The following is a 273,761-nucleotide window of genomic DNA, read 5'->3' as shown; positions in this document are numbered from 1 at the left end:
TGCTCAGGGCTATTAGCTGACAGGCTCCAGTGGCTGCTTTCTTGACATCTTCTGGTGGTGGTTATGACTCAGTAGTCAGGTAGAGGCCAGACAGCAACCTGGGTCCTCTGTCTGCAAGAGCCACAAGTGATCTTCAGTGCTGAGCCGTCTCTCCAGGCCCTTCAGCTGGTGTTAGTATTCAGACATCTGTACTGGCCTGCCCTTGGGGTCCTGACAGGATGTGTCCTCAGCTGCAGTCACTAAGAGCACTCCCCGTGCATACTTGCTTTGTTCCCTTTTAAAAGGTGGGCCTTGCCCACCTCCAGCGCTCTGTCTCTGTCTCTCTCTGGCCACTCTTGTCCCCAGGGACCCATCTCTGCCTCCTTCTCTTCTTTTTCTCTGTCCCCTTTTCTGTCCCTTCTTTCCCCTCTTCCAATAAAACTCCCATGTGAGTCCTGTTGTATGGCGTGACTCCTTTCCAGCCGATTGATTGATTGATTGATTTATCTGTTTGGTTTTTCAAGACCTGTAGCTTTGGAGCCTGTCCTGGAACTAGCTCTTGTAGACCAGGCTGGCCCGAACTCAGAAAGATCCGCCTGCCTCTACCTCCCGAGTGCTGGGATTAAAGGCGAGTGCCACCACTGCCCGGCTTTCCAGCCTATTTTATTTTATTTATTTATTTATTATTATTATTTTTTTTTGTTTTGTTTTTTCGAGACAGGGTTTCTCTGTGGTTTTTTGGAGCCTGTCCTGGAACTAGCTCTTTTTTTTTTTTTAAATGTGTAGCCCAGGCTGGCCTCGAACTCGTGATCCTCCTGCCTCTGCCTCCTTCAGCAAATCCTACCGGCGTGCACCACCACAACCGGCGTGGAACTAGCTCTTGTAGACCAGGCTGGTCTCGAACTCACAGAGATCCTCCCTCTGCCTCTGCCTCCCGAGTGCTGGGATTAAAGGCGTGCGCCATCACCACCTGGCTCCAGCCGATTTTAAATAAATGATAACATCTGGTATTTTAAGAAAGTTTAGCGAGGAAGAACAGCAAGATAACTCAGCTGGTGAAAGCTGGTTCCTTACATTTGATTCCTGGGACACATGTGGTGAAGGAGAAAACTTACTCTCAGAAGTTGTTCTCTGAACTCTTCACAGGCACTGTGGTATGCGCGTACGCGTGCGCACACACATACACACAAAATGTAAATGTAATGAAACCATATATTGCTGAGTGTGGTGGTGCACAACTTTAATCCCAGCACACAAGAGACAGAGGCAGGTAGGTCTCTGTGAGTTTGAGGATATTCTGGTCGGCTTAGCAATTCTAGGACGTAGAGACCCTGCCTCAAAAAAAAATTCAAAAATGAAAAACAAAAACTTGGCAGTGGTGGCACACACCTTTAATCCCAGCACTCAGGAGTCAGAAACAGGTGAGTCTCTGTGAGTTTGAGAGTTTGAGGCCAGCCTGGTATACAAAGTGATTTCCAGGACAGGCTCCAAAACTACAGTGAAACCCTGTCTTGGGGGAAAAAAAAATACAGGAAAAGCAACCAGTAGTAAAAATAAGTGATAGCTTTTAGCCGAGGGCTAGTCTGCACAACCAACTGAACATTTACCCAACCTTAAGAAGCGCTGCTGATAAACTCTAGCTACTACAGAGCTGCAGGCTAGTCTGCAGGACATTTGATACTTCCCCAGGAGTAGGGAAAGGGACAAGAACTCACCTGTGACCTCGTAGACTGTACACACAGAGTGGAATGCGAGCCAGGCCAGACTGTGCCTTAGGTCCCTGTGCTTCCTTTCTGTGTCGGTCTCTCCTTCTACCTCTCCTTGTTCTTGTCCTTAAATGATTTTAGGAATACGGGTATTTTTCCTGTATATATGTCTGTGCACCATATGTGTGCCTGGTGCTGACAGGGGCCAGACGACATTATGTGCCCTGGAACTGGAGTGACAGTTGAGAGCTGCCATATGACTGCTGACAATTGAACCCTGGTCATCTGAACGAACAGCCAGTACTCTTAACCTCTGAGCCTCTGAGCCATCTCTCCAGCTCCATGTCTTCCACCTAGTTTTCTGAGGCAGAATCTCTCTCCTCTCTCTCAAGACAGGGTTGCTGTATAACTTTGGTTGTTCTGGAACTCACTCTGCAGACCAGGCTGGCCTTCCGCTCACAGAGATCCCCCTGCCTCTGCCTCCTGAGTACTGGGATAAAAGGCGAGCATGTGCCACCACCGCCCCACGCAGGATCTCCCTTGTTTCGGCCACTGAGATGCCTACTCCAGGCTAGCTGGCCCACAAACATCTGAGCTTGTAGATTTTCAGGAAGCCTTATTTCTTGGTGATTCTACTGTCTCCACCTCCTGTCGTGGGTCAGGAATGCTACAATTACAGGTGGGTACCCACCATTTCACATTCCGGAGATTGAGTCTGTGAGGTAAGGCTTGCCTGTTGAGCACTTTATTCACTGAGCCATTCCCTAACTTTTAAAGTTTATAAGTAAATTAGAGACAATCTTTTTGTTTGTTTGTTTGTTTTTGTTTTGTTTTTCGAGACAGGGTTTCTCTGCGGCTTTGGAGCCTGTCCTGGAACTAGCTCTGTAGACCAGGCTGGTCTCGAACTCACAGAGATCCGCCTGCTTCTGCCTCCCGAGTGCTGGGATTAAAGGCGTGCACTGCCACCACCCGGCTTGGTACATGCCTTTTATCTGGCACTCAGGACACAGAAGCAGGGAGATCTCTGTGAATTTGAGACCAGCTAGGGCTACAAAGTAAGATAATTTTTATTTTTTAATGTTCTAGTTCAGAGAGTTGTGAACATTACATTTGAGTGTTTGATGTGGAACCAGGCACTAGTCAGCACTAAGAATGTTGTTTTATTTAATATTATAGACTAGAGAGTACAGAGAAAAACGCAGTGTGGAACGAAGCTCACTGCAAGGTCACTTCTGAGGCACGTTATTAAGCCTGCTTTCAGACTAATTAAGCTATCAGGCACGAGACTAGGGCAGTCACAGCTCCGGTAGCCCTCCCTCTGCTACACAGAGTGGACAGTCGTCACCCTGTCCAGGCTGTCCCACCCTGTCCTGTCCATGGGTGGGCATGAATGCACTGTGAAAGCCCAATGGTCTGAAGGCTGGGACGTGGGGTTCTACTTCAGTGGGAATGACAGTAATTAGTCAGGTCCTACATTTGATCACAACACAGTCCACAGAAACAAAACATATTAGCAATTGCCTACTGCTAAGGGGTTTGGGAGATGCGGAGTGGACTATTAATGACGACAAATGAGGGAGGAAGAACGTTGGGGGGGGGATATTGAACAATATTATGTCCTAAATTATGTCTCTGTTTCTCGTGTGTATGTATGTAGACCAAAAAAGGTTCATCAGATCCCCAAGGAGCTGGACTTATAGATGGTTGTGAGCTTTCTGTCACAGATGATAGGAATCAAACTCAGGTCCTTTGAAAAAACGGTATAGCTCAACACTGAACACTCTCTCCAGTGTCTGTTTCCCTCCCTTCTCCTCCTCCCCTCCTCTCCATTTTGAGACAGGTTTTCAAGTAGGTAGCCCAGGGTGGTCTCCAACACAGCCAATGAAATTAAGCTCTTGAATTCTTGGTTCTCCTGCCTCTACCTCCTAAACTCTGGGGTTACACACCCAGTTTCACTTTAATACAATCTCATTTCCTGTGAGTAGCAATATGGACTTCTGTGTGGCTGCCTAGGTGTTATATAAGCCTGGCTGAGAGCCGTGGTCACGAGGGTTGGAAATTACTTCCAGCAGTGAGTCAGCCCAGGAGAAAACAAGTAAGCTAGTATCAGAAGACAGTTATCTATGTGAATTCATCATCTTAAAATTTTCTTTTTAAATGTGGATGGGTATTTATCTGTCTGTATGTCTATGTACCACACGGGTGCCTGGTACTGTGAGGCCAGAAAAGGATTTCTCCAAGGACTGGAGTTCTAGAAGGTTATGTGGGTGCTGGGAATTGATCTGGAATCCTCTGGAAGAAGAACCCGTGCTCCTAACTGCTGAGCTAACTTTTCAGCTATATAAAGATGTATAGAACAAATATTCCACCCTGCTTGAGTCACAAAGAGCTTAGTATTTTCCTTTCAAAAGCATCTTCCTTCTCATCTGCCCTTCCTGCTGCAGTTTGATTTCGTTCTTAGGTTCCCGGGATGAATGAACAACGTTAACCCTTGGTGGGCTTGAGCCTCTTCTTTAGCTCTCTCCAGACCAGTGACAGACTATTCCACATTCGATTAGTCCACGTCTGACTTTTAAGAGCTCTTCTTCTTCGTTTTTAAGACAGGGAGCGCTGTTGCACGGTGGCCTCACACAACGTGGCCCTCCATCGACATTGTATTCTATAGCCTGTCAGCAACATCCTCAGGACCTCTGGGGTTAAGGAAAAACTGGGTCGAGTAGCTCTCTCTTGGCAGGCCGGCACTCAGGAGGCTGGGCTTCAGGATCTGGAGTTTGGGGCCAGGCTGGGTAGCACAGTGAATATTGTATTAAAAATAAATAAATAGGACTGGAGAGATGTCTCAGCAGTTAAGAGCACTAGCTGCACTTCCAGAGGACCCAGGTTCAATTCCCAGCACCCACACGGTGGCTCACAGCCATCGACAGTGGCATCCGATGCCCTCTTCCATCATAAAGACACATATGCATGTACATAAAAGAAATAAAATCCTTAAAAATAAATAATAAGGAGAGAAAGTGGCCAACAGGAACCAAATCACACCCCTAAAGAAAGGCGATTTAAAAGCCAAATTCTGTATTCTCTTGCCAAGCACTGAAAACAGCAGCTTGGGCCGGGCGGTGGTGGCGCACGCCTTTAATCCCAGCACTCGGGAGGCAGAGGCAGGCGGATCTCTGTGAGTTCGAGACCAGCCTGGTCTACAGAGCTAGTTCCAGGACAAGCTCCAAAGCCACAGAGAAACCCTATCTCGAAAAAACCCAAAAAAGAAAAAAGAAAAAAAAAGAAAAAAGAAAACAGCAGCTTGAACTGGAAATAAAACAGAGGAAAGAAAAATACCGGGTAACCGGAGCTTGTCTCCTCCGGAACCCGCAGGCTCCCGGCTGCTAGCGTTTGCGCTGCGCACCCTGCTGACACAGGAGATTTAGCTGCTAACCTTGCAGGGGACCGGAAAGTTCTGACAGCGCAGGCGCCGCGAGGAGTCACAACTTTCGCTACGGCGCAAGCGCTGGAGGAGGCTGCCCTCCAAACCTGACCGTTCGGGCTGCCGAATCCCCACTGCGCAGGCGCCCCGCTCGGCACCATGGCGGCGGCGTTGCTGCTATGGCGCGCGCTCCGCCTCAGCCCGGAGCCTGGGTCCAGGCGCTTATGGAGTCTACTCTCGACCATGGGCCCAGGCCTCTCATCCGGGGCTGGGAGCAGGCGACCATATACGGTCCGCGGGACTCCGGTTGGCACTGCTGCGGCTGAAGGCCAAGCGCCTCAGGTAACCCGCCCGGAACCTAGCGGTGGCGGCGAGTGTCGCCGGTCTCCGCGGACCGGATGTCGCCGGTCTCCGCGGACCGGATGTGCGCTTGCATCTTCCTCTTTCGGCAAGGCCTCTGCTAGGCCTGCCCTGCTGCGTGGTGGGGGAAGGAGGGCTGATGAGGGCTTCCCCGGGCGTGAGGCACAACCTCGGGTGGTTCTGACCCGTGTGTGTGTGTGTGTGTGTGTGTGTCTCCCTGGTGATTTAAAATTGAGCCCACTTTCCTGTGTGTCTGTCTGTCCTTGGTGATTTAAAATTGAGCCCACTTTCCTGTGTGTCTGTCTGTCCCTGGTGATTTAAAATTGAGCCCACTTTCCTTCTTTTGGTTTTTGAGGCAGGATTTCATGCAGCCTGGAACTCACTATGTAGTCAAAGCAGCTCCTGAATTCATGATCCCTTTGCCCGCACCTTCGGGAGCGCTGGGGTTATAGGTGTAGATGTTTCACCAGTGTCTGACGTTAGTGATAGAGTTGGCTCAACTGAACCAGTTCCATTAGGATGAATTTCAGCGCTTTCGGAAAAGTGATTGTTGCTTAGAGCAGTAGAAAGCTTTTTGCACGAATGAAATCCAGCTAACTACAGAAGGAGTGTAGTTTGTCGTTGATAGGCACTCCTTGAGTTTCGAATGGGAAGGCCCCATCTCAACCTGATGAGGTTTTGATATTTTAAAACTTTCAAATGGTCACATTTCAGGGCAATGTCAATATTACAGATAAATATTAACTTGAACTTTTTAAAGCAGAGCCAAGTGGTACACACCTGCAATGTCAGCATTTACTGGGAGACGGAGGCCAGGAAGACAGGAAGATTGTGTGTTGGAGACTGACGCTAGTCTAGTGATCCTCAGCCTATGGTTGAAAATTATTGGCTTTTGTTGTTATTTCCTTTATGTTTTTTGACCGAATGCGGGTGACATTTATTGATGGGATTGACAGGCGAGCATCCTAGGCCCCTCTTCTTGGGAGGCAGGTCTAGGATGGGAACTCTGAGGAGGGGAAGAGTCCTCAGCACTGGACGGCCTCCCCTTTCCTTTTATGTTTTTCCTGGGATGGGTGGTCCAGGGTTCTTACACCCTGAAGACCATGTCGAACACCACCTGTTGCCTTAGCCAAATTCACTGTGCCAGTAAATGAGTTCGACACAATGGTAGTTGAGTGGAATGAGAGCCTCAGCATTAAAGGTGGAAGAATGGGTGTCACTGTTGAGATCCCAGAAGACATCTCGATCCTCAGTGTAGCCCAGGGTGCCCTGGAGGGAGTCCCTCTGATACCTGCTTCACCACCTTCTTGATGCTGGCATGTTTGGCAGCCCTCTCCAGGTGGTAGATCAGATCCAGAGCAGACGTTGGGAATGGATAGATTCAGGAGGCCATGCCAGTGAGCCTTCTTCCTGCTCATCTCTGGGATGACCCCACCCACATCTTGACAGTGCCAGTGGATGCAAAGACGATGTTCTGGGCACCTCCACTGCCATCATGCTGACTTCCGAGAGAGGCCATGTAGTGGTAGTGATGGCATGGATTCTGGTTATAAGTCATTCAGGACATCAAAGTTGACATAGATGGCCTTGGCCATCAGGGCTAAGCAGTGGTGCAGGAGGTGTTGTGATGCTTTTTTTTTTTTTTTTTTTTTTTTTGAGACAGGTTTCTCTGTGTAGTCCTGACTGTCCTGGAGCTCTTTTTTTTTTTTTAATTTATTTATTTTTTGTTTTGTTTTGGTTTTTTGTTTGTTTTCTAGTAAGATTTATTTATTTGCTATGTATACAGTGTTCTGTAAGAAGAGGGCACCAGGTCTCATTACAGATGGTTGTGAGTCACCATGTGGTTGTTGGGAATTGAACTGGGACTTTTGGAAGAGTAGGCAGTGCTCTTACTGCTGAGCCATCTCCCCAGCCCCCCTGGAACTCATTCTTTAGTCCAGACTGGCCTCAAATTCAGAGATCCACTTGGCTCTGCCTCCCAAGTGCTGGGATTGAAAACGTGTGCCATTGCTACCCAGCTTGTTGATGCTCTTGACTGAGTTGTAGTTCATAGCCATCACAAAGATGGTAGGGTAACTTCAGCCCAAGGGCAAGGATGTTGACCTTTTGGCTTCCCCTGTCAAGTGGGCCTAGCCTTCTCCATGGCAGTGAAGAAACGGTAGACTTCACAGTATACTCACCAGTCTGACCCATTTGGTATTGGTGGGAGTATGGCTACTGGAAGATGGAGATAGCCTTCCCATTGATAACAGGACTCCAATTCTTAGCCTTTACTGTACGGTGAATCAAAAAAAAATGTTAAATTGGATTGTTGATCTTAGCATTTAAAGGTTGGTGGGTCATGGTGGTGCGCGCCTTTACTCACAGTGCTCAGGAACAGAAGCAGGTAGATATCTATGAATTCAAGGCCAGCTTGATTTATGTGTCGTGTTCCGTGCTAGACCAGCCAAGGGCTACATGTAAGACCCTGTCTTGTAGGGGAAAAGAGCATGAAAGGCTAAGTCAATCTGGAGCATACCTATAATGCTATATTTGGGAGGCAGAGATGGAAGGTCAGGATTTTTTTTTTTTTTTTAAATATTTATTTATTTATTTATTATGTATACAATATTCTGTCTGTATGCCTGAAGGCCAGAAGAGGGCGCCAGACCTCTTTACAGATGGTTGTGAGCCACCATGTGGTTGCTGGGAATTGAACTCAGGACCTTTGGAAGAGCAGGCAATGCTCTTAACCACTGAGCCATCTCTCCAGCCCCAGGATTTTTTTTTTTTTAAAGATTTATTTATTTATTTATTAAGTATACAGTGTTCTGCCTGTATGCATGCCTGCAGGCCAGAAGAGGGCACCAGATCTCATTACAGATGGCTGTAAACCACGATGTGGTTGCTGGGAATTGAACTCAGGACCTTTGGAAGAGCAGGCAGTACTCTTAACCACTGAGCTACCTCTCCAGCCCCGGAAGGTCAGGATTTTAAAGCCATCCTCAGCTACAGAGTTATTTGGGGCCAGCCTGAACTATACGAGGCAGTTAAAAACAACAAAACCAAAAACAAAACAGGCTCTCTGGGTTGATGGCGCATGTTTGTAATCCCAGCACTTGGGAGACTGGTGCAGGAGGATCACTGAGTTTGAGGCCAGACTCTGTCACAGTGCTGGGGTTATAGGCATCTACCACTATATATACTTTTATGGGATACTGGGGATCAAACTCATAGCTTTCTGCATGGTTTGTGGGGACTACCAACTGGTCCATATCCCCAACCCTATGTTGTTTTTGGTATGTGGTCTTAGTGTTACCTCAGTCTTTTTTTTTTTTTCTTTTTACAGAACTTGCTATTTCGAATACTGACCCCTAGCTTTGGAAGTATTAGCGGATTGTTACTGAAACAGCATATAGTTCCAAATGCAATCAGACCATGGCAGCTTTCAGGTGTGTATCTATGCGTTGCATGTGTCCCTAGTGATGGACACAGATTTTACTGTAGTCCTAGTAGATATAATGGAAGAGGAGCATGGTCTAGTATGCTTGTAATCCCAGCACTAAAACGGGGGGCTGCCAGTTGGAGACTAGCCAGAATTAGCTAGTGAAACCCTGTCCAAAAAAAAAAGAGTTTGGGTTGCTGAAACACAGTACTTACTATAGTGAGTAGAGTAGCCTAGGAGAAACTACTGGCCTACGTGTGCAGCAAAGTCTGCCAGCTCAGTCTATATAGATACACTGTGATCAAGTCTAAGGATGTAGTCTCCTTGGCAAGGGACAAGTGACCATTAGAAGAATGTTGCTAGTTTGACATTGCCCAGAAAACTAAGAACAGCCACCATAAAAAACCCTGAACTTCTGACCTTTTTAGTGCTGAGATTACAGGTGTGTGCCACTGTGTCTGGTTTTATGTGATGATAGGGACTGGACTCAGAACTTTGTGCTTGGTAGGCAAGTACTCCACCAACTAAACTATTCTTATTCCAACCTTTGGTTCTTTCTGTTAGTCTTTGGATAATCTGAAGTGATGTTCATAAATAGATTGAATACTTTGTCATCCTGCCTTTACCTTGCCAGTGGTAGAGTATAGAAATATGCCACTACTCACCTGGTTTTTTGTTTTGTTTTGTTTGTCTGTCTGTTTTTGTCTTTGTCAGACAAGGTATTACTTTGTAGTCCAAGCTGGCCTTGAATTTATAATCCTGTGTTCACCTTCTAAGTGTTGGGATTACAGTATGTGCCGCCAGGCCTGACCTATTTTTGCTTGTGTTTTGTTTAGCAACTGTGTGTGTGTGTGTGTGTGTGTATGCAAACGGGTACCCCCTGGGATCTCTCCTTCCGCCATGTGGGTCCTAGGAATCAGACTGAAGTCATCAAGCTTGACAAGTACCTTTACCCATTTAGCCATCTTAATTAGCCCTCATTTTAAAACTGAAGTGCTGGAGACTGGTGGGGTGACTCAGCAGATAAGAACATTAACTACGTTTTTCAGAGGACCCAGGTTTGGTTCCCAGAATCCACATGGCAGCTCACAGCCATCCTAATGCCTATTGCAGAGGCTCCAACCCCTCCTGACCGTTACTAGCACAGCGCAGATGGTACCCAGCTGTGCACGTGTGCAGAGATGTACATGCAGGCAAACGCCCACACACATATAATAAAAATGAATAAAGCATGAAGTGGAAGTCGGGTTTCATTGTTCTTTTTTTTTTCTCTTTGAGATGGGGATTCTCTGTGTAGCCCTGGCTGTCCTAGAACTTTCTTTGCAAAACAGCTTGACCTCAAACTCAGATCCTGCCTCTAACTCCCAAGTGCTGGGGATAAACTCTAACAGTGTCTCTGCTTTAGTTCAGGGGGACATCCAATGTGCCAGAATTTCGCTCCTTTCTTGCCTAGCTGGACTAGGGAACAGTGAAATGCTTGGATCCTAATTCGAAGGAGGCAACCTGTGTTGGCACTGAGCTCATTTGCTTGAGTTTCATTTGAATTTCATCCCAGGTTCAGTGACTCTGAGATAAGCATGGATAGCATCAATATACCCCAGCTATCCAAAAACTCAATGCTGAGTTCTAATGGAAATAAGTATAGTTCTGCTTTTGCATCTGTTAATGTTTTTATGGAGAAAGTTAGACTCAGGGCTGGAGCTGTGGCTCATAGGTTAAAAATACCCCTCTCCCAGGGGACTTGAGTTCAGTTCCCAACATCCGCATCGGGTAGCTCACAACCATCTGTAACTCTGTGTTCTGAATTCCATGGGATCTGGCACCTGGTTTCCTCAAGGCATGCATGTGTTACATATACTGACAGGTAGACAAAACACCCATGTAGATAAAAGTTTTGTCTTTTTAAAATTAATTTTTAATTTTTTGTTCATTTATTATTATTTAATTTATTTTTTCAAGACAGGGTTTCTGTGTAGCCATAGCTGTCCTGGAACTCACTCTGTAGACCAGGCTGGCCTCGAACTTAACAGAGATCCACCTACCTCTGCCTCTGAAGTGCTGGGATTAAAGGTGTGTGTCACCACCACCCAGTTTATTCATTTGTTTTGGAATAGGCAGGGTTTCTTTGTACCGTCTCTGGCTGTCCTGGAACTTGATTTGTAGACCAGGCTGGCCTCAAATTGAGAGATCTGAGTGCTAAAGGTGTGTGCCAATACACCTGGCTAAATTATAATATACATACATATATGTATATGCATAGAAAAGACTTGATGTCATGGTCATTTTTCTCCCCCATCTGTTGAGACTTTGGGCAAGACCAAGCCTTTCCCGTGCAGCCTTATGCCAGCCTAGGCCTGGCATTGACGACTGGTAGCCACAGTTGCCAAACCATTTGGGTCATTCTACTGCTTAAATTCACTTAAAACAGATTGAACTTGATCTCTAGTAAGCTTGTGTCATTGTCCTTTTTGGTTTTTTGAGTCAGGGTTTCTCTGTAGCTTTGGAGTCTGTCCTGGAACTAGCTCTTGTAGACCAGGCTGGTCTTGAACTCAGAAAGATCTGCCTGCCTCTGCCTCCCAAGTGCTGGGCTTAAAGGCGTGCGCCACCACCGCCCGGCCGCTTGTGTCATTTTCAAACTCACATCTGAAACACCTTTTTTTCTTCTGGTGACTTAGGGATTAAACCCAGCATGTGTTCTGTCACTGAGCTATATCCTCTAGTTCTGTATTCTCTCACATTAGCCAAGTAAAAAAAAAAAAAAAATTTTGTTTTTGTTTCTTTTTGGAGATGTCTCATGTCGTTTATGCTTATGTCCAGCACTTTGTAACCCAGGTGGCATTGAAGCCAAGGTGATCTGTCTGCCTGCTGAGTGCTAGTATTACAGGCGTGAGCTACTATACCTGACTAACCAGTTTGTTGCTTTATTTAAAAATATTTTTTAGATTTATTTATTTTATGTGTGTAAGTGTTTTACCTGAATGTTTGTGTGTGTGCCACAGGTATTCCTGCCACCTGAGCAGTCAGAAGAGGGTGTTGGATCCCTGAAACTGAAATTCTGGTTGGTTGTGAACAGCTGTGTGGGTGCTGGGAACTGAACCCAGGTCTTCTGCAAGAGCGGCAAGTGCTCTTAGTTGCTGCGCTATTTCCAATCCCATTTTACTTTTTTAAAAATGGAAAACTTTTTCAGTGTGTGTGTGTGTCTGTGTGTACACGTACATGAATCCAGATACCCACAGAGGCCAGAAAGAGAGGGCATTAGTGCTGGATTATCTGGAGCTGTAGTTATAGGTAGATGGCTGTGAACTGCCAAACCTGGAATCCTCTTGCTAGAGAAGTATGTTCCAGCCTCTAGCTATCCAGTTTAGGTAGCACAGATTTGTCTTTATACATTAATGGTTCATTATTCTCTCATCAGCAGATACCGTAGTGTACATAGAAGGAAGTGCTGCAATGCCTCCGATGCAGCAATTCTCAGGCACAGGTTCCAAATGGTTTCTGTTGTGATAGGGTTTTTTGTAGACACACTGCCTTCTAGTATGTCTCTTGTAGCTGCACACTTAATTCTTTTCTTTTTATTATAGGTAGTACTTACTATTTTAGCACCTCACGGATGAAACAGAAGAATAAGGACAATAATAAACCCAAAGGCAAGGCCCCTGAAGATGATGAAGGTACATCTGCCTGATGTTTGAAGTACCTGTCCCTCTTGTGCCCCTTGTGTGCTCGCCTCTTAGTAGGGTGAGACTGTTAAGAAAGGCTCAGTTGATTGCCTGTTCCTGTGTGAACTGCCCTACTTCTGTGATTGCCCAGTCTTTGTTCTCTCAGAGATGTCTCTGTGGACACCTGTGGCCCTCTGTCACATTCAGGAAAGGGTAAATCCTAAATCCTGGGAGTGGGGACTGTGGTGACCAGCCCGAGGCACACTGGCCAGTGTTCCTACTGTTGCTGAGTGTGAGGCCAGCTAGCAGATGAGTGAGGAGCGGGCCCATGAGTGGGACAGGTTTGCAGTGGAAGGGTCACCACCCTTTACAAGCCTGTACTGCCCTGTTCCAGTTCATAGCCACACTCGGGGAGACTGTGGATGCCTTCATATCTTAGGTCTCACCTTGCTGGAATTAGGACTCATGCAGGAGTATAAAGCATGTAGAAAATTAATGTTTGAACTGAACTTCTAGAGTTTATTAAGTTTCTTAGCTAGGAGCTGTTTGTTTTCTGTAAGGTTTTTAGAGCCAATAATGTTGGAAATTGTCTACTCTTAGATATAGTATGTGCTTAGCATTGTACTAAGTGGTTTTCATACATTGTCCCATTTAATTCTGTTCTCAAAATAGAGCAAATTCTAAATGAATTGTGTATTTTCTTACTTTGTTTGTGTGAGGTGAGACTGTCTCACTTGGACCAGACGGCTTTAAACTTGTGTCAGTAATTCTGCTTCTCTCTCCTGAGTGGATGCTGGTGTTCTGGGCATGCACCGTCATGCTCACCTCTGTTATTGGGTCTGGGAGCTGGGTCAGTGAGTAAAGCACCTGTTGTGCAGGTGTGAGGAGTCTGGGTCCACAGCTCCCATGTAAACACTGGGCAGTCTGGCAGCCTGTCTGTAAATCTCATCATCGGGGAGCACAGCTAGGGAACCCTGGCCCAAGCTGGCTGGCTGGACTGGTGGAATCACCAAGCTCTGTTCAAGTAGAAGATCTTGTCTCAGGATATAGGATGGAGAACAATCAAGGAAGTCACCTGACTATCCACACGTGTGCACTCGTACATACTCAACATACATATGGTTTTTTTGTTTGTTTTTAAGCAAAACTAAGAAGACTTAGAACATACAAGTGAACATTTCACATCTTTTTTTTTTTTTTTTTTGGTTTTTCGAGACAGGGTTTCTCTGTAGCTTTGGTGCCGGTCCCGGAACTAGCTCTTGTAGACCAGGCTGGCCTCGAACTCACAGAGATCCGCCTGCCTCTGCCTCCCGAGTGCTGGGATTAAAGGCGTGCGCCACCACCACCCGGCTAACATTTCACATCTTGAAGTAGAAAAGACTTCTCTTCTTCCTTCTCCATTTTTTGACATAAAGTATCATGTAGCCCCCAGGCTGACCTAGAACTCACTGTGCAGCTGAGGCTTCCTTGAACTGATCCTCCTGCCTCAGCTTCCCAAGTGCTGTGTTTATAAATGTGTATTTCTGCTCTGGCTTGGCTGGGTGTTTTTTGTTTGTTTGTTTTGCTTGTTTATTTGTTTTTGTTGTTTGTCTTATTCTGTAGTCCTGGCTGACTATTGTCTCAGACCCTCAAGTGTTGGGATTATAAATCTTTATGCCTGGCTTTTTTAATTTTTACTTTATTTTATTTTAGACAAGGTTTCTCTGTGTAACCTCCCTGGCTGTCCTGGAACTGGGTACCTTGAATTGAAGACCAGGTTGGCCTTGAGTTCACAGACTTCTGCCTGTCTCTGCCTGTCTCTGCTGGGATTAAAGGTGTGCACCACCACCACCTGGCTAGAAAAGAAACTTCTGCTAGATGGCAGTGGTTAAGAGCACTTACTGCTCTCACAGAGGACCCTGGTCATTTCCCAGCATCTCACAGCCATCGAGGCTGTGCTCTTGTTCTGGGTACTCTGCTTGCCTCCTCTGGGCCCCATGGGCTCCTGCATGCATGAAATGCACATGAATTCGCACACAGACAATAAATAGATTTCAAAACTTTTCAGGCTATCTCCTAAAGAGAATGCCTCCATTGTTTCTGCAAGGTGAGACTTGTCCAGGTTTCTCTGCAGGTCATCAGTAGTCACAACGAATGGTGTGGGTCTAGAACTAGCCACATGGTGCTCACAGCAGGAAGGATCTGAGCCTGAGAACCTGGTGACTCTTCCCTTGGGATTCAGTAGCAGCATTTTGTCTTTACATGCCTGAACCAGTGACCTATTTAGCAATTGACAGCCTCCCCCTGACTCCCCGGAATGCTATTAGTCTTCTGTGTTGCTGACTGGTGGATGTACCATGTGATAGCTTTGATGGAGGTTCATGCCTTAAGCAGATTGGAGACAGTGTGACATCAGACACTCCGGCAGGAAAAAAACTGTGCTGTGAACTTTCTGAGCTGGTATATTATTCAGCCCAAAGACGTGCAAGAAATATGTAGGAAGAAGTACTTAGGGGCTGTAGATTTGGCTCAGTGGTTAAAAGAGTTCTACTGCTATTGCAGAGGATATGAATTTAATTCCTAGCACCAACTGCCTGAAATTCTAGTTCCAGGGGACCCATCCATCACCTTTTTTGGCTCTGCAGATACTATACTCAAAGGTACAAACCCACACTTAGACATACCCATAATTAAATTTTTATTTTTTATTTTTTTGTTTTTCAAGACAGGGTTTTTCTGTAGCTTTTGGAGCCTGTCCTGGAGCTAGCTCTTCTAGACCAGGCTGGCCTCAAACTCACAGAGATCCACCTGCCTCCTGAGTACCGCCCGGCTAATTAAAAATATTTAAGAACAATCTGAAGTTTTGAAATCACAGATACAAATAAACATGGCACAGATTAATGAGGGACAGTTGGGATTGGGAAAGAGTTGAGCACTGGGCATCAAATGCCGGTTTCTAGTCCATCCCAGGGTCAGCGTTCACTCTTGTGTCTTGTGATGGGATCATGGGAATAGAAATGAGGGACAATATGATATTCCTAGGGTCTAGGGTATGAATTATATTTATTGATTTTTGATTTTTTGAAATTGAGAGAGAAATGCTCTCAATTTTTTAGCCCAGGCTAGACCTGAACTTTCAACTTCTTGCCGAAGCCACCCAAAGTGCTGGAATTACAGTTATTACAGATATACAACATAATTCTTGCCCAACCCCCTAACACAAGACAAGGGTTGTATATGCTCAGGCTGTTTTTGTGTATAGATGTTTTGTCTACATATGTGTCTATGTACCACATGTGTGCCTAGTGCCCTGGGTCTAGAGTTCTAGACCGCTGTGAGTCTCCAGTGGGTGCTGGGAATTGAACCCAGGTCTTCTGGAAGAACAGTCACTGCTCCTAACAGCTGGGCTGTCTTCCCACCCAACCTACAGTCCTAAGCAGTCTTTGAACTCACTGTGTAGCAGAGGACGACATTCCATCTCTACAATCCTCAGACTGCACACTCCAGTGAGTTCCTGTCTCTTCCCCTTTATATTCCTCTCATTGCCCAGCTATCACTCCTGTCTCCACCTACTTTGTGCTGGGATTAAAGGTGTGTGACTCCCAAACACTGGGATTAAAGGTACGAGCCACCACGACCTGGATCTGTTTCTGGAATGTCTTCTTTTTGGTCTGAAGATTTGGTAGAGGTAAAAGATCTCTGTAGTGGTTGGCTACTTTGCTTTTCTGATCTTCAGGTTGAACCCCAATATCTGTCTCTGGGTTTTTATTATTTGTGCTAAGGGAATGGGAGGATGGGGAGAGGCTGCAGCCAGGATATAAAATAAATAGATAAGTAAAAAAAATTAAAAATTAAAAAAAAAAGGTGTGCGCACATGCCAGGTCTAGGATAGCTCTCGAAAAACAGGCAGAAACTTGGGATTCATTAGGACACAGATTCTGCCCTTCCTTTGCTGAGCATTCCTAAGGAGAGAGATAGAAGTGAGACCCTGCTCATGTGAGAATGTGTCTGGGCTTACTCCTGATGTGCCTGATTCTCCCTGTGTTCTCTTCAGAGGAGAGGAGACGAAAAGAGCGGGAAGACCAGATGTATCGTGAGAGGCTGCGCACCTTGTTCATCATTGCTGTTGTGATGAGTCTGCTGAACTCCCTCAGTACCAGTGGGGGCAGTATTTCCTGGGCTGACTTTGTCAATGAGATGCTGGCTAAAGGCGAGGTGCAGCGTGTGCAGGTGGTACCCGAAAGTGATGTGGTGGAAGTCTATCTGCATCCTGGAGCCGTGGTGTTTGGGCGGCCTGTGAGTTGGGGTGAAGGCCTTGGGGAGACTGGGAAGGTTAGGAGTATCCCCTTTTTAATCAACCCTTCAATCCTGGATTTGCCTGGCTGTCTTTAACATGATGTGTATAGAGTAGGGCTTGATGCAGGGTTTGAGCAGGGCTTGTTAAGGTGGAGCCGAGGGAAGGTAGTCAGAGAGCTCTTGACAGGAAAGCGCTCTGATGGCAGGCATGTCAGAGTGAAAGAGGAGAAGACCCGTGATAATTGATTCTCCTTGGTGTGAGAGGATAAGGAGCTGAGACCACTGCAGCCAGAAGTCGTACTGAATCCGCCTGGGTATGTGCAGAGCTTTTGTTTCCGGTCCCGAAGATTTGGGAGTGCTAAGGTGGCAGGGAGCTACTGTAAACAGTTTGCAGCAAAGCTCTTAAGTGGCCGGTTGTCAGGGATGGGTGCAGAAATAGGTGATCTGCCCTGTGAGGGACATAACAAAATGCAAGTTAGTAAAGGGCTGGAACTCAAAGAGGACAGAGAGGGATTGTGCTCACACCAAGCTCCCCGCTTGAGAGTGCTGGAAGAAGCTCATGATGGGGCAGGGGATGGGGTTCAGATCAGGTGGAGGGCTCAAGGTCAGTGAGCAGGGACCTGCCCCAGCCCCAGGGTGAGAGTGCTCAGTGTCTAACAGTTGAAGGTGGAGACTGGCCTCAGAGGACAGCCAATTGACGGTGAGTCCTATCCTGCTCTGTTTCAGTTCTTGGTCTCTCTTATTTCTCCTCCAGTGTCGTGTACCGTTATGGAGTCCTGAAAGCTTTCCTGCAAAGATACTGTCTAGAGCATATTTGCTGTTCATTTTTCTGGATTGTTTCTATGTGAGCCTTGAAACTACTTGGGTATAGGATTAATTAGGACGCTGACTTTTTTTTTTTTTTTTTCCAGAGCCTTACTATGTAGCCCTGGCTGGTCTGGGCCTTACTATGTAGACCAGGCTCACCTCAAACTCCTAGAGACTCACCTGACTTTGCCTCCCAAGTTCTGGGATTGAAGGTGTATGTTATCATACTCAGTCAATGGGCCCTGAATTTTTTTCTTTTATATTATATTGTTCTCCTGTTTTATTGGGTAACAGGAGAGTGTAACTCTGAGAGGCCACCTGGCTGCTCTCCCCTGCTCCAGGTAACCACTCCAGGCTGTAGGCATGGTCTCTTTGCGGGCTATACTGACTGGAATGAACCTATTCTTCCAGTGTGCTGTATTTTCTTTCAACAGGCCTGTTCTGTACCCCAAAAGGACACCATGAGATTCCTCTTACCAGGATGTGGGTGGCGTATATGGTCCAGCAAGTTTGATTACATCAGTTCTGTGCTGATAATTTTAAGAACTGAAGCCATGGGATCAATACACACTGTCAAACAATAAAAGCTAAATCCATGTAACCATAAAAATGAAGGCATGACACAAGAAGCACCTCCCCCAGAAACCTGCCTACCTACCTCAGCACAGGTGCACAGAGAAGCACCTCCCCCAAACACCTGCCTACCTCAGCACAGGTGCACAGAGAAGCACCTCCCCTAGACACCTGCCTGTCTACATCAGTACAGGTCCACAGAAAAGTACCTCCCCCAAAACCTGCTTACCTCAGCACAGGTGCACAGAAAAGCACCTCCCCCAGACACCTGCCTACCCACATCAGCACAGGTACACAGAGAAGCACCTGCCCCCATATCTGCCTACCTCAGCACAGGTGCACAGAGTAGCACCTCCCCCAAACACCTGCTGCACCTGCCTACATCGGCACAGAGGTTCAGACTTTGCAGAGGGACCTGGGTGAGGCTGGTGCAGAAGGTCCTGGACACTGCAGCGAATGTAGGTTTTGAATTGACTTCTGAAATAAGATACTTTGTGCTGGAGAGATGGCTCAGAGGTTAAGAGCACTGACTGCTCTTCCAGAGATTCTGAGTTCAATTCCCAGCAACCACATGTGAACTCAGCAACCACATGGTGGCTCACAACCATCTGTACTGAGATCTGGCGCCTGCATACATCGAGGCAGAATGTTGTATACATAATAAATAAATAAATCTTTAAGAAAATGAAATAAGATACTTTGTGCTGGAGTCTGGCATAATAAAGAGGGTCATTTCAACCCTTTTCCCTGTGCACCTGTGCTGATGCAGGTTGGTGAAGCTATTTCGGTGTTAGAATGGCTTGATGTATTGGGAAAGCCCAGATCAGACATCAAGGATCAGTAAATCCTGAAAGTAACTTACGGTGCTTCCTCTAATGTGCAAAGGGAGGAAATATAAATTATGGTTAAAATATTTAATTGCCCCCTTATTGTCACCTCCTCCAAGATGTCACCACCACACTGAGCCATGACACATCGAAGACTTGTCTGAAACTGTAGGGCTGAGCCACCCATCATCCATCATTGGCTCGAGTTAAATCCAGGAATGTCTTAGAATCTGAGCTCCCAATAATGTAACGGGGTAATATGTGGGAAGTGATGAAAGTGATATGAGCCCTGGGCACAATGCATGGTTCCTTCAGGGGAAGTCAGAATCCAAGGCCAACCTGGGTTATACAGCAAGATACTGTATCCAGAAGCAAAAGCAGTAAACCTGAAACTAGTGACTCATACTGGCCATGGGGATAATTGTGACTTCCTGGTGGTGAGTCCCACATGCCAGGGTAAAATTTTACTTAGTACAAAGCATTTCCATCAGAAAGGGCATCTCCTGAGATGGTCATTCTAGGCTGGGCTTGAGAAAACTAGATTTTTTTAGTCATGGAAGTGCTGTCTACAGTATCTTCTTTGGAGCCCTGGGTCACATAGTGTGCCAGCTCTGAGTGCTGACCTTTCACTCTCTCCTTGCCCACTCTCCATTTTGCCCTCAGCGGTTGGCCTTGATGTACCGGATGCAGGTTGCAAATATCGACAAATTTGAAGAGAAGCTTCGAGCAGCTGAAGATGAGCTGAACATCGAAAGCAAGGACCGGATTCCCGTTTCCTATAAGCGAACAGGATTCTTTGGAAAGTATGTTGGTTGTCTGTGGACTTGATTTTGTAGTGTGAGCCACACTGAACAGACAGCAAATCCTGAGCTGACTGCTGGATCCCTGTGGGGAGGTCCTGTGAGTGTGAGAGTAGAGAGGCTGCAGATGTGGGCGTGCAAATCCCTAGAGCGTTCACTTTGTTTAGTTGTCTGTGGTCTGTGGTAGTTCTTAATCAGATGCGCCAAGGCTGCTGTTTTCTGTAAAGGAAGATGGAACAGAGGGAATAGAAAGGGTCTCAGTAGAAATTCTTTCAGTGGCATCTTAGCACTGTTTGTATACTGTGAGGGACCATGGAACCCATAGGCATTGCTCGGCCAACAGTGATGAAGCCAGCGTCTAAAGAAAAGGTTATTGTGAGTTTGTAACCTGGGATGCAAGAAGCCGGCATCTAGCAGGTATTCCTTTGACAATAGCTTGATAGCCTCACGGCCCAGATGCTAAATCCGCCTACCCTGTGACTGATCTGGTTTTATTGTCAAGTGACACAGAGGTATGGGGCAAGTCATGGGTGGTCCTCTTCTTCCTTCTCAAATAGAGAGCCTAATCCAGAGTTTAAGTTTGTTAAGTTTTATTTGTTTACTAATTGAAAATGACAATATAATATTAGCCATAGAAGAACCTGCTTTTGTTGGGCATTGTCACATGGCAGGCTGAGTAAGCCTTTGTACACGCAGTGTAAACACTTGAAAAGCTTTGTGGAAGAGGGACTGTGGTAACAGTGGGATGGGAGACCATGTTTGCACAACTGCTTACCTTCTGCCTTGCCCTTGGAGCTAGAGATCCCAGCTTTGTTCATCAGTTGCCCTGACAATGACTTCATCCCTATAACTGCCTTTCCTTCTTACCCAGTGCCCTCTACGCCCTGGGGATGACAGCAGTGGGCTTGGCCATCCTGTGGTATATTTTCAGACTGACTGGGATGACAGGAAGGGAAGGCGGATTCAGTGCTTTCGTAAGTTGTACTGCTGGAGGTTTGTGTGTGAGAACTTGAATCCTTCTCTAAGCCTATAGAAAAGTACTCAGGGAGCCGGGCAGTGGTGGCGCACGCCTTTAATCCCAGCACTTGGGAGGCAGAGGCAGGTGGATCTCTGTGAGTTCGAGGCCAGCCTGGTCTACAAGAGCTAGTTCCAGAACAAGCTTTCCAAAGCTACAGAGAAACCCTGTCTCGAAAAACCAAAAAAAAAAAAAAAAGAAAAGTCCTCAGTGGTAGCCACTGAGCCCACTGTGTATAGGGAACTGTGTTCTGTCTGTCTCCACCACCCCCCCACCCCCGTTTGTTTTTGTTTTTTTTCCCCCAAAGTTCCATGTTAGCTTGGAGTGGTGCTCTTCTTTTTTCTGTTATTGGCTAATAAAGAAACATTTAAAATTCCTTAAAGAGCAGCCATAATAGAGGAAAACTCCCCTTCTACTCTTTTTTTAACTTTAAATCTGTGTTGTGCATTGTGTTTTGCCTGTGTCAGGGGATCAGATCCCCAGAACTGTAGTTGCAGATAGTCGTGAGCTGCCATGTGGGTGCTGGGAATTGAACCCAGGTCTTCTAGAACAATCAGTATCTTGACTGCTGAGCCGTCTCTAGTCCCTCTCTCCCATCCTGTTCTTGGGATGTATCTTAGGAAATGTGCTTCCCTCCCATGGCTTCTCCATCCCTCAGCATGGACTGGGATGTAGGCAGCTTCCTTTCTACCCCTGGGAGTGTCACTCTGTTTTCGCTGAGAATGCAAGCTTATTTCTGTCTCCTTAGCTAAAGAAGACTTTTTCTTCTGGTGTGGTGTTGGTGATTAACCCCAGAGCCTTGTACTGGTAGGTGAGCTCTCTACCACTGAGCTATGCTTCTTACCCTGAGGAGAAGTTTGTGCTTGTCTTTTCCTTCTTTTTTTTTTTTTTTTTTTTTTTTGAGTCAGGATCTCACTATGCAACTATGCATCCCTGGTTGGCCTGACACTCTATGTGGACCAGGCTAACATGGAACCTAGAGAGGTATACCTGCCTCTGCCCTGAAAGCTGGGATTAAAGGTATGAGTTACCATGCCCAAATAGAGTATTGCTTTTATTTTGTTTTATTTTTTGTTTTTGAGACAGGGTTTCTCTGTGTAGCCTTTGCTGTCCTGGAACTTGCTTTGTAGACCACACTGGCCTCTAACACAGAGATCCACCTGCCTCTGCCTCCCTAGTGCTGGGATTAAAGGTGTGTGCCGCCACCGCCTGGCTCCAAAGAGAGTTTTATATTTTTACTTATCTATTTAAACTTTATTTTTATTTTTGTGTATGGGTGTTTTGCCTGCATGTGTGTGTACCCTGTACACACAGTGGCTGGCAGAGTGTCGAATCTCCTGGAACTCAAGTTAGAGAAGGCTGTCTCTATGTGTGAGAACAGGTGCTCTTAACCACTGAAGCATCGCTCCAGTTCTAGTTTTTCTTTGTTTTTGTTTTTTGTTTTGTTTTGTTTCGTTTTTGAGACAGGGTTTCTCTGTGTATCTTTGGAGCCTATCCTGGAACCTCACTTTATAGACCTGGCTGTCCTTAAACTCATAGAGATCCACCTGCCTCTACCTCCTGAGTGCTGAACCCAGCCTCCAATTCTATTTTTTTTTTCTAACATAAATTGTTAGATTATGGGGATGGAGAGGTAGCTCAGAGGTTAAGAGCACTGGCTGCTCTTCCAGAGGTCCTGAGTTCGATTCCCAGCAACCACATGGTAGCTCACAACCATCTGTAATGAGATTTAATGCCCTCTCTGGCCTGCAGGCATACATGCAGGCAGGACATTGTATACATAATATATAAATCTTTAAAAATATTTTTGTTAGATTGCTTTCTTCCTAATATAAACAACACAAATCAAAGATTCCCCTTGTGTGTTTGAAATGGTCTGTGATCTCCATTGTCATGGAGGGAGTAGGCTGATAGGTGGTCCCCCTGGGCTGTGAAAGGAAACACCTCCACCGAGGATGGAGATACATTTTTGTGTTAGGTCAGGCAGATAGTAGCTACTGCTTCCCTGTTTTGCTAGGGATGCATAGCTTCCTGTCCTGACTCTTTTTGCGCAGAATCAGCTTAAAATGGCACGTTTCACCATCGTGGATGGGAAGACAGGGAAAGGAGTCAGCTTTCAAGATGTGGCAGGAATGCATGAAGCCAAACTGGAAGTCCGAGAGTTTGTGGATTATCTGAAGGTGAGAGTCATATGTTAAGGCCATTAAAGACAGGAGTAGGTGGTGACATCTTCTCTCCAAGAAGGAAGGTGGGATGAGCAGACTCTGAGACTGGAGCTGGCTCCATGAGCTAGCTGTTATTTGTTAAGGTACCACTCTCAGCGTATAGGTATGATGTTCTGTACCTGGGAAACCAACAGCATTGCCCAGTGTGCAGTTGGCCATCAAAGGAGAAGAGTGTAATAGTTCACTTCAGCTAGACCATCTTTTCTTTTGGTGCTGAAAGTCTATGAAGCTTTGTTTTTCTGGATCCCTGAGACTGTAGCTGATTCACTACTGTCATAGGTTCTCTTCATATGAGTCACTTCAACTTGAAAGGCTGAGTACTTAGTGTCACATGTCTGTTCCTCACTAGAGCCCAGAACGCTTCCTTCAGCTTGGTGCCAAGGTTCCAAAGGGTGCCCTATTGCTGGGACCTCCTGGTTGTGGGAAGACGCTGTTGGCCAAGGCAGTAGCCACGGAGGCTCAAGTGCCCTTTCTAGCAATGGCTGGCTCGGAGTTTGTGGAGGTCATTGGAGGTAGGTATGGGCTGGAAGTAAGGGCAGGTTTATTGGCCTAGTGCCTGGGAAGGCTTTTCATATAACCCTCGCTAACATGGGGAGCTGAGTGGAACAGAGAAGAACAAACATAGCCCAAGTTCAAATAAGCTTTGGTTCAAGCCAGGCAGAGGTGGCACACACCTTTAATTCCAGCACTCAGAAGCAGACGCAGGTGGATCTCTTTTTTTTTTTTTTTTTTTTTTTTTTTTTTGGTTTTTCGAGACAGGGTTTCTCTGTGGCTTTGGAGCCTGTCCTGGAACTAGCTCTGTAGACCAGGCTGGTCTCGAACTCACAGAGATCCGCCTGCCTCTGCCTCCCGAGTGCTGGGATTAAAGGCGTGCGCCACCATCGCCCGGCTGCAGGTGGATCTCTTAAGTCTGAAGCCAGCCTGGTCTACAGAGTGAGTTCCAGGATATCCAGGGCTACACAGAAACCCTGTCTTTAAAACAAAACAAAACCAAAAAAAAAAAAAAAAAAAAAAAAAAGCTTTGACCCACATCTTGGTAGTTGTGTGTTTTGATTCCACTTTCTTTTTTTTTTTTTTTTAAACTTTTATTTTATGTGCATTGGTGTGAAGGGTCAGATCCCCTGGAACTGGATCTTCAGACAGTTGTGAGTTGCCATGTGGTTGCTGGGATTTGAACCCGGGTCCTGTAGAAGAGCAGTCGGTGCTCTTAACCACTGAGCCATCTCTCCAGCCCTTGATTCCACTTTCATCTGTGGCTTGGGAGTCCTGGATGGGAAGATGGCGCTTCTGCTTCATCTGCAGAGAGTGGCCGGTTAGATATAGGCATCTTTGGTGGGAGATTTGCCTAGCTGTAACCCAAAAATAGTATTTGATTTCCTTCCTCTGCCTATCTCTTGACCCTCTGTGTCCCCTCAGGCCTGGGAGCTGCACGTGTGCGAAGCCTCTTCAAGGAAGCCCGGGCCCGAGCCCCTTGCATAGTGTACATCGATGAGATCGATGCTGTGGGGAAGAAGCGGTCCACCTCCATGTCTGGCTTCTCCAACACAGAGGAAGAACAGACCCTCAACCAGCTCCTGGTCGAGATGGACGGTCAGTGCCACGCATGTCTTACCATACACTGTACACCAGAGGAGACTAACCCTGTCAGAGTGACGGCCTTCAGGGCAGATGAACCTGGTGACATTTTTTTGTTCTAACTTCTGGAATATCACTGGAAGGGGTATTATTTTTTCTTTAGCCACTGTTACTTAGTGTTGTTCACTCCTGCCCTAGTGAGAACATTTTGTAGAGAATAGTTTAGATGTTGACATCTAACAGCAAAGTCAGCTTGAGAATTGTCCATCTGTTTGCTACCTTTAACAAAGGCCGCTTTCACAAGCCGGGCAATGTGGTGCATGCCTTTAATCTGAGCACTTGGGAGGCAGAGATGGGAATCTTTGTGAGTTTGGGATCAGCCCGATCTACAGAATGAGTTCCAGGACAGGCTTTAAGTTCTAAAGCTACAGAGAAACCCTGTCTCAAAAACACCAAAGAAAGGCAGCGGCAGGTGGATCTCTGTGAATTTTAGGCCAACCTGGTCTACAAGGGGGTAACCCTCCTTGCAGGACAGTTATGTTAAAGACGTCTTTTGGGGCAACTGTGATGTGTGTTTTTGATTTTTTGAGACAGGGTTTCTCTGTGGTTTTGGAGCCTGTCCTGGAACTAGCTCTTGTAGACCAGGCTGGTCTCGAACTCACAGAGATCCTCCTGCCTCTGCCTCCCGAGTGCTGGGATTAAAGGTGTGCGCCACCACCGCCCAGCCTGTTTTTGATTTTTTGAGACAGGGTTTCTCTGTGTAACAGCCCTGACTGTCCTAGATCTTACTTTGTAGACCAGGCTGACCTCAAACTCACAGAGTCTGCCTGCCTTTGCCTCCTGAGTGCTGGGATGAAAGGCCCGCACCCCCACACCTGGCTTATATGTTGTGTGTATGTGTGTATGATGTATTCTTTTTTTTTTTTTTTTTTTTTTACTTTTTTTATTTTTTATTTATTTATTTATTTTTTACGTTTTTTTGTATGATGTATTCTTAAGGCCAAGTGAGGCATTTATTTTGGGAGGAACAGTTTAATAATATGATCCTCAAGGCAGTCAGAGTAACACATCACATCCGTGTTGGAGAGCGATGGGAGAGGACACATGATGTCTTCCTTCGGCCTTCATACACAGGTCCATGCTTGCACCTCCATGCGCATGCCTATGTTGCACTCCTCACACACAGAGGCATGTGAGAGTTCAACTCCTAGCTGTTGTGATGTCAGAGGGACTGGTGCACCCTGGAGGTTATTTCATGAACTGTAAAGTTGCTACAGCTTTAAAAATCAAAGGATAGGCTGGTACTGACGGTGCACACCTTTAATCCTAGAGGCAGAGGAAGGCAGATCTTTGTGAGTTCAAGGCCAGTTCTAGCATAGCTAGGGCAACACAGAGAAACCCTGTCTTGAAAAAAACTTTAAAAAAAAAAACCTAAAAAAAAAAAAAATCAAAGGCTACTTCAGGCAGTGGTGGTGCACAACTTTAATCCCAGCACTTAGGAGTCAGAGGCAGGCACATCTCTGCGAGTTTGAGGCCAGCCTGGTCTACAGAGCAAGTTCTAGGACATCTAGGACTACTTAGAGAAACCCTGGCTCAGAAAAACCTAAATCAATCAGTCCATCAATGGATAGTTTTTTTTTTTTGTTTTTTTTTTTTCATTTTTTTTTTTGTTTTTTTTTTTGGGTTTTTCGAGACAGGGTTTCTCTGTGGTTTTGGAGCCTGTTCTGGAACTAGCTCTTGTAGACCAGGCTGGTCTCGAACTCACAGAGAGATCAGTGGATAGTTCTAACACTGAAGAGAACAGGCATTGTGTTGTTGAGATGGTGTGAGAATGGCTGCAAACAGAGCTGCCTTTCCTGGCCCTTTTGTTGTCCAGTTGTCTGTCCGCATATTAGTTCAGAGCCCATGGCAGGAGCAACACCTACCCCAGCAGCTGCTTTGCGCTGACAGCAAGTGCTCAGGGTCCAGTTCCCAGAGCACCAACTGCCTTGGGAGGTGTGGCTGGAAGACTGCTAGAGACTCCGGATTCTTTCAGACCAGGCCTTGGACCTGACATGATGGTCTGTCTTTCTTGTCTCAGCTATGGCTCTACGATTTATAAAGTGAGGTTGAACACATATCCCTCATCCTTCTGAACTTTGACCAGGCATCCTTAATCATTGAAGGAGACTCCAATAAACCATTCATTCTCCTGTGGGTGTCTTGCCCCCTCAAAGATATATTTTACTTAAAGGGGGCCTTAAATGGATTCCATAACCTTACTATTGAACTAGAAAAGAAAATCTGTTAACCAGTGTGTTACCTCACACAGCTTGACGACAGAGGCTATCTTTTTCAAGAGATCTGAGTCTACTAGAAAGCATGACATTTTTCTGAGCTGAATTTCTCTGAACGACCATAAAAATAGCTGTTTGTCCCCCAGGGTTGGCTGAGGAACTGGTTGCTTGTCAGCTTGGCCCAGCACTAACAAGTCTCTCTGTGTCCTCACAGCTGTGTACGCTGGCTCCTTCAGATGCTCTGAGACGAGTCTTTGTTGTCTCCTCAGGAAGAGCACTTTCTGTTCATTGACGTGCAGGGGAGCGAGTTGAGCGGATGTGGTGCTGGGTGTGGGAAAACTTCCCAGGGAATAAGAAATCCTAGTCACAGAGGCCTAAGCACAGGTGCTGTGGGCATTTCTGGGACTGTACAGCTACACAAGAGAGCCTGAGGCACGCGCCCCAGCCACCCACCTGGTGACCACACAGTCACTTGGCTGATGGTGTATTCTTAAGAAAAGGACTTTTTGGAGGGGGGCGCTTTTGAGACAGGGTTTCTCTGTGTAAAAATCCTGGCTATCCTGGAACTCTCCCCGTAGACCAGGCTGGCCTCGAACTCACAGACATCTGCCTGCCTCTGCCTCTCCAGTGCAGGGATTAAAGGCGTGCGTCACCACCACTGCCCAGAGCAAGAACTTTTTAACGTGGGTGGTATATGTTGTACAAGTTTTTGTTTGGGGAATGCTAATTCCACATAGGAGTCATTTTAAAATCCTAACAGGGCCAACCATGGTGGTTCACACTCTTAATTCCAGTACTTGGGAGGCAGAGGCAGGTGGATTTCTGTGAGTTTAAGGCAAGCCTGGTTGTGGCAAGTTTCAGGCTAGCCAGAACTGCATAGTTTCTCTGGACACCCGCATCCCCAGACCAAAAGTTAGAAGTGAACACTTGAGTGAGAGAGTCTGCGCTGTCTGGGGATTGGCTGCTATGTTGGTGCTGTGTGGTAATAAATACCTGTTACTCTATGCTGATGTTGTCAGGGTATGGCCAACTTCTCTTATTTATTTATTTATTTATTTATTTTTTATTTATTTTCGAGATAGGTTGCTCAGTATGAGCATGTCCTGGAACTAGCACTTGTAGACCAGCAGTCTGGCCTTGAACTCACAGAGATGTGCCTATCTCTGCCTCCCAATTGCTGGGATTAAAGGCGTGCGCCACCACAGCCTGGTTCCACTCCTCACAACTCTGTTGTGTAATCAACCAGCTATGCAGCTTGCATAGCTGCGCTTCTTCTGTTCCCCATTCTTCTCCCACACAGAGCCTCTCCCTGGCCTAGCTGGTTTGAGAGCCTTAGGGGATTCTTCCATCTACAATACCCATAGGAGTGATAGGATTATAGAAGCCTGTGCTATGCTTCTGGATTTTGCATGACTTCTGAGAATTCAGACTCAAGTCCTCATACTACATAGCAAATGTTTTTGGTTTTTGTTGCTGTTTTTTTTTTCCCTAAATGAGCCATCTTTCTAGTCCTGTTGTAGTTTTTTGTTTTGTTTTTATTAGTTTGTTTTTAGGGCTGCAGGGGAGGGGCAAAGTCTTTCTGTGCAGCCCTAGCTGGCCTGGATCTCATAGAGATTCATTTGCCTCTACCTCCAATTAAAGGCGTTGTCATCATGCTCTGCTTCTTTGTTTGTTGGTTTGTTTTTGTTCGTTAGTTTTAAGATTTATTTATTCATGTGCTGGGTAGTAGTGTTGCACACCTTTATTCCAGCACTCAGGAGGCAGACACAGATGGATCTCTGTGAGTTCGAGGCCAGCCTGGTCTACAGAGCCAATTGCAGGACAGGCTTCAAGGCTACAGAGAAACCCAATCTTGAAAAACCAAAAAATAAGTTATTTTAAAAAAAAATATTTATTAATTATGTATACAGTGTTATATCCTTGTATGCCTGCGGGCCAGAAGAGGGCACCAGTTCACGTGAGCCACCATGTGGTTACTGAGAATTGAACTCAGGACCTCTGGAAAACAGCCAGTGCTCTTAACTGCTGAGCCATCTCTCTGGTCCCTTGTGGTCTAGGCTGGCTTTGAGCCCCCTGTGTAATTCAGGATGACTTTGAAGTTCTGGTCCTCTTATCGCTCTCTAAAGTGATGGGGATGCAGATATGTGCCATCTACCTGGCTCCTTAATTTAGTTTTTATTTTGGGATAAACTCTCACTAGTTGCCCAAGATGGCCTTGAACTTGGCTATCCTGTCTCAGGCTTCCAAATAGCTGGGTACAGGCCTGGCACACTTTTATATATAACCTGAATAATTTCAGAATTCCAGGGCACCTGGGCAGAGGCAGTCAAGAAGCATGGGCATGCTGGGTGTGATGAAGCACACCCGTAATCCCAGTACTTAGGATGCAAAGACAGGCAGATCACTCTGAGTTGAAGGCCAGTTTCATCTATACAGCAAGTTTCCAGCCAGCCAGGGCTACCAAGATTGATCGTCTCATCGGAACAAGCAAAAGCAGCCTGAGCATGGCACCAGGAGGTCTCTGGTCTCTCCCTTAGCGGCCACATCTCAGCCTTGTGCTCTCTGTGCCATTGTCACTCTACCAAGTGCTCAGGTATCCAGAGGAGCCTTGTGGCTGTGACAGAAGGCAGTGTCTGTGGTGCTTCTTTGAGTCGGAACTCATTTTTAAAAATCAGCATTGTTTTTAGGCATCTGCTTAGCTTTGGCAAGGTGACCTTCTGCCCTGCTCTGTCCTTGAAGGCTCAGTGGATTATTGTCACTGTTATGGCTTGTCCGATTTAAAGTGTGAAAAGGAGGAAATGACCTTACTTCTTCCTCCTTCCTTCCTTCTTACCTCCCTCCCTTCTTCCCCCTCCCTTCTTTTCTCCCTTCCTTCCTTCCTTCCTTCCTTCCCTCCTTCCCTCCTTACCTCCTTCCCTCCCTCCTCTTCCTCCCTCCCTCCCTCCCTCCCTCCCTCCTTCCGAGAGTCTCATGCATCCTAGGCTGGTCTTGAACTCAGTATGTGGCTGAGGATTACCTTGAACTTCAGATCATTCTGCCTCCAGAGTGCTAGTTTTATAGGTAATGGCTACCACACCTGGTCTATGTGGTGCTGAGGATTGAACCCAGGACTTCTTCATAGTCGGCAAGCTCTCTAGCAACTGACCGCATTCTCTGCCCCTCCCCAGCTTCTTTAGAAAGAAGGTTTTTAAGGAGTTTTGTTGTTGCTGTTTGTTTTGGGAAGGTGGTGTCTATGTCTTTGCTCTCCTGGAGCTCCCTTGTAGACCAGGCTGACCTAAAACTCAGAGATCTGCCTGCCTCTGCCTCCCAGATGCTGGGAGTAAAGGTGTGTGCACCACCATATCTGCCTATAAACCTTGTTGTGTAGCTGATTTTTCCCCAGTCAGATCTAGTCAAGGATCTGGGAAGGTTTCTGAGCTACTTTTTAAAAAACTGTAGGTGTATAAATATTTTATATGTGTTTGTAAATATGTGTACTGCATGTGTGCCTCGTGCCCGTGGACGTCAAAAGAAAGCAAGCAGACCTCCTGGAAGTAGACTAACAGATGGCTGTGAGCCACCTGATGTGAATCCTCTGCAAGAGTGGCCCTGGTTTTAACCACTGAATCCTCTCTCCAGCCCTGCTTCTAATATCCTGGACAAAAACCCTCATGCCTAAACCCAAGTGTTAAAGTATTTAGGCACCGCACAGGAAGGGTGGTGGCAGCTCAGCAAGAACTGTGGCTCCCGGGGTGAGAATGTACTAGTCCCTTGCAGGGATGCTGCCTGCATCTCCAGGGGTCTTTGGGGAGTTCTGCCTCCACATATGGCCAAGGGAAAGTGCTGTTGTTGAAGAACAAGCAGCTTCACACTTTTGGCATGACTTTGATTGAAAGCCATTGGGAAGGTGTCCCCACCTCATCATCTTTTTAGGAAGGAATCTGGTGGCCTTTTTGTCCCTGGACCTTTAGTTTTCCCTGCTATGGTGAAGGGGTAGGGGAAAAGCCATTTTGTTGAAATCCCCCACTCCAAAGGCCACTCACTGTCTGCTCTGTTCTCCCAGGAATGGGCACTACAGACCATGTCATCGTCCTGGCATCCACGAATCGAGCTGATGTTTTGGACAATGCTCTGATGAGGCCTGGGCGACTTGATAGGCATGTCTTCATTGATCTTCCCACTCTGCAGGTCAGAACTGCTGAGAAGGAGGGGCAGCTAGCTTTGCATAGCACAGTTCTTGTGGCCTGGGCACAGCCTTCCTTGGGAAGCTCTAGTTTTGTAGTTGTCATTGCTCTTTCTATGGGGCTTAGGCTTGGTGTGACATTACTATGGCCACTGGGGCCCAAGTATGTGGCCCTGGCTCCTCTAGGAACCATAAAAATACCCAATGTTCTTTTTTTTTTTTTTTTTTTTTTTGTGTGTGTGTGTGTGAAATTTCTTTTTTTTTAAATTTATTTATTTATTAAAGATTTCTGTCTCTTCCCAGCCACCGCCTCCCATTTCCCTCCCCCTCCCCTAATTAAGTCCCCCCCCCTCAGCCCGAAAAGCAATCAGGGTTCCCTGTCCTGTGGGAAGTCCAGGGAACCCCCCACCTCCATCCAGGTCTAGTAAGTTGAGCATCCAAACTGCCTAGGCTCCCACAAAGCCAGTACGTGCAGTAGGATTAGAAACCCATTGCCATTGTTCTTGAGTTCTCAGTAGTCCCCAATGTTCTTTTGTAGTTGTTTTGGTTTGGTTTTTGTGAAAGAGTCTTGCTATGTCTCCCATGCTGACCTTGAACTTGTGATGATCCTCCAGCCCTCCAGCTTCAACTTCTTCTTTTTTTTTTTTTTTTTGATTTTTCAAGACTGGGTTTCTCTGTAGGTTTGGAGCCTGTCCTGGAACTAGCTCTTGTAGACCAGGCTGGCCTCGAGCTCACAGCGATTCTCCTGCGTCTGCCTCCCGAGTGCTAGGATTAAAGGCGTGTGCCACCACCACTGGCATCAGCTTCAACTTCTTGAATGCTGGGCTCACAGGCCTAAAGATGGGACTTGCTCAGTGTTTACTCATTGCTCTCTCCTAGTTCCACAGTGAGCGTAAGTTTCCCCAGTGTGTCCTGTCTTCATCCCTACGAATATGGAGTGGACTGCACTGGCCTAGGTTGAGGTGGTTTTTTGTTTTTTTGTTTTTTCTTTTTTGAGACAGGGTTTCTCTCTGTTGCCCTGGCTATCCTGGAATGCTCTCTGCAGACCAGTCTGGCCTCAAACTCAGAGATTCATTTGCCTCCCAAGTGCTAGGACTAAAGGTGCAAGCCACCACTGTCTGGCTTAGGTTGAGTTTTATAGTAAATTCTCTCAAGTCAAAATGAAGGCATTTCTCCTTTCCATCTTGAATTCTATAAGGTCGTGGGATTTTCCATCCCTCCCTCTTAGATTTATTTATTTGTGCATTTTTATGTATATGAATTTGTCTGCATGAATGCATGTGCACCATGTGTGTGCCTAGTGCCAGAGGAGGTCAGAGGAGTATCAGATCCCTTGGGTCCCTAGGAACTAAAGTTTCAGATGGTTGTGAACCATCATGTGGCTACTAGGAACCCAACCCAGGTCCTCTAAAAGAGCAACAAGTGTTCCTAACCTCTGAGTCATTTTCTTCAGCTTCTCATCATCTTGCCTCTCTAAATTGGTTTCCAAAACCACGGGTATGACTGGGAATGTCAGTCATGCAGAAGCCAGTGTCCTATGACGCCACCAGTTTCATTCATGGAGCTCATGGGAGAAGGGTTCGTCTTGTTAGCAAGTGTGATGATTTAGCCATGTCCCCCATCTGTGACAGGAGCGGCGGGAGATTTTCGAGCAGCACCTGAAAGGCCTGAAGTTGACCCAGCCCAGCAGTTTCTACTCCCAGCGACTGGCAGAGCTGACGCCAGGATTCAGTGGTACGACCTTGACCCCAGTATACCCGGTCGTAATGGAGCATCCACCTCCCAGTGCAAGTGCCGTCCCTGTTCTGAGTTCAGGCCTGGGTGAGATCAAGTGTGAATTTATGCACCAAAGGGACAGAACAGTGGGCTGTCTTCCTCCCAGATGGTGGAAGCAACAGCAGAAGTGTTGTGTTGCTCACCCGACTTCACAGGCAGCCCTGTGGTGTCTCCACTACAGTAGCAGGCAGTCAGCATTGTGATGGCCCCAGAGCTTCTGTAGCCAAGGACTGCGAGGCAGTCTGCCTGTGTCTCCTGTGTCGCCTCTACATAGAGAACACCTTCTAGTTTAGACTGTCCCACTAGGCCTCCTCCACACAGTCCCCATGGGATTTCCAATGAAGTAAAAATCACAACTTGGTGCCTGTAGTGGTGGCACACACCTTTAATCCCAGCTCTCAGGAGGCAGAGGCAGGCGGATCTCTGTGAGTTTGAGGACAGCCAGGGCTACACAGAAAAACTCTGTCTCAAAAAGAGAGAGAGAGAAGGAAAGAAATCACAGTTAGGTTTCCTTCCTGTATAACTCCCATTTTAAAGGTACATTTAAAATTACCCTTAAAGCCAGGCTGCTGGCTTATGCCTATAATTGTTACTTTTCAGAATTTTTAATTTATTTTTATTTCATATTCATTAGCATCTACACCTATAACCTTAAGCACTTAGGAGGCTGAGACATAAAAACTGCTGTGAGGTTTTTTGTTTTTTTTTTTTTTTATTTTCGAGACAGGGTTTCTCCGTAGCTTTTGGTTCCTGTCATAGAATTAGCTCTTGTAGACCAGGCTGGCCTCAAACTCACAGAGATCCGCCTGCCTCTGCCTCCCGAGTGCTGGGATTAAAGGTGTGCGCCACCACCGCCCCACAACTGCTGTGAGTTTAAGGACAGGCTAGGCTATAGCATGAGATCCTGTCTCTAAAAATAAAAACAAAATTTCTCTTAGACTACTTTCTTTTTTTTTTTTTTGATTATGCTTCAGTGTTTTAATAGAATTTGTACACATGAGAGCCCTTCATTCTTATTCTTTTGTACACATAAGAAATGTCAGGTGCCATAAAACAGCCCAGAAGCAGACAGGAATCTGGAGTAGCATGACATTGCAGTGCTGACATTGCAGTGCTGCCTGCTCTCCTCCCTCCCTCCCTCCCTCCCTCCCTCCCTCCCTCCTGCCACAGTTCACCACTGCTGGCATTTATTTTCTTTCTCTTCCCTCCCTTTTCCTATTCTTCTCCCTTCCTCCCTTCCTTTTTGTTCCTTTCTCTGTTGTGTTGCAATAGAGTTCCATTAGGTAGACTATGCTTGCTTAGAACTTGTAGTCTCTTGCCTCAGCCTCCCCAGTAATAGAATCATAGACCTATGCCCCCACTTCTGGCTTTTTCCATTTTTGTTTTTCTTCATTAAAAGCTGAGTCTCCAGCCGGGCGGTGGTGGCACACGCCTTTAATCCCAGCACTCAGGAGGCAGAGGCAGAAGGATCTTTGTGAGTTCGAGACCAGCCTGGTCTACAAGAGCTAGTTCCAGGACAGGCTCCAAAACCACAGAGAAACCCTGTCTCGAAAAAAACCAAAAAAAAAAAAAAAAAAAAGCTGAGTCTCCCTGCTTTCTTCTGACAGGGAAGAGCCAGCCCCACCCCCCATCCCTGCCTGTGTTTTGTGTTGACAGGCGCCGACATCGCCAACATCTGCAATGAGGCTGCCCTGCATGCTGCACGGGAGGGACACACATCTGTCCACACGTTCAACTTTGAATATGCGGTGGAGCGTGTCATTGCCGGTATGAAGACACACCTCTTGTTAAGGCTTGCTAGGGCCAACACTTTCAAACAACCAGTTAGAAGTTGTCTGTGCCAGACAAGATGGAGGTTGGGTAGGTGGAAGTAGGCCCAGGTTCTGTCATTGCCATTGCATCAGTAGCAAGGAATTGTTACTTTTCCTCCATTTCAGATATTGTAAATTTATCTAAGAACAGACCTACTCCTCAAGCAAATATAAAATCATCTTCAAGTCCAATATGCTGGCACACATATTTGTAATACCAATACTTGGGAGATCGAAGATCATGAGTTCAATATCACCGAAGTCTACATCTAAGCCAGCCTGTACTACATGAGATACTATCTCAGAAAACTGGGGGGATGGGAGGGCAACGCCAGGCATAATGACACACACCTTTAATCTAAGCATTCAAGAGGCAGAGGCAGGAAGATCTCTGAGTTTGAGGCCAGTTTGGTCTACAACTTGGTGAGTTCCACAAAAGCCAGAGTTATGTAGAGAGACCATATCTCAAAAAAAAAAAAAAAAAAAAAACCTCCAAAAATAAGTTCCCAGTACTGTGGCATTGATTGTCGTAGGTACCATGAAGTGACTGAGGGCCCACCTCAGACCAGGTGAGGCACAGCCAGCCAAGTATGGTGTAGGGTAGAGGCTGCTGACCCCAAAGGCCACCTGCAGGGTCTGTGGTAGAGGGATAAACCTGCCACTGACTCTCATTTTTCTGAAACTAATGACTAGTGATTAACAAGATAGGAGCCTCATTTTCCATCAAGAGGATGGGGTGATATTTGTTTAGTTTTGGTTGGTGTATGTTTTCTTTGAGATGGGATCTCATCATAGAGCTTTGGCTGGCCTTAAAATCACAGAGATCTGACTGCCTCAGCCTCCCAAGTGCTAGAATTAGAAGCATGAATCATAATGTCCAGTGAACAAGGTTGCTTTGCAATGGTGCTTAACCAAAAGCTTCTTCTTTTTTTTTTTTTTTAATCTTTTTGAGATAGGGTCTCTATGTAGTCCTGGGGCTCTCTAGATGGATAGGATGGCCTTGAACTCAGATCCTTCTGGCTCTGACTCCCGAATGCTGGAATCAAAGGTGTGCACCACCGTGCCTAGTTCATTTTGGCATCTTTTTTTTTTTTTTTTTTTTTGGCTTTTTCGAGACAGGGTTTCTCTGTAGCTTTGGAGCCTGTCCTGGAACTCCCTTTGTAGACCAGGCTGGCCTTGAACTCACAGAGATCCTCCTGCCTCTGCCTCCCGAGTGCTGGGATTATAGGCGTGCGCCATCACCGCCCGGCTGACCATGGCAATTCTTATAAAAGAAAACATTTAATTGAGGGGGCAGCTTACAGTTCAGAGGTTCAGTCCATTATCATCATGGTGGGTAGCATGGATGTGTATAGGCAGCCAGGATGCTGGCTACATCTTGACCAGAAGGCAGTAGGAAGTGGACTGTCACTCTCAGCAGGATCTTGAGCGTCTATGAGACCTCAAAGCCCACCTTAGCAATGACACACTTCCTCCAACAAGACACCTACTCTAAGTAGGCCACATCTCCTAATAGTACAATTCCCTTTGGGGGCCATTTTCTTTTCAAACCTAAACACTAACTCCATGTCAGGTGTGGTGGCACCTGATGGCCTGGGCAACATAGTGAGACCCTGTCTCAAAAAGCAGCAACAGCAAAAAGATACACAGAATGGGAACTTAATATTTGAAAAATTTGGTATGGTAAATGACCAGAAGCTAAGCAGGGAAGGTTAAGTAGACATGCCTCTGAGGTGTGAGGCCCTCATCTCATGGAGGGAAGAATGGAAACAGAACACTGCGGCAGAGGCAGCTGCTGCTAGAATTCTGAAGGGGCCTTCCTCATCCTGTTAGTGACAAAGTCAGAAGTCACTCATGGCATAGGGAGGGACGCACTGAAGATGAAGACTATCCTATTTCCTAACGAACTGCTTTGATAGCCTTGGGTGGTGGCACACACCTTTAATCCTAGCACTCGGAAAGCAAAGGCAGGTGTATTTTTGAGCTTGAGGCCAGTCTGGTTTACAGATCAAGTTTTAGGACAGCCAGCGCTACACAGAGAAACCCTGTCTCCAAAATCCAAAACAAGAAAAGAAAGAACTGTTTTGATGGTTCCCAAGAAACACTCCACTCCACCTCTTCCCAGGGTTCCCTGGAGTCTGGCTGTCAAGAGGGATGTCTGTGTGAAATGTCGGCAGAGCTACAGAAGTGCCAAGCAAGAAGACAGTGCCCAGAAGGTACCCAGCATATTGTTCCTGAACTTGATTCTTGTCTTCTTTCAGGAACTGCTAAAAAGAGTAAGATCCTTTCCAAGGAGGAGCAGAGAGTGGTTGCCTTTCATGAGTCTGGCCATGCCTTGGTTGGTTGGCTGCTCGAGCACACAGAAGCTGTAATGAAGGTGGGTTGTGATGAAGCGGTGGTGGGTGATCTGAACTCCACAGTTGACCCATCTGCTCTGGGAAACACCACGTGTGTTTCTGTTATGTGAAAGAAATTTTATCACCAATTTGGCACGACTCTGGCTGTAGCCCTAGCAGGAACTAGGAGGGAGAGGCTGGAGTGGGTCCTAAACCTTAGCTACCAGGCATGAGGGGAAAGTTTCCTAGGTCCAAGTCCTCTGTCTCTGACCATTTGAGCCTCATGGCAGAGAGCTGAACTTGTTTCTGCTCAGAACGGCAAATGTTTCTTTGAGATAGTTTCCAGAAATCATGTAGACTATGCATAGAGACCCTTGAGGAATCCAGGGGTATGGGACAAGAGATGTGGCATCCGGCTTACCCTCTAGGGAGGCCTGGGTAGCTCTGACAAATAGCAAGGAATCCATAGGGGCTGGTGACCCCACTGTTCCCACCCCAGCAGTTCAGGATGAGACAGTGCAGCAGACAGCAGACTGCCTGGATGTGCACACTTGCTCAGTTCCGCTGCCGTTTTCAGAGCTAACAGCATATTGTCTGCTCTCTTTGAAGTAGATTGGAGCAGTCCCTCTGTTCCTGGGATTGACAGGTTAATGCCTACCTGCTACCCCATGGCATATTTGGCTGACACTGATCTGGGGACCAGGCCCAGCTTGAGGCAGGCGGGCACTAATGAATTCGGTAGCAAAATAAATACTGTTTGAAAACACCAAACAAATGCCAAACTCAAAATTTCTTTTTGCTCTCAAAATTGTCACTTGATTTTTATGGCTGCAAGCATGGCTGTGTTCTGTGAAGGAACCTGTGGCTGTCACTGTGATCCTGATGGATCGTGACCACGGTTTGTTTTTAGTATAGACATTAAATCATCTTCTAAGAAAATTTCTTTTTTTTTTTTTAAATATTTATTTATTATGTATACAATATTCTGTCTGTGTGTATGCTTGCAGGCCAGAAGAGGGCACCAGACCTCATTACAGATGGCTGTGAGCCACCATGTGGTTGCTGGGAATTGAACTCAGGACCTTTGGAAGAGCAGGCAATGCTTTTAACCTCTGAGCCATCTCTCCAGCCCTTCTAAGAAAATTTCTTGCCAAACATTGGTGGTGCGCGCATTTAATCCCAGCACTCAGGTAGCAGAGGCAGGTGGATCTCTGTGAGTTTGAGGCCAGCCTGGTTTACAGAGTGAGTTCAGGACAGTCAGGGAAACGCAAAGAATCCCTGTCTCAAAAGACAAAAAAAAAAATTTTCTTTTTGCTGGATGGTGGCCTACCACACCTTTACAACCGGTCTCAACAAACAAAAAAACAAATTTTTTTTTTCTTTATATTATTTTATGTGTGGGTATTTTGGCTACATGTATGTCAGCATACCACATATGTGCTTAGTTCTCATGGAAGCAATTAGTGGCCATTGGATCCTCTTGAACCAGAGTTACAGGTGGTTGTGAACCACCGTGTGGGTGCTGGGAATCAACCTCACAAGGCAAGGGTAGGATGGCCTCCCTTCCTTGGGTACATCCCAGAGTTTCCCACGGATCAGTGCCGACTGGCATGTGAGGTGAAGTTTGCCCTTACACCTTGGGACTGCTTCTAAGAGACCTGTCATGTCGACTTGCTATGCACACAGTGCTACTGATGAACACACCACACAGAAACTCCTGTTTCCACGAGCTGCTTCTACAGCGTGGGGATTCTCTAAGAATGTGACATATAGAGTAGCCTGAGTGGCTACTTGGCGACCTGATGATGCTTTTAGGAGGCTCCTGTCTCCCTTTGAGCTCACTTGCTCCCTGCACTGTTGGTGTTCTGCAGGTCTCCATAGCACCTCGAACAAACGCTGCTCTGGGCTTCTCTCAGATGCTCCCTCGGGACCAGTACCTCTTCACCAAGGAACAGCTGTTTGAGCGGATGTGCATGGCGCTAGGTGGTCGCGCGGCTGAGGCCATCTCATTCAGCAGGGTGACCTCTGGTGAGGAGCCAGCCTTAGGGTTTGTCTTGGTCAAAGTCCTCTGTCTAATGCCTGCTTCCTTCTGCTCAGTGCCCTTGACGGTAGGACTGGTGGAAGATGTGTGCAGTGCAGATAGTCTGAGCCAGAGGAGATCTGAAACGAAGCAAAAGCCTTATTTTAAGATATTACTGTAACCCAGGCGATGGTGGCACCCGCCTTTAATCCTAGCACTCGGGTGGCAGAAGCAGGCAGATCTCTGTGAATTAGAGGCCAGCCTGATCTACATAGCAAGTTCCAGGACAGCTAGGGCTGTTACACAGAGAAACCCTGTCTTGGAAAAACAAACAAACAAAAAGATACTTATTTTAAAACTTTCCTATAGACTGTAAATACATTTGCTTGGTTAATCGCTGGTCATGGCTACATAGAACTGGATATTCGAGCATTCGCTAGATATCCAGAAAGGTAATGGGGGTCACAGGGACATTGTGCCTCAAAAGTGACAGGCTTCCCTAGTACAGACCTGGCCATACGCTTGAATGAGTCACTGATGTAAGGCAGGCCAGTGTCCTGAGTAGTTAAGTTCTTTCCTTTAAGAAGCAGTAATGAGGGGCTGGAGAGATGGCTCAGAGGTTAAGAGCACTGACTGTTCTTCCAAAGGTCCTGAGTTCAATTCCCAGCAACCACATGGTGGCTCACAACCATCTGTAATGGGGTCTGGTGCCCTCTTCTGCCTGCAGACATACATGGAAGGAATGCTGTATACATAATAAATAAATAAATATTTAAAAAAAAAAAAAAAGAAGCAGTAATGAGCCAGGAAAATGGCTCAGCAGGTAAAGGGGCTTGTGTCAAGTGTGCTGATTGGAGAGCAGTCTTAGAATCTATGTTGTGAAATAAGGGAACCAACTCTGGCAAGGTCTTCTGGCATTTGCCTGTGTGTGTGCACACATAAAAAAATGTAATTTAAAAACAAAAAGGAAGTACTGTGTCCCAGTTAGTGTCTTGCTATGGAAGTTGTAAGCACAGTGTTGTGGGAGTCTGGTGCTGCTTGGGCTGCGACAGCCTGAGGTCAGGTGCTCCTGTGCAGGTACGCTCTTCAGAATACCTCTCTCTCTGGATTCCAGGGGCCCAGGACGACTTGAAGAAGGTCACCCGCATTGCCTACTCCATGGTGAAACAGTTTGGGATGGCACCTAGCATTGGGCCTGTCTCCTTTCCTGAGGCACAAGAGGGCCTCATGGGCATTGGACGGCGTCCCTTCAGCCAGGGCCTCCAGCAGCTGATGGACCATGTGAGTGGGCACAGGCCTCACTGCCCATGGGTGTCTCCCCTGCAAGAGCCTGTTAGCGCCCTCAAATGAGCATGAGCACTGAAGCCGAATGTGGCTGGTTTTGTTCTGAACTCTGACCTGTTAAGTGTGTTCTTTTGGCTGAGGACCTAGATGGCTCCAAATAAAGCTAGATGTGGGACTGGGAAGAATGTCCAATGTAAGGATACCAAGTATGTAGAGCAGTGTATGATCCCTGTAGCCCGCAAGCTGGGCCAGCATGGCACCTGGGTCTGCTCAGGGCCAGTCGTGAGCAGCAGCTGTGGGTTGTCCAGTCGCTCTCTCGAGGGTGAGGGTGGCTGGTGGTTGTGAGGACAGAAGACAGTGCTGCTGTGTGTTGGGAAGGATGGGCCTGCTCCTGAGCCATGTTTTCTGCACCTTGGTGTTAGAGCTGGCTGTCAGTGAGTCTGTGGATGGTGCCCCACACCTCTCTCATGACAGACTCATCTCTTCCTTTACAGGAAGCCAAACTGCTGGTGGCTAAGGCCTACAGACACACTGAGAAGGTGCTGCTGGACAACCTGGACAAGCTGCAGGCGGTGAGGGCACATGGGCCAGGCATCCCCAAAGTGTCTCTGGAGCCTAGAAGTGAAGGGGACAGTGTGGTCAATACTGACACCCACTATTAGCTAGAATGTGTTTCCCCGTCTTCTCACCACAGTCTTGTCAAGCCAGTGCATTCAAAAGAGAGTTTCTTCTGTCCTCGTGCACAGGTTATGGAGCACGAGCAGTAATCAACATTGAATTGTAGGGGGTTTCCAGCACTTAAACTTTTTTTTTTTTTTTTGGTTTTTCGAGACAGGGTTTCTCTGTGGTTTTGGAGCCTGTCCTGGAACTAGCTCTTGTAGACCAGGCTGGCCTCGAACTCACAGAGATCCTCCTGCCTCTGCCTCCCGAGTGCTGGGATTAAAGGCGTGCGCCACCACCGCCCGGCTAAACTTTTTCTCCAGGGAAAAAAAATAGCTATTTTTCAATTTATTTTTAATTGTGTGTGTGTGTGTCTGTGTAGGTGTGTAAGTATCTGCACTTGAGTGCAAGTGACCACAGAGGCTAGAGGAAGGATCTGGAACTACAGGTGCTTGCGAGCCACCTGAGCAGAGTCTGGGAAAGGAGTTTGGCTCCTCTGCAAGAGTAGCATATGCTTTTCTTCTCCACCTTCTTCTTTTGTGGACTCTCTGTTTTTGAAACAGGGTCTCTATGTAGCCCTGGCTATCCTAACTTACTGTGTAGACCAGGCTGGCCTCAAACTCTCAGAGCTCTCCATGCCTCTGCCTCCCATGTGTTATAATTAAGGTATGTGCCACTATACACACCTAGTATATGCTCTTTACCACCAAGACATCTCTCCAGCCCTCCCTCAAATTTTTTCAAAGATCTTCTTTTCATTTTAGAATAGATTTAGATTGAGAAAAACTACACCTATATAGTACAGTGTTCCCTAGTCGTCATGTGTGTGCCCTGCAGTCACCATCTCCTCAGTACCGGGCATCCTCACCCCAAGTAGCCCAGCACTGACGTAAGAACTTAGCCTTAGTGGATGCACACTCCTCACCTTCCCAGCGGCCCGGATCCCACCGGACACGCAGTCACTACATCTTACACTCCTCCTTTCTGTGACAGTCTCTCAAACCTCTGTCCTAAGGACAGCACAGAACTGCGGGATATCCTGTGGGATTGTCTGGTATTGAGGTGTGGGCAGTCAATTTTGAAAGGGAAGAAGGCTCCAGAGGTGAAGGCACCGTGTCCCTAGGTTATGATGGCTTCTACCCAGAAGGCAGTGGAAGTGATAGCTCTTGGTGCCACATGAAGACAGACAAGAGTTGGTGTGGGTAGTTATTTCTAGCCTTTTGCTTCCTTGAAATGAGGCACCAGAGCCAAGCATTGTTGCTGCAGGCTTGTTGGTACAGGCCTGTCACCCCAGCTCTCTGGAGGCAGAAGCACGAGGATAGTTGAGTTCATGACCAGCGTAGCCTACAGAGTAACATCTTGCTTCCAAAAATTAAAAAAAGAAAATCTTAAAAAATAAAAAAGCCAGGCATAGTGGCACACACCTTTAATCCCAACACTCAGGAGCTCCGTAGAGGCAGGCAAATCTGAGTTCAAGTCCAACCTGGTCTACAAAGCAAGTTCCAGAACAGCCAGAGTTGTTACACCAAAAAACCCTATTTCAAAAAAAAAAAAAAGTTTCAGACCCTTAGAGTATTGGTCCTATGGTAGTGCAGTCTCTGCTGAAGTAACCTCTGATTAGTAAGAAACCAGTGTTACTGTACAGAAGTTCAGCTTACTGTACTGGAGGGGTAGGGGTTGGAAAGACCGCCAGTGGAGTACCCACTGACTGCAGAATGGAGCTGCCTCTATTTGAGCTGAACTACAGTGAATAGGTTTTAGTCTAGTGACAGATGAGAGTAAAGGGGAACTGTGCCTCTTCCAGTACAGCTGCAGACATCACCCCGGGGCCTAGATGTCTACAGGCCAGCATCACCAAAAACAAAAGGAAAATGCGGAAGAGTTTTCTTTTAAATATTGGGTGGTTTTTTAGATTTACTTGTTTAATATCTGTGCATGTACTTGAGTGTATATATGTGCACCACAAATGTGCAGGAACCCGTGAAGGTCAGAAGAGGTCATTGCTCCTTCGGAATTAGAGTTATAGGCATTGAAAGCTGCCATGTAGGTACTGGGAACCAAATCCAGGTCCTCTGTGTGAGCAGCAAGCACCACCTTTAGCCTTTGAGTTGGAAGAGTTTTGTTTTGTTTTTGTTGTTGAAATAGAGTCTCACTATGTAGCCCTAGCTGACCTGGAACTACGGAGACCTCAAACTCATAAACCTGCCTTTCCCTTTGGCTCTAGTGTGCTGGGATTAAAGAAGTGTTCCACCATACTCAGCGCTTGGGAAGAGTTTCTTAACCAGCAAAATGTAGCAGGATATGGCCACAGACACAGGACCTTTAGGATAAAAATATTTTCTGGGTCAGGCATAGTAGCATATGCTTGTAATCCTGACATTCAAGAACTTGAGACAAATATAGCAAGCTTGAAGTCAGCCTGAGTTTATATATATATTTCTGTCTGGAAATATAATAATGACGATGGTGAAGATGATGATGATGTTCATGTTCGACTGTATCCAGAGGAGCAGAAATCCCTCCCCAGTTGTGTCAGTCGGTGCCTAGCTCCACAAATTCCAAGCACGAGGCTCTGTATTTAGCTCCCCCGCCTGCCTCTCCCAGACACACATACCTTGTTTGGTGAAGGAAATTGCACTTGCCAGAAATAAGCAGAGGTTTTGAAAGGAAATAGAAAAATTAATGAGGCTGGCAGCTGACAGCTCACTTTTAGGGTAAAGACAGGGAGCAATTCTTTGCCTTAACTGCCTTTGCGTCTGTCTCTCTCTGGGAAGCCGACCTTTCGGAGGCACCCTGCTCACAGATTAGCCCTCCTGCTCTCCTAGGACACAGAGACAGTCTGTGGGATGGGTCTCATCTCTGACGTCTGCCCTCCAAGGCTCTTGCCTTTGTCCAGGGCACTGACACTGCCGTGCTTGTTCTTTCTAGCTGGCGAATGCCCTTCTGGAAAAGGAAGTGATAAACTATGAGGACATTGAGGCCCTCATTGGCCCACCACCCCACGGGCCAAAGAAAATGATCGCACCACAGAAATGGATTGATGCTGAAAAGGAGAAACAAGCCTTGGGGGAGGAGGAGGGTCCGGCTCCCTAGCCCCCACCTCCAAGGCCCAGCTCCACTTTCCTCGACTGCACCTGCAGTTAACTCGGAACTTGTCGGCCAGCTGCCATCAGCCTGAGAGTCTTCTCACCTGCAACTTAAATCTCAGCCTCTGTCAGCTCTCTCTGGTTTCTCATGAAGACTTCTGATATCTATTTATTGATTCAGGATTAGTAAATCGTTGGCAGAGACAACTGACCTTCCATGTGTATTGCTTTCCTTGCGGGGTGTGTGCATGTTTGAGTTGAGTTCCTGGGCTTCAGGTGCTGTCTCCATGTGTGGCTCTGTAGATCTGAAGGTGACCCACCAGTTGGACTGAATGATCCCGTTTGTGTCCTGGGTGCCTCTAGAATGCTAATAGGATCCAAGATGAAAGACCCTCTGAGCTGACTGTCCGCATCACAGTGCACACTCATTGGGTGTGGGGGTTGGGAACAGGCACTGGTGGAAGATGCAGATACTGCCACCTACTGCCCTGTGCACCAGCAAATGGAGTCTCTCCTGCCGGGTTCTTATGTAGAGTGGCTTAGCTTCCACCACCAAAATTGATACCTTTCCCATTTTGTGGTAGAGAATCGACATTTGAGCTGTGCAGCCACGAGTCTTGTTTCCCTTCATACCTTGAGCCCTTCAGTGGCAAGACAAGCCCTTTGTGTAGGATCTGAACTCAAACCATGTGGGGTGAGCCACAGGCGCTTGCTGGCTCATAGTTCCTGCCCGCGGCGCCTCCACCCTTCCTGTGCAGGGGCATTTGGAGCATGGGTTACAGTGACTTCCTGTCAGAGCAAATTGTTATTGCCCAGCACTCTGCACCTGAGGAAGCTGCTGAACGGTAGGAAGCAGTAGCAGGACCAGCAGCAGCATTTGGGGTGGCTCAAGGGGTTTGTAAGAAGATTTTAAGTTTGAGTTCTGATTCTTACCGAAGAGTGCATAATTAGGTTTCCTATTTCTCTAAGCAATGTCTTAAGCAGGCATGAGAACCTGAGTTCCATCACTGGACTCAGAGTCCTCTGACGAGTCCATGCCAGGGCACACAAATGCCCAGATCCATACTCACAAATAAGTATGCCAGGCTTGTACGTACTTGGAGGAAGATATGGGCAGATTTTGATGAATTTTGAGCCCAGTCTAGTAACCTACAGCGTTCATACCAACCAGAACTACATAATGATACCCTATCTCTAAAATAAAACGAATAATAGCCGGGCGGTGGTGGTGCACGCCTTTCATCCTAGTACTCAGGAGGCAGAGGCAGGTGGATCTCTGAGTTCGAGGACAACCTGGTCTACAAGAGCTAGTTCCAGGACAGGCTCCAAAGCTACAGAGAAACCCTGTCTTGAAAAACCAAAAAAAAAAAAAAAAAAAAGCAAATGTAAAAATTGTTATCCACTGAAACAGTCCCATCTACCTAGCTTTTTTTTTTTTTTTTTTTTGCGGTTTTTGAGACAAGGTTTCTGTGTAGCTTTGGAGCCTGTCCTGGAATTCTGTAGACCAGGCTGACCTTGAACTCACAGAGATCCACCTGCCTCTGCCTCCTCAGTGCTGGGATTAAAGGCTTAATTTATGACAAATGTTTTGCCTGAACATATATGTATGTGCCACGTGCAGTGCTTGGTACCCATGGATGTCAGAAGAGGCACCTGGTCCCCTGGGACTGCAGTTATGAAGAGTTGTGACTGCCATGTGGGTGCTGGGGAGTGCCCCTAACCAGTGAGCCATCTCTCCAGCCCTATATATTTTTTTTTATTTTTTAGACCAGGTCTGGGGAGTGTTTACTGGTTTTTTGTTTTGTTTTGTTTTGTTTTTTTGAGACAGGGTTTCTCTGTGTAGCCCTAGCTGTCCTGGAACTTGCTTGCTCTGCAGACCAGGCTGACCTGAACTCACAGAGATCTGCCTGCCTCTGCCTCTGCCTCCTGAGTTCTGGGATTAATTAAAATCAGGCGCCACCACAGCCTGGTGTGTTTACTGGTCTTGCAGAAGAACCCAGGATCTGATTCCCAGCATGAATATGGCAGCTCACAGCCGCCTATCTAACTCTAGTTCTGAGGGATCAAATGCCCTCATCTGGTCTCTGTGGGCTCCTGAACACGTGGTGCACATATCTCATGCAGGCTCACACACATAAATATTAATAATCTTTAAAAATCAAAAGAGGGGGGCTGGAGAGATGGCTCAGTGGTTAAGAGCATTGCCTGCTCTTCCAGAGGTCCTGAGTTCAAATCCCAGCAACCACATGGTGGCTCACAACCATCTGTAATGAGGTCTAGTGCCCTCTTCTGGCCTGCAGGCATACACACAGACAGAACATTGTATATATAATAAATAAATATTAAAAAAAAAAAAACAAAAGAGGGGGCTGGAGAGATGGCTCAGAGGTTAAGAGCATTGCCTGCTCTGCCAAAGGTCCTGAGTTCAATTCCCAGCAACCACATGGTGGCTCACAACCATCTGTAATGAGGTCTGGTGCCCTCTTCTGGCCTGCAGGCATACACACAGACAGAATATTGTATACATAATAAATAAATAAGTATTTTTAAAAAATCAAAAGAGAGGGGTTAGAGAGATGGCTCAGTAGTTAAGAGCACTCACTCATTGGCTGTTCTTCCAGACGTCCTGAGTTCAATTCCCAGCACCCACACAGTGGCTGATAGCCATTCATGAGATCTGGTGCCCTCTTCTGGCCTGCAGGCATACATGCAGGCAGAACGCGGGATACACAATAAATAAGTCTTTTAAAAAAATCAAGCCGGGCGATGGTGGCGCACGCCTTTAATCCCAGCACTCGGGAGGCAGAGGCAGGCGGATCTCTGTGAGTTCGAGACCAGCCTGGTCTACAGAGCTAGTTCCAGGACGAGCTCCAAAGCCACAGAGAAACCCTGTCTCGAAAAACCAAAAAAAAAAAAAAAAAAAAAAATCAAAAAAGGCTGGGTGGTGGTGGCGCATGCCTTTAATCCCAGCACTTGGGAGGCAGAGGCAGGTTTATCTCTGTAAACTCGAGGCCAAACCTGGTCTACAAGAGCTAGTTCCAGGACAGGCTCCAAAGCTACAGAGAAACCCTGTCTCAAAAACAAACAAAAAATCAAAAAAGAATTAGTTATGTGATTAAAGGAGTCTCAGATTATGAATACCAAGAAAACTTATTATTGAATCAGGCTGGAATTTCCTGATGCTCCCAAACACATAAGTTTCAGTAAGCACTGGACGGAAGGAGCTACTTAAGGAACAGCTTGTTTGGAATGAGCAAGTCACAGCAATAACAAGCTGAGGCTAGTCATGCAAGAGATTGCAGTCCTGTACAGAGCACGCCTCTCCTGCAAGGGTGTCGTCCAACAAGCCCTTGGGTAGGACTGCGTTTGTAGAGTTCTCTGCCCAGGAGAACAGGAGCTGGAGCTTGAAAAAACTGCATCAGCCAAGTCTTTGCATAACCGTTCGCTTCTGTGTCCATCTCGGTTTTATGCAGCAGAGGAAACTTAAGGGCACAGCTCCACTTCCTTTCAGTTAACTAGATTCAGACCCCTAACAGCCACCACTGTCCCAAGCAGCACTGCAGCTGGAACGCAGGTGCAGGTCTAGATTAGTGGTAGTGACCTGAGTCTGTTTGTCCCAGAAAGAGAAGATGGTGGTGGAGATGGAAACATCACTGAGGTTAGAGAGAGCCAGGTACTTGGCAGTTAACAGGAACGGGTCTGGGAAAACACACACAAAGGGACTTCCATTCAAAGAAATGAGTACCGTGGATCAAGGCCTTCATTCAACAAATACTTCTCTGGGCTGGGGCAACGGCTCAGCAAAGGAACTTGCTGTCAGCCTTGAAGGTGTGAGTAGCCCCTGGCTGTAACCGTGGGAAAGCGTTCATCCCTGGAGGGGATTGGCCAGTCAGTCTTGCGGAATTGGGAAGTTCTAGGTTCAATGAGAGACCCTGTCCAAAAATAAGGTGGAGGGCATCTCCAGCGTCAACTTCTGGCCTCCACACACACACACTGAGGACTGAACCTAGAGTCTCAATCATTATAATATAGTCTGCTGTATAGCAGGTGAGTTCTCTCCACTCAATTGCATCCTTGGTCCTCTTCATTATATTTTCTATGCGTGTGAGCACACCACGGTACGCAGAGGGCGTTCAGCAGACAAGCTGGGGAATTCGATTGTCTCCTTCCACCATGTTGGTGGGTCCCAGGAGTCAAACTCAAATGGTCAGACTTGACAGTAAGCACCTTTAACCCGCTGAACCATCCTGCCAGATTTTTTTTTTTTTTTGAAAGATGGTCTCACTAAGTCGCCAAAGAAAGCATTGAAATTACTAATGTCCTGCCTGTTTCTAGAATAGCAGATTACAGGTCCATGACACACCAGGCCCAACATTTTTAAAATGTATAGCTCTTTTTATAAAATTTATAGCATTTTCAAACTTTATAGCTCTCTTTATTGCTCCATTTCTACAGTTCCTATGATGGAACTTTCATCAGGATGAAACCTTTTTATTAAGGGTGGGGAGTAAAAAAGACAGTTATTAGCATACAGATGCAGGATATATGCCTTGGCTGCTTCATGGTTCGTTGCCGCTGCCATTGTCTGGACAAACGCAATATATACATATGCTCACAGCCAATCCCGAGGAGTTAAGTCTGGGGTAAAGGGCTTATCTAAATAAATGGGGAGCTGGGGCTGGAGAGACGGCTAAGCAGTTACTAAGTAGTTACAGCTAAGTAGTTACAAGTTATTGCTTGTTCTTCCAGAGAGGTTCAGTTCACTCCCAGAAGCCATATGGCAACTCACAACTCCAGTCCCGGGGATCCGACGCCCTCTCCCGGTTTCTCTGAACGCTGCCTGTACGTGATGCGGACGTGAGTCACTGAAACACTCATATCCATAAAGTAAAAAAAAATAAAAATCTCAAAAAAAAAATTCCTGGAATGGTGGTGTACGCCTATAATCTCAGATCCGAGGAAGAGAAACGTGAGTTGTACGCAAGCCTGGACAACACAGAGAGACCACAGCTCTTAAAAGAATAAAGAGCCGGGGGCTGGAGAGATGGCTCAGAGGTTAAGAGCACTGGCTGCTCTTCCAGAGGTCCTGAGTTCAATTCCCAGCAACCACATGGTGGCTCACAACCATCTGTACTGAGATCTGGCGCCCGCCTCTGGCGTGCAGGCATACATTGAGGCAGAATGTTGTATACATAATAAATAAATAAATCTTTAAAAAAAAAAAAAAAAAAAAAAAAAAAAAAAAAAAAGAATAAAGAGCCGGGCGGTGGTGGTGCACACCTTTAATCCCAGCGGATCACTGTGAGTTCAGCCTGGTCTACAAGAGCTAGTTCCAGGACAGGCTCCGAAGCTACAGAAACCCTGTCTCGAAAAAAAAAGAGAGAGAGGAAAGACCGTTCCTGGGTGGGTGGGTAAAAAACACCGAAGCCAGGAGGGAGAAGGAGTTTTAGGACTTTAATTCGCGGGTCTTTTAAGTTTTCCTATCTGGGCGCCTCCGATTCAGCAGACCAGAGGAACAAGCCCTACGAGGTCGGGAACCAGCAAAGAAACGGCCGCCACACTTCCACCGAGGCGCCGGGCAGCCGGCGGGCGGGTCCGCATGACGCCAGTTCCTCCTCTCCCCGTTCTGATTGGATAGAGGGCGCCGGTGCTTGGGATTGGCCGGACTCTCGACAACCCCAGGGTGCTTTGCGGCGCTCGATCCTTTCCGCTCGGCCTTTCCCCTGCACGGGAGGTGAGTCCCTACGGCCGGGCCGCCACCATCGTGTCGCATCGGGCTCCATCGGGCTCCCTCCGCGGCCATCGGCGAGGAGAAGCTGCCCGCGCAGCTATGGAGGAGCCGAGGCGCCGACGGCATGGGGCCGGAGCCCGGGCAGGGGCGGGAGGACTTGGGGCGGGAGCTCGGGACTCTGGCCTTCACCCGCTGCCCTCCTCTCCCTCGCGGCCTTAGGCAGCCATGGCGCCCAGCCGGAATGGCATGATCTTGAAGCCCCACTTCCACAAGGACTGGCAGCGGCGAGTGGACACTTGGTTCAACCAGCCGGCACGCAAGATCCGCAGGTGCGGGCGCGGGCCTCGTGCGTTCCCGGGGCGGGGGCCGCCGTGCCGCGTGCGGAGCAGAGGTGACGCTTGTGTTTTTACCGCAGGCGCAAGGCCCGGCAGGCGAAAGCGCGCCGCATTGCCCCGCGCCCCGCGTCCGGACCCATCAGGCCTATCGTGAGGTGCCCCACAGTGCGCTACCACACCAAGGTCCGAGCTGGCCGGGGCTTCAGCCTGGAGGAACTCAGGGTGAGTGAGGTCGGCGGGGTCTCTGCGTTCGGCGCGCTTGGTGGGCTCGGTGCAATGATGACATTCTCCGGAATCGCTGTACTGTCTTGATGAAAGTACCTTTGAACCCTTTTCCATCTGAGGGCACCGAGCTCTCTTGTCAGGGGCAGCAGGGGAGGGCCTTCGATGCGGTTCACCCACTTCCGTTTCTGGATAGGTGGCTGGTATCCATAAGAAGGTGGCTCGCACCATCGGCATCTCCGTGGACCCAAGGAGGCGAAACAAGTCCACCGAGTCCCTGCAGGCCAACGTGCAGCGCCTGAAGGAGTACCGCTCCAAGCTCATCCTCTTCCCCAGGAAGCCTTCCGCTCCAAAGAAGGGAGATAGTTCGGTGCGTACTCGGCCTGTGGGGTGGGGTTCAGCGTAGGTGAGTCTGTGTGCCTGGATCCAGCTCAGCTGAGGTGGTAGCCGTGTTAAGATGAGGGAACTGGCACGTACGGGGAAATGAGCCCTGCGGGCCGGCTGTGAACCCCTGTGCTTTCCAACATCTCAGTGACCTGGGGCTAAATGCCCCCCTACAAGGTTATCCAGGAACAATTACGGTATTATAAAGAATTGTAAAACGATTTAACAGGGATCGATGGGTGTCTGTCTGATGTGGGGTTAGATGAAGGTAGATTTGTTCGAGCAGGACCCTCTAGTAAGCCATAGCGGCCATAGAATGAGTGCTACAGGCCCAGGCAGCCTGCTCCTCAGGAGCAAAGCTCACACATAGCAAGTGTGAAAGCCACGAGAAAGAAGCTGGACTCAACGTTTCTTGTTCTTAAAAACAGGCTGAAGAACTAAAATTGGCCACTCAGCTAACAGGACCTGTGATGCCCATCCGGAATGTAAGTAGACAACTTACCTTGGGCTCGGTTTCTGCTTTAGACAAGATTGGCGGCTGGACGGGGTTGTGATGGGGTTGTGGGGGCTGCTGCAAGGAGACAACACCCCCCCCACCCCCGTCTTTGTGTGTTTTGTTTTATAAGACAGGGTTTCTCTAGACCAGGCTGGTCTCGAACTCAGACCCACCTGCCACTAGCTGGCAATCCTCCATATTTTTAAGGGATGGCCTTGACTGCTTTCAGAAATTAGCTTGACCCTAAATTATCATTCCTTGTTTGGAATGCTAGTGAGCGCTTGGGGCAGGTGCTTTTGTTCTTGTCTAAAGGGGATGTGGAATATCCCTGTTACTGAGGTGAAATGCAGCGATCAAAGCCAATTTTGGGTCACATTTTCACGCTGTGGTCCGTCATTGACGGAAGCCCAGGCGGGAGCCTGTAGTAAAGAGCAGAGGCTATGGAGAGAGTGCTGATAGAGAACCAGGACTGCCGTTCCCAGTGGCCTGGGCCCTCCTCACTCTAAACCAGGCTGGCCTCGAACTCAGACCCACCTGCCTCTGCCTCCTGAGTGCTGGGATTAAAGTTGGGCTCCACCACTGCCCAGCTTTACTGCCTAATCTTTTGGGGACATTTTCCCATTGAGGCTCCCTGTATGATCACGTTCGTTCGTATCCAGTTGGCATAAAGCTAGCCAAACCATGATCTTTGTGAAGTCAGTGGCTCTAGTTATTTTCTCTGTAGGGTCTCCATGTGTAAGCCAAAACTGGTGTAGAGCTTGCTTTTGTAGTTTAAGATGGCTTAAACTAGGATCCTCCTACCTCAGTCTTCCAGGTACTGTGGTAACTTGATCCCAGAGGGTGGTTCCGTGTGTGCCCAAACCAAACCGTCTGTAGCTCCTTAGAGTTGAGGAACGTCACAGTTCTGTGGACAGGTTGCATTCTAAGCTACCTTGACTTCTGTCTTCCAGGTTTATAAAAAAGAGAAAGCCAGAGTCATCACAGAAGAAGAGAAGAACTTCAAGGCTTTTGCCAGTCTTCGCATGGCCCGGGCCAATGCCCGGCTCTTTGGCATCCGAGCAAAGAGGGCAAAGGAAGCTGCAGAGCAAGATGTTGAGAAGAAAAAGTGATGTGCTTTTGGAATATTGCAATAAATTTTCCATAAAGCAAAAGCTGGGTTTTAGTGAGCTTTTTTTAAAAGAACTTTAGTGCATTGGTATTTGCCTGTGTGTCTGTGAGGAGGCTGAATGACCTAGAACTGGAGTTACAGACAGCTGTGAGCTGCTGCTCGGTCCTCTGGAAGAGCAGACAATGTTCTTAATTTCTAGCCATCTCTCGGGACTCTCCCTCATCTTTTTTTCTTGGGCTTGTGTTTTATCAGCTTTTCTGGGTTAGAAGGTATTTCCAATGGGTACCGTCTCCATTGCCTTGTTGTATTTTATCATTGTGAGTTTCGGCTAGCCACAGAAGAGGTGAAGGCTGCCTATTGATACCAGCTGTTGATCTCAGGCATATTGCATGGTGAGCACTGCAACCCTGTAAGTTTCTGGGGTTTTTGCAAAGCAGTTTCTTGGCATTAACATGTCAGGTTTTGGGGTGGCCACAGTCTGCAGTGTGTTCACCTCCCTTAGTCCTGTGAAAGGCTGGCATCTGGATGTTGTAGCTTGCCCTTTTCCTGGTTCGAGGTGCTTTCCATCTGTTCTGATGCTGTGGTGCCTTGTGAGCCCCATTCTGACCTGCTTGATGTAGTTCTTAGGGTGTACAAACACCAGGGAGAGCCCCAGAGACAGATTGGGGTTGACCAAGTGCCTGCCTTGTTCCCTGAAGCAGTGAACCAAACACTGGCGGCTGCACCTTATGAACAAGCCATTCCACAATTGAGGGATCAGGGTGGTCTGGAAGGGTCCTGGGCAACACGTTTACCTTTGAGCCCTCCTTGCTGATCAGTGGGTGACTAAGCATTAGGTTTGGTCATTTGTTAACCCTAAGTGGGGAAGTAACATTCCCTCCTAATTAGACTAACAGGTGGAGACTAACCGGTGTGCAAGTTCTCATCAATACTCTGAGTGACCACAAGGGGGCAGAAAGCCCCTTTTTTTGCGAATTTGGAAAACTTGTAAGATTTTTTTTTGGAACTTGATATATGAGAAAGCCTTTTTGTATGTGTGTGTACTGTGTATAAATCTAGTGTCCACAGAGGAGAGTGTCTGAGGTTAAAGTTGTAAGCCACCATCTGGGTAATTAATGGGAATCAAACTTAAGAACAAGTCACCCACCAGGCCATTTCCAGCGTGAGGAGAACTTAATTTGATGCCAGCTTGTGAGTGCAGTTGAGCATCCTTTCATTATTACACATCAGCTCTGGTACCATGGGAGTTACGAGCCATTTAGATTATTTAAAGATTTAAAAATTATGCAGTTCTTTAAAGTTGTTACAGTCTTACTCTAGCCTAGCTTTCCTGGAACTTGCTATGTGGACTAGGCTGGCCTCAAACTCAGACCCACCTGCCCCTGGCTCCCTTTGGTTTTGAAAATGTTCTTAGTCTCAGCAGGCAGTGATGGCGTACACCTTTAATTCCCCCTTAGGAGGCAGAGACAGGAGGATCCCTGTGAGTTATGTGGGTAGCCCTGAGAGCCACAGACTCAGGCTTGCTTGCCATTGCCTCCCAAATGCTGGAACGGGTGTGTGTGTGCCACCACTCCTTGCATCCGTTTCTACATACATGTATGTGCCTTCCTGAGTCTGTGGGCACTATGCACTGTAAGTTGCTGTAAGCCACCGCATGGGTGCTGGGAACCACTGATCCTCTCCAAGAGGAACAGGCCTGTTGAGGGATATAATAAGCTGGGAGACTGTAGGTTGTCATGGAGGTGCATCAGATCCCCCAGAAAGGAGTTAAAGGCTCTTGTGAAGGTGCTGGAAAGATTGGCTCAGTGATGTAAAGTGCTGGCTACTCTTGCAGAGGACCAGAATTCAATTTCTAGCACCCATACAGTTGTTCACAACCGTCTACAACTCCAGTTCCAGGTTGGAGCTGCCTCCTGGCCTATACAAGCAGGACGATCTCATGTGCACAGACATACATGTAGACAAAACACACACAAATACATTTTAAAAGATCCTTTAAAGACATTTGTGAGCTCTCAACCTTGGATGTTGGGAATCAAACCCAGGTCCTCTGTAAGAGCAAGTGCTTTTAACCTCTGGGCCATTCCTCTACTCCCTTTTTCTTGTTTTGATACAGGGTTTTATCAAGTAAGACTGGCCTGGAATTCATTGTGGCCTTGAGCCCTCAATGATGCCTCAGCAGTACAGGCCTGTACTCTCCCCTTTGGCTCTTAAGCAGTAGTTTCAAGCGTGGAGGAGGCTAGAGAGAGCCCCCCCCCCCGCAACCCCGCACCGCTGGTAAAGTGCCTGTAAGAGCACCTGAAATCATTTCCCAGAAGCCACATAGAAAGCCGTAGTGTGGTGATGCAGCCTTGTAACTGATGACCTGAGCTTGATTCTAGGACCCTCAGGATGCAGGGAAAGAACTGGCTCCTGCAAGTTGTCCCCACACATGCAAATGCATCCATATACAGAAACAAAATGTAAGTGATCTCTTGATTTAAAAATTAATGGGGCTGTCAGAGGAGCTAGATAACAAGGAGGACCCTAAGAGGGAGGCATGGATCTCCCTGGGAAGAGAACAGATGAGATTCCTGGTAAACTAGGGGTGGGGGGTACAGGGGAGGGCATGGGAGGGGGTAGAAAAGAGGTGGGGGAAGGGAACAGGAGGAGAAGACGGAGGGGAAACTGGTTGGTTTGTAAAATAAATAGATTAATTAATTAAAAAATAATGAGATGGCTCAGAGGTTAAAAGCACTAGCTGCTCTTCCAGAGGTCCCGAGTTCAATCCCCAGCAATCACATGGCGACTCAACAACCATCTGTAATGAGATATGCTGGGATACATGCAGGAAGAACACAGTAAACATAATAAATAAATAAATTTTTAAAAATAAAAAAATAAGGCTGGGCGATGGTGGCGCACGCCTTTAATCCCAGCACTTGGGAGGCAGAGGCAGGCGGATCTCTGTGAGTTCGAGACCAGCCTGGTCTACAGAGCTAGTTTCAGGACAGGCTCCAACGCCACAGAGAAACCCTGTCTCGAAAAACAAAAAAAAAATAAAATAAAATAAAATAAAAAATAAAAAAATAAAGCATGGACTGAGGTAAGGGTGAGGGACTGGGAGGAGGGGAAGGGGGAAAAACTGCAGTTGGGATGTAATATATGAGAGAAAAATAAAATAAAACACAGACACACACATAGGTCTAACAGTGTGGTAGCACACACCTTTGATACCAAGACTCAGAAGGAAGAGGTAGGCAGATCTCTGAATTTGAGACAAGCCTGGTCTATATATGAGTTCTAGGACAGCCATGTCTACGTAGTGAGACTGTGTATCAAAAATTTTTAAAAGTCTATTTAGTGGAGAAGCAAAGGATGTACTATGGGGTGGGCAAGACTGTATTCCAAATCCTAGAAATTACTTCCCTCTGTCCTGAAATGGGTTCATGTAAAAACATTCCACCAGGACAATTTGCGAAGAGGAGAAAAAAAAACTAGGTTATTGATGAAAAGGACCCAAAAGAGAGGAGAGAAGCATCCAGACATCACTCCAGGACAGCTCTTGCTAAGAATATCATCAAAGCTCCAGATAAGAGACTAAAATCAGCATGTCCATTACCTAGAGCCCACCTGAGTGTGCAGTCCCATGGTCTTTGTTCCTGCCCACACTGGTGGCCACTGCCACCTCAGCACCAGTCTCTCTTGGTCTCCTTGCTTTTGCCCAGTGGTCTTAGCTTTGTGAGGGTGCCTCCTGCAGAGAAGTACTGCCAAGTGGCTTCTGGTGGGATATAGCAATGACCGGCTGCTGTCTGGGGCTTCTCTTCCTTTCCTTCCCTCCTCTATCCTCTCTCCTTCCTCTTCTCTCTCAGCTCTTCTCCCTCTGCTGTCCTTTTTCTCCTCATCTAGCTCGATCTTCCCCTATTCTCTCCCCCTCCCCAATCTTCCCCTTTTCATCTTAGATTACATACCCTAGGGAAGCCAGCCTGGCTACCAGAGGGATCCTGGAAGCAGACTTCTTCCACTGCATCTCAGGGTGACAGAGGCTGGACTTGGTACCTCAAGCCAAAGTTCTTCTTGCACAGGAACAAAAGAATAGTGTGTAGGGTTTATTTATTTATTTATTTATTTTATATTTTTCTGAGACAGGGTTTCTCTGTAGCTTTGGAGCCTGTCCTAGAACTTGCTCTGCAGACCAAGCTGGCCTTGAACTCACAGAGATCTATCATCCGTCTCTGCCTCCCAAGTGCTGGGATTAAAGGCATGGACCTCATTGGCAGGCTCACTGTTGTGTTTTGGCGCAATTTGTTTGGTGCAAGCAGTAGTTAAGTAATATGTATGTAGTTTTTTCTCTGTACAGTGGAGACTAAAATTTGAGTGAGTTCCTGCCGGCACATCCTTCAGAGGAGAAGGACCAGACTCCATCAGTAACAAATGCAATTTTTGTTTTATTTTTTTCTTTATTTTGACCAGTTGTGGATTCCTATAATGGTCTCTACAATTGAAGGAGGAGGAGGAGGGGGAGGAGGAGGAGGAGGAAGCAGCTTACAGCTTCTTTGGTAAGAGCTGAGAGCGTCACTACCTGAGGGTGCAAGGGTAAGAATTTAGAATGCCATTAGAAATGATACTGGTGTAGGGACATGGCAGTGGAAGTATCATCTCTAGGGTGCCTGACCGCATCAGAATAGATAATTCTCTGGTTTTACATACCAGACATGAATTCCTTCCTACTGAGTGAGCCTTAAGTATAATTAAACGACAGCTGGGTTACCCAAAAATACAAGTGTCACTACTGTACCCCTGGGGACATTTTCTGGTGCTGGTCATTACTGGAGTTAGTAGACTTTATAGCTCGGGGGAACTATTGATGGCTTTTCTCCATTGGCACGCGCATGGCACCTTTGGACACTACGAGAGCAAGTCCTCAGGGAAGAGACTTCCAGGTCAGGTCCAGTTCAGTTCCTCCAAACCCAGTGACTTCAGCAGTAGGGTCTTACCTTCAAGTTCTGGGAGGCAGCCTAGAGCAACTGCGGTCGCCTGTATTATCTGGAGAGCCTTCGACTCCTCTGAGCAACAACACACGGGGAGGCTTCCCACACCTGGCACTGGGGCTTTTGTTAGTCTTGGCATCTTGTGGGGAGCATTATAGGCTAAGGAAACATCATGACGCAGTGGGCAAAGAGATTGTACCAGTCAGAGAACAGGACATCTGCTGTGAGATAGTGTTGTCTACAACATTGTCACCTAGATAAGATATGCCCAGTGACAACACCAGTTGACAGGCCAGAGGATTGAGCCAATTTTCTCTAGGGACAAGATCCTAGATAGGTTATCCCATCCCAAGCAGTCAGCCCTAAACATATATACATACAAGCAGCACGAAATGGACTCTTCAGGCTGTGTGTGTGTGTGTGTGTGTGTGTAACAATAATAATTAAAGAAAACCTGGCCGGTGGCACACTCCTTTAATCCCAACAGTCGGGAGGTAGGTGGATCTTTGTGAGTTTGAGGCCAGTCTAGTCTACAGAGTGAGTTCCAGAACAGCCAGGGCTATACAGTGAAACCCTGACTCGAAAAACAAAAAGTTAAATTAAAGAAGAGATTATGGATTTGAGAGGGAGTGGGAGGACACAGGAGAACTTGGAGGGTGAGAAGCAGGGAGGGATGTAAATACAGTATTCATGTATGAAATTCTCTCTTTTTCTCTGTTTTTTTTCCTTTTCTTTGTTTTTGTTTTTTTGTTGGTTTTTGTTTGGTTGTTTGGTTTGGTTTTCCAAGACAGGGTTTACTCTGTGTAACAGACCTAGCTGTCCTGGAACTAGCTCTTGTAGACCAGGCCGAGCTCCAACTCACAGAGATCCATCTGCCTCCCAAGTGATGGGATTAAAAGCATGCACCACCACCGCCTGGTATTCTTTGTTTGTTTGTTTTTTTTTCAAGAGAGCTTTCTCTGTGTAGCTCTGGCTGTCCTAGAACTCACTCTGTAGATCAGACTGGCCTCAAACTTGGAGATCTGCCTGCCTCTGCCTCCAAAGTGCTGGGATTAAAAAAGTGTGCACCACCACTGCCCAGTTCATAGATGAAAGTCTCAAAAAAAATCAATAAAATAAATAGTACTACTGATACTTACCTAAAACACTGGGGAAAAAAAAATCACATAAGAGGTTTGGAGAGATGGGTCAGTAGTTGAGAGCATTGTAGTTCTTGCAGAGGACCTGGGTTCTGTTCTCAGCACCAACATGGCCATGGTTTGTACTAACTGCCTGCAACTTGGTCCATGATATATGGCACCCTCTCTTGGCCTCTCTTTGTACACACGTACAGGCTAAATACTCAAGTGCATAAAATAAACACATAAAACATTGTTTCCTGGGGCTGGAGAGATGGCTCAGAGGTTAAGAGCATTGCCTGCTCTTCCAAAGGTCCTGAGTTCAATTCCCAGCAACCACATGGTGGCTCACAACCATCTATAATGGGGTCTGGGGCCCTCATTTGGCCTGCAGGCATACACACAGACAGAATATTGTATTACATAATAAATAAATAAATATTTTTAAAAAACATTGTTTCCTATAGTTTGCAATTATATCTGAGTTAAAAGGAAAATAGTATTTATTTTATTTAATTTTTAAAATTTATTTTATGGGGCTGGAGAGGTGGCTCAGCAGTTAAGAGAACTGACTGTTCTTCCCGAGGACCCGAGTTCAATTCCCAGCACCCACATGGCAGTTCACAACTGTCTGAAGATCCAGTTCCAGGGGATCTGACACCTTCACACCAATGCACATAAAATAAAGTTAAATAAACCATAGAAAAATTAAAAAAAAATAAAATAAAATTTATTTTATGTGTATCGGTGTTTTGCGTGCATGTGTGTCTGTGCGCTACACAGGAGAGCTCGAGAAGGCCAGAGAGAGCATGGGGTACCCTGGGAGTGGAGTTACCAATGGCTGTGTGTCTTCTAGACAAGGTCTCCTGAGCCATCTCTTCAGCCCCAACAGCACTTGCTTCTCTTGCAGAGGACCTGGGCTCAGTCCCCAGCACCCACATGGTGGCTCACAACTGTTTGTGACTCCAGTTCTAGGGCCTCCGAGGACACTAGACAAAATGGTGCACAAACACAAGCCGGCAAACACTCACACATAAAATTATAAAATATTTTTAAAAAGAAAACCCTTAGGCATGGTGGTGCACACATTTAATTCCAGCACTTGGGAGGCCAAGGCTGCAAAGAGTCATAATACAAAACAAAATAAAAAGAGAACAAAATTTCCTTTACAAAAAAATCAACCAACTAAACAAAACCCCATCAACTAATGAAGCATTTTTACATTTAAGAACCTAGAGGGATAAATATAAAATGATAATGGTGTTTATGTCTGGGTGCTCAATTTAAAATGTTTTCTTTTTTTTGCTCGGTTATCAGTGTTTTAACATTTCAGCGCTGACATGTGTTATTTCCTGTATGGTAATAACAAAATATACTTGAAGGGAGATCTCATTTCCTGTGTCTGGCTAGCAGAAACACCCAAGGCAGCAGAAGCTAGGAACAGAAGGAATTCATTGCTACCTAGTGCTGGGAAGCAGGGCGTGCCTCATCCTCCCGGGCCTTTGGGCTGTTGACCTGGCGCTGAGGCAGGGGCACTGACCCAAGCTTCAAGTAGACTAGGGCTGCAAGAACACCAGCCTGTCACCCAGTGTCTGTCTGTTCCTCTATTAGAGCAGTCAGGGCCACCAGGAACCAGCAAACACCAAGCTAGCTTCCAGGATGTTGATTAAAACCTTTGGTCTGGGATTTCAGCTCCCAAGCTGCTTGAGTCTTCTGAGCTCTCTCTCTCTCTCTGACTGGCCCTCTGTCACTGGTCCCAGAGCTGTGCTTTTGTGAAGGAAATGTTCAACCAGACTCAGGGTGAAGCACTGAGCCCCTCAGACAGGCAGGTGACTTTGGACCAGCTCCTGAACACACTGCTTTTTTTTTCAGGTCTATTTATTTATTTATTTTGTTTTTCGAGACAGGATTTTTCTATAGCTTTGGAGCCCGTCCTGGAACTAGCTCTTATAGACTAGGCTAGCCTTGAACTCACAAAGATCAACCTGCCTCTGCCTCCTGAGTTCTGGGATTAAAGGTGTGCACCACCACTGCCTCAATAGTTTATTGTATTTTTAATTATATGTATGTAAAAAAAAATCTGTGTCTCTGTGTGGGTATATGCATGTGAGTGATGGTGCCTGAGAAGGCCAGAGGCATCAGACACCCGTGGATGGAGTAACAGGTGGATGAGCCACCTGACATGGGTGCTTGGAATTGAACTCAAGTCGTGATGTCAAGGCAAGAAGTCTGGCTGGGGACCTGGGGACTTCCCAAGGGCCAGCAACCCTCAGATCCTGCTGAAGAGAGAGGGCTGGGTATCTACTCGGAGTGTGGTTCTTTGCTTAGTTTTCTCATTTTTTTTTTTTTTTTTTTTTTTTGGTTTTTCGAGACAGGGTTTCTCTGTGGTTTTGGAGCCTGTCCTGGAACTAGCTCTTGTAGACCAGGCTGGTCTCGAACTCACAGAGATCCGCCTGCCTCTGCCTCCCGAGTGCTGGGATTAAAGGCGTGTGCCACCACCGCCCGGCTCATCTTTTTTTTTTTTTTTAATATTTATTTATTATGTATACAACATTCTGTCTGTGTGTATTCCTGCAGGCCAGCAGAGGGCACCAGACTCCATTACAGATGGTTGTGAGTCATCATGTGGTTGCTGGGAATTGAACTCAGGAACTTTGGAAGAGCAGGCAATGCTCTTAACCTCTGAGCCATCTCTCCAGCCCTTGTTTTTTTGTTTTTTGTTTTGTTTGTTTGTTTTTTTGTTTTTGAGACAGGGTTTCTCTGTAGCTTTGGAGCCTGTCCTGGAGCTAACTCTTGTAGACTAGGTGCCTCGAACTCAGAGATCCGTCTGCCTCTGTCTCCCAAGTGCTGGGATTAAAGGCGTGCGCCACCATGTCCCGACGGGTTTCTCATTCTTTTTGCTCATGTTCCATGCTGAGAGGCCAAGAGGTCGAGGGTCTGACCCAGCATGGTGGGTGCCCAGGGAACCAGGCTCCTGGAGGACCATAGGTGCCTGTGAACAGAAAGTCACCATCACAACCCCGTAAACAATCGGTGGGCTAAGGGTGGAATCTCCCAATCCTGGAAGACAAAGGGCTGAGAGGCCCAGCGCCACCCAGGCTGGACTCAACAGGGGAGAGTCCTGCGTGGGGCCAGGTGGAGCAGGGTGACACAGAGCAGCTGGGGAGGCTGGAAGGGAGCAGATGAGTTTCCAGGCATCTTTTAGCAGCAGCAGGAAGTGGAGATTAGGTTCCAGAGTCTCATATGCTCAGCCCAGAAGAAGACCCTTGACTACTGGGGTGGGGACGCCCCAAGTGCCAAGCTGGTGGAGGAGACATTGCCCTCCACCACATCTTGTCAGTTTCCCACCTCGCCGAAGGCTACTGTTGCTTCCTCCCACACCGTCCTCCCACCACCCTGTACATCCCTGTCTTGGTATTGACACTCTTTGACCCCAGAATCTTCTGGAGTCCTGTTTGTTGATGCTTAACATGGCCCCACTCCGCTCTTGCAGGCACCCATACCTTGCCCTGGACTCGAGATCTCCTGCCATCTTCACCGCTGTCTCCTGGTCTCCTTTACCCTCCTTCTCCCGTGACTGTTGGTCAGGTCTCTGCCCTATATTTAGGCAGAAATTGGCAAAGAGAATGAATGGGCTGGGAGGTGATTTCTGTCGTAGCCAACACCTCCCCTTCAGAGTGCCTTTCTCTCCGGAGGAGAGGGAGGGTACCAGAGGGAGAGCGGATGAATCTTCCTTTCCACCTGGGGGCGATTGTGAACGCACCAGGTAAGAGTGGCTGGGAGAGAACTGAGGGTCCCTCTCTGACCCTCAGTCATAGATTTTCTACCCTGGGCCTACAAATTCTGAGAGATAGGGACACCCTTTCTGCTGCCAGCTTGCACCTGGCAAACAGAGAGCTCCCACTAAGTTGCTCACTGATTCAGGTAACAATCCTCGGAGTGCAGAGCTTTGGTGCGACCCTGGGGTGGGTTGTGCCTCTCTCCGAGACTGTCTGGACCCAAACCCGGTGCCTAGGTTTCAGCAGTGCGGAGCCTCCAGCCCCGAATGAACACTATAGAGATACCACAATCCCAGAGCTAGCGTGTAACCCAGACCCCTATCTCTCAGCTCAGAGATCTAAACCCAGCTCCAAGGGGGCGGCTCTACGGGTTGTCTGCTCTCTGTTTAGTCCCTGTGCTTTTCTCTTATGGCCCCACCCCAGCCCCGCCCCTTCGCGGTCCCCTCCATCCTTTCCCCGCTGCATCGCCGCCCTACAGCCCCAACGCAGTGGCGGCCGCCTGAGACACGTGTGCCCGTGCCCGGCGGGTGTGCGGGGGAGCGCGGCCACGCCTGGCCCGGCCACCATTTCTCCGGCGCCCACCGGTTCGAGTGCAGAGCCTGAAGCATGAGCGGGGACTCGGAGCGCACGGTGGCCCCGGGGGTGGTGCCTGCACCCTGCGCCTCGAAGGTGGAGCTGCGGCTGAGCTGCCGGCACCTGCTGGACCGGGACCCGTTGACCAAGTCCGACCCCAGCGTGGTGCTGCTGCAGCAGGCACAGGGCCAGTGGCTACAGGTAGGGCGGCTAGCGTCCTGGAGCTGGGCATCTGAAGATCTAAGTGTGAATTGGGATTTGGGGCGCTGGCAAGGGTGTTCCCAAACTGGGGCTACTAGGGCAAAAGAGGAGGTGTCCACCTGCTGTGAGAAGGGCGGGGCAACAAGGGAGCAGCAGCTGAAAGGGATCTTGGTGGAAAGTGCTCAGAAGTGCAGCAGAGGGGCTCAGGCTGGGACTCCAGAGCTAGAACAAAGTGCCCAGGCTAGACTAATGAACTCAGGAGGGAGTGCGGCTCAGAAACGGGGGCGGGGGGGGGGGGGGCGGACAATGCCTGAGGCAGGTATAGGGGCTATTTAAGGTCACAGGGTCTCCCCTCTATTGGCTGCAATGCGCTTCTCACCCATGAAACAGGGGTACCTTAAGTAGGGTGGCCAGTGGTGTTAAGGCTGCTGGCTAGACCTCGCTGGTTGAGTAGAATGGAGCTGGGCAGGGCTGGACAGCGACTCCATCTTTCAGATTCAAGTCGCCCAGCCCTGTCACCTGTCTCCTCACTGGTTAGGAGAAATTACAAATTATATGCCAGCGGCTATCCTTGTGGGCAGCAAGCCCCTCCCCACTCCTTAATGCCCCCTGCCGACTCAGATGTGAGTGCCTGCCATCAGCTTGGGGTTTTTCCACTGGACACCCATAAACCCAGGGTAGCCAGCATCTTCAGGGAAGGGTGCTTCCCCGAAGTCTCTAGCTTTCTTCAGCACTCGGCTCTTAGTTCTGGGCCAGGGTCAGGGATTTTGCCCATGTTCTGTGCTGCACAAAACCCTTTCTCACCATCTCCCATGGGGTACTGGCTTTACCTCAGGAGTGAGAAACTAACAGGCACAAAAGACCTGAGCCTGTTCGAGTGCCCCCCAACATCAGCTCCGGGGCACTCCTTGGCTGCGGTAGTCATGTGTAGGAAGCAGGGGAGAAGAGCCAGGGAAGATGTTAGACAGACCCCGTGACTATTGTGGGGATAGCCAGGGAGCCTAGGGTGTGCAGAAGACCCGAGCAGTGCAGGGGGAGACATTCTGGGGTGGTACCTCACTTAACGCCCGCTCTGCATGTTTACTCTGGCGTCTCAGGGTATTTTTTAGGCTCTGGGGCTGAGACATCTTGTGGTTCATTGACCTTGAAGATTAAGGGCCTGCCCCAAACCATGTGTTTAAATTCCTAGACGGTATTGGGGGGCTTCTGCTACTCCAGGCTATTTAAGGGCCATCTTGTGACCCAGGTCCTTCCGTAGCATTTTGTTGCTCGGTCTGCTTGCTGCCTGGTGCGTGCATTTCCGGGAAGGGCCCAGGCAGACCCTTGTTTTGTATGCAGAAGCCTCCATGGTGAGGGGATTTGATAGTCTGTTAGCTGAAGTTTTCCATTGGTATATGTACTGGAGGAGGGCGCGGAACTCAGTGGGAGAGGCTGGTGAACCCAAGTCCCTCCAGCAGGGACATCTCTTTGCCACTCAGCTGAGTGCTGGGGAAAGGTCTCTGCAGTGGGCTTGCCCTGCCCAGGGTTGGAATCTGATTCTGTCCCTGACATCTTGGTCCTTGGGCAGAACTCTGCTGGTCTCTGAGCCTCAGTTTTTTCCATCTGTAACATGGGGATGGGCACGAGATGAGAGGATACGGAGAAACGGTAGGCTGTGACTGGCTGGGAAAAGGATGTTCCTTGGGGCTGGAGAGATGGCTCAGTGGTTAAGAGCACTGACTGCTCTTCCAGAGGACCCGGGTTCAATTCCCAGCACCCACATGGCAGCTCACAACTGTCTGAAGATCAGTTCCAGGGGATCTGACACTTCACACCAATGCACATAAAATAAAGTTAAATAAACCATAAAAATATTTAAAAAAAAAAAGAAAAGGATGTTCCTTTATCCAAGGCATAGAAGTGCCACTGGTCAACGGAGTGACCCTCTGGGCCTGCAGCCTTCTGTACACAGGTGGGAGATGGGCCCCATCGGTGGAAAACAGGCTTGGAACAGCGCAGATGAGTGGGAAGGGAGGTGGCGGGAACCCAGGTAGATCTGCGGGGAGGTCCCACCTGCGGGGTTGGCTCACAGGATGAGACTTGTTGCAGGTGGACAGAACCGAGGTGGTGAAGAGCAGCCTGCATCCTGTGTTCTCCAAGGTCTTCACTATTGACTACTACTTCGAGGAGGTGCAGAAGCTACGATTTGAGGTGTACGACACCCACGGGCCTAGTGGGCTGAGTTGCCAAGATGACGACTTCCTAGGTGGCATGGAGTGTACCTTGGGGCAAGTGAGTACCCAGTACCTTGGGAGGGAGGAGGTTAGGAGTAGCTTCTAGCGCAGCAGTGCCCTCTACTCAGGGATTCTGCAGGGATGAGCTTCTGGCCCTGCCCACCTCTGCTCCTCTTGAAAAGGACTTGTGTGTTTGAGACAGCCCAGGCTGACTTTGAAGTTGAGATCCTCCTGCCTCAGGCTCCTGGGTCCTGCTGTTACAGGAGTGCTCCAGCATGTCCTCTATTGTTTGTCTTAGACAGTCTCACTATGTAGTCCTGGCTGCTCCACCTGGCTCTGTCTCCCGAGTGCTGGCATTAAAGGTGTGTGCTACCAATTCCGGCCCCTTGCCAATTTTTAACAATTTATTTATTTTATGTGTATGGCTGTTTTGCATGCTGTTATGTCTGTGTACCATGTTCCTCCCATGTCCTTGGAGATCAGAAGTGGGTGTCAGAGTTGCAGACAGTTGTGAGCCTTTATGTGGGTGCTGGGAGCCAAATCTGGGTCCTCTGCAAGAGCAGAGAGTATTCTCAACTGCTAAGCCATCTCTCCTAGAATTTTTGTCTGTTTATAAAGGAATGTGCATACATGGTGTGTGTGTGTGTGTGTGTGTGTGTGTGTGTGTGTGTGTAAACAGGATGTCACATAGCTCAGGTTGGGCTTGAACACCCTGTGTAGCCTAGGGTAACAATGAATTTATGATCCTCTTGTTTTCATTTCTCCAGCACTGAAATTATAAGCATGCAACTCCATACCAGTTTTAGTAATTTTGATCTGGGTTACATGCTCCTATGTTTCCAGCAGGCCTGTTCTGGCATGTCTCCCTCCAGCCCCTGCCGAGCCCTATCATTGGGTCTTTGTACCCATTTCAGAGAAGTGTTCTCACAGAAATCAACAGTCATACAATTTTCCCTTAAAGATAGCTAGGTAGGAATGTCCCTCATTCAATAGAGTGTTTGCTATCATGGGTTTTATGTCTCCAGTGCCACAGAAAAAGAAGTAAAGGTGAGAGTCAGAAAGTTACGGTTGCTGGGCAGTGGTGGTGCGAAATTTTAATCCCAGCACCCAGGAGCCAGAAGCAGGTGGATCTGTGAGTTTAAAAGCAGCCTGGTCTACATAGTGAGTTCCAGCCAGGGCTACATAAAGAGATCCTGTCTCAAAGAAAAAAAAATTAAGGTCATCTTCAGTTATATGGTTAATTTGAAACCAACTTAGATTATATGAGACTGGAGAGAGAGAGAGCACCTGGGAAAATACCTCACTTGGTAAGAGCTCTTGTTGCACAAACCTGAGGACTTGAGTTCAAATCTCCAGCATTAGAGCTTGCTGACCACTGATGTAGCTCCAGGTTCAGTGAGAGACTCTGACTCAAGAGTGATGGAAAGGACACCTGATGTCCTCCTCGGCCTCCACGCACACATACATGCACACACATCTATTCCTTCCCATACATGGTAGTGTATGCCGGAGATTCTAACTTGGGGTGTTGAAGGTGGGAGGGTCCAGAGTTCATGGCCACCATCAGACAGGTCTCAGACAACACCAGTCTGAGCTACTGAGATGTTGTCTCAACACGGGAAGGAAGGGAGGGAGAGAGGGAGGGAGGAAGGAAGGAAGCAAGGAAGGAAGGAAAGAAGGAAGGAAGGAAGAGAGTTAGAAAGGGAGGGAGGGAGGAAGGAAGAAAGAAAGGAAGGGAGGGAAGGAGGGAAGGAGGCAGGGAGAGAGGGAAGAAGGAAACCACAGCTGTAGTGGCTCGCACCTATAACCCCAGCCCTCAGCAGGCTGAGGAAGGAGGATTACCACCAGTTCCACATGAGCCTGGGCAGTATAGGAAGAGCCCATCTTAAAAATGTCTTCATCTCCCCCTCCTTCCCTGTCTCCCTTCCCTCTCTCCTTCCCTCCCTCTTTTCCTCCCTCCATCCTCATCCCTTCCCTCCCCAAACCACTCACCTCACCCTTTCACACTCACTTTTTTCTCTTCATGCTGAGGCACCACTCAGTGGCAGTATTTGCAAGAACTGTTTGAGGTTCTGGGTTCTAGTTCCCACAAGGCGGGCAAGGTCTCCATATTTTTCCCTGCAGCTGGGGTTAAGGGGAATAGTGCATGAGGCTATCCTGCCCGGGGGACTCCACTGGCAGTCCGGAGCCACTGTCCTTGCCTTTTCTCCTCTGTTGTCCATGTGACGAGCACTTTACTGCTGCAGTTACTGTGTGTATGTCCTGGGCCGTGTACCACAGGATGTCCTTCATGTTAAGGAATTGTTTGTAGACAGCACAATGAGGCACCGAGATGGACAGTTTCATGTGACTGTCTACTGACTAGATGGCCATTTCCGTCACTCTGCAGGCTGCCTTTTTCTGCCAGTGCCCTGGCTGTTTCCTGTGTGTTAACCCCATGGGATGTTCTGGGTATCTGATTCTCCATCCCAACATCATGTGTGTGACTCATCCCTGCCACTGCCTGGTCAGGGCTCATTCTCTTTAGATCTTCTTGCCATCCCCCTTTATATAACAGAGGCTGAGATGAAGTGGGGGCACAGTTCCTCCAGGTTCCTACGGAAGATGGCAGTCATAGATACCTCCAGCACATGCACACATGCACCACAGTCTAGGTGGGATAGGTAGATGATAGATAGATAGATAGATAGATAGATAGATAGATAGATAGATAGATAGATATGCATGGCCACATGTGGCTGGATACATACAGATTCTGTACTGGAACTCATCTTTGTGCACTGAAGTCAGCTTGGCTACTTGTCAGGTACCACAGACTCTAGCTCTTATTTATTATGTATACAGTGTTCTGGATGCTGGATATATTGTACTCCAGAAGAGGACACCAGATCTCATTACAGATGGTTGTGAGCCACCATGTGGTTGCTGGGAATTGAACTCAGGACCTCTGGAAGAACAGTCAGTGCTCTTAACCCTGAGCCATCTCTCCAGCCCGGACTCTAGCTCTTTTTACCATCACCCCTTGGTCTCCACCAACCACTAGCAAATGTGAGGCAGGCAGCTCTGCTGGGGGTCAAGGTGGTAGCTACCCTGTAAACAGAACCATCCGCCTTCACACACAGAGAAACTGATTTCTCCAGGGAGACATGAAGGGCTGTATTCAGACCAGAGCCTGCTGCCCAAGAGGGTTTCCTCAGTCTTGCCTCTCAGGCTCTGTTCCCTGCTAGACAGGTGATATGCTGTGTGAAGGCATCATTCAGTTAGGGGTGCATGCTCCGGGGTGAGCTATCTAGCCAGTGGGTGTGACAGGAGAGGAAGGGAGGCCAAGCTGGGAGATGAATTCTCTAGGAACTGAGCATTGGGGCTCACATCTGAATGGCCCCCTCTAAGCAGGCACCTGTGCAGAAAAGTCAAGTGTGCTCCTTCTGCCACCCCAGGGCCACTCTGACTTGTTTGGGACAGTCGGGATCCAGGGTGGGGCTCAGAGCTATTCAACCAGCCACTTATAAGGGTTCTCATTCCCAGATCAAAGAATAGAATCAGGCCAGCTGTATAGTGAGGTCCTGACTGAGGGTGGATGCCCTAATGAATCTGCTCTGGTGCCCTGCACATTTGCTAACTGCACGATGTGTGTACCCCACAGGCAGGTGATAGGATGGCCCAGGAGATGGCACACAGATGCCCAGTAGAACTTTCTGGCATCAGCAGGAAGGCTGCTGGAACCCAGGGGATGGTGGGGATCCAGTGAGTGCAGAAGTAAGATCCTACGGGGGTTGAGGACCATCCTCTTCCTGCTTTATCCCTGCCGACTTCTTTGGTTTCCAGATTGTGGCCCAGAAGAAAATGACACGCCCATTGCTGTTGAGATTCGGCAGAAATGCTGGCAAGTCCACTATCACGGTGAGAGCCAGAGCTGAGATCTTCCCTTCCTACAAGGCTTAGGGGAGGGGGTCTTGGGAGGTGAGGAGCGAGGCCTGCTAGGAGAGACCAGAGCCCCCTCAGGGAGAGTGGCCGCTGAGACCGATGACCTGGAGCCCACGGATCCCATGTGACACCCTCAGGTGATAGCCGAGGACATCTCTGGGAACAATGGCTATGTGGAGCTCTCCTTCCAGGCCAGGAAACTGGATGACAAGGTGAGGCTAGGATCCACTGCATGTTGGGCTCTGAGCCCCCTGCAGACTGGCTCGTGGTGAGAACCTAGTGCCTGCTCAGCACGGACCTCTTCTACGCTTCAGAAACAAGTGACATGATTGATGGCTGTGCGTGGGGCCGTTGGCAGGCTGCTGTCACCGTGTTCATTGCTAACTGTTGCGTTTTACAACTGCCACTGTCATCACCCTCACCCTCCCAGCCACAAACACATGCGCTCTGCCGGATGGGCAGAAAGCCTCGCTCTGCATGGCAGCGTGGCACGTGATCACCGAGCTACCTCTGGCAGAGCGCATGTTTAATGATGGGGAGAGAGACCCAGGGAGGACAGTGAGGTCAGTGTCGTGAACTGGGACTGAGCCTGCTTCATAGGTTCTTCTCCTGGGGTGGGAACTGACCCTGAATAGGTGCCCGTCCCTTCAGAGAGATTTAAACCAGGACCAGCAAGGGTGGGTGGTGTGAACAAGTGTTTAGGCACCAGGAGTGAAAGAGAGCGGGGTAGGGGCTGTGCGCACACTCCTGGGGCCACGGTGGGTGCATCAGAAGTCAGCGGAGGCTGCAGATGGTGAGTTCTTATCTCTGTGGGCTCTCAGGGAACAGTAGCAACTTATTTTATGCCTGGGGAAATTGAGTCTGGAGGGGGGAGGGAATGAAACAATGAACTGCAAAGGATGAAGCCAGCATCCAGGCATAAGGGATGGGGCCATCCTCAAGCCTCAAAGCCGGCTAGCCCCCTTGCCAGCCCATCCTCTGCTCCAGGACCTCTTCAGCAAGTCGGACCCCTTCCTAGAGTTGTATCGGGTCAATGACGACGGGAGCGAGCAGCTGGTGTACAGGACGGAGGTGAGGTGCCCACTGCCTGATGACAGAGGGGCTTCCGGGGTCAATTGAAGTGACCTGAAAAGGGCCCAGCGTCCTCACCGGGGGAGGGGGGGACTGAGGGTGACCACTTGACCGTGGCGTCTTTACATCTTACTCTCTTTCGATGGATGGAACAGCTGGGTGGAATTGGCTCTGTCCGCCCAAATTTAGCGTGGCAGCTTTGTTGTCCCCGGTCCTATTTTTAGGCGTACCTGCTTCCTCCTGCCGGGAAACAGGATTTTAGTTAGAGCGGGGAGAGAGTTTCCTTTTGAGACAAATTAATTTGAGTGAAGAGAATCTATTTAAGGAGAAAACAGCTGAGTGGCGGGAACGAGGCAGAAGCTATAAGGGTCAGGGGTGGAGGGAGTGGAGAGCGGGAAGGTCTGTTCTACACCCAATCCTGTTTGGAGCCTGAATTGAACCTAGCGATACCCACAGTTTCCATGGGGTCGGGTACATGCTGCCAGTCAAGCGCCCCTTCGCAGCTGTTTTAGGTCAGGACGCTGAGAACCCTGTACCCTGGCTAAAGGACCCCAGGGTTCCCTGGGCCCTAGCTCCCTTGGGGTTCCCACCCAAGTCAGTCTTTTCTGGTCCACAGGTAGTGAAGAATAACCTTAACCCAGTGTGGGAGCCCTTCAAGGTGTCCCTGAATTCACTCTGCAGCTGTGAGGAGACGCGACCTCTGAAGGTGGGGATGCAGTAGCGGACAGGACCGGAAGTGGGGTCAGGGTTAGAGCGGGTGGGGAGTGGGAACGTAGCCATAGGGTTGGGACCATGGCTCGTGGGCAGGTATCCAATTCCTCCAGAGCCACAGAGGCCTGGGAGAGTTAGGACTTATAGGAAAAGGGGAGACCGAGGAGGGAAGTGATAAATGACAGCCTGGCCAGGGCTGGAAGGGCCGCAGGTCCTCTGAGGAACAGTCCACTGAGAGGCCTGGGCTCCCCAGTGCCTGGTCTGGGACTATGACTCCCGAGGAAAGCATGACTTCATCGGTGACTTCACCACCACCTTCGCAGAGATGCAGAAGGCCTTTGAGGAGGAGCAGGTGAGTTGCTGGCCCGTCTCAGGCCACAGGTTCTGACTCGTTCTAGTGGGTCTCTGGGAGGCTAGTTATTCTACCCCACCCCAGAGAAGACATGATGGTGACAAAGAGCAGTGACACCCACCACGGGACCAGAACGGGGCCTGCAAGCAAGTGACCGAGTGAGCAACTATGTCCATTTGTGTGTCAAGGTGGGAGGGGCACCCTTCCTGGGCCCTGCCTAGCCCTCTGTAGCTGGGTAGGGTGTGGTGGGAGAATTGCCTGGAGCTCCTTCTTGGACCCTGGGGTCCCTCAGGAAGATCTACAGGCTCAGAATATGGTAGACCACAGTGCCAAAGCTGCAGTGTATGCAGGGTCTAACCTGGGCCGCTATCTCATCTGCATGGCTCCTCTCTGTTCTGTTATGTTCCGTTATATGCTCCCCTGTGGGATGGGTATGTCCCCATAGAGGCCATTCCTGACCCCCATGGTCAGGGGCCTTGTGTGCACTTTGGAGATGGTCTTGTGGAGCGTCAGGTCTCCAGCAGCAGCACTGGGACTTCCGGGGGCTCCTGGCCCCTCCCCTCTGTGGGAGGGGCTTGGATACTGCTGCTCTGGGTGGGTTTCTGCCTGTCCCTATCCCTGTCCCAGGCCCAGTGGGACTGTGTGAATGCCAAGTACAAACAGAAGAAGCGCAATTACAAGAATTCTGGGGTGGTGGTCCTGGCAGATCTGAAGGTGAGCCTCGGCCCTGCCCTCAGTCCCTAGGGAGATGGGTTGGTGGGATTAGCTTCTCCATGTTATCAGGTGGTTCTCAAAGGTAGAGCTCTGAGGTCCTGAAACGCCCAGGGAGGTTGAGGGAGGAGGAAGATGCTTCCACAGACCATAGTGCCTAGGGGAGAGATGCCAAGTAGGCTCCCTCCCCCAGTGACACAGGCCTGCTCTTCAGGGAGTCGGGTGGGGTGATGAATCATGGGTGGTTTTGCCAATGGCATTGCCTGGAAGCTCCACAGGGTCCACTCCTTCCTGGATTACATCATGGGTGGCTGCCAGATCCACTGCACGGTGAGTCTATGGGTCTTGTCTTTCATGCTGTGCCCAATCACTGGGGCAGGACCACTGCCCAGCCCCTGAACCCCAGCCCATGTACAGAGAGGGAAAATACAGTTTGTGTCTTCATTTCCCTATGTCTTCCCCTTTATGATGACCAGGAAAAGGAGGCAGGAGTTCAGGACCAGCCCTGGGCCACCTCCCACGGCAGCATCCACGGCTTACCTGTTACAAAATTATAGGGAGATAAACAAAAAACCTGGAAGAGGAAAACAGGAGTGAGCACTTGGCTAACAAGGACTGCAGAGTCCGGCTGGTTTAGCCTCGAGCAGGCTACAGACGGTAGCAAGCTGGACGGAAGGTCTAGGGGAGCCCATCACAGACTCTGCTGTGTTTATACACAGCTCCGCTGGGCTGCTGAACAGAGCCACATCCAAGGTGGCCTTGAGAATGGCCAGGTAGAAGGCCAGAGGGGACTAGGCCAAGACAGGACCATAGCAGTTGAGGGGTCCTTTCCTTTCGAGGGGAGTTTAGGTCAGAGACTCTCCCAGAGGAGAGGGTCAATGCTATCCTGCTATTCCAAGAGTGAGACTTAGGGTTTTTAGGGTCTGGGTACCCCCCTCATCTCCTGGGGGCTAGTGAGTAACTCCAGTGAACAGTCAAGCTTGCAAAGAGCTGGGGAAGCTGAGGCGCTAGGCTCTCGACGTCAAGCTGCTCTTGGGTCCCCTTTGCCTGTCCAGGGGAGGAGGAAGTGCAGGTACATAATGATGTTCATCATCCTGGCCCTTGCAGGTAGCCATCGACTTCACAGCCTCCAATGGTGACCCAAGGAACAGCTGCTCCCTCCACCACATCAACCCTTACCAGCCCAACGAGTACCTGAGAGCCCTGGTGGCAGTGGGCGAGGTCTGCCAGGATTATGACAGGTGGGACCCCACCTACCTTTCCAGGCCAGGTTGGGCTTGGGGGCTTTTCCGAAGTGACACCATCTGTAATTAACACTTGATGTGCCAGAGAGGTCAGCTCGAGCAAGAGTGGGAACATCTTTTCAGTACATCAGTGGAGGCAGACAGTACACCTACCAGACAGCCATCTCAACCGAGCCTGGCAGGGGGTACCTTCAGGGGATGGGGGGGTGATGTGTTAGTCTCTTAACATGGCCATACACCTCTTCACTGTGACACAAACCTGGAGATTGATTGGAGACCATTTTATAGAGCGGAAGACACACTCACGCAGGTTGGGGTGACTGGCTAGGCAGAGGCTAAGTGCCAACCCAGGCGGCCTGGACTCTGAGATCCTCATCATGACCCAGATCCCCACCCTGAGCGCCCTGTCCATGGAGCCCTCCCTCTCTGTGGGAGAGAGCAGAGTCCATGACCCTCACCATCTCAGGCCAGGAAGACTCCTAAGCGGGTTCTTCAGGCCTGGAGAGAAGAACCCGGGGTCAGTTCCCAGCCTTCTACTGTCAACTCTGCACTTCCCTGCCTGTGCTCATGATGTCTTTGAGCTCAGTGCCTCAATGTCCCCTATGTGGTATGCCTATGTTCCCTGTTCCTGACCCAGCAAGGCCCAGGCCTCCTGGTCTCTGTCCAGTGTCAACTTTGACTCCCCTGTGAGGGCCAGGTTCCTGAAGTTACCAGCTTCATCTTCTTTCCCAGTGACAAACGATTTTCTGCTTTGGGATTTGGAGCTCGGATCCCTCCCAAGTATGAGGTAAGAGGGCCCTGGGCTGGGGCCCTACCCCTACTCCAAAGCATCTGCCTAGGCCTCTAGTGCCCCCACCTCCCCAGGCAGGGGTGTTCTGGGTACAAGAACCCTGGTTGCCACCATTCCCTTTTGGGATGGGGATGGAGAGAGAGGAGACTCTGGCCTGTGGACCAGTGAGATGACTGATGGAGCTATAGGCATGACCCATGCTCCTATCAGAAAGACCCAGTGATAGTTCAACTGCTTACGTATGAAAAGATGGTAGGAGAGGGAATTTATTGGTTAAGGTACCTTCGAATATGTCGTTACTGTTGGGTCCAGGTGCTAAAGTAATTGCCCCACATTAGTCTCTGTCTGTCTGTATGTCTGTCTGCCTCCTTCTTGGCTTCCTCTCTCCATGGAGATCTTCTCACATGGGCCCCAAGAGCTACAAACCAACTTCTCCCAGTAAGTGGGAGTCAAGTGGATTCTGGGAAGGTCCTGGCTGACTCTTGTCCCCACCCAGGTGTCCCATGACTTTGCCATCAATTTCAACCCTGAGGACGATGAATGTGAAGGTAGGAGCTGGCGGCGGCGGCTTTGGCGGAGAGGTACATTGGGCCAGGCTCACTCCTCTCTCCCCCACAGGAATCCAGGGCGTGGTCGAGGCCTACCAGAACTGCCTGCCTAAGGTCCAGCTCTACGGCCCCACCAATGTGGCACCCATCATCTCCAAGGTGGCCCGCATGGCAGCAGCTGAAGAGCGCACAGGGGAGGCCTCTGTAGGTGACTGGGGACAGGGGCTGTGTGCATCCAGCTGTGGAACTCGCTAGCTGTGTGTGTAGTAGTGGCTAAGAGCCAGGGAAGCGGTTCTCTGGATACAGTCCAGAACAGAGCCAGCCAGGCAGTATGGCGCAGGATGAGGGAAGAGCTCAGCTCCTCAGCTGTGGCTCTCTCAAAGCCCCAGGCAGTCAGCTTTTATTTTGGGCAGAGGACTGAATTAATCTCTTCAAAGTCAGCCCTCAACTGTCTGGCACCGACACTGGTTTACCTCAGTTTCCCCTGCCTCCTGTCCCTTTGCACAGGACCACGGGTCTGTTTTCTTTTAGGCATTCTCAGTATGTGTTTAGGGTCACATTCTGCTCTGTGTAGCCCTGAGACTCAGCTGGCTTGCTGCTTTCTTTTAATTTTTCATTTTGAAAAAGAAAGTCCTGTTTACAAGCGAGCAGACTGGCACACGACTTCTGGTCCTCCACGGGCTCCTAGTGTTTACCAGTTTGTCCCTCTCTTCCTTCTGTTCTCTCTCCCCCTTGCCTGGTCCCTTTTATCCTCTCCTCCCTCCCAGCCGCTCCTGCCTCCATCCCTTCTATGTTCTAAGTGTCCTGAACCATTTGAGAGACTGAATCCTGATGTTACTTCCTCCTTAAATATCCACATTGCCATGTCTGCAGGGTGGGCCCTGTGTATATCACGTGTGTGGCAGGGCAAAGAAGGCAGCCCCTCCTGCTATCTGATCCTTATAGGTCTTCATTCTCGTCTGTTCCTTACCTTCCCCAGGTGTGGTCTGACTTGGGATTTTGCTCAGTTTTGCTTGTTCCCTTCATCTTGACCTCCATCATGACCCTTCAGACTCCACCTTGAAGCCCCACACTCTAGTCATGAGCAGTCCTGCTGCCCGGCTGCATTCTGAGCTGGGGGAGGGTGTGGAGGCCACACCTAATCTTTGGGTGGGGACTGTTGCACACCCCAGGCAGGGGCACCCTCTCCATTTCAGGTCCAAGAAGGAGGGGCTCCCACTGGTATCATCCAGGGTTCTATTCAGGAGCTGTCCAGAGTGGATGTGGGGACCCTGGTCAGTATGTCTTCTGATCAGTGTTTCCCTTCTTTTACAATAACTTTTATGCTTTTTGCTTTCCTTGGAAACAACTTCTTTTAAAAGTTGAGGTCTCAAGCCAGCCGGTGGTGGCACACACCTTTAATCCCAGCACTCGGAAGGCAAAGGGGGAGGGATGAGTTCGAGGCCAGCCTGGTCTACAGAGTGAGTTCCAGGACAGCCAAGGCTATACAGAGAAAACCTGTCTAGAAAAAACAAACCAAGCCAAAAACAAAACAACAAGAGAGCTGGGGTATCATCATGTTTTCCAAATGTAAGGAAATTACAGAGTGAGGCTGGTGAGGTGCTTCATCCCCAGAATCCACCTGGAAGGGAGGGGCAAGCCAGAGCTGCCCCTGGCTGCCCTATGTGCATCACATATCGTGATAATCTAGTTTTTTTAATTTTAAAAAATAAGAAATCACAAAATGGCTCCTGTGGATCCATCCCTGCTCAACAAATGCCCCGTCTGTCTTTTCTGAGTTAATTCTTCTCATTCTTGAGTTAATTCCAGACTTGGCGAGAAGTCACACCAGCACAAAGGACTCTCTTGCACCCTTGCCCAGGGCCGCTTTGTGTCACAGGTGCTCTGCTTCACTTTGCTCGTGTATTTTGTCATGATAAATTACACACAACTGAAAATGTGTGATTGTAACTATTTTAACTAGCCAATTAAGGTAGTGATTCTCAACCTGTGGGTCACAACCTCATTGGGGTGGAATGAGACTGTTGGAAAACAAGATATTTACATTAGGATTCTTTTTTTTGTTTGTTTTTGTTTTTCAAGACAAGGTTTCTCTGAACTAGCTCTTGTACAGACCAGGCTGGCCTCAAACTAATTGAGATCACCTGCCTCTGCCTCCCAAGTGCTGGGATTAAAGGCATGTGTTGCTGCTGCCTGGCTTATATTATGATTCTTTTTTTTTTTTTTTTTTTTTTTTTTTTTTTTTTGGTTTTTCGAGACAGGGTTTCTCTGTGGCTTTGGAGCCTGTCCTGGAACTAGCTCTGTAGACCAGGCTGGTCTCGAACTCACAGAGTTCCGCCTGCCTCTACCTCCCGAGTGCTGGGATTAAAGGTGTGCGCCACCATCGCCCGGTTTATATTATGATTCTTAACAGAAGCAAAATTACATTTATGAAACAGCAACAAGATATATATAGCTGGAGGTCACCATGAAGAATTGTAACAAAGGGTCGAGGTGTTAGGGAGACTGAGAAGCCCTGAGCTAAGATTTCTGAGGACATTCACACATTCTGCAAATACCCTGGTTTCAACATTTCTTAATATCACAGGGAGATTCTGTACCTGCTTGCTTAAGCGCTGTCGTTTACTGAAAGGTGCTTTAAAAAGCTCAGTTCTACTCACGCATACATGTAGTGTGTGTATGTGTGTGCATGCGTGCACATATATGTCTGAGACAAAGTCTAGTTATTCAGTCTAGGCTGGCCTTAAACTTGCAATTCTGCTACCTCAACTCCCCAAGAGCTGCAATTACAGTCAGATTTAGTTTTCATTTGTTTCTTTGAGACAAATCTTGCTATGTAGCCCTGGCTAGCCCGAAACTTTCTATGGAGACCAGGCTTGCTTCAGACTTGCAGCAATCCCCTTGGTGAATTCTTTCGGAGCAGATTGTAACTCTGATCCCCAGATATCAGCAAATGAGAACCCCTTCCTATATGACTGAGATTGCCTTCTTACGACCACAGAATGAGTGTCCCCTTCAGGAAGTTCCTTTCTAGTAGGTGCTGGGGCGTCGAGTCCAGTCTTTGCACAGTAGGCAGAAACTTCATAGCCAGCCTAGGAAAGTTTAATTTGTTTTTAGTGGTACTTATTTTCTTTATTCATCTGTTTTTGAGACAGGCCCACACTCTATAACCCAGGCTGGTCTGGAACTCACTACGTAGCCTAGGCTAGCCTTGAACTTGCGACAGGTTTCCTGTCTCAGCCTCTTGAGTGCTAGAAGTACAAGTGTGGGCCAACACCACACATTGTTTGTTTGTTTCTTTCTTTCCCAGTGTGTAGCTCTGGCTGTCCCAAAACTCACTTTGTAAATCAGGCTGGCCTCGAACTCAGAGATCCACCTGCCTCACATAGTTTTTTCTTTTATAGCTTCTGCTTTTTTAAACTTAAAAGAGTTTTGCCTAAATGCAAGTCTTTGCACCAAGTGTGTGCCTGGTGCACAGAGGTCAGAGGGCATTAGATCCTCTGAAACTGGATTTATAGATGGTTGTGAACCTCTATGCAAATGTTGAGAATGAGCCCATGTCCTCTGGAAGAGCAGCCTGTGCTCTTACTGATGAATCATCTCTCTAATCCTACTTGTCTAGGTTTTTAAACATTTTTGTAATGTTTTTTATATGTATGAATGTTTTGTCTGCATGTATGTCTGTGCACCACATGCCCACAGAGGCTAGAAGAAGGATGTAGGATCCGCTGGAACTGGAGTTATAGATGGTTGTGAGCCCCTGCGTGGGTGCTGAGTATCAAATCCTGGTTCTCTGTATGAGTAGTCAGTGCTCTTAACTGTGAAGTCGTCTCTCCAGTTCTGTCGTCCAAGTTTTTAAGAAAATGATCATGGTGTTTGTTTGTTGGTTGGTTGGTTGGTATTTTGAGACAGGGTTTCTCTGGATAGCCCTGGCTGTTGTTTGTTTTTTTTAAGACAGGGTCTCTATATGTATCAGAGATGCCTGCCCTGCTTCCCTAGTGCTGGGATTAGAGGCATGCACCATTACACCTAGCTGGGTTTTGTATTCTTTTTTTTTTTAATTTATTTATTAATTGTGTATACAGCATTTGCCTGCATCCCTGCAGGCCAGAAGAGGGCACCAGATCTCATTACAGATGGTTGTGAGCCACCATGTGGTTGCTGGGAATTGAACTCAGGACCTCTGGAAGAACAGTCAGTGCTCTTAACCTCTGAGCCATCTCTCAGCCCTGGGTTTTGTATTCTTAACAAAAAGGATGGACTTCTATTTGAAACAAGTCCCGCTCTTGTCCTTCTTGAAGCATGGGCTGGTCATCCTGGTGTCAGGGTGTTGGCTCCCTCTCTATTCAGGAGTCCTTCTCTGGTGTGAGACTGGGCTCAGGCCCTGCTTTGGTGGCCTTGTCTGTAAAGTGGATCCTGCAGTGCCCTCCTGGAGTCACTGGCCATTCGGCAATGAGGGCTGGAGCCTGAACCTCACTCTGCATAGGGCCGACCAGAATTTACCTGTAGTGTGCTCCAGCAGAAATAGTCTTAGAAAACCCTGGGCACTGAAGGGGCTCCTCTTAGTGTGGGCTGGAACTGGCTGTGTGGCTCGGAGAAGACCCAGAGACCAGCACCCCGCTTCTCCCCTTTGCCCTCAGCAATACTACATACTGCTGATCCTCACGGACGGTGTGGTAACTGACATGTCAGACACACGAGAGGCCATTGTCCGCGCCTCCCACCTGCCCATGTCCGTCATCATCGTTGGGGTGGGCAACGCAGACTTCACTGATATGCAGATCCTAGACGGGGATGATGGAGTCCTGCGCTCCCCACGCGGTGAGCCTGCACTCCGCGACATCGTTCAGTTTGTGCCCTTCCGTGAGCTCAAGAACGTAAGTGGCTGGAAGGGGGACGGCACTGAGGGCTGGGTCCTGGGGGTGGTACCCGCTGTTCCATGCATGCGTGACTTCCTGCTCAGGACACGGCCCCACCCTGTCTGTGTCCAGCCAAAGAGCAGCCCCTTGGGATGGCTTCCTAGTCAGTCTTTTTCTCCACCTTGATTAGTGCCTGAGCAGTGAGCTTCTGACCCCAAAATCTATGACACAGAGAGAGTAGTAGGGGTTCCGTGGACCTGACACACAGCTCCCCACGCCCACTCCACAGTAAAAACATCACATGGGTCTCTCATACATGCACATTGCAAGTTTCCATGAGGGTTGATACCTGGCCCCAATTCACTTGTGCCACTTCCTGTTGTGCTGGGAGAAATGAATGGATGGGGGTCCCAGCACAGACGTCCTAGGCACTTGTGGGCACCATCAGGTGTTGCTAGAATACTCTAGGGGCTTGGTGGTAGCATTTTTCAGTCTGTGTCTTTAGTAGAATCTCAACTAACTTCCAAGTCACATGTCCCTTAAGTAGATTTGAGTCCTGGGTCTGTGACCCAGAAAGGGGGGGATGAGGATATAGAAGGCCCTCAGAGGTAACCATACTGTCTCTGAACCCAGGCGTCCCCTGCGGCACTGGCCAAGTGTGTGTTGGCCGAGGTGCCCAAGCAGGTGGTTGAGTACTACAGCCACAAGGAACTGCCTCCACGCAGCCTTGGTGTCCAAACTGGAGGGGCCGGTCCCAGCTCAGCACCATGAGGGTGCCAGGCAAGGGGGCCCTGAGCAACATGTCCATCCGCAGCACCTCCTGAGCCCCCAGAGACCCCTCAGAAACTTCCTGTCTAGCCCAGGCCCCAGCCCTCTACTCCTGTGTTTTGCTGGTCTGGTTGGTGGCCTACTCCCCAAGATGAAGAAATCCTCATGGAGTAACAGAAATCAGCAGCTCCCCCCGTGCTCGCGCCTCCCTGCACCCAACAGGCATGGAGCAGGGTTTGCTGAGAGAACTGGAGGGGCCCTGATGGCCCAGCTATGGAGGGCATCCCCAGGCGAAGGGGTGGTGGAAATGGAGATTGATCCTGTGGGGAGAGGCAGCACCCCAACCCTTGAGGACACCTAGGCCTGGGCACCTTGTCCCCATAGATTTCTCTGTCCTGTGTGGTGCCACCCCCACCTGTGCGCATACCTGAGAGCCCAGGAGCCTACGGGGTCTACGGGAGGTGGCTTTGGGCGTAATAAAGTATCCCCTCATCCTCACCTCCTTGTGCCTTTCTTCAGGGGATCTGGTGGGACTGTCCCTGACAGTAAGGATTGTGGGTCTCTCCGTCAGTGTCTCCTGATGTGTTGGGAGGGAAGAGCAGCCCTGAGTGACTTGGCTGGCACTCAGGATTCTCCATGTGCCACGAGCTGCTGGCTGAGGGCAGCATCCACCTGTCTGAGTGGGGGTGAATTTCTAATTGAGATTTCCTCTCAATTATCCTGTCTGAGAAAAACAAATTGTCCCAATCCTGAATCAGACCCGCCCACCTATCAATCTCCCTATCCACTCTGGGGTTATTTTTAGCTACTGATTCATCTCCCGTTAAGCCCAGATAATAGGCATCACCATGGTAACCTGGCTACGATTCTGAAAGGGCCAGTGGATTGTGGTCTCTTTGGGGACAGAAAGGACACCAGACAAATATATTATCCGTGGATATATGGGAAAGTAGAGCCCCAACAGGGTGGGGAGACTGTGGGTCCAGGGTGTTACCCCTGGTCTGACCCAGTCCCCACAGTGCAAGCGCCTGACAGTTCTAGAAATCTTGCCCAGAGTTCTTTGGTGAAGCCAAGGGGCCTGGAATCCTAGCAGCAGGTGGCAGAGAATGTGGGAGGGTGTTATGCATGTGGGAGAGTCAGCGTAGTGGGCTGTGGATGGCTGCTGGCCCGAGAGGTGAGGCAGGGACAGTCCTGAGCGTCGGCCTTTCTAGAGAAGTATCAATTCTCAGGTCACAAAGCAAGGAGGAGGTGAGTGTCCTTCAACACTGGAGGAACTTGAGAGAGGGTGCCAGGCTCTCACTCCGCAAAGAAACCAAGACTCAGACGGGTGGAGGGACTTGCTTTGCAAAGTTCCTGTTTACACGCCTTTTACTACATGAAAAGTATGTGCCATATGATTTTTGTAATCCCAAGGCGCTTGCGTGAAACGAACCCCTGAGAAGGCAGCCAGAATGTGTTCCCAGATGTTCAGAATCTCCCTACTTAAACTGGAGCCTCGGTCTTGAGCATCCAGCATGGGAATGACTCTAGGGCCTTGGGTGAAGTTTCCAAATCGGCCAAACTGGGAGTCCTCGAGTGGCCAAGAGACCCACAGCCCGCCCCACTGGGCCCTGCCCTGGAGATGGACTCCAGCATGCTGTGGGACCAGCCGCTCCTCTGCAGGCTTGGAGGTGTCTGCTTGTCAAGCTGACTAGCTCTAGCTTTAACACCTGTGGACTTTTAACAGCGTCTGACCGGATGCCTCTCCATCTGAGGTGGTCCTGATCCTTGCTCTTTGTTTACCATAGATGAGCAAGGCTTCTTAACAGGGCTTTGAGTTTATTCCATCGAGAGGTGGGCTTACATTCCGTCTTTTTGAACTTGGGAGGACTTGGGGTCCAATGTAGCTTAAGTGCTAAGTGGTCCCAGCACTCAGCAGAGGTGGTGGATTTCTCTAAGTTCAAGGCCAGACTGGTCTATGTTTCTGTAAATTCTGGTCAGCATAGCTACATAGTCTGAAAAACAAAACAAATGCTAGGTAGTGGTGGTGCATGCTATTGATTCCAGCAGAGGCAGGCAGGTCTCTGTGAGTTCAAGTCCAACCTGGTCTACAGAGGGAATTCCAGAACAGTCAGAACTACATAAAGAAACCCTGTCTCAACACTGCCCCCAAGTCTGCTCAGTTGAGATGTTAGCTCTAAGGGGCTACCAAGCCAGGAACAGCCCATGGCCTGTGTCATGAGAATAAGCCCCTGGCCCAATTGGCTCCAATCCTGCAGTAGCTACATGGCTAAACAGTCAGATGGCCTCAGGGTACCCATTGTGGTCCCCCTCTCTCAGACAGCTAAGACTCAGCCCTGGCTGATGTCATTGCTGGCAGAGGAAAGACCTGAGGCAGAGCCACACAGCTGGTCAGGCAAGACTACTGACTTACAGAACTGATCAAGAGGACCCATCCATGTTCCTTATGCTCTGAGCCCCATGCTTCAGCTTGACCCGTCATGCCCTTCGACATAACATATAAAGCAGGAGGCTGGATGTGTGATGTTCAGTCTGGCATGGGGTACCAGTTCTTTGTCTGAAGGAACAGCCAGCCAAAGCTCCATCCTTTGTGTTCTACATGGCTCCCACCTCAGTCTGTTCCCTCCTGTAGAGCCCGCCGGGCCCCGGGCACCAGGCTCTGCCTTGTTGGATTGCAGCCCATTCTCTTCCTTATCCGTGCTAAGCTAGGCAGGATGGAGGGGGTGGGAAGGACTAGCCCCATCAAGGCTGTTCTTTCTCCTGCTGCTGAGAGGAAGTGCGGGCAGAAACCTGTGACTAAGTGCTGGTAATTGGTGTGGGGGCTGAAGAGCCGGCAGACAAGCCCCACGCAGCCCGGCCAATCACATACGAGCTGTGAGTGAAGCTTGTTCCCTTCGCCACCTGCCACCCCTCGCCTGTCCTTCTGCTGGTGGACCCCCTCACTGGTGGGCAGTCAGCTGACCCTGGGGGTGTGTCCTCTCCGCTCCTTCTCCTCTCCCTTCTACCTCTTCCCCCCCTCTTCTCACCAGATCTCAGCCGCCTGCACACTGTAGAGTATTCCTCCTTTCTCAGTACTCAAAGCTTTTGCTTAAACAACACCGTGTTGAATGCTCACACCAACACCACATCGTGGCCTACTGTGAGTGCATCATGAAGGGGAGCTGAATTCAGAAAAGTGAAGCAATTTAGCCAAGAAACACAGCAGATTCTTGAGCTGGGCCTTCCATGCTGACTCACAGGCTGCAAAGCCCAGACTCTAGGTTATGTGTGTTTAGGCACCTGTCTGTGCGCATGCAAATATGCATGTGTGTGTTGTTTTACCATGTGTCTGAGTGTGCATGTGTGCACTTGGGAAGGGCCCCAATCTTCAGCTGCGTTACTGTTGAAGCCTCTTTGCAAGACTCTTCCAGTCACACTTGGATTGGTCTACTCTGTGAGGTTTTATCCCAACGAAAGCATCTGGATATAGAGAGGAACGTATCATTTGCAGGGTCTAGGTGAAGCGTCTATCTCTCTTGGATAGGTATGTCAATTGACCTCAATTTGCAGATGGGCACTGGGGCTTGAAGGCCAGTGCAAGAGAGAGCTATGCCCCTCACCGCAAGGATGAAAACTGGGGTGTTAGTTGAGTGTGTGGAGTTTGCCATGGATAGCTCAACCCCCCATTTTACAACTAAAGACAGACTTTTAGCTACAGAGGTAGGGTAAGCAGACAGCTGTTTGGGGCACTAGGAGTTTCATTACTTTTTGGGCTAGCTGGCTATGCTGTGGGGTAGGCACACTGATGACCAGGGGTCAGTGGACTAAATCCTCCTAGAACCCCTATGTTGAACATAATGTCTCCAAGACACAGCCCTGGGATAGGGGAAGGGAGGAAAGAGGCCTTGCTTGGACTCTTGTCTTTGAGCACATCTATTTCAGAAATCAAGACAAGACTCAGGGACAGTATGCTAAGACACCCCCAGAGCCAGCTAGCCTCTTCTGGCTGCCTCTCTCTCAGCCAGGCCACACTATGACCCTGGCCAGGCCTGAGGACTAGATCTCAAGGCAATCCTTGGTGAGATTTCAGGCTGATAGATGCCAAGAAGATCTCAGTAATCATGTGGAGGGAAGAGGGATGTGCTGGTCTCTTTCTGCTCATGCAATTTCTCCTTCCTCCCAAGACCATGAGTGGTCCATGATGTGGGAGAGTCTTCTGTTTTGTGTTGATTGGATACAATCATTGGATAATAAGGAGACTGCCTTGGCCCTTTGATAGGACAGAAAATTAGGTAGGTGGAGTAAACAGAACAGAATGCTGGGAAGAAGGGAAATGAGGCAGACGCTATGCTTCTCCTCTCCAGGACAGATTCGATGAAACTCCAGCCCAAGATGGACGTATACTAGAATGTTCCTGGTAAGCTACCACCTCATGGTGCTACACAGATTATTAGATATGGGTTAAAGCAAGATATGAGAGTTAGAGCTAATGGGCCAAGCAGTGTTTAAATGAATATAGTTTGTGAGTTGTTATTTCGGGGTATAAGCTAGCCAGGCGGCCGGGAGCTGGGTGGTAGGAAGCGGCCCACTGCTCCTTCTACAGGTCCAGGCTCCTAGCACCCAATGGACACAAGGTCATCATGTCCTTTGAGACTCCATCTCATTCCTCATTCCAGCCTACATTACCAAGACAATCTGCCCTTACTGGCTCAGCATCACTCACTAACTATTGCTGTGGCCCGAGGCACATGTCTGTGCCTTTTTGTGGTCTCGCAGCACCTCCTGATGCTACCACTTCCCTAACTGATCATGAGGTGCAGCAACTGTTTTGTTGGGCTTTAAGTCGTATGCAGATGGAATCGTGGTGCATTTGGCTCTCGTCTCACCGTCCCGGAGGGTCCAGCGTCTCTAGTGTTGGGAGCAGTGAGACCCCAGATTCTGAATTTCTTGTAATCCCCTGATCTGAGTGCCTACAGCTGCTCTGAGCACGAGACCTTCAGGAGTTCCTGATGGCAGGAGAGTGGTTTCTGGTGGGTTTGGCTGGGGCATGGTTATCTCTATATAATCTTCCCCTGAACACAATAAAAGGGGCATTCTTGGGGAATTCAAGGATGACCCATGTTGCTGTCTCTCTGTCTGTGTATTTTAACCTCCAGCCCCCTTGCCCAAAGCTCGGTAATTGGGTTCAAGCACAGAGAGCCATTGGACTGTGGGCAGGTTCCTCTTTCATGGCATCTGTGTTGTGCCTCCTTCTTTAACTCCTGGGGATGCCTTGGACATCCCTACCCTCAGTTTTATCAGGCTGACCTGCTGGCCAGAAGGTGAACACAATTCTTTCAGGAGAGGTACCCTTCTAGGGGCAGATCTCATCTCAAACACTTGCTCTGCGTAGTGTTTTCAACTCAGCCCTTCGGGGCATGCGGCATGCGGCAAATCCTGGGGCCTGACTTGCATTTCTTTCTTTCTTTCTTTCTTTCTTTCTTTCTCTCTCTTTCTCTTTCTTTCTTTCTTTTGCAGAGAACCCATAATGTAGAACATTTCTTTTTTATTTATTTTTTTTTATTTTATTTTTTTTTAAGAACATTTCTTTCTCTGGTGCTGAGATACAGTGCTTGTAGTCCACATGGGCTTTTGTTGTTTTGAGACAAGGTCTCACCACTTAGCATTGGGTGGCCTGGAACTCTCTACATAAACCAAGCTGATCTTGAACTCCCAGAGATTCACCTGTGGCGCCTATCTCCTAAGTACTAAGATTAAAGATGTGCCCCACCACAATGGGGTGTTTGTTTTATTTTGAGTCAGAGTCTTATTTATATAGGTCATTTACTGTGCAGCCAAAGATGACCTGTGACTTCTGATCCTCCTGTCTTCACCTCTGGAGTGCTGGGATTACAGACATGCACCATCATGTTGGGTTTTATGAGGGCTGAAGATCAAATTCAGGGCTTTGTGCATAAGAGGCAAACACTTCACCAACTGAGCTACATCCCCAGCTCATGGGCTCTTTTTGGAAAAATCACTTGCTGTCATAAGAACTCCCATTCTGAGGACACGTCAGAGGGTCCCAAGTCAAAGCTAATGCTGCCATGTTTGTGACCATTATAAATGGCATCTATAAGGAAGTCTGGGGGCCTCTCTCTCTCTTGGCTGTGGCCATTCAATTATCCTTTGAGTATGAGGACTTGGTTGCTAAGAGCAACCCGGCAACCAGGACAGACTCTTCATTGGCATTCTCATGTGCTTATCTTTTTTTTTCCCTCTGCCTCCTTAGTACTGGGACTAAAGGCAAGCACCCCCATGCGCCCAGCTTCATTTAGTTATACTAACTGTTAGGCTGAGAGACCCTGCTCAGGGTAAGTGGGGGCATCTCTGCTATACCTTTCTGCTCGCTCAAAGCTCTCTGCAAAGGGCTTTTAGGGAAGCTGTGGGCTGTGGAGATGGCTCAGTTGGTAAAATCCTTGCTGTAGAAGCATAAGGACTGTGGCTTGGATCCTGGGAACTTGTGTGAGAACCCAGGTGTCCTTGTGTGCATTTGCAAGTTCAGCACTGGTAGAGACAGAAGCTGGCCATGGAACTCCAGGTTCAGTGAGAGACCCTGACTCCAAAAATAAAGTGGAGAAGCTAAGACATGGCTTAGCAGTGAAGAGCACTTGCTACTCTTTCAGAGGACCCAAGTTCAGTTCCTGGCGCCCACGTTAAGCAGCTCATAGCTGCCTGTAACTGCATCTCCAGGGAATCTGACACCCTTTTCTGGCTTTACAAGCTCTGGCACACACATATATACACATAAACAAACAAAACACTTTTTAAAAAAAGAGAGAGGAGGGTGAGTGGGGGAGCGGGAGGGGATTGGGAGGAGGGGAGGAAGTGTAAATTTTTGAATGGAAAAATAAAACAATAAAAATTAAAAAAAAATTAAAAAAAAACCTTACCTTAAAAAAGCGGAAACTGAGCCAGGCGGTGGTGGCGCACGCCTTTAATCCCAGCACTCGGGAGGCAGAGGCAGGCGGATCTCTGTGAGTTCGAGACCAGCCTGGTCTACAAGAGCTAGTTCCAGGACAGGCTCCAAAACCACAGAGAAACCCTGTCTCGAAAAACCAAAAAAAAAAAAAAAAAAAAGCGGAAACTGATTAAGATAGCTGATGTCAACCTCTAGTCTCCATAGACACGGACATACAATGCATACATATTTATATGCACGTGTACACACATAAACACATACAAAGGGCTCTATAGTATGTGACATGTAAGGTTGCATCAAGAAATCAGGAGTAGGGGGGCTGGAGAGATGGCTCAGAGGCTAAGAGTACTTACTGGCTGCTCTTCCAGAGGTCCTGAGTTCAATTCCCAGCAACCACATGGTGGCTCACAACCATCTGTAATGAGATCTGGTGCCCTCTTCTGGCCTGCACGCACACATGGAGGCAGAATGTTGTATACATAATAAATAAATAAATCTAAAAAAAAAAAAAAGAAATCAGGAGTGGGGTGGACCTAAGGGATTCAGGCCACGTGGAGGATGGGTGGACCTGTGGGATTCAGGTCACATGGAGGATGGGTGGATCTATGGGATTCAGGTCATGTGGAGGATGGGTGGATCTATGGGATTCAGGTCACATGGAGGATGGGAGGATCTATGGGATTCAGGTCACATGGAGGATGGGTGGATCTATGGGATTCAGGTCACATGGAGGATGGGAGGACCTATGGGATTCAGGTCACATGGAGGATGGGTGGATCTATGGGATTCAGGTCACATGGAGGATGGGAGGATCTATGGGATTCAGGTCATGTGGAGGATGGGAGGATCTATGGGATTCAGGTCATGTGGAGGATGGGAGGATCTATGGGATTCAGGTCATGTGGAGGATGGGAGGACCTACGGGATTCAGGTCATGTGGAGCATGGGAGACACAAATAATGGGAGCGTGAGAGACCCACAGACACAACAGGGCCCCAGACATTAGTAGGCCCCAGACCTTATCACAACTGACTCCATGATGGAAGTGCCATTCAGGCCATAAAACTCAGCATGTAGACAGCACCACCTGCCAAGATGAAAACAAAGACCTAATCCATCAAAGTCCAAAGTTCTGGGAAAGTCTCAAAGTGCACTACCCTTGCTTTTTGACGTCTGTAGTTCCACTTCTGGCTAACTGTGCTGGTTAACTGAAGTGTGTCAACCCAGAACATGGTTTATGTGCTTGAAAATTCACCCCGAGAAAGGCTCAGTGCCGCACTGGGATCCCGAACACCCGGTGTAGTTGCCAGCCAGTTAATAGAGACTTTGTATTGGCATAAATCCAAGTTCTAACAGTCTTCTCTGGTGAACACCCCACAGCACAGGGTGAGAGAAATGCTAGTTCCGTCCTTGTCTGGGTGGAGATACATAGATATGCCGCTGTTCAAACCCATGAACTTTTGTTGTTCCTGTTGTTGTTTAAAGATTGATTGATTGATTGATTGATTGTGAGTGTCTATCTGCATTATGCCTGAAAGCCAGAAGAGGGCATCAGATTCCACTATAGATGGCTGTGAGATGCGGTTGCTGGGAATTGAACTCAGGACCTCTTGAAGAGTAGCCAGTGCTCTTAACTGCCAAACCATCTCCTCAGCCCTCTATTGTTTGTTTGTTTGTTTGTTTCTTCCTTCCTTCCTTTTTTTTTTTTTGAGACAGGGTATCACTATGTGGCTTTGTGTAGCTTGGAACTATGTAGACCCGGCTTGCCTTGAACTCAAAGCAGATTCATCTGCCTCTGCTTTCTGAATGCAGGGATTAAAGGTATGTGAGCACCCAGAAGTTATAGGATTCTTGCTTAATATGTGTGAATCCCTGGCTTCGGTCTCCAGTGTTGCAGGTCATCCTTTTTCCCCTCTGCAGGGAGTTCCTGTTCTGTATGCCTGATGCCCCACCCCTGGGTGCCTGGACATTGGAGTTTAGCCATTCTGGCCTCTTAGCTGGACTGGCAAGCCTCATGAGGATCTGCAAAGTTTTCACCCAAGAAAACAGAAAAGCAGGGCTTGTTCCCTCGCTGTCTCTCCTAGGGTAGGCTCCATGCTGCCTCTGCATTTCATTCCAGGGTACCCCTGGTCTGAGGTAGGCAAGCTGGGCTTGGCTTTTGACACCAAGGCTCTGAGGGGGCCCTGCCTCAGACCTGGTGCCTCCCTGCTTGTGGGCTATCATTGGGGATGAGCACTGGCCACAAATGCCACAATGTCTAGGATTTAGTTTCTTGGCATCTGGATGCCTTCGTGTTCCATACTGGGACAGGCAGAGGGTTTTCCAGTTCTGCACCCAGACCCTGACTCACTTGTGTGGTCATATGGCTCCTGTTGCTGAACCGCCGCCTGCAGCAGGAAGAGAACACCATCATGTTGCCCTGTCCTGCAAGAAAACAAGGACCCTTCCCAATAGCTGAGCCAAGGCCAGGGGTCTAGAGGGCGTTGTTCTCATTGCGGAGCATGAGCAGACAGCTGGTAGAACTGGCGCTAAGGGAAAATAGGACGGAGCTCCAAATCAACCTGTACTAGAGCCAGCTACTTGAATCCGAGCACGCCTTGGCTCTAAACCAGGACTGGCTCTTTGTCATATTTCCATCAGAGTATTCCACAGAGTGCAGGCAGATGGGCAGCTCACTGGCACAGGGAGGACTAGAAGGGATTTTTCTGGCTCCACTTGAGCCCAGTTCTGTCCAGAGCTGCCAACCCTTCTTCCTTCCCAGAGCAGAAGCTTGCTGCTGTGGACATGTGGCTGGGATGGCAGCCACACTGGTAAGCAGCCCACATATTCTGGGAGCCCTAGTGAGTGGGCAGAGACCTTTCCCATTACTTGGATTGATTGGTGTTTGTTCCCAATACTTACTTTGACTTCTCTGGTTTAGATTTGGTCTCCTAGGGAACACCAGAGGCACTTCCCTATTTTCTACATCTTTACTTTTGCTCTCTGAAAGAATGATCCTAGGCTATAAGGTCTAGGGAAGTCATGTCTGGGGGTTCAGAAGAAAACTTTGGGATGGCAGCCCAGTAAATGCCCAAGTTCTAGAGAAGAAAAGAGGATCCTGAGGGTGTACATCCCCCTTCTCTCCCAAGTCCCAGGGTGAAGGGTATGAAGTAGACAGATCCAGACTGGAGCTGGGGTAGTCTGCACAGCATGGTCCTGAGCTTTTATTGCTAGATCAGGGGCATAGCAGAGTAGGAGGACAGGTCCGTGCGAATAGGCCAGATGGGTCAGAAGGGTCAGTCCATGGTCCAGGGGAGGCAGAGACCAGAGTCACCCATCTTGGACTGGTAGACAGCGTTGAACTTCTTATTCAATTCAGGAGTAAAGTGTTCCCTCCAGTCCCCCACAACACCTGGTAGAGTAAGGGCAGATGGCCTGAGTCAGACAGGAAGAGAAGACATCAGGAATACACCACAAGTCAACCCCTGAGAGTCTGACCACTGTTTCTCCATCCCCATACTTTGGATTATGTCCTGTAGGAGGCGTGTGCACCTCCCACCTGACACCTGGGAACATGACTTGATTTGGAAGTGGGTCAAGAGTGGATAAGAGTGGCCTAACCTAGTGACTGGTGTCATCATCAAGTATGGGAATAGAGTCAAAAGTGACGTAACCAGAAACTGGGAGCATCGGAGCCGTAGGAGTAAAAGAGGCAGGAAGGGGCCTCTTGTGGTGTATTCCTGATGTCTTCTCTTCCTGTCTGACTCAGGCCATCTGCCCTTACTCTACCATGTGAGTTCGAGGCCAACCTGGTCTACAGGACAGCCAAGACTACATAGGGATGTCGTCTTAAAAAACAGAACAAACCGCCGGGCGGTGGTGGCGCACGCCTTTAATCCCAGCACTTGGGAGGCAGAGGCAGGCGGATCTCTGTGAGTTCGAGACCAGCCTGGTCTACAAGCGCTAGTTCCAGGACAGGCTCCAAAACCACAGAGAAACCCTGTCTCGAAAAACCAAAAAAAAAAAAAAACAGAACAAACAAACAAAAGATGAATGTTGACTGGTTCCAGAATGGGCCCTGGGCATTTGAATGGAGCCTGGGAGAGAGGCCTACCTTTCCTCAGGAACTTGCCCTTTCTTTGGTCCATGATCTCGTTGGACAAAAGGCTGTAGTTGACCATGTTGCTCTGACTCATGAAGGAGAAGCTGCAGTGCTGGAGTATGACATCTTCCTCTTCTGGCCGCAGGGGGCGCTCCAGGAATTCACTTAACTTCTGGATGGTACGGCGGGGTTCCTGGACCCAGAAAGATAGCCAACCCAGAAGAATACATAGTTAAGACATTAAAATAATACAAGTAGGGACTAGAGAAATATCTCAGCTGTTAAGAATGAGTACACACTGCTCTTGTAAAGGACCCAAATTCAGTTTCCAGCACCCACATCAAGCAACTCACAGCTACCTGTAATTGTCGCGCCAAGGGATCCAATGCACAAGTATCCACATAGACACACATATAAGCACATGTTTAAAAATAAAAGTTATAAACCAGGCTTAGTGGCTCATGCCTTTAATCCCAGCACTCAGCAGGCAGAGTCAGGTGGATCTCTCTGAGTTCGAGGCCAGACTGGTCTATATAGTGAGTTAGTTCCAGGACATCCAGAAGTATATAGAGAGACCCTGTCTCAATACTCCCAGATATATATTAAAAATTTGTACAGGTAATTAGAAGTATGAACAACCATATTCAATTTAGTATTATCTGTTAAAGCAAGTAGCTGGAAACAGCATAAAATCCAACCAAGAAGGGGATTTATTTTAGCTATGTCTATATCATGGAATATTTTACTGTCATTAAGAATGCAAGGGGGGCTGGAGAGCTGTTTCAGCACTTCAGAGAACTTCTTGTTTTTGCAGAGAAACTAGGTTCAATTCCCAGTACACCCACAGCAATTCACAACTGTCTGCAACTCCAGTTCTAGGAGATCTGACATCTTCTTCTGACCTCTGAGGGCACTAGGATTGTGTGTGGTGCACAGACATACATGTGGGTAAAACATTTACACACATAAAAAATAAGGTTAATAAATCTGAAGAAAAAATAGACTACATAGGGATCTGGCTGTGGTGGTGCATGCTGTCTTTAATCCCTCCATGGGGAAGGGAAAAACAAGTAGATCTCCGTGTGTTCAAGGCTACCCTGGTCTATGTAGCAATTTCTAGGTCAGCAAGAACTACACAGAGAAACCCTGCCTCAAAAAACTAACTAACGCTTTTTCCTTGGCACAGCCTGCGAGGTGGCTGCCATCTCCTTTGTGGTATCATGGCTGCCCTCCAGCCTCTGGTGAAGCCCAAGATTGTCAAAAAGAGGACCAAGAAGTTCATCCGGCACCAGTCAGACCAATATGTCAAAATTAAGTGAAACTGGCAGAAACCCAGAGGTATTGACGACAGGGTGCGGAGAAGATTCAAGGCCAGATCCTGATGCCCAACGTTGGTATGGGAGCAACAAGAAAACCAAGCACATACTGCCTAGTGGCTTCCGGGAGTTTCTGGTCCACAACGTCAAGGAGCTGGAGGAGCTGCTGATGTGCACAAGTCTTACTGTGCTGAGATTGCTCACAGTGTTTCCTCCAATAACCGAGAAGCCATTGTAGAAAGAACAGCACAGCCGGCCATCAGAGTCACCAATCCCAACGCCAGGCTATGCAGCGAAGAAAATAAGTAGATGGCTTGCGTGCATGTTTTATTTGTGTTAAATAAAATCAGCCGGGCGGTGGTGGCGCACGCCTTTAATCCCAGCACTCGGGAGGCAGAGGCAGGTGGATCTCTGTGAGTTCGAGGCCAGCCTGGTCTACAAGAGCTAGTTCCAGGACAGGCTCCAAAGCCACAGAGAAACCCTGTCTCGAAAAACCAAAAAAAAAAAAAAAATAAAAAAAAAAAAAAAAAATAAAATCACAAAAACTGAAAAAAAAACACCAAAAAACAAAACAAAAAAACTAATGACATGTGTGTATATGAAAGCATACACATACATATACACACATATACACATAGACATATATATCTGCATACAAACACACATACTTATGCATATGGGAGTGCATGCTTTGGTTGGCAGAGCTGGAGAGGTGGAGTTGCTAAGGCCATTCTGGAGCCCAGAGGATTGTGGGTGGGTCCCCACCATCAGACTCTGAACGTGTTATACTGTTGGATTTTGGCTCGGCTTTGATTTAATTGTGACTATGGTTTGATTCTTCCCTCTTCGAGATGCTTTGAACTTTGAAAGTGATTTTGGATGTTTTGAAGAGACTGAGCTTTGAATGTGAATCTTTAAAGACTAGAACTCTTTCTTTCTTTCTTTCTTTCTTTCTTTCTTTCTTTCTTCAAAACAGGGTTCTCTGTATATCCTTGGCTGTCCTGGAACTCATTCTATAGACTAGGCTGGCCTTAAACTCACAGAGATCCACTTGCCTCTGTCTCCACCTTCTGAGTGCTGAGATTAAAGACATACATCACCACCGCCCGGTAAGAAACCCTGTCTTGGGCTCAGAGGTTAAGAGCATTGCCTGCTCTTCCAAAGGTCCTGAGTTCAATTCCCAGCAACCACATGGTGGCTCACAACCATCTGTAATGAGATCTGGTGCCCTCTTCTGGCCTGCAGGCATATATACAGACAGAATATTGTATACATAATAAATAAATAAATAAATAAATAAATAAATAAATAAATAAATATTTTTTTAAAAAAACCTGTCTTGAAAAACAAAATACATAAATAGATAGATAAATAAATGTCTTGTTTTATATTGTGATTTGTTATTAATCTGAGATGTTTTGAATACATAAGAAAGGAAAGGTTATTAACAGTTTTGTTGTGTCAAGTTAACTAGGAGTCAATTGTTCTTGTGGCTTCTGTTAACTTGATGCAAACCTAGACATGTCTGGGAAGAAGGAATGTTGAGGAAGCTCCTTCATCAGACTGGCCTGCAGACTAAACAGTATTTTCTTGATTAATGACTGATGTAGGAGAGCCCAGTCCATTGTGGAACACAGAAATCAAAGCCCAAAGAGACACAACAGGGGATTCCAGGCCAGGATGTTTGGTCTCAGCCCCTGTCAGATAATGTGGCCGAGTGGTGTCCAAACAGGTCCATACCACCAACTGTCAAGGATTGGAAGCAGGGTATAAAAATCTTGAAAACTGTAACCTCAAGTATTAATATATTTTTGTGTTTAGAGCACATTGTGTTTGGCACTCAGAGATGTCACATCTTTAAAGAATTTGATCAAGAAAAGCCTTGAAGATCGAGCTTTACTTTTTGCAGCAAAACTCATTCGGTTGGAAAGGCCCAAACCTCTACTGATGCAAATCTATTTATGGTCGTCTTTGTCCTCCTCGTTTTAATGTCTTGAGGCCAAGCCAACGTTGTCTGCGTGGGGTGAGGGTGGGGGGCAAATGTGTACAGTTTCTAGGACCCAACAGAGCTTGGATTCCCAAAAATCCCTAAGCACACGCAGTCTCAACAGCTGGAGCCAGAGTTGCAGGCGTCTGAAAGGTCAGCCTTGTGGATATAATTTAAAACATACTGCGAAGAAGTGGATTTCATCTTGTTATTCTGAGTTAAAAATCTTGCTGTTTACACATAATATTGGAACAGCTCAGGGAACTCAAGGTTCTCCAGCATCACGCATCAAATTTGCTGGCTGTGCCAGGGTGGGCTGAGTAATCAGGCCTGTCTGTTCCGGGAGGAAGCACAGGGGCTGCTTGCTTATCTGAATTTTCAAATGCAGTCAAATATGAATCAAAAATTACTCTGATGGATAAACACAAAAATAACAGCAATAGATGGAAAATATAAGTTAAGGCAATGTGTGGGGACCAACGGGGACCAGTTCTCCCCTTCTACCACACGGGTTTCAGGGACTGAGCCGGTCCAACAAAAGCCTTTATCCACTGAGTCATCTCTCTGGCTGGGATTAAAGGTGTGCACCACCACTGCCTGGCTATCACTGACCTTCAACTCACCAAACAGACCAGGCTGACCGGCCAGTGAGCCGTGGGGATCTGACTGTCTCTCTCTCTCTCCCAGCGTGTATCCCCATCCCTGACTTTTTGATGTGGGTTCTGGGGATCAAACACATGTCCTCACACACATTCCAGGAGCACTTTCCTGACTTAGCTGTTTCCCCAGACCCACAATCTTAGAGTTCTAAATGTACATCTCAGGCTGGAGAGATGTCTCCAAAGTTAAGAACACTTACTGCTCTTGTAGAGGACCTGGGTTCGAATCCCAGCACCCACATGGTGCTACTGTTACATGGTGCTAGATGCTGCAACTGTCTATTAACACCAGTTCCAGTGATCCAGTGTCCTCTTCTGACCTCCTTGGGTACCAGGCACACACTTGGTACACAGACATACATGAAGATGAACACTCATACACATAAGATAAAAATTAAAAATTGCTTGAATCTCCTACCAACAAGGCTCACAATGGCCGTTACTTCGGGGAAGCTGGAGAGTATCTGAATCAGGAGCAGCCAGAGATTGTGAAAACACAATATCGTTGGTAGTCCTGTCTTAGGAAAACAAGCTTCGCAGAATGTTCTGGAAGGGCTGGGGATGCCAGGGCTTTGACTGAGGAAGACTTGGCTGTAGGTGGCCTGTTGGTTATGGGGAAGGAGGGCCCACCTGGTGCAGCTCCTCATAGGTGACAAAGAGCAAATTTAGGTCCTTCTGGAGGCCCAGCCACCCCTTCACATGGTCGAACCAGGAACCGAAGAAGCCTGAGGAAGAAAGAAAGAGAGCTGGGACCCAGGAGGAGGAGCAGGGGTGACCTCAGAGGTCGCTAGAACAAGGCACAAAGCTGCCCACCAGCCCCGTGACAAGGAGGGGGCTCTGTGAGCCCCCTCAGTCCCCAAGACCCACCTGTACCCTCAAGAAACTCATCCACAAAGTCTTCGAAGGAGCTGGGGTCGGGCATGAAGCCTGCGATTCGGTGGAAGTGGTAGTAGGAAACAAGGGTGTCCTTGGGGTTCCGTGCCACGTACACCACCTGGCGGACAGAGTCCTGGTTCTCAGCGCTCTGAAGCCCAAGGCTTCCCCAGCTGCCATGACCTGACTTAGCTGAGCCCTGGACTCTGACTCCAGTCTAGAAGTGTGGGTGGGAAGAGTCGCACAGTGTTGTCCTGGACTCCCCCAAAATGTAGCGATGAGTGGATGCCAGGCATGGCCACTGAGCAGCAGTAGGGAGAGTCCTGTATGGCTAGTGACTGGGTAGCCCCTGGGGCATCTTTTGGTCTCTCTTTTTCTTTTCTTTCTTTTCGTTTCCTTCTCTTCTCTTTCTCTCTTCCCTCCCTCCCTCCCTTCCTTTTTTGGTCTATTGAGACAGGGTTTCTCTGTAGCTTTGGAGCCTGTCCTAGAACTTGCTCTGAGGCTAGTCTCGAACTCACAGGAATCCATCTGTCTCTACCTCCTGAGTGCTGGTATTAAAGGCATGTGCCACCATTGCCCAGCTGGTTTCTTTTTCTACCTTCCTTTTTTTTTTTTTTTTTTTGAGACACGGTTTCTCTGTGTACCAGCCCTAGCTGTCCTGGAACTAGCTCTGTAGACCAGGCTGGCCTCGGACTCACAGAGATCCACCTGCCCCTGCCTCCCAAGTGCTGGGATTAAAGGTGTGCACCACCACCATCCTGCTGGTTTCTTTTTTGTTACATTTACATTTTTTTGTCTTGCAGGGGGCACTGTTATTCACCCTTTCAGGTTCCAGGCAGCTGATGGCCACCATCACCCCACAGTAGGTAAGTGGACCTTGCCTATCAAAGTTACGCCAATCTCCAGGTCTCCTGGACCTCTGTCTGCAAGACCTACTGGAGTTTCTTCAGTCTCCCACCCCCACCAAGGTAGGAAGGGACCTCTCTTCCCCAGAGTCAATCACTAAGTAGTCAAGATGGAGGACTCTGCTGTTCACTACATCTGAACAACGAACCTGCCTGACCCACCCCATCCTCCCCCTTCTGGCTTGGCTACACTACTGGCCTGCCAGAAGCTTCCTGCTGTATAGACCCCGCCTCTATGCCAGCCTAGGTCTGATGCTGATTCTACCCTCCCGGATTCCATGTCCTTCACCCCAGGACTTGAAGGTGAACTAAATCCTTTGGACCCTTTTGACCCCCAAAGCCTAGCTCCACCTTGGCTCTTGCGCAAACGCTAAGGCGCTGAAGGTGTCTGTTTCCTACCTTGACTTTGGACTTCATCAGAGCCGGGGCCAGGACTTTGGCACTCAGGTGGGAGGTGAACAGACGAGGCCAGGAACTTCTAAGCTCGTGAACGAGTTGGCTAAAGGAGACTTGCTCTATCCAAGGCACGCGGGCCCAGTTGGGGAGGTGGTGGATAGGCCACAGGTGGCCCTCACAGAAGATAAGGCTCAGCACTTGCTGCATCCATGTGGTACCTGCAGGACAAGGGGTAGGGGCAGGAGATGGGGGTGTGACCACTTCTGCCTAAGACATTCCAGTTTTCCTTTTGTCCCTCGGAGTAACAGATGGATTGGGTGCATTGTTAGCAGTGTGATCAGGACGGCAAGGGTTCTGAGGCAAGCCTAGTCCCCCACCCTCACTGTACCACCTTCCACAGACCACAGAACCCAAACCTGGCCAGCTGATTCTCTGCCACTATAACGTGGTCCTTATTGCTATTTGAAACCTTAACCAATGTGTTTATTTGTTTTTTTTTTCTTTTTTTTTGTTTATTTTTTTTTGAGACAGGGTCTCACTATGTAGCTCTGGCTGTCCTAGTACTCACTAGGTAGACGAGGCTGGCTTTGAACCCACAGAGTTCTGCCTGCCTCTGCCTCCTGAGTGCTGGAATTAAAGGCATGCACCACCACTACCTGGCCTTTAGTTTTTATTGTCTTTATTTCTGCTAACATTCTGTGCAAGTAGGAGTTTTCCAGTCCCTCTCCTCTGCCGCAAATAGATAACTTCAATTTAGGGATTTTCTAAAGAGCTTGGGCCTTTTCCCCTTCTGTCTTCTCCCTTCTTCCCTTTCCTGGGGTCCTATAGGTGGAACCCAGGGCTATGTATGAATTAAGTAAGTGCTCTACCATTGCCAAACTCCAGCTCCTTTCTCTTTTCTTTCTACGCTTTCACTACGGAACTGCCTGCTTGTGGCACTGCAGGCTTTTCCTAGTGTGCACCTAAAATCTCTTACACACTTCTCACTTTTTGTTTGTATTTGTTATAGTAGAATCCTAGTTTTTAGTATCAGTTTCTGTCTTCCAGCCCTAGCTTGTCACTAAAAAGCATGTTTGGGGTTGGGGATAGGCTCAAGGGTAGATCACTTGCCTAGCGTCATGAAGCCCTAGGTTTCAGTCCTTGCTCTGTAGAAACAAAAAAAGGAAAGAAAGAAAGAGAAAAGAAAAAAGTATGCTTTGGGAAAAAAATCAGAGTCCTGGAACCGGAGAAATAGCCCAGGAGTTAAGAGCACTGGCTGCTCTTTCAGAGGTTGCAGATTTGATTCCCAGAACCCATATGGAAGCTCACACCTGTTTGTAATTCCAATTCCAGGCCTGTGACAACCTCTTCTGGCCTCTGCAGGCACCAGGCATGCATGTGTCATAAAGACAAACATGCAGAAAGTATCCCATACATAAAAAAATCATAAATAAACTTTTTTTTAAATAAAAAAAAAAGAAAACCAGTTGTCCTCATGCACCCCACAGTAGCAGTTTAGAGGTAAAAGAGCAGAGAAAGCCCTACGATAGCAGGGACAGAGACCAAGAGCAAGGAATGTGTAAAGGCTTTGTGGGAAGAGTGTTCCCGCCTCTGTGAAGACATGGGGGTGGACTGGGCAGATGGAGAATCCTCTGTCCTTAGACAGGATGTCTTGACAAAATAAACAGACCAGTTCTTCCATGCTAATCTGCAAATCAAACACAATTCCAATAAAAATACCCTCGGGTTTCTACAGAGTTAGACAAACGGGTGCTGATTACACTGAAAAGAAACACGTGGCAGCCAGGCCCGAGAACAACAGTGGCTCCCACAGGAAGCCCAGAAAGACACACAAGGGACGTCAGGAAAGTTAAGTTCAGAGCTACGGTCCAGCACAACCCCTCTGGGTCAACAGATAGCTATCTGGTTAAACGCGGCGTGAGATCTTCACACCACACAGAAATAAACCAAGTGTGAACATTGCAAACAAACAGGCAGTTTCCTCTTTGGTTGTAAAATAATATCGAGCTGGGCGGTGGTGGCACATGCCTTTACTCCCAGCACTCGGGAGGCAGAGGCAGGTGAATCTCTGTGAGTTCAAGGCCAGCCTGGTCCACAGAGTGAGTTCCAGGACTGGTTTCATAGCTACTGAGAAACCCTGTCTTTGAAAAAAAAAAATGCTCTGTAACAGAGGTTATGGGAACACATTCTCCCAGCCTTACATTTTTTTCTTTCATAAAATTTATTATAAAAATGCCTTGGACTGGGGCATGGTGGGACATGTCTTTAATTCTAGCAAAGGCCAGGGATATCTTTGAGTTCTAGGCCAGCCTCTGGTCTACATAGTAAGTTTCAGTGCAGCCATAGCAACACAGAGAGACTCTCTCCCAAAATAAATAAACAAACAAACAAACAAACAAATAAATAAAACCTTGAATAAAAACATCACATATCAAGATTAATTACAGCATACCGCCATCAACCATTTCTTTTTTTTTTTTGGGGGGGGGTTCAATTTGAGACAGGGTTTCTCTGTGTAACAGCCCTGATTGTCCTGGAACTCACTCTGTAAAACAGGTTGGCCTCAAAATCAGAGATTCAGCTCCTCTGCCTCACAAGTGCTGGGATTAAAGGTGTGTGCCACAATGCCCAGTCTCAACCATTTCTTCCACCTATTTAGAGCCTTTTTTCTCGCTGTGTCTCCTCTGGCCCCAGGCTGGGGACTACTGCTTGCTCCCCAGGCTCACCAGGGCTGCTCTGTCCCTTTGTTCTGGGAGCAGCTGAGCCATCCTGACGCCTTCCCCACGGGATACTCACTGCCAAGCTCAGGACCTACACAACTTCAATGCTTTTTCCATGTTGCCTCAAGGGTGACCTCACTCTGTGGGAACAGGAAAACTAGCTTGAGTTTCTTTACCTGCTTCACAATTTCATGGTTTTGTTTTGTTTTTTTTCATAGACCTTAGCAATCTGAGATGATCTTGTCTTTTTCTCATTATGTTGAAAACTTGAACATTTTCAGGGAAGGAAGACTCTTTGGCCTCTTTGTCTGCGTGGGACGGCATCATTGCTCACGTCCTTTGGGACTGAGGGCAACTCAAACACAAGCATTGGGTTCTACGGCTATGAATTTGGTAACTGGGAACTTCGCTAAGAGATCAATGGGACCAGTTCCGTATACAGCATAGCTACACTGGACAATCCACATTCTAGGCTGGAAGAAGCAGACAGTGTGAGGCTTTTACCACACAATTTAAGACAGTAGTTAGTGATTTCTAGACTTTTCCCTTTAATATTTTTAGACAACTACTGAGTATGACCTCGTTTGCGATCACAAATAACGGGGAAGGCTGGGTGGTAGTGGCACACGCCTTTAATCCCAGCACTCGGGAGGAAGAGGCAGGCGGATCTCTGTGAGTTCGAGGCCAGCCTGGTCTACAAGAGCTAGTTCCAGGACAGGCTCCAAAGCCACAGAGAAACCCTGTCTCGAAAAACCAAAAAAACAAAACAAAACAAAAAACCAAATAACGGGGAAATGACCTGACTGTATCAAGGAGATAGAATGTAAAAGGTGTCGTTGAAAGGGTCTGGAGTCATACAGAAGCTGAGCAGGAGTGGCGTCCAGAGAAGGCTGGCGTTTCCCACCCTCCTGCCTCACGGCACATTTCTGACATCATTCATCCTTTTGTGGAGACGGCAGAGTTTGGCAGCTGGCTCTGGGCCCTCTGGAGCAGGAAGGTGTGAGTGTTCCTGAGGGCTGGGTGTTCTCTCATTGTGCAGAGCCAGTCAGCCTCTGGGAGCCTGGGGTACATGAGCGGCCCCTATGTTGATCAGGAGTAGACACAAAAGCAGGTTTTCTGAGAAGGGAGAGGGAGACACACAGGGCTGCCTGTGCTCTGTGCTCTGGCAAACATCCGCTCAGTAACCTGCTCAGGCCTCTGTTTACTCCAAATGGTGAGGGACTTGCCCTGGTATGGTGCTAAGTGTGGCATGTGATTCTGGACACGGAGGCAGTGGTCAAGCGTCCTCCTCAGACCCCCTGGTATAGCTGCTGTAGCAAATCACCACCAGCTTGACTGGTGAGACAGCTCAATGGGTAAAGAGGCTTGCCAGCAAGCCTGATAAACTCCCTTGGGAACTGAAAGACTCTGAGACATTTCTGAGGCATCTCAGCATAACTGCCCCCACCTCGCCTGGGAACCAGGAACCTGCTAATCACCCACGTGCACTGAAGCTGTGGGTACTTTCCCAGGTATTTTCCATCCCTCTGCAGTTTTTCTCCGAATAGAGCCAGTACCTAGAACTGGGGCAAAACGATCTGCAGATGTTCCTCCTTGCTCAACCAATCCAGCAATCGCCATAGCAACGACCAATCATAGTTAGCTGATCAATAAACAAGCCTGTCACAATAGTTGACAAACAACTCCTGGACTCCCCCTTTGCTTCTGCAGTTCTTTCCTTTAAAAGTAGCCTGTAACAGCCACTTGGGGTCCTTCACCTCCTGCAGCTGAGGGACCCTGACGATTAAAATTCCTCTTGCTTTTGCAACAACTGCAGTGTGAATGGTTTCTTGGGGCAACTCCTCCTCGGTAACTGGACTTTAAGGTCCAACATTTGGTGCATTGGCCAGGAATCAGGTCACCCCCAGACCGGTTCTGGACCCAGTTGGAGGTAAGAACGAGCTCGCCTTAATGTTTGTCAGTTTGTCTGTGTCTGTCACTGTGATTTATGTTCGTCAGTAATTTGAAAAATTGCACCTACATGGTGGAAAGAGAAGAACAACTCTTGAAAGCTGCCATCTGACCTCCATACAGGCACTGAGCAGTGTGTGCTTGAACACACACACACACACACACAAATAAATGTAACAACTAACCACCACATAAGTGGCTTTCAACAACGCAACTCATACTCTGCTTCTGGAATCAGGGTGATAGCAGAGCTGACACTTGAGGTCATGTTTCCTTGTGACCGTTCCAGCTTCTTGGGGCTACCCTATTCCTTCCACGCTGTCTCTCCCAACTCCAAAAGCAGCACTGCAGCTTCTCCATGCCTCCCGTCGGTCCCTGCTTCTCTCATCACATCTCCTTTCCCATCTCTGAGCCTTATGCTCTGTTCTACAGGGACCCTGGGATGACACTGGACTCTGACGATTTCCATCTAAAGCTCCTCAAGCCAATCCTTACAGCAGAATCTCTCCTACCCCATGAGGGGACAGACAAGGAGAGAAGAGAGGCGAATGTGGGCCTAGGTCTGCCAGGAAGGCATCAGATGCAGGACCGTGAGACAGGGCAAAGAGGAAGAGGCTCCACTGTGGAAACAGAAGACAGAGCTGGCCGAAGAACACTTGACTCTTACATGCCAACTTCCTGCTTGGTTGGACTGTGTCTGAGCCTACCTCTACCATTACTGCTGAGTACTGGAGGGTGATGGGGCAGAGTCTTCTGTTTTGTGTTAATTTCATTGGTTAAATAAAGAGACTGCCTTGGCCCTTTAATAAGACAGAAAATTAGGTAGGCAGAGTAGACAGAACAGAATGCTGGGAGAAAGAAGCTGAGTCAGGCAGTTGCCATGATTCTCTGACCCCAGACGGATATAGACTAGAATCCTTCCTGATAAGACACCATCTCGTGGCCGGGCGATGGTGGCGCACGTCTTTAATCCCAGCACTCGGAGGCAGAGACAGGCGGATCTCTGTGAGTTCGAGACCAGCCTGGTCTACAGAGCTAGTTCCAGGACAGGCTCCAAAGCCACAGAGAAACCCTGTCTCGAAAAACCAAAAAAAAAAAAAAAAAAAAAAAAAAAGACACCATCTCGTGGTACTACACAGATTATTAGAAATGGGTTAATTGAAACGTGAGAATTAGCCAATAAGAGGCTGGAAATAATGGGCCAGGCAGTGTTTAAAAAAGAATACAGTTTCCGTGTAATTATTTCTGGGCATAAGCTAGCCAGGCGGCCGGGTGGCAGGAACGCGGCCTGCCGCTCCACACTACAGGAGGGCCCTGGGATGAGATGGACGCTCGCCGCATGGTGGCTTGGGACCTCCTCGGTATGGATGATGCTGCCCTGACTCCATCAAGCGAGGCAGAGGAGTGAGATGAGGCCAAAAGAGTTTCAGCTGATTTATGAAGTTCAGAGATTGTTCTGGTAAATACGGTTGTGTTTTTCTTTTGTTTATTTTAAGACAGGTTTTTCTCTGTATAGCCCTGACTGTCCTGGAACTCACTCTGTAGAACAGGCTGGACTTGAATGCACAGAGATCCACTTGCCTCTGCCTCTTGAGTACTGGGATTAAAGGCATGCGCCACCACTGCCCGGCTTATTTGTTTTTTGGTCAAGATCTCTCTGTGTAGCTCTGACTGGTAGTAGACCAGGCTAGCCTTGAACTCATAGAGATCTGCCATCCTCTGCCTCCAGAATTCTAGGATTAAAGGTGTGTAACACCACACTTGGCTCACTACCACTTTTTAACTGAATGTTCCAGAACATTCAAACCTAGGTGATGGTCTTTTCAAAAAGCCTATCTGTTCTTCTTTGTTAAGAATGTAACCAAAAGCCTGGTCTACAAGAGCTAGTTCCAGGACAGGCTCCAAAACCACAGAGAAACCCTGTCTCGAAAAACCAAAAAAAAAAAAAAAAAGAATGTAACCAAAACATAGGGTGGTAGTGGCACACGTCTTTAATCCCAGAACTCAGGAGGCAGAGACAGATGGCTCTCTGTGAGTTCAAGGGCAGCCTGGTATACAGAGCAAGTTCTAGGACAGCCAGGACTGTTACACAGAGAAATCCTGTCTTGAAAAAAAACAAAACAAAACAAAAAATGTAACTTAGGCCCTCACCTACATCAAGCAAACACTCCACCGAGCTGTGATTTTCTCTACTTCAGACATTTGTAAGAAGCTTAGGCCACGGGCAAAAAGGAGGGGACTCTGGGGAGCTGTGCAGGGTCTTTCTCCTCAAGCAGTCGCCCTGTCCTGGGGTTCCCTTCAGAGATATCCAATCTTAGTTAGGGTCCTAGAAGGGAATGGGAGGCCACAGGGCCCTCCCTTAGCTTCTTTAGCTTTCAGAATGGGGAGGAAGGTTACTGCCACCTTTTCCAAGTCAGACAGAGCCAGTCTAAACAAAAGCAAGCCAGGAAAGGCTCTTCAGAGCAGGCGTGGCCCTTTCCTCCCGCCTGCCTGCAGGGCCACCAGTGTATCTGGCCAGCTACAGACCAGGCCCTGCTCTATCGGGATCTGCTCACAGGGTTATTGAGGGATGACCCTCCCCACCCATGCTCCCGCACAGGGACACTGACTCTCTGGATCCAGGACCCACCAGGCAGGACTTAGGGCCCATAGCTCTGCTGCCCTCTCCTGCAGGAGGCTAGAGAGAGAGAGCTGTAGGCACAGCCTATTGGGTCCCAGCCCACCCACTGCATTCCTTCTGGTGGGCAGCCCGGGCACACAGACCAGGCCCCTGGGTGGGTAGCTACGGTGAGATGTGAAGGGAGGGAGGGCTCTGATCCAGGGAGCAGGGGGAGGGGAGGGGAGCAAGGGGAGGGAACAAGGTGGCTTCAAAGCAGGACAGCTATGTGGGGTAGAGGGGATGCAGGTCTGGCGTAGGAGGAAGAGGAGGCAGGAATGTGGAGTGTAGGAGGGACAGCTGGCCCTATCTGCTGAACTGTTGGCTCATCCAGTGGCCCTGGTGACCAAGTCACAGGAGGCATATCCTACTCTTAATAGGCATTATGGCCCCAAGAGACAAAGGCAAGCTCGACCCCTGACTGGAATCCTTACCTTTGGTGCCTATCCTTATGGATTCAAGAGGGAGAGGATGGTCGTGCAGAGTCTTGCAGAACCATGCTGGCACCCCGGCCACATTGGATGAAGGGAAAGCAGGCAGGCATTGCTGTGTGGTTAGAGGGTTCCTGTCCCCACATCAACACCCTTCAGTGGGGAGACAGACACCATCCACCTCAGCATGGCTCAGGGTAAGGCAAAGCTTATCTTTAAAAGACCGCGTGCCTAAGAGCACCCCAGATGGAGCCAGGTTCTCAGCACGCACCCCACATTATGGCCAGCATCTTTCCACAGGCTCTCAGGAGCATGTTCAGGCAAGTGCAGCGAGATCAGAGAAGTTGGTGGGAACCTGACAAAGGTATGCGGGAGGCTGCTGGTGCCCATGAAAAGGACACCCTACAGCTCCTGAGGCTGCTAGATAGAAGAATCACTGACCAGAGCTGCTACTGGGGGCTCCATGGAGCTGGCGGGTTACAGACATGTATAGACTCAGGCCAAGAGGCAACCCTACAGCTCACACCAGAATCACAGGTGACGGGGGTGACGGTGGGGTGTAGGGGGTCTAAGAAAGGGAACAAGACCCCATGGGCGGAAGGTAACACTGACGTCCCTGCATTGCTCATGCTCCTTTCCCAGTCCCCATCTCTCACCTGACTTGGGGAATGTCACCAAGAGGACGTCTTTGTCCTGGAACTGGAAAGCAGAGGCCGCTTTCAGGGACTCCAGAGTGTGAATGAACCCTGGGAAGCGGATGCCATCGAAGATTACAGTGGTGTTCATGCGTTCATTCATGCTGGTGCTGGGAGTGGGGCTGGAGGTGAAGGAGTCTGTTATCCAGGGCCCAAGCTCTTCCCAGCAGGCGCAAGTCAGTCTGCTGTTCCATCACTAACAGGTGGAGCTAGGTCCATACAAGGTGGCTGCTGGTGTCTTTCTCAAGCACCTTTGCAGGGCCATGTCGGAACCTTGGTCAGAATTACCTGTCGTCTGGGCCAAGGAAGGCCCCAGTCCTCTCCAGGAGTACAGATCTCTGTGCTCTAGCTTTGGGCTGTGTAGCATCTCTCTGACCTTGAAAGTGTGGACCTTTGCTAGGCAGAATTCTGCCTTGGCCGCCAGTTCTTGGCCACTTGTATGCAGGGCTGCTGGGCCTCAGCAGCAAACTTGTGGACTTGGTGACATGTTATGAATATCCTTGTGGACTTGGGAGCTGCTTGTCTCACTCCCAGAGGCCCCAAAGAAGTAGTGGGAACTGTGTCCAGAAGCCCTATCTAGCAGAGAGAAGGTTCCCACCCTTCAGTTTTCCCACTCAGCTGCCCTGTTTGGGTTGACAAGAATGCTTCTGCTGAATCCTGGAGCAGCCTCTGACACTAGCCCCATCTCCCGTGTCCCCTAGGGATCCCCACTCACCACAAAGTCCTTCTTTGTGAGCCGTGCCTCGCTGTCTGCAAGCAGCCCAGGCTCTAGTTGGGCAGCTCCAAAGAGGCTCCACCCTCGAGTTGCAGGGCCCTGGGACAGATGACTGTGGGGTGCCCCGCCCCCAACCACAGTTTGAGGGACTTGGAAGAGCGCCCTCATCGGCAAGCAACAAATGGATAATCTTCAGAACAGAAGATTTGAGCAGATTAAAGTACAATTTAATAAGTGACTGGGGATGACACAATTTTTCTGTTTCAAAAATGCTCCCCTGTGGAGGTGCTGGCCAGGAGGGGACCCTGGAGTGGGAAATGCAGCATCCCTTTCTCTGTATTCTGACAACACAAGAAGGGCAGCTTTCTTTGTCTCCCTAGAAACCATGCTGTTTGTATAAGTTTGACATTTGTGGTAAGTAGTAGTTCAGTACAAAGTGATCAGTGTGCTAACAAAGTGCATCCAGGAAAGATGTTTTCATCTCCCGCACCACCAGGACCTCCCGCTGGCCTCACTGTCTCCTCAGGCAGCTGCCAAGAAGCACAGAACTTAATGACTACCGTGCTACTTGCAGCAACCAGTGTCCTGGAGATTTGTATACAACTGAGTAAAACTTCTTCCGTTTGCTTAGGGTGTTTGCTTTTTTGTTTGTTTGGTTTAGGTTTTTTGTTTCGCTTTGACCTATGATGCTGTAGTGCAGCACCTGGGCTCCAAGCCCTTTGTCCTACAAGTGAAGAGTAAGTCATGATCTACACACCCATGAAGCACACACTGACCTGATGTCCACCTGTCCTTGCCTGTCCTTTAAAGTGTAGCTCCAGCCCTTGGTCCCTCTTTTCAGATTTTCCCAGGGAGACATCAGCTCACCACCTCAAACCCAGACAATAGCCAAGTTCTCCACGGGTACAGCTAACCGGATTCCACTAATTCACACACCACGTGATTACCACAGGAAGGACTGGGACAGACGACAGTCCAGGAGTCCTAATTCGCTGCGGGCCTCTCCACAGAAGCCTGTGTCCTTCCCATCGTCCTCCCTCATTTCATCTGTGCCAGTGACTATCACTGGGTTGGTTCCTCTATGACCTTCATCTGTGTCATTGTATGTACCGACAGTTCGCCTACAGGGTTGTGCTCTGTTCCATTGTTTAGATATTTGTTCAGCTGTTCCCCCCCACCCGTGTGTTGATGGACGTCAGGGCTGTTTCCAGGTAATGACTTTTTTTTTTTTCGTTTTGGTTTTTCGAGACTTTGGGTTTCTCTGTAGCTTTGGAGCCTGTCCTGGAACTTGTTCTTGTAGACCAGGCTGGCCTTGAACTCACAGAAATCCACCTGCTTTTGCCTCCCGAGTGCTGGGATTAAAGGAGCGCACCACCACCGCCCAGCCCTGTTTAATGACTTTGTTGAGATGTAATTCATATAGATGTAGCTCAGTTGGAAGAGGGCTTGCCTAGCATTCATGAACCCTAGATTCAGTCCCTGGCATTGTATATACATGGTGATACATGCCTGTAATCCCAGCACTCAGCAGGTAGAAAGAATAAAAAATTTAAGGTCCTCAGCTATCTAGTGAATTTGAGATCAGCTTGGGCTACAGGAGACCCTGTCTCAGAAGGGGTGGGTACTAGAGAGAAGAGCCAGCGGTTAATAACACTTTGTACTCTTCATTTCCCCCCCTCTCCCAAGGCAGGGTTTCTCTGTAGCTTTGAAACCTGTACTGGAACTAGCTCTTGTAGACCAGGCTGGCCTCAAACTCAGAGATCCGCCTGTCTCTGCCTCCTGAATGCTGGGATTAAAGGCGTGCGCCACTGTAACGGCGTAAACGAATGCAGACAGATTGTAAAAATATATATAGCTTTAATGGCGAAATAGACTTACAGAACCACCATTCCCGTGGAGACCAGGAAAGCAGAAAGGGGAGGCTGGGAGCACACTTGCCAAATTTATAGGCCAACATTAGACAGGAGCGAACACGCCCCCTAAGGGGCGGGACTTATCCCTACATCTCCCCTTTTTGTCTAAATAAGACAGAACTAAACCAAATACAACTATATACAATAACAACAAATAATAAATATAACAAACAATATTGAGAACAAAAGCTTTGCTAAACATTCTATCTCAAGAAGTCCAAATAATGTAGAGAGTAACTACAATTATATAATCTTCAACTCCGTCAAAGATCTGAGAAGGGAATAAACACTACTCAACAAACGAGATATATCCAAAATGTGCAACAATTGACAGAGACAACTGACTACCTGGGCAATCACCCAAAGTCTCGTTTGCAACGTTGAGTCAACCAATCTTGGCTAAGGCCTAACATAACTGACATACCATTATTAAAGGCAAGGAACTTTTCAAAACTATCTTACCCTGTCTTGGCAGGATATGACAGTCCTGTTTTATCCATTGATGCACGCTCTGTATCTCTGTCAGTGGTTGAGGTATGGGCATTTCTTTGCCCAAAGGCCAGTTCTGCCAAATAGAAAGGCTCCAGATGGAGTGTCTTTGGTGCTCAACATTCTCTCGGGAATAGAGCGGTGTTGCCAGGAGCAATTGTGTCTCACTATCACGAAACTCTGAGTTAGATTAAAGGCCATTTTCTACAGCTCTTTGAAGAGGTCGAAGATTATCTATCTATACTGAGTATAATCTCTATATATCTAGAGAACCTGATTAATCTAATTATAAATGACAAACTTAGTTGACTATTTATCTATATAATTCTCAATATCTATCTAACTTAAAGACTAAGACAATAAACAACTGTGTAACAAATGAGGATAATGACCTCCAAATATAAACACTGTACAAATATACATTGCAATATGGCAAATATATATCAATACACAAACATTATATAAGTATCTTAATCAGAGGTAGAAATGTACACTGCAATATGGTAAATATATACAATATATATATATATCAATACAATATATGTCAATACATAAAAATGTTTTAAACAGAGATAGAAACATGCATGCATACAATAGTCAATATAATTTAACTTTGTATCAATATACAAGAATTGATATGAATATATTTGTCTAAAAGCAGTAACTCACAATTATAAATCTATTATCCCATCATTCCCTCTTTTTTTTTTTTCAAAATGATCCCTGAGCTTATAAAATTCCTCCCCCAACCTCCCAACCCCTAAATGATGTCCCTAACCCAGGGGTAAACTTTACTGGGAGAGGGGACGTCGTCCTCTAGAATTACTTCCAGCTGTCATGGGGGCGACGTTCTTTCTGGGGGATCCTGTGAAAGTAAAATGATGGTTAAATTTCAAGATCAATGTCTTTTAAAATTGCAAATAGTCTCTGAGTATTTTGTGGAGGCCTGGCCAGAATGTTGTACAAGATGTGCACCATTTCAGCTAACCAAGTTGGAACTGTCTTGTGCAGCTGGTATCCAAAACAGGTCTTGTAGTAGCGCTATCAGTATCATGACGTCATATCAACCAGGTAGAATTGTTGTTGTGGGGCCCCATCTTCTTCCTGGAAACTTCAAATGTCACTTCAGGAAAAACTCACTCACGTAATAAAATAAGTAGACCTTTCAAAATTGTTAAGAACATGACGTACATGTATGAAAAGTGTCATAATGATGTATAGTTAATATATGCACTAGAAACACGAAGAAAAGAAAAATTGAAAAGTAAGCACACCACTCTGCTATGGCAGTTTGTTATAGCTGCTCATGGTCATCAAGACAGAATCTTGCCGGGCGGTGGTGGCGCAGTCCTTTAATCCCAGCACTCGGGAGGCAGAGGCAGGCGGATCTCTGTGAGTTTGAGGTCAACCTGGTCTACAAGAGCTAGTTCCAGGACAGGCTCCAAAACCACAGAGAAACCCTGTCTCAGAAAAAAAAAACCAAAAAAAGGGGGGGGGGAGAATCAGGGTGGGGAGAAGAGAAAAATGTAGAGCTCAATAAATATCAGTAAAAAAACAAAAAAAAAAAACAAAAAAAAGAGAAAAGAATGAACTCAGAGATTTGATTTCCAGCTAAAGAAATATTTGTTGGACTGGTGGGAATGCAAGCTGGTACAACCCCTTTGGATGTCAGTGTGGCAATTTCTCAGAAAATTAGTAAACAACCTTCCTCAAGACCGAATAATACCACTTTTGGGTATATATCCAGAGGATGCTCAATCGTGCCACAAGGACATGTGCTCAACTATGTTTATAGCAGCTTTGTTTGTCATAGCCAGAACCTGGAAAGAACCTAAATGCCCCTCAACCAAAGAATGGATAAGGACAATGTGGTACATTTGCACAATGGAGTACTACACAGCAGAAAAAAATAACAACAGCTTGAATTTTGCAGGAAAATGGATGGAGCTAGAAAACATTATTTTGAGTGAGGTAACCTAGACACACAAAGACAATTATCACATGTACTCACTCATAGGTGGTTTTTAAACATAAAGCAAAGAAAGCCAGCCTACCAACCACAATCCCAGAGAACTTAGACAACAATGCGGACACTAAGAGAGACTTACATAGATCTAATCTACATGGGAAGAAGAAAGTAGAAAAAGACAAGATCTCCTGAGTAAACTGGAAGCATGGAGACCTTGAGGGAGGGTTGAAATGGGGAAGGGGAGAGGCGGGGAGGGGGGCAGAGAAAAATGTAGAGCTCAATAAATATCAATGAAAAAAGAAATATATGTTGGAACTTGGCATGGTAGTGCATGTCTTTAATCTCAGCACTCAGAAGGCAGAGGCAGGAGAACCTCTGTGAGCTTGAGGCCACCCTGAGCTACATAGCAAGTTCCAAGACAACCGTGGAAATCCTGTCTCAAAAAGAATCCAAAAAACAAAAAATAAAGAAAGGCCAGGAGTTGGTGGCACATCCTTTTAATCGCAGCACTCAGGAGGCAAAACCAGGTGGACCTTTGGGAGTTTGAGGCCAACCTGGTCTACATAACAAGTTCCAGGACAGCCAGGACTATATAGAGAAACTCTGCCTCAATAAAACCAAATAACAGCAGCATCAACAACACCAAATAAGCTATGTTGGGAGCCATGGAGATGTTGAGTGGGTTAAAAAGTGTATCCTTTGACTTCCTTACCCAATCTATGGCACACGTGTTCACACTAATTAATTAAATAAATTTATCTATTTACAGGCTGGAGAGATGGCTCAGAAGCTAAGAGCACTGACTGTGGTTCCAGAGGTCCTGAGTTCAATTCCCAGCAACCACATCTGTAATGAGATCTGGTGCCCTCTTCTGTCATGCAGGCAGAACACTATATATATAATAAATGAGTATTTTATTTATTTATTTTTGTTTTTCGAGACAGGGTTTCTCTGTGGCTTTGGAGCCTGTCCTGGAACTAGCTCTTGTAGACCAGGCTGGTCTCGAACTCACAGAGATCCACCTGCCTCTGCCTCCCGAGTGCTGGGATTAAAGGCATGCGCCACCATTGCCCGGCATAAATGAGTATTTTTAAAAAAAATTTAAAAAAGATAGGGATCGTGGCAGTGCACGCCTTTAATCCCAGCACTTGGGAGGCAGAGGCAGGCAGATCTTTGTAAGTTGGAGGCCAGCCTGTTCTACAAGAGCTAATTCCAGGACTGACTCCAAAGCTACAGAGAAACCCTGTCTCGAAAACAAACAAACGAAACAACAAAAAAGAATAAAAAATTAAAAAAAGAAACAAGTAAAAAATATTTATTTACTATGTATACAGTGCTCTACCTGCACGCATGCCTGCACACCAAAAGAGGGCATGAGATCTTATTAGAAATGGTTGTGAGCCACTGTGTGGTTGCTGGAATTGAATTCGGTACGTCCCTCTGGAAGAGCAGCAAGTGCTCTTATCCTGCAAGCCATCTCTCCAGCCCTAATTAAATATTAAAAGTAAGAGACAGAAAGATGCACACTGGGAAGCAGAGACAAGAGACCATGAGTTCAAACCCAACATGGGCTACCTATTAAGACCCTGATGTATAGTTTTTGTTTTATTTGACATAGAGAGACAAGGAGTCTCTGTAGTTCTGTTTTGGAACTCACTTTCTAGACGAGACTGGCCTTGATCTCAAAGAGATCTTCTTGCCTCTGCTATCTAAATGCTGGTATTAAAGGCATGCACCACCATGTGTGAGCTAAGACCCTATTTAAAAACAAAGAGTTGCAGGAATGATCTATGAGCTTCTAGACTTGCTGTGAGGAGAGTTTTACCTCCTGTAGCCAAGGGCAGACATTGCTAAAGGTGAAACCCAGAGTCTCGCCCTATGAGTAGGAAACAAAAACGGGGTCCTGTACTAAGCTGGGAACATACAGAAAGACTCGGGTAAGCTGGGGACTCTGGGCTGCTATATTGTGATTTTTCCCTAGAAGTGAAGGGCAGGTCTTTCCCCTGCCAGTGGGAATAACCTTTAATTAGACTTTTCACTGCTATGTCCAAACACCCAAGAGAACAACCCCAGGAAAGGAAGATTCACTTCAGTTTCAGGGATTTCATTTTATCTTAGTGGGCGGGTGTGGAAGAACAGGGCGGCTCACACCATGACAGTCAGGACACACACACATTGTTATGGTTTTGGTCCCCTTAAGAGACAAGCCACGCCCACTCCCTCCCCCATCCGCTGAAGCAGGCTGAGCTCGCTCTCTTTTCCATCTTCCTCTCGGAGAGGCAGCTTCGCTTCTGCCTCTCTCCCCACTTCTCTGCTTCCCCCTTCTCTGTCTCTTTCTCCTCTCTCTCTCTCTCTCTCTCTCTCTCTCCCTCTCTCTCCATCCTCCCCTTCACCCTTCCTCCTCCATAACCCCCTGAATAAACATTCAACCTCACCCTGCATGTCGAGTCTACCCATGTTTCTGTCTTCTGCCCGCCTGCCATGTGTCTCCCTGCCTGGGACCAGGCATTGCTCAGGGACCAGCAGCCGTCTCTGCCTGGGGCCCACTGCCTGCTGCCACATGGCCCGCCACCACTGCTCTGGGACCAGCAGCCATTTCTGCCTGGGACTGGCTGCTCCCAGGGCCCGCTGCCTGCCACCACATGGCCCATCGCCACCATTTGAGACCTACAGCATTTCTGCTGCCTACTGCCGCAGGGATCTTGCAGCATTTTTTAAAAAAGAATATTCCACACAACACACACACAAGCATACACATGCCCACACATGCAAGCACATACTTGCACATGTAGCATGAATAATAAAAACTCAGAGACAGATATCGGAGTTCAGCCTGAAGATCAGAAAAGCAAAGCAGTCAGCCGCTAGAGAGAACTTTTACCTCTACCAAATCTTCAGACCGAAAGGGCGAGATCCTGTCTGCATGAACCCTCAGACTGCTCTCTCCGGTGAGTTCCGGTCTCTTCCCCTTCATATTCTTCTCTACACCCAAACATATTGCTCCTGTGTCCACCTTCCTACTGTTGGGATTAAAACTGTGTAACTCCCAAACACTGGGATTAAAGGTGTGAGCCATCACCATCTGGATCTGTTTATGGAACAATCTTGTGCAGCCCAGGGTTGCCTTGAACTCAAAAAGATCCCTCTGCCTCTGTCTCCTGATTCCTGGGATTAAAGGTGTGCGCCACCTCTCCCTAGCTGTATGGCTGACTAGTGTGGCTGCTTTGCCCTCTGATCTTCAGGCAAGCTTTATTAAAACACAAATAGTATACCACTATATGCACACCCACCCACATGGGGTGAGGGGCTGCCAGCCTCGACTGCCTGATCTAGTGAATATTCTTTTTTTTTCTATTTCACCCAAGTTGTCGGTCTAAGGGATGTGCTGCCCACATTCAGGCTGGGTTTCCCCACATAGTCTTCTCTATCACGAAGCTTCAGAACCAGAAAGAGACAAAAGAGGCCACAAGCAGTCACATCATATGCTTGAGGAACCACTGAGTACGGATAAAACAACAACCCAACTTTGGAAAACAGCAGATCTGCCTTGGTTTGGAGGAACACCCTCCCTCAGGTATGAGGACACTGGAATGCCAGTGTGTAGTCGTCACGTGAGTCCCTGTCTCCACCACCAGGGACGGCCCAGAAGACCTCCTGGACTGCACAGGACTATGAGAGCCTCTAATTAGAGTCTGAGGAGCTCCGGCGCTGACTGGCCTGGGAAGGACAGGCAAGTAGGGGAGAATTGGGTGGACGCCGGTAGTCAGAAAGGAATCCCTGGTTGGGGCCTCAAGCCCTTCATCATAGAAGGATTTCCAGAATCCTAATATCCACATCGGGCCATTTGGGGTAACTCATGCTTGCTCAAGAGCAATGCCTTAAGGGCAGCTGGCCTTTGCTCCTGACACTGTAACGCCTGTGACCTCGGATGATCAGTCACGCCGCCTGGACTTTACCCTTCAGACACAGTAGCAGGTATGTGAGGGATGAAGGTTCGCTTGGACAACACCCTAGTGCACCTGGCAGTGACATAAACTTTAACTATTCAGGAGGCTGAGGCAGGGGGATCTTAGAGAGTTTGAGTCTAGCCTGGGCTACAGAGTGAGACCTTGTCTCAGAAAACAGACAAACAATAAAGAAGCAAAAATCCCAAGACAAAATTCTAAATGGAAGGGCCCCTGAGAAGAGGATGGTTGTCTCTTGGCAATCGGCTCCCTGATCGCTACAGATGATGGTCCTCCACTCTGCTAGGGGCAGGTTCTTTTCTCAGTCTACTGGACATGTTGCTCCTACTAGGGCAATAATGAAGTCTTGTCATTAACATGTGCGTGCACACCAGCTTCTGTATGAATCTGTACATGTGTCTTTTTCTTTTTCTTCCCAAGACACAGTTTTTCTATGTAGCCCTGTCCTGGAACTCACTCTGTAGACCAGGCTGACTTCGAACTCACTGTCTCTCGAGTGCTGGGATTAAAGGTGTGCGCCACCATCGTCTGGCTCTGCATGTATGTCTTAAGTACTCCTGTATGTACACTGTATTTGAACAGCTAATATGTTTACTATAAAGAATAAGGAAGGCTTGCTTGTCATAACATGGCTGTGTCCAAGAGCTAACTTGCAACGTTTAACTGGCAGACTGAGGCTCCTGCACCCTAAGAGGGAAATACCATGTGCCTTGTCATCTGAGAGGCCCCCTCAAGGATGCCCACAGGAAATGTGGAAGCTGGTGAAAGTAGCTCCACTCTGGGGAGGGGGCTGGTGTTCTGGGGCATAGGGGCTCAGAAAGGAGGGACTAGCAAAGAAAGCCTTCCAGGACCAACTTCCCTCCTCCCTGTCTCTTCTCACCTCTCCTCCCCAGTAAAAGAACACAGGGCAGGGCCAGAACGAGGGGACGCGACGGAGGCAGGTTGGAGCCGCTGCCGTTGCCATGACCCGCGGTAACCAGCGAGAGCTCGCCTGCCAGAAGAACATGAAGAAGCAGAGCGACTCGGTTAAGGGAAAGCGCCAAGATGATGGGCTTTCTGCTGCCGCCCGCAAGCAGAGTGCCCCATCATCTCTACCCCCAGGGACTCGGAGATCATGCAGCAGAAGCAGAAAAAGGCAAACGAGATGAAGGAGGAACCCAAGTAGCTTTGTGGCTTCGTGTCCAACCCTCTTGCCCTACGCCTGTGTTCCTGGAGCCAGTCCCACCATGCTCGAGTTTCTTCCTGTAGTAGTGCTCACAGGTCCCAGCACCGATGTCATTCCCTTTGCCCTGAGTCTGCAGCGGGTTCCTTTTGTGCTTCCTTCCCCTCAGGTAGCCTCTCTACCCCTGGGCCACTCCTGGGGGTGAGGGGGTTACCCCTTCCCAGTGTTTTTTATTCCTGTGGGGCACACCCCAAAGTATTAAAAGTAGCTTTGTAAAAAAAAAAAAAAAAAAAAAAAAAAGAACACAGGGCAGAAATGGGGCTAGGACAGGTGTGGGAAGAAAGGCAGGTGGTGGGGTGGAGCCAGCACCTAAGTGACTGGGGAGCTGCCCAGGCTAGGAGGGCCTTTCTGGGACAAACCTGTATATTGCTGGGGTGAGTGGGCTGGGGATCAGAGGACGGGTGGGGACCCAACGGGCACTGTTCTAGAGAGTTATCGTATGAGGGAAGAGTTGTCCCTGTCAGCAGGACAGTGCTGGAGCCTAGGAACAGCTGTGCGGGGAAGGGTTATGGGGGTGCGAGTGCTGTCTTGGTGATGACCCTTTACAGTCTGGTTGTCTTTCCGTCGTTGGTGAGTCCTCTGCTCCGCCTTTCGGCTCAGGCTTCTTTCTCACCCCTCTGATGTCTACTTTGTGTTCCTTCCTGGAGACTCCTTAGCCTGTCCCTTTGTTCCCAAAGCCTTCCTGGGAACAGGTGAGGGCCAGGTGCTAGTCCTATTCCTGTTCTGAAACTTTCCTCATGCTTCTCTCCCTTCTTACCCAGATGAAGGCAGGCCCTCATCCTGCCGCTACAGCTTCTGCATAAGGAGATGTCTGTGGGATTGTAAGGTGTTGGAGAGCATTATCACCTTTAGCGGAACAGGGACTGTTCTGTCCTCCCGGCAGCAGAACTCCTGAAACAGCGGTGACACAAAACAGCACGAGAACACTGTATGGGTGTAAAGGCATGCCCTCTGCCATGTCTTCTTTCGGTATGCCAAGCCTAAACACTTAGGCCCTGAGGCTTGCGTTATCTGGGCTGGTTCTGGTGCAGACGGTGTCTCTGGGTACCTCTGTCTGATCACGAGCTTCATTCTGCTTTGGGCCCACTCACTTAAGGCAGACTTTAGTTCCAGTACTTGGAAAACAGAGGCAAGTGGATCTCTGTGAATTCAAGGCCAGTTTGGTCCACAGAGCGAGCGAGTTCCAGGCCAGTCATGGTTACTGAGCCTTATCTCAGTGACCACAGGAAGAACTCATTAACATAGTCATAATTGCACAGAATGAGGGGCCAGAGGTCAGTGGAGGAGCGCATACCTAGCCTGTGAAGGCCCAGGAATGACAACACAGCACGACTACCTTACAAGCCCTGATGATTATTCTTAGATTTGACTGGAATTTCTTTGCTCTTTTCTTTTCTTTTCTTTTCTTTTCTTTTCTTTTGTTCCCTGAGACAATCTCTCTATGTAGCGCAGGTTGCTCTGGAACTCACAAAGATCAGCCTGGCTCTGCCTTTGGAGTGCTAGGATTAAAAGTGTGGGCTGCCATGCTCAGCTTTAAATTTTCTCTTTAATCCTTCCCCCCCTCCCCCCCCCCGAACAGTCCTATTATTGTTTTTCGCCTTTGGTCATTTAATCACCTCTTTTCTTTAGAAGCTAAAGGAAAGGAGGAGTCACGGTTCCATAGCATCACAGAATATTTTTTCTAGAGAAAAATAAGGTCTCAGGTCTACACTGGGTCTTGGGGCAGAGCCTGTTTGGGCACCGTAGCCACATGACTTCATGTAATAGAGAAACTTCAGGGTAAAGCAGGTTAGGATATCTCCCCCGAGATGATGGGATGAATTGCCCCTGAGATGGGATGAACTGCCCCCTGAGATGGAATGAACTGCCCCCTGAGATGGGATGAACTGCCCCCTGAGATGGGATGGATTGCCCCCGAGATGGGATGGATTGTCTCTGAGATGATGGGATGAACTGTCCCCAGATGGGATGAATTACCCCCGAGATGGGATGGATTGCCCCTGAGATGGGATGGATTGCCCCCTGAGATGGGATGAATTGCTCCCGAGATGGGATGGATTGCCCCCGAGATGATGGGATGAACTGTCCCCAGATGGGATGAATTGCCCCCGAGATGGGATGGATTGCCCCCGAGATGGGATGAATTGCCCCCGAGATGGGATGGATTGCCCCCGAGATGGGATGAACTGCTGCCCATGGCGTTGGACACCCATGGCTTGGCCTCCTAGTCAGGAAAGGCTCAGGACATTTCCCTAACATTCAAATCCACCTTGTCATGCTTTCTCTGGGCTTCATGAGGTCTTCTCTCCATAAGGGAAGTAGTTCTCACTGAGGGATCTTGGTGGAGTCCTAGGTCAGTGTCAGGTCAGCTCTGAGGGGCAGGAATGGCAGTAGGAGTTCCCTGATCCATGATAGTTGGATGCTGACCGCACTACCCATGGGGAAGTGGAAGCAGTCAGTAATGGTGGCCCTTTTAGGAGCCAGGTGGAGGGTCGGCTTTAGAAGGAGTTAGGGCTTTTCCTATTGGGCCCCCTTCTACCTCACACAGTCCTGAGAGTTTTACGGTCAGATCAACCACAGTGGCCCAGACAAGAGCTGAGAGTCCATGGATCAGCATGCCAGAGTGTGACTCATGGGTTCTACGCCTATGGCTTTGTGCTTTCATTCCTGGGTTTGCAGAGTTAGGCAAGAGGGATAACAGCAGAGCTAACCTCCCAGGGAGAAAGAATGTAAGTTAAGAAATGGGGCCACGGAGAGAGGGGGCGGAGGAAAGCAGCGATGGCACCAAGCACTTGGCAGTCCTTTCAGGTCTTCAGAGTTTGCAAACTCTGTCCCCAGGGGAAGCAGGCGGGGGACACAGCCAGCAGAGGGCAGCAGCTGCAGTAACCTGGTGGACGTGTGTAGTGAGGGGCAGGGGCACCCGCTGTGTGGGTAGGCGAGGGTAGGCGGGTCTCTACGTCTGGAGTTCCAGACTGAGTACGAGCCTAGCCGCTTTGTATGGCACTTCCCTGAGACTGGCCTCGCTCCTAGTGTTCACCAGCCCCAGGCTCCCAGACAGGAAGTTAAGGCCTGAGGAGTTTACGGAATGCTCTTTCAACCTAGCTGGTCCCTCCTCCCCGTTTCACAGGCCAGCATCCTGCAGCCCACACAGGAGCCCCTCCTCTGTCCTGTTCTCTGCCCCGACTTTGACTTTGTTTTTCTGGCACGCAGTATGGGAGGCGGGGCTTCTGAGGTCACGATCCAAGGATTTATCAAGAAATTTGCTGACGAAGCGGCGCTGATGGCAACAGATAGCCTGGCCTTGGACCCACCCCACCCAGGCAGAAAGTTTAGAGCAGACTTCACCACAAAAATCTTTTAACAGTCTGTTCCAAAATAACCAATAGGACCTACCCAGATCCTGGCAAGGTGTGTGTAATTCAAGCTCACCTGCGGATGTTGTGTGCACTTAGATGCCTCGTGAGCTTCATTGCAATGGGAGGCACCTCAGTATCCTCACGGGAACCTAGCTCAGAAGCTGAAAGAATGGCCAGTAGTAGTTACAAGGTGCACCGTTCTGGGAACGAATCACTCTTCTCCCCTCCCGCCAGCTGCTCCAGCTGCCTCAGAACCAACTGAACTCCCAAGCATGGCGGTGGATCCTAGGCAAACATGGAGGTCAAGTGTGGAGGTAGTGATGGAGCCAGAATGGCTCAACAGGCTCTGGAAAGACTGAGTCTGCACTCTACGCCTTGACCCTTCATAATTCCCTCTTGGCAGAACACACCAGAACGAACAAACTAGACCTCTGAGGTCATGGACTTCTCCCTAGAGGAAGGAGCAGACAAGAAGCCAACCCTGAGCGCTCTGCAGCTGCTGGGGGTGGGGGGTGAGGGCTAGGAAGCACAAGAAGGTGCTGAGAGAGGCCATGGGCGGATGCAAATGTCCTGTAGCCTTGAGCATTCCTGGAGGGTTAGAATGGACCACAAAGATAGGGTGGAGGCCGGGCGGTGGTGGCACACACCTTTAATCCCAGCACTGGAGGCAGAGTTCAAGTGGATCTCTGTGAGTTCGAGGCCAGCCTGGTCTACAAAAGCTAGTTTCAGGACAGGCTCCAAAGCTACAGAGAAAACCCGTCTCAAAAAACAAAAAACAAACAAACAAAACAAAAGATAGGGTGGAGCAGAGAATGAGTGGAGTTGAAGCTGAGGTCCTGTCGTACATCAGGAAAGGTCCCCTAAGGGTCTTCTCTGTGGGGATGGGGCCTCTGGGGGCTCTGAGTGGCCTTTAAGCTAGGCTAAAAACGTCATACCACTGTACTGAGAACACAAAGAAAAGCGACCAGGTATCAGTGGGGCCTGCAGGAGGTGAGACGTGAGAGCAGTCTCCTCTGGCCAGGTTTACTGAAGGAGGCTTGTGTGAGACCAGGTCTCCAGAGAAACAGAGCCGACAGAGGTGTGGGTAGTGTGTAGAGATTCATTACTGAGACTTGGCTCCACTGCTAGCAAGCCAGGAGGCCAGAATGCTGGAGCCCAGCTGATGCCAATGTCAGGTGAAGACTCCCCTACGTGGATAGCAGCTGGAGGAGCGCGCTTGCACGTGGGAAACGCACGTTCCATCCAGGCCCGCCTACCTAGGATTGCGAGTTTCCTCTGGAAATATCTTGAGCCACTCCGAGATAAGGTGACCTGCTCTGGAATCCTGAGGGCCAGCCACTTTGACGTAAAACTAACCATCCTATGGTGAGGAGACACTTCAGAGATTCGGAAGGTCTGCTGGAGCAAGCAGGAAGAGGGGAGGCCGTGATGCTACAAGATGGGGCAATGCATTGAGCCCCATCTCCAGCCAGTCTCCAGTCAGAGGTGCTCAAGAAGCAGCTGGGTCTGGGAGCAGGGGCTAGGCTCTGGGGGAATCTAGAGAATGGGGCAATCATAAGAGCAAGGTCATCCAGGCAGCTAACAGACTGACTGAGGTAAGTCTATCTGTTAGGGGCAGCAGCAGGTAGGGGGAGGTCATGACACAGTCTCAGAGGACAGATATGGCAGGGCTCGCCTGCAGAATATTATAGAGTCAGCCAGTGGAGACACTAGCTATGAGGAACTACTCTCTGCCTCTGTGGGAGGGAGAGGCAGGCTCTTAAGAGACGTACAGATGCCTGGAGGAAAAGGTTAGAAAAGCTCACAGTCAAAAACTGGGGCAGGAGGTATCCAGAGAACATTACATAGTTCTCAGACTCCGTGGCACAGATTGTGTGGATTCTGAGTGTCAGGAAGGGCCCTGGGGGTGCTGAGTTGCTGACCCTGGAGCCACCTGAGAGCCTGAAACACAGGGACCCCTGGGGGTTGATGATATCACTTGAGGCGTGTAATCCAAGTGGTGCCCAAGGACAGCTGGGAGAAGGCCAGGACAGGACAGTGACGGTTTTACCAAGGAAGCAAAGCACGTTGAGTGGTGGGACCCAAGGGGCTGAGACGTCTCCAGGAAGTGAGGGCAAGATCTGCACATATAAGGCAAAAATCCTGGGAAGCAATAGTAAGCTCTGGCCATTGTCAACCCAGCTAGAGGGAAGAATTGAGGGGTGGGGTAGCAGGGCATTGGAGGTCTGTAGGAGGCATCTGCTTAGCTAGGGTTGGGGAACAACTGCTTGTTATTACAACTAAGAGTCATGGGGGCTGGAGAGAGATGGTTCACAGGTTAATAGCAATGGCTGCTTTTTCATAAATCCTGAGTTCGATTCCCAACAATCACCTGGTGGCTCACAACCATCTGTAATGAGATCTGGTGCCCTCTTCTGGCCTGCAGGCATACAGAACACTGTATACATAATAAATAGATAAATCTTTTTTTTAAAAAATAAGTCAAAATAGGGTGTGGTAGAAAGGGAACAGAGAGTTAAAGGGACCCCTGCCCCGGGAATTGGTCTGTGAAGAACCAAGAAAGCTAAGCCTGAAGATGAGAGCCATGTTGGCTTAACAGCATGCTAAGTTCTCTTCAGGGCCTTTCAGAAGGATTGATGCGCTTCCCAGGGGTACCAGCAGGGATTAGGAGGCCAGGTACCACCATCCTTTCCTAGTCCCAGTCTCCCTTGTCTGCTCCTCCTCCTCCTCTTCTTCTTCTTCTTCTTCTTCTTCTTCTTCTTCTTCTTCTTCTTCTTCTTCTGTTTTTCGAGACAGGGTTTCTCTATGTTGCTTTGGAACCTGTCCTAGAACTCACTCTGTAGACCAGGCTGACCTCGAACTCACAGAGATCCACCTGCCTCTGCCTCCTGAGTGCCAGGATTAAAGGCATGCACCACCACCACCCAGCTTCTAACTGTGCAAAGAGACAGACCCCAAGCAGAAATAGGGTACTTGGGGACTTGACCTGACAACCCCTAAATGAACTCAAGATTCAGGAGGCATCTGAGAACCCTAGGTATCCAGAGTCAGCAGGGACCCCAAAGCTATCCAGATGTGGGGTAGATCCATTTGCTGGGTCCTTATCCAGAGCCCTCGTCTCCTCCAGGACCCTCTTCTCCCTGGTCCTGGCCCACCCCTGTACCCACAGGAGTGGGGTCTCTGCGCTGGGTGGCTAAGGTAGAGGTAATGGGCTCCAGAGGGAGAGGGAGAGCAGATATGGTTTATCCCTGTCTGCGTCCCACTCCTCCACATCCCTTCACCTAGGGTGGGGAGGTCGCCAGTCTGTTCTCAGGCTCCTCCACTGTGTCCGTCCCCTGTCCCCTTCCGAGACCTGCGCAGTGGATAAACAGGTTGTCCTCATCTCCATACAGAATAGCTAGAGCTCTGAGAGGGAGCAGCTCTTCCTACGATATCCCTCGGATGGAGCTGGCCTTCCCGCTCATCTCCCATAGCCCACCAGGGATGTCCTGCCCTCTGCCACCACAGAATCTTGGAGCCACACTGAATCCCAGCCTCCAGCTCACCACAAGTCACCAGACCCTCCCACAGTTTCAAAAGGCCTGTAGTTCTGCCAGAGGACATTCCAATCTGAGGTTGCTTCTGGTTCTCCTTATGAGGAGGATGGAGAAAAATTAACCCTCCTCGTTTGAATAAAGGATCCAGAGCCCCTCAGGGCTGTCCCCAGCACAGCTGGTTCATCCTAGATTGGGGAAGCACAGTTCATTCTTACTTCCATGATGAGGGGAGTCATAAGGGATCAGAAGATGGAGGAAAACCAAACACGTGGCTCCAAATCCCAAGAACATGGAGCTCAGCACAATGAGCCCAGGAGTGCATACACACGGCCCAGACTCCTCTGGCTTCTTAACTCCGTTATCCTGAAGCAGAACCTAGTTAACCTGGTGCATAACTCGGAGAGCTTGATGCTGAAGCCATGACATCAAAGGGCTCCAAAGGCATGTCACCCTCCCAGATTTTTGACCCAGAGACCCAGATCCCACCGGATGTTCTACGTCACTGAGGGCTTGCGTGCCTGTCGGAGACAAGGAGCAGCTGACATGTGTGAGGCATTAGCCCTGTCTGCTCTCCTTGGCACATTGTGAAGCCCCGGGGAGTTTCCCTTTTAAAGAGGTGGCCCTTCAAAGCTCAAGGACTCGGGAGCAGGCTGGATGTCTCTCTGGGTTTCAACCACAGGACTGAAGCGACGTCTGTACCCCCTTAACCTGCGTGTGCTCCTGGTGAGTGTCGGGGTGCTGGGGAGTAGACCTGGGTAGAGGCCAAGCAATAATGAGGTACAGAAAGTCTTTTCCATTTCTGGGTAGAAAGCATCCCGTGAGCAGCGTCTGTACATCCAGGGAATGACATCATGCCACAGCTCGAAGGGAGAGGGTCTGCAAGGCTGAGGACTCTCAGGCCATGGACAGAGGGGGCTCAATAGCCCCAGGCCGAAGAGCAAGAGGCATGTATCTGATGCCCAGGGTGGTGTGGGGAAGGGGGAAGCAGTAGCTAGAAGCAGGACCCTTTTACATGCAGCGAGAGTGTTGGGGTGATAAAAGAGAAAGAGGACCTTGTGGGGCAGCTCACCAGGAGCGGTAAAGGACTCCTGGGCAGGATGAGGAGAGATACGAAGAATTCACCATCCTGAGGACGGCCTGGAGGTGACCGCAGTGAAGGCTATTCTTCAGGTGGCCTGAGGTACCACAGGACAAGGCCCCTGGGAAGGGAGCTAGGCTTTGGGGATAGAGGTCAGGGTAAGGGCTTGGCTGTTGGAGCTGAAGATTCAGCGGTCTGGGGGACATCTCTGTGCGGATATGGGGGATATCTCTGTGCGGATATGGGGGTATCTCTGTGGAAGTTACCCTGGTATGCAGCTGGGAGATAGGCTAGTCTGCTGTGCCATCTGTGACCCAGTGACATCCTCTGGGAAAGGACATAGGGATAGATGACATGCGGGTTTCCCCTCCACATGCAGCCTCCTGTCTAAGGATTTGAGTATATGCTTGTTTAACATGCGTGGGAAAGTTCACACATATATCCATAGCTTGTCCACACACCTGGAACTGCTTGTTAGGGGTGTGCCCAAGTGTTTCTTGTCTGTGATGATCTGTGAAAATGTGTGGGACCTGGCAGACCTGTGTTTGCAAAGATACCTCTGCACAGAGAGTAACCTTCAAATGTGGATATGTTCGTCCACACATGTTTGCTGCAGATGGTGTTTATGACGGAGTACACTTGCAACGTGTAGATTTATAGACGTGTGAGGAGCGTGTCTGTGTTTTTGCTGTGTGTGGGCGTTACCCGTGCGTGCATGGTTCGGATGTCCTCTGTGACCTGTGTTTATTGGAGGATGTGGTAGATCTGAGGTCTTGTGCTGCCCTGCAGTTGTCTCTTCTGCTCCGTGGCTGGCTGGTGGCATGATCAGGGTCAAGTTAGCACATTTGGGTCTCAGATGGCAAGAGAAGCTTGGCAGCAGCTCCCTAAGCCTCCACATCACAACGTGGCTTGGTATAAGGAACTGTAAGAAGCTCTGGCTAGTAATTCTTTCCGGGGCCTTCAGTGTCAGAACTTAGTCATTCCAGGCCCATTGGGGTAACCCTGCTCAATGGAACATTTTCTGGGTTGGGAAATGGTTCACTGTTGCTCTCTGTGGCATTTTCTCTGGCTCTGATTGGAATTGAATAGCACTGTTTAGGTACTGTGTGTTTATTTTATGGTGATCCTTCTGCTTTTGGTAAGAGCATCTTTCTTTCTTTCTTTCTTTCTTTCTTTCTTTCTTTCTTTCTAGCTATGGTAGACCAGGCTGGCCTTGAACTTAGGTCTTCCTGTCTCTGACTCCTGGGATTAAAGGCACCAGCCTGGTCTACAACAGATAGTTCCAGGACAGGAACCAAAAACTACAGAGAAATCCTGTCTCGAAAATTTAAAAAAAAAAAAAAAAAAAAAGACCGTGAGGTTACTGGAGACCATGCCATGCACAACATTCAGCCCACTGGAAGAAATAACTGAGAACAGAAACACTACCACATGAAACTTAGCTTGTCCTCCAAAGGAGGCTAAGACTTGTGGTCACTGAGAGTTCAAGGCCAGCCTAGGCTGCAGAAAGGGATCCTGTTTTAAAAACAACAAAACACTAAACCAAACAGAACAATGACAACAAAAAATTCACCACAAACCAAGTCAAGACAGAAACAAACGGTAGCCGCCCCTCCTCCTACTGAATCCTCTAGGAGGTATCAGCAGGGTGTGTGTAAATCCTATTTTTAACCATCAAGAGGAAGGAAGAAAAAAAATTAAAGAAGAAGCTGCAGGAGCGCAGAAAGGGCTGGTCAGAAGGCAAAGGTCTCAGCACACTGTGAGAAGGAGAGGCAGAAGGGAAGAGCTCCTGAAGGGAGCCCTGTGGGTGATAACGAGCTGAGGGAGTTCCCCAACTCAGCAAAGATGTGGCCTGGAGCTGGAATTGTAGTCAGTTGACTGTGAGAGTCTGGAAAAGCCTGAGGGAGAGAGACAGAGAGGAGGACAGACAGAGGGAACTAAAAACCCAGCCAAGGAAGGAGAAAAGCCATTAAGAGACATTCCTGAAACAGAAATCGTCCAGAACCATTTGGGGCCAGCCTGGTTTACAAGAGCTAGTTCCAGAACAGGCTCCAAAGCAACACAGAGAAACCCTGCCTCGAAATAAATAAACAAACAAACAAACAAACAAACTTTCCAGAACCAGGACAGCTTTTCTCGTCAGCAGTGGGCTCCTTTTGTTGCATTTAAGCCTAAATTGAGAACACAGTCCCGCCTAGCAACTTTGCTTCAACACAAGTAGGAAACAACAGGACTCGGCAGCTGGCCGTGGAATGCTATCAGTGCAATGGAAGAAAGTCCAGAAAACAGGAAAACGGAGGCTGGAGTTCATTCAGTCAACTGAAGGGGACAAAAGAAAATAGTGTTGCTACAGACGGATGTGGTTTTCATAACCAGAGCAGAATGCCAAAGGAAAGAACAAGAAGGCAGTCTTGGGAAGTTGAATATACAATTTCTGAAATCAAACTTGAAGACAAAGAGAGAAAATCACTTAAGGGCATAAAGAAACACACATACATACACACAGGAAAACCTGAAACAGGGCGGGGCATAGGTAGGTGAACCTAGGTAGGAAGATAGAAAGTTCAAGGCCAGCCTAGACACCACCTCAGAATGAAGAGCAGGGTGTGGGGAGGTAGTTCAGCACATAAAATATTTGCCCCGTAAGCATGAGTGCCTGAGATTGATCCCTGGCACTCATATAAAATGCTGTCTGGGAGAAGCACAGACAGGCGGGTCACTGGAGCTCACGGAGCCAACCTAGTGGAATCAGTAAACCCTAGGTCCCAGTGAGCGACCACGTCTCAAAAACCCTGTTCCAGAGGAACAATGCCAAAGGCTGACCTCTGGTTTAGTCTACACAAAGCTAGGGTTCGACTTCACCCACTCCAAAAACAAAACAGTCTAACCTGTGGGCTACAATGCTTGCATATATGTGTGTACCTGCATACACACAAGCACACATCCACCTAGACACACCCACAAGTGACAAAGAAGGCTGGGAGGGTCAGTAGGGGCAAATAAGAACAAAATGTAACACGTATGTCTGAATAAGTCCATAAAAGGGGCGCTAGGAATGTTTCTCAATTGGGAGAGTCCTTTTCTAGCATGCATGAAGCTTTAGGGCTCTATTCCCAGCGCCTCATAAACCAGGTGTACTGGGACACACCTGTAATCCCACGCTGTAGGAGGCCAGAAGATCCTAAAGTCAAGGTCACCCTCAGTTAACGCGGACAGTTGGAGGACACATGAGACCCTGTCTTTAAAAAAAAAAGAAAGACTCAAAAACATGTCACTAATTGAGAAAGCACAGAACTGTCAGGCTGAAGAGGTGGCAATGCCCAGAGAAAAAGCACATCTTCTAGAAAGAACTAGAACAATAAATTATTATTATTTATGTATCAGCTGACCTGATGTTGTTCCTAGCAACAGTTCAAGTGAGACAGACCGCAGAGCCTTCAGGCTCATGGGGAAATGATTTACGCCCCAGAACTGCACATCCGACAAAACTGTTGACCTGGTGTGAACGCTGAATAGACATAGTGCAGGCTTGTAAAAGCTCAGAGATGCAGCCCCTCCACACCCGCTGCCAGAGAATGTTGCAAGGGCTTGTCCTAATCGAGTCAGAGGCCAAGCCAAAGAGGAGGAACCGTGGAAGTACAGACTCCCAGCTGCCAGCCAGGAACCCCGGAAGAAGCAAAGTCAGATGTTGGCGTCTGGAGGAAAGGGGGAGAGCTGGGTGCTGGGGGAAGCTGCCATATCAGGAGACCATAGACTGTGGGGAGAATGTGGGACAATCAGAAGTTCAGAATAATAGTAGGACAGTTTTTACAGACAAGGTCTTACTCTATAGCCTACACTAGCATCAAATCTGCCATCCTCTTGGCTCAGCCTCCCGGGTATAGTATTACAGATATTTTAGATGGGCAATATAATGTCTAGTTTGATTAAGAAGAACCTCCTCAAAAAAAACCTCAGTGGCTCTCAGCATGTGGGTTGAGACCCAGAGGTCTCATAACAGATATTCATAAAATAGCAAATTATAGCTATGAAGTATCATCAAAAATAATTTTATGGTTGGGGGTCATCACAGCATGAAGAACTATATTGAATGGTTGTAGCGTTAGGTCGAGAACCACTCTCTAACTTTTTCTACCAATAAGCAGGTTAGCACAATGACCTCAGTTTCAAAGAAGCTGAGGCTGAAATATCTGACAAACGCATACAATTCTGAAGGGACCAACAGTGTAGAAACCCAGGATCTGAACCGGAAGTCCATGAGGCCACACCGTTATGTTTTTGTGTTTTCAGCACAGGAAGCTGAACCCTAGCTCTGTATATTCCAGGCAAATGCTGTACCCTGAGTAACATCCCCAGCCCCACTAGGACTTTTAAACCAATACAGGGATGACAGGAGAAAATTTAAAAGTGGTTTTTAGCAATCCAGGATGGGCGCGGTGGCATACTTGTATAATCCTCGCACTTGGGTGAGGGGTGCTGGACACTGAGTCCAAGGCCAAGCCAGGCAATCAATGCCTTTGATGTCAGCACTCAGGAGGCAGACTTCAGAGGCACTCGGACAGAGACAGAACTCTGAGTTCAAGGCTAGCCTGCTCTACAGAGTGACTTCCAGGATAGCCAGGACTACACAGAGAAACCCTGTCTTAAAAACTAAACAAGAGTAAAAAGAGTTCAGTGCGGGAGTTGGTGACATGAGACCCTGTCTCCACAACAACAGTTTTGAACTCACACGTGGGAAGAAGTACATAGTCAAGGGCCAAGCAGGTCTAAACAGAGGGTTCGGCCCTTTCTGGGGAAGCATTGTAGACAAAGAGATGCCCCCAGGTTTGGAGACCCAGGGCTCAGACAGCATTCCCACAGTGGCCCAGGGGAGGGATGCTGGACTCATTCAGTGAGGATGCAGACCTGACCACAGTATTTCAGGAGATTTTACCCAAGAAAGAATTGCAGACAAGAAAAACACCACAAAAGAAAATAAGAACGGAGGACAAAGGCGAACTGTTCCTAAAGGGATGTGGCGGACCAGGGTTTAGGCACTCAGGATTCTGCAAGGTACACGGGGTTATGTAAGACCAGTAAACCAGAAGAGAAAATGCCTCAAAGGAGTGACAGGAAGATGGACACGCCAAGCATAGGGGTTCAAGAAGGGACAATAAAACGAGAAATGTAGTTTTCTCTTGTAGGGGTGTGGTGGAGCATGGCTGTAATCTCAGCCTTAAAACAGGCACAGATCATGGTGCAAGCCCGGGCAACTATGGCAGCTATCAAAGTAGGAGGTGCCCATGCCCTCTTGTCTGCCACGCACGGGTTGGGGGGTAGCATGTGTCTGGACACCTAGGATGTCTCCTACCACAAGGTACACGGAGAGTGAGTGGCATTTTTTTGTATAGGGTCCTGGTATTAAGGATTCTTGGGACCTCTTTGCCAAGAGACCATAGAAGTTGGGGAGAAGACATAAATACAGCTCTCTCCAATAGTGAGGTACATTGAAAGCTGCCACTTGACCCAGTCTCCCCAGCAACCATTTGAGGTGCTGTCAACAAGAGGGAAAGTGAGGCCCAGGGGCCCAGGCACCTGACAAAAAAATGACCTTTCTTCTCAAGGTCAGGGGGAAAGAAAGAACCAGGTATTGCCTGGAGCTGGGTAGGCACCAGGGGGACCCTTTCTGGATGCTGTAGCCCTGGCCAGTCAGAATTTGGGCACTTTCAGTAAACTGAGCCCCAAAGGGCAGGTCTGCATAAAGGTAGCAAGAGTAGATGTGCCAGCAAGCTAGATAACAAAGAAACTGTCTTGTACTAGCCCCTTTGGGACTCCTCTCTGGGTCAGGAACCCCGGTATCTTTTAATGCCTCTATCTAACCAATACAGCAACAGCCAGTGTGGGATCATCTGTGCTATCTATTCTGAAAGGGAATGGAGTGGTTACTCATTGAACACTGGGAGTTATAAACAGGACTCTCAGTCTTAATTACCCGGACCAAAGGCCTCTGTCCTTTCTCCTGACGGGCACAGCAGCTCCATCTGGCTCTTAGACAGGTTTTTGTTTTTTCCCTCTGTGTATAGGCCAGAACAGAGTTGCCAAGGCAGCTGTGGAAGCAGATCTCTGGGGACATGGCAATGTCGATTATCTGGTGGTTCTGGTCTCTACTGGCCATCTGTGTATCCGACACATTCCGAGAGAAGGCAGAGGAAATCATGAAGACCACACCGGTCATCGATGGGTGAGTGGCTACCTATTGAAGTGCCTGCAAGGGCCAGAAGCTTCCAGACCTCTGCTAGGAGGCTCAGTCCCATCCCCCCCCCCCCCCCCCATACCATGGTTCTTATCTCCTTCTGGCCTTGGCTCTTTGATGGAGAATCTTAGGACCTGGAAGGTTTCAGGAAAAGAGGGAAGGAGATAGCATCCCAGCACCTGGCTCCCAGGGCTCCCAAAGCTCAGAGTTTGGTTGCATCTGCGAATTCTGAGGTCTCCCAACTCTTTAGTCATATATCTGAGGGAGAGATCCAAGTCCCTACCTGGATCTCAGCTGAAAAGCTGAGGTGCGGGTGGCTTTACCCCAAGAAATGTTGAACCCTGAAGTCCAATCACTGAGGAGGAGTCACCCCAAGAGACCACCCTCACACCACAGTTGATGTAAAAGCAAGAGGATTTAATTAATTCTGTCATGACAGGGTCACTCAGCATTCAAGCCAAGGACCCCGAATAGCTGGTGCAGGCTACTTTTAAAGTAAAAAAGCCACAGAAACAAGGGGGGGGGACATCTGTGAGTCATCCTAACCATATCTGAGGAACTGAGTCAATATTTGTGGGTTATCTTGCCCCAATTTCAATAACTGAGTTCTCTCTGGAGAACATCCACAAGGAGACAGGGAGATGGAAAATCCCCAACATTTCTGTATGTGCATGTGAAGTTGTTAGGTTCTTGGTTCCCAAGGGAGGGGGGAGCACTATTGCAGGGAGGCCTCAGAAATGGCCTCAGAGTTGTCAAAAATGGCTTCAGAGTTATCCTAGAGTTTTACAGAAGGTCCTCTTGAGCATCCTTCTGTCTCTCCCCCATCTTGTGCCCAACTGAGAATCAAATACCTCAGTGCCTCTCTTTTCCTTTGTGGAGATCACAGTGCATGTGGGGGGTGTCTCGTACATTCAGCTCACACTGCCTGATCCCTCTGACCTTGCTAGAATACTGGAAGGTCTTTGCCAGCTCCTTCCCACCCTTTCTTTCCTGGCCGAAGCAAGGCCAGTCTTCCAGCTCTCTCATCTGCCTGCTGCTGCTGGCCAATCTGTCTCTCACTGGGTTCTCGTGGAAGTCTCTACTGGACCTCCTCCCACCAGCACCCTCGATCCCTGAGGCTTAAGGAGCTTTGCACTGCAGTTTGACCTGGCAGAGGTGGCTCCGTTCCCTCGGAAGACAGGAGTCTTGTGGTCCTATTTCGTCTTCCCAAAGAGGGTGGAGGGAGAATGAGGACAAGTATGGCAGGGGGCTCCTGAGGCATCTAGGACTCCGTTCAAGTGCTCCACCTCTCCCCAGTACCCACAGTGGAGATGAGTTTCTTAGATAGACTGTAAGTGTACTCAGACAAAAGATTAAAGTCCCTTTCCTGGAGCCTACCTAGCCTTGCCTCAGAGAGCTGCCAAGGTTGCCTTGGCTGGTTCATACCCATTCATTTATCCATTCAGTTAGTGTATCGTGATAGATCTGTGCCAAGTGGAAAGGGTGGGGTAAGAGGGATGAGTTCAGTCCAGTTCATTCATGGACATCTTCTGGGTGTGAGTTCACATACAGGGACGGAAGCTTATGTGTCTCTTTGCTGGGGGGTGACTTGGGCACCAGTCCTAGGAAGGGGCACATCCTCTGAGCTTTCCAAAGGAGCTTCCTGGACTGACTAGCTTTGGGGAAGTCATTACTGGGAGCAGATGGAGTCAGGGTGAAGGAGAACTGATAGGCAGGTGACCTGGTACATGGACTCAACAAACCTGAGGCAGCTGTCATATAATGTGGGTGTACGTACTTCCCATTGTAACTCCAGCACTTGGGAGGCTGAGGCTAAAGGGTCACTCACTGCAGGCTTAAGGCCAAGGCTACACTGGATTTTATGAAACACTCATGTTTCATAATAGAAGGACCCTATTTAAAAACAAAAAACAACTCAGCTGGGCGGTGTGGCGCACACCTTTAATCCCAGCACTCAGGAGGCAGAGGCAGGCAGATCTCTGTGAGTTCAGGGCCAGCCTGGTCTACAAGAGCTAGTTCCAGGACAGGCACCAAAGCTACAGAGAAACCCTGTCTGAAAGAAAGAAAGAAAGAAAGAAAGAAAGAAAGAAAGAGAAAGAAAGAAAGAGGGATGGAGGGAGGGAGGGAGGGAGGGAAGGACGGAGGGAGGGAGGGAAAGAAGGAAGGAAGGAAAGAAAGAAAGAAAGAAAGAAAAAGTGTCATCTTCCTATAAGGTGCCTGCTCCTACATTGGTTTCCAGCCCCCCCCAGGCCCAGGTGATTTTGCAGCATAGCAGGGGTTTACCCTTGTGCGGGGGAGGGGGGTAGATGAGGGGCATAAGAAGCCCGGTCTAGCCGTACTCAGCTCATGGTCCCTTGACTAGGAGTGCAATTAAGGAATTTCACCCATGTGCAGGTGTGTTCCATTCAGAGGCATTCCACCTCAGAGGCCTGCTTGTTAGTCTTACTTAAACTGTAGGATTTTGAGCTGGAGAAGGGCAGTCTGCAAACCAGTTGGTTCTGAATTCCTAATCCACCTTGAACACTCCCCACCCCCGTTCCCTCCAGGCACAACGACCTACCTTGGCAACTCCTGAAGTTGTTCAACAACAGGCTGAATGTTTCAAAGGCCGACTTGAACACACTGACTGAAACACACACCAACATCCCCAAGCTGAAGGCTGGCTTTGTGGGGGGGCAGGTACATCCTCTGGTCTCCCGTTCGTTCTGCACTTGGGTCTCCCCTATACTCCCCGTGGGCCTGCCTTAGAGAAGCATGCCTCCTGGGCACCTGGGCCCCAGGCCTTGGAAGGGCACACCTGTCTGAACCAGCCCCCCGGGGCTTCTGAAAGGGCAGGAGAACAGACCCATGTATACACTGGGGTGGACTCAGAAATCAGCGGTCTGGGCCATCCACTCTTCCCCTTGGCCCCCAGTTCTGGTCCGCGTACTTGCCTTGTGACACCCAAAACAAAGACGCCGTGAAGAGGATATTGGAACAGATGGATGTCATACACCGCATGTGCCAACGATATCCTGAGACCTTCTCGTGTGTCACCAGCAGCTCAGGTAGTGTCCCATCAAGGCACTAACATCCCCCTGCCAGGCTCGGTCTTGAGTAGAGGGTGGGACTTTGAATCCTGAATGTTTAGTGCCAACCCTCTCCTTGGTTCTTTGTAGGTATCCGACAGGCTTTCGGAGAGGGGAAGGTGGCCAGTCTGATTGGCGTAGAAGGTGGTCACTTAATCGACAGCAGCCTGGGCGTCCTGCGGGCACTCTACCATCTGGGTATGCGGTATCTGACCCTCACCCACAACTGCAACACACCCTGGTAAGGGGTCCTGCTGTGAAGCCCCTGGGATGTGGTCAGACAAGGAAGCCAAACGTGTGACCTCTGTCGTACCCAGAACTCTCCCGAGCTCCAGGCCAGGCCTTGTCGGCTAGGCAGGTGAGGGCGACACTTCTCTCTGCCCCCTGGAAAAACACCCGTGTGTTTCTCTTCAGGGCCGACAACTGGATGGTGGACAAGGGAGATGACAAGGCTGAGAGCGAGGGACTGTCAGTCTTTGGGAAGGTGAGGGGGGAAGTGTCACGCCTCAGTGGACTTTGGTATCCTCCTCAGTCACATGGAGCTGACAGTCCTTGTTTCCAGGGTTGAGTATGTTGGAACCCCTGAGCGTTTAAATTGCTGAGTCCTGAGTACCCCACAATCTCTAGCCACTAAAGGGTTAATTCACACCTATCTAGCGCTGCCTCTCCCATGCCCCAAGTTCCCAGTGTCTGTGAGATGTACCCAATCCTGTCCCCCCTCCCCCAGAGAGTGCTGAAGGAGATGAACCGCCTGGGTGTCATGATTGACTTGTCTCATGTGTCCGTGGCGACCATGAAGGACGCTTTGGAGTATTCCGAGGCCCCGGTCATCTTCAGCCACTCCTCAGCCTACAGCCTGTGTGATCACAGGCGGAATGTACCTGATGACGTGCTCCAGCTGGTGGTAAGGAATTCGAAGAGGGAAGAGGAGCCCCTTGTCTTCTGTGGGTCCTCTCCAACCTTCACCCCCACCCCTCTCTGAGCAGAAGAGCAAAAGGAGTCTGGTGATGGTGAACTTCTACAGTTACTTTGTGTCCTGCTCAAAGGATGCCACCCTGTCCCAAGTGGCTGGTAAGTGGACATGACCACACAGTGACCAAGTGGGGGAGGGCCTCGCTTAAGACCCACACCTGCTACTCCCTACAGACCACCTGGACTACATCAAGAAGGTGGCAGGCGCTGAGGCTGTGGGCCTTGGAGGGGACTATGATGGCGTTACAGAGTAAGAGCGACATCTTGTTTTCTGATGGAGTTATGATCCTACTGACATGTGCTGATGGGACAGGGGAGGGAGAGTGTCCTTAGCACAGTGCAGGGCATTTTTGCTGCAAGCCTACTCTTCTGGCCTTCGTATGCCTGGAGAGTATCCTGTCTGCAATGCCTGGGACTCTTGGTCTTGGTGTAGGCTTCCTGCGGGACTGGAGGATGTTTCCAAGTACCCGGATCTGATAGCGGAGCTTCTGAGGAGGAACTGGACAGAGACGGAAGTCAGAGGTGTACTATCTGAAAACCTGCTGCGGGTCTTCTCTGAAGTGGAACTGGTGAGACAAAGGGGCCATTTGGGTCCTGCCCTTTGCCCACCCAGGCAGGCTGCCTAACTTGGGTCTGTCTCCAGGCAAGCAATAACATGCAAGTTCCGGAGGAAGAACCTATCCAACTGGATGAGCTGGGTGGATCCTGCAGGACCGACTATGGCTACTCACAAGCCCCCAGCACCCACCTCCAGATTGGGGCTCTGCTGGCCTTCCTGGTTCCTTTGCTCTTCAGTCTGAATCTCCTGTGACATCCTAAGGACCAGCACCTCTTTCAGTGCTCTCAGAGCTCAGGGAAGACTAGACAACCCAAGAGCACATGTTGTCCATGCAAAAACACACCCTCTCCCAAACAAGCAGTGTGCTGACCCGGGGACAGTTCAGGACACATGCAAGCAATAAATCCCTTTAAGCACAGAGTATGTATGTTGTCAGTACCCCAGCCCTGGGAGGGACTTCCGAGCATCTGGAGAGCAGATTTTGAGAATGGTCCCATGTGAACAGGGACACAGGAACAGCTGAGTTCTTGGAGGGGAGGTCTAGAAGGAACCCAGATGTCTGCAAAATGTCTCACGTGGGCATTGGCTAGTTTAAAAACCCATGGTTTAGGCTTCAGTGGCTACCTCCCTGCAGCACTAACCCATGTACATAACACCCCTAAACATGTACCCATGTGCACACAGCCATACACATACATACAGCACTCAGATGCACATATATATTACACATGGGACATGTACTCTGACACCATATGAGAGTCACACATATGGGAAGGGAGCCAGGAGCCTTGGAGAGCAGATCCAGATGGGATGGGTTCCTGGACTCTCCAAGGCTCTCACTCAGCTAACAGCAGGTCTTTCCAGTTTCACAGAGGTGGTCTCGCGTGACTGCTAGCAAACAGGGGATCAGGACATTCAAGGATGCGTCTCGTGAATAACCTTGTGAGGGACAGCATGGAGCAGTCCTGCTGAGTGGCCAAGGACTCCTTTCTGGTCTATACTCCTGAGACACTTCTCATGGACACGGGCAAGGACTTCTTTGTCGAGAGCCTGTCCCTACCTGCTGAGAGGGACCCACAAAGGGTGAAGGATATCACTGCCTGAGTGTATGAAGCCCCATGGCCATCTGTCTCTGTCCCTTTCAGATCTACCTTCTCTGAAAAAGAGCTGGGTAGACGATAACCACAGGGCCATCCACCTGGCTTTAAAGTTTTCACTTTTTGAAATAAGCTCTCATGTATGGTGGTCCTCTGACTCACTGTGCAGCCATGGGATGATCTTGAACTTCTGAATCTCCTGCCTTCGCCTCGCAAGTACTCCAATTACAGGTACAGACCACCTCACTTGGTTTTTATATAGTGATGAGGATCACACCTGGGACTTGGTGCATGCTAAGCAAACATGCTACCAACTGTCCCCAGCCTCTGGTTGGCTTTTAGAATCCTCCATGTGCCAGGCTACCAAGGAATGCAATGATAGGGGCCTGCCCACACCCAAGTGTGTGGATGTTAGCACAAAACGAGAGTTGGTCATGTCCCTGTGTCTGTCACAACATGTCCCACCAAGCAGCATCCTTCTCAAGTCTGGTCTAAATGCCTTAGGGAACATCTGTGGCTATGTAGGATCAATGCAGAGGGGGAAATGCTTAGTACAGGATTCTGTGCCCATTATCTGGCTAAAGCTGTGGGAAAGGTCCCCCTGGTGTATTTCCGGTGTATTACACCACATTTTGTCAGCTGGAAAGTAAAGTCACAGAGCTCCTAAAATAATCCTAGACCCAAGTATAGTGTTACATATTATACATTATATATATATACTGTAATGTATACAAAATATACATTACAAAGTATACAAGTATAGTGTTACAGACCTATAACCCTGGCTCTCAGAGGGCTGAGCCAAGAAGATCAGTAACTTGAGATCAGTCCAGGCTACAGGGAAAGACTCTGAACAGTTCTTGCTGCTTCTGCAACTGACTATATGAATATTTTAAAAATAAAAGAATAAAAAAGTTATAATTCTAATTATTATAGTCCAGTATAAGAAATGCACACGGATTAAGAAAATAGGGAGAATACATGGAGTAGGAGGGGTGAGTGCACAATAACACTGACCGTGAACACCAGCAGAAAAGGGCAGGGTTATACAAGTTACACTAGGAGATGTGAGTGTAACCTCCTGCTGTAGAAAGCTTATTTCCACATGAGTAAGCGGGAATATAAAACGTAGGGCTTGGGAGAAGCTGGGAGCACTGGCTGCTCTTCCAGAGAATCCCAGCATCTGTATGACAGCTCACAGCTGTCTCTAACTCCAGTTCAGGGGGATCTCTGGCTCTTTTCTGGCTTCTGCAGACACTGCACTGGCAAAATAACCATACACATAAAATGTTTAAAATTTTTAAGGGCGGTGGGGTGGAACTCGGTAGTGCACTTTTTTTCTTTTTCTTTTTTTTTTTTTTTAAAGATTTATTTATTTATTATGTATACAACATTCCTTCCATGTATGTTTGTATGCCAGAAGAGGGCACCAGATCTCATTATAGATGGTTGTGAGCCACCATGTGGTTGCTGGGAATTGAACTCAGGACCTCTGGAAGAGCAATCAGTGCTCTTAACCTCTGAGCCATCTCTCCAGCCCCCACGGTAGTGCACTTTTAATCTTGACACTGAAGAGGCAGAGGTAGATGGATCATTGTAAATTTTGGCCAGGCTGGTTGGTGTAAATAGTGAGTTCCAGGCCAGCTGTGACTAGAGAGACCCTGTCTCAAACAAAACAAAATTCACTTCAGGGTCACTTGGTGTTCCGCATTACAAAGTTGATGATGGGGCAAGGACCAAGGCACATTCTAACCATGGGGCCCCAGGCTTCTTGAAATCAACGTGCGTGACAGGTGTTGAGAGTAGCTGAATTCTCTCAGAAACAACTTGTGAGCTCCCTGAGTCCTGGACACCAAGGAGTCATCTTGTGAGTTCAAGGCCATCATGATCTCCCTGGTGAGTTTTGGGACAGCGAGAGCTACATACTGATACCCCGTGTCAAAGAAAAGCATTTCAAGGAACGGATAAGGACGAAAGCTAGGCTCTTACAGTGTTAATAATATACAGTCCTGATGTTGTCACAGACTCACGGTCATGCATTTTGTCAGCCACTCATGCTGCTTGAAGTTTCAGTGTGACCAGCATCAGTTTGTTTGCTGTGTGCGTGAGTTCAGAGGTTAACTTTGTATTGTGATCAGTTGCCTTCCTTGATCACATTCCAACTTTCCATTTTTATTTATGCATTTTATGTATATGGGTGTTTTCCTTGCATGTATATTAGGAGAAAGCATCAAATCCCATGAGCTACAGTTATAGATGATTGGGAGCCACCACGTGGGCTCTGGGAATTGAGCTCAAGACCTTTGGAAAAGTAGCCAGTGCTGTTAACTTCTGAGCCACCACTATACCTTTTGAGCCATGGTCTCAACCGAATCTGGACTCACCAATTCAGGATTTAACTAGCCCACGGGCATGTGTGCTCCAGGGATCTACTGACTATTCTGGAACTCTATGGATCTGGCTGGCCTGTAACTCAGAGATTGACCTTCCTCTGCCTGCCGAGTGGGATCAAAGGCTTGCCCCGCCATGGCCCAGGTCAAGCCTGACTTCTGGGAATGCAAACTCGTTTGTTCATGTTCGTACAGCATGCACTCTGGAGTCATCCTCCAGGCCCCCAGTCAGTTCCTAAGCACGGTTCCTCTCTAAAATGAATCGGGGGTGACTGGACGTCAAGGCAGAGAAGCCAAAAGGAGCCTGTGGACCCTGCAGGGATGGGGAAGCTGGGAAGCAGGATGTGCTGAGACCCAAGACAGCAGGTTCAAGGGGCTCAGAAGCCAAAAGGAAGCCTCTCAAACAATAACCTTTCTATCAATACTTTAAAATAAATCTTAAACTTGATTCTGATTCCACTATTCCACTACGTGTGGCCTGAGAATCTTCATTCACCCATGCCTCCCCTCTCCCTCAGGAACCAGGCCTCCAGGGACACCATTCCCCTCCCCATTTCTGAATTCATCCTGAGGTGGGGCACTGGATAATCCACATAGGGTCGAACCCACAGTTCATCAGCCCCACCCAAGACATCACAGCAAAGCTTGAGAAATTCTCCAACAATCAATGTATTTATTTACAACAGCATTTTGAAGGCAGATACACCCATTTGGATGAACCCGGCCCAGCATCTTGAAATCTACTAGTGTTCCAAAAATCCTGCAGCCTCCAGGACTCAGGGAGCTCACAAGTTGTTCCGAGAGAATGCAGTTACACTCAACACCTGTCATGCAGGTTGATTTCAGGAAGCCTGAGGGGCCCATGGTTAGACTGTACCTTGGTCCCCGCCCCCAACACAAGCTTTGTAATGTGGAACACTGAGGACCCCGAAATGCAGAACAGGAAGAAACAAACACAGCAAGTCAAGGTGAGGTATCCGAGCTTGAGTGTAACCCTGCAGGCAGTACTGCCCTGCTCAGCCTGTGACGAGGGCTGGACAAACACACCCCATCTGCTGTGTGCCTTCCACTTTGGCAAAGGAACAAAATCACCAGGAGGTTTAAGAACAGGAGTAAACTTCAGAAGAGAAATACAGCAGCGGCCTATGCACACAGCCTAGGGCCGCCCCAGGCATTCTCACTGCCCTCTCCCTGCCAGCTTCCCACTGCAAAAGGGTGTAGAAGAGCTGACCGCAGCCAAAGGTTACTATCCCGGTTTCCCTTGGTAGACACCCTGACTTTCCCCTGGAGAAGGCAGAAGGGCAGCCTTCTGTATGTAAAAGAACAGAAGAGTCAGAGGACCTCACATTCAAGAGTGAGAAGTTTTAAAAGGCCTGAAAGGCTGTGATTTGGAGGCCTGGAGCCATCACACAGACCGTGCAGCCCAAGTGGCCCCAAGCCCTTCCAGAGGCAGCTGCTGAGGAAGGGTAAGCATCTCTAGGGAGGAAACACCTGGACTTGAGATTGGATGACAGTTCTGTAGGCTGGGAAGGGAGCTGAGGGGCAGAAAGCCCTGGCCGACTCAGCCGGCTGGCAGTGGCAGCCAAGGAACAAACTCAGCCCTGGGAACATGGAGGAGAGGAACCACCTGTAAGGCCCCAGCCAGTGTTGGTGGCAATGGACATCTCTGGTACACAAAAGTCCACAGGAACCTACTCAGGGCTGTCACTCAACAGGATTTCCTGTCTGCAGAGGTCAGGGAGAGGCTCCCAGGAACTACCTGGCATAGGACTCGCTCTGATCTTCACTGGCCACAGCAAGCAGCAGGTGTGTGTTCACTGGAAACTGAAGGCCCTGAAGCACTGGGCTGAAGTCCACACATCTGCTGGTCAAACCCTGTCAACTCCACATTGGCAGAGGACAACACAGAGCTTGCCATCTTCCAGATGTGGCCCACAAAGTCACATGAGTCACCCACACTTGTGCAAATTCAGTATCAGGACAGAGGCCCACTGCCCAACCTACGGCTCAGTTCTAAGGCGCCCAGCCTGGCAGGTTGGAAAAGAGCCAAGGCAGCTATGAAGGGTTGGAGAAAGTCAAGTGCAGAGCGGGGCAGAAGGGAGGCGACACCTGCCAAGGGCATGCTAATTCCTCAGGGCAGCCAACCTGGAAAACAACAAAAGGGATTATGGTAAGAAAGGCATGGCAGGCAGTGATTGCACACACCTTTAATCCCCGCATTTGGGAGGCAGATGCAGGTGGATCTCTGTGAGTTTCAAGACCAACCTGGTCCACAGAGTTTCAGGACAGACAGAGCTACACAGAAAAACCCTGTCTAATAAACAAAAGGGGAGGGGCAGCAAAGGGCAGAGGTACTTGAAAACTTGAAATACTGTGTAGAGCACTAGACATGAACCCAGAATTGAGGTTTTCAAAGTTGTCCTGGGATAACATGTGGAAAGATGCTGAGACGGCTACACACTGTGACAATCTCAGGAAGGGCACACAACCCCCTTCTACAGTGAGCTGTGTGGAGATACATCTGTAATCACACATCCGGTACTAACTGCTGGCTACGGGGGACTGACTGCAGCATTCTGATGCAAGGGGGAACTGTTCAAGCTGAGACAGGGGTCTTCCCTCCACCTTCCCAACAGTCCAATCAAATGTGATGGGTCTTTGTGTGATTGGGTTCCAGCCCACAAAGTCCTTAGGGTCCCCAACATGGCCCCAAGACAGGACACCAGAGCAAGTACTATGACATTCACCGAGGCATGTCCTACCTTCGAGACAGCTGGTCCTCCTGGCTGCGCACTGAGCTCTCGCCCACAGCAGAGGCGCCCTCTGGAAGCTGGCTGAGCTGGTCTAAGACCTCTAGGCCATTTTCCTCAGCAATCTGCACAATGAGGCTGTCGACCTGCTCCTGAGGTGTGGTCAGTGTGGTGGCAGAGCTCATAGAATCCTCCATTACCTACGGAGAGGTTCATTTTGGGCAGGATGGCCAGAGCACCATGATGCTCACTGCAATTGCTTTGTTGTGGATATGTGTGGTGTACACATGCACATGTGTATGTGCTCATGTGAAGGCCAGAGGCTAACATCAACTGTCTTCTCGATACTGTGTCCTACAAGGTGTCTCAAGGAACCTAGTGTTCACTGCTTCAGCCATGTTGGTTGGGTGGCAAAGCCGAGGATTTCATTTGTATTTGGCCCCAGCACTAAGACCCCTACACACCCAGCTTTCATGTGGTTGCCAAGAGCACAAACTTATGCCCTCGGGCTTGCACAAGTGACACTTCACCTGCCGGGCCATCTCCCTAACCTCCACTGTGGTTCTTGCCCACTCCCACTGCTTCTCACAGGGTTCTCTCTAAGAAGATGTTTCTGGCTCCCTTGGACCTTCCTGTCCCATATCCAGGCAGTCCCGCTCCTGGGTTCACCTGGTTCTGTGACACTTTCATATTCCTGTGTGCTTGTCTATACCATGTGTGCCTCCCCAGAAAGGGCAGTGTCCCATCCCCTTCCTTCTCCAAGGCCTTCCTGAGTCTAGCACAGTCCAGCCACCCTGACCCACTGCCCAGCCATACTGCAATGGCCACCTACCGACGTGTGCACATCCAGGTTCTGCACCTGCTGCTCAAACCTGTCCATCACTGCAGACACCTTTTGAAGATCCATGGCACTCAGCGCCTTGTCCAGAGCTTTGGTCACCTGTGCCATATTCTTGGTCACCTGGTATAGAAGAGAATTAGAGACAAGGACAAAGTTAAAGATAGTTTAGGGCTGCAAACTGGGGGCAGGTCATCAGGACTTTCTGATGGGAACCCAGGGTCTCAGCACAGTCACTGGATGCAGCTGATGACACAGTGAAGTTCTATGAGTCTCTCTACTTTGCAGGGCATCTCTGCTGTGACCAAGCGGCCCATGTAACTCCAAGTCTATGGTAGGATGCTATGAAATCCAGGCTTTCCTGAGGCCTTCCTGTGTGCAGTACTCCTTGAAGCCTAGGCTCACTGCTGGTTCAGCTTCCCTCTGCTCACTGTACCCTACAACACATGCTGGCCACATGGCACCATGATCAGGCACTTACCCCCTTCATGGTCACAGCTGTCTGTACCTTGGATGCTACTGCATCCACACGGGACGCCATGCGGAGCCAGTTTACACCTTCATTCTTCTTGCGGATTGCATTTTCAGCATACACACGGGCACACTCCACGTTTTTCTGCTGAAGGGCCTAAGATTCATAGGGAAATGTTCACTGAGGACAATTCGTAAGTAAGCTTGTGTATCCCTCCAGGGTAAGGTTTACCACTGGGGAGTGTTGCACAAAAAGGAGACATTACAGCAACACAAAGGGAAACAAAGCTGGCTGTGGTGGTTCCTGCCTGAAATCCTACCAATCTTAAGGGTGAAGTAGCAACATTTCAAGTTTGATGTTAACTGGAACACAGAGTAAGTTCCAGATCCACCTGGGTCACAGTACTCAATCTCAAAAATAACATAAATGAAGTAAAATAAAATAAAGGGGATTGGGGAAGAAGAACCCAAACCAGAAATGTTACACACCTTCTTCACCTTGGCCTGCTCAGCCTTGGAGTCCTTCTCTGCCTTCTTGGCCAGTCTCTCTAGCTGCTTCGCTGTGAACTGAGTGGAAAGGACGACATCCTGAGATTCGCAGGTGGAGCTCACCCTCTAGGCCCTGCTCCCTGTACCTCCTGCCTCTGCGCATCCTTCACCCAGGGATGAGGCACAAAGCATCAAAACCTGAGTCCTGACAACTCCTGTGGGCTGTGGGAGACTGTAACAGCATCAGGAAAGATCCCCACCAGTGAGCAAGGAGGCGGCTACAGTGGGCATCCTAAAATGTCCATCATCTAGAAAACCCCAACCCATATTCTCCTCTAGAGTGGAAGGCCGGCAAGGAAACTCTCACCAATGCTGCCCCTGCTTATGAAAGACTTTGAACTCACAGAAAGTCACCTGGGAACCTTCTCCAGGCTATCCAAGTAGTAAATCTTGAACGCTATCTTTAGAGAATTCGGCATATACAGCTTCCTCATTTCTTTGCCAACAAGAGAAAATGATGTCATACCCACCCCTCTGGCCACATATTCCAAGGGCTGGAGACCAGGTCCTGGCCACTAGTAAACGAGGCCCGAACACTGACCCCCTTTACGGCATCAGACCACTACCCGACAGCCTCAGAGTGACACAAACTCTGTAACCTTACTCATGCCCAGACCCTTGGCGCCAGGGAGAAAAAAAGAAGATAAAGTTAACCCTTAGTATCGTTTGCAAGGCATTTAAAAGTGGCAGAAACATGCCATGGATTATTAGTTATATCCAAGTATCTCCCCAGTTGGAGGCACATTCAGTCGCCTATAACACTCTCCAAGTGTTTAAATTTCAGCGTGTGGTTTTAAAAGCTTAGTAAAACACCAAGGCATGTCCTTATCACCCCAATTGTGTTTCTTATAGATAACACACTCAGTCTTCATGGACAAGTCTAAGTGATCTATTTCTACTTAGCCAAAATCAAAGAATGATCTTGGCTCTGGGAAGCAGTCTGAGCCCTGTAGGGCAGTCGTTCAACCATGATAATCTGCCCATGACTCTGGGTGTCTGGGTTCCAAGCGCCGCTGTAATTCTTTCCTTGTTTGCTAGGACAGGACTGAAGAATGGTGGTCTTGTACAAACCTTCAACTGGAACAGGGTATCTGCAAAGACAGAAAAAAAATACATTTAAAAAAATTGTAGCAAGTAGCACATCTATCAAGCAAGCGGACTCTGTGAGATCCTTGCAGATGCTAGGAGCTGGCCCACAGGAGACAGACACAGATGGGATTTGCCTGGGGCATTTGGAAGGCCCAGTAATGGAGTCAGAAAGTAGATCCATGTTAGACAGGGGCTCCAAACCAACAAAGACCCTCACTAAACTTGTTTTCGGGAACACAAGACTGTACCAGCCTATCTCAAAATGCAGCTCTTGGCCATGATCAGAATGGAGATGGTGGCTTACATTTCTTTCAGCTTTACAAAAGACACATGGGTGCCAGGCGATGGTGGCGCACACCTTTAATCCCAGCACTCGGGAGGCAGAGGCAGGCGGACCTCTGTGAGTTCGAGGCCAGCCTGGTCTATGGAGCTAGTTCCAGGACAGGCTCCAAAGCCACAGAAAAACCCTGTCTCGAAAAACCAAAAAAAAAAAAAAAAAAAAAACCAAAAAACCCCCCAAAAACCAAAAGACACTTTGCCTTTACTACTAAACTTAGTCTTTAGCACTTAACAGCTGTTCTTTTTAATGCCTTTATTGGCATTTTTATTTTATTTTATTTTTTTTTGATTTTTCGAGACAGGGTTTCTCCGTAGCTTTTGGTTCCTGTCCTGGAACTAGCTCTTGTAGACCAGGCTGGCCTCGAACTCACAGAGATCCGCCTGCCTCTGCCTCCCGAGTGCTGGGATTATAGGCGTACGCCACCACCGCCTGGCTCTTTATTGGCATTTTTAAAAAAGATGTATCTACTTTTTTTTTTTTTTTGAGTGCTCTATCTGCGTGTACAACTTTCTGCCAGAAGAGGGCATCAGATGCCACTACAGATGGTTGTGAGCCACAATACGTTGCTAGCAACTGAACTCTGGACCTCTGAAAGAGCAGCCAGTGCTCTTAGGGCCGAACCATCTCTCCAGCCCGCAGCAGTTGAAGATAAAACTGGTAAGGCGGTAAGCCTTAGGTCATCATGACAGATGTCATTTCTAAGTCACAGCATCAGGCCCAGCCCATTGTCCCTTTACCCATAGTAAGCCAAGGAGGGAATTTAAATATATTTTTAAAAACTAATTGCTAACCAAACCTGCTATTAATTCACAAACTTGAGACAGGTAAACACAATTTCTTGTTTATTTATTTTTGATGTTTTGAGACAGGATTTCACCTCAAACTCCCTAGGCAGTCAAAACTGGGGATCCTTCTGTCTCCAGCGCCTAAGAGCTGGCATTGCAGTTGTGAGCCACTCTGCAGAATGCTGTGGTATTTGATTCCTGAAACAGCTTACCCTACCAGTCCAAAATAAGGCACTGATGGTCTGTAAATGCAAAACAAGGCCCAACAGAGACCTGCCTGGGCATAGTGAACTGTGGACCTACCCATCTACCACCACTCAGTGCAGGACTAGCTATGGCCAGGGCTGCCACAACTGACTGGTACTCTCGGAAACAAAAGTCGCCTGGCACAGTGACAGGAGAAACAGTGTCTCCCAGGCGTGGCACAGCTCTCTCACTAGCTTTAGCACCCTGGCCAAATCTCTCCCATCTCAACCTGTATTTTCATCTCGACTCTAATGGGGCTGGAGAAACCTGATGTGAGCTTCAGGAAAGTTCCCTCACCAGAGCACAGTGAACTGTGATGCAAAAATTCTTTTTTTTTTTATTTTATTTTATTTATTATGTATACAACTTTCTGCCTCCATGTATACCCACACGCCAGAGGAGGGCGCCAGATCTCATTACAGATGGTAGTGAGCTACCATGTGGTTGCTGGGAATTGAACTCAGGACCTCTGGAAGAGCAGACAGTGCTCTTAACCACTGAGCCATCTCTCCAGCCCGCAAAAATTCTTTTTTGCTGAGACATCAGGGTGCTACCTCTTCTGTCCAAGGAACACAGTAAAGAATTCTTACGTTTCCTCCATGACAATCACACAGCTTTCTGCGTTTCAGAAAACAGTTTGTAAAAACTTCATTATGGCTGTTCACAACTTCATTGCCAGCACTGGGGAGGCAGAGACAGGCAAATCTCTGAGTTCAAGGCCAGTCTGGTACTTGCAGTCACATGCAGGCCAGCCAAGGCGACATAGGGAGACCCCGTCTCATACAAACACAAACTCTATCACACCAGCCCATAAAACCTGCAACGTCCACTCAGGAGTTCTTCGGAACTCTGACAGATGGAAGTGAGTCATACTTCTAGGGGTGGCTCCCACCCACCCTGTTACAGGGTAAGGGGAGAATAGGACATGCAGCGCCTATAAAATGGAGCTACTAGGACGGAACCCACATCCTACCACTTGGTATTTGAAGTCCTTTGTATCTGAATTATTACTATTTCTCTGGGTACTACTCAGGGGTCAAAATATGCAACCAGCACCTTTTCTGGTCCCTGAACATTCCGGAGTCCCCAAGGCAGAAACAAAACAAACAGGGAGGATGGCTAGAAGGGCCTGGATCTGAGGTCATTTGGATAAAATTCGGGGTTTCGGTCGTGGGTTTGGGGTCCAGTCCTGGAGAGATCTGGGTAAGGAACGAGATCCAGGGGTAGTTCCTGGCTGGGGTCTGGTGTCAAGAACCCGAGGTAGCTCTCGTTGGTCTGAGGGATGGAAGCCCAGGAGAGGGTTTCAGCTAGGATGTAAAGGCTCAGGAACCGAAACCGGTTCTGGTCGATATGCCGGAGTTAGGCCCAGGTCTAATCGGTGTTTGGACCTAAGGCAAGAGGCGGGTCCTGGTCGCGAGGTAGGGTCGAGACGAAAGGATCCCAGGCCCAGGGGCGGGGTCTGGGGCTGAGGCCGGGGCTAGGTCCTCTCGGGTTATGGGGCTGAGGCCGGGGTGTCCGCAGAATCCCGCTCCGAACCCTAAGTAGGAGACGGCCCCTTACCGTCCATGGCCAATCAGGTAGTGAAGCCCTCTGGGCGGCGAAGGGGACGAGATCTTATGGACCAGCTGTGCCCGGGAGGACTTCCGGGGTCGCTTGCGTTTCCGGTCGTGCGGCCGGCTCTCGCGAGAAGACGGCACCGGTCCTTGGGTGGGGCTTTGGCACGTCTCCTAGGGCACGCGGTTGCCATGGTAATGAACGCCCAAAGGGGCGTGTTGGTTTGTGAGTCGCTAGGGTTACTGGGCCTCAAGGCCCCCTGGCCGGGGCGGCGGGTTCACCTATGGGCCAGTCCAAAAGCAAACCCAGAGAGAAGACAGGTAAAGGGCGCCGCCTGGTGACCAGGCCCGCCCTCCGAGCAGGCATCCTTGGGTTGTAGGTCTAACTGATTATCCATGTGTTTCAGTTGAGGAGGAAAAGACGGTCCCTACCAATTTTGTTGCAAAATCTAAGGAGAAAGCAATGGAAAAGGAGTCGAAGCAGCTTGACAAGGAAGGCTTGAATCAACCTGCCGACAGCCTACTGCTCGCGGCAGGGACGTCCAAGCACTCAAGGCCTTCCACTTCCTCTGAAGGTAGGAGACCCGAGGAGACCTGCCATGGCAAGGCATCTGGGATGGGGCCCATTTCTAAGACTCTAATGATACAGGATTCTTGTTGCAGTCAGGTAAACAAGAGCACAGCTAAGCTTGTTAGCTTGAGTCCGTTCTAGGCATGGACAGGGATTTCAAGGGTATCCAATGTATACAGAGACCGTTTCAGAAGGAAAAAGAAAATTTAAGAAGAAATTTTTTGAATGATCCATACAATGTCCCCCAGGAGGGTTGGATGACCTCTGGTTCCACTGTGATCCCTTCAACATGTTACAGCTTGGAGCAGAACATTGGGTAATTGCCCAGGCTGGAGTGTGACTTGTGAGGAGGGCATGGTCTCCCTCAGCCTAGCACAAAAGTGGGAGGGCTTATGAGGACAAAAGGATCATGGCTGGGACAAAAGTGTTTCTTTTCATCCAGACCCAAGCATAGCATTTGGCAGATACAGAAGGTGAGTTTGCTGCCAGTTTCACTTCACCTTGTAGCAAACGGCCTGGCATTTTTATTCGTTTTATAGCTGAGCAATGTGACCACACCTTCAGTGTGGAATTGGTGACAATGAGACCACAAAAGCAGGACAAAGCCTAAGTACAGATTGTTGGAGGTAGATCTGTTAAGTGTTTAAGGCAAGGAAGGTATTAGGAACTGTATGCTCTGGGAAGGTCTTTTTGCTTCCAGAATCAAGGCCAGGATGAAAAACAGAACACTAGGGGAACCTACTCCTTGCTGGGAACCAGAGAAGAAGCAGTGGCCACAGATACTCAGAAAGATTGGAGGTAGAAAGCGTAGAACCTACGCTCTGATGAGATGCAGGGGAAGATGGGCTGGGTCAAGAGTCAGGTGAGAGAGGACCAGCCTGGCACGGGCAGGAACAGTGCTTGGTGGTTCGGACAGAGGCACCACGGGACCTTTGAATGCTACCCAGCTGGAGGCAGTTTGGAATTCAGGTGCTGGGACTGAAAGAAGTCTGGCCTTGAAACTTAGGAACCCTTCATAGAAGGGTTACAGCAAAGGCTGCACACCTAGGTGGAGGCTTAAGAGATGCTTGCTCCCCACGGTGCTTTTAGCTAAGTACAGAAAAGCCAACTAAATAAGATTTTATCACCGAGTGGCTCGATGTCCTGCCAGGCATCCACCATACTTACTCATCAGCATGGTTTTGGCGTCAAGGACCCTTCATGTTCCAGTGTTCCATCTTCGGTGTCAAGAATGGCTTCCTTCACAGTGCTGCAGGTACCATAAGCACACAAGATTACACGACTCTTTTTTTTTTTTTTTTTTTTTTTTTTTTTTTTTTTTTTTTGATTTTTCGAGACAGGGTTTCTCCGTAGCTTTTGGTTCCTGTCCTGGAACTAGCTCTTGTAGACCAGGCTGGCCTCGAACTCACAGAGATCCGCCTGCCTCTGCCTCCCGAGTGCTGGGATTAAAGGCGTGCGCCACCACCGCCCGGCTAGATTACACGACTCTTAAGAGAGACTCTGGACCTTGCTTTACCTTTGGCAGGGAAGTCTTTCTGAGGTAGGTGTCACTTCCCCAGCCTCTCTAAGACGGGTTCAGCTCTGCAAATTTGGAAGTGCTGGAAGAGAGTTAAGGGATCAGAATAGACAAGCTTGGCCAACAAGGAAGCCACTAGTGTCACCTGTCACACAGCATCACCTCTGGAGGAAAAGCAGGTGGTCATGAAGGAAAGATGACAGAGCTCAACAGTCACAAAGAACAAGCCCCTCATCCATGCGACCCTGGAGGGACCTTCAAAACATGACATCAGATGTAAATGTCCATAAATGTTGTGATTTCCTTTCTATGAGATGCCTTGAACTCACCACAGCCGTTTTGCTTCGGCTCCCCAGGTCCTGGGGTTCCAGGCATGAGCTGTCGTGTCCATTTGGAAATGATTGTAAAACTGTCAGCAGGTTGGGCATGGGGTTGTAGTGCGAGCTACTCAGGAGACCGAAGCAGGAGGATCATGGAAGCCCAGACCTGGGCAGGATTGTGAAAGTCTGTTTTCAAAAAGGGGGAGGACTAAGGATATTGCTCAGTTGGTAGAGTGTCTACCATGCCCAAAGCACACAGGCCTGGCTTCCTTCACTAGCACTACAGACAAGCAGGTGTGCTAGCAAGTACATGTAAGCAACACATGAGGCAGGAGGAGCCTGGGTTCAAGGGAATCTGTCATAACATGGAGTGTTCAAGTCCACCCTGGCCTATATGATATTGTGTCCCAAAATAAAATTGGGGCAGGAGCATTGACTCAGCAGTTAAGAACACTTCTGCTCTTGCAAGGTGACTTGGGTTCAGCTCCCAACACCCATTTGTAACTCAAATTTGAGGGGAGCTGATGCTTTCTTCTGACTTCTGTGAGCACCAGATATGCACACGGCACACATACATACATGCATACGGCACACATACATACATGCAGGCAAAACTGACACATGATTGTCCAACTCTGAGGCTCTAAGAAGAACCGTCGCTAGGCATCCTGGTGTCTGTGCCCTTGTAGTCCCGGGCTGGACCCTTGAGTGAACATTAGGTATTCTAGGGTCTAGCCTTTGAGGCCTCACAGCCCGTCGCTGCCAGCAGCACTTGCATGCCAGTTAAGTCTTCAGAGAACCCAGCCCAGAAAGCAACACTGCACCTACTCCTTGGGCCACAGTGGGAACTGGCTAGACAAGCCTGTCCTGAGTTCCTGACCCACGACAGTGAGAAAGTGGTTGTTGTAAGCTGCTGAGGTTTGGAGTTAGTTGTTTCACAGCAGTAGTAGTCAGACCAAGGGGTACATGATGGAGTCAAGAAGTTTGGCTCTCAGCAATAGAGCACTCCTGTAATCCCAGAACTCAGAAGGCCCATGCAGGAGGGACATGCATTCCAAGCAGCTTGAGGTACACACTAAGACCCTGTGGCAACTGGTGGGTGGGGGGGGTGTTATCCTTACACAAAGAGATAGGCACACTACAAGTTTATAAGCCGCCTATTCTAGAATGTTGAAAGTTCTGTGCCCTCAAATGATACAATTTCTTCAGCAAGCAAAGACATCAAAGGAGTTGAAGGCACGGCTCAGTGGTTACGATTTTGTATTGCTATTCCAGAAGACCTGAGTTCAGTTCTGAGCACCCATAGTGGGTGGCTCACAGCTGCCTTTAATTTCAGTTCTAAGAGACCCGAGCCCTCTTCTGGCCCATGTGGGCACTGCATTCCCCATGTGGGCACCGCATTCATGCACAAATCCATAATCTGATACGCACATATACTTCAAAATTTAAAAAGAAAAGGAGGGGATTGTCATGAACCAAAGGCAATCTGTAGATCTGAGCTAGGTCATTTTAAGAGTCCGTTTGGATAGCAGATGATAATAATAATAAAGAATTGATTCTGGGCTGGAGTATCGCTCAGTGGCAGAGCAGTTGCCTAGCATGCTGGAGGCCCTGGGTTCCATCTCCAGCACCACTGAAAACAAAACCGAAATATGGTGAGGAGAAAGTGGCAACCCCAAAAGTTTCACCTTCTGTGACATGACTACTACTCTCTTCGGAATACTGTCCAGATGACAAAGTTATAAAGATGGAGAACTGACTTGGTTGCCAGATGTTGGGGTAAAAGAACAAGGTGTGACCCAAAGGACATCAGGAGGGAGTCTCTCTGGTGGAAGAATCCTATGTCCTATCAGATGGAGCTTTACATGTGCATGGATGAGCATATGCCTGTATACTCGCTAAATCAAGGTCAATTCTGCTGTTGAACTGTAATAAAGTGAGATGCTGCCACAGGAGAAACTGGGCAAAGGGAGCATGGGACCAGTTCTTGCTGCTTCTGCAACTATCTGAATATATGAATATTTTAAAAATAAAAGAATAAAAAAGTTATAATTCTAATTATTATAGTCCAGTATAAGAAATGCACACGGATTAAGAAAATAGGGAGAATACATGGAGTAGGAGGGGTGAGTGCACAATAACACTGACCGTGAACATCAGCAGAAAAGGGCAGGGTTATACAAGTTACACTAGGAGATGTGAGTGTAACCTCCTGCTGTAGAAAGCTTATTTCCACATGAGTAAGCGGGAATATAAAACGTAGGGCTTGGGAGAAGCTGGGAGCACTGGCTGCTCTTCCAGAGAATCCCAGCATCTGTATGACAGCTCACAGCTGTCTCTAACTCCAGTTCAGGGGGATCTCTGGCTCTTTTCTGGCTTCTGCAGACACTGCACTGGCAAAATAACCATACACATAAAATGTTTAAAATTTTTAAGTGGCGGTGGGGTGGAACTCAGTAGTGCACTTTTAATCTTGACACTGAAGAGGCAGAGGTAGATGGATCATTGTAAATTTTGGCCAGGCTGGTTGGTGTAAATAGTGAGTTCCAGGCCAGCTACAAAGTGAAGACTTGCATTGGAAAACCAAAAAAAAAAAAAAAAAAAAAGTGGGCACTGGTATGTAAATCAATTAATGGATTGCTTGCCCTGGGATCCATCACCAGTACAGTACAGATCTTACCTGGTGCTGCGTGCTTGTAATCCCACCACTTGGGCGGTAGAAATATGAGGATCATAAGTTCAACAAATTGAATTGTATTTCTCCATGAGGAGCATCATTCTAAGCCTTGAAAGGAAGAATGGCATCACTAAATGATATTGGAGAATATGTCCACACTATAACAACATCTACTCAAGATAGGCATGGTGGTACAACACCTGTCATCTAAGCAATTAGGAGGCTGAGGCAGGAGAAATCTCTTCGAGTTCCAGGCCAGCTGTGACTAGAGAGACCCTGTCTCAAACAAAACAAAATTCACACATGAAAACACACACATACCATTAAAAAAAATCTCTCCAAACACTATAAACACTATAAACATTATAAACACTATAAACATTATAAACACTATAAAACTCAAACCAAACAGTGAAAAATCACTTGCAGCCAGGTTTAGTGGCTCTCGCCTGTAATCCCAACAGTCAAGAGGCTGACACAGACAGATATTAAGCTTGCCATCAACTCAGGCCACATAATGAGACTGTGTGTCAAAAAAAGTTAATAGCACCAGGCAGTGATGGTACACACTTTTAATCACAGCCCCGGGGAGGCAGAGGCAGGCAGATCTTTGAGTTCGAGGCCAGCCTGGTCTACAAGAGCTAGTTCCAGGACAGGCTCCAAAGCTACAGAGAAACCCTGTCTCGAAACCACCCCTCCAAAAAAAAAAGTCTAAAATGTGATAGCGCACACCTGTGATTCCAGCATTCTTTGAAGCCAGATAAAGATATATAGCAGAACCTATTTCATACCGCCCCTTGTGGGCCTCTGGAAGCCTAGCGCTGACCATACTATCAGGGGAAATGCGGCTTCAGTATTGGAGCCACAAATAACCCTGACCCTAATCAAATCCGTCCATGGAATGTAGACTCAGGCTCCGAGCAGAATCCTAGCCAAGCTGTGCCTGACTTCCTGGGCCACCAAGACTGAAGGACTGTAGGAATGGGCACTGATAAAAATCACCAACTTTGAAGTAATTTTTATGCAGTAATAAAGTAGCTCAGGATGCCACTGTGGTATGACCGGCACCAGAGAGACACACTGAGGAGTTCCAGGCATGGTGGTGCCTGCCTGTAATCCCAATAACAAAGGCAGGAAGATTGTTCAAGGCCAAGTTCTAGGCAAGCTATTGCTCCATAGTAAGACTGTCTCAAAAAGTTAAACAGTGCAGATACCATATAGCAAGAACCTTAAATCAAGTGTTTTGTCTATATTCCCGGCTTTCAGGAGGTGGAGGCAAGAGAAGCTTGAGTTCTAGACAGCCCTGCCGACATGGTTAAGGCCTTGTCTCCAAAACCAGGGACATGTATGTGACAAGGTTTCTAGATAAGGTTAACTAAATAAGACTCAGTATCCATGCGATTGGCTGCACTGAGTGCACGACTGTCTCTTCTTCCGGTAGCCATACCTGCAGACGTGATGGGCTGTATCCCTTCTTAAACTAGGAGACAAAATACACCACTCCCTTAAGCTGTTGTCAGGCATTGGTCATAAACTGTGTGAACCAGTGGAGTTGGTCACACAAAGGATGGGAAGCCCAGATAGGCGTAGGGCCCAGGGCTGTGTGTACAGCGCAGAAGGCGGCTGAAAGAGGAGCCTCTGCTCCACAGATGGTGCAGGAACGTGAACTCTCTGGAAGCACAAGAAGCAAGCATGTACAATATTTAGATCTACATATATAGGTTTTGTTTGATTTATTTATTTCCTGAATTATTTTTTATCGAAATATTTTTCTACTACAATATCTTCTGATTATGGTTTCCCCTCCCCTAACTCCTCCCAGGTCCTCCTCACTTTCCCACTCATCCAAATCCACACCCTTTCTTTCTCTTCTCATTAGGATACAAACAGGCATCTAGACAATAATAAAATAGGTAAGATAAATACAAGCAAACCATAATAGGACAAAACAAACAGAAGAAAAAGAGCCAAAGAAAAAGTTCAAGAAACAAATAAGCCGGGCTGTGGTGGCGCACACCTTTAATCCCAGAACTCAGAAGCCAGAGGCAGGCGGATCTCTGTGAGTTCAAGGCCAGCCTGGTCTACAAGAGCTAGTTCCAGGACAGCTAGGGCTACACAAAGAAATCCTATCTCAAAAAACCAAATAAAGAAATAAATAAAGCCGGGCGATGGTGGTGCACGCCTTTAATCCCAGCACTTGGGAGGCAGAGGCAGGCGGATCTCTGTGAGTTCGAGGCCAGCCTGGTCTACAGAGCTAGTTCCAGGACAGGCTCCAAAGCCACAGAGAAATCCTGTCTCAAAAAACAAAAAAAAAAAAAAGAAAGAAAGAAAAAGAAGAAAGAAAAGAAACAAACACACACACATACATTTACACACAGAAATCTCATAAAAACACCAAACTTGAAGCCATAGTATACACACAAAGGAATTGTTGAATTGTCAGATTGTAGGCTTTTATTGTTGCTGTTACTGGTTTGTTGTTGTTGTTGTCTGTTTAAAAACTACCTTGAGGACTGGAGAGATGGCTCAACGGTTAAGAGCATTGCCTGCTCTTCCCAAGGTCCTGAGTTCAATTCCCAGCAACCACATGGTGGTTCACAACCATCTGTAATGAGGTCTAGTGCCCTCTTCTGGCCTGCTCGCATACACGCACACAGAATTTTGTATACAAAATAAATAAATAAATAAATAAATAAATAAATGAAAAATAAAAACTACCCAGACAAAGCATTATGAGACGATGAACCTCCAGGAATGCCTATTTCTAGAACATTTTGATTCATAAAGTTCTGAACAGAAAGGTTTTCCAAATTGGAATTCTTTGGAGACTAGGCACCTGAGCCCTCTAACATTTCTGACCAGGCAGCTCAATGGGGAGAGGGTGGCTGGTTCAGACAGTAAATCTGGAGATCCTGAAGGTCTGACTAGCGTGTGTGTTGGGAATAGCCAGCTGTGCAGTGGTAGGTCACCGGGCGGCAGCTCACACTGTGACTCAGGTGGGCATTTAAAGTACTCTCTGTTCATTTGCTCATGAAGGTGTGTGGTGGAAGCACTTGGAAGTTAGTAAATGACATGTCGCCAAGTTTGGAGACAATGCCAGTCTTAGAAGTATCTGTTGCTAGGTGGTGGTGACACACACCTTTAGTCCCAGTACTTGGGAGGCAGACACAGGCAGAACTCTGTGAGTTCGAGAACAATCTGGTCTACAGATCGAGTTTTGAGACAAAGAAACCCTGTCAGAAAGAAAAATGACTGTTAATTTCAAGAATAGAGAGGCCTTGGGATTGGTGGGATCCTAGCTTGTCTGTATTAAAGACTCAAAAGAATGTCGTGGCCTGTCCTCATCACCCCGGAGGTATCCTGCAGTTTGTGAAATGTAGTCTCCTCTGTTTCTTCCTGCATGAGTCTACCCAGTACTCACAGCTGCCCCTCCAAGCTGTCAATTTGTCTGAGTGGTGGAATCAAACCATCAGGCAGTTGGTTTTGTTTTTCCCACTGGCCATGAATCTGTTTCCATTACCGGGAGCTAAAACAGGCCTTATCTTCATTGTGGAAGAAGTTTCCACACACCCACTAAATGGATGGATGTTTTCTTCCCTCTAGACAAATCTGATACAAAACAAAAGTCGAGCAAGAAGAGAAATGTCATTCCGCAGATCATCATCACCCAAGCCTCAAATGAGACGCTAATCAGCTATGGCCTCCCTGAAAATGAAGAACAGAGAACCATTCATGAACAGGCTGACTGGGGCCCTTACTACCGACACAGGAGCCCTAGCACAATAGCAGCCTATGAAGGACACAACCCAGAATAAATGAGAACTCCCAGGAGCTGTGATTGTTTCCTGTGATCTGATGGAAGGGCCACCCTTCCCTGTGCTGGCACTGGATGCCCTTCTCCAGTCCTTGAGGTTCTGTCTCAGCGCCTATTTGAGTTTTCCCAGAGTCCTCAGCAACTTGATGGGGAGAGAGTGACTGGCTCAGAGAGTAAATGGCATTCCCCCCAAGTCTGCAGCAAAGGTCAGTCTGAGAACTGTTAAGTTCAAGAGCAGAGACGCCTCAGGGCTGGTGGGACACTAGCTTGGCTGTCTGTAGTGTGTCCTTGAACTGAGGAGGGCAGCAGGGCACTTAGGCTATAGCCTGTGAATGCTGTCTTGTTTTTCTGGCCCATGGATGAAGGGACTTTAGAGAGAAGGGCCACTAGGAATCCAAACATGTGCCATTTTTTCAGTCGACTCAACCCTAGCAAACTTCGGGTCAGGCTGTGTCTTGAGAGAATGCCCCTACCAGCCTCCTTTCTTATATGTGGTCTAGTAAAAGTGTGTTCTCTTCACTAATTGCCATATTGTTTGGGCTCTGTAGGCTAACAAAAGCAGAGTCAGTGATATGCCTACCAAGATCACAAACACACCTTCTCCTGTACTAGGGCGAGTTACACATGCCAACAGTTTCTAATATATACATGAGGCCAGTTAGTGTATAAAATATGTAGACTATACTAGCTAGTACATACTTGCAGGCCTGACAATATATATCTTCATATACCTAACCTAAGTGACTTTGAAAAATGATTTGTGTGTGTGGTCCTGAGGAGTGAGCCTAGGGCCTCACATGGTGATGTGGGAGTGATTTCTTATTAATAAAGAAACTGCCTAGACCCATTTGATAGGCCAACCCTTAGGTAGGCGGAGTAAACAGAACGGAATGCTGGGAGAAAGAAGCTGAGTCGGGGAGTCGCCATGATTCTCCCACTCCAGACAGACGCAGGTTAAGATCATTCCTGGTAAGCCAGCTCGTGGGCTACACAGATTAATAAAAATGGGTTAGATCAATATGTAAAAGCTAGCCAATAAGAAACTAAAACTAATGGGTCAGGCAGTATTTAAAAGAATACAGTTTCCGTGTAATTATTTCGGGTAAAGCTAGCCGGGTGGCGGGACACAGCCCGCCGCTCCGTACTACAACAGAGTGGCACCCAACGTGCTAATGAACTCCACGTAAAACCTGAGAGGGCTTAAAAAGGAGAGAAAGAAAATTTAAGACAGCTTTTTACTGTTTGTGGGTTGCGTGCCGCAAAGAAATTGTCCTGACTCAGCAGCAGGAAAAAACTGGCTGTTTTAAAATGCCGGCTTTCTGGGCTGTGCCGCCATTGCGATCTCTGTCTGGCTCCTGTGGGAGACAGAGCTTTTGAATGGAGCATTTGGAGTAACGCTCTACGGCTTGCTTGATGGCAATGTGGACTACTGTGTGCCTGAAACTGTGTGTGGCTCAGGGGCACCAAATGGCTCTGAGGCAGGAGCGGCTTGGCTCAGCTCTGCCATGCTGAACTGTGCTGGTCTCAGGCAGAAACTACCGTAATTACCATAAAAACAGCGCATTTAAGGTTTCAACTGGGCAGGACACAGGCGGTACCGTATTACCTGTACATGGTGCAACTTAAGTTTTTAAGAACTGCTTAACATTTTAAGAAATGCTCCTGGATAGTAAAAAAAATGTTACAGATTCACAATAAAACAGATTCAGACATAAAAGACCACAGTGTTGGATGAGTGTACGTAGGCTTGAGAGAGAGAAGAAAAGAATATAGAGAATAAAGTTAATGGTTTAAAAAAAAAAGGTAAAGTCTTTAAAGAGACAGAGTACAGATAGTTAAGAGATTAAAAGAAATAAAGAAAAATAAGCCACGTAAAAATGGAAAATTCACAGAGAGTCTGGATAATGTACATGTGTTTTCTTTAAAATTTTTGACTGTGAAGGAGCTAAGTACAGAGAGACATTTCATTATATGGACTGCCAAGTGTAACCAGAACGGATATCATGAGGGTATGACTTCAAAATTTGGGTCTAAGGATATGATGCTTTGGAGAGAGTCTTCTTTTGTTTTCACAGAGGATGAGACTCTATGGATTTTTTCTATTACAATTTGGTATGATAGACCACGCCCTCCTGAAAGGTTGTGAACATCTTCAGAAAATTGCTTCGCTCAACTGCCAACTAAGATGAAACTAGCACACAGGTTATACCATGAAAGGCCTAATTAACGACGCCCCCATTCAGCAGGAAGCAGTTTGGAGAGAAAAACTGCGCCCATGTTCCCAAAATATTGTTTATAAATGTTCTTTTACATTTAAAGGGGGATATGATATAGGTATGAATAATTTGCATTGGTATGGATTTTAAGGTCAATTTTGTTATATGTATATGTATTTTTGATCTTGAATAAGGTGTGATTGTGTAGTTCATTTTTAAAATGTAATGTATAATTAGGAAATATAGGTTGTTGATGGATAATCATAAATAATAGTCAAGTTTGTAGTCATGTTACTTAGATTTTCTAGATATATAGAGATATATTTCAGATAGGCATTCTTCATATCTCTCAAAGGCTACAGAATATGGCATTTAAAATATTTTAATAACTTAGGACTTTTCATGACAATGAGACACGTCTGCTCCTGGCAGCACCAATCTACTTCGAGAGAAAGATGGGCATCAAAGAGGATCCTTATGGAGTTTGATAGCCATTTGGGCAAGAAACTGCTCTTGCCTAGACTGTTGCATAAAATGGACACAGAGAACCCGCAGAGAGAGGACTGCTGAACTTGCCTAAAGGTGAGATGGTCTTTCGGGGTTCATGACTCATGAAAGAGTCTGCGAGACATTCTGCAGGACACAGCAGATAATGACTAAACTGTCTTTGGAATTTCCTGCTTCATGAAAATGTCTGCTGGATACTTTGGGCCTGAAGGCTGAAGATGGATGCCCCAACGGTACAGAGGAACTTTGGGTGACTGTCCAGGCAGCGAGATGTCTCTGTCATTTCTAGAGTTTTCTTATTTCTTGTTTACTTAGGTAGTATTATATCCTTCTGGAGTCTTTGATGGAGTTGAAGAATAAATAGATAGTTATAGTTTTCCTTAGTTATGATAAAAGATAAAATAGATATAAATATTGTAACTGTAATTCTTGCTTGATAACTGTTTTGCTATATGTAATTTTACTATGTTAAAGTTAAAGCCTTTCTTTTTTGTTTAAACAGAAAAAGGGGAAATGATGTGGGAGTGATTTCTTATTAATAAAGAAACTGCCTAGACCCATTTGATAGGCCAACCCTTAGGTAGGCGGAGTAAACAGAACGGAATGCTGGGAGAAAGAAGCTGAGTCGGGGAGTCGCCATGATTCTCCCACTCCAGACAGACGCAGGTTAAGATCATTCCTGGTAAGCCAGCTCGTGGGCTACACAGATTAATAAAAATGGGTTAGATCAATATGTAAAAGCTAGCCAATAAGAAACTAAAACTAATGGGTCAGGCAGTATTTAAAAGAATACAGTTTCCGTGTAATTATTTCGGGTAAAGCTAGCCGGGTGGCGGGACACAGCCCCGCCGCTCCGTATTTCAACAACATGGTGCTGGGTAGATGCTCTCCTATTGAGCTGCAGTCCCAGTGTGGTTGTTTTCTGAGACAGGGTTAGGGTCTCACATCCAATCCAGTCTGGACTGGAACTCACTATGTAGTTCTGGTCAGTCTTGAGACAGCAACCTCCTGTCTCAGTCTCCCAACTGCTGGGATTTCAGGTTTGTGACAACATTCCCAGAGAAAAACAATTTTCAAAGTTTTAGAAAAAAAATGTAAAAGGGCAATGTGGCGGAGATCTCACTTTAAAAAAAAAATACGTTAGAGACTGGCTACTGAAGAAAGTATTCTTTTGTTTTGAGATAACCAGACTATGTAACCTGTTCTAGTTTGGAACTCAGAATCTTCTGGCCTCAGACTCCAGAGTGTTCCTATTACAGGAATTATATACGCATATTCCCTGCGTCCAAACACACACTACAGCATTGACCTAAGTACTGTGCCCACATGGGCCTGGGCTCTGGGTACTGAGAAGCAGGAACATTCGCTTTCCTAATCTATACAAAGATAGATTAGGGGTTAGAGACAATGGTGTTCAGAGCTGAGCAGCCTCACAGAACCTCTTGGGCTGGCATTGCTCTCCAGTGGCCAGTATGGCTATTCCTTCCCAGCTGTCTCCCAAACCATGCAACTCTTCCTCAACCAGGAAGGCAAATGTGGAGTAGAAAGAACAGGAAAGCAGCCCTTTATTTCCTTGTGGATGATATGCCTCTTCCTGCGCAAGACTTCATCTGTCTTGTCCTTGGCTAGAGATGGGACAAGGTTGACCTCAATAAGAGATGGGTTCCCACAGAGCCAGTTTTCGGGGAATGTACCTAACCCCTGTGAAAAAGCATAATTCTTTTGCAGTGATCTCCTTGAAGAGCAGAAAGCATAGCTGATCTGCTGGAACTGGTCTCACTTAAGTGGGAAATAGGAAAGGAAAGCGTTTTCTTCGGCTGATCAGAACCAGACTTCTGAAAGCTTGACTAGGGATGTACTTTGAGCAACTTTAAGGGGTCGTGTCTGCACCTAACGCTGCAAATGGGACGGAACCTCTACCATGAGCAGGTCCACACTGGACGTCCTCTAGGAATGCTTAGGTGATGGGCCCAGAACAAACCGGAAGTATGTTATGCGCCTGCGCCGATGGGCGGTTTACGCCTGCGCGCTGGAAGTGGGCGGTGGAGCGGCACGGGCTTCTGCATGGCGGAGGTGGACCTAGAGTCGGATCAGATCCGACTGAAGTGCATCCGTAAGGAAGGTTTCTTCACCGTGCCTCCAGAACACAGGGTGCGACGGGGTGCCACTCGGGCGGCGCTGTGGCAGGGCCGGACTGGAGCGCTTTGAGGCTCACTGTCGCCTTAAAGTTTGAGGCTCCGGCATCGGAGGGATGTCAGTCCCAGAGTTGGCTGCGGCGTGTGCAGAAATCCGCAGCCGAGCGGCTGGGGACGGGGCACGCGGGTGGGATCCGACGGAGTGCGAACTCGGGTGAGGCGGCGGGGTGGGGCGTGGAGTTTTTGCGGAGAGAAGAATGGGGCGTTCCGGTGGCACCTGCAGCCGGGAGTTGTCACCTTGTTTACTGGTCTGCTTTACCCACACTCGGTATAGTCTCTTTTGTGTGATGGGGAAGGTGAACCTTAGGAGCCCTGATTTGGGCTCAAGTAGACTGTTGGTAGGAAGAGGTTTGCAGCAGCCCGCGTATGTTTTAGCAAACAGTGGTTTGCAAGGCCAAGGCACATGAACTTAAGTTCACTGCCTAAGAGCTTCAGAGCACTGTGCTGGGAACTGAGGTTGCGAAATCTCCTAAAGGGAGAGAATATGCACAATAGTGTACAATAATTGTACAAAAATGTCAAGTATGCCTGGTGGCCTATACTTGTAATCCCAGTACTCAGGAGACTGAGGCAGGATGATCACCCCAAGTTGGAGGGCGGCCTGGGCTACGGAAGTGAGACCGCAAAAGCGAGCAAATATAAAAAAAATATTAGAATAAGAGATTTGTAGAAGGGTTGACATTTGGTTTGGACCAGGAAAGTAGCCAGAATTTCGACAGTGTTGACAAGGAATCTCATGCCACACGCCGGTGGAGGGACATGCAGAGTGGACAGGAAGCGTAAGCTTAGGGAGAGGACTGTGAGACAGGGGTTAAGGAGTGGATCATGGAAAAGCATCAACTATCACAAGTGAACAAAACCCAGGTCAGGGCTGTTAAGAGAAGGGAAGCCAGGTCGGGCATGGGGGCGCACACCTTTAATCCCGGCACTAGGGAGGCCGAGGCAGGGGATCTTTGTGAGTTTGAGGCCAACTTGGTCTACAGAGTTATTAGAGAAACCCTGTCTCAATAGAGAGAGTAGAGCTTGGGGTGTGTGTGTGTGTGTGTCAAAGCCACCTGGGAACTGGCATAACAGAATCCTAACACTAATGAGGTCTATAACCAAGAAATTCTTATATTTACTCCACCTACAAAGGCAATGCACTGTGAAGATGTATTAGGTTACAGAATCCCTACTAAGACCTCAGAATACCATGACTCAAGCAAACTATTTCTCTGACCCCTAAAATTCTAGAGGCAGCTGCTTCTCATAGGGTGGGCTACGTAGTTTGTTTTGTTGCTCCACCTGACCCCCATCCTCATCCTCATCCCAGCCTGCAAAAGGAAGTAGGTCAGCTAGCTTCTGCTGATCTGGAGGTCCCTTCCCAGACCTCACAAATGAGTACCCCTGGATAGGTTTCCTCACAAGGAGGTTGGGACTGCATGTTGGAGGCAGGTTCCCTCTCCACAGAGGTGTTGTATACGTGGTTTGTGGCCATTTGTTACCCGACAGCAGACATCTGGAATGCTGGGTTGGAGGGAGTCATTAAGGCCACCTTCAGCACTTCAAAGTGGTTCCAGGGTCATTCTTTCCCTCTGCTCATCAGGAAATTCCAAGTATGTGGTCGCTTTTCTTTTTGGTGAGCAAGAGGCAAGCAAGCCTGTCAGTGTCAGGCATGGGGGAGATTCATCATTGCTTGTGCTATTTAGCTTCCAGAGCCCCACACTGGCTACTCCTCTGTCTTTCAGCTGGGAAGATGCCGGAGCGTTAAGGAGTTTGAGAAGCTGAACCGAATTGGCGAGGGCACCTACGGCATTGTGTGTGAGTGGTCAAGACAAGGAGTGTGTAGGCACAGCTGTGCTGGGAAGGGACGGCTCACACTCTGTGCTCCAAAGCTTGCTCCCAGACTTGAATTCCCGGTGTGGTTTCCACCATGACTGGATAAACATAAGCATCAGGTTGTCAGTGTCAGCAATCCAAACATGAGGGAGGAGTGGGGATAACCGGCCAATAAAATGCACGGCTTCTGAAAGCTCCTTGCGGCTCCCTGGGTGTGAGAGTCGTTTTGTCTAGCATTTGGAAGTTGCACAAGTCAACAAAACTCTGTAAGCCATTATCATATACAGTAAGTGTTTCCCCTTAGATAGAGTACTTGAAGTGCTCTTAGAGTTAGCACAAGAGAATACAAAGCAGTGGGCTGCGGGAGAAAGAGAAGCCCCAGGAGAGCTCCTTACCAGCTGAATTGCTGGGGGCCAGCTTCCAGCTCAGAGCTAAACTGGAAACCCCTCCCCACCCCCACCCAGCACCAGTGAGGATCCCCAAGCTCAGATCTTGGTGAAGGAAGGGCCGAGAGTTGCTGGGCATTTGGTTGTCAGAGAAGAGAAGCCCAGGAGGCTCCCGCGTGGCAGGGTGGGCTGGGGGAGAGTTTGAGGTAGACTCCACTACACATGTGCTTCTGTTTTAGATCGGGCCCGGGATACCCATACAGATGAAATTGTTGCCCTGAAGAAGGTGCGGATGGACAAAGAAAAGGATGGTGAGCCAGGAGCGGGGTGCAGAAGCCCCTGCCTGGGGCATTACCACAGGAGGGAGGAGGAAAGCCCTGGTTACCTGTGGTTTCTCAGGACTGAACTCTTCTGAGGGTGTGTGCAGAGCAGTTAAGGGGCTGGCCCCGCATGTCACTGCCCTGCCTGTCACTACAGCCGGGGCTTGAGCTCCTCAGCCCTGCCAGACTTTCCCTACCTTGGCTAACTGTAAACTTGGACATTCACAAGCCCTTTCACCCCTGTCCTCTGGTGAGTTCACTGTCACCCTCCACAAGACCGGTACCCCTGCCCACTGGCCTTGCATCCATGAATGCTGGAATAAGAATGGTGTTGGTAGCACTAATTTCCACTGGAGGGGGCAGTGTTTATGGGGTCCCAGGTGTGGTGGAGTCGAGTTCACCGAGTCCCTTTGGTTACAGGCATTCCCATCAGCAGCCTGCGTGAGATCACATTGCTCTTGCGTCTCCGTCATCCAAATATTGTGGAGCTGAAGGAAGTGGTTGTGGGCAACCACCTGGAGAGGTGTGTGGTTTCCTGAGGCTGTCCTACCCCAAGAGTCCCTCTCGTGGGGTTGGCCTTTCTCCAGCAGGCACAGAGCTCTTTACCCACTAGGGGGGAAACAAAAGGTGGCATGTGTTTTCTCTCTTCCTTCTAGCATCTTCCTGGTGATGGGTTACTGTGAGCAAGATCTGGCCAGTCTGTTGGAAAATATGCCGACACCATTCTCCGAGGCCCAGGTGTGTCAGGGAGGTTCTTCGCTCGCCGTTTGGTGGGTAGCCATATTGAATGTGACAGCTGGACACGGATGGTGTTGCCTGCTGTCTTTTTCACAGCATCTAGCGCCTTAAGGAGTTGAATTACTTCCTGTGGTGTACTGTGGGAGCTTGGGGACCCAGGTCTTCTCAGTCCACACGTCAGGCTACTGGAAAGGAAAAGGGGACTGGAGAAATAGCTCAGAGGGTGAAAAAAAGTGCCTGTGTGCATACAAGTGTGAGGACCAGAGTTCGGATCCCTAACACCCATATAAATAAATGGTAGGTGGGCATGGCCGCCTGCCTATAATCCCTGCATTAGGCAGGTAGTAGAGACAGGATTTCCAGGCAAGCTGGCTAGCTAGACTCGCTAAATTTGGCCAGCTCTAGGTTCAAATAAGAGATGCTGCTTCAGTATGTAAGGTAGAAAGCAATTGATTAAGACACCTGACGTCAACCTCCTGTGTTCACACACAGGTGCACACACCCACACGTACACAAACACGCGTGTCACATGCTCATACATATACAACAAATAAGTGCATTGCGGTACTGGTACTGTCTTAGCTGTGCAGGACATAGCAACAGCCACACTCCTGGCAGGCTGCTGGTGACTGTCAGGCAGTGTCTCAAAGCTCTCCACCCTGTGCTTCTGAACCTCTCCTAGGTTAAATGCATCGTGCTCCAGGTGCTCCGTGGCCTTCAGTACCTGCATAGGAACTTCATCATCCACAGGTGGGCAGGGACAACCAGGAGGAAGGTGTGTTGGAGGTGTCTGAGGAGTGGGAGGGAGAGGGCCAGGAATAGCTTTGGCTTCCCACAGTGCCTCATTCTGAATATCTTCAGGAGAGGAGCCAACACCCAGTAGAAATTCTCTGACTGATCCTGGGCAAGGATCTTGGATCAAAGAAGTCCGAGCAGCCCTCATATCTCTGGGAAATAGAAGGTGGGTGGGTGATAGGAGAAGAGCAGCCAGAAGCCGTCAGCAGAGAGAGCACCTGCCTACAGTGAGTCTCAGGCCAGGAGCTGGCTGTCACCAGCGGGAACTGTGAGGCTCGGAGCCCATTTGTGTGGAGCAGCCCATGGGCGAGGCGGCAGCAGGCATGGAGACCTGACCTCTACTTCTCGCTCAGTTACTGAGGTTGCTGGCCTCCCACTAGCCAGTCCCTACTACTCCCCACCCTCTCGAGCTTAGAAGACCTCGTTCAATGGCAGGAAAGTGTGTCGGGCTGTGGTGATGGCATAGCTGCCCTTTGGCTTGGAAAACTAATGCCTTCTCTCTTACTCAGGGACCTGAAGGTGTCCAACTTGCTCATGACAGATAAGGGCTGTGTAAAGACAGGTGGGTGCTGGGTGCCGAGCCCACATATGTGGGACTGGGTTTCTTTGAGCATGCCTGTAGGGGTAGGGGATGTCAGTATGGAAGCCAGAGATGGCATGTCTGTCTTCCTAGCCCCAGGCCATCTTAATTCAGCTATTTCCAGATAGCAACTTGTCTGTCCTCACTGAGTGATACTCTGTCTCCTCTCCTCCTACTGCAGCGGATTTTGGCCTGGCCCGGGCCTATGGTGTTCCAGTAAAGCCGATGACTCCCAAGGTTGTTACCCTTTGGTGAGTTCCTTTTGAACTGTGGTGGCCTGTAGGAGTGGGTATGGCTTCCATGGGGCCCTTTGTAGTTGAGGCAGATGCTGCAAAAGGGCCTTACACACTTTCAATCTCAGCACTGGGGAGGCAGAGGCAGGCATATCTCTGAGTTGAGGCCAGCCTGGTCTACAGAGTGAGTTCCAGGACAGCCAGGACTACACAGAGAAACCTTGTCTCGAAAAACGACAACCAAAAATCCCAAAGAAAGAAATGCTGTCCTGCACTAAAACAGCTGCAGACAGTCTGGCTCTGTCTCTCTGTCTCAGGAAGGGAAGGGTAACTTCTGTGGTTGTTTCTAGGGCAGAATGGGGCTGTGGCAAAGGGCAGGGCATTGACGTCCCGCACATTCTCATCAGGACCCTTACATGGCCTCAGCTGCATGTCTTTGGCTTCGACCTGAAAACAAGCTGATGGTCTCTTGATTCTTGTAACATAGACGTGGGGGCTTTCCGGCTTAGGGTAGCCGTTAGTCCAGGCTATGAGTAGCGACCCTATCACTCAGGCCACCGGGGACCCTGAGGGAGCTCAGACTGAAGGAGAGGCGCTGACCAGAGATAAAATGGGGCCTTTGTCTGCAGGTACCGAGCCCCAGAGCTGCTGCTTGGAACTACTACCCAGACCACCAGCATTGACATGTGGTAGGAGTAGTTTCTGCTCCTGGGTCCTCAAGTGACCTGGCCCTGGAGGTCAGCTCTGGGACAGGGGGAGCAGGATTGGTGCTGTGGTGGTGAGCCTGACCTCGGGACCTAAGGGGAGCATGCGAGCATAGCTGGAGTGCTCACTGGCGTCTGGCAGCATTGGCAGACCTGGTGGGAGAGCCTTATGCTTCCTTCACGAGTACGTTGACATGGGGCTAAGCAGAGATTGGCTGCTTCTGCAGGGCTGTTGGTTGCATCCTGGCAGAGCTGCTGGCCCATAAGCCCCTTCTCCCTGGCACCTCTGAGATCCACCAGATCGACTTGATTGTACAGCTGCTGGGGACACCGAGTGAGAATATCTGGCCGGTGGGTATTACAGACAACTCTCAATTCCCATCTCTGCCTGGTGGCGCTGTAGCTCCAGCCCCTGCCTCTTACAGGGTTTCTCCAAGCTGCCGCTGGCTGGCCAATACAGCTTGAGGAAACAGCCCTACAACAATCTCAAGCACAAGTTCCCGTGGCTCTCAGAGGCCGGACTTCGTCTGCTCAATTTCCTCTTCATGTACGATCCTAAGAAAAGGTACAGACCCTTCCTCTAGGCAGCTCCATAGGCCATACCCCTCAGGAGGAGAGGGCCCTGACTTCAGGATGGAAGAATACCTTAAACCCAGATCCTTAATTTATGTTTTATGGTGTGGGGCGTGGGAAACTATGGCCTTGCGTATGTTAGGCAAGCACTCCAGCACTGAGCCATCTCAATTCAACAAACCTCTTAAAGATGGTTTCTCATAACACAGACTGCAGATGTGCCCTAAGTGCCGGGTGTCTAGTTTGAGTGACTTAGGACTTAGAGCCATTCTGAGCTGCCTGGCATTTCTAGGCCTCTAGCCCCCATTTGTTGGAGGTTGAATTGGGCAACAAGCCTGGCTGTGTTTTGAGTGAAATAGGCCTCCCTGAAGCCAACGGTCACTGTCATTCTTCAGGGCAACCGCGGGGGACTGTCTGGAGAGCTCCTACTTCAAAGAGAAGCCCTTACGTGAGTTCTGCAGATCTCCTTGGGTTCTCCTCTTTGGGGCTTGACAGACAGCCCTGTTTGTCCATATTCGGTGGGTTCCCAATGCAGGTTTGTGTGGGTGGAATGTGGACAGACTCCACAGGGGAGAAGGAAGGAAGCAGATGGAAGGTTAGTCCCATCTAGACTTGGAGCGTGCTCCATCAGGAACCGCTTCTCTAAGCCAACACTGAAACTATCCCTTCTCATGCAGCCTGTGAGCCGGAACTCATGCCCACCTTCCCCCACCACCGCAATAAGCGTGCTGCCCCAGCTGCCACTGAGGGGCAGAGCAAACGATGCAAGCCCTGATGCGTCCGGCCATCCCTACACATCCTCATGGATCATCAGGCAGCAGACTGGGAGGGCCCTCCAGGCCAAGATGCCTTTGTCCCCTCCCGCTAACATCCTCTCTTCAGCTGACTCCTCCCTGCTATCCTCTCTGCCCAGATACAAGTAGATTATGAACTGGGATGTTGCTTAGTGGGGATACCCAGCATAGACTGGGCTGCTGTAGCACCATCTGGTGTCCTGTTAGCTCCTGGCAGCCTTGTCTGTCAGTGAGGACATGCTTCTGGGGAGGCAGTGCTAGATAGAGCTGAGAGGTCCAAAGGCCCAAATCAGTATAGTGCTGAACTGGAGTGAGGCATTAGCCTGGAATGAGCAGGCCCAGGAGACCATACTGTTCCTGCTTGGTCACTAGGAGCTGCCCAGGACAGGCTATAGTGACCCTGGGCAGGGATGGTGGGGCTTCAGGTAGGAAGGAGGCAGTAAGCATTGGTTGGGGCCACGATAGAACTCTTTTTAGACTGTCAGAAGGAGAGCTGTTGGTGGATGTGCCCACAGAGAGAACTGGCGGGCTCCTTTTCCAGGGGTGGAGAGATAAAAAGCTTTTCCAATAGACAGTTTCACAATCCTTTAATGTACTCTGGGGTTTTGATCCATGCAGCATGGACAGTGTCCTCTGAGGGGCTGGGAGTGAGGAGTAGGAACAGCCATGGCCAAGGGATGCCAGTAGAGGAGGTGTTCAGAGCAGCAATGCTGTGCCTGGGCTTCCTCGGGGTTGACGAAAGCCCAGCCCTTCATCATCACTGTCCTGTGGGTTATTGGTATAGGGAGCCCAGTGGGGGGCCCTGGGCTATCACCAAGGGAAAAGAGGGTGTAACTCTTTCTTCCTGGTTATCTGTGTGCCTTCAAGGAGCTACATGGGGCAGTGAGATGCTTTTTGGCAGTAGTCCAATGGGTGGCCTGTAATGTTCTCCCGGTCTTTGGCTGGTAGACAGCTGGTTGCTGAGAACCATTTCTGCTGGATGGGGGGGGGGGGGGGTAAGAGCTTCTCCCGTTGCCCGTTTTTTTGCAAGGCTCCTTACTAACAGCAGGGGGCCTCTCAGCTAAGTGACTTTTGCCCTGTCAGAACCTCCCACATGGCCCAAATCTAACTTACATGTCTACAGGCTCCCTGGGTGAAGATTTCTCAGCACACAGAGAAAGGGACATATCCTGAACCATAGCCTGCAGGGAGCAGGTAGAGAGCAGGGTGGGTTCCTTCTTGGAGTGAGTTTGGGTACTGTAACATGGACAACCTGGACTTCTTTACCCAGCACATCTGGGCATAAGGATAGGAACAAGAGGGAAAGATCTTGTTGATTCAGCTCAGGGCCTGCAGTAGACAGGACTGAAATGCGGGGCGGGCATGTCAGTGAAGGGCCTGATACAGCCCCACGCAAGAACATTCCAACTGTAGGTACTGAACTCCCCTGGGGAATAGGAGGGCCAGGGCAGCCACTGGCCTAGGCCCTTTCCCAAAAGAAGCACCGTGGAAACTGTCTCCCCAAACTCTTGTTTTGGGGTCCTTCTGGGCCTAGGGATGGGCCGCAGGACTGTCATAGATCAGGGTATCCACCTGTGCTCGTTGCAGCCACAGGCGTCTCTGGTTGTCACCGAGAAGTATGCGCAGTGAATGACTTGGGCGGCAGGCTGATAGGGCCGTGCAGTGGGTAGCGTGTAACTGGCGGCAGGTGTCACAGCAGAGGGTGGGCAGGTTACCAGGGCTCAAGCAGCTGTGCGCCTGGTAGCTTAGAGGCTCAACTGCAGGCCCATAGGCTGAGGCTGGTGCTCCTTCTGCCTGCCTGTGTCGGGGGCTGGCCTGCCCAGGACTCCCAGGGGCATCAGAGGTAGCTAAGTCCCCTGAGCGACTCAGCTCACGGCGCAGAGAGAGGAAGGAGAAAGCAGAGGGTTCTGGCTCCAGCTCCTCTTCCAGGGCCCCATATGGTGGGCTGCTGGCCCGATGCAGATCATCAGCTGGGGGCTCCCAGGGCTGGCCCCCAGAACCCCACAGTTTGGCACTCTGCTCCCAGAGTGGTGGCCTATATGCCAGTTCCATAGGGGGTGAGTCCAGCCCTGGAGAGGGCTCACCATACAGACTGGCCTCTGAGCTCTCATCCTCCTGCAGGTCCTGATACAGGTCCACTGGGGCCCCATAAGACGCGGGTGTGCCCCTGGGAGGCAGGGGTGGTGGCTCCTCATCCTGGGCCAGCCGCTGCTGCAGCCAGGCCACACAGGAAGCGACATCCCCACTAGCCCGTCGTGCTCGGAGCAGCTCCTCAGCCGGAAGCACACTTGTGCCCAGCTGGGTCAGCACCTCACTTAGGATCTCACACTCCAGCCGAAGAGCGAAGCAGCCTAGGGCCACCTGAACCAGCTGGCAGGCAGGGGGTGGGGTGGTCACCATTAGGCGGTGGTTGTCCCTGCGCACGTAGCCCATCTTCTGGAAGCTTCGGGTCAGGAGCTCCTCAGAGAGTACGCCCTTCAGCACATGCACATAGCCCCCCGAGAAGGTCTGTAAGGGAGGGGCTTGGTACTGCCTTGACCTTGGTCCCCTTCAGAAGTTTGCTCACCCCCAGAGATGTTCTCATCTGTCTGGAGTGAGCTTGGACACCTCCCCACCCCCCTGCAGGGGAGAACCGAAAGCCTTGTGTATGCTAAGCAAACACTTGACACTGGAGCCACATCCCTGTTTATCTCTCTCTCTCTCTCTCTCTCTCTTTCTCTCTCTCTCTCTTTCTCTCTCTCCAGCTAGACCCTGAACTTACCATCCTGCTGCCTCAGCCTACAGGAATGTTCTGTCACACCCAGTTGTTAGGTAGCCTCTTAAATTCTATTCTGACCCTTATTTTTGTCAGCCTCCCCGCTATGAACCATGGAGAGCTCTCGCTCTCAGACAGGCGGTTTTTTCTCTCACTCCCCTTGCTGTGTAGTCTTCCAGTCTGATGTGCAGCAGGGGGAGAGGACTACGCTAACATGGGAGTGTCCTTTCGAGAGCAAAGCTCCTGTGAAACCAAAGCATCAGGGTAACTTTGGGTCTTTTCCCAATGTGGAAGTCTACAGCTCTAGGCAACCTTGGAGCACTTCCCTGCATGGACCCTTTAAGAAGAGGTCGGGACACATAAGTTGCACTGGCCACATCCTTCTCAGGGCTTTGCACCTTGACTGTTCTCATGGCCTCTTACAAGGAAAGGGGCATAATGGGAATAGGTAACTTAGCTAGAACCCCACGATGAGGAGACTCAGCCCGCACCGCTCCATCCATCCCAGAACTAGTTTCTTTCAAGGCCAAGCTCCTTCTGCCTTGTCCTCAAAGGACTGGTGGGTGGGCCTCTAGTCTGAAAGGATGAATGAAAAGTTCCAAGATCTCAGGTGATCCTGTCACCAGCAGCAGCTGATGGGGTAGAAAGAGAAAGTTGTGTGGAGGGGGAGACGCTGCCATGACAACCAGTGGAGGTTTACCTCGCCCACGTGCTCACTGACGTCATTGCCTTCCCACTCAAAATTAGCTCAGAGCAGCCCTGCCCCCACTTGGTGGTTCATCAGCTGACTGAAGAAACAGGTCAGCCCTGGACCTGGTCACCTAACCTGGACCCAGGCAGGAACAAGGTTCTCTGAACAGATCAGTCCACATCCTTGAAGAGTTAGGATGACCACAGGACATGAAGTGCCTCCTTCACCCTTCCACCCACGGTTAGCCTAGAATTCCCATAGCAACCAGGACAGTGAGGCTACTTTGAGGACAGCGATGCGAGTTTTAGGTGAATGACTCCCTGGTGGGCATGCATCCCTATATGCCCACAGCCCCTCAGCACGGAACTTTCCCCTGTAGAGGACCTGCACCCCCCAACAGCCTGGACAAGGAAGAGAGTGGAGGAACATCACCAAACCATACCTTGATGGTGGTGAACTCCTTTCTCCAGGGCAGCAGGTACAGGTGCACGGCAGCCAGCTCCAAGAGTTCGAAGGCGCGAGCCAGATCGCGTAGGGCAGGTGCCAGGTCAGCACGGCCCCACAGACCGTCAGTGAACAGCGCCAGCGCGTCGTCCTGTAGCGCCCCGTGCAGGTCAAAGTCCTCCACCAGGATCTGCCAGAGCACCGCGCGCAGCGAGGGGTCGCCGCAGACGTCCGCGCGGCCCCGCCGCAGCTCGCGCTCCAGGCACAGGCGATAGTCCTCTGACAGCGAGCTGCTGCCCATCCTGACCGAGCGCGGGACGAGGTGTCAAACTAGATACCATGTCGCCTCAGCTATGCGACTCCCGAGCCCGCACCCAGCAACCCCAGGGCCCCCTCCAACCTGGAAACAGAGCCCTTGCCAGCTTAGCGAGTCTCGGAATCTATGGTCCCTTTCGGCCAGGAGACATGGATGCCGACAGCTGGGTGACGAGGGCATCTCTAGCTTCCCCTCCCCAGGAGACCTTCAGCCCAGCTTGCTGAGCCGCCCTCGTGTTAACAGCACCCTCCTCCAGAGGATACCCGCTCCCACCAGCTGAGCCTCTGGCCACCAGAGCCCCTTTCCCACTGACCGACCATACTGTAGATCCCGCGGGCGGCGGTGCTACCTGCTAGTCCCCAGCGGTCCTAGAGAGCTCCACTTGGGCCAGGGTCTAGCCTCTCGCTTCAGCAGAGAGTCGAGCCCGCCCCCTTGGCCTTGGTCGTGACGTCGGGGGGCGAGGCTGGGATCGGTTGCCACCCTTTTGGTTAAGTGGGCCGGTGGCGGTGTGGGCGTGGCCTGGCCGAAGAAAGGGGTGGCCCGCCTTGGCCGCTCACCTTTTGAGGTAGGTCCTCTGAAATTCAGTCTCTAAGTCCCCAGTCTTTCTACTAGTCCGAGGTCGTTAATCACCTAGTTCCGGGCGGGCGGGCGGGGGAGGGCGGGTAGTGGTTACGACACGCCGGGTGTGAGCTGCCAGGTAAGTTGCTCTTACCTACTGAGCAGTCCTCCACCACCCCCGGCTTTAAATTGCACTTAAATACATATCTTTGAGCTCCTTTGGTGCATGATCCACCAGCCAAGTCAGGCCCCGCCTTGCCAGTATTTGGCTATTTCTGCGGGTTGGCTTGAGGAACCGGAGTCCAGCCTGCTCCTCAACCGGGTGAGGTGGATTCCACTGGGTGTATCTTAGTGACCTGTATTATATATACACCAGGTCACCAAACCTAGGCCAAGTTTGATGAAATAGAACCCAGCATGGGGAAGGTGTCTACTTTTTTGTAAAATTCCTCAGATTCGAAGGACTTAGAAAATGAACGTAAGTAGGGAGCTCTCAGACACCCTGCAGACCATCACTGTACTTTTTGCTGTGATTAAAGGCGTGTGCCACCACTGCCTGGCCATTGGTTGGCTTTTAAGGTTGTTCAACCCACAGTGACATTGTTTGACTTCCTTGACCACATCATAAAGTTTCCACGCCTGTCTTGTTTCAAGATACTCCTGGACCCCAGCACTGTCTGATGAGAGAGCTAGCCTTGGGGGTGGGGCTCAGAGGTAGAGCAGTCGCCTAGTATGTGCAGGGCTCTAGGTTCGATTTCTAGCATTGCAAAGACCAAACAGAAACTCTGTTAAACTAATGGTGAGGCCTTGTGGTGGGCTAACGTCCACCTGCCATTGCGCTTCCTTCCACTTGTAACTAAGAGGTTACTCTGGGTTAGGATGAGCCTTAAAGTAATAATATTGATGATCTCATAAGAAGAGTTTTATATATTGAAAGCTCTATGAAGATGGAGCCAAAGATGGGCTACAGCTCCAAGCGAGGAATTCTAAAAGCCCGTAGGAGCTGGTAGAGGCAGGAAGGAGCCTCTGCCGATGTTCTTATGGGAGATGCAGCCCTGATGACATAGATTTGTGGCCTTCAGAGTTGTACTGGCACAACTGTTGTAAGACCCCCTCCCCCATTCTGTGGTGGTTTGTTAAGTCAGTCATAGAATACTCTTACGTCGTTCTGACCTCTTTAGCTGAGGTCCCTGTTCACCATCGGCATTGACCTAAGACATTGTCCAACAGACTCAGCCTCTTATCACCAATTACAGCCATAGTTGACGACAGGGGTGGGTAGAGCTCTCCTCATGGACCTACATTGGAAGGTACATGAATGGCTTATGTATTTGAGCCAGTAAGTTAGGGTCGTTTGTTTTGCATCCATTGCTACTTCCCTTTCGTGCTCTCCCTGAGTGAGCAGTGTCGCCACGTGTCCTCTGTGCTCTTCACATCCTTTGTCGTCCTTGGTTTTCCCTAGGCAGGTTTGCTAGATCAAGGCTGTTCACACTCATCTTGCCTAGAACTGTCTCTTCCCTACACCATCATGTGTCTGAAGATTTTCCTCAATCCAATGCAGGTGTGGTTGTTACTATTTTTGACTTTCTTTTATACTGGTTAGTAATTTTTTTCTCCTTTAAAGACTCTTTCTGGATAGCTCAGCTGGCCTATAACTTGAGATTCTCTGGCTCCTGCCTCTGGAGTGCTTGGTTATAGGCATGAACCACCTATAGTCCTGGTTATTTGCAAATGTCCAAGTTTACAGACTGGGCCAAGGTCACCTGGTGTGGTTGTGAGGAACTAAGTCAGGGTTATAGCAAGATTGAGGCTGTGACAGTTTTAGTGAGAGCAATCAGGCTTTTCATACCTTTATCAAAAAGAGAATATAATGGCAATTGCCTGGACAATATGGGTGTAGTTGCCAGGATATGATGAAGTTTACAAGCTATGCAGGGTACACTAGATACCTAAGACCAGTTGTTCTGCCGAGCTTCCATCCTTCCTTGATTAGTAAGGGAACATACAGCAAAACAAACACAAAGCGGCGTGAACCCTTCACTGCCTGAAGGAGCACATCAGTCTCTTGGGAACTGGAAGGCACATTGTGCCCCAGGAGCCGTGGACTCTAACCTGAAAAACCTATGACACATGCGTCTCAAGGCAGGCAGGCAGGCCAACTCCATGATTCCCTGCAATTTCCTCTTTTTTATTTTTTCTTTATTTTTTAGTCTCTTTTATTTTTTAATTTTAGGGCATGCAAGTTAATCTGTAAAGCAGACATGGGATAGCAAATCAATTTTCAGTCAAGTATAACCAGCAAAAAACTTCCCAGTGACATTCCTATGGACCATAGTTTAGAAGTCCCATTAAAGACAGAAAGATAATGACCAAAAATCTTTCCCAAGTTTTGTGCAGCAGTGAAAGAGGATAATTTATCCACCTTTGAATGTTGAATGGTTAATATTTCATCATGCAAGGCATGAACATCAATACTTAAATTATGACTCTCTGCTCAGGTAGCAATATGATTATCAGTGTAGGCACCCAAATCTCAGTCATTGTCATAAACAGGAATGTTATTCTCTTCCCAGTTAACAAAGAGAAGCACAGGAAGATCAGGTCCATAAACCTTATATGTCTCAGCAGGAACAGATGTATTTAACAGAGACAGCACAGCAAAAACACCAATTCTGCAGTCACACCCTTCCCCTGAGATTTGGCCATGTTTTCCCCCAGTCACTGGTTTCTTCATCTGAGTCATTGTTGGTAGGAAGACTTTGTTCTGCACTGCTTGACATTTCTGTCGTCCTGTTCTCTTCCTCTCCTCAGGTATAGCCTCTGCGGATGCTTTGGAACCTCCTTGTCCATCTTGTTAGGTTATCTTCTAGGTATCCACAGTAGGCATTGCTGTTCTCTCTCTCTCTCTCTCTCTCTCTCTCTCTCTCTCTCTCTCTCTCTCTCCCCCCCCCCCCCCCCATCAGGCAATTGGCTGCCTGCAAAAAAAGAAAAGCAAAATCTGTGTAGTGTCGGCTGTCTTGGAACTCACTCTGTAGACCATGCTGGTCTCAAATTTACAGAGATCCTCCTGCCTCTTCCTCCTGAGTGCTGGGGTTAAAGGTGTGTACCCCCGCTGCCCAGTGAGAAATAAAACCTTGATATGGCTTGTCAAGCCCCTTCCAATTTTAGAAAGTTCCTCTGTCTTTTTTTTCCAGGATCTGGTAACTTATTCCACCCCTGTTAAACCCTCAGGAGGATATGTGATCTGTTGTTGAGCATCGCTATACATGCCTTCTCTTGTTAACATTTTAAAAGTTATGGGCACATTCTTTTGTTGATTTCTAATAGCTTGGTCCTGACATCTTTCTGAACAATCGGTCTTCCACAGTAAATATTCACTCCCAGTGAGACAAGGCTTTGCTAAGATCCTCCAGTCAGAGGGAAGAAAAGCTTCCCCAGAAACAGAATCCAGGAGAGACAATGGAAAAGGAGCCGTTGCTCCACACTGAGCACAAGCTTGCCTAAGACCCTTAAGAGTCTCACATGAAATGGGCGTACAATTTCTTTTTTTTTCTTTTTTTTTTTAACTTTTTTTTATTGAGAAAAGGAAAAAACAAAAAACAAATTTCCTCCTCCTCCCAGCCTCCCATTTCCCTCCCCCTCCTAAAAGAGAAAATCCTTCCCTGCCTTTTCCCATCTCCTGGGCTAAAACAAAGGCTCTTAGCTGAGAGACCTGCAGCACAATTTAAAACGAGTTAGTTATCTTATGCAGGGTAAGAAGCCTTCCCAACAACCTCAGAAAGAAATGGAGCGAGGCAGCGGGTGGGGGCGGGGGATGACACATTTCCAGGCTATCAGAACTGCACTTGACAGGTAGGTTTTAGGAACAGAGGAAACTGGAGCTGTAGGTGGGGGAGCAAAATCAGCACAAGGAGGAGGAAAACCCTCAACCTCATCACAGAGTGAGAGAGAGACATTAGATAATATATCTTGTTTGCTTGTTTTTTGAGACAGGCTTTCTCTGTGTAACAGCTCTGGCTTCCCTGGAACTCTGTAGACCAGGCTGGCCTCGAACTCACAGAGATTTGCCTGCTTCTGCCTCCCAAGTGCTGGGATTAAAGGTATGTGCCACTACTACCCGGCTAGATAATATGTCTTTAGGTTCTAATTTTCCTATTGCCAGTGTTAGCTCTGCCTTTTTGCGATCATTTTCGTTTTCAATTTTAACTGTGCCATTTTTGTCTATTACTGATTTTATTTCTTTCTAAAACTGAAAGATATACCTAGAAATTTTTTTCTGGTTCCCTTGCATCCAACTCTCCCTTAATTTCTGTTCCTAATGGGGACCAAGTTTTGGGATTCAGAGTTCCCTCTTCAGGGAAAGAAGCTGAAGTTCACTGATAGTGTCCCTCTTTAACTCTTCCCACCAGCAACAACGGTGCAGAATTTCTGCAAACAAATGTTGTTCCTTTGATTCTGACTGTCCCATTTTCTTACCACCAATGAATGTTCCTGCCTTTTTGTACTTGTGTGCACACTATTCCTGTGAGTTCCTCCTTGCCTTTTCCCCTTTTTTCTTAAATCCCTGTATTTCTGATGTCTGCTCCTGATGCCACCTATAGGCAGGCGCCCACTCTTACAGGTCTTTTCCTTTTCCTTTATGCATAACCTAATATTAGTTGTTACTGTTTTTGTAATTTTTAGTTTGGGCTATTTCTTGTTACCATATAGGATTTTTAGCAGCAAAATTGCTATTCACTCCTGCTCTATGGAGGGACAATGGCTTAGAAATCCTGAAGGAGTAACTCAAAAGATAGACCTTTTCTTTCTTCAGCCACAGCATGCAAGATCTGTCGAGAGCGGGGCCTCTTGCTAAGCTGGTACTCCCCAAGGACAAAGCCAGGTTTAGTTAGATCATGAAGCCCAATGGTGAGAAGCATGAGGAACTCAAGGGGTCCCGGTCAGACACCTCCCAGGCACTGCTGATGCAGGAAAATAAGTTGGACCTCAAGGTCCAGCTATGGAGCTCAACACCGTGCCAAGGAAAGCAAGACTCTTTTTTTTTATTAAAACTTTTTATTTATTTAACTTTATTATGTTCATTGGTGTGAAGGTGTCAGATCTCATGGAACTGCATTTTCAGACAGTTGTGAGCTGCCATGTGGGTGCTGGGAATCAAACCCGGGTCCTCTGGAAGAGCAGTCAGTGCTCTTAACCGCTGAGCCATCTCTCCAGCCCCGAAAGCAAGACTCTTGGTGGGCAATATATGACAATTCGTGTTCCAGTTCAGCTGGAATCTTTCCAGAAAACCCAGGCCAGCTGGTATGTGAGCTCGAGGAAAAACTCAGTGGGAAGCATCAGTGCTGAGAGAACTCAGCCTAAACCAACCTGAGAAAGCTGTGCCTAGAATAAGCCAATGCCTCAGAAGACACAAGGTGATCCTTGGAGACCTGGTCTTCACAAGTGACACTGTGGGCAGCAGGAACTGGGTGACAACTGGCTCATTACAGTTCCTGTGGGAGGCTGGGGCTGTGGGTTAGTTTGAGAGAGCTTGCCTAGCATGTACAAAGCCCTGGCTTCCACTTTCAACGTTACATAAAACCCACATGGTAGCAAATCCCTGAGTCTCATCAATTGGGAGGTAGAGGCAGAAGAATCAGAAATTTAAGGTTGTCCTTGGTATAGAGCAAGCTAGAGGCTATCCTGGGATACACGAGATTGTCTTTTTTAAAAGGTTCATTTGCACAGAGACTGTCAGAACAATAGAACATTGGCCAAAATGTTTTCTATAAGAAATTTACAGGCAAAGTTAATTTTGATTTCTGAGTTTCAGTTGTAAACAAAAATGACTTTTAACACACACACACACATACGCATGCACACACACCCCCACCACCTGAACACAAATCTGCCTCCTTTTAGTGCCATGGTAGGCTGAATGGCACTGTAGTCCTCCCAGGGTTGTGCTGCAATATGATCTGATTTGATCCCAGCCCAACAGGTGCTCTCAGCACTGTATAGTGTTCTGTCTTGTCTGTATCCTTGCTGGCCAGAAGAGGGCACCAGATCTCATTACAGATGGCTGTGAGCCACCATGTGGTTGCTGGGAATTGAACTCAGGACCTCTGGAAGAGCAGTCAGTGCTCTTAACCTCTGAGCCATCTCTCCAGCCCACCAGGATGTTCTTAACACAACCAACCCAGTGGCCATGATTCTGTGCAGTGGGGCTTTGAAGGCCTGCAGCAGGTTCATTAACACATCATAAGGCTCCGTGGTTACCTGGTATTAGTGTCCAAGGTCTGTATCCGTCATATGAGCATGAGCCTCTAGCCAAGTCAGTGCCAAGAACCCAAGTCAGACAACACACACTTTCTTGTTTGTTTGAACCTTTATTTATTTATTTTTAATATTTTCATGCTTTATTTAACTTTATTTTATGTGCATTGGTGTGAAGGTGTCAGATCCCCTGCAACTGGATCGTCAGACAGTTGTGAGCTGTCACGTGGGTGCTGGGAAGTGCTGGGAATTGAACCCGAGTCCTCTGGAAGAGCAGTCACTGCTCCCAACCACTGAGCCATATCTCCAGCCCCGAAACCTTTATTTTTTTATGTGTATGGGTGTTCTGTCTGCATGTAGGGAGTGCCGATGGGGGCATTGGAGTCCCTAAAACTGGAGTTACAGATGGTTGTGAACTGCTGTGTGGGTGCTGGGAACTGAAACCTGGTCCTTTGCCAGAGCAAATGCCTTAACTGCTGAGACAGTCTGTGCCTCACCAGCAGCTGGGCACGAGGTTCAAATCTACCAGTGTGAGAAAGCAAAAGTTGGCACTGCCTGTCTATTCCTGACGCTGGTGGGAAGAAGCTGCTAGGGGCTTCTGGCCCATTCCGTCTTCTTTCACAGGTCAAGTGCTCCAGGAACTGGGTTGCCCTGCTCAGGCCAACCTGGGCTCACCATCTGCATTTGGTGTCATGGTCCAGGATAGACTCTAGAATCAGTCTACCAGGCTCAGAGAGGGATGTTACCTATTTCTTTGTGGAGGCAAAAGAAGTCATTACCTGCACGAGTGTCCAAAAAATGCCCAATAAATAAGTTACAACTAGCCTTTCCCCAAGAATCTCCAACAGTCCCGCTCCTACTTCTGGTGGGCTGGGACTGGAACCTCCCCTCAATGTCCTGCCACCCACCTCCTTGCAGCAACCACAGTTTCCGGGTGGGGCAGCTTGCCTCCCTGGAAGCTGATGTCTGTGCTTGGATGCCTCCATTCTCTTAGGGCATCTCTGTGTCCCTACATGTGGAAGTAGAACCACTACATGACATTTTTGTAAGATAATGTCCTTGAGATACCTTCAGGGGACTACAGTAGTGACTGAACCCTGGCCTCCTAATGACCCCTGCAGAGATTTGCTAGCCTAGAGAATGATGTCCACACTCTCCTTGCTGGGGACAGCCCTGGGAGATACTGCTTCTGTGCAGAGGGTCTGGGGTGGGCTGTGGTCCTCATTACCGTATGTCATCTGTGATCTCTGGGAGGCCGGCAGAGAGAGTCAATGAGCCAGCCACACGGACTTAGTTGGAGCGACCTCTTTATTTTAGGCTGAGTTGGTAGCCATTTGGGAGCATATAACAGTCAGGGTGCTGACCCTTGGACTCTGACGTTGAAGAGGCTGTATAAACTATGTGTTGGCCAGTGTCCTGAATGTTCACTGTCCCCAACCAAGGTAACCCCAGGACAGAATGTCCTGGGCCTCAGTAGGAGGGAGGCTCATATCCCAGGCATGGGCCAGCAAAAGTGAGCAGGTCAGTCACTGCCTGATGCACAAGCAGCCTCACACTGCCTACACCCAGTCCTCTGGGGTGAGGGTGAAGCTCTTGTCACTGACACACACTTTTGCTGTTCCAGGAAATTAAGAGGGTATAAAACCAGACTGCCCTGGAGAGGCTCCCAGTGCCCATTTCTGTGTTGATCCCCAGTAGGGGCTGCTTAGTGTCCATGAGACCAGGCCAGCGCCATCCAGATTTACTGGAGGTCTGTCAGTGTTGCAGGCTCCCCAAGGAACAGCAGCTACAGATTTCTCCTAGGGGTCTGAGAGGCAGGTCCAGGACAGGCCAGCTTGACTCTGCCAGCCATGCCCTGCTGAAGAAGAGGCACTACCCCAGGCCTCCAGGATAAATGTATGGTTAGGAAGGTGGACAAGAGTGATAGAGAGCCGCCACAGCAGGCTGGTCCCAAACTGGACATCTAGTACAGCTGTGGAGGTCCCGTGGCTCATTTCGTCTGTGAGGTCCAGCCACCACTACTTGTCCAGTCGTCCCCGGGACAGAAGTTCCACATAGCTCAGGGCACTCTGCAATGATGTCAGGCAGTACCCTTCTTCTCCAATCAAGTACCTTTGTGGGAGTGGGAAAAGAGACGTGTGTCACCTGGAGGGGACAGATGTACAGCCTAGCCCTCTGGAGGGCAACATATTCCCTATATGCTTGGACAGTGATGTGGCCACAGCTAAGGGAGCTGGGTCAGGGCAGGCCTTTCCCCATTGTCAATCCTGGCCTATTATGGCCCTGAGGTGTACACTGTTCCCCAGGCAGATGCTATGCAGGTGATCACTTTCACTTCCTGTCTAGGGTCTTCTGAAGGCTATGGAACACGCTCACATGAGTGCCCTATGCAAGGGTGGATCTCAGAGAGCTGGCCAAAAGTAGTGGTAGGGCTACAGGCCTCCTTTGCAGCTCCCACAGCCTGTCATAGCCACTGCTTCAGGTCTGGGGGTAAAGTTCCCTTGTCCCCCTTGCCCAGCTCTTCCCCACCCTGGGGAGTGCATGTCAGTCTCCTAATCACCCACTAGCCTGGGGCCCCTTCCTACCCTTCATGAATGAATTCCTCCAGGGCAGCACACTCTGACACCAGTTGGGGGAGGCCACTCCTCAGCACCACGAAGGACAGGATGGGCAGCAGGTCATCAGCACCACTGCTGGGCAAAGGCAAGGAGGTCAGTGGGCCTAGGGACACTCGCCTTGGCTTTCTGAAGCCTGGCCAGATTGACTCCAATTCCTGTACTCCCACCCCCCAAACAGCGCAGGATCAATGGAGGGACACACTACAGCCTCTTCTGATTTCCTAGTTGGCTGTGGTCTCACAAGCTTTTAGGAGTTAGGAGCAAATGGCAAGACTGGATGAGAATCACCTCTGCAGTAGGCCCTTTCAGCCCACCTCAGGAGATGTCTCTGTACACTAGTTAGGGACACATGAAGAGCCCCTTGGAAGAGCATGGGGAAGAAGCAAGGAGGCAGCTGGAACCTGAGGCTATGGCTTGGGTCTGACTACTTTCCCGTGGGTCAGGGAGGCTCCCCACACCACCTGTACCTGCTCAGTGTCCTGCCACCTACAGGGACAAGATTGTCCCCGTTGGGGGTGGCTTGGACCGAGGCTGTGATTGGCAAACATTTAGCCTGGGAGCTCTTTTATAAAATGGTAACAAGGGCAGGGGAAGCAGGCTCTGTGGTGAGGATGGAATAGCAACCCAACCTTAGAGTGGGAGAGAAGTATCTGCCCCTCTTTTCCTTGGGTGGAGCTCCTCATGGGGGACCTCATACTTGATTCTGATATTTACTTGTGGGACCCCGGGTGCAGGCCAGGGTAACAGTCCCTCGCTGCAATGATAGGTGTCAAGGCTGATCCTGGCCCTTGGGACAAGGTGTGGCAAAGGCCAGAGCTCATGTAAGAGGTGTGGGGGACACTGACTCTAGGTCATAGGATGCAGTTACAGCTGCACTGAGCAAAGCTGAAGGCAGGCTCAAGCATCCCAGAACCCAAGGCTGTGTGGCATGGGTGGGAAGGACCTGCCCCATCTTGCATGTGCTAGATCAGTGCTGGAAAGGGGCCTCACGTTGAAAGTGCTCCTTCCCTGCCACCTCTAAGCATGCACCTGGGGACCAGGCAGGCCCTTCTCAAAGAGCAGCTCTCCGTCTCACCAGATTAACCAGGGTTCAGGATCCCACGGATCCCTTGGCCTAGGCAGCGGGCACTGCAAGAGCAGCCCGTCCAGATGGACTGAAGCACACGGTTGAGGGGTGGGAGCCCTTTTCCTTGCCCTGTCTCAGCCCGGGGTCTCTGGCAGGAATGAGTTTTATTCTGTAATGATGGCATCTGGGGCTGCTGAGGGAAGCAGGGCCACCTACAGGGCAGGAACATAAACTAGTACTGGACTCACATGGCAGCAGCAGGGGGCTGGGACCCAGCCTCAGGCCTGGCCTCTGGGGCCCGGCAGTAGTCTTCCGCACAGATGCAGATGACCCGAAGAGTCCGCACTGTGGCACAGAAAATGGCTTCAGTGGGGTGTGATGTGGTGGTAGGTGAAAGAGGAGGGAGCAAGGGCGGGAGGACTTGAAAGGCCTGGTGTGAGGGAGACTACGCTGTTTCTTATATCAAGGGGTCTCCTGGTATTGCCCAATCTCTCCTAATAATGCAGGACTGGAGAAAGCTGAAGGTCACTGCCCCGTATTTGCCTAGTGACAGGCCTGTAGGCTAGCAAGGAAGGTACAGCCCCATCTTCCACCTCTCAAACCTCTGGGCCCCTCAGATCCCCGCACCGATGCACTCCAGCTTCTTCTGGGGACAGCTCTCCAAAACTAGCAGCCCCAGTTCCTGGGTCGCAGTGCAGTAGGGGTAGGTGGAGGCTTGAGCCTCAGGGGCACGTGGGAGGAGCTTGGCAGGGATGCCAAGGGCTGTAGGGGATGCATTTCTGTACAGCTCCATGCTCCTGTTCACAGCAGCCTCCTGGGTACGGTACACACTCCTAAAGCAGAGAGGCCAGGCTCAGTCACCATGGAGACACTGTTCCAGAGACAAGCAGGGTTGTGGCTGAGGATCTCTGGAGCTCAGTCCTATGAGAGCTGCTCAAACGGTCACTAAACAGGGAGGTGGGTACAGCCACCTCCAAACTTTTAGCACCCGAGGATAGCCTCAGGATCAGACAGCCACTGAGACACTGGGGTGGAGACTCCAGCTCACGGGGATGGGGAGCTGGCTGGAGGCAGTACCTGTAGAGGGCTAGCAGCAGGGGCCACAGTGGGGAGAAGAAGGGCTCCTCGATGCAGGCCAGGCAGCGGTCTTTGGAGGTGGCTGTATTCAGGCTTTCGAAGGCCAAAAGAGTCAGCGAGAGCAGTCTATCTGCCAGAAGCAGAGTTGGGAATATGGAAATGTGCTACTACCTGCCCCTCTCTAGATGCTCTAAGTTCAGACTCAAGGCGCCCCACTCCCCAGATCCAGGTCCTGTCAACTGAGCTGTAGCATCTATGCTTGCCGGGGTTGTTCCACTTGGCTATTCTACTTGTTCAGTCTCCCATACCCACCCCTTGTCTATCCTATGCGGCATATGGCCTGGGGCTGGGTCTTAGCTCTTCTTTCTTGGGGCTGACTTGGTCACACACAGCTCCCATGTAGCTGAAGAGTTTGCTGAAGAGAGGGGATGATGGACCCTTTGTGAAAAGGACTGGCTCCCAAGTCTATAGGAATCCCAGGAACTTTAGAGTACTGAGTAAGACCCCAGGCTGTTGAGCCTTCCTCACTGGTTCACAGATGTCTAGAAGCCTTGGGGCAGGCATGGCCAGGCCACCTTGTGATCTAAGGCTGTGATAGGCACCACTTTTCTGACTCCCATACCAGCTCCACCCACTGAGGGACTGGGGTGTGCTAGGGCTTGCCTTTCTGGGCTAAATGCTTGCTCCTATGGGGGTGTGGGTGGACATAGGTCTTTGCTGTCCAGGGCAGCAAGTTGCACTTGAGGGCTGGTAGATGCAACTGGAGCTGCTCCTGGTTGGTGCCCTGCACGCTCACCGATAGCATTGTGAATGTCCTTCACTGTGCTCTTCAGGCATTCCAGCAAGGGCTCCCTCTTTGCTCCCGGAGTGTGTGGCTCAGATACAGCCACAAACTGCTCCAGGTCCTCGAAGGAGCTGTCCTTGTCTGGCAAGTGGGATGAAGCCTCCACCAGGGGTGAGGAAGGCCCTGCTGGGCTGTCTGCCTCTCTGTCCAGAGAACCTGAGTGGAGTGTGGGGGCAGAAGGTGTGGAAGGAGGTCCATCCAGAGGTCTTGGGGCTGCACTGGGTTCTGAAGGTGACAGCATGCAGTAGAGGCTCTGGGAGGATCGAAGTCGCCGGCTCCCAGGAGCCAGTAGGCCGTTGGCTTCTGGGGGTAGGGAGCAGCAGCCTGGCGCAGGCGCAGCACTGATAGCGGCCCGGCTCACAATAGGGTACAGTGCACTGTATACTGCACACTGGAGCTTCTTCAGGAGCTGGGAGATTGGGTGATCAGGAAGGCTGCAAGGAGAAGAGCGGGAAGGATGCATTTGGGCCCTGAAGAGTCTACCCAGATAGGCACTTTCTATACCCACCCATTTTTCTCATCTCCAGCAAACAAGTGAGTACCATAGCAGCCACCCTCAAAGCTGGGCAGGGCCTCAATCTACTTTTTAGCCTTAAGCTTAGAAATCTGAGTTCAATTCCTATTTACTGACCTCAGTCACCTGGGCGTTATGCCCTCATCTGTGGAATCACTTGTACAAACACTGTCACACTATGAAAGATTTCAGAGAGGTAACGTCTCTGCTATCTCCTATTAGTGAATATCGTAAGTGTGATCCACCCAATCTAGAGAAGTGAATGGAAGCCAACAAAATCCTATCAGCACAAAAGGCCCTTCTGCAGGAGCCCCTCACCCCCCAAGTCTCCATAGCCTAGCCTTTCTAACTAATCTCTTTTTTAACTCTTTCCCCATTACCTAGCAGGAAGAACCACTGGCTGGGGGATGGGCTCTGTGAATACCTGAGCAAGTGGGAGACCAGGCTGGTTACTACTGACAGGTCCCCTGGGCTCCGCTTAAGCTTGGCTCTCCAATGCTTTGGCCAGTCCTGCAGGACAGAGGACCTTGGAGGAAAGCACAGTCGGATCTCCACAATGGGATGCCCTGCAAGGACTGTGTGGGGTTGCCCTGGGGCGTGGGAAGGAATCGACTCCTATAGGCCCACGTGATCCCAGTTCTGCCATTCCTCCACATGGACCAGTGGTACTCACATGGTCTTGCTCATACTCCAGGATGGCAGCATAGAGGGCGCGCTGCTCTCGCTCCTCTGGGGTCAGAGCAACTTGACTGCAGAACCTCCTGAGGAGGAAGACAAGCTGGGAACAGGGATGGACCTATGGGCTCAGGAGGCCCTTTCCAGGCCTCCCAGAATGCCTATGAGACAGGAAGGGGATGCACCTGTTGGCTGCCTCCTGAAGGCGCAGGCGGCGCTCCTCCATCTTCCGCTGGAGCTGGGGTAACAGAGTCAAGGGGCCAGTAGTGTCTGACCTGAGTGGGCCTCCACCCTTGCCCTGTGCCTCACCCACTTCATACTCCTACAATACCCTTGATGTCCCAAGGGTCCAGGTAGGTAAGGCTGCCTCTGCCCTCTAGAGATGAGTCCAGTATTGGACAAGGCCAGGAGAACAGCCATTAGTTCAAGAAGGGGCTGTTTCCAGGAATGCAGGCTCGAAGGTGGAGAGCAGTAGTGCTGGGGAGGCCGGGAATGCAAAGCCTAAGGAGGTCTCGGGGGCAGTGTAAGAGTTAATCTCCTTCACTGCTGGGAAGGCTCACAGTCCCACACTTACCTGGCACCTGGCTCCTTCTCCCTATTCTGCCCCTTCTCCACCCTCAGCTCAAGACCTCACTCTCATCTCTCCTTAAGGATGCTGTCTCCTCTCTTGCTTTGGCGATCACCAGATTCTCCATCATCTGCCGCTGTAGAGACAGGGTCTAAGGAAAGGAGGAGGAAATAAATCCCAGTTCCTCAGTGCCTTGATCCTTCCCTGAGCAGCCCAACTCCTCTCTGGGCCTTGCTCACCAGTGATGTCTTCTGCATGGCCTGGCTGGGGTCCAGACGGGCCATCCGGGCCTCATATGTGGCCCTCAGCTTCTGGTTCTGTAAGGAGGCCTTTTCCAGTGGCGTTAGCTCCCTAAAAACAGTGACAAGCTGCTGTCAATGCACAGGAAGTCCAGGAATGTTCTAGTGACCTGAGCAACCATCCTCACACCCCTCTTGACCTCGTTCTAAGACCAAGATGAAAGAAGATGGTGATGAAGCAGGAAGAAATGCAGCGGGGAGGGTCGGGGACAAGCTAGAGATCTGTTGCCCAAACATGGGTGTTGGTAACGCTAGAACTCGGGGATTCTCAAGAGAAGCAGGACATTTGGACTTTTAGGAAAATCATTTACATCTGTGTCAACAACGTGGAACTCCTGGAAGTTACTATAGGGTTCCCAAGAGCAAGATTCATTTGCAACCCACTGAAGGGAGAGCTGTGTTTATTCAGTCATAAACCGCAGCACACCTCCCTGCTCTCAGCGTTAGCTGACAAAAGGTGTGGAGGAGCCTGAGGGGAAAAGACTACATTCTGAAGCTGATGACTATATCCACCCCAGGGATGAAGCTGCACACAAAGGCAGGTGGGGCCTGAGGAACCTGGCGGGTAAAGGTACCTCTGGGACACGTGGTAAGAGGGGCCTGGTTCATCTATGTTGGGTTCACTGAGTTTCTGCATCTGTGGCTTGGTATCCTTCATTAGTGTAGAAAATTCTCTGCTGTTATATCTCCAAACAATGCCCCCACCCCATTATCTTTCTTCTCTTTCTAGAACTTAAAGAAACATGCTAGGCCTTCCATCTTTCCTATTTTATGTCTTGTTCCTGTGACATCTAGATTTTATCTTTGCTTATTATTTTCTCTCTTCATCTGTGTCTCTACTCTGTTATTACAAACCTGTACACATTTATTTATTTATTTGTTAGTTTTTTAGAGGCAGAGTTTCTCTGTGTAGCCTTGACTGTTCTGGAACTTACTCTGTAGTCCAGACTGGCCTTGAACTCACAGAGATTCATCTGCTCTGTCTGCTGAGTGCTGGGCACAGACATGCGCTACCACTGCCTTTTAAGGAAGGCCCTGACCTCATGATTTTCCTCCCTTCACCTTCAAAGTTCTGGGATTACAGGCATATAGCCTCCCCTGGCCAGGCTAGCCACAAATTCAATAGGGTAGACTTGAACCTATGATCTCCTGATTCCATCTCTTGTGAACTGGGATAACAGGCAATAAAAGGAATCAAATGAGGGCTTCATGTATGCTAGGGATGCACTCTACCATGAAGTTACATTCTCAACTATCTAGTATTTATTTATTATTATTATTTTGTTTTTATGTGTATGGGTCTTTTGCCTGCATGTATGTGTACCTTTTACCATGTGTGTGCCTGGTGCTCAAGGAGGCAAGAAAAGGGCGTTAGATACTGTAACTAGGTTTGTTTTTGTTTGTTTGTTTGTTTCTTTCTTTTTTTTTTTTTTTTTTTTTTTTTGCTGGCTCTGACTTTAGAGTTTCTTGTTCGGGTGCTTTCAAACTTGGTTTTGTATTTCTAAACAAAGCTCAGGGTTGTTTGAACAGTGCCTGATAACCATCTGAAATCTTCACAGGTCTGTTCTGTAACTATTATCTCATCATTTTGGTTTCTATGTGGCTATCTTTGTTTGCCACTAACTTTTGAAGGATGAATTTGCATACTAATGGAATTTGCATCTGCTTCTGTCAGGCAAGGGTGTGTCTACTCTGGGAACCACTTTAACTACCCCAAGGGAAGCTCACTTTGCTGGGCTTCCAGTCCCATCCACAGCTTTAGCACACTTCCCATCCTGACAGTCTTACTTCTTAGAGTTCTGTGATTCTGCCACCTGCAGCTTCTGGAAGATCTCAGGAGGCAGGAATGGGGAGAGTTTCCCTCCTTCGTCTGAACACACTCGGCGGTGTCGGCTGGTGGGCAAAGGCGTGGGAGGAGCCACAGGTACAGCTGGCTTCAGGCATATTCTCCCTGCAAGCCACATAGAGAACCCTGGTCAGCAGGCTAGGGAATCATCCCACAAAGCCGGTACCGAGAGCCCCCTTCTTTGAGTACCCACCAAGTTTGGTAGCTGTTGATTGGGCCCGTTCCAGACACTGTTCAGCTAGCTTCAGCATCTTTGAGGTCTCAGGGAGAACTGTTTCCCCACCTTCTAGGGAAGGAACATGGGGGCTGATTATGACTCATATCCTTGCTAAGAACAAGGAACTGTAAGTTAGGCAAGTTCACCCTTATTCATCTCATCACAGTTCAAGACAGTATACATACATGATTGGCAGCCAAGCACCAGACTGACTCTTGCCTGCCTTCTGGAGATGGCCATGTAGCACTATGGCTACTGAACAGAGAATGGGTGCTACAGACTGTCCTGGCCCACCACCTACTAGCTGCCTGTACCAGACTGACCCTCCCGCGGGTGTTGCCGTGAGCTCTTCCACCTCCCACCTCTGAGGTCTGCGCTGTTCCCTTCCCTCCTGGGCCTGCTTCTGTCAGTAGATGCATCTTTTCCTTATACTTTGCCAAGACTGCCCAGCTCCTGGACCCAATCTCCTGTTCCCCCTTACAACAAGCTCCACATAAACTCCACCTTCTCCTCATTCCACCTCCATCTCAGCATCCAGATTCCCCTATATTGTCCTTACGCAGCCCTACTTTGTAAAGGATAGCAAGTCATTCGATTTTTTCTATCCTCTGGGACATTACTCCCTTAAGGTTCCTCCTGCTAGTCCAGATGCAGCAGTCTTTGACATGTCAGGGCTCAGCTGAGCTCCCTGTTCTCCACTAGCTCTCCCTAACTGTGTTCCTATGTCTAGAGCGTGGCTTGTATCTCAGACTTTATATATGCTCAGAGTGGAATTCTCTAAGTTTTTAAAATTCGAGACAGGGTCTCCTGTAGCCCAGGCTGGCCTCAAACTTCCTAGTAGCTGAGGATGACCTTGAACTCTTGAATCTCCTCAAGGCTAAGATTTCAGACTTGCACTACCGCGTAGTTTACTCAGTGCCAAGGACCAACGGCAGGGCTTCATGTAGGCTAGGAAAGCACACTCTACCAAACAAACTAGATTCCTGCCCCACAGTGCAATTCATGATGTCTCCCCTGACACATAAAGTTGCCCATCCTCTGCTTGGAACATCCCCTCATGCTGGCAACTCACCATCAACCCTAGCAGGTCTGGTTGGTTTCTGCTTCAAGATACATCTGAGGTCTCTACTCCTCCCAAAGCTCTACCCAGCTTTGGGAGGTTCCCAAAATTCCACTTCCAGCCAATACGTACAAAGCACTGCTGTAACTATTTCTCTCGGGCTTTCAATGTACTTCTGCTGGTGATGCCCCCACTCTGTGCAGCTCTCTCTTCACTGCCTTGAGGCCGTGTCTTGACTCAATCCATGATCTATCTCCTAACCCATAATACTGCTCTTTAGTGCCACCATGTTCCACTATGATATTCTATACCAATGATAATGACCAGGCCAGAAGGAAGCAGGAGACCTCCAGCTCTGGGGACCATCAAGGGCTAAGGTGTCCACAATGTTGCCATCACGAGAAGAAGCAAGTCCGCAAGCATACCTGTAGTGTTTTCCATGTCTTCCAGCAACGCCTGGGAGATGTAGTGGATGCTTCTCAGGTATTCCACGTATGCCTCCTGTCTCAGGGAAGAGAATGGCAGGGGTCAGGCTAGCAGAGGGAAGTGCCGACGTCACAGGATCAAGAGCGCCTGCTCATTTTTGAGAGACTTCTAGACTTCAGTGATGATCTGTCTAGGAAGAGACAGTACCCCCACTGTCTAGACTTGAAGGAAAAAATATTTCTGTCTGAGAACAAAATCAGGAATTTCTCCCTACAACTTCTGCACTAGAGAGCTCCCAGCTGGCCACATATCTCCTTTCACAACCTTGCTCTGAAGCACCTGTAGGAACGGGGCTTCAGTCCTGAGGCCTGGGAAAGCAGCCTCAGCAGAGACACCGTTTTCCACTCTGTACAGCAAAGTCCCCTTCCTTGTAACTCAAAGACCAGTAGCCTTTCCATGTCTTATGAAAAATATTTCCTGAAAGTCTAAGGAGAGAATTGGGCTCGGCTCTCAATCTCACTTTCTGGCTTAGGCTGTGAGAAACAACGTTTTCCGGACTCCAGAGCTGCAGGTTTTAACTGTGTGACCCCTGTCCTGAGCTCTGTGACAGCCCAGGACAGAATGCACTCTGGTATGTATGTGTTTTGTTTTATCCACTGTCAAATTACTCGTCTTTAACTCAACACTTCAGAGATTAGGATAAAAGGGATTTCAGGCAGGATTTCGGTCTTGTGGGGAGCACCTGATGCCCTAGAAAACCAACTTGGGGAACTGGAGGAACATTGATTCTTCCTCTCCAAGGGTAGCTCAGGGTGGCCTGGCCGGCTCTTCCACCTGGTTGCCATCCTTTAATTAGCATTCATTCTCAGTGACAGGCCACACCCCTTCTGTGCCTGCGTTTCTTTACAAATGACCTTTGAAAGCAACTGCAAACAGACAGCGGCATAATGAATGAGCCAACAGCCAGTTTTTTCTAGATTAAGTCTACACAGCCTCCGTCAAGAACACGAACACACACACACACACACACACACACACACACACACACACGTCTGTCATCTCCATCCTGGAAGGCTGCTTCACAGGTCCTTTGCAAAGAGAACCTCGGCTCTATTTCACCGACTCATTGACCAAATAAACGTGAGACCAAATACTGTTTGAGCTGTCCGAGGTGCCCGCAGAGAGGCCACAGCCGCCCCGCCGAGAGCCTCCGGGTGGGGTCCCAGAACTGTCGCGCGCGTCGGAAGCGCGATCCCCCTCACACGCCCGCCCTCGCCCACCACGGACCAGGTGCCTCCCGGAGCTGCCGCCGCGCCCCTCCCAGCCTCACCCGGGGCCGGTTGCCGGTGTCTAGCTCGATGGCCCTGTTGGCCAGTTTCATGGCGCTTTGCAGTGGCTTCGCCGTGCCGTCCCCGGCCGCAGCGGCCATGGCGCCGGGCGGGGGAGGCCGCGGCCACAGGGGCGGGGCCGGCGCCTCCAAACCGGAACGTGGAGTGTGCAGCCGAGGGAGTTGCGGGAACCGCACACTGCCGGAAGGGACCAAGACACACTTCCGTCTGCCCCGCCCCGCCCCGCCGCGCAGACCTAGGTTTAGGGACTAGAAGGGGCTGGGCGGGTCTTGTCAGCTATTCCGGGCGAACTTGCTCTGCGTCTCGACCAGAAGACTGGTGGCAGGAACGTCGTTTTGCGGTTTTCTGTTATGTGCCAAAGCCCGTGCCTCAGTCCGTGGCAGTTCACCCTCCCGGCTGCCCCTTCTTTTATGGGCCTGTCGCGAGTTCCGAGCGCGACCCTAAGAACTCTGGGCTTTCGACACAACAGCGGCCACCGTCGCTCCCGGGCCGCTCCTCTCTTCGCTCCACCCCTCGCTTCGCCCCGCTCCTTTCGCGGTGAACCGAGTGGAGCCGAGTCGCCGGGCGGACGGCAGCGGAGCGGTACTGAGTAAGTGGAGTCAAGTTCTGTCAAGCAGAACCCAGCGGGCCGAGCCGCACCGGATAGCACGGAGCAGGGAGCAAGTGGCGGCCGCCACGATGAAGCGGGACCGACTCGGCCGCTTCCTGTCGCCTGGCACGGCTCGACAGCGCGGGAGTTCAGGCGGCAGCTGTGGAAGCGGTCGGAGTCGGGGTCGCCCTTCTCGCACCGGCGGAGCGAGCGCTGACGGGGCGGCGGCTTTGGCGGCGGCGCAGCTCAGCTGGGGCTCGACGCGCTCTTGCGGGGATACAGGCGAGGACGGTACAGACGAGGCAGGTGGGTTCCGGGCGTCCTCTGGCCGTGATGTGAGCCTAGTGATCCTGAGAGCAAACCTAGTTCCGGAGGGCCCGGACCCTCTCACTTCTACTGCAGCGACTTTTGGCCAGACAGCCGACCTTTTCCCCTGGGTCGCTGCATTTAGCGCTTAAGATTTGAAGTCAGACCCGGTGTGAGCTTCACGTCAGCTCTTCGTGCTGTGTACTGCTAGGGTAATTGCTTACTTCTCTGAATTCCAGTTTCTTTTTGGTTAAGACAGACCCACGACCTGTGGTGGGAACTAAGTTAAATTAACTACTCGTTCCCTGTCTGGCCGAGAGTGTGTATAAGCCGCAGCTGGTTAGGGTCACAGCATCAGGTTTGCGTAGTGTTCTTCGTTTGAGAATGACTTTCCTATGCATGCTGTCCTTTAATTCTCCTAAGGGCAGGCAACGAGGTGGCATTGTCCACACTCTGCAGACAGGGCACCTGTGGGTGGACAGTAAGACAGCTTCTTGAGGCACAGCTGAGACACATTTTCAGGATCAGGATGTGTGAGCAAAGGTTAAGTCAAGTCTTCACTGGAGGCACCTGCAGTTCTTTGAGAGGAGCTGAGCACAGTGGCATATGCCTGACATCCCAGCCCTTGGAAGGCTGAGGGAGAGGATTATGATCTCCAGCCTGGGCTATACAGTGAGACCCCACCCCCACCCCAAAAAATATTTGAAAGATTTCTTGTCAGTATCCCTCCAAAAGTTGAATGTTCAGTGAGGAAGACCAGCTCCTGAGCCCGCTGTTAGTGATTAGGAAGCCCCTGGAGGGCATGTCTGTGCTCTAGGTGCCGGGAGGCTAATGGGAAGTGTGTCTCTCACCTTGTAAGTCCCTTCCTTACTGTCACATTTGCTTCTTTGCTCAGGAGCAGGCCGAACTCTTGCCATGGGGCACTGTCGCCTCTGCCATGGGAAGTTTTCCTCACGGAGCCTCCGCAGTATCTCTGACAGAGTGCCTGGGGAGACCTCAGAGAGACTGTCCCCAGGGGAACGTGTCTTCATTAGGGACTTCCAGCGTCTGCTGGGTGTTGCTGTGCACCAGGACCCAGCCCTGCCTCAGTTTGTCTGCAAGAACTGCTACACCCAGTTCTATCAGTGCCACAGCCTGCTCAGGTCCTTCTTACAGAGAGTCAATGTCTCCCCAGCGGGCCAGCGGAAGCCTTACACAAAGTAGGCCCTTGTTGGATTTCTTGGGACCTTCAGGGGTCGTCATCCTGCATCCTGGGTGTTGACTTGTGGGGTGGACAGAAGCCAGTGTAAGACTCTGATGGTGCCACAGTGAGGCGCTGTGGTGGCAAGGTTTGCAGAGATCTGAGGGTGACGAGCTATCATCAGAAGAGAGGGAACAGGGCTGCTAGTGGAGGGGTCCTGGGGAGATTGGTGACCTTGAGAGGCTCCTAAACCGTGGCCACACCGATGCTTTGCAGGTTTGGTGTTCAGCCTCCCACAGTGGCAGAGGAGGGAGCTTGCATGGGTGAGTGCTGTTGGTGCCAGGGTGGGCATTCCAGGTTGGGCCTCGTGTTGGCCACCGTGAGACTGACATCTCTGTTGATTCTCCCCAGCTGATCTGATCACCTCAAGCCCTCGGTGTCTGCACAGCTTGGTGGGCTGGGTACATGAACACGCAGCCAACTGTGTGTCTCTGCCCAGCCTCCAGAGGACACTGTCCTCTGAGTACTGCGGCATCATCCAGGCAGTGTGGGGCTGCGACCAGGGCCATGACTTCACCATGGACACAGACTCCAGCTGCAGAGCTCTCTTTGTGGACAGTGCATTAGCAGTGAAGTGGGCTTGGGGCAAGGAGGTATCACCGCGGCTGGCTCAGAACTCAGAGATAAACCCCACTGGAGTTGCCTCTCAGCTCTGCCGGGCCAGAGAAACCCAAGTTGGATCTGAGACCAAGACACTGCCCAGTGTGGATGTGGCCCTGCTGCCCTCACATGGAGACTCTGTGGGACCTGGGATAGATTCCTATACTCAGCCAGACTTGGTTCCCAGTGAGGCCCCAGGTAAGTAGCACCTGTGGCTTCAGCTGGAGCAGGATTCAATATACTGACCAAGGTTGTCTTCAGCAGAAAGTAGACATCTGTAATATTTGAGGGGAGGTCAGGGTATAGCAGAGGAAGCTGGTGGGAGAAGATGGGGATCCAGCCTCAGTACTTTCCCGTAGGGACTGTGGCTATTCCAATACCTAAGAGTAGGCTGGTCTACCAGCCTGTCTTGACGTCTTGTTTCTTCACAAGCAGGCATCTGATTCAACAGTTTCTGTAATGACATGTTCCTCTGGCATCTGGTCTTTCTTTAAGCCTGTCCTTAGGCCACAGGGTACTGCTTGTTCTTGTAGGCTGAGGGGACTGAGAGAGAAGAATGGGGTTATTGTCTGCAAGACATGGAGGCAGACAATGAGGCTGCTGCTTTACCATAGTGTGGGCCAGTGTGATAACCTCTTCTACTGACTGGCTCTTCTGTGGGGCTTGGACCCCACCCATCTGTGCTGTGGGTTGGGTGCAGCTGTTCTTAGGCATCGTATGTTGGGGAGAGTTGGGGCAGCTTTCTGCCTGCCTCTTGCTTTCATATGTAGGTTTTCATGGCCGCTTATGGGTGCTCAGCTGGTTCCCACCTGCAAATCCCCATTGGGCTCTTTAAGATCACAAGAGGGTTGCCAGGCATAGTGGTGCACACCTTTAATCCCAGCACTTAGGAGGCAGAGGCAGGCGGATCACTGTGAATTTGAGGCCAGCCTGGTCTACATAAAGAGTTCCAGAACAGAACCAAGGCTACATAGAGAGACCCTGTCTCAAAAAAAAAAAAGGTTGAAGAAGATGGCTTAGTAGTTAAGAACACATGCTGTTCTTGCAGAAGACCTTGGTTCAGTTTCCAACACCCACATGGTGGCTCATCACCATCTATAACTCCAGTTCTAGGGGCTCTGAGGCCTTCTTTTGGCTTCTGCTGGTATCAGCATATACACAGGAAAAACAGTCTTATACATTAAAAAAGAAAGAAAGAAAATTAAGAATTCATGTACCCATGTGGTTCAGCTAGAAATAAAACATGGTCTCAAGGCAAGGACCTAGGAGGATGTCACAGATGTCCTAGAATATGGTATGTTAGAATGCATGGCTTTATAAAGTGTGTGTACACCTCTTTTGATAACAATAGCCTTTAAAATGTTGTAAACTATCCAGAATGGGCTGTTCTCACCTAGAATTATGACCTGAATCTGAAAAGAGTCAGCTAGCTGATATGGTGCCTCCTGTTTCTTTGGACAGAGACTAGCATAGTGAGTTGGGGGAGGGGCAGGGGCCATCTGACCCTAGTAAGGAAGGCTGTGTCCTTAGACAGGGGCATTGCCTCCTTACAGGTGAGGCCCTTTCTATGCTCAATGTTAGTAACCAGAGCCTGTTTTTTGTTTCCCAGGGCAACTGGGTGAGAAGCAGGTTCCATCTTCAACCTCGGATGATCGGGTAAAAGACGAGTTCAGTGACCTTTCTGAGGGGTGAGAGAAGAGTGGGTTTAAAAAGCCTAAAATTTCTCCTTCAAAATTTAGACTCAGCCTCCCTAGAGCTGCTACCCTTGGTTGGCATGTTTGCCTTCCCTCCTTCTCAGAGGTGGGGAGGAGAGGAGTGGCCAGGGGAGTTAGTTCTGAGGCCTCTGGCTCCTGGCTTGGCTTTCTGGTCCCAGAGGCACCCAGATGAAACATACTGCACAGGGAAACACAGTTCCTATTCTAACCCAAAGCATTCTGAAATCGCGTCCTTTAAACTGCTCCAGGGTTGATCCTTTGCTGTTATCAGTCTGTTTCCTCTTTAAAGGCCTTAGTTTTGTGCCAGCTCCAGGTGTCACTAGAACAGAGGATGCTAGACTCGGGCCCTTTGGGACAGTGATGTTGAGACTTGGAGTAGAAGCTCTGTGTAGGGTGAGGAGAGGCTAGGCCTCCCTTGGAAGGGGCGTATTAGGGTCTGTTTGCTCTGGGTTGAGAACCTCTCAGTTGGTGTTATCCCCTTATGTTCTGCCTGGTGGCTTAGACTGGGGTCTATATGCACCATCATCCAAATAGGAAGGGAAAAACTGAATTTTTCTTCAACTCCTGAGAGGACCAGGGGTATTCTTGGGCTGTTAGACTGCCTGTAGCCTCAGGCCTAAACTCATCTAGATAGCTGGTAGCTGTGGGGGAACACCGAGGCTTGTTAGACTGACTGCTGCTGCTCAGCAGAGGCCAGTGATTCATCTTTTAGGGTGAAGGTCATAAACCATTTGTTGTTGTGAACTTTGAAATGGCTAACAGTGTTCACAGTGATGGGCAAACAGTTACTTTCTGAATCTGCCTTTAAGCCTTCCCACTCCCCAGGCTGTAAATAAATGAGCTGTTTCAGGGTTTGGGGTCCTGGTATTTAGGAAAGAGTGGTTTCCAGGGAGGGAGGATTGCTAGCTTGTTTGGTTTCATTGACTCTGGCTTGCCGTTCCTGTTAGGACATAGATTGAGGAATTGGGGTATTTTAGATTTTTTAAGACGTTCAGAAGGGAAGCATGGGCTGTGGGGCCTGTAGCCCCTAAAGACAGAAGATGGCATTGGGTTTGTTGTCCACCCAGGTCAGTGCTTTGCTGAAAGCTCTCTCATCTTTCCTAGAGACTTCCTGAGTGAAGATGAGAACGATAAGAAGCAGAACCCACAGTCCTCGGATGAGTCCTTTGAGCCCTACCCGGAAAAGAAGTAAGCATAAAGCCTGTGGGAGCATACGATATCTAGCTATGGGTAGAGGCTAGCCTCGGTGCACATGGCAGTCACGAGTGTTTCAGTCAGTCCCCTCCTGTTTTTCCTTTGGCCCCATCTCCCAAGTCCAGTTAGCATGGGGGCTTCTTTTTCTCTTTTTAATTACACTTATTTATTTGTGTGTGTGTGCACACGCATGCGCGTGTGTGCATATGTTCCACATGGTGAGGTCAGAGGACTACTTCTACCAGTTCTAGGGCTCAAACTCAGGTTGTCAGGCTTGGTAGCAAGTGCCTTTCACCTGGGGAGGTGCCAGTGGCATCTAAATGAATCAGGTGGTCTGTTTGTTTTGTTTTGTTTTTTTTTTTGTTTTGTTTTTCGAGACAGGGTTTCACTGTGGCTTTGGAGCCTGTCCTGGAACTAGCTCTGTAGACCAGGCTGGTCTCGAACTCACAGAGATCCGCCTGCCTCTGCCTCCCGAGTGCTGGGATTAAAGGCGTGCGCCACCATCGCCCGGCCAGGTGGTCTGTTTGAAAGGCCAGGTGAGCAACTGAATATGATGGGCTTCTCCTTGACTCTTTCTGGTGGTTTGGGACCTGGTCTAAGTGTGTATTACAAGGTGGCAGCAGCTCTGTTGATAAGACACAGTCCCATTGTAGGAGTACCTTAGTGGTCCTTTTCTAGTCCTGCTCCTAGTGAGTGAGTTCCTTACCATCTTTCTGGCCCTACTCTAGCTGTTCCTTTTTTTTTTTTTTTTGATTTTTCAAGATAGGGTTTCTCTGTAGCTTTTGGTTCCTGTCCTGGAACTAGCTCTTGTAGACCAGGCTGGCCTCGAACTCATAGAGATCCGCCTGCCTCTGCCTCCCGAGTGCTGGGATTAAAGGCGTGCGCCACCACCGCCCGGCTAGCTGTTCCTTTTGCTCCCTGGATCATGTTGAAGTCCAGGCACTCAGCCTTGTGACCATTCTCAAGGTGGCCTTTGTCTCTGATTTCTTTGGCCAGGCAGACATTGTCCATTCTTTGTTAAGCCTCTTGTGTGACTTTGCTTTGCTTTCCCCTTTGTTTCTGCAGACAAACATAAGATCCTAACAAGGAGAGACAGAGCTAGTTTTTACCTGGGTCTCTTTCCCCTTTTTCTTCTTAGCCCTGTGCAAGAATACCCACATACCCCATAGCTAGATAGTGACTGCCTCATTGCCACAGTGCTCTGAGCATCTCACAGCACAGAGTGGAAATCCAAAGAGATGCTCTGGGCACCATAGTATCAGCCAAGAAAACCCTATGAAAAGATTGAGAATTTCTTGTTTTTATTTTAATGTAAGTTCCAATATTCTTTTTTTTTCTTTTTTTTTAATTGATATTTATTGAGCTCTACATTTTTCTCTGCTCCCCTCCCTGCCCCTCCCCTCTCCCCTTCAATTCTCCCCCAAGGTCCCCATGCTCCCAATCTACTCAGGAGATCTTGTCTTTTTCTACTTTCTACTTCCCATGTAGATTAGATCTATGTGAGTCTCTCTTAGTGTCCACATTGTTGTCTAAGTTCTCTGGGATTGTGGTTTATAGGTTGTCTTTCTTTGCTTTATGTTTAAAAACCACCTATGAGTGAGTACATGTGATAATTGTCTTTGTGTGTCTGGGTTACCACACTCAAAATAATGTTTTCTAGCTCCATCCATTTTTCTGCAAAATTCAAGCTGTCATTATTTTTTTTTTTTTTGCTGTGTAGTACTCCATTGTGCAAATGTACCACATTTTTTTTAATCCATTCTTTGATCAAGGGGCATTTAGGTTGTTTCCAGGTTTTGGCTATGACAAACAAAGCTGCTATAAACATAGTTAAGCACATGTCTTTGTGGCACAATTGAGCATCCTTTGGATATATACCCAAAAGTGGTATTATTGAGTCTTGAGGAAGGTTGTTTACTAATTTTCTGAGAAATCGCCACACTGACATCTAAAGGGGTTGTACAAGCTTGCATTCCCCCCAGCAGTGCAGGAGTGTTCCCTTTTCCCCACAACCTCTCCAGCATAAGTTGTCAGCAGTGTTTTTGATCTTGGCCATTCTTACAGGTGTCAGATGGAATCTCAGAGTTGTTTTGATTTGCATTTCTCTGATGACTAAGGATGTTGAACATTTCCTTAAGTGTCTTTCAGCCATTTTAGATTCCTCTGTTAAGAGTTCTCTGTTTAGGTCTATACTCCATTTTTTTATTGGATTATGTAATCTTTTGGTGTCCAATTTCTTGAGTTCTTTGTATATTTTGGAGATCAGACCTCTGATGTGGAGCCAATATTCTTTTTTTTTCTTTTAAATTATAATTTTTTTTATTATTTTTCCATTCAAAAATTTACACTTCTCCCCTCCTCCATTCCCCTCCCACTCTTCCACTCTCTCTCCTCCCTCCCCCTCCCTTCTTAAGAGAGGGCAGGGAACCCTGCCCTGTGGGAAGTCTAAGGCCCTCCCCACTACATCCAGGCCTAGGAAGCTGCTCATCCAAATAGACTCTGGTCCCAAAAAGCCAGTACTTGCAGTAGAAACAAGTCCCATTGCCTTTATCAATGGCTTCTCAGTCAGCCCCCACTGTCAGCCACATTCAGAGAGTCTAGTTTGATGGCATGCTCGTTCAGTCCCAGTCCAGCTGGATTTGGTGAGCTCCCATTAGAACAGGCACACTGCCTCAGTGGGTGGACCAACCCCTTGCGGTTCTGACTTCCTTGCTCATCCTTTCCCTCCTTCAGCTGGACCTTGGGAGCTCAGTCCGTTGCTTTGATGAGGGTCTCTGTCTCTATTTCCATCTGTTGCCAATACTCTTTATGGAAAGAGAAAAATTAAAGTACAGCAGGAGACATGGGGATATCAGAACCAGAAAACAATACCAAGCCACATGGCCTCAGCAGGCCTCACAAGACAGAGAGCTGTCTGGGGAACATGACCAGAGTGCAGGCTGGGCTGCCACAAGGAACCCCTGTTCCCTTTTCAGGGGTTTGAGCCACTTTTGTAGGTAGTTGGGAGGGTTGGTGAATTTCATTTTTGGAAGGTGGGGGAAGTGGTTGTGCTGAGATGTGAACAGCGTGCTCCACTGTGTACTTGTCTCACTAAGACTTGAGGTGAAGGTAATCTGCTTTGGGTGGGACGCATGAGATACATTGTAAGACACCTTTAGAAAAATGAACTATTTTAGTGGGAATGTACTTTTCTTGAATGCTTCTTTGATTTCAGACATTATAGTGCGGCTCAGCTGGGTTTTTTTTTCCCCCCGAGATAGTCCGTGTAGCTCTGACTATCCTGGAACTTGCTCTGTAGACCAGGATGACCTTAAAATCAGAGATTCACTTGCCTCTGCCTTGTGAGTACTGGGATTAAGGCATGCACTACTACTGCCTTGGTTCAGCTATGGGTTTTAAAAATAGTTTTTTATGTGTATATGTGTGTGCCTGAGTTCTTGTATGTGTACCAGTCATATGCAGGAGACCTTGGAGGTCAAAAGAGGGGCATCAGATCTGGAGCTGTAATTATATGGATAGTTGTGAGCTGCTGTGAACTAAACCTGGGTCCTCTGTACGAGCATCCAGTGCTCAGCAACCTCTAAGCCAGCTCTCCAGCCTCACAGTGGAGGACTTTTGAGGACAGGGTGTCAAGATACCCACGGTCTGTGTGTCTACTCACATATTCGCCTCCTCAGCCCTTTCTCTTAGCCTGTAGAGTTCTGGCTGGCATGGACTGGTCAGAGCACTGTGGTTCAAAGCAGAGGACACCTGAGCTTAGCCAGGGCAGTCAGATAGGATTGGAAGTGTTTACCTATGAAACATATGGCACAGACCCTAAAGTAGTCTAATGTACCAGGTAGTTACTGCCAGCAAAGGCCATCCCACTCAACCAGGAGATAGGTCAGGACATAGGTGTAGAGGGGTACATTGGACAGTTATCAGGCAGGAAGAGGCGGAATAGCCTGTATGTTGTAGGCTAGTGATTTTTGTTCTTTTGTGTGTGTATGTGTGTGTGTGTTTTGTTTGAGATCCTATCTTACTATATATAGCTCTGGCTGATCCAGAATTTCCTATGTAGCCCATACTGGCTCAGACTCACTGTGTAACTCAAGCAGGACTTGAAATTCTGATCCTCTGTCCCAGCTTCCTGAGAGCTGTGGCATGTGCCATCCTATGGGGTTACTTAGGTCTGTCTTGAACTCTATGGTAGTTGATGGTGACCTTGAACTAACCATACTGACCTCCCAGGTGCTGAGATGAATTTCAATATGTATTCTTGGCAGATCAGGATGGCCTCAAACTCCGAGCGCCATCTGCCTGTCTTCTGAGTGTTGGGAGTAAAGTGTGTACCATTGTGCTTGGCTTTAGTTCTTAAAAATCAGCTGCTTAATTTTTTTAAAAGATTTATTTAGTTTTATGCATCTGGCTGTTTTGCATGCATGCATATCTTTACGCCCAGTGAACACAGTGCCTTCAGAGATTTGAAGAGGGTATTGGATCCCTGGGACCAGACTTAGATGGAGGTGAGCTGCCATGTGGGTACTGGAAATCAAACCTGGGTCCTCTGCAAGAGCAACAAGTATCTCAGCCACAGGGCCATCTCTGATACTAGGACAGCTTAGACTACATGAGATCCTGCCACAAGCACCAACAGAAACCTTGTTGGCTCTTCATTGTCTCTAAAAGTTCTATGGTAAATTTCAGTTGGGTCTTCTATTTCTGCCTTCCAGAAAAAGGTCACTTGTATTTTTATTTATTTATTTTTGCCATCTTGGAGATTGAGCCTAGGGCCTTGCATATTGCATATGGTCGGTAAACAATGCGCTGTACTTCTCAACCTCCTCCTCCTTCTTCTTCCTCCTTTTTTTTTTTTTTTTGTTGCTGCTTTTCAAGACAGGGTTTCTCTGTAGTTTTGGAGCCTATCCTGGATCTCGCTCTGTAGACTGGGCTATCCTCAAACTCACAGAGATCCTACTGTCTCTGCCTCCCTCCCAAGTTCTGGGATTAAAGGCCTGTGTTACCACCGCCTGTTTTTGTTTTGTTTTGTTTTTGTTTTTGAGTAAGGATCTTGCTTTTATTTGTTTGTTATTCAAGACAGGGTTTCTCTGTGTAACGTCCCAAGCTGTCCTGGAACTCACTCTGTAGATCAGCCTGGCCTCGAATTTAGAGATCCACCTGCCTTTGCTTCCTGAGTCCTGGGATGCAAGGTGTGTGCTTCTTTGCTCAGGCAAACTTTGAATTTGTAATCCTCCTGCCTTATCCTCCTGGATTGGAATTCTGAATATGTGTTACTACAGCCAACTTCCATTTTGATTTTGACAGGGATTTTAGTGAATCTGTTGATTGCTTGGGTAGACTGTATTGGAAATGTATTGCCATTGTATTAGGGTTCTGTAAAGGAATAACATGATATATACGGAAAGAAGATAGATTAGATTGGCTTACATGATACAGTCTGAATCATCTAACAATGGCTGTCTTAAACTGCAGAGGCCAAGAACTGGGTAGCTGCTCAGTCCTTGAGGACAGGCGCCTCAGTAGTCCTAGCCTGATGTCAAGGCCTGGAGGATTCCTGGATAGCCACTGCTGTTCGGTTCATCTTGAAGCCCGAAGAAGCTGGGTTCTAGCATCAGTAAAGGAACACAGCAGCAGTAGTAGAATAGATTAACTTGCTACCCATGTTAGGTGGGTCTTCCCACTTCGAATAACCTCATCAGAAAATCCCTCACAGATATGCCCTTTTGATTCCAGATCTGAGCAAGCTGACAACCAAACTGTTTTTTTTTTTTTCAAGACAGGGTTTCTGTATAGCCCTGTCTGACCTAGAACTTGCACTGTATAGACTAGGCTGGCCTCAAACTCAGATTCACCTGCCTCTGCCTCCTGAGTGCTGGGATTAAAGGTTTGTGCCACCACTGCTGGACAGTCATGGCCGTCTTTAATATTAGGGTGTGTGTGTGTGTGTGTGTGTGTGTGTGTGTGTGTGTGTGTGTGTGTGAGAGAGAGAGAGAGAGAGAGAGAGAGAGAGAGAGTGTCTTGGTATGTCATAGGCTAGCCTTGAGGTCATGATCCTTCTGTCTCCTGAGATGCTGTGATTATAGGTAAGCCACACCACATCCCTTATATATATTAGTTCGTAGCCCTGGTTGTCCTGGAACTCACTCTGTTTTTTTTTTTTTTTTTTTTAGTTTTTTTCGAGACAGGGTTTCTCTGTAGCTTTGGAGCCTGCCTGGAACTAGCTCTGTAGACCAGGCTGGCCTCAAACTCACAGAGATCCACCTGCCTCTGCCTCCCGAGAGCTGGGATTAAAGGTGTGCACCACCACCGCCCGGCCCTGGAACTCACTCTGTAGATCAGGCTGGCCCTCAAATTAGTTCTTATCCATAAATACAAAATAGTCTTTCCACTTACTGTCTTTAAGTGTTATACAATTTTTAGCATATAAATCTTTCACTTTCTCCAGTCAGTTTTTTTTTCTTCCCTCTGAGACAAGGTTTCTCTGCATAGTTCTGGCTGTCCTGGAACTCACTTTGTAGACAAGGCTGGCCTCAAATTCAGAGATCCACCTGCTTCTGCCTCCTGAGTGCTGGAATAAGGGTTTGAGCCACCATACCTGGCTCACCTTCGTAGTTTTAAATAGGGTCTCATTAAGTTGCAGGTTAGCCTTTACTTTGTGATTCTCTTGCCTCAGCCTCTTGAATGGGTAAGATTTCAGGCCTACAGGACCTGATTTGGCTTCTGTTATTGATTAAAATAAAATTAAAAAATACATTTGATGATGGGCCAAATTTAGGACCTTGTGCATATTGGACAGCTGTTTTACAATTGAGCTACACTTCCCACACAGAAAATTGATGAGTTTTTTAATGTTTGCTTGTTTAGAGATGAGGCTTTCAGGTCTTTTCTGGGCTATACTCAGAAAATTTTCAGGCTCAAGCAGTACCTGAGCAGCTGAGTTGTCAGGAGGTATGCACCACCATGCTGGACTTTTATCTTGTTTTTTGAGACAGGGTTTTTCTGTGTAGCCCTAGCTTCCTGGAACTCACTCTGTAGACCAGGCTGGCCTTAAACCCAGGGATCCGTCTCTGCCTAGTGAGTGCTGGGATTAATGGTGTGTGTTACTACTGCCTGGTCTATCGTTTTTGATGCTTTTGAAAAAGAAGGAGTTGTCTTCTTTTTTCTTAATATTTATTTTTATTTATTATGTATACAACTTTTTGTCTGTGTGTATGCCTACCGGCCAGAAGACCCATCACAAATGGTTGTGAGCCACCATGTGGCTGCTGGGAATTGAACTCAGGACCTTTGGAAGAGCAGGCAATGCTCTTAACCTCTGAGCCATCTCTCCAGCCCCCCAGGAGTTGTCTTTTTAGTTTCCTTTCTGAACTATTTGTTGTGAGTGTAGGAAATACAGTTTGGGACTGGAGATATACCCTAGGTGCTGAGTGCCTGACAGAATCTAAAGTCCAGTGGGAATGCTGACCCCCTTTCCAGCATGAGGTCATCTGGCGAAATGACTGACATTTAGAATTCTCTACCATTCCCCACATCTGCATCTCTTGAGTTTTTAGCACACAGGACTTGAATTCTGAAATTACATCATGAAATAGTATGTGTGCTCCAATACTACCCTCTGTTCTCCATACCATCCCAAGGTAACTGCCTCGCCTCAGACTTGTAACCCTCCCAGAGTTGTGCTGATTGCGGTGCTAATGATAGACGAGGCCCTGGTTCGCACAGTGGCAGCTAAGGCAGGAAAGCGTGAAGAAGACTGGACGTGCAGGAAGAGATAAGAATCCTTTGACTGTTTCCTTTACCTCTTCTAGGGTCTCTGGTAAGAAGAGTGAAAGCAAAGAAGCCAAGAAACCCGAAGAGCCCAAAATAAGAAAGAAGCCTGGGCCCAAGCCTGGGTGGAAGAAAAAGCTCCGATGTGAGAGGTAAGCAGGCTGCAGTGTGGGGCATTTGCATATTAGGTCAGCACCTCCACGTGTACTTTGCCTTACAGGGAGGAGCTGCCCACCATCTATAAGTGTCCTTACCAGGGCTGCACAGCTGTGTACCGTGGGGCTGATGGCATGAAGGTAAGGAATGGGCATCACCTTCAGTAAGGGCTGCTTTCAGGTCTGGGTGTGCTTGACTGAGTTGTCCTATGAGTTAACATGAACCTGCTGGAGGCACCAGGTATTTGTGCAAACTTCTCAAGGGCTCACACAATTCTAGTGGATGTGGAATCAGCCCCTTGCTCTACGACACTGGCTTAAAGGAGCCAGTGCTATAGGGTAGGAAGTAATTGGCTCCTTCCAGTAGTCTGTCAACTGCTGAGACCTTGACACAGGCTCTCCTGGGAGGCAGGATGTGCCCAGGTTAAACACCAGGGTCTCTTGTCCCTTCTTCCTCTAGAAGCACATTAAAGAGCACCATGAGGAGGTCCGGGAAAGGCCCTGCCCACATCCTGGCTGCAACAAGGTCTTCATGATCGACCGATACCTGCAGCGACATGTGAAGCTCATCCACACAGGTACCTGCCTCAGGCTGTGCCTTGTGAACTCGGGTTTGGTGTCAGTGGATCCCAGGTGCCCAGCCAGAGGGACATACTCACTAGGAAGCAGGTAGTGACTGAGTGGGTCACAGAGCTTGCTATCAGGTGCTTTTATATCATATGGATATTCTGAATCAATGTACAAGTTGGAGTCCTTTATGTTGAATTCTTGATGGAGGCAGGTTTTTGTTTTTTTTTCCTCCAGCAAGGTCTGAGCAACTTTTCAGGATTGATAACACAGAAACCCTGGTACTCTTCTGTGAATTCACCACCTTTAAAAATTAACACTAGAATACCAGGTGGTGGTGGTGCGCACCTTTGGGATACCAGCACTTGGGAGGCAGAGGCACGTGTATCTCCAGGTTTCAGGGCAGCCTATTCTACATAGTGGGATTCAAGATAGTCAGGGCTATATACAGAAACCCTGTCTCAAAAAAGAAAAATCAAACCAAACCAACAAACAAAAAAACTAGAGCCGACTGGAGTTTATCTCTGTCGGACCCATATGGTGGAAGAACTGACTCTTACAAACTGCCCTCTGACCTCCACACACTTGCCACACCACTCCCAAATTTAAAAAATGTAGGAAAAAATTATCTCTTGCATTCATTTAGGTAGATTTGTTACATTTTTCTCTGAGGTTTACAAATGACAAAAATCCTTTTTTATATCAGCATTTATGCATTTTATTGTTGGATTATATGCTTGGTTTTATGATGAAATCCAGCTGTATTTCAGTTTTCTAATCTCTACTTCTTGGTAAGCATTTGGGCACATGTCTCCTTATAGAATAACTTCCTTTGGTCTAGATCTTCAAGCCATCTAGCCAGTCAGTAGTGGACACAGCAGCAGCTTTCTAAAGAGGTAAACATTATAGACTAGTTCAGCTTAGAAGTCAGGTATTTTATAGCTGTGTAGGCAGCATGGGTTGGTATGTGCTGGTATGGTCATAGTTGAAAAAAGAAAAAGTACTTCTGCACATGACCTGCATGTAGAGGTCGGAAGACACTTTGTAGAAGCCAGTTCTCTCCTTCCAAGTGGGATCTGGGATTGAATTCAGGTCATCGGTCTTTGCATTTTTTTTTTTTTTTGAGACAGTTTGATGTAGTTCAGGCTGGCCTCAAATTTGATATGCAGCAGAGGATGGCTTTGTTGAGCACTGAGATTACAGGTGTGTGCCACCATGTGTGTGATATGGCTAAGTTTGTTCAAGAGCTTAAGAAGCTGATTTTCGGAGTGTATTGAACCATTTTACTTCCACCAGGGATCTTATGTCCACTATTTGTCTTTCCTTTGGCATGACTTCTCGAGCGCACCTTCTCTGGAAAAGGAGCTTCAGGCTGGATATGATGGTGCACATATTTCTTTATGCATTCTCTATGGAGGCCACCAGGGCTACATAGTGAGATCTTGTCTCAAAAACAAGATTTTAAATCCCAGCACTTGGAAGGTGCAGGCGAATCTCTGTGAATTTAAAGTCAGCCTGGTCTACAGAGCAAGCTCCAGGATAGCCAAGGCTACACAGAGAAACCCTCTCTCAAAAGACAAAAACAAACGAGCTTCAAATCCACACAATTTGTGTGGGGGAAAATTTAGCCATGTAACAGTGTTTTTTTTTTTTTTTTTTTTTTTTTTTTTTTTGGTTTTTCGAGACAGGGTTTCTCTGTGGTTTTGGAGCCTGTCCTGGAACTAGCTCTGTAGACCAGGCTGGTCTCGAACTCACAGAGATCCGCCTGCCTCTGCCTCCCGAGTGCTGGGATTAAAGGCGTGCGCCACCACCGCCCGGCAATGTAACAGTGTTTTAAGAAATTTTTCTTTATTAATGAACTGCCTTGTATTAGTTAGAAACATTTATTAGTCTTTCATTTTAAATACTGTTGGGTTCTCAGAGGTCCTTACTTATTATTGCTTTGTGTAAAACACAAAGCCTAACTGTCACTCATCTTGGAGAAGATTTGGGTATTTGAGACAAGTGCTCACCACCCCTCTGGTCTTGCAGAAGTACGCAATTACATCTGTGACGAATGTGGGCAGACCTTCAAGCAGCGGAAGCACCTTCTTGTCCACCAGATGCGTCACTCAGGAGCCAAGCCACTGCAGTAAGTGTGGGCTGGGCACTTCCTATGACTGGGGCAAGGCACAGCTTACCTCACCTGCCTCTGCCCCCCAGGTGTGAGGTCTGTGGGTTCCAGTGCAGGCAGCGAGCGTCCCTCAAGTATCACATGACCAAACATAAAGCAGAGACTGAGCTGGACTTCGCCTGTGACCAGTGCGGCCGGAGGTTTGAAAAGGCCCACAACCTCAACGTGCATATGTCCATGGTACATCCTCTGACCCAGACCCAGGACAAAGCCCTGACTTTGGAAGCAGAGCCGCCACCTGGGCCCCTGAGCCTCTCTGGGACCATGGAGGGTCAAGCTGTGAAGCCTGAGCCTACCTGAGAACTGCAGGTGGATATTGGACATGCTGAGCTGCTTGAACTCAGCAGGTGTGATATGAGGTTTAAAGACATTAATGTCCCTCATTTCCCTGCTGGCATAGTTCTGCTTGCTCTTTGGACCCCACGCTGCACTCCACCTCACATACCCAGCAGCTGTATGTTGGAGGGCACCTCACTCAGGATGAGGGAGGTGGGCTTGGTGTGTACTTCAGTCTGCTATGGTACCAGCAGTTTATTTTCCTATGGACACTGGGCAAAATTTAAGGCCAGACACAAATTATGAATAATTAATTTTTTTCCTAACTAGAGCAATCAAGGAGATTTGTAATCTACTTTCTAGTGTAACAAGAGCTCCATGTTATGCTTGCAATAAATTATTCACAAAGGTGCTGGTTGGTGCACTGAGACAGGCAGTCAGAACAGATGAGGCTCCTGGTAGAGATCAAAGCTCGGGCCAGCCTGCCACCTTTGCAGGAGGACGGTGCTCATCTCAGGGTCACAGTCTTCTCGGCCAGCCAGCAGCTATGAGAAAATACACTGCTTAGTGCCCACAGCCTCTCGGGTTAGCCTGAGTAAGTTGTTTGCAGAGGAAGAGCTAGGAGCCACTTGAGACAGTAGTTCCACAGCACAGACCCATCAGGCTGGCAGCACAGCTCAAGTGCCACATGCCTGTGACTTCTCGTTAGTAAAATTGTTAGTAAATTGTGAAATCAGCTCAAGAATATCTCTAGGTTTTTACCTCTCTCATATTGGAGAAGTGCTGTTTTGGGCACTGAGGTATTAGCTGCAGCAGAAAAGTACGTGCTTCCGTTATCAGTTGTACAGGGCTACCCTAGAACAGAGAGGCAGTCGTGGGTCAGGCACACTGAATTGGTACCAGCGCAGCTCACCTGCTGTTCCTAAGGAATAAACAGCTGCCTCACAGGCTGGGGGCCTTACTTGGAGCTTTAAGCGTTTGCTGGCCTGAGGTAACACAGTCCTGGTTTCCCCATCCACAAAGAGCTGCATCAGCTTCAGGTACATGTCGACAGCGACATGCAGGAAAGCCTCTTCCTTGATGATGGCGTCTTCACTGAAGTAGGAGAGAAGCCTGCAGGTAAAGGCAAAATGAGAAAGGACTTGAAGCTACGAGAGGTAAGTAGCAGTTAGCACAGACTATAGACTTATTTGTTGATCAGAGTGACAAGTGACTTTTGCTTTTTCTTTGACCACACCAGGCACCCAGGCTGGGCTTACTCACCAACCAGCAGGTAGTTACCTGTAGAAGGCAAATGGCAGCAGCCTGGTGTGCTGATCTGGGGCCAAGTGGAGGAGGTGCCCCAGCTCGGCATCTGCAAAATGGAGGTGTTCAGTCAGTTCTCTAGTGCTGTGGGATGACTCCAGGAGGTCATATGCTCTGAGTTGTTTCTGTCTAGCTGTGGTGACATCCAGGGGCTTATGACCTATGCTGAGGACACCTGTTAGAACTGCTGGGAAAGAGGGTCTTTTTTCCCTTTGTCTGGGAAAATGGGGGTGATATGCTCATACAGGAGAACAGAGATGGGGTTGAACAAGTACCTTCCAACTGCTCCCCCTCCAATGTGCCTATGGGTAGACCATTCCAAAGCAGCAACATTGTGGACCTTTGAGTGTCCCAATTGACTCTTCTGTTGCTTTAAATAAGTTGTGTCCTGAATTAATACCCCAAATGAGTTAAGGTTTATAAACTCAGTAAAGTTAAGCCCATGAAAGTTGACCCCAAGTCTGAAAGCTGCTTCTGAAGGGTGACACAGCTGTCGTGGCAGCTCATCAATTCATGTCTGTCTCATCTTGGGTAGAGCCAGCTCTCCCATGCTGTTCAAGGGACACACAGCTTCTCACCCGTCTCTGTCAACTGGAAGAGTACCAGCCAGGAAACCTTCCTTCTCCCCAAGTACACGAGGACCTCGGCACAGATGTCCATGGCTTTCAGATGCTCAGCAGTGTCCTGCGAGCCACAGAAGAAGCCTCAGAAGAGCTAACTTTAGTGCAGGGTGGGCAAAGCTGGCTCCCAAGAGCTGCCATGCTCATGTGGATTCGGGGTTCAAACCTCACCATTTTACCCTCCAAAGTCTAAACCTGGTGACAACCTAAGCAGAGGCATGCCTGGGCTTTCTAGATGGAAATGTCATTGGAGCAAGACATCAAAAGACCAAACAAGAAACAGCCTGAAAAGCCCAGAGGTAGGAACTGAAGTCTGAGTGGGCCTGGAACTTATTACCTGGTGCTCCTGCCTAGCCCAGGGTTGAGGGGAAAATGCATCCTCAGCTAAAAGGTGTGACTTACCTGTTGGGTCAGGTAGGACGAGAGTAGGCTCATCAAGGAAAAGAAGAGGAGGAAGATGAGCAGCTAGGAGGGAAAGAGGCAGCACATTTAAGTCATATCCTGACACTAGGCTAAGTGAGACCTTGTAATGCCTGGAAGTGGAAAATTCTAATTCACTGTTTTCACTGTTTTTGGAGACAGGGACTTATTGTGAAGTCCAGGCTAGCCTCAAATTTTGCCTCAAATTCATTCCGACAGTCTTCCTGTCTCAGCCTTCCAAGTGCTGTGATTGCTAGTATGAACCTCCATTCCAGGCTTTCTATTGTTTAGAAGCTTACATCAGAATAAATTATGGCGTATATGGTCACTTAAAACAATTTTTACTACATTTATTTTATGTGTGTATGCATGCAGAAGTCAGTTCTTCTTACCATTGGTCTCTGAAGCCATTAATATTACCTCTGTCTCTGTCTGTCTCTCTGTCGACAGGGTTTCTCTGTGGTTTTGGAGCCTGTCCTGGAACTAGCTCTTATAGGCTAGGATGGCCTCGAACTCACAGAGATCCACCTGCCTCTGCATCCCAAGTGCTGGGGTTAAAGGTGTTCGCCACCACTGCCCAGCAACATTAATTCTAATAATTCAAAAGCAATAGAAAAATGGGCTTGGGAGAATCCTTCTAGGGTTTCTATATTATAGTGAAACATTTGGCTCTACTACTGATCTAGTTTAGTTAGGTTGGCATATAAATCATGAGTCAGCAGAGGTCCTGCATTTAGGAGTGAAGGGGTGTACAATATGGCTTACTTCCCAGCTTCCTCCTTAGATGCTGGTTCCTGTTTTGCCTGAGTTTCTTAGAGGTCACATGAGTGCTGTAGAGGGCACTAGGTAGTTAGGGCTCGCTCTCGAGGGCTCAGTGCCCAAGTCCTGCCTGTCCCTTCACTTAGAAGTTGGAGCAATTCCTCCTTGTACTTGTGCAGAGCATAGCTCCAGCCAGTTGTCACCAGTGCCTGAGTTGCACTCTTGTAAGTGCCCTGCAGTACAAGCCACCGTTGTGGCCATGGGTATCTGGGAGGTGCAGATGCTGGCTGGCGGCTTTATATTAGGGTGAAGTGCAGGCAAAAACAAGCTTGACATAAACACTTCCAAAAAGAAATGTACAGCACTTTACCAATGAACTTGAGACACTAACTGAAAACAAACTCAGCTGTTAGTTTGACTCTGAAATAGTGATAGCTCCAAACTTCATGTTTTTCTTGGAAAAGGAAAGCCAATGGGCATACCTCACTTAGAGAAGTGATGAAAAGTAAGCTCAGTAGAAGAAAGGTATCAAATTCTGTGTCTCACCTCCTTCCTCTCGTAGTCTAGCCTTTTCAGATGCACCCTGACATTTTCCGTCCTAACTTCTCTAGTTGCAAAGTGCAGAGCAGCAGCTGAGATCCAGGCCGGGCTGGGTGCTGGGGAAGCTGAGCCAGAGAGGAGACTGACACAAAGAAACATCATTGCAGAGGTTGAAATCGTATTCACCTAATTGTCATGCCGCTGGCCACAAAATAGCTTTGTGTTTAACAAAAGGGGCTTTCCTTTCAAACATGATGCAGGGGGCCCCAGAGACCCCACAAATACAATTTGTGTCAAGTGTCTGTCTCCTCAGGGAGGATCTGGTAGGTTGAGGCCAGCCTTGTTCATAAGGCAGGTGATACACAGCATTCTGAGGGGAAACCTGCTTAGTCCTGTCCACCTCATAATGAGGTGCAGAGGTCTAAGAGCTTTGAAGGAAGAGGCATAGTATTACCGGTCTCTCAGTATTTGTTGTCCATGTAGGCCTCTGACTGGACTAGCCCATCGGAGTCTACTTTATGATTAGTGTGACACCTTACTTTCCATCAGGGTGAGTTTGGCAGATGCACTCATGCCGTACAGTGAAGGACTTAAAGGGATAATTTGATCTCTGTAGAGTCAGGGTTGATAGCAAGGCCTGTGTTAACTTGTTTGCTGAACAAGTTGTGGAGTACTCCCAACAGAGGCAGCACGGATTCAAAACCAGCTACCAGGAGAAAGTTCTTGATAAAGATTAATGTCTTGCTGCAGCCCTCTAAGAACTCCCAAGATGCCGCAGGGAGCTTGATGGTCTTCATAAGGACAGGCCAGCCAGGGCTGCCAGAAATCTGACTCTCAGGTGATCTGCTTCTACCCTATCCTGTTCCCCCAATGCTGCCTGCCTTGACCCTCTGGGGCACTCTGTGCCAAATAAACAGAACAGGATCCAGGCCAGGATGTAGAAAGCTGAGCTAGGAGACCCGATGAAAGCGGCTTTCTCAGGCAGGCCAGTCAGCTCAGCCTGCTGCTCCCCTTGAGACTGCCTCCGCTTACCTGCTAGCAAACTCCCGGGCCTCCTGTAGTCTCTGCAGCTCCCGCGGCAGTGCGCCCTGATAACATTTCTTCCACCGACTACACAGCACTGGCTCCAGGCTTGACCACCATAGCTGTGGCAAGTGAAGGGTCACCAAGAAACAGAAGTTGTCATAAGAGAGAGATGCTGCCAACACCCAGACATCTAATTGCCAGTCAGCTAGGAGCTCCGAAGAGCTCCGCACAGCTCGGGCTGTCCGGCTGAATAATTTCTTTCTTTTTTTGGGGGGGGGGCGGTGTTTGGTTTTTATAGACAGAGTTTCCCTATGTAGCCCCTGGCTGTCCTGGAACTCATACTATGTAGACCGGGCTGAATTAGAACTCAAGAGATCTACCTGTCTCTGCCTCCCAAATGCTGGGTTAAAGGCATGAGCCACCACTGCCCGGCTTAAATATATTTTAATATGTATGAACATTTTCCCTGCATGTATGTCTGTGTATCACATATTGACACAAGCTTTGTGCCTGCAGAGGTCAGAAGCTGTTAGACTCCCTGGTATATGAATGTAGGTGCTGGAATCAAGCCTGGATCCTCTGGAAGGGCAGACAGTGCTTTTAACTGCCGAGTCGTTGCTCCAGCCCTTCTAGCCACTTCACTTCTCAAACATCTTGTGAATTCTAACAACCAGGGAGCTATACTGAACCCTGGAAATCCCGACTCTTGGAAATCTAACAAGACAAGGGAGTGTGTGGAGTCTCCATAGGAAAGGTGCTTGGTGCCAATCTGATGACCTGAGTTTAGTCCTAGGCTGCTGTACAGTGGGAAGGAAGGACTGACCCCACAGTTGCTCTCTGACCACTGAGCATGCCTACATACAGAGATTGGTGTGGGGGAAGGAGATAAAGAAATGCAATTTTAAAAATCCAACACACAGACCTACCAGGGCTGAGGTCAGAATAATGGGACATTTGCTCTGGCACTCTGTCAGGGTCAAGTTGGCCACCAATGCTGGGTCTTCACTTCGAAAACACACATTAAGGAGCCCCTGTAGCGAGAACACACAGAAACTCAGCAGTTTGCTAACCCAGGTGCCCATGGGAACGCTAGCCCCGAAGGAACCACCTAGGCAACCAGAGAGTTCCGTCACATAACAGGATTACCCTGAAGAAGTGCATAGTAATATCATGGGTCAGGACACTGCCGTGGCAACAGGAGTTTCTCTGTAAAACAGTTCAAAGTCAGCATAAAACCAACACAGAGGTAGAAAGGCCAGCCCAGAGCGTTTTCACATACCAACTCAGAGTTGACCAGGTTAAAGAACTCCTCACAGTTGGGAGACACAGGTTGTCTGGTCTGGGGGCTGCCCATAAGAACTGACGGAGGCAGGCGGAGGAGAAGCCTTGGGAAGAAGGGGGTACATCACGGTGAAGAGAGACAACAAAGAAAAGGTGCCCTTTCCCTGGCTCAAACTCTGTCGCACAGAACTTTCCAGATAGAGTGATGCTATCCGCACCACAGCCCTGGTCTCCAGCTCCCATTGTCCTGCCCTGAAGTGTTCTACATAGAAAGCTGTCTTTGTCCCCAGCATTTAATTCCTGCTTAGTCACTGCAGATACCCCAAATATGTTTCAAAAAATATAAATAAATAAAAAAAATTTCAACAACCATGTAGATGGATGCAATCCTTTTTTTTTTGAAGACATGGTTTCTCTGTAGCTTTGGAGCCTGTCCTGGAGCTAGCTCTTGTAGACCAGGCTGGCCTCGAATTCAGAGATCCACCTGCCTCTGCCTCCCGAGTGCTGGGATTAAAGGCTTACGCCACCACTGCCCGGCTGGATGCAATCCTTAACTGGAGGATTCTATTATAAAGAAATGCACTTTAAAAAAAAGTGCATTTAAAACAGCAACAACGAAATGTTCTTTATAGTACACCCTTTTAGCAGAGGGATTCTAGAGTCTGAGGAGAAAGACTGGAGTCCAAAGCACCTTTTACACTGTCACACCTGTTCCCACGGGAGCCACTGAGATGCTCAAACCTTTGCAAGCTTGGGGTAGACATTATACAAGCAATGAGCAGAGGAAGCTAAAGACAGACACTGGCTCATGAGAGATGCTGCGATGTCTGTTACCGTTTGCATATGAGCAGCTCTCGCTGTCTCCTAAGGCTAGTAGCCGTGCTGTGCCCCTTTGCCAGAGCGTGGAGCCGTCTTCTGAATAGGCGGAAGAGAATTTGACTCTGAGAAGCTGAACAGCCATAGGAGGCAGAAGAGCCTTGATCCAACTCCAGGTCCACAGCCATCTCCTGGAAAAGAGACCCAGATACACTTCCATCCTTCTATCTTTGATGTCCCCAAACATGAATCAGGGCAGAAGAGTTCTCAGGGCTCACTATGGACCTTAGTTGGGGACTCTGAGAGATGAGCTTGGGAGGGTTATCTCTACAGGAATGGGGAGTGAGGAGGGACAAGAACACAAGCTTCCCCATGTGGAGACCACTTTTGGTCAGATGTGGCAGCTCAACAACTGGGAGACAAAGCCAAGAAGACTACACATTCAGGGCCTGCCTGGCTGAGAGTACTTGCCTAGGGTGTACAAGGTTCTACGTTCAAGACCCATACTACAGAAACAAGGCAGTTTTTAAACTGCAAAATAGAGTGCAAGGGATCCCAATCACACCTCACACAGATTTACCTGTGGCTGGCACTCTGCCCTCCGTTACTCTCTGCTGTGTACATGCAGGATGAGCTGAAGGTGGATTTGTTTTGCCCTCCCAGCCCTTTGTATGCATTCTTTAAGGCTGGAGTCAGCAGTCTCTCGTGGTCCATTACCACCCTACTAGCACAGCACGGCTACTTCTGTCTGCTCCCAGTGTAGAGTCCAGGCTAGTGTCAGGCCAACATTTTGCTGTCATAGCTGAGGCCCCTGTATTCTCAAACATTTCCAAATACTTTTCTTTAAAAACATATTTTTCAAGAGAATAAACGTGACTTTCTTAAGCACCAAAGGATGATCCATGTGCCCCAAATAAATGTGAACTCTACTTTGGGCCTATACTTGGATCTTATAACTTATTCTTTTAAAAACAAGATGGCAAATGCAGGAATAGGACTGATTTCCTGTCTAACCTGGAAGCCAGCTCAATGTGAAGCCTAAGCCACAGCGTTGGTTTCACTGGATCTCTCTCATTCATCCTCGGCATCCAGGCTCTGAGCACTCCCATCGGCAACACTGTCTGCCTTGCAGCTATACTACCGGATGCTTTCACAGTGTGCTACCAAGGCTGCTGTTTGTCACTCTCCCGGGAAGACAAGGTGACAGAGTAAGCAGTTACTATCTTTTAAGGAGGAATGTGAGAGGGAACCAGGTAGGCCTGAGGAGTGAAGGAAGAGGCCCTGTTGCTGGGGAGGAATGGGCAGAGACCCAACACATGACACCAGGTAATGTCTGATGCTTGTGTGGAGGTGTATCCTGTCTACTTTGCAGAAATAATGTGCTTGGCACCTGTTACAACCTGTTGTGTGACCCTGAAAACCACATCCAGGCTAGGTATCTCTGGGAAAGACGGATGGGGAGGACAACGGTCAAGATGAAGCGCCTGGTGCTTTGGATCTCTTCTTCTGTAGGATGTTCTTACTTTCGAGTGATTTCCTTGGTACTCACCACCTCCAGATCTCTTTAGTGGCCCACATTTCTGAATCCAGACCCTTGAAGAATGGTTTGGATCTGAAATGTCCCCTAAAGGCCAGCTTGCCCCACCCTACACCCCAAGGCGCCAGTGTTCAGAAGTGAGTGGCTCAGGAGGGCTCTGACCCCATCCATTGTTGGAGACATACCTAAGTGGACCACAGGGAAGTGGCCGAACATGTAGGAGGTAGGGCCTGGTTAGAGGAAATAGGTCATTAGGAACTGACTGAAGAATCTACCCAGTCACTTGCTCTCTGCTTCTTGGATGCTACGAGGTAAGCAGCTTTGGTCTACTGCACCCTCCCTGATGTGACGTGCTGATGTGCTACAGGACCATGGCAGTGAAGGCAAGTGACTGAAATCAGGAGGCAAGCCTTAGTTCCTTTAATTCTCCCAGTTGTCATTGCCACAGCAACAGAGGACTGGCATGTGCGCTCCTGTGGTACTGAATGGAACCGGTCCCCACAAGATCACAGGGAGTGGCACTATTAGGAGCTGTGGCTTTGCAGGAGTAGAATTGGCTTTGTTGGAGGAAGTGTGTCACTGTGGGAATGGGCTCTGAGGTCTCTCTCCTATTCAGTGTCCTGTTGCCTTCAGATAAAGATACAGGACTCTTAGCTCCTTCTCCAGCACCATGTTGGCTTGCACGCCACCATGTTCTACCATGATGACAATGGACTAAACCTCTGAACTGTAAGCCAGCCCAATTAAATGCTTTCCTCTGTAAGAGTTGCTGTGGTCATGTGTTTCTTCAGAGCCATGGCAACCGTCACTCAGACAGCTCCCAAGGGCAGTCAGATCTGCAGGATTTGGAGGCAGACAAGAACTGGGAGGCACACTGTGTGGAACTGCATTCTCCCACTCATCCTGGGACCCCACGGAAACCCCATGTGCTCTTTTCCTTGGCTAAATGGGAGCTTGTTAGGGTCACTTCTCAGAGCCTGCGGTTCCGCTGAAGAAGCAGAAGGTTGTGCAGCGACAGCTGCTTTGCTAAGTTGGTATGTGCCAAAGCCTGAAGACAGTTTTGGCACCACAGCTGTGTGCCTGGGATTTGGTATGTCCCAAAGCCTGGAAACAGTTTTGGCATGGCAGCTGTGTGCCTGGGTTTTGTGGTGCTCACCTGTGGACTAAATTCAGAGTACACTGTTGCTCAGGTCTTAGCCATGGTGTGGATAATGCAAGTTTCCACTCTGTCCTGTTGTGTTAGTCACCATTATGCAAATTGGTCATACTTACCTTAGCTGAGGACAGGTTTGCTGCAGCAAACACACTGAGCCCTGTTGTCTTCTAACTCACCTGCAGCCTGGAAAGAATATCCTCATTTCCTGTGCGGCCACCAAGAACCAAATCAGAGTCCGGTGAGTGATTATAACTCCTTGAACTGAAAACAAAACAAAAGCTCAGGACTGCCTGGCGGTCCTCACTGTGATGCTCATTCCCCGTCCTGCCCCCACACTGGGGCGTCCATACATAACTGATGGTACCGCATTGTGCTCAGGACTGCCTGGTGGTCCTCACTGTGATGCTCATTCCCCATCCTGCCCCCACACTGGGGTGTCTGCACATAACTGACAACATGAAACAATCCACAAAAACTCAACAAAATCAAAGCAATAGCAGTCAAAAATAGCAAGTACAAAGAATGGCAGGGACATGCATAGAATTCCAGTACTCACAGAGGCAGAGACAGGTGGATCTCTGTGAGTTTGAGGCCAACCTGGTCTGCAGAGAGAGTGGCTGAACAGGCTCCAAAGTTACAGAGAGAAATCCTGTCTACAGAAACACACACACAGACACATACACAAACAAACAAAAAGAAGAGGCAGAGAGAGGCAGATCTCTGAGTTTGAGGCCAGTCTGGTCTAAAGAGTGAGTTCCTGAACAACCAGGGCTGTTACACAGAGAAACCCTGTCTCTAAAAAACAAAAATAAAAGAATCTCTGCAGCAAATAGTTGAGTTTGTTGAATCAATGTGGAGAACTCAGTTATATTTTTATACATTATCCGTGAATAACTTAAAAAATCCAGTAATTCTACTTACAGCCACATTGAAAAGAATAAGCTATCAAGGCAGGTGGATCTCTGGGAGTTCAAGATCAGCCTGGACTACATACCAAGTTCCAGGCCAGACAGAGCTACTGAGTGAGACCCTGTCTCAAGACAGACAAACAAAAATAAAATTCTTAGTAATAGATTCAGCAAATATAAGACGTACCATGAAAACCTAAAATACTGCTAAAAGAAGTTAAAACCTAAGCCAATGAAATGTCATCCTGTCACCAAGGACAGGAAAAAGAGTACTGGTCCGATGGCATCATTACCCAAGCTGGTAGCGAGATCTAACGCAGTTCCTATCGGGATCCCAGATGGTTTTGTAAAAATCGAAACACTGATTCAAAAATTCAAATGAAATCACAAAGGACCCAGAATAGCCAAAGCAATCTTTAAAAAGAGCAATGTTGGAAGACTCACACTTCCAAATTTCAAGACTTCAGTACAGAACAGCACACTGAGACAGCAGACAGAAGCAGGGACCAGAAATAAAGTCTTTTGAAGCAGCTAGCTGACCCTTGACAAGGACACCAAGGGCATCTCATGGGGAAAGTACAGTCTCCTCAACAAAGATGTCCAGGAAAGGCAACCCCACCCCACTCATGAAGTAAAAACCTGAGTGTAAGAGCTAAAAATAAAACAAATGAATCAGACTTCATCAAATTTGCTTTTGTGTATTAGTGAACACTATCAAGAGGGGAAAAGACTTGAGGGGTCATGAGAAAACACGAACAAGTCATCTGTGTGCTGAGCATCTACGGTACATAAAGAACTACAGCTCGATATGATAGTCCAGTTTAAAAGGGACTGGGGTGTACTCAGAGGCAAGGCACTTCCCTAGCCTGTGTGGGGCCCTGGGTTTAACCTCTGGTGGCACAAAAGATAGCTGAGGTGGGGGAGGGGCAGGATTCTAATAAGTATTTCTCTAATTGATTCATGATCACATGAAAAAACAAAAAGCAGCAGGGCCGTGGTGGTGCACACCTTTAATCCCAGCACTCGGGAGGCAGAGGCAGGCTGATCTCTGTGAGTTCGAGGCCAGCCTGGTCTACAAAAGCTAGTTCCAGGACAGGAACCAAAAGCTACGGAGAAACCCTGTCTCGAAAAATCAAAAACAGACAAACAAACAAACAAACACCCAACCAACCAAACAAAAAACCCAAAAAGCTCAAATAAAAACTACAGTGATACAGCCTTCATACGCTCAGCATGGCTACCACTGCCGTCAGAAAGCAGCGGTGTGGTGATGGAGCAGGTGCTTCACATCCTCTCTACCGCAGGCAGCTACACAATGGCAGAACCAGTTTGTGAAAACATTTTCAAAGAAAAAAAACTTATTTTCCCGCAAGTCCACTCCTATGCATATGCCCAAGAAGACAATAGCTCAGGGCTGCACAAAAACCTATAGACAAATGTTAGTAGCAATGTTATTCACAATAGCCAAACAGAAGAAGCAACCCAAATGTCCACCAATAGAAGAATGGATTGAAAAGATGATATACATTGTTCAATGGCATTGTTCAGCCATAAGGAATAAATATTATTACATGAATGTACCTAGAAAACGTTTGCTCAGTGAAGTAAATCAGGAACAGACCACATATGATTGTGTTTCTATGAAATGTCCAGAGCAGGCAGTTCCACAGGCGGGAGGTAGACTGGTGGCTGCCACGGTTGGAAAGCCTGGTACAGCATCTGTCTGCTGCAGGGCTGCTCTCAGGAGCCAAGGGGGATGATTTCCCCTTCACTTGGCTGTGCCTCACACAACTAACACTCTAAGCCTCGGGAGGCTGAGGTGGGATTGAGTGCTACGTCTGTTGTCTACTGAATGAGACCGTGTCTCAAAGAACTTCCTGCAGTGCTGTGGTGCTGACATGAACACCGTGCAGACGACACATGAACACCGTGCAGACGACACACTGTCTATATGATCTGTGCTGTGGTGCTGACGTATGAACACCACACAGAAGACTGCACACTGCGAGCTTATACAAGTTGTACCGATTTGTGCTGTTACTCGCACAGAGCAGGAGGTTCTGAGGACTTTGTGGCTGACCTTTGGTAGAAGTCCATCAGCTCACTGACAAGGACTGTGAACGCCGCTTCCAGGTCTCCATCACAGCCTCCCAAAGCAGATGGTGCTGGCAAGAAGTGTTCATAGATTGCCCACTGGTGGAAGTCATGCCTGTAATGGTTGAACACCCAGGTGAATTCTGAGGAACATGTTATAACCAGGGGTTCTTAACACCCTGAGGTGGGATCCATAAGAACAGAAGCTGGGCGTGGTAGCACACAACTTTAATCCCAGCACTTTGGGACTGCAATCTAGCAGAAACAGGAGGATCTCTGAGTTTGAGGTCAGCCTGGTCTATAGAGTGAGTACAGCTGGGACTATACACAGAGAAACACTGTGTCAATATCCTCCCCCCTCTAAAAGAGAGGAGCACCCAGTTCTGGTGACTGTGTAAAGTGGTACTAGCATCAGCAGCCTGAGAACTCAGTGAGGCACCACTGTCTGCAAGGCAAGGGGCCGGTGCTGTGGGGAAAGCCACTCTGAGGGGCAATGGTATGACCACAGCCTAAGCAGGAACCCAGTAATGGAGCAGGCAGCTACACCAGTGTGGACTGAGTCATCTGGTGGTCAGAACCACGGCCGCCTAACAGGGAAGACAGCGGAGAATCCAGACTGTGGACTGCAGGTTGGTGACCAGAGAGTGGTACTGCCTGTGCTGAAGGGAAGGGTCTCAAGGACATGGTGGCTGTGGTCCACTAAGAGGAAACAGCCAAATACAATAAGGTGTCCCACACCACAAAGAGCAGGTGAGGAAGATGAAGGGTCAGCACTTTGTCCATGTGGGTGAGATCCGCACGGAATCTACTTGAGTGTCCGGTGTGCGATTAACGCAGGAAGGACGGCAGGAAGTGATTACCAGTGGAGGTTTTGCCTTGCATGTGTGAGGCCATTGCTTCTCTCTCCAATCTCCAGCTGTGCAAAGGGCAGCTGAGGAGGAGGATCCCTAAAACACGTCTAAATACAGTCTCGAGGATCCCTAAAACACGTCTCAATACAGTCTCGAGGAGGATCCCTAAAACACGTCTCAATACAGTCTCGAGGAGGATCCCTAAAACACGTCTCAATACAGTCTCGAGGAGGATCCCTAAAACACGTCTCAATACAGTCTCGAGGAGGATCCCTAAAACACGTCTAAATACAGTCTCGAGGAGGATCCCTAAAACACGTCTCAATACAGTTTCGAGGAGGATCCCTAAAACACGTCTCAATACAGTCTCGAGGAGGATCCCTAAAACACGTCTCAATACAGTCTCGAGGAGGATCCCTAAAACATGTCTAAATACAGTCTCGAGGAGGATCCCTAAAACACGTCTCAATACAGTCTCGAGGAGGATCCCTAAAACATGTCTAAATACAGTCTCGAGGAGGATCCCTAAAACACGTCTCAATACAGTTTCGAGGAGGATCCCTAAAACACGTCTAAAAGCGAAGTCGTAGAGGCTGGTGCGATGGCTCAGCTGTTGAGCACTGGCTCCTCCTGCAAAGGCCCAGATTATTTTCCTGGTGCTGACATGGCACACAGCAGCTAACCTGGAATTTCAGTTCCAAAGAATCTGCCACCTTCTTCTGGCCTCGGCAGACACCAGGCACATTCATGTACACCCATAAACATAAATAAGTCATTTTTTTAAAAAGTGAGATTATTTTAATCCCAGCACTCGGGAGGCAGAGGCAGGCGGATCTCTGTGGGTTCAAGGCCAGCCTGGTCTACAAGAGCTAGTTCCAGGACAGGCTCCAAAACCACAGAGAAACCCTGTCTCGAAAAAAAAAAAAGTGAGATTATATGAGGCCTCAAATAAACAAAAAGCCCAATCATGATGTGTTCAGTTTTCGGTGCTCATCTCAAGGCTCTCTTTGGAGCATGCTCTCCCGTCTACCCCTCTTGACTCACAACAAGCAGCCTGCTCTACTGTCCCAGTATGGTTGCTTGCTCTTACAGGGGCTCTCTTGTAGCCTCAGACTGTTCATTGTGTGCATCTGTCTACCTGTGGTTTTACCAAAGCACACAGAATATACATACTTTCTCAGCATGGGCCCTGGTGGGTGTAGGATCCCCGCAGATACCTTGTCTCTCATCTGTACAAAGGTGCTTTATAGACAGACATGCCTGTCACTTTGTAACCCCAGGCTCTGGGACATTCTAGAAATGTCTGGCATGTGGTAGAAACTCAGAAATAACTGACTAAAGCTGTGCCCCAACATGCCCCAGTTAACTCGAACATCACACTTAAGATGGCTGTATGAGCCAGACGGTGACGACGTTTCAGGCGCCAGCTGCCCTGAGCTCTTACCTTTCTGTGTCCGAGAGAATATCAACTTCAGGTTGGATTTCCAATTCCAGCTGCACCCAGTCCCTGTAAGTCAACTGAGAGGAACGTTCAGAGCAGGGAGGACGAAAGACAAAGCTCACACTGCTTTATAAGCCTTTGTCATGTTAGCTCAGAACCAGACCTGTGCTCCGTGATGCACGGAGATGGCAGCGATGCACCGTGGGAACACACTGCGTATAAACTGAGCAGGAAACTAAGCTACTGAAACCAGCACGGCTCTGTTTGAGACGGGGTCTTACTCCATACCTAGGGCAGGTCTAGAATTTACTACGGGTGGCCACAGACTTGTGGCCATCCTCCTGCTTCAATTCCCCAAGTGCTGAGATTACACGCATGGGTTTTCTAACTGGCATACTACCTACTTTTAATCAATTAACCTGTTCCTGGCTAAATTATTATGTGTAAAAACAGAAATTATTTTATAGGCCAGGAGTTGGGGGAACAAACCTTGGTATAAACTGGGCATTTAATCTCAGCACTCAAGACAGAGGCAGGTGGATTTCTGTGAGCTTGAGGCCAGGCTGGTCTACTACTACATAGGTCTATTACATGTTCTAGACCAGCCAGGGCTACATGAGACCCTGCCAAAAACAAGACAAAACAAAACAAAACAAAACAGTTCCCCTCCCCTTGTCAAACCTTGATGTACCAATCTGCTTCAAATATCCATGGCATCTTCCACACCCCCAGACAGGGTCTCTCTGTATCCATGGCATCTTCCACACCCCCAGACAGGGTTTCTCTGTATCCATGGCATCTTCCACCCCCCAGACAGGGTCTCTCTGTATCCATGGCATCTTCCACCCCCCAGACAGGGTCTCTCTGTATCCATGGCATCTTCCACCCCCCAGACAGGGTTTCTCTGTATCCATGGCATCTTCCACCCCCCAGACAGGGTCTCTCTGTATCCATGGCATCTTCCACCCCCCAGACAGGGTCTCTCTGTATCCATGGCATCTTCCACCCCCCAGACAGGGTTTCTCTGTATCCATGGCATCTTCCACCCCCCAGACAGGGTCTCTCTGTATCCATGGCATCTTCCACCCCCCAGACAGGGTTTCTCTGTATCCATGGCATCTTCCACCCCCCAGACAGGGTCTCTCTGTATCCATGGCATCTTCCACCCCCCAGACAGGGTTTCTCTGTATCCATGGCATCTTCCACCCCCCAGACAGGGTCTCTCTGTATCCATGGCATCTCATATTTTTTTCGTATGAAAATTCTTGGAGCACTCTCACATATCAGTGTGCCCTAATCTCAAAATCTCACTTTGCATAAAAAACCCACACGACAGACCATCCTTCCACACATTCCCACTTTGACAAAGTTCAAACCAGGAAGCAAGACTGCAAATGTCCTAAGATATGACAGGGGGCCGGGCGATGGTGGCGCACGCCTTTAATCCCAGCACTCGGGAGGCAGAGGTAGGCGGATCTCTGTGAGTTCGAGACCAGCCTGGTCTATAGAGCTAGTTCCAGGACAGGCTCCAAAGCCACAGAGAAACCCTATCTCGAAAAAAACCAAAAAAAAAAAAAAAAAAAAAAAAAAAGATATGACAGGGGCCTCTGAAGAGCTGATGACATGTTCCCAAGTCACTAGTGGGCTCCTGGCTACCTGCTGCTCACCTGTCCCCACACTGGTCACAGCGCCACCACAAAACTGTGATAAAACAGTTTCCCTAAACTAGGCAAACCCATTAGGAAAGAAAAGACATGGTCTGTCCATGTGAATCGTGCCAGGTTCCAGTGGATGGGTGAGAAGTAAAGGCGGCATGGAGACACCAAGGCCCCACAGAACTGCTGTGCACAGTGCCTGCCAGGAGAAACCAAGCACAGCAAGGTCTTTCTAGAATGTCTTTTACAGCTTCAGTCACTGCAGTGAAGGTTTCAAGTCAACCAAGTACTGCTCTGGCCTCTCAGGAGACATAGAACCCTCTTACACACATGCCCAGAGACACAGGTTTCTTCCACTCCCTCAACCCCAGCGCACACTCACACACGCACGCGCACATAGATGCAGCCAGGACATGTGACATGGTGTAAGACATGGAGACCTACATAAAATTCCTTCTCCTTCAAGAGCTCTTGGAAGCTGCTCCATCTCCACAGAGAGAGGGCGGCACTCTGCCAGTCTGCAGGAGGAAGGTTGGAGGGTCTCCAGGAGAGGGACTCTGTGTGCTCCGGAGGACAAGGTGTTCTGGCCTCTGAGAACACTCTTAACATAATGAACTGAAACTGAAACAGACAGGGACAAGCGCACAGTGAGGACGCAATCACAAGGACACACCCAGAGAACCCGCCAGGAGACCTGTCTGTCATCCCCTAGGGGACCCGAGCCAGTCCTGACATACCAGCATTTCAGTGACCGGGGAGGACATGGGGAGGCAAAGCTTGGGGGCTTCCTAAGCCCTGGCCTTTCTGGTGAAATCTGGGATGGGTGTTTTGTTGAGAGGAGAGGCTCTTGGGTATACCTACCTAGACCACATGCCCAAAGAGTGCTGGATCTGTGTGCTGCCCTCCAGGGGCTGCCCTCCAGCAGCGAGAGGCCTGGCGCCCCTAGTGTAGCCAGTACTAGTGTATTCATTTAAAACCACACCAACTGGACCAGAGAAATGTCTCACCAGTGACACATTACCTGCATTTCTTGTCTATGAGGGCTACAGATAGGATTCTCAGCCCCTATTTAACAAGAACTTGGCTATTCAAGTGCCTAGCCTTTGCCCAAGAACATTCTGGGCCTCCAAATCTACAGACAGGCCCTAGAATGAGGGTCCTCAAAGCATGAATGTAGTCTAGATTACATGGATGCGTCAGTTCTGATTTTATCTGGGTAGGGCCTATAAGTATAGACTTTTCAAAAGCTTCCCTGATGACTTTTTACTATTTTATTTAGAGACTGGGTCTCATGAAGTCCTGGTTAGCTTCAACCCTACTACATAGCCAAGAAGGACCCTGAATTTTTGATCCTCAACTCCTTTTGATCTTCAATTCCCGAGTGTCGGGATTACAGGGTATGTCACATCGGGCTTTATATGGTGCTGGGAATCAAACTTAGGGTTTTTTGTTAGGCAAGTACTCGACTACCTGAACTACACCACCAGCCCTATTTCTTAAGATTTCATTATTATTGTGTGTGTGTGTTTGCACAAGTGCCCACTGAGGCCAGAAGGGTACCTTGGATTCCTTGGAATTGGAGTTACAGAAGGCATTTGTAGGTGCTAGAATCCAACCGCCAGTCCTTATGGTGGAGCGGCAAGTGCTATCTTTCCGACCCCCATTTATATATACACACATACATTTATTTATCTTGTGTATGTGTGGAAGAAGGCATGTGTGCAGGTCAGAGTTGGTTTTCTCCTTCCAACATACAGGTTTCAGGGACTGGACTCAGTTCTCCACACTTGGCAGCAAGTATCTTAACGCACTGAGTCATTAGCTTGCCCGCCCTGCCCTGCCTTTTTTATTTTATTTTACTATTTTTTTTGAGACCAGATTTCTCTACATTACTGAGGTTGGCCTCACACTCACAATCTGTGGCTGGAGGGATGGCTTAGTGGTTAAGGTTGCTCGCTGCTGTATTTTTCTTTGTTTTTTTGGGAACAGGGTTTCTCTGTGTAGCCCTGGCTGTCCTGGAACTCACTCTGTACACAGATTGTCCTCAAATTCAAGAGCTCCACCTGCCTCCGCCTCCCGAGTGCTGGGATTAAAGGCGTGCGCCACTATGCACGGCTATTTCTGCACTATCCTAAGAACCAGGGTACAACTCCTAGCCCCCATGTTGGGTGCCTCACAACTGCCTGTAAGGAAATTCTGAAGCCTCTTCTGGCCCAACCTGTACTCCCCACCCTCACACGATTAAAAGTAAATCTTGACAACAAATGAACAACAAAAAAAGCCTTTCATAAATCCTCCTGCTTCAACATCTCAATGATGTTTCCTCTTTCATTTTAATATGAAGTCTACAGTCAAGATCTAATAGTTCATATACAAGATGTGCTCATCAAAATTCTAGGAGGTAGGGCACTTGCTTAGTACATGTGAGACCCTAAGTTTGATCCCAGAACTAAAAAAAAACAAAACAAAACCCCAACCAGCCAGCCTAACAAATCTCACAAAACAAAACCATACAGAGGGATAACTGTGGCTCAGGAAAAAACTTTTTTTTTTATTTAAAAAAAAAATTCTTATCCTTTAACTTACCTGTGGTATAAACATCACTACCTATTCAAAGGAGTAGTAGCATGTACTTAATAGCTGTCATCTCAGCCCCAACTTCTCGCAGAAAGAGATGCAATAGCAGTATTCAGCATGGAAAGCCCCCTACCAAGCAGACAGCCAGGTTGCCCCAGAGACAGCCTGGTACATCAGCACCCATGTTCCGAGATAAACACAAGGGAGCTGCAGAAGCCAGAAATCCTCAGATCAAAAAGCAGGAATCTGAAACACATACCCTTTTGATCAGGCCTGGAGATAAACAGTTCTGCAGGGCAGCATGGGGCTGTGTCGAGAACTTGCACAAACAGTAAGAAATCGCTGCTGTACAGAATCTGCAAAGAAGGAAAAGGAAACTGACTTCAGTGTGTTCTAAACTATATGACCTGAGCAACACTCTTCCTTTCAAGAATGGGTGGACCACCGGGGTTTCAGGCTCAGTGTCTCCTGAGAGGGGAGATGCTGCCTCCAAAAGCTCACATCCACAATGAAGGCAGAGAAATGACAGACACAGCACGTAAGCAAGGACGTGGCCACTGCATCTGTGTGAAGAGCCATACCAAGACACAGGAGGAACGACGCACACACTGCCCGGCTCTGGCGCAGGCACCTCTAGCTCAGGGGAGCGTCACGGGTGTTATCCTGTGAAAGAAGCTCATGAACTACAGAAGGAACACGCCCCACTGTGTGTGAGTACAGCCTCTGCCTCACACGTGACTCTGGCCACCAGGAGACGTGGCCGGTTACAACACTGCGTGCAGAAGCAAAGACGACGTGGAACAGAGGACCTGACCTTGGGAAAAGGACTTTCTTGGGGGATCAGACAACTCTAGGATATGGCGGTTTCTTGTTGCCTTAGTTTATACAAACAGCTAGAGCTTAAAAGTGAGCAAAGACCAAGCCAGACAATAGTACTATGAACCTTAGGAATTTATCAATCTTTTTAGAATTAAGTTATTTCATTTTGGGGGCTGGAGAGATGGCTCAGTGGTTAAGAGCATTGCCTGTTCTTCCAAAGGTCCTGAGTTCAATTCCCGACAACCACATGGTGGCTCATAACCATCTGTAATGGGGTCTGGTGCCCTCTTCTGGCCTGCAGGGATAAGTGCAGGCAGAACACTGTATACATAATAAATAAATATTTAAGTTATTTCATTTTATTTCATGTGTATTGGTATTTTGCTTGCACACATGTCTGTGTGAGGGTGTCGGATCCCCTGGAACTGAAGTTACAGACACATGTGAGCTGCCATGTGGGTGCTGGGAATTGAACTCAGGTCCTCTGTTAGGGCAGCCAGTGTTCTCAACCGTAGAGTCATCTCTCCAGCCTTGGAATTTATAAATCTTGATTATCAAATAAACCTTATTCATCAAGTATAAGTTACTTATCTAAATTTTCTAGATATTTGACTTGTGTTAATTTGTGTGGGAGGAGGCAGAGTTACCACGCTGAATGGTTCCACGGTGGTGGGGATTTTTCCCAAAGAATTCATTGGTTTAGAGAGGTTACCATTTTATACATTTTCATCCTTCAAAGCACACACACACACACACTTTCCCAAGACAGCCAAACAGCCTCCACCTTAGGAGACAAGGGTATCCTCTGCCAACGACAGCGTAGCCATGTGGAAAGACGGTTAGACGGTTACGGGAGTGCTAATACTAGTAACAACTTCCGACTTCAGCAGTGCCCTAGAGCACAAACAAGCATAAATACCTACTAAGTAAAACAAAAACCTAGAATATTATAGGATAACTTGTGGGTGACTAGTTTTGGCATTAGGGACTAGTCTCTATCACTGACTACGCCCCATCCCCGGTCTCTCATAATTTTTTTTAAATTTTTGGTAATTTTATTTTTCTTTTATGTGTGTCAATGGTTTGTTTGCAAAGATGGCTGTGCACTACGCATGTGCAATGCCCACAGAGGCCAGAAGAGGGAGTCAGAGTCTAGAATTGGAGTTGGCAAAGACTGTGATGCCATGTGGGTGCTGGACTAAATCTGGGTCTGCCAGAAGAGCAGTCAACGTTCTTAACCACTGGGCCATCTCCAGCCACATGGTCTCTCATAATTTTATTTGCTGAATATTTGAAACTTTTCAAGAGGGGAAAACAATTGCTGAGAAACCCAGGAACGGCTTACTTCATGCAGAAGAGCAGAGATTCCCTTGTGCAGCAGGTGAGGAGGCTGTTCAAAAACTCAGGGACACAAAGGCTGCCAGCAGGAGCAAGAACACCTGGATCCACCTCTGGAAGCATGGACTTGGACTCACCCAGATGGACGGCAAGGGCAGCCAACCCTAGGACATGAGGGGCACCCAGGCTTGGGCCCTGAAATAGGGAAAAAGTTAACGATAGTCTGTTCCCTTGCTAGGAGGCTCAAAATTCACTGAGAGGCAAGGATCACAGCAGCTTGAGAAGTGGCCTGCAGGATGCGGGTGCCTACCTGGTGGTAGAGCAGCTGGCAGAGCCGACTGAGCACTGCAGGGAAGATCACATGTCCACAAAGGATCCTCACGAAAAGGACAGCCCAGGGGCTCTGCCTACAAGACAGAGAACAAGTCACTGTCTGGTCACAGCCCTGTACATTCCTTCCACGCCCGGTCTAGGCATGGAGGCCTAGGAAAGGGCCAGGGTTCTCCCAAACAGTGACCTTTATGTAAGACAGACCATCGGTCTTCAATGCAGTCCCTACCCGACACAGCTCAGCCTAGCCATCCACTCTTGGAACGGAGCTTGTCCTGCTCGGTCTCAGCACCCTTACCTCTCCGGGGGCACAAAGCTAGAGGCTGCCATTAGGTTCTGACAGAAGGCTGTGAGCAGGAGATCCACAACCTAGGAAGGGACACAGCACTGTGAGGCTCTGGCCTCCTCCGCCTAGACTGACAGGAAGCTTGCCTGTATAGCAGCACCAAATTTTTCACTTATTTTGTGTTGTGACTATGTGTGCACGGAGGCCAAAGGACAACTCTTGGGGGTAAGCTCTCCGCTACCGTGTCATGGGAACCGGGGACCAAATTCAGGCTGTCGGGCTTGTGTTGAGAAAGGAAGCTACAAGGGCAAGTTGGCACCAAATCATGGGACTGAAGCAGAATAAGTGGAGCGTACAGCTGGAAACTGGAAAGCGCCTAGTGCGACGATAGGTAAGCCTTGATTGTAAAGGGCAAAAGAGTAAATATTATGGCCTGTGGGAGTAAAACTAGCCTTTGCCACATGAGCTTCTTTAAAATAAAAAGGCAAGCTGGTGGAACAAGCCTGTTATCCCCTCACTGGGGATGTGGAGACAGGGAGATCAGAATTCAAGTCCAGCCTCAGCAACAAAGTAAGATTAAGGCCAACTGGGCTACATGAGACCCTGTCTCAAAAAAACTTCTAAAAAAGAAAGAACATCTTTAGCCACAAACAGGCAGGCGAGGGAGTAAGGGGGGCTGATCAACTGTGGCAAAGCCAGTGACTGTGTGCTCAACTCCGACTGCATGCCTTTTATATAATCTAAGGGGCGGGGCCGTGGCAGGGTCCTAAGGCCTCACAGACATACCGCCTGGTCCTGTCTCTGGAGTGTGGGGTTAAGCACGTTGAGCTGAATCTTCGATCTCCGGAGGCTGCTGTCATCGCTATTGTGACCCAAAGCGGCACTTAGTCTTTCAGAAATCACAGCCACCTGAGCAGACATAACTGCAAAGAGAGAAGCCAGTTCCATCAGGAGCAAGGCTGGGAAGAAACAACATGAAGAAGGGCTGGCAGGGCCTTGAAGGATGCTAGGTAGATACACCCTGTGGAGCCACCTCAGAACGGAAGGAGGAATGGCCACACTGCAGTAGCCATTGCCTCTCTAAGGTGTGACGCTTCTACCTGTCTAAGTCTCACAGGCCAAAGACACCTAGAGTCACTGCAAAGGCCTCAGTGACTCACTCAAGCATGCAAGCCTCTGTTGCTTTGTCAGAGCTGACCTAACACCCATTTGTCCTTGACTGAAGCCCTGGAACTCTTCCTCCTGCTCCACAAATGGTCCAGTCTGAGCTGATGTAGTGGTGAATGCCTAGAAACTCTAGCTCTTGGGAGTCTGAGGCAGGAAGACCATTTGAGCTCTGAGATTCAGGCCAGCATGAGCAAGGGAAGGTGCCAATGTGCATATGCACACACAAAGCCATACACGGCACCATGTTTTACACGAGCAGCCTGGGAAGTTGTGCTTTGACACCTGGCCTGAACAGCTGTGTCAAGAATCCACAGCCTTGGCAGAGCTGCGGCAACGCACAAGTTGGCTAATGCCTCTTTGTGAGGCGGTCTTAGCTTCTACAAAAACCAATGCACAGTAAAGTCAAATCTATTATGCATAAAAATAGATTTTGGGTTTGGATGTGGGTCGTCACACAATGAAGGATTCAGGTTGAGTTTTTTTTCCCAATTACTTTTTTTTGGTTTTTCGAGACAGGGTTTCTCTGTGGTTTTGGAGCCTGTCCTGGAACTAGCTCTTGTAGACCAGGCTGGCCTTGAACCCACAGAGATCCGCCTGCCTCTGCCTCCCGAGTGCTGGGATTAAAGGTGTACAGCACCAATGTCAGCTTTGTTTTGTTTTTAACAGCAACAGAAAGGAGACTAGCACACACAGTACAAACTGTGGGGAATCTGCTTGAAAACGTCCATCCATTAAACAACACCTGGAAGCACTGCAAGTTCATCACTGCTGACAAGGACTGCTGTACAAGTCAGGGCTCTGATGGCCACAGATGGACACTCTGAACTCAGTGTTTCACAAAATGCTCAGGAGCAGAAGACAGGGAGAACTCCAGGTGCTTGATGTTGTACACGTAGACAGTCAGTAAGAATCTGTGCTTAGGAACTTCAGTTTCCTTCCTCCTGATCGTCTGTCTTATTGGGGTACAAAAAAAGATGAGCCACCCCCTGTCCAGGGGGTGTGACAGGACAGTGAGGCTGTCCCCATCATCTGAATCCTCTAGTCTGTGGGCAGGTTCATCTGGCAAATGACAGGCCAGCCCCCGTCACCATGGCTACATGCATGCACACAGAGCCCAAACACTCCACCGCACACAGCCCATCCCTTCTTACCATCGTATTGGGTGGGGTCTGTCATTAAAGCTCTGAGCTCTTCAAGTGCTGCCGTGAGCAGGCCCAGGGGCTGTTCAGCTTGGTCAGGCTCGGGCCTTTTTCCTGGGGTGGCATCTGAACCAGGGAAGGACATTAAAAATTAGGTCAAATGGTAATCACATTCACTGGGATTGTTTATAAACAGAAAAACCGCACACACTTGGGAAATGCTGACATGCACTCAGTCTCTGGGATGCTTTCTCTCTGGTGCTGGCTACTACATAGAAGATCAAAAGCAAAACGGCACAGGGTGTGATTTCTGGCAACATACTTTTTGTTACTCTTTTTCCTTTTTTTTCTTTCCTTTTTTTTTTTTTTTTTTTTGAGACAGGGTTTCTCTGTGTAGCTTTTGAGCCTGTCCTTAAACTCTCTCCGTAGACCAGGCTGGTCTCAGACTCACAGAGATCCTCCTGTCTCTGCCTCCTGAGAGTTGGTATTAAAGGAGTGCCTGGCCCAGCATAACATACATTTAAAAAAAATCATAAACAAGTTTAAGAAAAAAGAGAGAGAGAGAGAGAGAGAGAGAGAAAGCCTAGAGATGGCTCAGGGATTAAGAGCACTGCCTGCTCTTCCAGAGGAACCAAGCTTGAGTTCCAGCCACCTCCCTGTGGCTCACAACCATGTGCAGCTCCAGTCTATGGGAATCTGATGCCCTCTTCTGGCTTCTGAGGGCACCAAATACATCTATACACAAAAAATAAAATAATAAAAAAATTTTACAAAGTGATATCTAAGTGTGAAAAAATATATATAATGAAGGAACAGCAACACAGCCTGGGTGACGGTTGGGGACAGGTTCAGAATCACAGATGCATAGCAATTTATTCAATTTCCCAAAATTTTCCTTCTTTTTAAATAATTTGTTTAAATTTATTCTTTATGTGCATGGTGTGAAAGTGTCAGATCCCCTGGAACTGGAGTCACAGACAGTTGTGAGCTGCTATGTGGTTACTGAGAACTGAACTCGGGATCTCTGGAAAGGCGGGCAGCTAGTGCTCTTAACCACTAAGCCATCTCTCCAATCCCAATTTTCCAAACTTAAGTAACAAGGCTATACTCTCTTCATAACAGGGCGTTAAAGCATTGGAGAGAGTTTCTAGCCTTTAGTTCATTGCAAGGAGACTTAATGAGATCATTTATTTGCAAAAGGCACTGGATTAAAACTCCTAATGCACACCATTTTAATTCTATCAAGGAAGATATACCACATATTTTGAAAGAAAAACAAGAATTAGTAAGTTGACTCAGAGGGGAACGGGCCTGTGGTCAAGCTTGAAAATCTAAGTTGGAGTCCCAGAATCCAAACAGTAGGAGAGAACCAGCCCCGACCAGTTGTGTCTGACCTCCACACACGCGCTGTGGTGCACACAGGCCACACTTTCACAGCCTCCATGGCACCTCCATGACAGTCTCAGGACAACCAAAGGAATCCGAGCAAAGACAACAGCACAGGAGTATCATAATATCTGCTCAAATGATGCTGGAGCCATAGTAGCAAAGCCAGCATGGTGCTAGGACAAGGACATGTAACCAATGGAAGAGAGTTGACTCAGGAAAAAGATAAAAACAATAAACAAATCATGAATTGTGGCCACCTAACTCTTGTAAAAGGCGTCAGAAGCATAAACTGGAGAAAAGATAGCCGTAAGTAGAAGACAGAAAGTTTTAAGAACACCATTCCTCTCATCATGTACAGATCAATTAGATTAATTAACGATGGACTAAAGCCCTTACCGTAAGACCTGAAACACGCAGGAAGACAGGCACAGGCAACTTTCTGCATAGGAAATCTCGGGAATTAATAGCAAGAACCAACAAATAGGATTGTATCAAATTAAAAAACTTTGGCAGAGCAAAGCCAACAGGCTGCAGAATGGGAGAAAAGTCTCTGCCAGTTATTCATGTTATTGAGGAGTAATATCCAGAATCTATGGAGAACTCAATTACACACCAAAAGAAAACAATCCAGTCAAGAAATGGGCAAAAGAACCAGAAAGAGCTAAAGAGAAACACAAATATGCAAATGGTATAGTGAAATCCATCACTCCGAATAACTGATATGCACTATAAAATATAAAAAATAAAAACAAATTTATGCTAGGTGTGGTAGTGCATGCCTGTAATCCTAACAATCGGGGAGGGGGGACAGTGAGGAGGCAGAGGCAGGATAAGTTTGAGGTTAGACTGGTTGGCAAGGTAGGTTCCAGGCCAGCCAACGACATACAAGGAGCCTGTCTCAGAAACACCCTCTCCCCTCAAAAAACCCATCATAAAAAATAAAAAAGTACACAGTCAATAAACACAGGAAAACCTGTTCACTACCTTTATTCAACACAGAAATGAAAAAACAAAACGACTCCAAGATTCCATATCACCCTAGTCAAAACAGCAATTGCTGTGCCGGAGAGATGGCTCAGCAGTTAAGAGCACTGGCTGCTGTTGCAGAGGACCTGGATTCAGTTCCTAGCATCCACAAGGAGGCTCACAACCATCTGTAACTCCAGTTCCAGGAAGATTTGGCAGGCACCAGGCACGCGTTGTGTACATCCATACATGTAGGCAAAATATCCATGCACATAAAATAGGATAAACTTTTTTAGAAGGCTATTGTGAAAAAAAATAAACAATGGCCAGGCAGTGGTGGCGCATGCCTTTAATCCCAGCACTCAGGAGGCAGAGGCAGGCGGATCTCTGTGAGTTTGAGGCCTGCCTGGTCTACAAAACGAGTTCCAGGACAGCCAGGGCTACACAGACCAAAAAATAAAAATAAATAAATAAATAAACAACAAAAAGAAAGGAACCCTTATTCACTGTTAGTGGAAATGTGAAATCCGCATGGGTTCCTTAAAAGTAAAAGCAGAAGTGCACCCAGGGCAGGCCAGCTGCACCCCCTAGACACACACCCAAAGCAGTAAGCGCCCATTGTTCTCCTGTGGCACTCACAGTAGCAAACTATGGGTCAGTGCAGATAGTCATCAACGGAGGGATGAATAAAGAAACAATAGAGCTTTTGTCTATAATGAATAAAATCTTGTCATTTGCAAGAAAGTGGATGGAACCGGAGATCACTATGCTAATCAAAAGGAGCCAAGCTCAGACAGACAAATAACCCGCTGTAGCACTTGCCTATAATCTTAGCATTCAGGACCAAGGGCACCCTCAAGGGCAGCGTAGGCTCCACTGGACTCTGCCTTAAAAACAAAACAGAGACCGGCTCAGTGGTAACGGTCCTGCTGCCAAGCCTCATAACCCAAATTTGAACTCAGGGGCTCACAAGAGAGGCAGAAAGAAAGAACCCATAAGTGGTCCTTTGTGCCTGGGACACGCAAAGCCATAGCCACAAGCCCCCCCATCACACACCAATAAATGTAATTTGAAAAGACAAATATCTTTAGATATTGCATTAGAGTAAAAAGAAGAAGGGGACCAATGGAGGGGGTGGACAGGACAGTAATTAGGAGTGATACATTATCAAAGTATGTATAAGAAAGCCACAATGAAACCCAGTTATTTTGTATAATTGATATAGATTAATAAAAAATGTAAACAGCACTTGTGATTATCCAGTTATTCGGTAGGTAGAATGCTTGCCCAACGAACACAAAGTCCTGGGTCCGATGCCACTACTACACATAAAACTGGATATGGTTGTACGAGCCTGTAATCTCAGGACTTGGGAGGTGGAGGCCGAGGCTCAAAAGCTCAAGGTCATTCTCAGCTACACAGAGTTCAAGCCTAAGCCAAGAATACAAGAGACCCTGTTTAAGTAATTAATAAATAATTGAAAATCTGAAGACAAAAACAACAGCAGCTTCTGCTGATGCTCCTCCCACTGTTATCATGCTAGAGACACACGGCACTGAAGATCACGCTAGCTGCCAGAGACACACGGCACTGAAGAATGGGGCAGATAGAGCATGCTAGCCACACACTGCAGGGACAGCGGCTCACTGATTACAGCTTCCCAGAGCCAACGAGATCTACCACTGTTCTCATAGGCACAAAGATCCCCAGCCTTGGTCAGATGGCTCAGTGGTTCAGAGGGCAGCGGCTGGGTTTGATTCCTAGAACCTACATGGTGACTCACAACAGTCAGCAACTCCAGTTCTAGGAGACCTGACCCCTCTTCTGTCCTCTACCGACACCAGGGGAACACACGATACAGACACACACACAGGCAAGAACACCCACACACACAAAATAAAATTAAAAAAAAACAAAAACAAAACAAGAAAAAACCCTGCAACCCGCTCCAAACCAAATAGTCCAGATAGAAAATAATCGTTCCTGACCGCACTACGCTGCGGGCCTTGAGCTACATGTGAAAAGATACCAAGCACAGAAGCAGGTTTCTACCTTGTACTGCCCAGGAGGTAGGAAGGTGCTAACTGTCAAGGCCTCCAGGACAATAACCGGGAGTCGCTAACACATTGTTTGGTACCCAGGTGCCACGGTCAGGCAGTGTCACAGGCCTCCTGCACCGGGGAGAGTAAACCCTGACCACCGAGGATGCCGACACAGGTGCTGGTGACAGATACATCACAGAAACGGAAAGCACAGGAACAGAAGGTGACCAAGAGCCTTACCTTCAGGCTGCTTCTCCTCAGCGGTGGCACAGGCTTGGCAGTAGGCATCGTATAACGATGAGGGAATCTTATTTGCTCTAGGTAAAAAGAAAGCAATGTCCACATCAATTATGAGCATTTAGGGTCCTAATTCCAAAGCCATTACGCCACTGTATATTGTTTTGCTTTGTTTGTTTTGGTTTTTCTTTTTTCTTTTTTTTTTTTCCTAGTTTTTTGAGACAGGGTTTTTCTGTAGCTTTGGAGCCTATCCAGGAACTCTCTCTGCAGACCAGGCTGGCCTCAAACTCACAGAGATCCACCTGCCTCTGCCTCCCAGGTGCTAGGATTAAAAGCGTCTGCTGCCACCATCATGTAGCTGGTTTTGGTTTTTCAAAGCAGGGTTTCTCTGTGTATCTCTGGCTGTCCTGGAACTCACTGAGATTCACCAGCTTCTGCCTCCCAAGAGCTGGGCTTAAGAGTGTGCACAGTATCACCAGTATATATTATATTGTTTTGTATTTTATTCCTTTTTTTCAGTGCTGGATATTAAACCCACTAGGCAAACACTTTATCAAAGAGGTACACATCTAGCTATTTATTAGTTTTAGAAGAAATCAAATCACATTTATGATTCTAAAAGTATATATATAGATTCAAGTGGTACCTACTTTTATACCATGTCATGTATTAGTAATAAATACCCAGTGCTAATTTTAAAATTAGTCTCTATGCTCCATCTCCAGCTTGCCTCTCTAATAATGATTCTGGCTTGCCGGCTGGGTTTTTACTTTGGAGCACAGCCTCCAGCCTGAATTTTGCCAGTTTCAGACAGCACACAAGAATATTTGTGCTGAACTCTTCCGAACACATTGCTAGTGTCATTGCAGAGCTGTGTGTTACACGGCAGGATGTCTGGGAAGGCGTCAGTTCTGGCCGTGCTGCCAGGCAGCTGTTGCCAATGCCACCGCAAACACACAGGCAGACCCAGTTCCCCTGGGCACCTCTACCTTGCTATGAAAACATACTGTCGTGAATGAGGCTCAGACAGGACGAGAAGTGCAGTTGCCTGGTGTGTGCAGGGCCCTGGGTTCTATCCCTAGTACCACAAGAAAAAAAGAATATAAAACAACTAGATGAAATAGAAAATATTTTGGTTGTTTTGTTTTGATGAGAAAATGCTTCACTGTGTAGCCCTGGCTAACCTGGAACCTGTTATTCAGACTACGTTATCCTTAAACTCAGAGGAGACTGGCTGGCCTCTGCTACCCAGGATCAGATGCGCCTCTAGGCACAGCCTGAAATAAAAGTTACATGCACCCTGAAAGGGAGGGAGGGACAGAGAGAGAGAGAGGAAGGGAAGGAAGGAGGGAGACAGAGAAGGGGTGGGGAAGGGAGGGAAGGAGAGAGGAAGGAAGGGAGGAAGAGATGGAGGGAGGGAAGGAGAGAGGGAGGGAGAAAGGAAGGAAGAAAAGAAAAAAGGAAGGGACGGAGATAGAGAAGAGGGAGAGAGAGAGGAAGAAAGGGAGGGAGGGAGAAAGAGAAAGAGAGGAAGAAAGGGAGGGAGGGAGGGCGGGAGAGAAGAGGGAGAGAGAGAGGAAAGAGAGAAGAAAGGGAGGGAGGGAGAAAGAGAGAGAGGAAGAAAGGGAGGGAGGGAGGGCGGAAGAGAAGAGAGAGGAAAGAGAGAAGAAAGGGAGGGAGGGAGAGAGAGAGAGAGAGGAAGAAAGGGAGGGAGGGAGGGAAAGAGGGAGGAGGGAGGAAGAGAGAGAAGAAGGAAGAAAGGGAGGAGAGAGAGAGGGAGGGAGGGAGATACCATGTAAACGCCAGCAGACATGTTTTCAGCACACTCTGCCGAACTTCAGCAGAGTAGAATCTCCGATTCAACAAATAGTCCAGCAAACGGAAGGAAGTTACCCAATTCATTCTACAAGGTGCTAAAAGCTGCCAAGGTACATAAAGAGAACTACAGAGAGACATAGAGCCCATTTTCTATATTAGCTACATTAAATTCAGTTCAAGCCAGACAGGGCAGCACATGCTGGTAACTCCAGCCCTTAGGAGGCAGAGGTAGGGATGTCAGCCTAGGCTACTTAGTAAGACCTGTCTCAAAACGAATAAATAAAACCAGGTATAGCAGTGCAAACCTGTAATCTCTGCACTCAGAGGTAGAAGCAGGAGAATCAGGAGTTCAAACTTAGCTGTTTAACAAGTGTGGGCTACATGAGACTGTCTCAAAAGACAGCAACAGAAGGGTGGCTTGTGGGCTTTGGTAAAAATATAGAACCTTATACATTCGCGTGTTATCCTTCCACAGAGGCAAAATAAAGTGGTACCTTCCTGTACCACTCCAACTTTAGTATATGGCCAAATGAAGTAAATAATCACGTATACTATTTAATTAAGCGTTTTAAAGTGACCTCTGTTTTTCTATGTATTTGAAATGTTTTCCATTATTTAAACTTGTTATTTGACAAACTCACACACATACATAATGTACCCTGACTGTTCTCACCCCAGCTCAACATCTCCCTATCATCCTACCTATAACTCCCTTCCTCCTGCTACGTCTGTTTGTAGAGTTTTGGGACCCGCTGAGCTTATCCAGCATTCCCTCAGAGCTTTGTGGGCTCAGCAGTGGGTGCACAGCTGGAGACAATGTTCTCCATCTTCCAGAAACTATCAATAACCAGCAGTTCAGCAGAAAGGAATACGCCCATGACCCCCTGCGGACAGGACCTGTTGTGTCTTAGGTGGACTGTGGCAGTAACTTGATTACAGAGTATAACTGATCGCGCCTCACAGCCCTTTACCTTATTTTCTGGCTCTGCATATTCTTTTTTTAAAAAAGATTTATTTTTATTTATTTATTTATTTATTTATTTATTATGTATATAGTGTTCTGGCACCAAATCTCATTATAGATTGTGAGCTAGCATTGGTTGCTGGGAACTGAACTCAGGACCCCTGGAAGAGCAGCCAGTGCTCTTAACCTCTGAGCCATCTCTCCAGCTCTGGCTCTACATTTCCTAAGGCTCAGGAAACACTGTGGAGTAAAGGGCAGCAAGCATATGAGATACTTTATATAAAAAGTAAAAGCCGGGGGCTGGAGAGATGGCTCAGAGGTTAAGAGCACTGGCTGCGCTTCCACAGGACCGGGGTTCAACTCCCAGCACCCACATGACAGCTCACAACTGTCTGTAACTCCAGTTCCAGGGATCTGACACCTTCACACCAAAGCACATAAAAAAAATTACATAAATTATTTTTAAAAAATAAAAAGAATAGATAAATAAAGGTCAGGCTGGGTGGTGGTGGTGCACACCTTTAATCAGAGACATACAGATCTCTGAGTTCGAGGTCACTGTGGTCTACAGAGTGTCAGGACAGCCATGTTACAAAGTAACCCCGTTTCAAATAAACCCTGAACAAGCAAATAGATAAATGCCATTGTAATGGCACATGGTTTAATCCCAGCACTCGGGGCAGAGACAGGCATGTCTGGGTTCCAGAGCTACTTGGTGAGACCTTATTTCAAATAAATAAAGAAAGATGATAATACATAAATAAAAAAGAATCTCAGGGATTTTTTTATTTGTTTTGTTTTAGTTGGTTGGTTTTTTGAGACAGGGTTTTGATGTGTAGTCCTGGCTATCTTGGAACTTGCTCTGTATATTAGACTAGCCTCAAACTCAGAGATCCATCTGCCTCTACCTGAGTGCTGGGATCAAGGGCGTGTGGCACTACCGCCTACCTGGAGTCAATATCTTATGAATAAAACATACGTGCAGTAAATTTATCTACAAAAGAACTCAAATTCTTTGCCCTACCCAAACCCATTGGGAAAAATTAAAACAAGGCAAACCCACTGGAGCAGCCTTGGCGCAAGCTCTCGCTCACCTCCTCAGAGTCTCGATAAAGGCTGCCCGGGAATCAGGAACCTCTGGGAGCTGTGGAAACGGCAGTCATGTGAGCAGCTGGCAGGGAACACATCTCACAGAGTGTGCATAGGAGAGGAGCATACACTCACCACTCTCGGCGTGAGCAGGGCTGGGAGGAAGCGCGACAGGTAGTAGGACCTCCTGAATATGCTGCGGACAGAAAGGCAGAAACATGATAACGAGGGAGCGCAGGAGAGAGGCGTCTCCCACCAGGCCACTCACAGCCCAGGAGGCAGTGCTCATTTCACGGCTTTCATTTTTTTTTTTGTTTTGTTTTGTTGGTTTTTTTGGAGACAGAGTTTCCCTGTGTAACAGTCTTAGCTGTCCTGGAACTAGCTCTTGTACACCAGGCTAGCCTCGAACTCACAGGGATTCGCCTGTCTCTGGGATTAAAGGTGTTCGCCGCCACCACCACCGCCCGGCCTCATTTTTGTTTTCTTTCATTTCGTTTTTTAAAGACAGAGTCTGAGGCAGCCCTAGTTGGCCTCAATCTCACTATGTGGCAAATCCCAAACTCCTGTTCTACCTGCCCCCATCCCTCAGGTGTGGAGATCACAGGTGGGTGACACCAGGCCAGACCGGACACTCATATTCATCATGCAGGTTTTGTTTTGCTTTTAAGGCGGCATCTCACTGTGTATCTCTGGCTGGCCTGAAACTTGCAGAGCTCTGCTTACCTATGCTTCCCAAGTGCCGGGTTTGATCATGTTTTTAAGTTCTAAGATGTTTCTCACAAAGGCACACTGAGATACTAATGAGCCTATGGTCCATGAGATCCAGACCATGTTTACTCTCCCCAGGGCTGGCCATGGAACCCAGGTTAATCTCAGGCTATGAGGGGTTGCAATGAGGCCACCATGAGCTTTCTGCTTGGAAGTGATCTCAAAACTCCATAAGCTGGGTTCAATTCACCAACGTTGATAGATGTTCAGGAACCACAAAGAATTCAATAAAGCTACTCAATTCCCTAGCATGGCTCCACATTGGTCACCTCGGAAGCACTAACTAAAAATCTGTTGCTAAACTCTGGGTCAGTAATCCTTCATTCCCACACAGCTTCAGAGAGGTGCCATCTATTGCTCTTTTCAGAGACTGAGGGTGCCGTATGCTGTCACAGAGGTGAACATGGTGGAACATGAGATTAACCTTAGCACCCAAGAGACAGAGGCAGGCAGCGAGTTCGCAGCCAGCCTGGTCTACACGGAGAGTTTCAGAACAGCCAAGGCTGCTCAATGAAACTCTGTCTCGAAACAAAAAGATGACACAGACCCACCCTCGTTCTAGGCTGCCCCGAGACCTCCCCTTTGACACAGCATCCACACTGACTCCTGTCTGTGTCAGAACAGCACACCCCATCCCCATGTGATCCTGTGATCCAGGTCAGACAGGCTCAGGAGCCCCAGCATGCTAATGGCATCGCGGCCATGTCTGGACATGCCGTAGCCAGCAGGTGTTCTACAAGGCAGCCGCTTCCTACCTGGCCTCCAGGACAGGCATTGGGATCTTCCCTGTCTGTTCAAACACCATGATGGCCTTTTCAACATCCTGCATCGCTTGTCTCTGAGGCTAGTTCATACAGGGAGGGAATGAGAAAGAATGAAGACTTGGAAGCAAGCATACCAGCTCGGCACCAAACTGCTGCCCCTTGCTGGCAAGAGTTTCTGGACATTTCAGAGGTAATAAGTGAGATGGGACTGTACAACCTGGAGCAGTCTCGAACACCAGGTCCTGATGTTGGTGCTCACATGGACCCTGGGGTCAGCTCAGCTCTGGAAGCCAGGGCCACTTCCCTAACCCCTCTGTCTAGGACGAACCGTTTCTCTACCTCCCTCTGCTGCTCTTCCAGGGGAGGAGAGGGCAGAAAGCTTTGAGGTGGGCCACAGCAGAGACTTCACTTTGAGATTCCAAAAAATTTATGAAAAGTCAAAGATAGGTGTGGTGGCAAATGTCTGTGATCCAAGTACACAGAGTCTGAAAGAGTTTAGAGCCAGCCTGTCACAAAGAAAATGGGGATGGCTGGGTAGTGGTCCCAGCACTTTAATCTCAGGACACAAAAGCAGGAGGAGCTCGGTGAGTTCGAGGCCAACCTGGTCTACAAGAGCAAGTTCCAGGACAGGCTCCAAAGCTACAGAGAAACCCTGTCTCAAAAAACCAAAAAAAAAAAAAAAAAAAAAAAAAAAAAAAGAAAGAAAGAAAATAGGGACTGGCGGGAAAAACAGAGAGAGGCAAAATGACTCAGTGGGTGACGTCTGCCACACAGGCCTGTGAATCCTAGAGACCCTGAATCCGCATGAAGGAGAAAACATTCTACAAGTTGCCCTCTGACCTCTGCACACACTCATGCACACCCCATCCCTCTGACAATGTTATAAAAAATAAAAATGGGCCAGCAAGGTGGTGCAGTAGGTAAGGTGCTTGCCACCAAGCTGCCAAACTACGCTCAGTCCTTGGGACCTGCTAGGTGAAGAGAGAGCCAGTTCCTTCAAGTTATCCTCTAAAGCATGCTCAGCTGCACACACACGAATAAAAATTAGATAAATAAGATTAGTGAAAACCCACATAAACTAAAAAACCCTCAGGAAAGGGCTGGGGAGATGGTTTAGAGGTTAAGAGCACAGGCTGATCTGTTCTTCTAGAGGTCCTGAGTTCAGTTCCCAGCAACCGCATGGTGGCTCACAACCGTCTGTAATGAGGTCTGGTGCCCTCTTCTGGTGTGCAGGCATACACGCAGGCAGAACACTGTATACATAATAAATCTTTAAAAAAAAAAAAATCCTGAGGAGAATCCACTGTAGCCCAGGCCTGTCTTTGAACATGGACACTCTCCTCTGCTGGTGTTGTCTACAAAGGGACAGTAGAGACAAAACACTTTCAGGAAAACAGGCAACCCAGCTTCACTGGAGATGAACCAGGTAGAGGATTCTGGAGGCCAAATCACTCAAGTCAAAAGACAAGCGAACCGCCGGGCGGTGGTGGCGCACGCCTTTAATCCCAGCACTTGGGAGGCAGAGGCAGGCGGATCTTTGTGAGTTCGAGACCAGCCTGGTCTACAAGAGCTAGTTCCAGGACAGGCTCCAAAACCACAGAGAAACCCTGTCTCGAAAAACCAAAAAAAAAAAAAAAAAAAAAAAAAAAAAAAAAGACAAGCGAACCAAAGACTGTGGGTCAACCAACACTCATTACTGTGGTGGAAATTTTTGGTTTTTTTTTTTTTTTTTTTTTTTTTTTTGAGACAGGGTTTCTCTGTGTAGCTTTGGAGCCTGTCCTGGCACTTACTCTATAGACCAGGCTGACCTCAAACTAACAGAGATCTGCCTGCCTCTGCCTCCCTAGTGCTGGGATTAAAGATATGAGTCACCACTGCCTAGCTGTGGAATATTATTCTAACTAGGCAAAGATAAACATTTGTTTATGCTTCAGAATATTATTTAAACTGTGTAAAGGTGTGTTACATCTGTTTATGCTGCCTTTGTTTCACCTTGCCTGCCTAAGGCACCTGATTGATCTAATAAAGAGCTGAACGGGCCTAGGCAGAGAAAGGATGGGTGGAGCTGGCAAGCAGAGAGAATAGGAGAAATGAAGGCTTGAAAGGAACGACAGAGGAGAAGAAAAAGAGAGGAGAGAATGAGGGAGATGCCCAAGGCCAGCCAGGCAGCAGACATAAGAAGAAATGAAAGAAAAATATACAGAAGGAAAGAAAAGGAAAAATCCCAGAGTCCAAAGGTAGATAAAGAGAAACAGGCTAATTTAAGTTAAAAGAGTTGCCAGAAATGAGCCTAAGCTAGCCCGAGCATTCAAAAATTATGATGGATCTCTGTGTCATGATCTGGGAACTAGTTGGTGCCTAAAAGCAAAAGCCTGGTACACATTACCTCAGCAACGTCCCCAGAGGAGGACAAATCCTCATAGAGTCCCAGGTTCTCTACGGAAACCTTCAAAGGGGAAAAACAACATGTGACCACAAAGACACACACTGGGTACTCCCGGGCAGGGCTAGAGCAGTGGGCAGACTTGCCTTGAGGTCAACAAGCCTCGTCTTGGCCAACGAGATGTAGTCTGTAAGGAGGGAGTGGTACTTGCTCGGGACCAGCGGTGGGTGGAAAATATGCACCTACGAGAACACAGTGCAGCAATGTCAGGATATCCTAGAGCTTCTCACCGGGACATTAGCAACACACGACAATGAATACCGCGACAATAAGAGATGTCTGCTAGCAGGCACAAGACATATAATTTTTTGAAACCAAAACCCACAAGAAGATGGGTGTGGTAAGGATAACACACCTGCGATCCCAGCACTCAGCAGGCAATGGCAAAGATCATGTCAAGTTCAAGGCTAGTTAGAGGTATACAGTGATACTCTGTCTCAAACAAACCCACAGGAGAAGGCTGCCCTTCCTACCAGGGAGAAAATTAAACTGACCACAGGTGCCAGGTTTAAAGAACCTGAGTCCAGGGAGAGCCAGGCTGCCATGCTCAACAACAACCTGCAAGTTCAAAAGGCAGGAAAGAAGAGGAGACACAGCTAGAATTTGCTTGCAGGTCTGCACAAATGACTTCACGTTCCTTGTATCTTTGGTTAGACTCAGAGAGTAGGAGGAAAGGCTCTCAGTGTCCAGACTTCTCACTTCTCAGGGCTGGAGGCTGGGAGACTCGGAGGAGCTCAGGACAGATACTTCAACAGCAGGGTACTATCTATACTGGCACATGCCGGTCTTAAAAATGGTTAGCTTGGCCACAAACAACAGTGCACAAGAAAGACAGGGGTCTAGATTCAGGGCAAGCGGACAGGTTCAGTTCTAGTTCCCCAGGATGACTGGAGTCTGTCCTTCCCTTGGCTCACATATCCCCGTTCAGTTTGGAATGCAAATCAAACTTCTTAGTGAAAACAGCAAGAGAGCTTCCGGTACCCAGCCCCCAGATAAGTGGGGGAATGGAGATAGCTGATAAAAAGAAAAAAATCTTCCTTCCTTTCTCCATTGAGACAGTACTTCACTGTTCCTCAGGATGGATTTGAGCTCCTGGGTTCCTGGAGTCTCCTGCCCAGACTCTGGAGTGCTAAGACTTATATAACCACTGTGCCTAGCTTCAGACTTTTTGGGAAACTGAGACAGGGTCTTGCTTTGGGGCCCCAACTGGCCTGGACTAGAACTTATAATTCTCCTGCCTTAGCCTCCCAAATGCTGTGTCTACAGGACTGTGCCACTATCCTGGCTTCAAGATTTGTTTCTCTTCTTGTTGCGAGACAGTGTCTCACAAAGTAGTCCTGGTTGTCCCAGAACCTCTGTTGAGCAAACCTCCCTCAAATTGACAGTGACCTTACTTGTGCCTCCCAAATGCTGGGATTATAGTGGCCACCACCACAACTTGTTACAAGTACTCCAACAGTGGACTTACACAAAGCCTTTTGAAAAAACAAAACAAAAATCTGAAGGAAATGATCATTGTAAGTTTGGAGATCTCTCTATCCAGACTTTTTTTTTTTTTAAGTAAACTTAATAGTTTGGCTGCTTTGTCTGCACGTATGTCAGCCCATCATGTGTGTGCCTGGTGCCTGCAAAAGCCAGAAGGGAGCATTAGATCCCCTAGGAACTGGAGTTATAGCCAGTTGTGAGCAGCTATGTGGGTGCTAGGAATTGAACCCAGGTCTTCTGGAAGGACAGTGAGTGTTCTTAACTGCTAAGCCATCTGTCCAGGACCCAGAAATTCAAATGCCATAAAGCCTTATCAGTCTATTAAAGTAAAAACAGAACACTCACTTCCCCAAACATCTTTCCAGACCCCCTTGGACCTGCTCATCCTTCTGAGAGCCTATGAGGCAGGTACTTTATTGCACACTGATTGAATACAACTTGCTTCTCCTGAGGAGGATGTGTGGGTGCTACTAGGTACCTGTGCTGGTTCACTGCACACCAATGCCGGGCATTGAATGATCAATGAACTGTTTGTTGGAGGGCAGAAACCAGTCCTGGCTCAGGGTGATCTTCAGGAAGCTGGGTGACCTTTGCATATAAGACACCATGAGCAGAACGCCTCAGGATGCAGCTGCTGACTCCTTACCTGCATGTACCGAGGGGGTTCCCAGGGCACAAGGTCAGACAGGAACTTGAAGAGGAAAACCAGGGCCTTCTTGCTGCAGCTGTGGTAGCCAAGTGAGCTCCCAAAGGATTCCTGCAGAAAGAGATCACATCAGGTACTGCTCAGTAGGTGCCCACCCTGTGGGCTGTGCTGTCTAAAAAGAGTTCCGTAGCTATGGTTGCCCCAAACAGAAGACTGCTGCTGAAAAAGAAAAGTAACTTTGGTTCAGACTTAAAACTGTGCCAGATGGCCAAGTTTATCAGAGGAAAAGCTATGACTGCTGTGGAAATAATAATAGTATCTCTGGACAGAATGTGGGGGCTCGGGTCTCTAATTCCAGAACTCTGGAGGCTGAGACAGGAGGATTGTTACTGGAATACACAGTGAGTTCCAGGCCAGACTGTACTAATAATGAGACCCTGTCTCAAGACAGCAAACAATGAGAACAAGAGAGAGGTACAGATAGAGCTGGCTCAGTAGGTGGAGCGTTTCTCAAGCATGCACAGTGCCCGAGTTCAATCCCCAGCAACCCTTAGAGAAACAGGTGAGGTGGTGCAAGCCTGGACTCCAGCACTCTGGAGGTGGAGGAGGAAGGAGAAAAGGTGAAGTTTATCCTCAACGATATAGTGAGTTTGAGGCCAGCCTGGGTTGCGTGAGATCCTGTCCCAAAAACAGTTAACAAAAGAAACAGAAAAACAAACAAAAATAGTAAGATTGGAACCCTGTAGCTATCAGAAGCACAGTCTGTCCACCAGGCTAAGGCTCTCAACAAATATGTTCGTTTCATCAGCTGAGACTCTGCTGAACACATTAATCTCCATCTCCAAACTCACCAAAATCAGAAATGTCATTACATGATAGGCAGCCAAGGAAAAGGTCCAAAGTGCTGCCTCCTGACCCTGACCAAAGATACTGAGTCACAGAACAAGGGTCGAGCCGGAGGCAGCCCCGCTACTATAGATGCTGTAATGGGATAGGGCTGAGGCACATGGTGAGGGAGCAGAGACTTTAAGACAATCACCATGCTGAGTTTGTCATACAAGAGCTTGCAAAGAGAATGTCCACATGTGAGAACTGCCAACCTCCCCTAAACCACACAAACTCCTGCTATGCTGGCCATGTGTGATGCATGTTTGGGACCAAACATTGAACAGCAAGTGAACTGAATGAAGCCTTGCAATGGTTTTGGGGAAGCATACATGTTGTCAAGATCAGACAATTCTTTTTCATGTTAGACTGCAGACACTAAGCACCATTCAGCCAGATGGTGGTGGCGGTACACGCCTTTAGCCTTTAATCCCGGCACTTGGTAGGCAGAGGCAGGTGGATCTCTGAGTTCAAGGCCAGCCTGGTCTACAGAGTGAGTTCCAAGACAGCCACGGAGAAACCCTGTCTTGAAAAATAAAACAAAAAAAACCCGAACAACAAAACTAGACACCATTCCACAAGAAAGGGAATTGCTGATAATGCCATGCTAGTTTCTGAAGCCAGGAAAAGCAGCTCAGAGACAGACGGTCTGCAAAGGCACGGGAAGCAGCTCAGAGACATACACGGTCTGCAGAGGCAAGGGAAGCAGCTCAACAGCCCTGGATCCAGACTCAAAAGCTTAATGGGCCAGGGGCTGCATGGTACAAAGACAATGTCAGCAACCAAATACATACACAACATTAATAGGGTTTTGTTGGGGGTTTGTTTTGTTTTTTGGTGTATATGTGTGACAAAGTCTCACACCTGGCTAACCTGGAATTCACTAGGTAGCCTCAAACTCAAGAGATTCATCTACCTCTGTCACTTGGGTGCTGTGATTAAAGACAAATGCCATCACACCGTGACTTACATTAATTCTTTTTTTAAAAAAATATTTATGTATATGGGTGCTTTGTATGCATGTCTACACATCAGAATGGCATCAGCTCCCATTACAGATTATGAGCTACTATGTGGGTGCTGGGACTTGAACTCGGGACCTCTGGAAGAGCACCCAGCATTCTTAATGGATGAGCCATTTCTCCAGTCCCACATTGGTAGTTTTAAATATATATATAGATAGATAGATAGATTAAGAGCCAAGCAACATGGCTGACACCAACTTAAAAAACAACAGATCAGGACAGGTGACATGGCTCAGTGGGTAAGAGCATTTGTACACAAGACTGACAACCTGAGTTCAACTCTCAGATCACACAATGTGGCAGGAAAGCGTCGGCCCTCAGTCCGAGAATGGATTCGGTTGTGACCCTAGCCTTTAATGACTGAGCCAAGACTAAGGCTTTAATCCCAGCACTCAGGAGGCAAAGGCAGGTGAATCTCTGAGAGTTTGAGGCAAGCATGGTCTACAAAGCGAGCTCCAAGACAGACTCCAAAGCTACAGAGCAGGCTTCAAAACTACAGAGAAATCCTGTCTCGAAAACCTTCCCCTCCCATCCCCCGCAAAAAAGAATGGACTCACGTGGGAACTGCAAGGGCTTACAAGAAAACAAGACAAGAACCTTTGCAACCCTAGTTCCTTCAACAGCACGGAGTTGTTCTTGCAATGTGCACTCATGTCCTCCCAGGCAGAGCAGACAAGAGTGGACTTACTTTAATAAGTCATTACAACTGGCATTTGTTATCTGTTTATATGCTTCTAGGGAAAAACATGTTTTCGCCTTGTCCATGTTTTGCAGCTTGTCCTTGTGGTTACATAGAGCCTTACTCCCGTGACTTAACACTCAGGGTATAAACTGTCTAACGCTGAGTAAGTTAGCTATTGCATTAAGACTTCACTCCACTCCATTTTCAGGCTCCACCCTCCCAGGTCTAACTGCCTCAAAAGTGGCAGAGACCCCCTGAGAGCCATGATCTGAACCTCCATGCATGCACACACCATGGCAAAGGTTTCTCTCTCTCTCTCTCTCTCTCTCTCTCTCTCTCTCTCTCTCTCTCTCACACACACACACACACACACACACACACACACACACACACAGAAATGAAATTAATTTAAACATGCCTTTAATCCCAGCACTCAGGAGGCATAGACAGATCTCTGAGAGTTTGAGGTTAGTCTGTTCTATATAGTGAGCTCCAGGCTAGGCAAAGTTACAGAGAGACCTTGTCTCAAAATAATAATAATTATTACTATTTGCTAATAGATAATAATAATTAAATAAACAAATGGTTAATTTAGGGCTGGCAAGATGCCTTAGCAGCTAAGTGTTTGCTGTGCAAAAAGTTGACAACCTGAGTTTGATTCCTGGAACCCATGGTTGGAAAGCATCTGGACTCTTACACACACACACACACACACACACACACTCACACCACACCCCGGCCTAAACCTGTACTCATACCAGCTGGCCAAGGATCTCACTCCAGACTTTACCTTGGGAGCACAGACTCAGCAGGCCTGGGATGACCCGAGATCCGTACTTTCAAAGTCCTCCCAAGGTAAGACTGATCGCTCTCAGGCTCAGGAGCACAGTGCAGACAAAAGCAGAAGGGGGGGATGGAGGTCACGCAAGGAAGAGGCACATGTCTCAGAACTTTCACAGGAGAAAGAGGCACAAAGAAACAGCCACTGCTTCTACTCTGCTGAACAGTTTCCTGATGGAGGAAGGTCATTGGCTAATAAAGGAACTGCCCTGGCCCATTTTATTGGTTAGAGGATAGGTGGGAGGAGTAAACAGAACAGAACGCTGGGAGGAAGAGGAAGTGAGCTCAGACTCGACCGCTGTCCTCTCGGGAGCAGACGTCATGCCCCGCTCCCAGCATGAAGCTCCGACCCAGGATGGACATAGGCTAGAATCTCCCCGGTAAGCGCACCTTGGGGTGCTACACACAGATGATTAGAAATGGGCTAAATTAATATGTGAGAATTAGCCTAGAAGAGAATGGGCCAAGCAGTGATTAAAAGAATACAGTGTCCGTGTAATTATTTCGGGGCATAAGCTAGCCGGGCAGGCGGCTCGGGTGTTGGGGACGCAGCCCCGCCGCCGCCCCTTATTACTTCAGTTTCCCATCTTAGAAAGTTTCAGAAAAAGGGAGTCCAGCAAACAGGGGATTCCTCCAGGACGAACGCAGAGCCTCTGGGCTGTGAGCAGAGCACAGGAGAAAACTTCTAGGGTCTGTCTTGACCAAGCTCGCCAAACTGACCCCTCTATCACAGAGAACACAGCACGGGACGCCAAGAGCCCTCCCCTGAGCCCTCTGGAACATCAGTTTGTCATGACCCACATCCCCAGTGACTCACCTTGAACCAGTCTGCGTAGGATGGAAACACAAAGGGGCCTTCCAGAGTAGCCTGACGCACAACCAGGAATGCGGTGACCATGCTGTCCAGATGGTAGCTCTCAAAGGCATGGGCCATCAAAGAGGCCACCCAGTCTGCGAGATTATAACATCGTCAGAAGGCAGGTGAGGGCAGCTCAGCCCACTCACAAAATTCGACTATCTGAGCTGGGAGGATGTACACACCCAAACACGAGCTTTAGATGGCCAGTCAAGCCCATGCTGAGTACAAACTGCCTCAGACTCACAGAAGTAGCACTAACATCGACAGACAGACGGACAGACAGACAAGGTTCTATTAAGTCCTAAGTAAGTGAAGGGCATCACTAATGTGTTAAGCCTCTACTCATTGGGATTCAGCAGACATGAGCACGCAGATAACACATACGTGTGCTCAAGGCACCATGGGGCTCCCAGAAACACGTACCTTTAAGAAGCTGCTGTGCCTCGGGAAAGCAGACAACCAGTGTAGACAGACAGGAGAGCACATACTGCCAGTTCACCTCCTGCGTCTCCAGGACTTCCTGCAAACGGCCAACTGACTCCCCTGGACCCAGCATCACCAAGACCTGAAATAACAGCCCTAACTCCTTCAAACAGGCAACCAGCCCCTCTGCTCACTCTCTCAAGCCCATCCACTCCAGCACCGGAGAAGTGCAGACTGGGGAGGAGCCTCAACAGTGGCCGCCATATTTCCCCTCTCTGTAGTGGTCCCCACTGGCTGGAAGCATCCTCATCTGCCCAAGGACAAGGTCAGCCTCCTAATCCTGAACCGCAATCCTGACAGGACAGTTGTGCCTGCTGGGTACTCCTGAACCTCCTCACAGGGGCAGTGTTCACAGGAACCAGTCTGATCTCGTCTTAAACCTGAAATCCCCATGCAGGGAGCGGACCCCACACTCACCCTGCAGTACAGAGTGGTGAGCTCCTGACAAGTCTTTGCAAAGCTCCACTCCTTCTGCATTTGAATGGCATCAGACACTGCACAGGAAAGACAAACTTCAAGTCAGAGTTCACTACGGAAAAAAAGCAACCAAACAAAAACCCATTTTTCAAAATGTGAAATAAAATGAAAAAAGGAAGTTTTTTCCAACGTGAAAAGACAACCCTGCTTTAATTTCTTTCCCAACTACTGCAGACACTGTCATTTCCTTTGTTAACTGAGGTAACCCTTCAGTGTCAGAGGAATTTTGGTTCCAGAAAACAAGGCTGTTGGGCTCTAGGGTAAACTGTCATTATCTCCAAGAGTCTCAAAGTGCTCTATTTAACCCACAGGGCTCAGAGCCACAAATCTGCCTAAGGATCACTGGTATGTCTATCAGAGTTTCCCCAAAGTATAGGGAAGAGACCCCGAGTGTGCGGGGGCTGCAGCGCAGCATGGCGACTACCTTTCAGCACGGGCCTGTGAGTCAGAATCTGCGTTAGAGTGTGGCTGAAGAACCTCTTGTGAGAATCCGCTCCGATCACACCACAGCACGCATGTCCAGAGTATGCACTCAACCTACAAAGAGCACGAGGGGTGCCCAAGGAGGAAAGCATGGCCCCTCGCCTGGAGCACCTGCCTTCAAGCCAGGGAGGCACTTTCTCCGCCAGGCCACACGGCCACAGGTGGCAAATGAACGCAGGGACATGTAGTTTCAACAAGAGAGAGGAGAATTATCTGAGGGTGTCAAGAGTCCAGAAGCAGGCGATTAGATACAGATTAGGAAGGTTGGTGCTGCATACCAAAGCTGAAGACAGACACGTGGAAGGGGGGTCACACAGGGCACATGACAGAAAAGAGGGGCTGAAGGATCCCACACCCTAGATATCTGGAGGTTAAACAGGATCTCAGAGAAGGCTAGACAGACCTCCCGGTGCTTCGGCAACAATCTCCCCCAAAGCCGTTAACTGGCAGATAGTACCCAGTTGGCTACTGCTACCGTTGCCGCGTTTAAGAAGCCATGCTTCCCAGGGAAGCAAGCATACAGTTCATATGAACAATAGCAGGTCTCGCAGACATACCAGCCCCTCGCTGCCTGGTAAGCCGACGTCACCTGTGGACCAGCGTCCAGGGTATCAAGTGCAACTGACAACAAAGCACAGGACAGAAAACAAGCATCAGCCCCATGGCCTGTCCTGTGTCACCCAGAGCACTCTTGGTCAGCAGACCAATTTCTGCCATGGGTCTCTGAAGGTCCAGAATCTCCTCGGATGACACTGAGTCCACCAAGCACCTAAGTGCCACCAGACACTGAGATCTGCAAGCCTAAAGTTCAGGAGAACAAGCAGAACATAAATTCTGTACGCGGTGCTACGAACTGAACACGTCAGGTTAGTACTCTGCAAATGTGGGGCCGGGAAAGATGGCTCAGCAATTAAGAGCACTGGCTGCTCTTCAGAGAACCCAGGTTTAGTTCCCAGGACCCGCATGGCAGTTCATAACTGTAACTCTACTTGCAGAAGGAGCAATACCCGGCTCTGGCCTCTGTAAGCACTAGGAACACACACTGCATAGAGATATACGCAGGTAGAATACCCATATGGTGTGGGAAGTCCTTCCGTCTATGTTTTGCCTTTATTGGTTAATGAATAAATCTGTTTCGGCCAGTGGCTTAGCAGAATAGAGCTAGGTAGGAAAACTAAACTGAATGCTGGGAGAAAGAAGGCGGAGTCAGTGAGAAGTCATGCACTGTCACCATTGGGGACAGTCGCCTGCCCTGGAGCCTGCCGAAACTTTGCTGGTAGGCCACGACCTCATGGTGATGCACAGATTAATGGAGATGGGTTAGTTTATGATATAAAAGTATGACAGAAATATGCTTAAGCTATTGGCCAAACAGTGTTTTAATTAATAGTTTTGTGTAATTATTCCGGGTCTGGGTAGCCGGGAACGAACAAGCAGCCCCCCCCCCCATACCCATATGTAGTAAAAATAATAAGGATAATAATTGAAAAAATTAGCTGGGCATTGTGTTGCATGCCTTTAATCCCAGGACTCAGGAGTCAGATGCAGATTGATCTCTGTGAGTTCGAGGCCAGCCTAATCTATGCAGTGAGTTTCAGGCCAGTCAGAGCTACAAAGTTGGACCCTGTCGCAAAATAAATAAATAATTCATTAATAAAAAATGAATTAACATGGGATCATGAGGAAGAACTGAGAACCAGACCAAAAAGAGAGAAGGGCATTCACACTACATATATGACGTAAACAGGGCCTCTGGAGGCAGTGAAGCAGGGGTGGGTAGCTTCAGGTGGAAAGACTGGAACCTGCTAGAAGGGCTCTTAAGCAAATTAGTCAGTTACAGCCTGGGGCTCGACACAGAAACTTACAAGTCAGCATTCTCTGCAGGACGTCAGTAGCAACCTGCCAACAGAAAGGAAATTCTCTCAGGAATTTTCAAGCAGTCTCGTGCTGGCAATACACAAGAGAATGTCTTGTTAGCTTGAAGCAAAATAAGAAAGTGCCTGAAAGGTATTCTTCCCTTGGAACCCTTCCCACTCTTGGGAGTGTCTTCTTCATTCCCTTAACAATGCAGGTAAATTCTGCTGAGGGTGTGTGTGTGTGAAAGAGTGAGAGAGAGTGAGAGAGAGAGAGAGAGAGAGAGAGAGTGAGAGAGAGAGAGAGAGAGAGAGGTGAAGGCAGGCAGGCAGGCAGGCAGGCAGATTATCTTTAAAAAGAGACAAGTCTTTGCGGCAGCATGATGCAAAGTTGAGAGGTGGTGCAGTCAGAATTCATTCCAACACACTTGGGAAGTGGAATTAGGAAGATCTGACGGTCAAGATTAAGCTGGGTGTGGTTGGCACATCCCTCGGATCCCAGCATTCGGGAGGCAGAGGCAGGAGGATCAGAGTTTGAGGCCAGCCTGGTCTACATAGTGAGTTCATGGATAGTCAGGGTTATGCAGAGTAACCCTGTCTTGAAAAAAAAACCAAACAACCCCCACCCCACCCCCAACACACCACCAAAAAAAGTCCAATTCTCTTCCAGTCTTGTTTTTCTTTCCTACCCGGGTCATCTTTTCAGGCTCCCCAAGTCTTGGTTCTGAGCCTTGCGGAAATGCGCTTGAAACCAACAGTTGCACAAAACCTGTGAGATTAAAAACAAAAAGCGCAGACTAGTTTATAAGCATGATGGTCTCCAAACAGCAGTGACTCACAGACGCCCCACCTCCAGGGAGTACACGTGGGCACAGACCAGGGAACTGCTCTCAAGCAGAGCGCCCTTAACCACTGAGCCATCTCTCCAGCCCCGCTGTTCCAGAATTTTAAAGATCAGAATAAGGAAGCCTGGCCGGGCGGTAAGCAGGTATACACCTGAGTTTGAGTCCGGCCTGTTCTACATAACAAGTTCCAGGCCAGGTAGAGCTACATAGTAAGCCCTGTCTCAAAAAACAAAGCAAAGAAATCCACAGGCTGCCTGTCCAGACCAAATGCTTCTCATCTTCAAGTTGGTGTTACATCTGCTGGCAGTACAATCTATCACTTAGACAGCAAAAGGAGCTGGGGCTACCCAAGGGAAAACCCAGCTCCTGCCACTCAGGAAAACAGATGTCCATGGTTGGCCTGGTGAGTTTATTTCAGGCTAGGCTCTAGGCCCACAGGAATGGGAAGACTGCTTTAGACCCCAGGGTCAAGAAGAATAGTTGTCCCCAGGGACCCGCCTGCTATGAACATACCAGAAAGCATGGCTTTAGTGGCGTCAGAGGATGGGCTTGGCATTTCTATCTGTTCACACAGAGCGCAGAGGTTCCTGAAGAGCCACGTGGTCATGGCCTGCATGTCAGGATGGCTGAGGACACAAAAAAAAAACAAGGTTGGAAATATTGGCTGGGTAAGAATAACGCCATGTAGCTGTCGAAGGAGAGAAAGATGTCAGAACCTAACCCATAAGCCACAGCCTCGTGGCTATACACAGATTAATAGAAATGGGTTAATTTAAGATGTAAGAGCTAACAACAACAACAGAAAAAAAACCAAAATAAATAAATAATGGAATTAAAAAGTAGCTCAGTGACAATGAAATAATCACTAGCAGGTTCATCCCTATCCTGTCCCCCCAAAACAACAACAAAAAATGCCTTGCTGGTAGAGAACCTATTTTGAATGATTTCAACCCTTTTACGTTTATCCTAACGACGGTTAGGACCTGCACTTTCAGCTCTAGTTCAGAAATTATGTGTACTTGTTTTTCCTCTTTCTTTCTGAAACAGGGTCTTATACAGCCCAGACTACACACACTTTGTAGCTGAGGTTGGCCCTGAACTCTGATCTTTCTGCTTCAACCTCCCAGTATCAGGATTATGGCTGGATGCCACCACATCTGGTGGTGTTAGGAATTGAATCTGGGGGCTTTGGGCACGGAGGGCAAGTACTCTACCAACTGAGCTACCCCCCAAACCTCTGTCTGTGTACTTATGAGTGCTCTCCCGGGCAGAGTATTTCAGGGTGATTATCTTACTGTGTTTTGCCATGTTTGGGCAGGGCTATAACACTGGCTTGTTTGTTTTTTTTTTTTTTTTTTTTCAAGCTGGGATTTCACTGTGCCACCTGGCTAGCCAGGAACTCTCTGTGTAGACCAGGCTAGCCTTGAACTCACAGAAATTCCTGCCTCTGCCTCTCTCTTGGGTGCTGGTATTAAAGGCATGTGCCATCACACCCAGCTTTGCACTGCTAATTTAACTTACTTTATCTAGTACTAAGAGGAATATGCAATAATTATCAAAATGTGCATTTCACCTTTAACCCTGTCCACTTTTTTCTTTATATTTGATGTCCTGATGTGTATATACTAGGAAATGTGCTCTCCATGGAATTAAGTTTATTAATCTTCTCTAGCCTCTGAGCTTTGTCATATTTAGGTCTTTCATCTTTTTTCCCCCTGAGACAGGGTTTGTGTAACCCTGGATGTCCTGTAACTCATTTTGTAGCCCAGGCCTTTAAGTCTGAGACTCACCTGCCTCTGCCTCTCAAGTGCTGGGATTAAAGGGGTGTGCCACCACTGCCCAGCTCTTCTCATCTTTTTATACTTCCACTTTAATTCTTTCTTTGATTCACGCTGGTCTGTCTGTCTGTCTTTCTCTTTCTTTCTTGATATAAGGGAAAAATTGAACTTTTTGACACAGCGCCACCTGGTTTCGTGATATTTCAACTCTGTTTGATGTACCACGCTAGACCTCCAGCCTTATGGATTAGAGGGGCCTGAGGTTCCAAACCCTTCAATGGCCTTGCAACCAGGCCTTTCTGAGACTTTTCCACCCAACCTCCTGAGGTATAAATGCTTGCAATACTCAAGTTTTTATGAACAAATAAAGCAGCCTAGATGGCTGTCTTTCACCCCGCTGCTGATGCTTGCTGACTATCTTATTGCTGGTCCCTGTGCTTGACTATTCCATCTTTATCAAGTTATGTCTTGTCATAAAAGCTCCTTATCTGGGTTGCCACCAAGCCTGACAGCCCGAGTTCAACCAGGGAACCAAGCAGTGAGAGGTGACAGGAGTCCCACACAAGTCTTTGGCACCCACGCACCTGCACACAGACTAATAAAGTCAGGCTCCCAAGGTGATTTCAGAAAGGAATAAATATCATTACATAGATCAACCATGTTTAGCTGGACATCTCTTTAGTTAATGTTTTTGTTGCGTTTTCGGAGACAGGGTCTCATGCAGGCCAGGGGTGGTCTTGATCTTGGAATATAACTGAGAGTCACCTTAAGTTGTTTGACTTTATGTTTATTTTAAATTTTATTTAAAACCTTTTTATATGTAGAGTATTTTATACATCTGTATACCATATGCACGCCATGCCCGCAGAAGTCAGTAAGCATTATCTCCTGGAACCTGAGATACAAATGGTTATGAGCTACCATGTGGAGGCTGAAAACCAAACGTACGATGGCTCAATCAGTGAATTGCTCCCTGTGCCCAGAGCTGGGAAGACAGAGACAAGACGACCCCTGGGGCCGTTGGCTAGCTCCCAGTTCAGTGGGACCCTGGGTCAAAATGGAAGACACCCAACACTAACTCCGGCTTCTACAAACATGTGTACAGGTGTGCACATACAAGCATGTACATTTACATATATACACAAAAAAATCATCACAAGGCATGAACAAAGAAAGCATGCATAAGGGACACTTTAATCCCAATAAATGTTCTCTAAATAAAAGGACATATCGGAACTGGAGAGACGGCTGAGTTCAATTCCCAGTAATCACATGGTGGCTCACAACCATCAATAATAGGATCTGATATCCTCTTATGGCCTGAAGGTATACACCACAGCACTCATACATAAAAAGATATAAATTAACAATAACAAAAAGGACATGTAATCAGGCCAGTTGGCTTGGCGAGTGAAGGCACTTAGCACTAAAACTTGACACACATACACATACACATACATACACATACATACATACATATATATACACACACACACACACACACACACACACACACACACACACACGCCCCACCACCGAATCCACATGGTTGAAGGGGAAACTGACTCCTTCTCTGACCGCCACGCATGTGCCATGGCAAATACACTTCCCACCCCACAATAAAGAAAGCAATTAAATTTTAAAACAGCCTAAAAACATAGCTATTTAATAAAAGAAAGGCCATGTGATATTAAGTGATGCAGAACGACTAATAAACTACGGTTGTAGGGCTGGAGAGATGGCTCAGTGGTTAAGAGCATTGCCTGCTCTTCCAAAGGTCCTCAGTTCAACCACATGGTGGCTCACAACCATCTGTAATGAGGTTTGGTGCCCTCTTCTGGCCTGCAGACATACGCACAGATAGAACATTGTATACATAATAAATAAATATTTAAAAAAAAAAAACTACGGTTGTCGGACTTTCTTTTGGGACCGCCAGCTCCCAAATAATGACAAGGAGACGTCTTATTAATTATGGGATCTTGGGGCCCAAGTAGCTCTTATAACTTAAATTAACCCACTTATATTAACCTACATTCTGCCACGTGGCTAGTTAACTCTCCTCCATAATGTACACACAACTTCCTATGGTCCTACTGGTGAATCTCATGCACTTAGATTCCAACCCTGAGTTCTCCTCTCTCACCAGAAGCCCCTCCCACTCTCCTGCCTAGCTACTGGCCATCCTGCTCTTTATTAAGGCAAAACAGTGACACGTCTTCACAGTTTGTTCAAATATCCCACAACAAACTACCTTTGAAGTAGCTCTTGTAGGCTCACAACACGGTGCACGTGGAGACTCCACACAGCTTCAAGCAGCAAAGAGTTCTGAAAAATACAGCAGCATTAGCTCAGTGCATGCATCTTCCTACAAATAAGCTCAGGTTATGCTCATGCGCCCACAGAGGAAAGACAGCGTCATAGCATGGCCTAAAGGACTCATCACAGGCTCCCATATGAACAGCATTCAAGTCTCTAATCGTCCTGCATGGCTTTTCCTCTGCCACCTGACAGCACTGACCTCCTCCCAGTAGTCTCCAGTTAGTCATTCCCAACCCTTTCTACACACTGTGCCCTACACATTCTAACTCACAACCTGGAAACCATCATCTGATCTCTAACATGCTATGGCTCAAGAGCACACTCATACAAATACATGGACAGTAAAGATTCTTCTTTTTTTTTTTTTTTTCAGAGACAGGGTTTCTCTGTAGCTTTGGAGCCTGTCCTGGAACTAGCTCTGTAGACCAGGCTGGTCTCGAACTCACAGAGATCCGTCGAGTGCTGGGATGAAAGGCATGTGCTGCCGCCACCGCCACCCAGTAGATTAAAATATTAACGTTTCAAGTAGAGCTTACTAATATAATTAATAGGGTCTCATATAGTCCAGACTGATCTGGAACTTACTATGCAGCCAGGGATGACCTCATCTACGCCCCAAGTGCTAGGATTACAGGCATGTACCCCTGTGCCCAGTTTATGAGGAGCTGGGAGTCTAATTCAAGTGTCTCATACATGCTAGATAAAAGTCCTACCATCTGAGCTACATCCCTAGCTCTTATTAGTGTAGTTTTAAAATATATATTCTCTTGGCCAGGCTGTGGTGGCGCACACCTTTAATCCCAGCACTTGGAAAGCAGAGGCAGGTGAATCCCTGTGAGTTCAAGGCCAGCCTGGTCTACAAGAGTTAGTTCCAGGACAGTTAGGACTGTTACACAGGGAAACCCTGTCTCGAAAAAAACCAAAAAAAACAACAACACGTATGTATGTATGTATGTATGTATGTATTATGTTCTCAGGGCTGGAGAGATGGCTCAATGGTTCAAAGAACTGCCTACTCTTCCAAAGGTCTTAAGTTCAATTCCCAGCAACCACACGGAGACTTACAACTATCCGTAGTGAGATATGGTGCCCTCTTCTAGCCTGCAGGTATACATGCAGGTAGAACACTGCATACTGCATGCATAATAAGTAAATAAATAAATAAGTCTTTAAAAGAAAAGTGTATGTTCTTTCAAAGAGCCTTCGTAATAGTATAGCCAAAGAGAATCACGCTAACTTCCTAGGTATACTCTGTTCTATCTTTTCGGTGGGAGATGGAGTCTTACTACGCGGCTCTGGATGTGCTGGAACTCTACGTAGACCAGGCTGGCTGTGAACTCAAACATCCTCCTGCCTGTATCTTTCAAGGGTTGGGGTTACAGGCAGCTGTGAACCCTGTTCTAATAAATACGGCTAATGCAGGGTAGAAACTGACACACAATACTGAAGAGCACCACTTCCGCTCAGGGGCACTGGATGAACCCTCCTTCCAAGCTCTTTAATTGCTGAGGCGTCAGGCCACATTCCTACGGAAACTCATAGACCCAAACCAACAGAACACTGCTTTAAAAAAATCCCAAGCGAGGCCGGGCGATGGTGGCGCACGCCTTTAATCCCAGCACGCGGGAGGCAGAGGTAGGCGGATCTCTGTGAGTTCGAGACCAGCCTGGCCTACAGAGCTAGTTCCAGGAAGGACAGGCTCCAAAGCCACAGAAAAACCCTGTCTCGAAAAACCAAAAAAAAAAAAAAAAATCCCAAGCGAAAGAGCTTCAAATTTACCTGCACTTTCCATAATTCCTGGCAGAAGGTGAGCCGGGAGAACATATTGTGTGCCAACAGATGCCGAGCGATCTCTAACAAGGAAGACAGCTTCTTCTAAAAACAGATTTAAAAAAAAAAAAAAAGGTAAATTATCAAAAAAAATACTAAAGAAGTATGTTATTTTCCCAAACAGCTTAAAAGGGACATGTCCTCATTTAAGGGGCTGGTCTCTCACTCTTTGCTCCGAGCTGAGCAGCACAGGGTGGCTGGGCTCCAAGCAGACCTGACGCACACTGCAAGCGAACACTCTGGCAGAGAGTAACCCCACAGGAACTCCCAGCCTCGAGGCTTGATCCCGAAAAGCAGAACCTTAAAAAACAAAACAAAGCTATGGCTTTCCCTGACAGCCCAAGAAAAACTTTAAGAAAGACTTAAGTTGAAAATGCTTATTAAGTTGTAGCATCGTGATCTGTAAGGGGGAAGAATAGATAAGGGAGAAAACAAGAGACACAAAATGAAGATGATTTCAGGGCCAAATTGGCAGCCCTCAATAAAATTAGAGGCAACCTCAGAACCCAAAGTCATACACATATGTATGCATCACGTACCACAATGGAGATATTCCATTACAACAAACAGAGAAAACTTTCTTTATCGTCTTCCTTACAAAGGAGCACAATAAGCTGAACTCATAGGCTTTTGTTTTGCCACGATAGGGATAAAACCCAGGGCCTCAGCCACAGCAGACATGTCAAGCCACGGAGCTTCACCCTCGGCTCCTAAATTCTTGAACCTTATATATGAGTTTACTCCCAGTGACTTACGAACATTCAAGAGCAAACTGGGTAGGACTTTCTGACACTCTGCCCTGCACCTGACAGGCAGCCCAGGATCATAGGTACATTCAGTCCTCCGGGACATCAGGCAGAGGCTGGACAGCCGGCCCTCGGGCTGTCAGAAGGCTCCTGACCCAGTCCCGTGGCCTGCAACCCTTAAAGTAAAATGTTCTGGACAACCTAGAAACAGGCAGTGCTTACGAGTAAATCAGTTTCTGATTTATTTGACTTCCAAAACTAATTGCCCAAGGGTCAGGGGGAGACTGAAGAGATGGTTCAGCAGTTAAGAGCACTTGTTCTTCCAGAGGACCGAGGTTCAATTCTCACTACCTACGTGGTGACTTACAACCATCTATAACTGCATACCCAGGGGATCCAATCCCTCTTCTGATCGCCATGGGCACCAAGCATACATGTGGTACACAGACACACATGCAGGTAAAACACGCATACACATAAAAATAAAATCTAAAAAAGAAAAGATATATATTTATGTTTATCATACATATTTTATAATATATATATATGATATACACCCATTATCATCAAGGCTCTAAAAACCGCATCAATGAGGCCAGGTGGTGGTGGTGCACACGCCTTTAATCCCAGCACTTGGGAGGCAGAGGCAGGAGGATCTCTGTGGGTTTGAGGCCAACCTAGTCTACAGAGCTAGTTCCAGAACAGGTTCCAAAGCTACAGAGAAACCCTGTCTCGAAAAACCTAACAAACAAAAACAAAAAGAAGAAGAAGGAAAAAAAGCAGTGGCAACTTACGTATGAAGGAACTGGAGTGATCAGAGGCAGCTGAAGCACTGTCACAATCAATCAGTTTGCTGAGACACAACTTTTTACATTGTGGATCTTCTACCTACAAACCGAAACATAAAGAACTCCACTTTCACAGTTCCAGCTGTGTGCACACTGGGCACCCCCAAGTTTCCTTTTGTTTGGTTGGGTTTATTTTGTTTTTAAATTCGTTTTTGTATGTTCATGTTCCTGTGTGTCCTAGAATTTCTGTTGCTGTGATAAAAACACCATGACCAAAAGCAACTCAGGGAGAAAAAGGCTTACTTCAGTTTTATAACTTGTAGTCCTTCTCTCTGGGTGGTGGAGGCGGCGCACACCTTTAATCCCAGCACTCGGGAGGCAGGGGCAGGTGGATCTCTGTGGGTTCAAAGCCAGTCTGGTCTACAGAGTTCCAAGATAGCCACTACACAGAGAAACCCTGACCCCCCCCCCCCAAAAAAAAAAGATAAAAGAAAGAAACACGTAAAACAACTTGTAGTCCATCATCCAGGGAAGGCAGGACCCTGAAGGCAGGAACTGGTGGCGAGGCCTGGCGGATGCTGCTTACTGGCTTACTCACCTTGGCTTGGCTCAGCCCAGGAGAGGCACCACCCACATCAGCCATTAATCAAGAAAATGCAGCACAGACTTGTCCACAGGCAAATGGGGCAGGGGAGTCCTAACTTGAGAGGAACTTTCCTGAAGACTCTAGCTTGGGCTGAGTGGACAGAAACCTAGCCAGCACAGTGTACCTGCTTGTGTGTAAGGGTACCAGTTGGTGCAGTGTCAGCAGGGGGTTTCAGATCCCCTGGAACTAGTTACAGATGGCTCTGAGTGCCCGACACGGGTTATGGGAACTAAATTCAGATCATCTGTAAGAACAGCATGATGCGATACAGCTGGAGAGAGAGCGCTTGTGCTTGCAAATGTTTGATCCTCCGCACCCACTCGGTGGCTCCCACCCATAACTCCAGGTCCAGGGGATCTGGTGCCTTTTTGACTTCTGAGGGCACACATGTGGTTCAAACATACATGAAGGTATCATACACATAAAACAAAAACAGAAAACAGGATTGCTGAGCCATCTTTCCAGCTGGCTCAAGTTCTTTTACTCTTTTCAAGAATTATTACATTTACTACCCAACTGCTTAAATCTCCAAAGACATAAAGTACACTCAACTTTCTTATCACCTCGTCTGCACTTACCAGTTATTCGCCAGGGATACAGGCTTATAAGGATAAAAAGATTACGATCTGACTGGGCTCCAATGCCAGCTTCCTCTTACCTCTAGTAAAAGATCATTCATATTTTGGTGGTATCTCAAGAGTTGCAGAGCGGAATCCTTTAATTTCTGTTCCCTTTCAGGATCATATTTTTGCTTCTTGACTCTGCCCGCTAAAGAGATTAAAAATAATTTTTTCCCCAAAAGATTTTAGCGCAACGTACACAAGGTGACACCCTGAGCAGAGGCCCAGGGAGAGCAGCCCAAGATCAGGACGGTCACCTGCCGCTGCCGCGAGCAAACGGCTGGGACCAGAAAGCCTGGGGCCCAATGCTGCTTCAAGAGCAGCGGACTTGGGGCTCTGCTGACTCCAATTCCGCAGGTCGCAGTGCTGCGCCACCCTGAAGAGGCGGCCAGTGGGGAATGGACCCAGGAAAATGGAGGCCTACACTGGGCACTGACAAAGTGGAGGTCGGAGGTAGTGGTGGCGGGACCTACCCAGCAGCTCGGTCCAAGACTTTCGGAGACCCAGGGGTCCATCGCGAGCAGCAGCAGCCCAGGCCGGGGAACCCGACATAGTGACTGGAACGCCACTGGAGCCCGCGCTGCTTTCCAATTCGCGACGGCCGGGCGCTAGCGTTCATTGGCTAGAAGCACGCTTGACCACGCCCTTTGAGGGCGGAACTGGCTCTGAGGCCATGTTGGTTGTGGCACAGCTAGTTCGGGAAGCAGAGCAGGCAGATTCTTGCGGCAGCCTTGGTGCAATGCCACGGCGCATGACAACTAGGGGGAAAGTGGCGTAGAATTTGGAGCTCGAGTGGGCAGTGCGAATTGACTGCAGCTGATGGCGTGGTTTCAGACTAGACGAAGATAATGGCCCAGGCCTGGGAAGATGCTAAAAAGCTATTACCTGCTTTGCTCAAAAAAATACCTCCGGATCGATCCCCAATACTGGGCTGTGCTGATTTGACTCTGACTGTAGGAAAACTAACCGTAGGAGTAGTTGGGATACTGGGATGTGACTTTCAAAGGTTTACTTGGGAAAGACGAGGGGTTCTACTTTATGTGTGTACCTGAATCAGAGATGGAGGCACGGAGGACCCACATCCCTTGATGGATATCAGCTGGCATAGGACGCCTCAAGTCTCCACAGGTGGTGCCCCATTCGGGTAAAAGCATCCACACACTTCCTAGGACTAATCACTAAGAATTGAAGTGGGCAGATTCCCACCACTCAAAACCACTTTTAGAAGCCTGGTTGCTCCAGATTCCTGGAGTACAACTGATCATAAGGGAGAGAGGGGGAGACAAGGCAAAGAAGAAACTGAGAGTGTGAAGGGAAGCCCTTTCAGTACTAGTTGTCACTCGTCCTGACTAGAGTAAGCACACACAATGCACAAAGTCAATGCATTTTCATACATTTTTTCTTCTCTCTCTCCAGCCAGCAGAGTGCCTTATCGCTCTCCCAGGCTTCAGAAGATTTGACTGTACTTCCACCACTGGCCACAAGGTGGACTCTCCACCAACACAAATCTAACCTCTAAATCCACCCTGCACTCACTGTTCTCTGCAGGCATCTTCACAAGGAACACAACACAAAAGGGCCATTTTCCTCCGTTATAAAAGAGATGATCTGCTTGACCAGACAATGAGTACAAAAAAAAGCAATAGCCTGCCCCAAATCACACCAACAGACCACCAACACTAATACTTATTTTGAGTTTTCAAGCCTTCGTTGCAAAGATTCTTCTTTTAATTGCTGCTTTATAATTTGATTTCCAACAAGTACAGTGGCAGAGGTTAGGGATTCCAACTGCTCTGAAAACTGAGGCAAGAGGATCATTCCCACGCAGGAGTTTGGGGCAGCTTAGGCGACATAGCAAGACTCCCATTTCAAAAACAGAGCCGGAGCTCAACTGAGGTGGAGGCTGACTGGGGAAGACACCCAGTGTTGGGGGTGCACTCCACCCTCACGTGCACACAAATGTTCCATACATAGTCAGGAACACACACGTGCACAAATAAACGACCTGCATGCTGTATCCATGGTCATACAAACCTTTCCATACATAGTCAGGAACACACACGTGCACAAATAAACGACCTGCATGCTGTATCCATGGTCATACAAACCTTTCCATACATAGTCAGGAACACACACGTGCACAAATAAACGACCTGCATGCTGTATCCATGGTCATACAAACCTTTCCATACATAGTCAGGAACACACACGTGCACAAATAAACGACCTGCATGCTGTATCCATGGTCGTACAAACCTTTCCCATTACGACTGCAGCAATTCTCCTACATTCATTTCTTACAGTTCTGCGGTGATTCCCACAGGCTCCTTAACAGCACCGCTGCTGGGTCTGTTGTTTCCCTTTTATTTTCTCTTAATTTTTTTTTTTTGATTTTTCGAGACAGGGTTTCTCCGTAGCTTTTGGTTCCTGTCCTGGAACTAGCTCTTGTAGACCAGGCTGGTCTCGAACTTACAGAGATCCGCCTGCCTCTGCCTCCCGAGTGCTGGGATTAAAGGCGTGCGCCACCACCGCCCAGCTTTCTCTTAAATTTTTGTTTTGTTTTAAAAGATTTTGTTTTGTTTCATTTTGTTTTTTTAAGAGTTATTTATTTATTATGCATACAACGTTATGCCTACATGTCAGAAGAGGGCACCAGGTCTTGTTATAGATGGTTGTGAGCCACCATGTGGTTGCTGGGAATTGAACTCAGGTCCTCTGGAAGAGTAGCCAGTGCTCTTAACCTCTAAGCCATCTCTCCAGCCCCCGTTCATTTTGTTTTTTGAGACAGGGTTTCTCTGTGTAACTGTCCTGTTTGTCCTGAAATTCACTTTGTAGACCAGGCTGGCCTTGAACTAACAGAGATCCCCCTGCCTTTGCCTTCTGAGTGCTGGGATCAAAGACATGCACCACCACTGCCTAAAGATTTATTTTTATTTGTACAGCTGTGTGTTTGTGTGAAGGTGTACCGCATATGTGGGTGCCTGCAGAGGCCAGAACAGGGCGTTGGGTTCTTTGGGGCTGGAGCTGCAGGTAGTTGTAAGCATCTGACATAGGTGCTAGGAACTGAACTCTTCTGGGAGATTGACAAGTGCTTTTAACCAATGAGTCATCTCTCCAGCCTGTGTGCTTTGTTTAATTTTTTGAGGAGACAAAGTCTCAGACAGCCCAGCCTGGCCTCAAACCCACTCTGTAGCTGAGGATGACTTTGAATTTCTGGTCCTTCTGCTTCTACTTCACAAGAATCTTGGCTCTCAAGAGCATCCTGGATTGCTGAGAGACTCCTAGACCCAACAGCAAGGGTCAGGAGATAGTTTAAAAGATGACACAGAAGAGAAAAGCACCCAAGCATGAAGACAGATTTAAGACCAGACGTAGCTCATGCCTGTAATATCACCATCTGGGGAAGTTGAGGCAGGAGGATTGCTATGAGTTCCAGGTCAGCCTAGATGATAGTATGAGACCATCTAAACGAACAAAGAGAGGGGTGGGGAAAAGAAAATATATTGGAGTGAGGAAGACTCAAAGAAATACTCTGAGCCACCATGCAGAAGCAAAGGGCAGAATTACTTCCTAGGGCCTCTGGAGGGAGCTCCAGCCCTTCTACACTTTGGCTTCTGGATTCCAGAACTGTAAGGATGGCTTTCTACCTAAGTATGGTGGTAGGCACCTTTCGTCCGTCCCAGAGGCGAAGGCTGATGCTGGTGGATGGGAGCTCCGTGAATTTGAGGTTAGCCTGGTCTACACAGTGAGTTCCAGGACAACCAGGGACACATACTGTAACCCTATCTCAACAAACAGAGAACAAGAAAGAATGAATTTCTGCTGCTTAAGCCCCAGGGTCATCTGTGGTCGTTTGTTCTGGTAGCTACAGGAAACTCCTGCACCTACCACTGCTTCTGTATCATCATTCTCAGCATCAGCATAGTGATATTAGTATGGAATTTATTTTGATGAGGTGGATACCCTGAAGAGTACCAGGAACCTCTGTATGGATCACAGGTGGAAGGAGCTGCCCCGGCAGAGAGAGAACTCTATTGTAAAGGGCCAGAGAGTAAGTAAATATTTTAGCCTTGTGGTCCATGTTGTGTTTATCACAGCTACCCAACTTGCTAGAGTGACTTAGAGCAGTCACAAATATGTCACAAATAAATGTAGCTGTGTGCCAATAAAACTTAATTTACCGGCGCATGCATTGAATCCCAGAATAGTAAATTCTCTGTAAGTTCCCAGAGTAGATCTCTGTGAGTTCGAGGCCAGCCTGGTTTACAGGGTAAGTAAGTTTACAGGACAGCCAGGGATGCACAGAGAAATCCAGTCTCGAAAAACAAAAACAAAACAAGATAAAAACAACAACAACAACAACAAAAAACTTGATTTACAAAAAGAGTGAAGGGCCAAAATGTGACCCATGTGCCACAGTTTCCCAGGCTCTGCTCTCTCGAAAGATCCCTGTACCAAAAAGAGGAAAACACTGGGTGTGATGATTTATCCTCACGAGTCAGTAATTAGGATGGTGAGTAGAAAGGATTGCAGTGAGCTCCAGGCCAGACCGGGTAAAGCCTGTCTCAAGAAAAGAACAAAAAAAGAGGAAATCTAGATTGTCTTCCAGCCTTGCCATACTTGTCAAGTAAAGAACACGTGCTACCTATCTACGGGCATACAGTGAAATATCAAGAAAGTTACCGTTACTATTTTGCAAAGTGTGAGCAGAATGGTGAGAGCCACGTGCATGCCTGGTTCATTCCTCTCAATGCCATTTGCTGTTCTGGGCCTGATGACCAAGCAGTAACAACATTAACAACAACAAACTAGGCCAAAATCCCTGCCCTTGTGGGCTATGTGGTCTAGTGAGAGCAGAGAGCCATGAATAGGTAATATCAGATGATGCATGGTGCCGTGAGAGATATAAAGAATGGCAAATTAGGGCCAGGCTGGGGTGCAACAGAGTGTTAGCCTAGCATGCATGAGGCCTTAGGTTCCACCCACAGTATTACAAATGAACAAATAAACAAACAGATGTTATAAGATACACAGGGAGGGGCTGGAGAGATGGCTCAGAGGTTAAGAGCACTGGCTGCTCTTCCAGAGGTCCTGAGTTCAATTCCCAGCAACCACATGGTGGCTCACAAACCATCTGTACTGAGATCTGGAGCCCTGGCCTGCAGACATACATGCAGACAAAACCCTATTACATAGTAAGTAAACCTTTGAGAAAAAAAAAAGATTCACAGGGAGGAGGTGGGAAGAGAAAGGAGAGAGGGGAAAGTAGCAGCCACCAGGGTCTTTTTAAATATTGTGAAAACCTTGGCTTTCATTCAAGGGATTCTTGAAAGGGATCACTGGATCACTGGACCTGAACTGGGATCTGTGCTAAAAACACACTGAGGTGCTTCTGATGATCAGAATCAGTTTGTATTTGAAAGCTGATCTTCCAGGTAAGAAAAACTCTAGTTTTCACCCAGAGCCCGGGTCCACTATGGTGATGCCAGGACTTGGGGAAGAGAGCTGGGTGCTTTGAACGGCAAGAGCAAGAGTGGACGACTACCAACACCGAAGCGTGGTACTACCAACACCAAATGTGGCCAGGGGAGTTGCGCACGCTCCCAATCCTTCACTCTCGACTTTTAAAAGAGATGAGGGGGCTGAAGAAATGGCTCAGTGGTTAGGAGCTCTGGTGCCCTGGAGGACAGGAGAGTGCACTCAGTCCCCTGGAACTGGAGTCATGGGTGGTTGTGGGCTACCATGTGTGTGCTGGAAACCGAACCCAAGTCCTCTGAAAGAGCACTGGTCTTGACTGCTGAGCCATCTCTCCAGCCCGTAGGGAGTCCTTTTCTTGAGATGAACACTGCATGTATAAAAACGGACAAGAATCATCTAAACTCTTGCCGTGTGAAAAGGGGTTGGGCGGGGCAGTGATCAGGCAAACAGTACGAACTATGATTAGGATTGCACACACCCCGAGTCCCTCACTGAGAACTGGAAAGCAGACTCTGGAATACCCATGAGGAGATCTGCGGTTCTGTAGAGTATAGACACACTGAAGCACTGTGCACAGAGGTACAAGCTGTTGTCTCATGACTGTGGTAAAAATCACACGCAGAGCAGGGCATGTGATATGCCTTTCTATATAACTAGGAGATGTGCCTGTTTGTCATGGGTCAATGACTTTGTGAAGGAAAGTGTCTCAGTTAAGGGTTCTTTCTTTTTTTTTTTCTTTTCTTTCTTTCTTTCTTTTTTTTGGTTTTGTTTTGTTTTTCGGGACAAGGTTTCTTTGTGTTGCTGTGAAGAGACACCATGACTACAGTAACTCTTGTTTTGTCTTGGTTTGGTTTGGTTTTGGTTTTTCGAGACTGGGCTTCTCTGTAGCTTTGGAGCCTGTCCTGGAACTAGCTCTTGTAGACCAGGCTGGTCTCAAACTCACAGAGATCCGCCTGCCTCTGCCTCCCGAGTGCTGGGATTAAAGGCGTGCACCACCATCGCCCTGCTATAGCAACTCTTAAAAAGGAAAACATTTGATTAAGCCTTTTGATTTAAACATTTGATTACAGTTTAGAATTTTAGTTCATTATCATCGTGGCAGGCAGACATGGTACTGGGGGGTAGCTGAGAGTTCTACTTCTGGATCTGCAGGCAGCAGGAAGAGAGAGTGATACATTTGCCAGGCTTGAGCTTCTGAGACCTCAAAGCCCATTCCCGAGGGACACACCGACTCCAACAAGGCCACACCTCCTAATATTGCAACCCCCAATGGGCCTATGAGGACCATTTTTATTCAAATCATAAGGCCCATTTAACTTATTTGGGTTACTATTGCTATACTATAACATCATGACCAAAAACAAATTGGGGGAGAAAGGATTTATTTGACTTCCATATTGTAATCCGTCATTGAAGGAAGTCAGAACAGGAACTCAAACAGGGCAGGAATCTGAACGCAGGACCTGATGCAGAGGCCATGGAGAAGCCCTGTTTACTGGTTTGCTCAGCCTGCTTTCTTATAGACCCCAGACCACTCGCCCAGGGGTGGCCCTAGCTACAATGGACTGACCCACTGATCACTAAGAAAATGCCCTACAGGCTTGTTTGCCTACAGCCTGAGCTTCTGGAGGCATTTTCTCAATTGAGGTTCCCTTCGCGTAGATGACTAACACCTACGTCAAGCTGATGGGAAACCAGCTAGCACACCGTCGCCATAGTTCGCCGTAGCTGTCTCTGAGAAGAATATGAGTGGCTGGGACTGCCGCTGGGTGTAAGAGTTTCCAGTATATGCCATTTTTGAGTCTTTGAAGATCAAACTGGATTGAACTCAACCGGATAGTATGTATCGCAACCATTTCTTCTGTCTTACAGAGTCCAGGCCCCTGGGGAAGTCACGGATGCTCATCACATCGTCCAAGACCGGATGTCAGCTGTGAGGAGCAGGTGCAGCAACAGCTAGTGACCCACTGGAGACAGCATTCCATTCGTGTTGGTTCCTGGGTTTTCTGAAACAGATTCAGAGTTGGCAGGCGACTTCAGCTGTTCTCAACGGGCATCAAACACGCAGACGCTCTTACCTCTTAGTCTTAGTCTTAGTAGGTTCCCTTCTCACATCTCCAGCCCCATTGACTGTGTGTGTGTGTGTATGTTAACCATCTATTTCATGTGTATTGGTGGTTTTGCCTGCATGTATGTCTGTATGAGGGTACTGGATTCCGTGGAACTGGAGTTACAGACAGCTATAGCTGCCATGTTGGTGCTGAGAGTTGAACCCGGATCCTTTGGAAGAGCAGCCAGTGCCCTTAACCATCTTCCTAACCCATAAGCTTGTGTGTTTCGACGCATCATGCATCTGAAAGGATCCTGACTGCTACTCTCTCTGCAGTTTGGATGTTAGGGTCCCTCTTTTAATTTCAACTTCCCTCTGGACCCTGCTTGTGTCTTGCGGCAATGTGTGGTCCTATTCTCTGGATCCTTTCTCACTGCCCACTTCAGCCTCCGTGTCTCCAATCACTAAGCCCAGAAACCTCGTGACACCGATTCCCAAGTCCCTCCCTGGGAGTTGTCCTGGGTTCTTTCATTGGCCGAGCACAGCCTGACTCTGTTACCCCTAGAGATTCATAACCTTTATCACTGTCCTAAAAATAACCCTAAACACAAAGCCAGACTCTCACGTTTCAGCTTTTCCTCTTGGATCCTTGAACTCTGGCTCCCCCTGGCTGCATAGACTGTGACAAAGAGCACATTCAGGGGCCTCTGAATCCTGTAACACAAAGCCTGGTTGCTCGCTGCAAACAGTATACGTGGAGTCTCTGGGGAGAAGCCGACCTGAATCTGAAAAGGACTTGGGTTTGGAGGGCAAGGGCCTCAGGACTCTACTTTTGGCAGGTGGATCGGTTCTGCCTGTGTCTAGGTGAATGGATAAGACCTTTGCTCTGACACTGGCTATGCGCCTGATTCTCTCCGGCCTTGGTGCCAGGAACTTCATCTGTTTGCCAAGTCATTAGAGGCTCTAAAGTCTTGCACCCTGCAACTCATACCATGAAATGGCCTTCAAATTGCAGTCACGGAATACCTGAGGATCCAGCCCCCCCCCCCTTACCCTTCTGCTCTACAGAAACCGGAAACTGGGACTTTTTCTAGCATCTGTGTCTTTTTTTCTCTCTTCTTTTTTTTCATTTTTTTCCTTTTTTCTTCTTTTCTTTTTTCTTTTTTCTTTTTCTTCTCTTCTTTTTCTTTTCTTTTTCTTCATTTTTTCTTCTTCATCTATGTCTTTGAAGATGCTCACAGATTAATTTCCAGAGCTTTTCCATCTGTTACTGCATAATCATCAGCCCACAGTCATTCCCATGTGTTGCTACTACAGAGGAAGAATTTACAGCTCCCCCAGAAAATTCCCATTAGGATTTTCAAAGCACCAACCCAGAATATGGGCAAAAGCATGTATAACCCAGTTCCTACCAAGTACCCAAAGTCCATGCCTACCCATTCTCCTCTTCATTTTTTGTTTGTTTGTTTGTGTTGTTTTGAGACATGGTTTCTCTGTGTAGTCTTTACTGCCTGGAATTCACTCTGTTGACTAGGCTAGTCTTGAACTCATGGAGATCTATTTGCCTCTGCTCCCTGAGTGCTGGGATTAAAGGTGTATGCCATCACCATCCAACGCAAGTATCACTTTTAAAAATTTATTTATTTTTATGTACATTGATTTTTTTTGTCTGCATGTATAACAGTTGTGAGCTGTTGAACCATCTCTCCAGCATCAATGCCACTTTTTTGTTTGTTTGTTTCTCTATAGCTTTGGTTCCTGTCCTGGAACTAGCTCTTGTAGACCAGGCTGGCCTTGAACTCACAGAGATCAGCCTGCCTCTCTCTGCCTGCCAAGTGCTGGGATTAAAGGCGTGCGCCACCACCGCCCAGCTAATGTCACTTTTTAAAAACTTTCTTTTTATTTGTTCTTTGTGTTTTTTTTACATCATGTCTCCCAATCTCCCCATCTCCCTCTACCCCCCAGAGATAAAACAAAACAAAATTTAGAGAATAAAGAGAGGGGAGGAAGAATGGGAGAATCTCGTCATGGAAGCTGCAGTGTGACACAGTGAGTCACGTAGTAAACCCCTTTATCCACACATTTATACATGTAGGTGCTCGTGCCGGGGAATCATCAATCGAGGCCCTTGGTCTCTGCTACACCATCAACACTGAGCCAGCACTGGGACTCTCCCTAGACATCCCATCATTGTCTGTGTTGCTAAGATCCTGCAACCCTGGGTCTTCAGGACCAACTCCCCAAGGAAATCATAGATGGGAAGTGGATGGGCATTTCTCTCACACTCATGCTACTGGGAACAGTTGAGTAACGGGACAGCGCTCCTGTGCTCACTACTTCAGAGCGAGCTCACCCACACCTCCGCCTAGCGAGGTGTAACTTCCTGAAAGTTGCAGCTGGTAGACGGCAAGGACAGCTCTCCAGCTGCTACAACCTCAGGGCCATTTCTCCCACCTGCTTCAGGGGTTGACGGGGGAGGAGGGGTCAAGGGCACTTTTAACTGTGGGAAATCGTGGAAAAGCTGT

At 48.3% G+C, this 273,761-nt stretch overlaps 12 protein-coding genes, 1 non-coding gene and 1 pseudogene across 24 annotated transcripts; 9 read left to right on the top strand and 5 right to left on the bottom strand.

Annotated features, from left to right (window-relative positions):
• The first annotated feature begins 5,231 nt into the window (after positions 1–5,231).
• Spg7 (SPG7 matrix AAA peptidase subunit, paraplegin) lies at positions 5,232–44,265 on the top strand. Of its 3 annotated transcripts, XM_041650671.1 has the most exons (17): positions 5,232–5,445; positions 8,792–8,894; positions 12,469–12,558; positions 16,580–16,821; positions 19,692–19,831; positions 20,700–20,802; positions 22,898–23,023; positions 23,418–23,580; positions 24,485–24,658; positions 30,962–31,086; positions 32,713–32,815; positions 34,514–34,624; positions 36,930–37,045; positions 38,876–39,032; positions 40,139–40,305; positions 40,803–40,880; positions 43,897–44,265. In XM_041650671.1, exons 1-17 carry the CDS (start codon positions 5,263–5,265, stop codon positions 44,059–44,061), a joined length of 2,346 nt encoding a protein of 781 aa, XP_041506605.1. In that variant the 5' UTR covers positions 5,232–5,262; the 3' UTR covers positions 44,062–44,265. The 3 variants fall into 3 exon arrangements, with proteins under 3 accessions (XP_041506605.1, XP_041506606.1, XP_041506607.1); XM_041650672.1 differs by lacking the exon at positions 12,469–12,558; XM_041650673.1 differs by lacking the exons at positions 8,792–8,894; positions 12,469–12,558 and having other exon boundaries at positions 5,311–5,445.
• Positions 44,266–49,737: 5,472 nt separating this feature from the next.
• Positions 49,738–52,373, top strand: Rpl13 (ribosomal protein L13). The gene is made up of 6 exons (XM_041650286.1): positions 49,738–49,788; positions 50,005–50,114; positions 50,201–50,342; positions 50,539–50,712; positions 51,155–51,211; positions 52,173–52,373. The coding sequence occupies exons 2-6, from the start codon at positions 50,011–50,013 to the stop codon at positions 52,329–52,331; spliced, it is 636 nt and encodes a 211-aa protein (XP_041506220.1). The 5' UTR covers positions 49,738–49,788; positions 50,005–50,010; the 3' UTR covers positions 52,332–52,373.
• LOC121447722 lies at positions 50,398–50,483 on the top strand. The gene has a single exon (XR_005974246.1). It is a non-coding gene; the product is annotated as a small nucleolar RNA MBII-202 (small nucleolar RNA).
• Positions 52,374–62,647: 10,274 nt separating the features above from the next.
• On the top strand, positions 62,648–80,647 carry Cpne7 (copine 7). The gene is made up of 15 exons (XM_041650725.1): positions 62,648–62,971; positions 65,060–65,242; positions 69,010–69,084; positions 69,246–69,320; positions 70,096–70,179; positions 70,796–70,885; positions 71,144–71,242; positions 71,870–71,956; positions 72,224–72,283; positions 73,061–73,194; positions 73,930–73,984; positions 74,484–74,535; positions 74,606–74,739; positions 79,176–79,412; positions 80,028–80,647. The coding sequence occupies exons 1-15, from the start codon at positions 62,804–62,806 to the stop codon at positions 80,163–80,165; spliced, it is 1,671 nt and encodes a 556-aa protein (XP_041506659.1). The 5' UTR covers positions 62,648–62,803; the 3' UTR covers positions 80,166–80,647.
• A 9,641-nt stretch (positions 80,648–90,288) lies between these two features.
• LOC121447433 (sulfotransferase 2B1-like) lies at positions 90,289–106,497 on the bottom strand. 2 transcript variants are annotated; one of them, XM_041650656.1, is made up of 7 exons: positions 106,487–106,497; positions 105,733–105,893; positions 97,323–97,537; positions 96,013–96,139; positions 95,776–95,870; positions 91,196–91,376; positions 90,289–90,493 (listed from the first exon to the last, which is right to left on the bottom strand). In XM_041650656.1, exons 2-7 carry the CDS (start codon positions 105,872–105,874, stop codon positions 90,378–90,380), a joined length of 876 nt encoding a protein of 291 aa, XP_041506590.1. In that variant the 5' UTR covers positions 105,875–105,893; positions 106,487–106,497; the 3' UTR covers positions 90,289–90,377. The 2 variants fall into 2 exon arrangements, with proteins under 2 accessions (XP_041506590.1, XP_041506591.1); XM_041650657.1 differs by lacking the exon at positions 106,487–106,497 and having other exon boundaries at positions 90,309–90,516; positions 105,733–105,932.
• A 9,263-nt stretch (positions 106,498–115,760) lies between these two features.
• Positions 115,761–116,051, top strand: LOC121447502 (annotated as a pseudogene).
• A 7,490-nt stretch (positions 116,052–123,541) lies between these two features.
• Dpep1 (dipeptidase 1) lies at positions 123,542–137,335 on the top strand. Its single transcript, XM_041650301.1, has 11 exons — positions 123,542–123,659; positions 130,077–130,234; positions 132,793–132,925; positions 133,161–133,293; positions 133,405–133,555; positions 133,729–133,798; positions 134,042–134,218; positions 134,301–134,385; positions 134,461–134,536; positions 134,720–134,855; positions 134,930–137,335. The coding sequence occupies exons 1-11, from the start codon at positions 123,591–123,593 to the stop codon at positions 135,095–135,097; spliced, it is 1,356 nt and encodes a 451-aa protein (XP_041506235.1). The 5' UTR covers positions 123,542–123,590; the 3' UTR covers positions 135,098–137,335.
• A 1,648-nt stretch (positions 137,336–138,983) lies between these two features.
• On the bottom strand, positions 138,984–147,078 carry Chmp1a (charged multivesicular body protein 1A). The gene is made up of 7 exons (XM_041650943.1): positions 146,961–147,078; positions 144,012–144,031; positions 142,881–142,958; positions 142,402–142,548; positions 141,915–142,043; positions 141,095–141,282; positions 138,984–140,477 (listed from the first exon to the last, which is right to left on the bottom strand). The coding sequence occupies exons 1-7, from the start codon at positions 146,965–146,967 to the stop codon at positions 140,456–140,458; spliced, it is 591 nt and encodes a 196-aa protein (XP_041506877.1). The 5' UTR covers positions 146,968–147,078; the 3' UTR covers positions 138,984–140,455.
• A 132-nt stretch (positions 147,079–147,210) lies between these two features.
• On the top strand, positions 147,211–156,112 carry Spata33 (spermatogenesis associated 33). The gene is made up of 3 exons (XM_041650849.1): positions 147,211–147,274; positions 147,361–147,528; positions 155,641–156,112. The coding sequence occupies exons 1-3, from the start codon at positions 147,238–147,240 to the stop codon at positions 155,850–155,852; spliced, it is 417 nt and encodes a 138-aa protein (XP_041506783.1). The 5' UTR covers positions 147,211–147,237; the 3' UTR covers positions 155,853–156,112.
• Positions 156,113–160,603: 4,491 nt separating this feature from the next.
• On the top strand, positions 160,604–168,282 carry Cdk10 (cyclin dependent kinase 10). Of its 3 annotated transcripts, none has more exons than XM_041649850.1 (13): positions 160,604–160,687; positions 162,497–162,569; positions 163,213–163,284; positions 163,714–163,816; positions 163,950–164,031; positions 164,714–164,781; positions 165,336–165,388; positions 165,588–165,657; positions 166,269–166,328; positions 166,571–166,694; positions 166,769–166,908; positions 167,312–167,364; positions 167,594–168,282. In XM_041649850.1, exons 3-13 carry the CDS (start codon positions 163,266–163,268, stop codon positions 167,689–167,691), a joined length of 870 nt encoding a protein of 289 aa, XP_041505784.1. In that variant the 5' UTR covers positions 160,604–160,687; positions 162,497–162,569; positions 163,213–163,265; the 3' UTR covers positions 167,692–168,282. The 3 variants fall into 3 exon arrangements, with proteins under 3 accessions (XP_041505784.1, XP_041505783.1, XP_041505785.1); XM_041649849.1 differs by having other exon boundaries at positions 160,612–160,725; XM_041649851.1 differs by lacking the exon at positions 160,604–160,687 and adding an exon at positions 160,755–160,923.
• On the bottom strand, positions 168,281–172,380 carry Spata2l (spermatogenesis associated 2 like). Of its 4 annotated transcripts, none has more exons than XM_041649845.1 (3): positions 172,266–172,380; positions 171,599–171,902; positions 168,281–170,218 (listed from the first exon to the last, which is right to left on the bottom strand). In XM_041649845.1, exons 2-3 carry the CDS (start codon positions 171,899–171,901, stop codon positions 169,241–169,243), a joined length of 1,281 nt encoding a protein of 426 aa, XP_041505779.1. In that variant the 5' UTR covers position 171,902; positions 172,266–172,380; the 3' UTR covers positions 168,281–169,240. The 4 variants fall into 4 exon arrangements, with proteins under 4 accessions (XP_041505779.1, XP_041505781.1, XP_041505780.1 ...); XM_041649847.1 differs by having other exon boundaries at positions 172,230–172,337; XM_041649846.1 differs by lacking the exon at positions 172,266–172,380 and adding an exon at positions 172,001–172,251.
• A 7,639-nt stretch (positions 172,381–180,019) lies between these two features.
• Positions 180,020–191,497, bottom strand: Vps9d1 (VPS9 domain containing 1). 3 transcript variants are annotated; one of them, XM_041649567.1, is made up of 15 exons: positions 191,270–191,497; positions 189,939–190,014; positions 188,430–188,522; positions 188,179–188,341; positions 186,331–186,442; positions 186,180–186,242; positions 185,709–185,761; positions 185,522–185,609; positions 185,273–185,358; positions 184,287–184,768; positions 183,491–183,620; positions 183,041–183,246; positions 182,662–182,758; positions 181,315–181,419; positions 180,020–180,841 (listed from the first exon to the last, which is right to left on the bottom strand). In XM_041649567.1, the coding sequence occupies exons 1-15, from the start codon at positions 191,366–191,368 to the stop codon at positions 180,748–180,750; spliced, it is 1,947 nt and encodes a 648-aa protein (XP_041505501.1). In that variant the 5' UTR covers positions 191,369–191,497; the 3' UTR covers positions 180,020–180,747. The 3 variants fall into 3 exon arrangements, 2 of the variants coding, with proteins under 2 accessions (XP_041505501.1, XP_041505502.1); XM_041649568.1 differs by having other exon boundaries at positions 188,430–188,519; XR_005974129.1 differs by lacking the exon at positions 180,020–180,841 and having other exon boundaries at positions 181,381–181,419; positions 183,016–183,246.
• A 41-nt stretch (positions 191,498–191,538) lies between these two features.
• On the top strand, positions 191,539–210,652 carry Znf276 (zinc finger protein 276). 2 transcript variants are annotated; one of them, XM_041649571.1, is made up of 12 exons: positions 191,539–192,183; positions 193,079–193,382; positions 193,640–193,686; positions 193,775–194,221; positions 195,633–195,711; positions 196,843–196,926; positions 204,741–204,851; positions 204,920–204,995; positions 205,315–205,432; positions 207,453–207,552; positions 207,624–207,941; positions 209,711–210,652. In XM_041649571.1, the coding sequence occupies exons 1-11, from the start codon at positions 191,967–191,969 to the stop codon at positions 207,892–207,894; spliced, it is 1,854 nt and encodes a 617-aa protein (XP_041505505.1). In that variant the 5' UTR covers positions 191,539–191,966; the 3' UTR covers positions 207,895–207,941; positions 209,711–210,652. The 2 variants fall into 2 exon arrangements, with proteins under 2 accessions (XP_041505505.1, XP_041505504.1); XM_041649570.1 differs by lacking the exon at positions 209,711–210,652 and having other exon boundaries at positions 207,624–208,282.
• Positions 208,283–264,260, bottom strand: Fanca (FA complementation group A). The gene is made up of 43 exons (XM_041649572.1): positions 264,182–264,260; positions 263,747–263,856; positions 262,449–262,542; positions 261,075–261,208; positions 260,858–260,953; positions 259,011–259,084; positions 255,492–255,604; positions 254,823–254,902; positions 254,146–254,179; positions 252,838–252,901; positions 252,222–252,334; positions 251,738–251,814; positions 251,261–251,402; positions 250,796–250,929; positions 246,547–246,657; positions 244,502–244,597; positions 244,359–244,418; positions 241,964–242,052; positions 240,576–240,636; positions 240,446–240,495; positions 236,573–236,649; positions 231,948–232,061; positions 230,416–230,552; positions 229,642–229,712; positions 229,324–229,420; positions 229,021–229,208; positions 227,116–227,212; positions 224,724–224,900; positions 222,628–222,701; positions 220,319–220,447; positions 217,507–217,591; positions 214,656–214,828; positions 213,820–213,925; positions 213,687–213,746; positions 213,467–213,571; positions 212,547–212,659; positions 211,521–211,656; positions 210,198–210,260; positions 209,754–209,859; positions 209,152–209,224; positions 208,833–208,983; positions 208,633–208,725; positions 208,283–208,415 (listed from the first exon to the last, which is right to left on the bottom strand). The coding sequence occupies exons 1-43, from the start codon at positions 264,258–264,260 to the stop codon at positions 208,308–208,310; spliced, it is 4,344 nt and encodes a 1,447-aa protein (XP_041505506.1). The 3' UTR covers positions 208,283–208,307.
• Between the last annotated feature and the right edge of the window lie 9,501 nt (positions 264,261–273,761).

This window comes from Microtus oregoni, unplaced genomic scaffold, assembly GCF_018167655.1.
Source record: "Microtus oregoni isolate MIOR12 unplaced genomic scaffold, Mior012 000004F_ref0000308, whole genome shotgun sequence".
Lineage (NCBI taxonomy): Eukaryota > Metazoa > Chordata > Mammalia > Rodentia > Cricetidae > Microtus > Microtus oregoni.
The sequence above is the reverse complement of the archived record's forward strand: the minus strand, read 5'-3'. Positions and strand labels throughout refer to the sequence as shown.

Coding starts and splice junctions, on each gene's coding strand:
- LOC121447433 (XM_041650656.1), bottom strand. CDS start 105,874: ATGAATGAACGCATGAACACCACTGTAATCTTCGATGGCATCCGCTTC. Junction 95,871..96,012: donor TGAGTTTCTTGAGGGTACAG/GTGGGTCTTGGG, acceptor TTTCTTCCTCAG/GCTTCTTCGGTTCCTGGTTC. Junction 91,377..95,775: donor CCTATGAGGAGCTGCACCAG/GTGGGCCCTCCT, acceptor TTCTGGGTCCAG/GAACCCCGCCGTACCATCCA.
- Vps9d1 (XM_041649567.1), bottom strand. CDS start 191,368: ATGGCCGCTGCGGCCGGGGACGGCACGGCGAAGCCACTGCAAAGCGCC. Junction 188,342..188,429: donor ATCAACAGCTACCAAACTTG/GTGGGTACTCAA, acceptor TGTGGCTTGCAG/GGAGAATATGCCTGAAGCCA. Junction 184,769..185,272: donor CTGGTCTCCCACTTGCTCAG/GTATTCACAGAG, acceptor TTCTCCTTGCAG/CCTTCCTGATCACCCAATCT.
- Cdk10 (XM_041649849.1), top strand. CDS start 160,639: ATGGCGGAGGTGGACCTAGAGTCGGATCAGATCCGACTGAAGTGCATC. Junction 163,285..163,713: donor GATGGACAAAGAAAAGGATG/GTGAGCCAGGAG, acceptor CTTTGGTTACAG/GCATTCCCATCAGCAGCCTG. Junction 165,389..165,587: donor TAAGGGCTGTGTAAAGACAG/GTGGGTGCTGGG, acceptor CTCCTACTGCAG/CGGATTTTGGCCTGGCCCGG.
- Znf276 (XM_041649571.1), top strand. CDS start 191,967: ATGAAGCGGGACCGACTCGGCCGCTTCCTGTCGCCTGGCACGGCTCGA. Junction 204,996..205,314: donor GTGGGGCTGATGGCATGAAG/GTAAGGAATGGG, acceptor TTCTTCCTCTAG/AAGCACATTAAAGAGCACCA. Junction 205,433..207,452: donor TGTGAAGCTCATCCACACAG/GTACCTGCCTCA, acceptor CTGGTCTTGCAG/AAGTACGCAATTACATCTGT.
- Fanca (XM_041649572.1), bottom strand. CDS start 264,260: ATGTCGGGTTCCCCGGCCTGGGCTGCTGCTGCTCGCGATGGACCCCTG. Junction 251,815..252,221: donor TCACAGGCCCGTGCTGAAAG/GTAGTCGCCATG, acceptor TTTCCTGTGCAG/TGTCTGATGCCATTCAAATG. Junction 229,209..229,323: donor GCCAGCTGCTCTACCACCAG/GTAGGCACCCGC, acceptor TCCCTATTTCAG/GGCCCAAGCCTGGGTGCCCC.
- Spata33 (XM_041650849.1), top strand. CDS start 147,238: ATGGGCCAGTCCAAAAGCAAACCCAGAGAGAAGACAG. Junction 147,275..147,360: donor CAAACCCAGAGAGAAGACAG/GTAAAGGGCGCC, acceptor CATGTGTTTCAG/TTGAGGAGGAAAAGACGGTC. Junction 147,529..155,640: donor GCCTTCCACTTCCTCTGAAG/GTAGGAGACCCG, acceptor TCTTCCCTCTAG/ACAAATCTGATACAAAACAA.
- Chmp1a (XM_041650943.1), bottom strand. Junction 142,549..142,880: donor AGCAGGCCAAGGTGAAGAAG/GTGTGTAACATT, acceptor TATGAATCTTAG/GCCCTTCAGCAGAAAAACGT. Junction 140,478..141,094: donor GAGGACCAGCTGTCTCGAAG/GTAGGACATGCC, acceptor GTTGTTTTCCAG/GTTGGCTGCCCTGAGGAATT.
- Dpep1 (XM_041650301.1), top strand. CDS start 123,591: ATGTCTCTCTGGGTTTCAACCACAGGACTGAAGCGACGTCTGTACCCC. Junction 132,926..133,160: donor CTGGCTTTGTGGGGGGGCAG/GTACATCCTCTG, acceptor CTTGGCCCCCAG/TTCTGGTCCGCGTACTTGCC. Junction 134,537..134,719: donor GACTATGATGGCGTTACAGA/GTAAGAGCGACA, acceptor GTCTTGGTGTAG/GCTTCCTGCGGGACTGGAGG.
- Cpne7 (XM_041650725.1), top strand. CDS start 62,804: ATGAGCGGGGACTCGGAGCGCACGGTGGCCCCGGGGGTGGTGCCTGCA. Junction 65,243..69,009: donor TGGAGTGTACCTTGGGGCAA/GTGAGTACCCAG, acceptor TTTGGTTTCCAG/ATTGTGGCCCAGAAGAAAAT. Junction 69,085..69,245: donor CTGGCAAGTCCACTATCACG/GTGAGAGCCAGA, acceptor TGACACCCTCAG/GTGATAGCCGAGGACATCTC.
- Spg7 (XM_041650671.1), top strand. CDS start 5,263: ATGGCGGCGGCGTTGCTGCTATGGCGCGCGCTCCGCCTCAGCCCGGAG. Junction 16,822..19,691: donor CCGTGGTGTTTGGGCGGCCT/GTGAGTTGGGGT, acceptor TTTTGCCCTCAG/CGGTTGGCCTTGATGTACCG. Junction 32,816..34,513: donor GCTGACGCCAGGATTCAGTG/GTACGACCTTGA, acceptor TTGTGTTGACAG/GCGCCGACATCGCCAACATC.
- Spata2l (XM_041649845.1), bottom strand. CDS start 171,901: ATGGGCAGCAGCTCGCTGTCAGAGGACTATCGCCTGTGCCTGGAGCGC. Junction 170,219..171,598: donor AGGAGTTCACCACCATCAAG/GTATGGTTTGGT, acceptor CCTCCCTTACAG/ACCTTCTCGGGGGGCTATGT.
- Rpl13 (XM_041650286.1), top strand. CDS start 50,011: ATGGCGCCCAGCCGGAATGGCATGATCTTGAAGCCCCACTTCCACAAG. Junction 50,343..50,538: donor TCAGCCTGGAGGAACTCAGG/GTGAGTGAGGTC, acceptor GTTTCTGGATAG/GTGGCTGGTATCCATAAGAA. Junction 50,713..51,154: donor CAAAGAAGGGAGATAGTTCG/GTGCGTACTCGG, acceptor TCTTAAAAACAG/GCTGAAGAACTAAAATTGGC.